The sequence below is a fragment of the Myxine glutinosa genome, chromosome 14, assembly GCF_964187855.1.
Source record: "Myxine glutinosa chromosome 14, kmMyxGlut1.1, whole genome shotgun sequence".
Classification (NCBI taxonomy): Eukaryota; Metazoa; Chordata; class Myxini; order Myxiniformes; family Myxinidae; genus Myxine; species Myxine glutinosa.
This window is the reverse complement of record NC_136274.1, coordinates 42,857,750-43,096,387: the sequence shown is the minus strand read 5'-3', so window position 1 is coordinate 43,096,387 and position 238,638 is coordinate 42,857,750. Positions and strand designations below refer to the sequence as shown.

At 45.8% G+C, this 238,638-nt stretch overlaps 4 protein-coding genes and 1 long non-coding RNA gene across 7 annotated transcripts; 3 read left to right on the top strand and 2 right to left on the bottom strand.

The window, feature by feature from the left end:
* Positions 1–11,194: 11,194 nt before the first annotated feature.
* On the top strand, positions 11,195–47,587 carry ALOX5AP (arachidonate 5-lipoxygenase activating protein). Its single transcript, XM_068135750.2, has 5 exons — positions 11,195–11,376; positions 18,711–18,810; positions 35,325–35,395; positions 46,106–46,187; positions 46,305–47,587. Exons 1-5 carry the CDS (start codon positions 11,292–11,294, stop codon positions 46,465–46,467), a joined length of 501 nt encoding a protein of 166 aa, XP_067991851.2. The 5' UTR covers positions 11,195–11,291; the 3' UTR covers positions 46,468–47,587.
* Positions 25,563–79,006, bottom strand: LOC137439715 (uncharacterized). Its single transcript, XR_013621420.1, has 3 exons — positions 78,988–79,006; positions 27,340–27,414; positions 25,563–26,063 (listed from the first exon to the last, which is right to left on the bottom strand). It is a non-coding gene; the product is annotated as an uncharacterized LOC137439715 (long non-coding RNA).
* Positions 79,007–99,655: 20,649 nt separating this feature from the next.
* On the top strand, positions 99,656–109,313 carry TRMT10C (tRNA methyltransferase 10C, mitochondrial RNase P subunit). Its single transcript, XM_068135751.2, has 2 exons — positions 99,656–100,927; positions 108,381–109,313. Exons 1-2 carry the CDS (start codon positions 100,383–100,385, stop codon positions 109,105–109,107), a joined length of 1,272 nt encoding a protein of 423 aa, XP_067991852.2. The 5' UTR covers positions 99,656–100,382; the 3' UTR covers positions 109,108–109,313.
* A 1,395-nt stretch (positions 109,314–110,708) lies between these two features.
* Positions 110,709–201,683, top strand: LOC137439717 (afadin). 3 transcript variants are annotated; one of them, XM_068135753.2, is made up of 28 exons: positions 110,709–110,862; positions 128,326–128,524; positions 128,795–128,892; positions 129,023–129,135; positions 129,594–129,688; positions 135,461–135,615; positions 152,667–152,763; positions 153,001–153,252; positions 153,530–153,621; positions 153,724–153,970; positions 156,063–156,120; positions 156,498–156,568; positions 159,297–159,490; positions 159,580–159,722; positions 160,153–160,247; positions 161,039–161,304; positions 166,079–166,222; positions 166,312–166,501; positions 166,659–166,756; positions 175,149–175,235; positions 175,344–175,409; positions 175,516–175,589; positions 194,801–194,919; positions 195,007–195,332; positions 195,573–197,306; positions 198,988–199,203; positions 200,578–200,656; positions 201,175–201,306. In XM_068135753.2, exons 1-27 carry the CDS (start codon positions 110,758–110,760, stop codon positions 200,650–200,652), a joined length of 5,409 nt encoding a protein of 1,802 aa, XP_067991854.2. In that variant the 5' UTR covers positions 110,709–110,757; the 3' UTR covers positions 200,653–200,656; positions 201,175–201,306. The 3 variants fall into 3 exon arrangements, with proteins under 3 accessions (XP_067991854.2, XP_067991853.2, XP_067991855.2); XM_068135752.2 differs by having other exon boundaries at positions 200,578–201,683; XM_068135754.2 differs by lacking the exons at positions 110,709–110,862; positions 128,326–128,524; positions 128,795–128,892; ... (1 more) ...; positions 129,594–129,688; positions 135,461–135,615 and adding an exon at positions 141,724–141,848 and having other exon boundaries at positions 200,578–201,683.
* A 5,295-nt stretch (positions 201,684–206,978) lies between these two features.
* Positions 206,979–217,778, bottom strand: METTL14 (methyltransferase 14, N6-adenosine-methyltransferase non-catalytic subunit). The gene is made up of 12 exons (XM_068135755.2): positions 217,651–217,778; positions 217,251–217,339; positions 215,114–215,195; positions 214,819–214,881; positions 214,580–214,667; positions 214,369–214,459; positions 214,050–214,188; positions 213,706–213,798; positions 213,494–213,610; positions 208,004–208,096; positions 207,736–207,853; positions 206,979–207,661 (listed from the first exon to the last, which is right to left on the bottom strand). Exons 1-12 carry the CDS (start codon positions 217,717–217,719, stop codon positions 207,228–207,230), a joined length of 1,476 nt encoding a protein of 491 aa, XP_067991856.2. The 5' UTR covers positions 217,720–217,778; the 3' UTR covers positions 206,979–207,227.
* Positions 217,779–238,638: the final 20,860 nt, after the last annotated feature.

The following is a 238,638-nucleotide window of genomic DNA, read 5'->3' as shown; positions in this document are numbered from 1 at the left end:
CTCTATTTACATGAAATGGTTTGGTCCAAAGCGAACGGCTTGCGAGTACGGTGACAATCCCCCCCCTCTATTTACATGAATGGTTTGGTCCATTCGCAACGACCACAGAACCCCCCCCCCTCTATTTACATGCAATGGTTTGGTCCATTCGCAACGCCAAAGCGAACGGCGAACGGCTAAATCGCCATAGCTCGGTAAGTACTTGTCCGATTAATTTCAAACCTTGAAAAGGCACATCCTCGGGTCCCCAGCAATATACCTGGCAAGTTTCAAGTATATCGGACCGGTAGTTGTCGAGAAATCGTTGTCGCATACATACACACACACATACACACAGAGATTAATGGAATTATAGATAGACTAGGGCATGCCCGTACTATATATATGCCCGTACTATATATCTATCTAAAATTATATCCCCCCCCTCTATTTACATGAAATGTTTTGGTCCATTCGCAACGCCAAAGCGAACGGCGAACGGCTTGCGAGTACAGTGACAATCCCCCCCCCCTCTATTTACATGAATGGTTTGGTCCATTCGCAACGACCACAGAACCCCCCCCCCCCCCCCCCCTCTATTTACATGCAATGGTTTGGTCCATTCGCAACGCCAAAGCGAACGGCGAACGGCTAAATCGCCATAGCTCGGTAAGTACTTGTCCGATTAATTTCAAACCTTGAAAAGGCACATCCTCGGGTCCCCAGCAATATACCTGGCAAGTTTCAAGTATATCGGACCGGTAGTTGTCGAGAAATCGTTGTCGCATACATACACACACACATACACACAGAGATTAATGGAATTATAGATAGATTAATACCCCCATCACACCAAACTAGTTCTCAATACGTTCGTGAAAATGTTGTCGAACGGGCTCCAACTGTGTATGAACGTAGTGGACGTAGTAGCAACTATTTACAGTCTTTTTACGAACTTCATGGACGGGCTCGGACGGGGAGGGTGCTCTAGAACTTTGAGCCTGCTCAAAATGTTATCCCGTCCATCCCGTTCTCCAATTAGACGGATTGACAACGTACTTAAAACGAGATAGACGTACTACGAACGGAATTGCCGTACTTCGAACCTACCAGGGACGTGTTACGACGTGGTGCGGTCGGACATAAATTTCAGTACGTGTGCACACCGACCGGGTCTGTTTGTTGCTCGTTCATCCCGTTCGGCGACAGACCCAATTTGACCGCATTATGTCCTTAGTCAATCCTTATTCCGTGCAAATACGTTTCAACCCAAATATGTATAAAGTTCTGAAGCAGTTGGCAACACGCTTCTACATGGTTCTAAAAGTTCCCAGTAGGTTCTCATTAAGTTCTCCTAGTTTTGAGTACGTTTATGTAGTTCTCACGCAGTTCTTACTACAACCACCCGTCTGCAGTACGATAGGACAAGCTAGGGTATAAATACGGCTGTTTCAGGTTCATCAGTTGGGCTTGAGATTTCGGGCAGTGGACATCGTTTCCTGCCGTGAAGATTTGCAAGATTTGTGCCCAGAACCATGGATAACTTTGCATACATTAACATGTTGAATGTTGGTTTCATCCAATTTATGTTGGAAGCAGAGGAAGAGTACAATGAGATGGTAGAGGAAGAAAGGAGACAAGTAAGAAGCTGTTGGGTGAGGAGGTGGCTGAAACCTGAGACGAGAATAGCTGTGGGACATTATCATCAGCTGATGGAAGAGCTCCGTCTGGATGATCAAGAGTCCTTCGACAACTTCTTGAGAATTACCCCACCCATGTTTGACGAACTTCTTGAACGCATCACCCCCTTCATAAAAAAAAACAAGACACCAACTACAGAAAGGCTCTGGAACCAGGTATGAAGCTTGCCATCACACTACGTCATCTGGCAACAGGAGATTCCTATGCCACCCTGCAATATGAATTTAGGGTAGCCAGAAACACAATATGCTTGTTGGTGAAACATGTCTGTGAAGCCTTGGTGATGGTCCCCATCTGACTTGGAGGCATCAGAGGCTCCAGGGGATACAGCTCTCTCCATCTCCCTCTCTTGAATTGGACCTTCATGGGCAGGCTCAATAGTCTCAGCAACTTCAGGGGGATCTGCATGGCCTTCAGCAGGGCTATTTGTGCTTGATTTCGCTCGCCCTGTCTTTCTGAATCGACTTCTCTTTGGAGGCATGATGATCGGAGATTGTATTGTAGATGTGTACAGCTCGGAGCCCTGAACATGAATGAGGACTGGCTCCAACGCGCTCGGTATTCATAGCATTCGGGCCAGGGCGGGCCAGGACGCGAGTACACACGCACTAGGGACGAGATGAGGACGTAGTGCGAACGAGTTGGTCGGGTTAAGAATTAGTTAGAACTGGCTTGGACGTATTGTGAACGAGGTAGAACGAGGTTGAACTGGTTAAGAACGGGTTGAGAACGGCTACGGACGGGCTCGAACTGCTTCGAAACGTTGTCGGCATGAGGTGAACGGGCACTTTTACACGATCTGAACTGGATACAAACGGACTGCAGACTGGCTAAGAACGAGATAAGAACGAGATAGACGTATTGAGGACTGCTGATGAACGAACTAGCAGCGTATTTTACGCCAAACTACGCATTCTACCGTGATCACAGCCCGTTCTAGTATTTTTTTTAGAACGGGGTAGAACGGGATAGAACTACTTTGGTGTGATGCTAGCCTAAACAGCGGGAGCGAGTTTCAGAAGTTGGCTACGAAAAATGCCACGGTAGCGGCAGGAAGGGACATGTTATTAACCCAACATTTGTAGGTTATATAGAGTACAGTAGATCTTCGCTCAGTTCTTTAAGTAAACCTTACTTCATGCATGTCGGATTCCTCCAGATTTATTAATTTAGTGTTATAAAGCGCATTAGCGACTGTTTAAAAAGCAAATCATACGTGTTTGTGGTTTATAATATTTTTTCTTCCTGAAGAAGCCGTTGCCCACACAGAAACGGCATTATAACTATAAGCTATTTATACACGTTATCACTGCAGGAAAATCGCCTTGGGGAAGTGGGACATTATTAGTATTAATATTGTTTTGTAATAACATTAACAATATGCGATTATCATTAATTTTGTTATTAAAAGCGTCTTTGGAAAAACGCCACGATGAAGCTAACTTAATATGGCTATACACCTGTTACGATCTGTGACCTTTCTTTTCTTCTTCCTCCCCCCACCCCCCCCCCCCCCCCTCCTTGTGGGTTAGACCAAGTGGTTTGGTCCACGGGTATAAAGCCTGTGATTGGCTGTGGGGCAGGGGAGGGGCCAGGAAAGTGATTCAGAGGAAAGGGTGGGGATTTTGGAGGAGGGCTCATGGCGGAGTGCCTTTTCTTGTGTTTGTGGAGTTTTCAGCGGAAATCTCTCCACCTGAAGGTTGTGCCAGATCAACCCCTGCGGCCACCTCTGTACCTGAAGGTTGACTTTTGATGAAACCCTTGCTACCTCTGGGCCTGCCCTGGGGGCCTACTATGGGGCCTGCCTTGGATGCAGTGCTTATTTCGAACTCTCGCTGCAGCTTCTCCAGTTCGGATCCCCCAACCTGTCCTTGAGTTGATACTGGAGGATACAGTACCGCTCACCTCCGCATCGTCTTGGTCTCTCCTCTTCGGAGCTCTTCAGGACCACCGGACTGTAGGTCCTCCCTTGGGACTGACTACACAAGCAGCACCCTCCAGCCCTGGCTGCCTAGTCCTTCCCTCTCGTGCTGGCCTAATCCAGTTTTCCCTCTCTTCTCTCGTCTTTGTTTACTTTTCACCCCTCAGCCCAAATTGGGCTAAGGGGTATTGTCGTTACGGGCATCCGTCAACTTTTGGTTTCCGCCAATTTCAAGGAGAACGGCTGGTCTGATTAAATCCATTTTTGCAGTGTGTGTTGGGGTTGAGTGGAGGAAGGTTCCTTTCGAAAATGGGCGCGCTGCGATTTTCAATACGGCCGCCACGGCAGCCATCTTGAAATTGGTTTCCACCATGCATGGGCTGAGGGGTTATGCCCGCTTTGCGGTGCTATTTATTCTTTATGTGTAGAAATAGATTTTGAGTGTGATAACCTATCAAAGCCAATGTGTTTGAATGCTTAGCTTGGTGTGCTTCAGACCGTAACACACCTCAACACGCAACCCATTGACGGCAATGGTGGGGAAAACCCTCCGGGGGAGAAATAACACCAGGTGGGTTGACTCGGCCTGTTTATCCTTTTGAGGTGGACAAAATGAGTACCATTGTACTGGTAATAGGGGGCACTGCATCAGCAACACAGCTGCGCTTCCAGAAAAATGATGCCGCGAAGCAGCCACAGGCTGCACACAAAGCAACAATAATAAATAGCACCGCAAAGCGGGCGTAACCCCTCAGCCCATGCATGGTGGAAACCAATTTCAAGATGGCTGCCGTGGCGGCCATATTGAAAATCGCAGCATGCCCATTTTCGAAAAAAACCTTCCTCTACTCAACCCTAACACACACTGAAAAAATGGGTTTAATCGGACAAGCCGTTCTGCTTGAAATTGACGGAAACCAATTTCAAGATGGCTGCCGTGGCGGCCATATTGAAAATCGCAGCGCACCCATGAACTTTCCTCTACTCAACCCCAACACACATTGCAAAAATGGATTTAATCGGACAAGCCGTTCTGCTCGAAATTGACGGAAACCAATTTCAAGATGGCTGCCCTGGCGGCCATATTGAAAATCGCAGCGAGCCCATTTTCGAAAGGCACCTTCCTCTCCCAACCCCAACACACACTGCAAAAATGAATTTAATTGGACAAGCCATTCTGCTTGAAATTGATGGAAACCAATTTCAAGATGGCTGCCGTGGCGGCCATATTGAAAATTGCAGCGCGCCCATTTTCGAAAGGAACCTTCCTCTCCACAACCCCAACACACACTGGAAAAAAGGATTTAATCGGACAAGCCGTTCTGCTTGAAATTGACGGAAACTAATTAAAATTACTTCCTAATTAATTACTTCTTTTTTTACTTCTTTACTTTTAAAAAATTTTTTAATTACTTTAATTAATTACTTTAATTACTTCTAAAAAAAACCTAATTAATTACTTCCTAATAAAATTACGAATTAAAAATTAAATTAATTACTTCCAAAGTAAATTGCTCTCTCTCATGCACAGTTTTATCCCTTCTCGTCTTCAGTTGTCATACCCTTCCTCCCGTCCATGGTACACGGAATCTTGTGGTGAGGCTATTGCCCAGAAACAACTTGCTTTCGTCTCCTGAAAAGCAAATCCAACGGAAGGAAATCTCATTTCCTTTCACAAAGCCCGAAACAAGTGTGTGTCCACCCTCAGGAGAGCCAGGAAACAATATCTCTCCGTCCTCAGGACCGAACTCTCTTATCTGTCTCCCTCTTCCAAATCCTGGTGGCGTCTGGTAAAATCTGTTTCTGGTGTTTGTTCCCCCTCCATCCCCTCCCTCACCTTAAATGGCCACACGGCTGACTCCGCACGTGAAAAAGCCGAATGCCTCAACTCTGTGTTTGCCTCTAAATCTTGTGTCCCAAACCCATCCCTCTCTGTACCCACCGTACCCAGTCGTACCCAGCTGCTCCTGGACTCTGTGTCCTTTCCTCCTGACAAGGTGGAAAAGTGTCTGTCAACCCTCGACTCTGATTCTGCAACTGGACCTGACGGCATCAGCCCATGGGTCCTAAAATCATGTTCTTCCGCTCTTTCACTCCCTCTCTCTGTTCTCTTCACCCTCTCTTTTGCTCAAGGTCATCTTCCATCTGCTTGGATATCTGCCAACATCACCGCTTTGCACAAAAAAGGTGCAAAAACAGATCCCAGCAACTACAGACCAATCAGCCTTCTCCCAATTATCAGCAAGGTCATGGAATCCATCATTGCTTCAGATATGAAATCTTTCCTCTTCTCCAATGGCTTGATCTCTGATCATCAATTTGGTTTCAGACCTGGACACTCCACTCTGGACATGCTGCTTCTGCTTTCTCAACAATGGATGGAGGTCCTCAATGCCAAACAGGAAATTAGAGCAGTCTCCCTTGACATATCACGTGCCTTCAATACAGTCTGGCACCACGCTCTGCTCACCAAACTCTCCTCTTTTGGTATCCATGGAAATCTCCATGCATGGCTGGCGGACTTCCTCTCTAGTCGTAGTCAACGTGTGGCCCTGAATGGGTTTCTCTCATCTCCTCTTCCTGTTCAGGCTGGAGTTCCCCAAGGCAGTGTTCTGGGCCCTGTGCTTTTTCTGGTCTTCATCAATGATCTCTCTGACTCTCTTGAAAATCCTCTCTATCTCTTTGCTGACGACTCTACTCTCTGTCGCTCCATTCTTCATCCCTCAGATCGGCAGTCTGCAGCCTCCTCACTCTCTGCAGACCTTGACAAAATCACAGACTGGGCAAACAAGTGGAACATGTCTTTCAATCCTGACAAATCTCACACTCTTACGATGTCTCTCCAAAAAGACCGACTGGACAACCCTCCCATCCACTTTCTGAATAATCCTCTCCAAGAAGTTCTGTCACTCAAGCTTTTGGGTCTCACTATCTGCCATGATCTTTCCTGGAAAAACCACATTTCAAATCTGGCCTCCAAAGCCAGTCGCCGACTAGGCATCCTCCGTCGTGCGAAGTCCTTCCTTGGAACACCTGAGCTCCTCACCACATACAAGGCTTTCATCCGCAGCTCAATGGAATACTGCTCTCCCCTCTGGGCTGGTGCTCCTGCCTCACACCTAGCTCGCCTTCGCGCTGTTGAAACCAAAGCATTCAGAATCATTGGAATCTCCCGCGATGAAGCTAACTCCAAGGGCCTCTCACTCACTCACCGCAGGCAGGTTGGTGGTCTTTCCGTCTTCTACCGACTCCTCTTTGGCCTTGCCCCCCCAGCTCTCTCTGGGCTCTGTCCCGCAAATATTCCTACAGGTCGCACAAGATCTGCCTGCAACCCTCTTTTGGTTAAACTGCCAAAATCAAGACTCTCTGCTCACCTTCACTCCTTCATTCCTCTTTTCTCCCGCCTCTGGAACAAACTCCCTCACTCTCTTCAATCCCACTCCACCCTCCAAGTCTTTAAAGCAGCTGTTCACCACCATCTCTTATCTTCCCCCATCCAAAACCTTGATCTTTTCTACCCCTGCTAATTTCACCCCAATTCCCCTTTTTTAAATACCAACTTTTGTCCTGGAAGTCCTTGGTGTCCTTGTGCTTTATACTTCTCCCTCCCCCCCCCCCCCCTTCCCATGCCTCCTCCCCCCGGGCCCTCTCCCTTCCACACATCTCCCTGCTCTCGGATGTTGTGTTTGTGTGCTTCCCCTTTTCTCCCCATCTTGTCTTCCGCTCCCTCTTTTTGTGTATTTTGTTTGTCTGGTCGATTTGTTTGTGAAGTAAATGTTAGCTCTTTCACGAGCCTCGATTCAGTATACAAAAAAAAAAAAAAAAAAAAAAAGATGGCTGCCGTGGCGGCCATATTGAAAATCGCAGCGCGCCCATTTTCGAAAGAAACCTTCCTCTACTCAACCCCAACACACACTGCAAAAATGGATTTAATCGGACAAGCCGTTCTGCTTGAAATTGACGGAAACCAAAAGTTGGCGGACGCCCGGATGGCTGACGTGGCGGCCATATTGAAAATCGCAGCGCGCCCATTTTCGAAAGGAACCTTCCTCGACTCAACCACAACACACACTGCAAAAATGGATTTAATCGGACAAGCCGTTCTGCTCGAAATTGACGGAAACCAAAAGTTGACGGACGCCCGCCCGCCCGAACGACAATACCCCTTAGCCCAATTTGGGCTGAGGGGTGAAAAGCTGACGCAAGGTGTGACGGGGCATAATCAGTGCTCATCTTCTTCTTCACTTTCTCTCACCTCCACATCTCTCATTTCCTTGTCTCGGGATGATTTATGGACACCCGATGTAAAGTGTAAGTTGACCGGTTAAGACATCCGAGGGTGGGAATGCATGCGTCGGGGATAAGTGGGAATTTTGTTGCCTGTACATACATGTATATGCTTTGTCAATTGTTTTTGTAAATAGTGATTTTTCGCCATTGAGAGATGGAGTTTTTCCTTGATTGGAAACCACCATTGATAGAGCACTGGACCAGAAACTAAAGAACAAACATGGCAGTCATATTCCCCATCATGGTCCTTCCTCAGCTACCCTCGGGTTCTTGGAATCCAAATGCAGCACTTTATCGGCTCACACTCATACTTTTCACCACGGTTCCTGTTCCTGATGCAATCACTCAATATCCTTCCCTTAATCGCCTGGACACTTCCTGTCTTACTTAAAATTAAAATGGCAAAACATATTTCAGCTCAGTGTGGAGGCCCACGCATAACTTGCCTCCCTTTATGCACCACTGCCTTCCTAAAACCGAGGAACGGATTTCTGTTTCGACAATTGACCACCGATTCACATCTCTGGTGTTGTCGTTGTGTTGGCATCCATGATGCTTTGGGCATTAGTGAAAATGACCACAATTATGCCTCCAAGAGTAACACTCATTGAAGTTTCACAATTAAATGACGTCACATTTATGCCTCCAAGTGTAACACACATTCAAGTTTCACAATTAAATGACGTCACATTTATGCATCCAAGAGTAACACTCATTGAAGTTTCACAATTAAATGACGTCACATTTATGTCTCCAAGTGTAACACACATTCAAGTTTCACAATTACATGTTTGTGGAAAGCAAAGTCTACAGATGTACAAAAGTCTGAGTCCACTTAAACCAATGCCAAGTTTTCTCATTTCAAACAGCAATTTTTCATTGTAATGAAAATACTTATCCATATTCTTTCATTTATTTTAGTATTATTGACTGAAACTTTGTTTTAACAGAACAAATGAAGGGTCGATACATTTGAGAGATGTAAAATTTATGTGAGCAGTCTGATTATGCTCTGGAGTTCACTAGAAAACTGTTGGGAAGGAAATGACCCAAACTCCTTTATTGAATATGACGCCAATGCTCGTGGAATAGCGAGATCACTGAATGGATCGGGATGCAACAGAAACATAAGAAAGAGATGGGAAACACCAACAGAAGGAGTTGAAGGATAAAATAGAGGGAGACATGGAGAAATAAAGGAAGTGTGGAGAAATGGGGGTGGATGATACACGTATGTGAGCAGGCGTCTTGAATATCTGGAGGGGAAAAATGAGATTGAAGAGAATGTGGAAGTTAGTTCCACAAGTGGGAAGAAAGAATAGCGAATGAGTGAAGGTGACCAGTGATTCTGGATTTAGGGAGTTTTACTGGAATGGGGTTGAGAAACCTGGGCGATGACAAAGTACGGAGAGGGTAGACGGTAGAGGGTGCAAGACCAGAAAGGAGGCGGAAGAAGACAGAGACACCGATGACCTGCGTCATTGGTCTCTCTGTTTTCTATTTGGTAGAGTTTAGGAAGTTCTCAAGGCAAAAGGCGATCACACTGATTTTATTGAATATATGTAAAAACAGATTTCATTTTTCCTATTTTTACAAGTATTGCTATATCCTTAGAAATTCATGGAAATCCCTAAAAAGCACTTTTGGTTTCCCATTATAATTATTTATTTTATTATTTCATCTAATATTCACCTCTCCAGATTTTCCTCTTCTCTCTCTTCTTCCTTTTCCCCTCCTTACTTTACTCTTCCCCTCTTTAACTTTCCTTTTTTATTATATTTTCATAAATTGTATTGATTTTCTTTAATATTTTTACCTCCACCACCAAAGGTGTATGGAGGTGATGTTTTCACCCCTGTCTGTCTGTCTGTTTGCCCGTTTGTCTGTTTGTGAACAAGATATCTCAAAACGTTGTGGACAGATTCGGACGAAATTTGGCAGAGATGTAGCGTCTGTGACAAGGACGAAATGATTAGATTTTGGTGAGTATCAGGAGTCGGATCCGGCTAGTTGAATTTTTAAAGTGATTCTTCACCATTCAATGACGGGGCTAAAACCAACATATACCAGGATATCTCAAAAAAGTTATGGATGGATTTGAACGAAACTTGGTGGACATGTTGTGTGTGTGACAAGGACGAATCGGTTCAATTTTGGTGAAGATCCAGATACAGACCCGGCTAGCAGAATTTTTTAAGTGATTCTTCACCATTGGGAGATAGGGCCAAAACCGACATGTAGCAGGATATCTAAAAAAGTTATGGACGGATTTGGATGAAACTTGGTGGAGAGGTTGGGTGTGTGACAAGGACTAATCGTTTCGACTTTGGTGAAGATCTGAATATGGATTCGGCTTCAATAATTATTTAATTTTCGATGTGATTCTTCACCATTGGGGCAATTCCACGGTTATTCACATTACAATACATTACATTAATGCATCTATATATGTATATGTATATGTAATGTGAGTAACCGTGGAATTGCCCATTGAGAGATCGGGTGAAAAGCGATATTAAACATGATATTTTTAAAAGGTTATGGACGAGTTATGAATAAACTTGGTGCATGAGTTGGGTAGGTAACAAGAACAAGCAGATTCGATTTTGGTTCAGGCTCGAATCCAGATCCGGCCTATCAGTGGGATACAAAACATAAACTGTTCACCAGGTGGAGGTATGCTCTCTATTGAGTGCCGTTCTTGTTTAAGCTGTTTTAGTTTATTTATCAACATTTCTTTATTTAGCTTTTTTTTCTTCCCCCCTTATTCCCCCTTATTTCCCTCTTATTCCCCCTTATATTTTCTTCCAGTCACATTGACCTTTAACCTGATCCTCCTTCTCGTGAAGTGAGATGGCAATTTTATTCCCCCTCCTACCACCATGCTCCATGACCTCCGATCCAATTCTAAGGCACACACCTCTGACTCTCACCCGAGATAATCAAGACATTTTCATTTCGAAAACATCTTTGAGAAAGTCATCTTGTGATAGTTTTGTAAAGTTCTTGAGGATCTGTTGCTTTAGACCTGTACTTGGGTGAATCACAGCAAGGGCAACCAAAGGGATAGGAATGGCAACATTATTGAAGATTCCAGTACACATCTCCATAATCTCAACAACAATACCCAGAGCTGTTGAAATCTTGCATGCAGATGTAACATTCAGCGAGCTGTAAAGGGTGTAGGGGTAACTTCCGGTACATTACTAAACTTGGTGCGTGGTCTGCACGTACAGCAGAGCTCGAGAGGAACCCACAAACTTTAGCAACAGGAACCAAAGAAGTCCTGGCCAGAAAGGGGAAGGACAGTGAGCATGTGATAAGAGTCGATAAGAAGAGTATTTGACAAGCACAGCCTACAGTGAAGACTTAACCAGTTAACCTTCCAAGTGTGATCTTCATGCACGTACCAGAGACTGCAGCCATGGAGCTTCATGATGTGAATCTGATACTTACAGTGTCCATATTGAGCGCCTGGCAGAACAGTAAGCAAACTTATATAGAATGTGGATCATACATTGTGTTGTAAGATCCATAACCTAGCTTCGAAAGGTTCACTTTGATTCATTTTGGCTAGGATCCCATATGCAAATCCCATAATGTACCGTTTTGCCTTGTCAATTGTCTATATTATTATAATATAGGGGCTCGGTGATGTGATAGTTGAGTATGCACACTCGGTGGTTCTAGAATCTAGAGGATCTGTCACCATGGTCGTAGGTGGACGTCTTAGATCCTTCGCTAAGACAAGGCGAGCTTTTGCGAGAACTCTGAACAGATTACAAATTGCTGCCCTCATTGGGTGCTGGGAAGGAAAGGAGCCTGGTGTTGGCTTAGCGGTTATGGTGCCGACTTGGGATCCGAGGATCCTGGGTTCGAATCCCGGTCGATCGCTGAATTAATGCCAGGGGGGGGGTTGACTCATCCTGTTCATCCTTCCGAGGTCCGCAAATTGAGTACCAGTTCCGTGGTAATTCCGTGTGTGTCGCAAGAGGCGACCAACAGGGTTGGCGGCAGGAAGGGCATCCGACCATAAAACATTGCTTCAAAAAAGGGACCACGGTACCCGAAAAAGGCCAACCCCTGCTCTGCGGGGGAAAATGGCCTCCAAAGGTGGTTCATTGGGTGCTGGGAAGGCAACAGCAAACCACCTAGCACGACCCTTGCAAAGACACTGCTTCGGCAGTGCCAACGCCCTGAAAGGTATGCCACATTGATGATGTGATCATCATATCATTGTAATTCCAATATATTTACCCCGCGTACGCAAAGCGAAAAGCGCGGTTAAGCAATTGGTTCATGTCTGTCCGTCTCATCAGTTTATGATTGAGGAACAACTTATTTAAATCGAATGTTATATTTTGAACACGGATCGGAACATGAATAGAAACACAAGTCTTTCGTTTTAACGTACTTTGGTTTTGGATTTGTCCCGATCACAAATGCGTAGAGAGGAGTGAGATGATATCTTTACTCACTCTGTCTGCATGTCTGGCAGTCAAACAAAATTGGCAATCATTCCAAACAGGAAACTTACTGTTTTAAGGACGTCTTAATGGACACAAACAACAGGCACGACAAACTAATGTACAGTCGTGGCCAAAAATAATTTTCAAATAACTGACAATCTTCTCTAAAATAAGTTGAAATTGACAAAAGTGTTTGCTCTTCACAATTGTTTGTTTCACTGTTAATATTACAGAAGCTTTGTTTTTGATTCAGAACTTAATATATCCTTTTAAATCAGAAAATAAAAAGAAATGGCAGTGACAAAATTATTGACACTAGACTTAATATTTGGTAGCACAGACTCTGGACAAAATAACTGCAGTCAAGCGCTTCCTATAGCCATGAATGAGCTTCCTCCACCTCTCTACTGGCATTTCGGCCCACTCTTCGTGTGCAAACTGCTCCAATACTCCCATATTTGAAGGGTGCCTTCTCCCAACTGCTGTTTTCAGATCTCCCCACAGGTGTTCATTGGGATTTAGATCTGGATTAATTGCTGACCACTTCAGAAAAGTCCAGAATTTTGTCTTGAACCATTCCTGGATGCTTTTTGAAGTGTGTTTGGGGTCATTGTCCTGCTACAAGACCCATGACCTTCGATGGAGACCCAGCTTTCTGACACTCGGTTGAGCATTGCACTCGAAAATGCCTTGGTAATCTCCTGATTTCATGATGCCATGCACACATTCAAGACACCCAGTGCCAGAGGCAGCACGGCAACCCCAAAACATCACTGATCCTCCTCCATGTTTGACTGTGGGGAAGGTGTTCTTTTCTTTGAAGGTTTCATTTTGTTTTCTGTAAACATAGAGATGATGTGCTTTACCAAAAAAGCTCTAATTTGGTCTCATCTGTCCACAGGACATTCCCCCAGAAGGATTTTGGCTTGTTAAGGTGTATTATGGCAAACACCAGTCAGGCTTTCTTATGTTTCTCTCTCAGCAGTGGGGTCCTCCTGGGTCTCCTACCATAGAACCCCCTTTCATTGAGTTGGTGACGGATGGTGTGAGTTGAAACTGTCATACCTTGTGTCTGAAGGACAGCTTGAATCTGTTTGGCAGTTGATTGAGGTGCTTTCTCCACCATTTGAACAATCCTTAACTGCAATCTTCGATCAAGTTTTCTCTTGCGGCCACGTCCAGGGAGGTTGGCTGCTGTGCCATGGGCCTTAAACTTCCTGATAACATTGCGTATGGTGGACACAGGAACATCAAGTTCCCTGGAGATGGACTTGTAGCCTTGAGATTGGCCATGCTTGGCTACAATCTTGTGTCTGACCTCCTCAGACAATTCTCTGGTTTTCTTTCTTTTCTCCATGCTCATTGTGGTACACACAGTGACACAAAACAGCAGAATAACTCCTTTTCTCCATTCAAAGTGGTTGAATGAGTGATTTTTATATTTCAGGCACCTGCAAATCACCACAGGTGAGTTCAATTCCAAAGTGAGGAGGTTAGCAACCTGCTTGAAAACTAACATCAACAACCTGCTTGAAATTTAATTATTTTTAACAACTTCTAAAAGGTGCCAAAAATATCGTCTGGGACATTTTAGGATTTGTGTGTGGAATGAGCTAAGATTTAGTAATTTTTTCAGCTTTTTTTTTTTGTTCCACTGCAAACCAAAGAAATACAAATGTGGATACCAAAATATTTTTTTATTTCAACAATTTTCTGGAAGAAATGGTGCATTATTTTTAAAATGTTCAAGGGTGCCAATATTTTTGACCACGACAGTAACAACTCAGATAGGGTGATGTAATAGACACTGCAGAAAATGGCGGTAGAACCTGGAATGTTTTTATCCATACGACTTTAAATCTCTTTAAACATTAATTTAAATTGAATTATATATCTGAACACTGTAAAACACAAATTGCCACAATACATCTAAGAACCATGCTATATATCAATATAGTATTGGAGGGCATGGCATGTGAGATGGTTGTGCAGTATTGGGGGTGAAGAAGAAGCTGCCACGTGGCTGTGTAAATCTATGGTGTTAAATAATGCCTCCATTTCCTAAACTGCGACTCAACCTCGTCTTATTACAGTGTATACGGTGATGTATAAGATTGCATCAGTCGCACTAAACCTCCGGATTTTAAAAACTATCGTTAACACATTGACTGCCCCGACTCCTATAGTATACACGACTCCCATTTGCAAGCCCAATATGCATGCACTGTACTTTATTTTCAAATTTTACTCTTCTGTGAGCAAATCTACGTTAGTTTCTTATCTATTTCTTGGGAAAGCCTCTGTTATGACAAAACTCGGAGCATGCAGTGGGACAAGATTTTCAATTCTGTATGCCAGGTACGAGTTATCTCATATGACTATTTATAGCACTGAATCAGATTATGGTATTACATCATTGCTAATGGTAAATCATGTGCTGAGTACCACATGTTTTTCCTTTTTTGCTATTTGCGATTACCCTTCAAAATGGCCCCTATGAATGCAGTCGAAATGGCAAAACTCATGGAAACTGTTAATGATGATCATGATTGTTTCATCGATTGATGTTCACCGAATTGCCAGAAAATCGTTTATTGCGTTATCTGGCACGGCACCATATTCTGTGTACAATACAAACAACAACAACATCAGGCATTTTAAGGCCATTTTCCCTGCTAGAGCGGGGGTTAGCCTTGCGGTCCCCATGACAATCTTCTCCATTTTGCCCTATTTTCTGCATCTCTCCTTGTTAACCCCCTTGCCCGCATTTCTTCTTCCACCACCTTTAGCCAAGTCTTTCTCGGTCTTCCCCGTCCTCTACTTCCTTCTACATTCATTTCCATCACTCTTCTCAACCAGTCCTTCATCCTTCCTCAACACATGACCAAACCATCTCAACCTGTTTCTCTTCACAGCATCCATCACAGGCTCTATTCCCATCATCTTTCGCAATTCATCATTTGTCTTCCTCTCTCTCAACGATACTCCACACATCCACTGAAGCATACGCATTTCCACCCTTTCCAGCCTTCGTTGCTACTCTACGTTCATTACCCATGTCTTGCTCCCATAAATCATAACACTTCTCACAAATGCAGCATACACCTTTCCCTTCAGCTTCAACGACACTCCCCTCCTCGTCAGCACGCCACTCAGTACCCAAAACTTCTTCCATGCACATCTCACTCGAGCAACCGTTGCTGAGTCTGATCCAACTTCTCCATTCAGCATGTCTCCTAGGTAGCAAAATGTTTTCACACCTTCCAGCTTCACGCCAACTCCAAGATCCAACTCAACATTTCCTCCATCTGCAGCTCCCTCTGTGCACACCTTACATTTGAATGTAGCTGCCACACTGGTTAATGACCCTCTCAGACCACTACATTTTTGATGAACCCACTCAGCGCACATTGTACATTGAATGGCGTTCACTCCGACACCCTTCCTGCAGACAGCACATGGCCACTTCCCAATTCATTCCACCTCACCACATGCTTTACCACTTGCCATCACCTTTGTCTCTCCGATATTCACCTTCAGACTTTTTGCCTCCATACATTCCTTCCACTTGTTCATCTTCTCCTTCAGTCCATCCATACTCTCCTCATTCAACACCAGATCATCTGCATACTACAACTCCCACGGTAAATCCTCCTTTACGTTCCGAGCCAGCACCTCCATCACAGCTAAAAATAGTAGTGGACTTAGTACCGACCCCTTATGCACTCCCACCTTCACCTCAAACTCACCACTGTTCCCGTCCTTCGTCCTTACAGCTGTGCGTGCTCTCTCGTACATTGCCATCACTACTCTGATCAACAATTCCTCCACTCCTAACTTCCTCAATGCACATGTCACTACTTCGCGTGGAACCCTATCGAATGCTTTCTCCAGATCAACAAACCCAATGAACAACTTCTTCCTCTTCTCCATGTATTTCTCCTGCAACTGCCTTCCAATAAAAAGCACGTCTGTCGTTCCTCTTCCTGGCATAAATCCAAACTGCATTTCGTCGATCTTCACTTTCTTCCTTATCCTCTTCTCCAACACCCTTTCCAATACCTTCCATGCTCTAATAACTTTATCACTCCATACGAGCCACAGTCCAGAGGGTCACCTTTCCCCTTGTATAGAGGGACGAGGGTACTCAGTTCCCAAATCCACTGGAATGCGGCCTTCTTTCACCACCAGATTACAGATCTCTGTCATTCTCTTCACACCCCAACTTCCTGCTGTCTTCAACATATCTCCCACAACTCCCGTCGGCCCTTCCGCTTTTCTACTCTTCATTGCTTTTATCGCTACCTCAACTTACTTCTCAGTTATCTTCTCTGCCGGTCCTAAAACTAGGTTACTCTCTATGTCGCCATCCCATTCATTCTCTGCATTCAACAGCATTTCCATATATCTCTTCCATCTTCCTTTAATTCCATCTGTGTACAATACAATAGCGTAATATATTCTTCGAGAATACTCGTCGTGGCAGAATCTGGTACACCCAGCACAAACAATCTGGTATTATAATTTGTGGGAGAGGGTATTATAAGTCTCCATCCTTCACAGTGCAGTATTCCTGTCCCCACGTTTCCCAGTGTAGTGAGGTGTTTTTTATTATCAGCAGTATGCATATTTTTGCTTCATGCACGTAACCCGAGTTCTTTTATTTTATTTTCGGGAGCAATTGAGGCAGCCATCAGTTACCTATACACCGCCCAAATAAAGGTACGTGTCAGAAGAATGTGTTGCATGCTGAGAACAAGATCGCCCGAAGGGTGGATACTCAGCTCGTAATAATAATGATGATGATGTGACAACTTGCATGACAAATGTAATGCAGTGACATTCGAGGAATGTTTGCTATTTGGGAACGACCCGACTCAATACACACACAGTAGGTGCACATCTCGAAACAATCAGGAAATATTGTGAAGGTCTCTGTGAAGAACACGGTGATGGCATCCACCATGTTGGACAGCCTGCCTTGCCAATACCAGTTCCATTTCAAATACCCTCGCCAAGATGAATGGTGTTAACCATACTTGGGCAGAAATGCAGTATTTCTCTGCACATAAATCATTAAAGGTGCAAGTCTTGAGAATAACCCACAAACTTCCAGCACTTTTGCACATTTCTTGCATTAATTCCTAAATGCATGCGATATCAACTGGTTTACAACTGTTGATAGTTTTATTATATATTTGATCTTCCTGAGACAGGTCTGGTTTCCTCGCTTGGTCTTGCTCACTTGTGGACGTTAACAGATTTCAAGATGCTTTCCAAAAGGGTCAGCCACTGTTTTTCTGTACCGTGGCCAGATTATGTGCTTGTCGATGAACAGCTTGTAGAGCAGGAAAGGGAAGAGGTCTGGGGGCACCACAGCAGAGGCTTAGCCATGATCTAGTAACGCTGAAACCGGCACACCCAATTTTTTTTCTTTAATTCCAGTAATTTATGGAACGATTGTAACTTGTATGAGCTTCATTTGAGAACACGCCATATGCACAATCTACCCATACACAATATATATTTTGGAGAAAAGGTGAGGGGACAAACAAATTAGAGGTGTCCCAAAAGCGTTGCCAATGAGGTCCTCTCCCATACTCCCATTGCAAGCTCCCGTAAATGTGGAGTAGAAAGGGAATGAGAGAAGTTGTTAGAGGGGAGAATGGAGACCAAAGGTTTCAGGGTCCAGAGAGTGTGATTGAGGAGCCTCTGGTCAAAGCTTTCAGAGAGAACGGAGATGCTGCAAGGAACTGTGGAGAAACACTTCCCCATCCGTCAGTAATTTGTTTGATAGTTGCTGAGGTTTGGCTTCCGTGTGACCTGATCGCTCACACTGACAACAAGCTTTGAGGAAGTTTAGCTCTGGTGGTGTGGCACAGTTTGCTTTAGTTCAAGGCTCTGGAAATGGTGAGATCTAACTTTTTGTTCTTCCCCCATGTCATCTTCCTGCCCAAAAGCTCCATGTTCAGCAAAGATTTAAAAAAAAATCTTCTAATAGTGAGACGCTGAAGCTGAAGTCGCTCTCATTTCCTTTTTGTTGTCAATGTGTCTGTGTTTGTGTGTTGGCATTGCACAGAGTTTCCGACTAATTTTTACAAGGGTTTATTTTGCAGAATGGGTCATTCTTGTGATTCGTTGAACGTTTCATTCCCACTTGAATTGTGAAATTGATATAGACTACCTCAATCAGATCCTTGAGTTAGCTACATTACTTTTAATAATTGTAATTAGAATTGTCACTCAGGGTTGCGCAGCAAGCGCGGTCCAAAACACGTGGTTCATAATAATGTTTTGATTTATCCTCTCTGCAAATGTTCTCTCCCCCATTCCTCTTCTGATATTTTCAGTATATTTCGCACGCAAGGTGAGCATGATACGGAACAAGCACAACATTCGCCACGGGAGCACAACAGGCCATACCGAGTTTGAGACCGTCTATTATGCCAAGTGAGTCTTCATCTCGAACACCATTTTGTATTGATAAGCATTTCATTTGAGCAACCCAGGACTTAGGGGCTAACTATGTGTTAGCATACACTTGTGGGCAAAAGTCTTAAAAATTTGGCATTTTTCTACTCTGATGCATAAGGAAACTAGAACGGCACTTGGTGGAGCGCTTGTGGAATGGTGTTCCATACTTCTGCCAAGACCTTCCAAAGATCACCTTAAGTTACTGGGATTCTTTTTTTACTTTTTATTTGTCCAAATTGTCCCATACAGATTCGATGTATTGGGATCTGCGTTTTGAGTGGGCCATTTATTCTATCGGTTGAAGGACTCCAACTTCCTCTTTCTCTTGAAAATAAGTTTGAGTTACTGCAGCTAAGTGTTTTGGATCATTATCTTGCTGTAAGATGAAGTTTGGACCAATAAGTCTTGTACCCCTGGGGATGGCATGGTGTATTCAATTTCTTTCTACTTTTCTGCAATTAATATACCATATGTGACTGGCTCTGGCAAAAGCAGACACTTGGGGGCATTTCTCTTAGCGAGAAAAATCCGAAGAGAGTCAAAATCTGACCACAGGGACCAAATTGAGATTTTTATATGGAGAGAAAGAGTAACTTCTCCAGTTTATTATGCACCAACACATTTTTCCAAGAAACAACAGAAAAGTTGTGAAATTCCACGAAGAATCTAAAACGTCATTCTCAAAATGTGCTCAAAAAGACACGAAGATCGCGAAATTTCGATGTTTTACTACGAGCCATTCATCGTAATTCGAAGGAGATCCCTGACATACATGTTTGGTATGAATGAAAAGCTCTACGTGTGCACGTCACATTCTTTGTGTGTATGAACTGTATTGTGAACTTTGAACCTAATTATCTCCATTGTTTAAACGAAAATTAAATTGTCATTAAAATTACATAACTTTGTTAATTTTAATCCAATTAACATAATGCACACATCAAATGAAAGAGAAAAGCATGGGGAATCAGATGATATCAAAATCAAAATTTAGATTTCGATATTTGCCCCCAAGTGTCTGCTTTTGCCAGAGGCACTCACATATCGTTCAGCAATTTTCCATCACCACTTGAGGATGTGTACCCCCAAACTTGAATTCAACCTCCTCCATGCTTAACTTTTGTCTTCAAGCATTGCTCTTTGTCAGCCGATACCAAAGGGTATCAAATAGCACAAAAACCGTCAGGTAAGTAAACAGGTTTGTATTTATTTAATACAGAATAAAAAATTCTGGTGCGCTGAAAAGTACAAAGAAAAATACACATTGAGAAACGGTCGTTACAATTCAGTTATAAAAGTACATTGCTCCCTCACGCACAGAGCCTCTGTTAGGCGCCCATGGAGCCCGCAGCCGCTGGGGACCACCCACAAAGAGGGGCCTCCCACATCAGCTCAAGCATCTTTAAAGTCCAGTTGTGTAACATAGACGTTTCCAATAACACTAGTCATGCATATCTACCGGCTCCCAATCGCTTCAGTGATGGGTTTAATCAAAGACATCATGTTGCACTTCACAACCATATCTATCTGTAAATATCTATCTATCTGCAAATCTCAATGAGGATGAAAAATACAGTGAAACACACGAAAACCGGACCTTTCGTTGCGGAGTTGTTGTTGTTGTTGTTGTTGTTGTTGTTGTTGTGCTCCTTCCGTGTCCGTCATGTTTTATTCTAAAAGCTTAAATGGTTCCTGTTATCATACATTAAACATCTTCATCCAATTCAGAAAGATAGATTGACTTTTAAAATAGAAACCTGTATCTTTATCTTTAAACAGACATTGATTTTTTTTTCCAAGCATAATCGATCATTAGGGGACCGAGTCTATAAGAGACTTGTGGCACTTTTCCACCGCGATACCGTACCGTACGATAACCAAAATCCGTTTTTTTTGTTTTTCTATTGCCAAGCGAACCATACCATACCTAAGTACCCATGCTAAATTTGGTTCCTGCTATGGATAGGTACCAAGCGAGCCGAACCTGGACCTATGTATGGGTGGAGCTAGCAATATTGCAGACCGTTGATTGGTCAATCACAATCGTCACAGAACCATCACGCTATGTTCAGACCCAACCGCCATTTTGTAATACCACAATTCCGGAGAGACGATCGTTAATGCCTAAGTCACACATAGGCGGATATTTTGGCGACTACTGGCGACTGCCGGCGATCAAGATTTTTCGGCGACTACTGGCGATTTCGAGTGGTCAAATATGGTCAGGCGGCAGTATGGCGACTGCAGGCAGCCACATTGCGACTGCATTGCGACGACGCCCCGAGTGGGATGGCGACTGTTGAAGATCGACGACGACTGCATTGCGGATGCACGGCGGCAGCGTGGCGACAGTCTGGCGGCTAGATTACGACCGATGGCGGATCGCGGCGACTGCATTGGGGCCGGGTGGCGGTTTACTCCGACGTCCGCAAGACTGCAATAAGACCGCCGGCGATTGGAGACGATTCACACAACTTTTTTAATCTTTATTTCTCTATTTTACATTTCACTTTATTCATTTCAATGATGTATGACTGTCATGTATGCAGTGCAAATGTTCACCATTGTATCCCTACACCGGGACCGGGTTGTATCCCTACGCCAGAGCTCGGATGGCGCTGCTGTGAATCGGGCCTTGATCGGCAGAGTGAATAAACGCGTACGACCAGTAACCAGAATATCATCCTGGTAACAAACGACGTTGCGTTCGGCGGCAAACAAACTGTCCATGACACGCTGATAAATTCCAGGTGCAGATTTCACTCCAAAACTAAGTCGGTGGTACCTATACAACCCACGATGCGTGTTGATGGTAAGATACTGTTTCGAATTCTCGTCCAAGCGGAGCTGTAGATAGGCAGATTTGAGATCGAGTTTCGTAAAAGTCTTGCCTCCCGTGAGACGAGCATAGAGGTCTTCGATCCTCGGGATTGGATATTTATCCAATGAAGAACACCTGTTCACGGTCATTTTATAATCTCCACATATGCGGATGGACTGGTCCGATTTTATGACCGGAACGATGGGCGCCGCCCATTCGGCATACTGGATTTGCTCGATGATCCCCAGATTTTCAAGATGATCCAGTTCCTTGTCAATCCGCTCACGCAGGGCGAAAGGGACTGGGCGAGCCCTGCAAAATATAGGATTGGCATCCCGGTCAACCCTGAGTTTAGCCGTATGTCCTTTCAAGGTTCCAAGCTCATCCTTGAAGACATCCGGGTACGTATCCAGCACATTTTTGAGTGTGTATGCTGCGGTAGGAGAAACGTTGGCTGCCCGGAGTTGATGAATGCTTTCCCACTTCAGTCGAATTATGCTCAACCAGTTCCTGCCGAGTAAGGAAGGGCCCTTTCCAGGAATGACGATCAGGGGTAGGTGAAACTCACGGTTATCGTAGCCCACCGTGACATCACATGTACCGCAGGGAACAATCTTCTCACCTGTATAGGTGGAGAGTCCATAGGTAGTAGGTTTCAGATGGGGTCGGTCAGCATCACTCCACAGGTTTGTGAAAACAGCATGGCTGATGAGCGAGACGGCCGCACCAGTGTCGACCTCCATTTGCAATGGTCGATTGTTGATGACAACATTGGCAAGAAGAGGGTCCCGCCTATGGTGAGAATCAATATGAAGCAGGTCATACGATTCTGAGTTGTCGGAAACAGAGCTCACCTGGTCAAGCTCGGGTTCCTCCGAACCGATAAACTGATGAATCTTGTCAGCAGCTTTTCCTTTTCCCGATTTGCGAGTGATGCAAGCTGGAGCAATATGGCCAGTTTTCGAACAGAAATGGCAGGTGGCATCTTTGAACCGACACGTCTCCGGAGGGTGCTTTCCGTTGCACCGAAAACAGTTGTTGTGGGTTTGAGACTGCACTGGCTTCTGACGAGGAGCCTTGTTCCAACGTTGTGGCTGAACATGATCCAACCGATTCACAGCAGGGCTGGTACCAGATGAGCGAGTGGCACCGATGCTTGTAGCGTTGCGTTCAGCACTTTCCATGGAAATGGCGGTGTCTCTGGCATTTTGGAACGTCAGTCTTCTCTCCGCAAGCAGGCGTCTACGAGTGCGGTCATCGGACATGCCAACCACCAGCAAATCACGAAGCATGTCATCGATCGTGTCCCCAAACTCACACAGATGTGACAGTTTTTTGAGGTGTGCAATGAAGTCTGCGATCGACTGACCTTGCTGCTGTCTGCACATGTAAAAATTAAACCGACACAGGATGACTGAAGGAGATGGGTTGCAATGTTCCTTCAAAGCGGCCTTGAGCTCTGCATACGTGAGCTCCTGGATTGTCCGAGGCCGAATCAGGTTTTTAACGAGTGTGAACGTCTCACCTCCGCAAACGGACAGGAAGACGGCCTTCATCCGGCCTTCGGTCGCAATGCCGTTCGCCTCGAAGTAGAAAGACAACCGCTCAGAATACGTGTCAAAATCCCCCTCATGAGGGTCGAATTCATCGATATGGCCGAAAGATGTCATGGTCTAGATGTTTACCTTCGTCGCCATGTAAAGTATCTCGACAAACTGCGATCAATTGTCGTACGCGTTTATTCACTCTGCCGATCAAGGCCCGATTCACAGCAGCGCCATCCGAGCTCTGGCGTAGGGATACAACCCGGTCCCGGTGTAGGGATACAATGGTGAACATTTGCACTGCATACATGACAATGACATGAAGCATAAAGATGTTTGATGTACAATAAGAAAGTTAATAAAGATGTATCATTGTAATGTAATAATCAAACTTTTCTGCAGGGAGAGAGAATGGAAATAAAGTCCAACAAATTATTTCCACTGGTCCCAAGTCCCATAAATAAAGTTTCCAAAGGACCAAAGTCCAAAAAATAAAGTTCCCAAAAGTCCCTAGTCCAAACAATAAAGCCATATCCTTGTCGGCACCACAGGACCTCACTCCACGGAGACCCCCACACCATCCTGTCTTGCCATGGAATCGTGGTATGTCGTAATGCAGTCGCCAGGCAGTCGTATCTCTGTCGCCAATGGCCGTAACTCGGCCGCCACTAGTCCTACTGCTGTCGTCGTCAGTCTCCCATAACCGCAGGGGAGACGTGGCAGTTCTTCTGTAGTCGATATGCAGCCGCAACAGTGTCGGCCCGTAGTCGGGAAGATGCCGCAGGAAGGCCGTATGGCATTCGCATCTCTGCCGTGCTAGCTGGTGGGGCGATTGCGGAAGACTATGAGCGACTGGGTTGCGGCCGCTTTACGCTCTTATTACGGATACCGACGACAGCATGGCGGATTTTTTTTGAAGGCGACTGAGCGCGCCGTTTTTAAACATTTAAAAAAATATTTGGCCCCTTTGCGGCTCTTGCCGACTGCAGCCGACCTGGGGAGGATAACCACGACTACAGAAGACCGTCCATTACGGTTTCATTACGATTGTCGGCGGGTGGTGGCGATTTTTCCAGTCGCCAGTAGTCGCCGACAAATCCGCCTATGTGTGACTTAGGCTTAAAGCATAAGTGATAAGAATCAGAAAAAATACATGGGAAACCTGGAGAGTTCAGTTTGGTTTTGAAAACCTGGAGAGTTCAGTTTGGTTTGCTGCTGAGATGCAAGCCCTCATCAGTGTTGGGTGAGATATTACGTCACTACAGTGCCAGTGGTCACGTTATTTTTCGTCACTTCAGATAGCTCCGCCTATTTTCACGGTTCTGTTGTGCGATGGAAAAATGAAACAGGGATTATCGAACTGTACTGTACAGTGCCGAACCGTACTGTACAGTGCCGTACCGAATCGTACTGTACAGTGCCGTACCGAACCGTACTGTGCAGTGCCGTACCGAACCGTACTGTACAGTGCCGTACCGAACCGTACTGTACAGTGCCGTACCGAACCGTACTGTACAGTGTCGGACCGAATCGTACTGTACAGTGCCGTACCGAACCGTACTGTACAGTGCCGTACCGAACCGTACTGTACAGTGCCGTACAAAATCGTACTGTACAGTGCCGTACTGAACCGTACTGTACAGTGCCATACCGAACCGTACTGTACAGTGCTGTACCGAATCGTACTGTACAGTGCCGTACCGAACCGTACTGTGCAGTGCCGTACCGAACCGTACTGTACAGTGCCGTACCGAACCGTACTGTACAGTGCCGTACCGAACCGTACTGTACAGTGTCGGACCGAATCGTACTGTACAGTGCCGTACCGAACCGTACTGTACAGTGCCGTACCGAACCGTACTGTACAGTGCCGTACCGAACCGTACTGTACAGTGCCGTACCAAACCGTACTGTACAGTGTCGTACCGAACCGTACTGTACAGTGCCGTACCGAACCGTACTGTACAGTGCCGTACCGTTCTTTGCAATGGAAAAGCGCCACTGGTCTCCTTTTGTTATTGGACTTATTATTATTCTTCTGCCAAATTTTTTGGAGGCTGTAGCATCGGCACTGTTGCTCCGATCAACGATAAAGTTGAAACTTTCCATGAATGTTGGGGCCAATGGGAATTGATGCCATCTTTTTTCCGAATTTAGATTTTGCCATCACCATGGCAACTAGCTTGGATTTAAGCGAAAACTTGAAAAATATTTTTCTCCGAAACCACAAAGGCTAACGATTTGAATCATGTCATGTTATGATCGACTACCCATTGTGCAAAAAGGTTGTACTGTACAGATGACGCCATTGGTGAAGCTGGTTTGGCAGCTATGTTGAGGTAAAAAAAAAATCTATCTGATTAACACAAAACATTTTTTGTGGCATCTACGTATCGATACGAACTTGAATATGAAATTATTTTTTTTGATCAGTCACTTGGTCTGGCAATGAAAAAGAAAACGAAATTGATCAAAATTGATGATGTCATAGGTCACGTGACCACGCGGCTATAGGATTTAATGAAAACCGTTAAAATGCATCTCCGCCTTAATTTTTCGATCCATTGAGTTGAAACTTGGACCACTTATAGAAATCCACTTGACTTGATGTATATCCTCCGGATGACGGCATAGGCATTGCGGCCATATTGGATTTCATGAAAAACTTCTAAAATGCACCACCTCCTTCATTTTTCGGATAAATTCAGTTCAAACTTTGCATAATTGGGTCCGGGCTGCCGTTGTCAAGGACGTTGTTGCACACTTGTCCAATCAGAATGAAGCGTCTTTGTCCCCGGGCATCACTGCTCGCAGTTTTAATTTCTTCTTGTTTCCATACTTTTTCACAGTAACATCCCTCCATCCTTTAAAAAAAAAAATCATGTTTTTATTACTTGTTAAGTAGCTTTCAAACAACCTCAAAGTAAATCGAATGAAATTTACTGTGAATCATTTACTCGATTTTATGTCATTTCCTCCATCTTGAGGAAGTACCTTTAGGACGTCAGTCAGCGTCGTCTTAATTCTTAAAGGAAGACTCCAGACCCCAAAAAAATTTAATTATTTAAATCTTTAGAATTAGGTAATGTTTAATTTTTAAAAAGAAAAAAAAATTCGACGCTAAATTAGTCGTAAAATGCGTTTTTAAAAAGGCACGATTAAAAAAAAAAAGCTAGTTCTGGAATCCTTGTGACGTCACTGTGACGTCACACGAGGTATAGATCTCAGCTGATCGCGGTGCACACAGTGCATAAACATGGCAGACATGGCAGAAGAAGAAGTTTCTGACTCCGAATCGCTCGATATTTCCTCCGATCTGTCGGACTTTTCAGCCGATTGACTTGTATCAGAGGCTGAGGAAAGTATTGTAGAAGTATTTGATATAGAACGGAGAGAATTTGGTGTTCAACCACATCAGTTTGAGCCGGAATACGCCGACGAAGATCCAGAGGCCAATATGGAGGTCGAAGTGGAAAACGACGAAGATGATGCTGAATGGCTCGCAGATTTAGATTACTGGTACGTGTTGGGCTAGCCTACTTGCTGATAGTTTCGGTTAAATATGCGAGGAATATTTATATCAAGCGAGTGTTATTGCAGTGGTGACTTTGTTTGATCGATAAAACGGTAAAAACCCGATCGCCTTGTGCCTGTATCATGGAATAGCCACAGACACGCAGGCTGCAGCTACTGAGTGTAGTGTAAAAATGCACTCCACACTGTACGTCGGCGTTTCATAGAATTTTGGCCAATATATTTATATTTATGGCAGGCATGTTCCGCTAGACCCCGAAATAAGTCGATACATAAACAATTATGCTCACATCCCAGGAGGGGTGGGGGGGATAGCCCACATTTTATACACGACACAAACGTCATTTACGATTTAGTGTAGGCCTAGGCCTATGCATTGCAAGTGTCTTTGGGGACGAACAGTACACTCGCATTCGAGCCTGTGTTTATGATTATAATACCATTGTTTTTCTTGAATGAAAGGGGGGTTCATAATCTCTCAATTTATGGTTGCGTACATACTTTAAAGGGGCTCTTCAATCATGAAACGTTGTTTACACTTTACATGTAAATATTGGTATAAAACAGCAAAATAACTTCCATTGTGCTCGAGTTCGTCGGACAAACCTCTTCCAAGTGTTATTACTGGCAACATCCTTCGGGAATTCATGCAGTGTTCGCACAAAAGGCTCCGAGACTTTGCTGCACCCGTACAAAACACAACTATAAACCATTTAGAATCCGATATGCAGGACAATATAACTAGAATAGAAACACTCCACACTATTGTATTGTAAACCATTTGTAAAGTATTTCCGGCTTCCCCATCACCTCGTGTGACGTCATACTGTGCATGGGCACGTGGTCTAAGATTTGCAGAAGCGTTTTCGTCGATGGTCTATTACTGGCGCATTTAAGGTCGGATTACAAGGAAACGACTTCGCGGGTTGATTTTTTTTTTTTAGATGATGTTGTTATGTACTGATCAAAGATTATGTAGAAGCATTTAACTAAAAAAAAAAAATTGGGGTCTGGAGTCTTCCTTTAACATACTCAGCATTAGGCCCACATAAGCTATCCTGGCAAATAATGAACAGCGATTGACATTGGACTTAAGTTCATTGTTGGCCACATATCACACTCTGGTTGACCCACACTGCTGTCCTCTCAAGTTTGATTACAATTGGTTCAGGCATAGCCGAGATATGACAATACATTACCCATGATTGTGGGGAAAGACAGATACACGCAGAAACAGACAGACAGAGCTGGTCATTCTAATACTTCAGTAACCCCTCCGGAACCAAAGTATAAATCAATTCTTCGCCTGAAGATCTGTCACCATATTATTACTTATTAGCCCTCCAATAGAGAGGGCCCCCCCCCCCCGCCCCCACATGAGGTTTGCAGGGGGCCACTCACATACACAGCGGAGGCTCTGCTCACGCATGCGTATCAAAAAGTGTGGTTAAGCAAATGGGTCACTTCTGTCTGTCCGTCCTTCTGTTCTAAAAACGTCAGTTTATGATCCTGGAACAACTTAATTTCAATTCAATGTTATGTTTTGAACACGAATCGGAATATGAATTGGACAACGAACCTGTGGTTTAACAGTACTTTGGCTGTGAATTTGGCCCGATCCCATCCAATTTGGCCATTACCACGTGTTTCCACCATTGTAAATAGATTTCTTCACCTCTACAATTACACCCTTTAAAGTTAAAAGATCAGAATTTAGTGTGAATACTTCTAAAATATGTTTAAGTCAACACATCTCAATAGTCACAGAGTTACATTACTCAACGTACATTATATACTGTAGCAGGTCGTTACATTGTGTCACATACACCGGAACATCTTCATCTTCTTGGTGTAACATCATAACATAACAGGTGTAACATCTTCTTCAATTAGACCGAAATAACTAAAATTATGACCCATCTGTGCAAAGCATCTTTGATCATTGTTCCATTGTCCAATTTCTGTTCTTGTGCATATTTTTGGCCTTTTAACCTTAATCCAGGTTTTCTTACTGCAACGCATCTTTTAAGTACTGATTTTAAAAGTGCCCTTCGCACTCTTGATCGATGGACAATGACACCTGAGATCTGTTGTCAATTCAACGGTTGTCTTCTTTCTATTCCTTAAGGATATTATCTTCAAGTATTGATCATACTTGTTGGACAGCTTTTTGGTCCTGGGTTGGCCAATTACAGATGATGCTTCTCTTTTGCTTGTTGAATGTGCTTTTCATACCACACCTTGAAAATCTAATTATGTGAACTATTTCACTTAATGTTTTTTCTTTCTTTATGTAGAAACACAATTCCATGCCAATCTTTGGCTGAAATGTTCGCCATTTTGTTTTAAGATTTGTTGTTTGTGTTCTTATGGATGTGAAGAGAGGAACACCTGGTGTTAATGACAATGAACATCTGACAACGAGTCATCAATTATATTTGATTGCTAAATGTGATGGATTAGCTACCACTCTTCATATTAGCTGCTCGTGTGACCGATATGAGTTAAAGATTGCTAAATGACAATCTTGGTTTCTTCTCACCCAAACTAAGCTGTATTCACAAGCCAATGTTATTATAATGGTCGAAAACACAAGTGGAGGCTTTGAGGTCATTTATTGATGCTGACAACCAACATCCATATATTTTAACTCCTGAACTTTTTAATATTTTTTTATTTATGGAAATCTCCCCAAACAAGGCATAAAGCCACTCTCGGTGAAGAAGACTTTTGCACAGCTATGCATATAAAATGGCAAACGTTGAAAATGTCACCCAACTTTCCTATACATTTTCTTTCGTCTCATAGGTAGCCCTCTCATTACTCCTAACCTACCTTTTCTTCCCAGTCTCAAAATCTGATCTGGTATCCCTCGGAAAGCTTCATTGGAAATCTGAATAATTGTAACGTTTTCAGACTTCATCAATCTAAATGTAACAGGTATTATAGTTTGTGATCAGTTGAGTCTTGAATTGTTCTCAGTCTTTAGATCCATTATTAGCTTTTGTTGTAGCAAAAATTATTAGCAAAATTATTAGCGAAATACCTATTTTGGGCCTATGTTTTTGTTTGTTTGTTTGTTTTAAGTCTCTTGTCTCCTGTTAATATTAAAAATAGGTATTTTGATGTCCACCATTTCTTATCTTCCCCCATCCAAAACCTTGATCTATTCTACCCCCGTTAATTCACCCCAGATCCACTTTTCTTTGAAATACCGACTTCTTTCCTTCCTGGAAGTTCTAGCAGTGTCCATGTGTTTTATAACTTCCCCCCCCCTTCCCCCCCCCCCCCGCCTTCCCATGCCTCCTCCCCCAAGCCCTCTCCCTCCCATGGATCTTCCGGTGTCCCTGCTCTCTAATGTTGTACTTGCGTGCTTCCCTCTCTCTCCCCATCTTGTCTCCCGCTCCCTTTACTGTATGTTTTGTGTGTCCGTTTTTTTTTGTGATTGACATTAGCTCTTACACGAGCCTCGATCTTTTATACAAAAAAAAAAACAGTCTTATGATTATGTTAGTATGATTCTACATTCTGTCTCGTCTTCTAGCAACCATTGAAATAGGTTTTAAATACCTTTAGTCAGTGGACAGTGCAGTATACTGTTTATTCTACCAGGTGAGCACCGGCGATATTGCCCATATGTTTGAATATATCATTGCGGAAAATATTTACCTGGCTATAAGCTAAATGGCAGACAATATCCGCACATTTATAAACGTCTTTTTCTCATTATGACTACTGCGCATGCGTTGATTGTTTCCATATAATATCTGTTTTAACTCGCATTAAACACAAGATGGCGTGCATGACAAAGCCAACTTTTTTTTTTAATATGCCATGGCATTGTCAAAGTTTCGTTTTAGGAAACGTCCAAACTTTTCCAGAAAAGGATGCTTTACTCCGCAATGCAGCACCCCTCTTACATAATAACACAACATGCGTACTCAAAGCTATTGCCCCACATGTGTGCGACAAAGAAAGGTCTGCTGCTTGCACCTGCTCTGTCTACTTGAAATGTGACTAATGTGAGCATTTGGAGAAGATTGGAAATTATTTTCAGTAAAACTTCATCGATACGAGGACACTTAAACCTCCAATTATTTGCAGAAGAGATGATGCGGAACCAGTTTTGTAAGTATAACTAGAAAGCATCTGAAAATGCAAAGCGTGACCATTTGTATTCAGACGTCTTCTTCTTCCGTGTGCTCAAAATAGCGAAAACGGATAAAAACAAGAACGGCACTCAGGAGAGCATACCTCTGCCTGGTTGGCCATACCGACTCAAATCACTTAAAAAATTTTATGAGCTGGATCCGGATCTTCACCAAAATTGAATCGATTAGTCCTCGTCAGACACCCATCCGGTCCACCAAGTTTCGTCCACATCCATCCACAACTTTTTGAGATATCCTGCCATTCATCGTTTGTGGACCGATCTCCCAATGGTGAAGAATCACTTTAAAAATTCTACTAATTGAGACGTTTTGAGAACAACGTTTGAGAACAACGAGAACAAAAAAAAAAACGTTTTGAGAGTTGTTAGGGTTAGGGATGGCGGTTCACAAACAAACAGACAAACGGACAAACAGACAGGGGTGAAAACATAACCTCAATCCACCTTTTGTGGCGGAGGTAAATATACAAAATGAAAATTGATAATTTTATGCAGCCTTGACCTTTGAGCTTTAGAAGTAAAAAAAACAAAGCAATCAGCTTCTAGCTTTTGATTGGTGAACCAATTCTGTGATGCAATATGCAAATTCTTAAAATTGTAGGTCAATGGGAAGAAAATTGGTGATTTTACACAACCTTGACCTTCGGATCTAAATAAACAATCTGCTTGTAACTTTTGATTGTTGAACCAAGTCAGTGACCCAATATGCAAATTCTTAAAATTTCAGGTCAATCAGATAAAAATTGACGATTTTACGCAACCTTGACATTTGACCTTTTGACCACTTTATTAATTTGCCTTCTCCATATTCTCATAATAAAGCTTTGTTGAAAATTTGATGACAAAACTCAAATGGTAAATTTAAATTTCAGGTCAATTGGATGAAATCGATGATTTTAGGCGATGCTGATCTTTAACCTTTTGACAAAATTATTAATTTGCATTCTCCATATCATAATAAAGCTTTGGTGAAATTTTTATGACAATCTTACTATAATTCACCAAATGTCCGTCCGTCCGTCTGTCTGTCTGTCCATCCGTCTGTCTGTCCGTCCATTCGAAGGTACCGAAAAAAAATTTTTGGGTGGGTAATCCTGGGATCCCCTGGAGTAAAATAGGCTATATTGTTTTTCCAATAATTTCAGCTTTGGCCTCCAGCATTTTCAGGTTTGGACTCCCGCATAACGTTATTTTCCCGGGTGCCGCACAAACGGCTGCACCGATCACCGCACGGCTGCACCGATCGGACTCGGTGACCTCGGACAAAGACCTTTTATAAGGACATGGGTTGAATCCCTGCTTGAGAAAATGCCAACCCCCTCCCCACCATCACGGTCGTCTCTCCAACTCACAATCCCACGAGATATGCGGAAAGGACGACCCAAAACCAATTATCTTCTTTTTGATTCGTATATAAACATCATTAAAAGTAAATAATGACCTCGGCCAAAGTTCAAACGACGTGGGTTGAATCTCTACATAAGAGAATTCCACATAGCTATTTGGGCGGTCTATAAGCTAACAGATCGCTGTCTCCATCGATCTTGACAAGCCGTAACAGCTATCGGCTCAAAATCCTTTTAACTGTTGACTTGGTAGTTTTTACAATGAAGAAAACATTAACAATGTTGTTAAAAGTTTATTTTATGATTGGAGTTATGCTGTTTGGAATGAAAAAAGAGATATCGAGTTCAAGTGAATGACGACATGCTGTGACGGTTTCTACTTTCTGAACGTGGACTTCGTGGATCGCCATATGCAGATTCACCACGGTCCCACGATCGATGTTTCTATACGTGAACGTACCCGTTTGCTTGCGAACCTGTACGTTTTTCATGGAAGTCCTTCACAAACTTGCTGTCCATATCTGACGTGCGACTGAAGGTGCTACAGGAATGTGGAATTTATTGGTTTCATGCTTTCGCATTCGCCGTTTCTGCATTGCCTGTTTGCTGCTGGCCTGCCACCCGTGTGTAGCACGGGTATCTCACTAGTAACTCAAATGATAAAAAGTTAGGGCCCGAACAGTCACACTAATAGACAGACAGACAGACACACATAAGTGATTGCAAACCCCCGTCTCCTGCTAATAGAAGTGCATAGAACGGGCTAATAATACTATTGATAATAGTGATCATTAATCTATATAAGTATCTGCAAGTGTTTGTTTGTTCGTTTGTTGTTTTAAATTATACGTTGTTATTTCAAGGCCGAACCATAGCACTTAGAGGTTCCAAATTTTGGGTGTAGGTACTTCAGAATCTGGGCAAGGTTTTAAGCTAATGCCCGTTGGCCTTGAGGTCCGTTTTGAAGCCACCAAGGTCACTATAACGTGAATATTGGGATTTGGGGTCAGGCAGTGCTGCCGCAAGCCCGTCAGGAAAAGGTAACCACCATGAGGCCAATAACTCCATGCTTTTTCAATTTCCAACATGTCCCAAAAACACAGGCGGGGAAAACTCACCCAGCCAGGCAGCACCAGGTACCCACCACACTAGTAGTATTATAATGTGGCAAATCAAAATGCAAAAATATTGGTTCTGGTGAATGTTTGCTGTTTACATAATGTAATTTCAAATGCATTAAATGCATTCTAACATGTAAAATTAACACAGGCATAAACTTTTAATGATATGTATGATATGGCATCACTGATGAGTCATTTCTAATTGCGGAAGAGTATGAACAAAGAGATGAAAAATCACTCATAGAGCGACACTTTGCAAAACAGTACAAAGTAGAATGCCGCTCAGTAGAGCATCATTTTGACCTCAAAAATAATTAGTGGTTGAATTCAGTCACCTGATATGCAAATTGTCTTCAGATTTAAAGTCAATCAGATGAAAATTGAGGATTTTAGAAATGTAAAAAAAAGTCGTTGACCTTTGACCTTATGACCTATGTTGATCTCAATATGTAAATCCTATTTAAATTTCAAGTCATTTGGATGAAAATTGAGGATTTTAGAAATTCAAAAAAAAGTGGTTGACCTTTGGCCTATGTTGACCTTTTGACCTCAAAAATATATAGGATTTTGTCGGACCACGAACTCTAACGTTTGGTTAAGTTTGGTGAAGATCGGTTAAAAACTGTGACCTGCAGGCAAGTAAAAGTGAGCGGACAGACAAACACACAAACCAACAAACAAACACACACACACACACACACACACACAAACAAACACACACACAAACCGGAGTGATCAACATATTTGCAAAAAAAAAAAAAAAAAAATTGCCGAGTAATAAAGAGGAGGAATCACTCAACACCTGTGGCTGTTATGTAGACATAACTATCTGAACTTTCTGCTCAAGCAGTAATGGTTCTTCCAACCACTCAATGATGATTGCTTGGAATGAAAATGAATAACTACCGCACCATTAAATGCACCGGGGAACCACATCAATGATCGCGGGCCACAGGTTATGGGATATGTTAACGTCGTATAACTCGTGGAAGAGTAAATTCGTTTTGGCCCCGTGATGCCCATATTTGATCACAGCTGAACATGTTGAGAATGACCAAGAAGCACAAGATCATTAATATGTGCCTGAAAAAGCAACACTCCACTGGCTTACCAATTACCGAAAACAAACGCATTATTGAACTTTAATTCATTTACTCAAATTCTTAGCCATGCTAGCAACTAAAAAAACATGCCGCCACATTGGTGTATGTTACAAATTGATGACCCCCTAACGTCGCATGTGTTTTCTACTTGCGAAAATCGAAGATTTTTCAAGTATATTGGTTGGTCTTGTGCGAAATTACTTGGCAAAAAAATATGTTTTTTTTTGTCAAGTATGTTGATCACTCCGGTTTGTGTGTTTGTGTATTCGTCTGTCCGCTCACTTATACTTGCCTACAGGTCACAATTTTAAACCGATCTTCACGAAACTTCACCAAATGGTAGAATTTGTCATAAGCAAGAAGCCTATTGTTTTGGGGTCAAAAGGTCAATAGGTCAACATATGCCAAAAGGTCAACATAGGCCAAATTTCTAAAATCCTCAATTTTCATGTGATTGACTAGAAATTTGAAGAGGATTTGCATATCTGGTCACTGAATTCAACCCCCAACTATTTCTGAGGTCAACATAGGCCAAAATTGTCAAAATTGGCCAAATTTCTGAAATCCTCAATCTTCATCCGATTGACTTGAAATTTCAAGAGGATTTGCATACCAGGTCACTGAATTCAACCACCAATTATTTTTTATGTCATCATAGGTCAACAATGTATTTTAGGGATTTCGCAAGTATCGTGCTATGCACGACATATTTCTTGTTTGTTTATTGTATACTAAGTCCAGGCTCGTGTAAGTGCTATTTGTTCATAGCGTGTGGTACGTCATATCGAAACATCTGATGTGGTGCAATGTGCAAGCTAATGTATTGGTCATGTGTTGCTTGTGTGTGCAGTCAGAACTTGCAACAGTATTACTCAACTTTCCTGGTCCTGCTCTGGGGCGCTGGTTTGTTTACCAGTCAAGGTATGTGCATTGATATTCTACTCTGTCTCTGATAGAAAGATATAATTAACATTCACAAGCAAGAGATCCAAAATCTCAACCCACTCTGGCAGTGCGGGCTGACGGTATAGCCTTCTTCTTCTTCTTCTTCTTTTGAATGCAGCATATGGCTGTGAGCAGATTCTTTGGCTGAGGACCTCTGATCCAGCACCCACTGTAGGTTAGAGCAGGAATTTGTAATTTGTTCATGGTGCCAGCGTTAGCTCGCCTACGCTTCGCCAAGGACATGGTGGGGTCGTTATGCCTAAGTCACACATAGGCGGATATTTTGGCGACTACTGGCGACTGCCGGCGATCAAGATTTTTCGGCGACTACTGGCGATTTCGGGCGGTCAAATATGGTCAGGCGGCAGTATGGCGACTGCAGGCGGCCACATTGCGACTGCATTGCGACGACGCCCCGAGTGGGATGGCGACTGTCGAAGATCGACGACGACTGCATTGCGGATGCACGGCGGCAGCGTGGCGACAGTCTGGCGGCTAGATTACGACCGATGGCGGATCGCGGCGACTGCATTGGGCCCGGATGGCGGTTTACTCCGACGTCCGCAAGACTGCAATAAGACCGCCGGCGATTGGAGACGATTCACACAACTTTTTAAATCTTTATTTCTCTATTTTACATTTCACTTTATTCATTTCAATGATGTATGACATGAAGCATAAAGATGTTTGATGTACAATATGAAAGTTAATAAAGATGTATTGTAGCGGCTGCCGCTGGGGTTTCACAATCGCCTTGCACCTATCAAGGACGCGGAGCGATCACCATGCCGGGCTCGTCCAGGACGCCCGGGCAGGCCCGCGCTCAACTTGCCAGGCCTCGGTCGGGACGCCCGGGCATGCCCGGGCAGGCTCGCCCTCAACTTGCCAGGCCGCAGCCAGGACGCTGGGCCACGCCCCCTGGCGCCGGGCCTGGGCAAACCCCCTGGGTTAATAGATATATATTGCTGACCGATAAACGGGTTTTCAGAGTGCCTGAGTGTTTGATTTCAATAAAGCAACTCAGATGAATTCCAGCTTTTTGTCGCGTCCATTCTTCTGATCGACGTGGGAGCCCTAGCTCCTTCATTGGTGACCTATCGACATGGACACGGCAGTCGCCCTTAAACTGCCTACCTTCTGGGAGGCTCACGCTGCGGTTTGGTTCGCACAGGCGGAGTCCCTGTTCGCCCTGCGAGGCATCACGGCCGACGACACCCGCTTCCACCATGTGGTAGCTGCGCTCGAGTCGGCTACCGCAGCCCGCGCCCTGAGCCTCCTCGAAAGCCCGCCAGCCGCTGACAAATACGGCGCGATTAAGCAGCTTCTCCTCGATGCTTTCGCCCTCCCATCGGCGGAACGCGCACGGCGCCTGCTCGAACTGCCTGAGCTCGGCGACACGCGCCCTTCCGAGCGAATGGACTACATGCTTTCACTGCTCGGCGAGCACTCTCCGGCATTCCTGTTCCGGGAGCTGTTCCTCCGTCAGCTGCCTAACCCGGTACGCCTCGCCCTGGCAAGCACGACGATCACAGATCCCCGGGCCCTTGCCAGAGAAGCCGACAAGATCTCCGCTGCAGGACGGCGCATCGCAGCGGCGACATGGGACCCACAGCCGTCCGACGCAACAACCATGGCGCCCGAGCACCCGGCACGGTCGACGGCCGAACTGCCGACGCAATTGGCGGCCGCTCTACCGTGCCGACCACCTCCACCCGACCAAGCGTGGTGTTACTATCATGCCAGGTTCGGACAAAAGGCCCGGACATGCCGACCCCCGTGCACCTTCGGCAGGCCGGGAAACGGCCGGGCCGGCGTTCATTACCAGCCATGAGCGCCGGCCATACGGGCAACTTACTGTTCATCACGGATAAAGCGTCCGGACGGCGCTTCCTGTGCGACACCGGCGCCCAACTGAGCGTCATACCCGCCTCTGACCAGGACAGGCAATCCGCGGTTTGCGGCCCCTCCTTAGTTGCGGCCAACGGATCGACTATCCGCACCTTCGGCCCGCGCAACGTCACCCTCTGCTTCGGCGGCCAACGCTTTGCTTGGACGTTTGTAACCGCCAACGTGCCCGTGGCTCTGCTAGGCGCCGACTTCCTCTGCGCACACGGACTGCTGGTGGACGTCCAACGGCGTCGTTTAATCAACGCTGAAACCTTCAGCTCCCTGGTATGCACATTGAGCAGCTCCGCGCCGACCGAGCTGGCATGCACCGTCCCGGCGGCGAACGAGTTTGCTCGCCTGCTCACGGAGTTCCCGGCCCTCACGCGGCCGACGTTTTCGGCCGTCGCAGTACGGCATGGGATCGAGCACCACATACCAACCACGGGCCCGCCGGTCTACGCCAGGGCCCGCCGCCTCGACTCAGCCAAGCTCGCCGTAGCGAAGGCCGAATTCGACGCGTTGGAGCACCTCGGCATCGTGCGGCGCTCCGATAGCGCGTGGGCCTCGCCACTGCACATCGTGCCAAAGCCGGGGGGTGGATGGCGCCCGTGTGGCGACTACCGCCGTCTGAATGACGCTACCACCCCCGACAGGTACCCGATCCCGCATATCCAAGACTTCTCCGCCCGTCTGGCGGGACGGGTCATTTTTTCGAAAATTGATCTCATACGGGGATATCACCAGGTACCTGTCAGGGCGGCCGACGTCCCTAAAACGGCAGTCATCACGCCGTTCGGCTTATTCGAATTCTTGCGGATGCCGTTTGGTCTCAAGAACGCGGCTCAGGCGTTCCAGCGCTTGATGGACGGCGTGCTGCGTGACCTGCCGTTCCTTTTCGTTTACCTGGACGACATCCTCGTCGCCAGCACGTCCCGGGCCGAGCACCTCCTCCACCTCCGAACACTGTTCGAGCGCCTCAGCGAGCACGGCCTCATCGTCAACCCGGCCAAATGCCACTTCGGCACGACGGCCGTTGATTTTTTGGGCCACCACATCACCAAGAACGGGGCCGTGCCGCTGCCAACCAAGGTCGAGGCCATCACCACGTTCCCGCGTCCCCGCACCATAAAGGCCCTGCAGGAATTCCTGGGAATGGTGAATTTTTATCACCACTTCGTGCCCCGCGCTGCTCACCTCATGCGGCCCCTCTACGAAGCCCTCCGGGGCAAGCCGGCCAAGCACGACATCGTCTGGTCCGCAGCAATGGATGCGGCCTTCCAAAGCTCAAAGCGGGCCCTCGCCGACGCAACACTGCTCGCTCACCCGGTGCTCAACGCTCCCATCGCCCTCACCACGGATGCCTCCGACTACGCGGTGGGCACCGTCCATGAGCAATGGGTGAACGGGGTTTGGCAGCCACTCACTTTTTTCAGCCGGCAGCTCCGGCCGAACGAGCTCAAATACAGCACGTTTGACCGGGAGCTCCTCGGTCTACACCTGGCCGTCCGCCATTTCCGCCACCTCCTGGAGGGCCGACCTTTCACGGCGTTCGTCGACCACAAGCCGTTGATTTACGCCATGGCCAAGGTCACGGAGCCATGGTCGGCCCGCCAACAGCGCCACCTCTCCGCTGTGTCGGAGTTTACCACGGACATCCGGCACGTCGCCGGCAAAAACAACGCCGTGGCCGACTGTCTTTCCCGGGCCAGCGCGAACGCGGTCCACCTGGGCGTGGATTTTGCGCTTATGGCGGCGGACCAAACCACCGACACCACGGTGCAAGCCCTCCAGGCGGCGGACACGGGCCTCCGCCTGGCCGACATCCCCTGCGCGGACACTGTCCTGCTCTGCGACGTCTCCCAAGGCCAGCCTCGCCCCATCGTGCCCGTCACCTGGCAACGCCGCATCTTCGCCTCCCTCCACGGCCTTTCCCACCCGGGCCGGAAAGCTTCCCAGAAGCTGGTGTCGGCGCGTTTCGTCTGGCACGGCCTTCGTCGGGACGTCCGCGATTGGACCAGCGCCTGCACGGCCTGCCAACGGGCCAAGGTCCACCGACACACCCAGGCCCCGCTGGCACCTTTCACCGTGCCCGAACGACGTTTCGACCACGTCAACGTGGATCTGGTGGGCCCCCTCCCCCCGTCACGGGGGTTCACACACCTGCTCACCATGGTGGACAGGACCACCAGGTGGCCGGAGGCCGTTCCCCTCGTCTCCACCACCACCGCCGACGTGGCGCAGGCTTTCATCGCCACCTGGGTCGCCCGCTTCGGCGCACCGGCGGACATCTCGTCAGACCGCGGACCACAGTTCACCTCCGAGCTGTGGGGCGCGGTCGCCCGCAACCTGGGGGTCAAGCTCCACCGTACTACGGCCTACCACCCCCAAGCAAACGGGTTGTGCGAGCGATTCCACCGCTCCATGAAGGCCGCGCTCATGGCCGGCCTTCAAGACGGTGGTTGGGCCGACCGGCTGCCGTGGGTCCTTTTGGGCCTTCGCACGGCCCCCAAGGAGGACCTCCAGGCATCCACCGCCGAGCTGGTCTATGGCCAGGTGCTACGCGTCCCGGGCGAATTCGTGCCCGACGCTACCAGTCCCTGGTCCGCAGCTCACCAGCGCTCGGACCTCCAGGAGGCCGCCCGACGGTTTGCCCCCGTGCCGACATCCCACCACGGTGACCCCCGGTCCTACGTTCCCCCAGCACTCCGCACAGCGGAGTATGTTTTTGTGCGTCACGACGCACATCGGTGGCCACTCCAGCCGCCGTACGACGGGCCCTTCCGGGTGCTGCGACGGGACGACAAGTCGTTCGTCATCGACATCGGCGGCAGGTCGGACCGGATTGCAGTGGACCGCCTCAAGCCGGCGCACGTGGACGTCGACCACCCACCACGGGTGGCCCTTCCGCCGCGGCGAGGCCGCCCCCCGTCCACGGGGCCCCCCACTCGACCGCCCACCACCTCACCGGACCCCCTCCCACGACCCGCCAGGGGTCGCTTCGGCCGGGTCATCAGGACCCCCCTCAAGTTGACCCTGCCGGTGCAAGTCGATTCTGGGGGGACGTGTGTAGCGGCTGCCGCTGGGGTTTCACAATCGCCTTGAACCTATCAAGGACGCGGAGCGATCACCATGCCGGGCTCGTCCAGGACGCCCGGGCAGGCCCGCGCTCAACTTGCCAGGCCTCGGTCGGGACGCCCGGGCATGCCCGGGCAGGCTCGCCCTCAACTTGCCAGGCCGCAGCCAGGACGCTGGGCCACGCCCCCTGGCGCCGGGCCTGGGCAAACCCCCTGGGTTAATAGATATATATTGCTGACCGATAAACGGGTTTTCAGAGTGCCTGAGTGTTTGATTTCAATAAAGCAACTCAGATGAATTCCAGCTTTTTGTCGCGTCCATTCTTCTGATCGACGTGGGAGCCCTAGCTCCTTCAGTATCATTGTAATGTAATAATCAAACTTTTCTGCAGGGAGAGAGAATGGAAATAAAGTCCAACAAATTATTTCCACTGGTCCCAAGTCCCATAAATAAAGTTTCCAAAGGACCAAAGTCCAAAAAATAAAGTTCCCAAAAGTCCCAAGTCCAAACAATAAAGCCATATCCTTGTCGGCACCACAGGACCTCACTCCACGGAGACCCCCACACCATCCTGTCTTGCCATGGAATCGTGGTATGTCGTAATGCAGTCGCCAGGCAGTCGTATCTCTGCCGACACTGGTCCTACTGCTGTCGTCGTCAGTCTCCCATAGCCGCAGGGGAGACGTGGCAGTTCTTCTGTAGTCGATACGCAGCCGCAACAGTGTCGGCCCGTAGTCGGGAAGATGCCGCAGGAAGGCCGTATGGCATTCGCATCTCTGCCGTGCTAGCTGGTGGGGCGATTGCGGAAGACTATGAGCGACTGGGTTGCGGCCGCTTTACGCTCTTATTACGGATACCGATGACAGCATGGCGGTTCCATCACGACAGCATGGCGGATTTTTTTCGAGTGCGACTGAGCGCGCCGTTTTTAAACATTTAAAAAAATATTTGGCCCCTTTGCGGCTCTTGCCGACTGCAGCCGACCTTGGGAGGATAACCACGACTACAGGCGACCGTCCATTACGGTTTCATTATGCCTGAGTCACACATAGGCGGATTTGTCGGCGACTACTGGCGACTGGAAAAATCGCCACCACCCGCCGACAATCGTAATGAAACCGTAATGGACGGTCGCCTGTAGTCGTGGTTATCCTCCCCAGGTCGGCTGCAGTCGGCAAGAGCCGCAAAGGGGCCAAATATTTTTTTAAATGTTTAAAAACGGCGCGCTCAGTCGCACTCGAAAAAAATCCGCCATGCTGTCGTGATGGAACCGCCATGCTGTCGTCGGTATCCGTAATAAGAGCGTAAAGCGGCCGCAACCCAGTCGCTCATAGTCTTCCGCAATCGCCCCACCAGCTAGCACGGCAGAGATGCGAATGCCATACGGCCTTCCTGCGGCATCTTCCCGACTACGGGCCGACACTGTTGCGGCTGCATATCGACTACAGAAGAACTGCCACGTCTCCCCTGCGGCTATGGGAGACTGACGACGACAGCAGTAGGACTAGTGGCGGCGGAGTTACGGCCATTGGCGACAGAGATACGACTGCCTGGCGACTGCATTACGACATACCACGATTTTCAGGCCAGGTATAAATAGGGGTGGACATTTCAGCTCACTGCAGTATGGTCAAGGTCTACCAAGGGTCTCTCTACCAACATCTATCATGGATGATGAACATAGGATGAAGCTGGTCCTTCTGAATGACTTGGCAGCACTGGACCAAGATATTGCTGCGAATGACCTACTGCTGGCTCATGCTGAGCTCCATTCCATGGCAAGACAGGATGGTGTGAGGGTCTCCGTGGAGTGAGGTCATGTGGTGCCGACAAGGATATGGCTTTATTGTTTGGACTTGGGACTTTTGCGAACTTTATTTTTGGGACTTTGGTCCTTTGGAAACTTTATTTATTGGACTTGGGACCAGTGGAAATAATTTGTTGGACTTTCTTTTCATTCTCTCTCCCTGCAGAAAAGTTTGATTATTACATTACAATGATACATCTTTGTTATTTGTTATTGCACATCAAACATCTTTATGCTTCATGTCATACATCATTGAAATGAATAAAGGGAAATGTAAAATAGAGAAATAAAGATTTAAAAAGTTGTGTGAATCGTCTCCAATCGCGGGCGGTTTTATTGCAGTCTTGCGGACAGCGGAGTAAACCGCCACCCGGCCCCAATGCAGTCGCCGCGATCCGCCATCGGTCGTAATCTAGCCGCCAGACTGTCGCCACGCTGCCGCCGTGCATCCGCAATGCAGTCGTCTTCGATCTTCGACAGTCGCCATCCCACTCGGGGCGTCGTCGCAATGCAGTCGCAATGTGGCCGCCTGCAGTCGCCATACTGCCGCCTGACCATATTTGACCGCCCGAAATCGCCAGTGGTCGCCGAAAAATCTTGATCACCGGCAGTCGCCAGTAGTCGCCAAAATATCCGCCTATGTGTGACTTAGGCATTACGATTGTCGGCGGGTGGTGGCGATTTTTCCAGTCGCCAGTAGTCGCCGACAAATCCGCCTATGTGTGACTTAGGCATTAACGTCCACCAACTAATGCCGCCACACGAGATGTCCAGTCCAGAGTCGGCGAGCTAACGTAACAGGCAGGGGCGCCATTAACGAATTCCTGCCCAACATACTTTGGGAACTTCATCAACATCACAGCTACAACCTTTAATAGCCTCACCTGAAGACTAAACATGGAAATGACTCCTGGTCAAATATGCATGTAAAGTATATGAACAAATGATGCATTATAGAAAAGAAACCTTTCAATTGCTACCTGTCAGCAATCGTAGACTATGTTTGTGCAGGTATTTGGTTTCCACTTGTTCCAAACACTCCAGGTGTTAAAGTTCTTCCCTGTAAAACCGGCTTAAATATAAATAAATAGTTGTGTTGTACCTGTAAATTCATGCTAATGGACAAAACAGCTTATGCCATCGAAAGTAGTCCACTATCTTAAAGTTGGATTTGTAAATTTTGACTTTTCTGAAGATCAATGCGCAGTAAAAGATAGAGTATCGTTGGGGGTAAGATGACCACCACCACCCCCTAGTACGACCTCCTCGGCCCCGTTTACGTGTCCTGTATCCTGAACGTTCACACCGAATACTCTATGAGTGATGGTGTAGCGGGCAATTTGGAAAATGTTCATATGCTGAACTGAAGGACTGGCCATCTTGACATGTGTGTGCAGGGGGTATGTTGCCCCCATCTTTCCTCTCAAGAGAATCCTGCCCCACCTTCTTGGCAGGGGTATTTGTTGATGCATTTGGATGTCCGTCTCTGCATTGGTATGGCATTTTTTTTTTTTTTAAACAATTAACTCTGACTCCAAGGGTAATCAAACCCAAACAAAACGAGAAAGCATCTGAAAATGCAAAGCCAGTCACTGCTTCCGTTTGTAATTGTTGTCTTCTTCTTCTTCCAGTTCTTCCAATTGTTACCAGTTGTTGTCTTCTTCTTCCGTATGCTCAAAATAAAGAAAACAAAATGAAAATTTATGATTTTATGCAACCTTAACCTTTGAGCTTTAGATCTCAAAAAATAATCAGCTTCTAGCTTTTGATTGGTGAACCAATTATGTGACCCGATATGCAAATTCTTAAAATTTCAGGTCAATTAAAGGAAAATTGATGATTTTAAGCAACCTTGACCTTTGACCTTTTGATCTAAAAAAAAAAACAATCGGCTTCTGGCTTTTGATTGATGAACCAATTTAGTGATCTAATATGCAAATTCTTTAAATTTCTGGTCAATTGGGTGGAAATTGGCAATTTTACACAACCTTGACTTTTGACCTTTTGATCTAAAAAAGCCAATCAGCTTCTAGCTTTTGATTGGTGAACTATGTCAGTGATCCAATATGCAAATTCTTTAAATTTCAGGCCAATCGGATGAAAATTGATGATTTTAGGTGACGTTGACCTTTGACCTTTTGACCAAATTATTAATTTGACTTCTCTGTATTATCATAATAAAGCTTTGATGAAAATTTGATGACAATAGCTCAAATGGTAAAAACGTTACGGCTTGGACAGACACACACACACACACACACACACACACACACACACACACACACACACACACACACACACACACGATTACAAAACCCCGTCTCCTGCTGTGCAAGGGACGGGCTAACAACTGAATGACAAACATTCTACAAAATGAGAAAGGAAATTCTTAATTAAGCCTGGATATTACAACAAAAACGTTTTTGAGATGTTGCATCCCTCCAACATTGAAGGCGTCATTTTAAAGTCTCACGCCCATAAGAGGGCCGTAGGAGGGACCTGTTTTGGCTACCTAACAACCCATACACACATTTTGAGAAAGCAAGATTCAGGAAGGTGTGATGATGTTGCCACAAGCAAACTCTGGCCTGGGTTATAAACTATGCCACATGACATTCTATTTGCTTGATTATTTGGGCAAATCACAGTAATAACCATAGCAGACATCACTTCATGGTAATCTAGAAAGCCTTTGCTGCTGTGTGTTACATGAGGGTGAAGCAGAAATGCTATTATCAAACCAGGTGCAAGTCGGCTGATACGTCGGCAGACACTGAATCTTCGCTCGGCCGAGGTCGTTTATTCCTGATACATGAACGAGCAACATGCTTTTTTAGGGGAGAGCGAGAAACATGCGTAGGCTTTTTTTAGGGGAGAGTGAGCAACATGCGTAGGCTTTTTTAGGGGAGAGTGAGCAACATGCTTCGGCTTTTTTTAGGGGAGAGCGAGCAACATGCGTAGGCTTTTTTTAGGGGAGAGTGAGCAACATGCGTAGGCTTTTTTAGGGGAGAGTGAGCAACATGCTTCGGCTTTTTTAGGGGAGAGCGAGCAACATGTGTCGGCTTTTTTAGGGGAGAGCGAGCAACATGTGTCGGCTTTTTTAGGGGAGAGTGAGCAACATGCGTAGGCTTTTTTAGGGGAGAGCAAGCAACATGCGTAGGCTTTTTTAGGGGAGAGCGAGCAACATGCATAGGCTTTTTTAGGGGAGAGCGAGCAACATACGGAGGCTTTTTTAGGGGAGAGTGAGCAACATGCGTCGGCTTTTTTAGGGGAGAGCGAGAGCCACATGCATAGGCTTTTAGGGGATAGTGAGCCACATGCGTAGGCTTTTTTAGGGGAGAGCGAGAAACATGCATCGCCTTTTTTAGGGGAGAGTGAGCAACATGTGTCGGCTTTTTTAGGGGAGAGCGAGCAACATGCGTAGGCTTTTTTTAGGGGAGAGTGAGCCACATGCGTAGGCTTTTAGGGGATAGTGAGCCACATGCGTAGGCTTTTAGGGGATAGTGAGCCACATGTGTAGGCTTTTTTAGGGGAGAGCGAGAAACATGCGTCGCCTTTTTTAGGGGAGAGTGAGCAACATGTGTCGGCTTTTTTAGGGGAGAGCGAGCAACATGCGTAGGCTTTTTAAGGGGAGAGTGAGCAACATGCGTCGGCTTTTTTAGGGGAGATTGAGCAACATGCGTAGGCTTCTTCCAACCAAAGCGTTCAGCATGCCCTGAACCGATTCCGACAATTTTATTGTCACTGGTCATGCATTAGAACCCACATATTCTGGAATCATTCTATCATTATCCTTGATCAGAAGAAGCAGTGCTAGACCATTTTGTGAAAATTTTACAAGGATTTTTGTCGATCAACGAATGAAAGAATGAATCAATACTTGATGATTATGTACTTTGCTTGTGTTTGACTTATAGTGTGGGCAGCATCAATTGGCTTGCTTTACCTGTTTGCAAGGCAGCGATACGTCAAGGGCTACTTAGGCCCAGCCACCTGCAGGTGAGACATAAAATAATTTACGAAATATTTTGCATTCCCAAAGCGCTAATATTCCCTACTACTTCTTGCATTAAATGTTCCAAACAAATTTGACTTTCTGATATGCGTACTTTCCAGGCCACCAGGATTTTTTTTTGCCAAAAGAACGATGATGACCCTTTCTGGACTTGTTGCCATTGGCCTACTCAACCATTGTTTGAAACGTTTCCTCGGTGTGGAGTTCGACGACTACGTTGCAAACATCGCCCAGGCTGCACCAGCTGTTCTGCTGTTCGTCTGAAAATTATATTCTGGAGATAAAAACGTTCATGGAATGATTGTGTTAAGGGAACCCATGCAGCTTGTAAATTGGTTATAAGTTTTAAGTTGCTTCCTTTTTTTCATGTTTAAAAGATTCTTGCATTTAACCTACAGTTCAATGTGATTATTCAGGGTCGTTAACTCTTCAAATATTACATCAACATGAGGATAAATAGAATAATATAGTTATTTTGGTGTAAAAGCTTCTTAAACTAGAGTTCATAGAGCACCTTACCCCATGCAGCGTTAAGTCTATAATTAAATTGAAATAAAATAATGATTTTAAAGGTCATATAAATAAAATTCTGGAAGTTCGCCGCCATTCATGTAGCGTCTTAACATTTACACACCACCTTATTTAACACGTTAAATTAGTTATTTGTGGCTGTTGCTTGTGTCCTTTATAATATCCCTAAAAACAGTAAGATTCCTGTTTGGAATGATTTTCAATTTTGTTTGACTGCCATCAGATAGACAGAGTAAAGAGATTTCAGTGTCCGTATGTTTTATACCTCTCCCACCCCACCTTCCCATGCCCCCCCCCCCCCAAAGCCCTCTCCCTCCCACAGATCTCTCGATGTCCCTGCTCTCAGATGTTGTGTTTGTGTTCCTCCCCCTCTCGCCCCATCTTGTCTACCGCTCCCCATGTTATATGTTTTATGTGTCGGTTTGTCTTTCTGTGTGATTAATGTTAGCTCTTTCACGAGCCTCGATCTTGTATACAAAAAAAAAGAAAAAAAAAAAAAAAGCTCCTCTGTGTTTACACATTTGGGACGAATTCAGAGCCAAAGTATTGTTAAACTGCAGGTTTGTTTTCTGATTCCGGTCCTATTTGTGTTCAAAATAAAACATTCCGTTTAACAAAGTTGTTCCTCCATCGTTAACTAACGTTTGTAGACGGCCGGACAGACAAAGACGTGAACCAATATTGCTTAAGCCCGCTTTTCACTTTGTGTGCACGGGGTAAAGATGGGCCTTAAAGCTGTGTTCTCATGAGAAGCCAGCTGTCCCCTGGAGCTCCAGCAGTTGGCAGCTGATCTACCACCGGATACTTGCCTAGGGTTTCTTTTCAAAAAATAAAAACTATTTTTGAAACTCCAGAGTTTTTTTTTTGTGTTCACTTTAATTCAACTTCAGGCAATGAACACTGAGTTGGTCAAAAAGCCTGATTATGATAGGCCTATCTAGCTCAAGTTTAATGATTGGTCCTGCTCTTGTACGTCCTGGGCATGACGAGGACGATGAAAACAAGTGACTCACAGGAAGAACAAGAAGAAAAAGACGCAAAATGTCACAGCCCCCACCGTGGTTTTAGTAATTTTGCTCCATGGAGTTCAAGGCTGCCAGTCGGCCATTTCTGGTCGGATGACTAAACAAAATGTTCTGCATATGTATACTCATGTGTTGTCTTTGTACCAAGTTTGAAGAAAATCGGTCCATGCATGTCTGAGAAATGTTTGGGGATACATTTAAGTAATAAAATAGCTTCCAAAAGCGTGGGGATAAATGTCCATCATGAACACCTGGCATCATATTTTCCCTCTTCTGGGAAATAGAGATTTTAAAAAATCACATCCACTCAATTGTTGAATCTTCCAATCATATTATAAATTAATAATAAATACAGGTGTGAATTAAAATGTTATATCTAGCCATTAACATGAGCCTTCACAAGAAAGACTTGTTCTTCATTCCACTTCATCTACTTGTTCTTCATTCTCCTTCATCTATTTAGTCACTTTCCTTTTTTTATATAATGCTATTTGTAGCCCATAAGGCGGTGTAGCCCGTAAGGCAATGCCATCTAGAACAGCGTTTGTCTGCCCGTATGTCCCCACAAACGTACACCAATCAGAGCTGAGGATCTGGTCACATGACGGGCAGGTCAGTCTTTAGTAACCATTACAGTTTCATATTTTAGTAAAAGGAAATATAACAACCTTCTGCGTGGAACGTTTTGGGGTCCCAGCTGGTGTCGTAAGGTAGGTATGAGGTTTCAAAAATTCCTCAATAAAATTATGATTTTGAAATTGACGATACGGACCTGCTCCAAATCCGGAAGTAAACAGATGATGACAAAGGGCCGGTTTGATAATATCTCAATATCTATGTCCATGTCTGACGTTCGACTGAAGGTGGCACAGGAATGTGGAATTTATTGGTTCCATGGTTTAGCATTCACCGTTTACAAATTGCTTGTTTGCTTTTATCCTCCTACCCGTGCATAGTACGTGTGGGTACCTTGCAAGTATATCGCTAAAAGGAGATGCGTCCATCCATGTGTGTGCATGTGTGTGCGTGGTGTGTATATGTGTGGGGGTGTTGTGTGTGCATGTGTGTCGTGTGTGTGGTTTTATATATGTGTGTGTGTGTGTGTGTGTATGTGTGGTGTGTGTGTGTGTGTGTGTGTGTATGTGTGGTGTGTGTGTGTGTGTGTGTGTGTGTGTGTATATGCATGTATGTGTGTGCATGGTGTGTATATGTGTGGGGGTGTTGTGTGTGCATGTGTGTCGTGTGTGTGGTTTTATATATGTGTGTGTGTGTGTGTGTGTGTGTGTGTGTGTGTGTGTGTGTGTGTGTATATGCATGTGTGTGTGTGTGTGTGTATATGCATGTGTGTGTGTGTGTGTGTGCATGGTGTGTATATGTGTGGGGGTGTTGTGTGTGCATGTGTGTCGTGTGTACGGCTTTATATATATGTGTGTGTGTATGTGTGGTGTGTGTGGTGTGTGTGTGTGCATGTGTATGCCTGTCATGTGTGTATGTGTAGGTATGTGTGTCGTGTGTGTGTGTGTGTATATGCGTGTGTATATGCGTGTGTGTGTTTATGCATGTGTGTGTGTGTGTGTGTGTGTGTGTGTGTGTGTGTGTGTGTGTGTGTGTGTGTGTGTGTGTGTGTGTGTATGCGTCGGTATGTATATGTGTCGTGTGTGTGTATGCGTGTGTGTGTGTGTGTGTGTCTCGTGTGTATGTGTAGGTATGCATGTGTGTGTGTGTGTGTGTGTGTGTGTGTGTGTGTGTGTGTGTGTGTGTGTGTGTGTGTGTGTGTGTGTGTGTGTGTGTGTGTGTGTGTGTCATGCGAATATGAAGCAGTATGCCCTCGAGCTTTAGCGGTTCCTGGTGTCATCGAATAGGAAAAATGGTAAAGTTGGTAAGCAAATAAGCGATATACCTGGTTAGGAAGTTAGTAATTGAATTACTTGTTTGGAAGGTTAGTAATCGATATATTTGGTTGGAAAGCCATCATCGATTTACTTGGGATGAAGGCTAATAATCGATTTAGAGAACTTAGTTGGAAAGTAAGTGATCGATTTACTTGGTAAGAAAGCTAATAATCGATTTCGTTCTTTAGAAAGCAAATTTCCTCGGTTGAAAATCAAACAATCTATTTACTTGGTTGGAAAGCTAATTATCGATTTACTTCGTTAGAAAACAAATAATCGATTTACTTCATTGGAAACAAACTAATAATCGATTTACTTGGTTGAAAGCTAATAATAGATTTACTTCATTGGAAAGCTCATAATCGATATACGTGGTTGGAAAGCTAATAATCTATTTCCTTTGTCAGAAAGCGAATTAATCGATTTACTTGGTTGGAAAGCTAATAATCGATTTACTTGGTTGGAAAGTTAAAAATTGATTTACTTGGTTGGAAAGCTAATAATCTCTTTCCTTGGTTGGAAGGCTAATAAATCGATTACCTTGGTTGGAAAGTTAACAATTTATTACATTGGTTGGAAAGTTAACAATTTATTATCTTGGTTGGAAAGTTAACAATTTATTACCTTGGTTGGAAAGTTAACAATTTATTACCTTGGTTGGAAAGTTAACAATTTATTACCTTGGTTGGAAAGCTAATAATAGATTTAGTTGGTTGGAAAGCTAATAATCGATTTACTTGGTTGGAAAGTTAAAAATTGATTTACTTGGTTGGAAAGCTAATAATCTCTTTCCTTGGTTGGAAGGCTAATAAATCGATTACCTTGGTTGGAAAGTTAACAATTTATTACATTGGTTGGAAAGTTAACAATTTATTACCTTGGTTGGAAAGTTAACAATTTATTACCTTGGTTGGAAAGTTAACAATTTATTACCTTGGTTGGAAAGTTAACAATTTATTACCTTGGTTGGAAAGCTAATAATAGATTTAGTTGGTTGGAAAGCTAATAATCGATTTACTTGGTTGGAAAGTTAAAAATTGATTTACTTGGTTGGAAAGCTAATAATCTCTTTCCTTGGTTGGAAGGCTAATAAATCGATTACCTTGGTTGGAAAGTTAACAATTTATTACCTTGGTTGGAAAGCTAATAATAGATTTAGTTGGTTGGAAAGTTAAAAATTGATTTACTTGGTTGGAAAGCTAATAATCTCTTTCCTTGGTTGGAAGGCTAATAAATCGATTACCTTGGTTGGAAAGTTAACAATTTATTACCTTGGTTGGAAAGTTAACAATTTATTACCTTGGTTGGAAAGTTAACAATTTATTACCTTGGTTGGAAAGCTAATTATCGATTTACTTCTTTAGAAAGCAAATTTCCTTGGTTGAAAATCAAACAATCGATTACCTTGGCTGGAAAGCTAATTATCGATTTACTTCATTGAAAACAAATAATCGATTTACTTGGATGATGCACCCTGTTTTACACAACCTTATTTCACCCATTAAATTAGTTAATCATGCTTGTTGTTTGCACACTTTGTGATGTCCCTTAAACAGTAAGTTTCCTGTTTGGAATAATTTTCCATTTTGTTTGACTGCCACAGGCAGACAGAGTAATACAATTATCCTACTCCTCTGTGCACATGCATTATCAGACCGAGATTCCGTACAATTTACCAAATTCAGAGACAAAGTACTGTTAAACAACAGGTTCATGTACGATTAATGTTCAAAATATAGGATTGAATTGAAATTAACTTGTTCCTCGATCACAGACCGATGTCTGTAGACAGATAGAGTGTACCAATTGCTTGACAACAACCAAGAAAACAAAACAACCAACAAGCAAGGCCACAACAACAACTATTATTTGGTATAAAATATCCTTTTGTGGGTGTTTTCTATCATTTTACATCATCCTTAACACTCACAGATAAGCATGCCATACGTTTGTGAAATATAACACAACTCATTGGCTTTTGATTAGGTAGGTTGGGTAGGCAGACCTTGTTTTACAAAAATATATTCCAAAACGGGGTCCTCAACATTCTGCCATGCAATTGTACCTCCTAATCATTTGTTTGTACTTTTTGATTTGCAGTGTCTTCTGGTATTTACATGCACGCAAGGTCTGATGGGAAGCTCTTTAACAAATTTAAAGCAAAGACTAAAGTACATAAAGTATTGATAAGATAACTTATTGTCATGTCTGAGGCTCCGGTTAAGACAGAAACCGCAGCACCTTGACCTTTAGTCTCAGAAGATGGACCGAACGATATTTTATTGCACTGCATTAAATCCATTTATGCAACTTTAAATCCCCAAGGATCATTCAATTGGGCCAAAAATCGACGGTGGAAAATGCACATGGAAAACAGGCACCTCAAACATGTTTTCTTACCTTTTAAAATATTTATTTGTAAAGTAAACAGGTAAGAGGGCAAACAAGATGCTATAAACAAAAACGGAATGAACCAAGCAAGTCAAATGGACACAAGGAGGTAAATGGGAATATTCAAACTTATATGTACAATGATTGGAAATAAATCAAAACCGATCCCACTAAAGGTGCCACGGATCACGCTCAGGCAACAAAGGCAATAATGCAGGCAAGACTTCCCTTTTCTCTGATGCGTAGGGTGGACGCTGGACTCAAAGCAGCCCACTTTGGAAACCAGGTGTGAGATGAAAGCCAATAACGAGTGGCTTCCAAGAGCCGAAAGCCAAAAGGAGCATGATGAAGATCAAATACGAGGAAGGCCAGCGACGATCAGCCTCCACCAGGCCTTGTGGACCCCTTTTGTACCACAAGCAATCGAGGCCTCCTCCTCTGCACTCCGTCTTCTTCCTCCTTGCCCTCGAAAAACAGAGGGTGATCCCAGCTTGGGTCAATTCACTCAGAGAGAGACAAAACCACAATCAGTCCCCTCTAAAACTCCCCTGTGAGTATTTGTTTGTCCTCCTTCCATACGACGCTTTCTGATCTCTTCTCTGAAAACAAGAAGCCTCTTCTTATTCCTCGTCGACTGGTTTCTTTCTCGTTTTCCTCCCTTATTCAGGCGAGGTCTCTCATGTTCTCCCCTTCCTGAGCGGATTTTTGGCAGTCCCGCCCACGGGGCAGCACCAATAAAAAATAAATGCATGATGGGCCTTCCGGCTACACAGCACATTATCCATACACCAGAGGACAGACAAATGCTGTTCCAGATGGCATTGTCCTATGGGCTCCGCCATAAAAACATGGTTGCCAAACCACGTGACCAATGACATCATCACTTTTTTTCGCGACCAATTTAACCCTAGATCACGCTCAAGAAATTTCATACTGATTGGACCAAGTGTTCTACTTATCGAACGTCATAATGAAGGCACCAATGACATCCCTATAACATATCGAGGAGATCAACGGCTGTCAATCGGCAAATGCTCATTCAAGGCTTGCAGGAGGAGTTGGACAGACTTCCCCAGGACCGCATCAGATGCTTGGTACAGAGCATGTATCGGAGGTGTACAGCCTGCATCACAACTCAGGGAGGACACACACGATATTGAGGACTGCTGTCATTCTGTCCTTGACTGTTAGGAGTGTTGTGTCCATTCTTGTGTCATTTTGTTTTGACTGTATTCAGGTGCGTGCCTTTGTGTTGCAGTGCTGTGACTTTTGTTGCACCACCCCTTGTGATGTTCATTCTTTTTGTTTTTTTTTGTGATTGAGGCAACCTCTTGTTTATTGATATGTGTTTAGTAAAGATAGCTGAACTTTACCTCTGTGTTCAAATATTTTTCGTTTTTGCATGAAGGATTTCAATGAGTGTCCTTCTAAAGATTTGATAAGTTTATATTGATGTTTTGATAAGTTTCATATACATCTATATACTAGCGTGACTCTGCGCACTCCACGTGCCTCACCACACGTCGTTTCAGAGGGATAGGCATATTTGACAATTTCGGTGTCTTTTGGGTCTTCATGGTGTTTTGGATCTTCAGGGCCATTTGGGTCTTCATGGTCTTTTGGATCCTCTGGGCCATTAGGGGTATTTTGGGTCTTTGGTGTCTTCATGGGCTTATGGGTCTTAAGGGTCTTTTGTTTCCTCTGGGTCTTTAAGAATCATTGGGGTATTTTGGTTCTTTGGGGTATTTAAGGGCATTTAGGGTCTAAAGGGTATTTAAGGGTCTTTGGGGTCTTCAGGGTGTTTTGGGTTTTCAGGGTGTTTTGGGTCTTCGGGGTCTTTTGGGTCTTCCGGGTCTTCGGGGTATTTTGGGTTTTCGGAGTCTTTTGGGTCTTCGGTACCATTTGGGTCTTTGGTGCCATTTGGGTCTCCAGGGTCTTTTGGATCTTCTGGGCCTTTAAGGGTATTTTTGGTCTTTTAAGTGTTTTGGGTCTTTGGGGTCTTCAACGGTCTTTGTGGTCTTCAGGGTGTTTTGGGGCTTCAGGATGTTTTGGGTCTTCAGGGTCTTTTGGGTCTTCGGTGCCATTTGGGTCTTCAGGGTCTTTTTTTAGCATCAGGGCCTTCAATGGTATTTTGGGTCTTTGGGGTGTTTTGTGTCTTTGGGGAGTTTTGGTTCTTTGGGGTATTTTGGGTCTTCGGGGTCTTTTGGGTCTTCAGGGCCATTTTGGTCTTCAGGGTCTTTTTGAGCCTCAGGGCCTTCAAGGGTATTTTGGGTCTTTGAGGTGTTTTTGGTCTTCGGGGTCTTTGGGGTCTTCGCGGGCTTCAGGGTCTTTGTGGTCTTCAGGGTCTTTTGGGTCTTTAATGGTATTTTGGGTCTTCAGGGGTCTTGGTGGTCTTAAGGGTCTTGGGGGAATTAGAGGGTCATCAAAAGTCTGAGGGGTCACAAGCAGTCTAAACATAATTAAGAGGGTTAATTTAGAGGGTGTTAATTTTAATTGAAGAAGAAGAAGACAGTTTGGTCCATACATAACGACATAACCATATACGTTTACTCTATTATAATAAGATATATATTGTCGTGTCCATGCTGATAAAGATCAGACTCGTAAAATGATGCAAGGGGATAAATAAATAGAAAATAATATATGTCCGTGGATTTGGAATGTTAGCGGGTACTCAGCTCTGGTCCCCTTCACCGTCCGGGGTCCTCACAGGCCCCGCATCATTGCATGGGAAAACATGCCTTGGCGTGAAGCCGCGTTCACCGCCAATTGTGAACATGAAGCGAGCAGGCCCTCGCACCGTCCTCGTCCTGTGCTCCACAAAGCCCCGAGGTCTCTCAGGAGCACACAGCCGTCACAAAGTCAGCACCAACGAACCAGGGAAAGGATGCATCCGCTCCTCCATGCAGCCGAAAACAGAGCGAGCACGAACAAGAGTGCGTCCGCTTGTAATAAAACCCAGCGCAAGAACACGAGAGAAGAAAGAATGTGTCCGCTCGCAATAAATGTCCCAACTCGAGAGAGAAAATGGCAATGCGTCCGCCTGCAATCACATCCACGAAGCCAGAGAGAAAAAATGCCGGGACTCAATCTTTTTGTTCCCCGGTCTTGAACGTCATCCGATGACATCCGCGATTGCTCCACCCCTCGGGGTGGGGCCCCATGGTCCCTCCTACTGTCCCCGGAAATGACTCAATGTCTGATTCCGGGTACTTTTATATGGTGTTTTTAGTATAGGTGCAGAGTGCATGATGGTGTGCATGTAGTGAAGTGTCATAAGGAACAAACGAAAAATCACAGAGGCAATTTATACACAGGGGATTTACCCTAAGCTATATAGCACAAGAGCCATCCTCCGTATGGCCACACATCACACTTAATCCGAACATCCGGCCCTACTTAGTTACAGGAAGTGGCTACACGACATCCGGAGCATGGTAATCTACACAATCCTACCTGGCCTAAGGTATTCCATTGCCTACCCCCCACAAACGTAACAATATATGCAGACATATGGACAGACAAACGCTGTTCCAGACAGCATTACCCTACGCCGTAAAAAATACAAATTCCTGCAACAGTCGAACGTCACCACTGAGCCTGGCCGGCCGGTAAATAAAAGACTCGGGGCAGAATCGTTTTTTTCCTGGCCAGGGAATAGTTGGGGCCCTTAAGTTAAAATAATGAGGAGACGAATTACCATTTTAATACTCAGATCGCAGCATGTTGAGATTGAGTGCATGGAGTGCAAACTTACAGGCTGATTTAATGCCATAATTGCTCCTTACTTCCATGAGTAATTGCAACGATGACACAGGTGCCTTTATGAACTCTCACCATAACTTCTCATCTTCCCCCTTATGCTTGGAGCATTATTCCCAGATTGCTAGCATGAAAAATGGTGGATTATTCATTTGCAAGTTTAATTATTAAAAAGCACGCTTAATAATTTGCCCATTGCTTAGGACATTAATAAAACTTTTTGAAACACCATTGGCTATAATAATATAGAGTAATTTAACATGATTTTGCTAAAACCCGATGTTATTACTGGAAATAGTAATTGCAACTACACACATAACTTGTAAGTTCGTTTAACAATGTCAGAATCTAAAACGAATTGAACTTATTGTGCTTTCAATAATCGCTAAAGGAAAACGCACATTTTGGATGAACAATATTTGCTCGTTTGGATCCTCGTATTTCACAGAGCTAAACTTCTTAAACGAATGGTGTATATTACACTCTCGTAGCGAAGAAATTAATTTTCTCCTTGCAGGAAAAAATTGGGATAAATAAAACATCAATTCGTAGCATTTTGTAAGCGCTTATTCAACTAGAAAGCATCTGAAAATGCAAAGCCCGTCCGCGTCCGTTTTTTTTTGTAGACATCTTCTTTTCCATGTGCTAAAAAAAACGAAAACAGTTAAGACTAGAAAGAGTAATCAGAGATTGCAGACCCTCGCCAGGATATGTTGTGTGGTGTTTATAAGCTGTTATATTTGTGCGGTTTATTGATGACGTAGATTTATGTTCATACGGCACACAAACAGACCTTTTCGGTTTTATTGTATTGCTTCACATTCCAATCATACGTATTTTATAGAAGTACTCACATTCCAATCGTAAGTACTGTATAAACGTACGCGCATTCTAAGAATACATACACTACAGATAAAAACATGTTCCTAAAGCCCCCGCCACACCTTGACGATTTAGCCAGCGTATGCCGACGTATCAAAATTGAGTGCTGGTGTGAGTCATACGCTGGCATACTCGTACGTCGACAAATTTTGTGCATGCACAAAATTTGTCGACGAGCTCGGCGTACTACGACGTATGCCAGCATGCTTCAGCGTGCTCTTAACGTAGCCAAATTTTTCATACGTCGGCATACGCTGGCTAAAACGTCAAGGTGTGACAGCGGCTTAATAGACACTTAATTGACATATTCACATTATTCATTGATTTTGATGTTCAATACACTTTATAGAGAGTTGAACGCCTCCAAAGCAGTTTCTTGGCAAGGTTTATCCTGGGTGGTTTGCCATTGCCTTTCCAGCATTGTTCATGTTATATCCTTTTAAATGCTGAGCGTCAAGAAAGTAAGCAGCTCGTACCATTTTAAACGTCTTTGGTGTAACTCGGATCGGGTTTGAACCACGAACTTCTTAGAATCAGAGCTGATGTTCTAGTCATTACACCACTGAGTCATTTTCACATTCTTAATAGTACAGTACATAATTTATAGACATACTCGCCTTCTAATTGTATGAGGGTCGGTACAAAAGTAATGCCTCGTGTTTTATTTCTCACTAAATATAATTACAATCACAATGAAAACTCTGTAGAGCACATATCTCCACCAGGCTGAACAATTTAACTTTTGTTTCCCAATGATAGGCATCTGGCACTCCACCAAAATATAATTGGCTTATTCTTGTCACCTACCCAACTCATCCACAATGTTGAATTGTCACCTACCCAACATCCACAACACCACCCAACTCAAACTTGAAAGCCTTGAAAGACAGAATTGGTAGAAGAGGAAAAAATATATATATATATTGTTGCGGTTTTGAGAACCCACACTTGTTGTAAATATCACATCATTAAAGGTTAAAGGTAGCACCCCATAGGTAGGCCACAAGCAACACGTAGGTCACCATAGGACATCAGTTATTTCTTAGTATGTGTTAGATAAGGCCATTTTCCAATAGTTGAATCTGCGTTGCGTCAATCAAATAAGAGTAGGCCCTTCCGTCCATTTTTGCAGCCTCCCTCCAAGCGACGCCATTAAGCGTGCTCCAGTCTGTGCCCCATGACCCTTCCCAATTTGTTACACGCCTTTGTCAGCAGCGTTCGCCACCTCGCTGGGCTTCCGCCCAAACCAGCCCAGAAACCCACGAGGTAAGACCCGAGAAGAGGGCGGAGCACCAGGATGGAGGTGTGGCCACGTCAACCAGCCGTCAGGGCGGGGCCGGTAAGCCATAACCAGCCAACCAGGGCTGGAGTGACATCGCCTGACAGGCGTGGCTTTTGGGCTTCGAGAGCGTTCGCTGGCTTGATTATAAAAGCGCGCATGCAAAGCCCTCAAGAGGACTGCTGTGATTTGAAGGACTGCAAGGAATCGCGCTTGGTGAGAGGAATTATCATTGTGGAGAGTCCTGTTGTGATTACGGAGGACTCGCGAGTATAAGGACCTATGCGCTTGATCAAAGAGGGCTCGCTGGCATTGGTATTTCAAAGAGACACACTGTGGCAACCCGCTGTACTAAGGGTGAGCGCGCGGCACGCATTGCCACAAACTGCAGCGTGCGGGACACTGGGGAGGGGGGGTGCTTGGAGCGAGTAGTACGCATATTACGTACGCCAGTATACCAGCCTTCCCCCATCATTATAATTGTCTGCTCGCGTTACGCTATGTGAAGAGCTGCCTGCCGGGTTTTTCGTCAGCTGGACCGGAGCCGGACTGGAGCCTGGACACCATCGCCGGACCTTCCACCCTACCATCTGCAATCCCCGTGTGAGTGTCTGTATGTGAGACGGGCCCGTTTGTCCAGGGAATAAGTTAAGCCTGTCGTTAAGACTGCCCTGTGTACTTTTCCTTCCTCTTTCTTTCTTGTACATTCTATGGTTTCCTCTTCTCTTTGTACATTTGTTAATAAATTGCCCTGTTCTTTCTGGTTTCTCCTTAATCCGATCATCCTAGTCTTTTCTCCATTGAGTAAACGTGGCACGATCGGAACCGCTATAATTGGGTCTAGTCACAGCTCGGATCGCGGATTGCTATCTGCTCGGCATATCCCATCAATATCCGTGGTTCGAGCGGGAGTTATTTCCTTGCTTACTGGGCGGCGTTAATAAGTAGGTTATAAGAAGTCGGCTTACAACCCTAGTTAACGTCGTCCAGAAGCGACGTCATAACTCCCGGATCCCGTCGGCCAGATAAAAGACAAGGGGATTAACCCCCGCTTGATAAGGGGAGAGCCGACGTCGGAGATCCGTAACAATTGGTGTCTGGGAGTGAGATTTGGACCCGAAGTGCACCTAACGCACTCGAAATTACAAGCGGCTGAATTTACCAGCGGCTGAAATTTTATTAACACCCAAATTTGAGTCATGCCATGGATAGCCAAGGCGATCGGATGCCGGTGGGGGTAGATGAGGAGGAATTAGAATTATCCCAGGACCCCCGGGAAGAAGTGGGACAATTGGGAGAGATGGAGGAGGAAATTAATGAGGATGCAGCAGTAGGGGTGGCAGAGGAACAAAATGGCGGCACCGCGCACATGGCAGCGAGGGCCGAGCCTGCGGTGCCCATGGTTTCGGACCTGTATGCCCTCATGATGCAATTCATGAAAGAAAGCAGGGAAATAAAAAAACGAAACGCGGGAAACAAAAAAATGATAGGTGCCCAACAGAATGAAATAAATAAAGTAAATGGTAAGTTGGACGCCCAAAGTGATAAATCCACCCGGGAGCAAAAATAAATGGGTGGCCAGATGAAAGACGGGTTAAACATTTTGGAAAATGATATGGGAGATCAAATTGGGGGATTGAGAAATGAAGTGGGAAACCAAATTGGGGGATTGAGAGACGGGTTAAGTAATTTGGAAAATAGAATGGGGGAGCAATTGGGAAGTCAAATTTGGGGGTTGGAAAGCAAATTGGGGGGATTAGAAAGCAAATTAGGGGGCCAATTGGAGGACGTGGGTAGCCAAATGAAGGAAATGAAGGACGGGTTAACGGGGTTGGAAAACAGGATGGCCACCCAGGAGAACCAAATGGAGGGAATGAAGGACGGGTTAACGGGGTTAGAAGACAAGATGGGGGGCCAATTGAGGGAAATGGGGGATAAATCCACCCTGGAAATAAAACAAATGGGGGATCAGATAGAAGAGGTAAAGAACGGGCTGGAAGGCAAAATGGACGCCCAAAAGAATGAGTTGGAACAAATGAGGGTGGCATCTAAGAGGGAAATGGGAGAGATGGGGGAGGATATAAGGCGCGGGGTGAGCGAAGAGGTCGCGGGGGTACGCGATGTGTTAAAACGGGGTGAGGAGCGTGTGGAGAAGGAGGTGAGAAAGAGTACGGCTAGGTTGCAGGGGGGTATAGAGGAGTTGACGCGGGAAGTAGAGAAGCTGACGGTGGGACAAAAGGAGTTGGGGAGCAAGTGAGTAAGAACACTGACGTGATAGGGGGGCTGAAATTTGCCCAAAGGGAAATAAAGAAGGAATTAATAGCGACAAAGAAGGAATGTCAGATGGTACACGAGGGGCTGACAAAGAGGTTGGACGAGGTGGTAGAGACGTTGGGGCGAGAGAACGAGAAGTTAGGAAGCATATAGAGATGACCAAGGTGGCCTTAGAAGAAGAAATTGTGGGGGCGCGCCGGGAAATAGAGGAGGTGAAACAAAAGTTGGAGGAGGTAGAAGAGGGGGTGAGTGAAATTAAAAAGAGACGAAGGGAGACTAAGAATGAAATAAAGGAGGAGGTGATGGAATTGGTACAAGGTCTGTGCTCACATCGTGATGACGTACTTGCTAACCAAATAAAGAGTTTGCAGGTGGCGGAGGAGGAGCGAAGAGGAAGAAGCGCCGAGGTGAGTGGCGATATGATCGGAAATGTACGTGGTGTGAGGGGAGGTTCAGCGAGCTTGGGGGTTGGTATGGACCCGGGCGTCCGTGAGAGGCCAATGGTAAGGTGTGCGACTGGTCCGGAGTGTGTGGAGAGAGAGTGTGCGCAGGGATGTCCGACCATGGGGAGTGTGAGAGGTGTTGGTGAGCCGGGGTGTGCGAGAATGGAGTGGGCAGCGGGTTGCGACGAGGCGACCCTAGCATCGACACTGACAGGGGTAGTCTTTAGAGGTACGGGGGACGCACGCGAGCCCCCCGGAAATAGTGTACTGTGGGGGCCCGAACGGTTCGGCCCCGCGTTAATTCCGCAGGGAGCGACGCACGGGGTCCGGGCTTCGGGCGGCCATAAGGTTCCACTCGCGCCGTATGACGGCAAGAGTGATTTGAGGTCGTACCTGGCGCAGTTCGAACATGTGTGTAGGGGAAACGGTTGGAATCCGGACGAAGGTGGAGTACACCTCATGGGGGCGCTGCGCGGCGTGGCGGCGGAGGTTCTGACAGCCTCACCACCGGGTGCTATCACCCTGCCAGAACTCCGCGCAGCCTTAATTAATCGATTCGACGTGGAACAGCAGAGCGAGCTTGTTAAAGCTCAGCTCGCGGTGCGAAAATGAAAGCCCCAGGAGACCATCGGGGAGCTTGTGTATGACATTTGCCTCGCAGTCGGGATTGCACACGCAGACATGGCGGCGGCCTCCTAGGAAAGCCTGGCGCTGGATGATTTCATCCAGGCCTTCCCATACCCCGAGCTTCGGCAACAACTCGCCATGTGGCGCCCGTGGACTTTGAGCCAGGCGGCCGACGCTGCAGCCCGTTGGGAAGCAGCGAGGCCCCCGGCCCGAGGAAGCGAGCGCCACGCAGTGGCGGTGCGCCAGGTAGGGCCCGTGGCTGGTGGCGGCCCCACCAGCCCGCCCCCGAGAGGGGCCCTGACTTGGAGAGCATGGTCCGAAGGCTGGTGGACCAGTGCCTGGCGGGACCTGGACCATGGCAGGCGGCTCCGTAGGTGGCCCCCGGTAGGCCACGGACAGATGCCCCAATTCGGACTTTTAGGGGGGGGAAATTTTGAATTTCGGAGGCAAGCACCCTACCAGGTGAGGTGCTATGAATGTAGTCGGCTGGGTCACCATGCGCGAGAGTGTCGAGCTCCGTGCCGGGACGTGCTCTGGCAGCCAGAACCATCAACTCCGCCTCGTACGGGTCGGACTAGCCGACCCCAGACGCCCCAGCGCTAGGGCCAGGGAAACTAGAAGGTGCCGAGCATATAGGGCCGTGTTTGGTAGTAGGGGATGGTGAAGCGCCCTCATTGACGCGAAGAGTCATTCATTGTGGCCAAATTGGAACAGGTAGCTTATCGATTCGGTGCAAAATTGCCCGCATGGGGGTAGACGCCGTAGTGGACACAGGAGCTAACGCCACGATCATCAGCCCTGTGATCCTTAATTCGAGTGCAGACGGCTGGGATAAAATCCAGCGTCTGGAAAATCATAGTTTGCAGCTGGCTACCGGGGCAACGGCCCCCATCATAGGGAGTGGTTTTGTAACCCTCAAGTTGGGGTCGGTAAAGAGAGAAATAGAAGTTTGGGTGGCGGAGGTGTGCGACCCATGCTTAATAGGGTTGGATTTGTTGACTGCCAGCGGTTGTAAAATCGATTTGTGCTGGGGTACCCTGCAAGTGGGAATAGAAGAGCTACCATTGGATGGGGTGAGCACGGCCGAGAGAACGGAGCTGGAGGCTTCGGAGGTCGTGACCATCCCTCCGAGGGCCGAGGCCATAGTGCCGGCCCGATGGTTAGCTTGCCCAACATGGCAGGAGTCCTGTGGCCTAGTCGAACCGGTGGCAGCGCAGTCCATTCCGGGTTTAATCGTGGGCCGCACCCTCGTAAAAACGGACGGGCCGGTGGTGGACGTCCGAGTAATTAATATTAGTACAGAACCACGCACTATAGTAAGGGGCACGAAGATAGCCAGCTGCACCCCAGTTAACGAAGTTGCGCCAGTGAGGGCGAGAACGTCCAGCCGAGCCGGCCCCAGAGGGAGCCTTCAAAAAGTACTAGGAATTGGCCTGATCCCATTTGCGAGATGCTAAATCGAAGTAGTGTAGAGTTGGGAGGTACCCAGAAGGAGGCTTTACACAAATTAATTGAATCCCATTTGGATATCTTCTCCTTATCCCCCGAGGATATTGGACGTACGCGCCTGGTGAAACATCAAATCCACACCGGTGAGTCCCGTGCCTATTCGTCAGCCCGCCCGACGGCTCCCTTGGAGCAAGAGGTGGGAAGCTGACGATCAGGTAGAAAAAATGCTCGATGCAGGTATCATCGAGCCCTCGGGAAGTCCTTGGATGTCACCTGTTGTGCTGGTTAAAAAGAAAGATGGGACCACGCGTTTCTGTGTGGACTATCGCCAGCTGAACAACGTGACTGTTACGTGGTCCCCTCGGTGAATACCTGGTCTCGGTGACCCCCGGACCGTGAGAGGAACTTCGCCAGAAAGCTGTATTAAATATGCGCTTTCGCCACGCAATCCATATGAATTTCACCCCAGGAGACAACTGACGTTCAAGGATATATTTCAAGGGGAATGACCATACAATTGCAATGACACAACCACGGAGATTTTCCCCGAGCAATCAACCATATACAACCATCAACAATTCCCAATTCACAAGCACTTTCCTATGAGTAAGATGGCCATCTTATATACGTGTGTCCCGGTGAGTACTCACGACACCCTTTCGGTCTCGGTCCCGCACAATGTCTCTGGGCCCCTCCTGACCAAGATGATGGTCGTCGTCACCGCACTCGGGCGGTAGAACGAACCCCGGGTGGACGTGTTTCCACCGGGCAGGTATCGTACCAAGCACCGAGGCTACAGCCCCTCGTGGCCACGCGAAGCGGATACGGTAGAGCAAGCCAAACCCCACGCCGCTTGCAAGGCGCGTTAGGCCCCAATCGTGTGACCCGCACGCGTCTGTTTGGACGGTGCCGCGAACGAGGCCAGACGCGGGTTCGATGCACGGCCCCACGTCAACTTGACGTCTCCACCGGGCCGGTACACGTTCCGGTAATTCCTCTCGCCAGACAGGCTTCGGAACGCCGCTGTTTCCCGCAGCGCCAGGTCGATCCCACCTTTTGTCGGAGCGGGGCGATGAAGAATAATAATCGTCCTTTTTTCCTCGTCTCGTTTTTTCTTCCGTTTCCGGTCACTTCCGTTTCCGGCCACTCCCTCAGAAGGGCTCCTGACCCTCCAACCACAACAACTACACAACAACTTAATATACTACACACGGATAAGCAAAGACCTGAATGGTAATTCACATACATTCACATAAATATGTAACACTCCCCCCCTTCAAGAAAGAAAGTTTGAACCCCGCGAAAACTTTCTTTGCCGGCCAATTTGGAGAAACAAACCAGATAACTCAACACCCCCCACATTATCCGTTCCCCCCGGGCACAGTTATCACTTAAAAATAAAGCAACCAAAATTTCACCACAACCCCTCCAGATTACTCCCTCTGGACTAAGTACCAACAACGACATTGTCCCTGCCAAATCAAACTCCATCTCATGACCCTCTGACTTTGCCCGTCAGTTTCTTGGGAATGAAGGTTAAGGGGTTGATCAAAGATCCCAAAGTTAAGCAACTCGATAGCACTTTTTCCGGGAGGCCAAGCCGAGTATTCACTACATGGATGCCTTTAGGAACGCGTAGTTCACGGTTAGTCCGTGCAGGAAAGTTCTCTACATGGGCGCCTTGAGGAACGTGGAGTTCACGGTTAGTCCGTGCATGAAAGTTGACTACATGGACGCCTTTAGGAACGGCGTTCACGGTTAATTCGTGTAGGAATCTTGGCTCGGCGGCTCCGCCGCCTTCAGTGCTTCAACTTCTCAGAACTTCCCTAATAATTAGGGTGGGACCACTGGTCCCTGTAGTCCCATGAATAGCGGTCTCCTTCTCGGCCACTACCAAAACTACTGCCCAGTTGTCCTCTCCTGTAGACCTCTCGACGCCTACGAAATGCCTTCCCTACTGTTATGGTCCGACCCTCCAAATCCTTGCCATTCCAATTCTTCTCTACCTCTCTGGCGTCTTTTGTGCTGGCAAACGTGACAAAGCCGAACCCTCTTGACTGTTGCGTTTCCCAGTCTCTTACCAACCGCACTTCCACCAGCGGCCCATATCTGTTGAAGACAGAGGTCAGAACTTCTTCCTCTGTTTTGAAGTTCAGTCCCCCTACAAATAACTTGGCACTTTGGTCGCCCTCCCGAGCTGGTGTGGTGTTATTTTCCCTGCTGGGCTCTTTACCAACCCTCAGGTTACCATAAACTTGACCCCCGGCCAAATCATTCCCGATAACCACAGATACACCCTCTACAGGAAGCGTGGCTTGTAAACCGACGGTGACCGGTCCTGACACCAAATCGGACTCCAACTGGATGACCTGAAGGGGAGCACTAACACCGCCCCCGATCCCCTGTAAACGAACACTATCCCCCGTTGCCGTCTCCTCGGACCATGGCAAAATGCCTTCAAGCATTAAAGATTGGTGGGCCCCTGTGTCCCTCAATATCCTAACCGGTCTCCGGTTAGTCGAGGCTCCATCCAGTGATACAAACCCCTCTGAAATAAATGGTTGGTAACCCTTTTGATGGCGATTTCTTACGCTAGCCATCGCATTCGGAGTTGTAATAGTCGGCCTCCGCTCTGGGTTGTCCCTTTTCATGAGGTAACAACTGGACATCAAGTGTCCAGGTTTCTTGCAAAACGCGCAAGTAGGCCCGGAGGAAAAACTCGGGGTCTGCCTCGGGCCCCCCGAACTATAAGTTTGTCTTGGGCCCGCATCCCTCTGATTTCGAACCGGTGGGGTATCATAGTTGTCCCCATAATCATCTCGAGGCCGCCGCCATGTATGGTCGTTCTCCGCACCTGCTGTTCCCCACCTCCCCTGCGGAGATCTAGGCGAGGAGTTAGGTTCGTGGACCCCTATTCGGTGGGTTAAGGCATAATCATCTGCCATGGTGGCTGCGTCCCACAACTTTGGTACCTTCTTTTCCTGCAGGTACACTTTGATGTCCTCGTGGACACACTGCTGAAATTCCTCCACCAGGATCAAGTCACGCAATGTTTCGAAGTCTTTCCCGACTCCTTTTGACTCACACCACCGATCAAACATGTTTTCTTTCACTCTGGCAAACTCCACATGGGTCTCACTCTCCCTCTTCCTGGCATTCCTGAATTTTTGCCTGTAAGCTTCCGGAACCAACTCATAGGCTTTGAGGATGTGCTTCTTCAGTACCTCATAATCTGCACATTGGTCCATTGGTAGCGCCGAATAAATTTCCTGAGCTTTCCCCACCAGCACACTTTGCACGAGTATGGTCCAGGCCTCCTCCGGCCAGTTTAATTGTCGAGCCACTTTCTCAAAGTGTGGAAAAAATTTCGCGACTTCTTTTTCACTGAACGGTGGAACCAGCCTCACATGTCTGCCCACATCCCAGGTTTTCTGGTTAGGTGTCGACCCCGTCAGCAAGGGTGGTGCCTCTCCCCGTTCTCTCATTAACTCCAGCTCCTTGAATTTGATTTCTTGCTGAAGCTCCATGTCACGTTCCTTTAATTCCCTTTCCGCTTTTCTCTCCTCTGCTTCGAGGTCCCTTGCAGCTCTCCTTTCCTCTGCTTTTTTGTCTTCTAACCTTTCCTGGAGTTCTCGTTCCACTCTCCTTTCCTCTGCTTGTTTCTCTTCCCTCCTCTCTTCTGCTTTCCTTTCTTCTTCTGCTCTTTCCTTTTCTGCTTTCCTTTCTTCTTCTTTAACCTTTCCTGGAGTTCTCGTTCCACTCTCCTTTCCTCTGCTTGTTTCTCTTCTCTCCTCGCTTCTGCTTTCCTTTCTTCTTCTGCTCTTTCCTTTTCTGCTTTCCTTTCTTCTTCTGCTCTTTCCTTTTCTGCTTTCCTTTCTTCTTCTTTTAACCTTTCCTGGAGTTCTCGTTCCACTCTCCTTTCCTCTGCTTGTTTCTCTTCTCTCCTCTCTTCTGCTTTCCTTTCTTCTTCTTTGATCCGTTCCTGGCTCCGTAATTGCAACTCCAGTTTCCGGAGCTCAACGTCTTCTGGTTCTTCGGGTAGCCACTCCCAGGCTAACTCGTCCCATGTTCCTAATCCCACCATAGATTGTATCACCGTGGCCTGCAACTCTGCCTTCCTCAAATTAGTTCGGACCTCCAAGTTAAAATGTTTGGCCAATTTCAAGAGGTCCGACTTTAGCAACGCTCGGAACTGTGCCTCACTCGGGGTTACCCCAAAGTTCTGTGCCACAAACGCCATGGTGCCTATCGTTAACACCTGTTAACCTTCACCCAAGACTTTACTCCAATTTCTCAAAAAAAAAAAATTACCAATTAATAATTAATTAATAATTTTTAATTAATAAAAAATTATTATTTTATTATTTTATACAATTTTAGATCCCGGACGTAGACCCAATTGCGAAACCGCAAATCGTAATTTGGACGAGCCCCCAATTCTGTTACGTGGTCCCCTCGGTGAATACCTGGTCTCGGTGACCCCCGGACCGTGAGAGGAACTTCGCCAGAAAGCTGTATTAAATATGCGCTTTCGCCACGCAATCCATATGAATTTCACCCCAGGAGACAACTGACGTTCAAGGATATATTTCAATGGGAATGACCATACAATTGCAATGACACAACCACGGAGATTTTCCCCGAGCAATCAACCATATACAACCATCAACAATTCCCAATTCACAAGCACTTTCCTATGAGTAAGATGGCCATCTTATATACGTGTGTCCCGGTGAGTACTCACGACACCCTTTCGGTCTCGGTCCCGCACAATGTCTCTGGGCCCCTCCTGACCAAGATGATGGTCGTCGTCACCGCACTCGGGCGGTAGAACGAACCCCGGGTGGACGTGTTTCCACCGGGCAGGTATCGTACCAAGCACCGAGGCTGCAGCCCCTCGTGGCCACGCGAAGCGGATACGGTAGAGCAAGCCAAACCCCACGCCGCTTGCAAGGCGCGTTAGGCCCCAATCGTGCGACCCGCACGCGTCTGTTTGGACGGTGCCGCGAACGAGGCCAGACGCGGGTTCGATGCACGGCCCCACGTCAACTTGACGTCTCCACCGGGCCGGTACACGTTCCGGTAATTCCTCTCGCCAGACAGGCTTCGGAACGCCGCTGTTTCCCGCAGCGCCAGGTCGATCCCACCTTTTGTCGGAGCGGGGCGATGAAGAATAATAATCGTCCTTTTTTCCTCGTCTCGTTTTTTCTTCCGTTTCCGGTCACTTCCGTTTCCGGCCACTCCCTCAGAAGGGCTCCTGACCCTCCAACCACAACAACTACACAACAACTTAATATACTACACATGGATAAGCAAAGACCTGAATGGTAATTCACATACATTCACATAAATATGTAACATGTAAGGGGTTTTTTTTTTTTGAGAATTGGGGGCTCGTCCAAATTACGATTTGCGGTTTCGCAATTGGGTCTACGTCCGGGATTTAAAATTGTATAAAATAATAAAATAATAATTTTTTTTATTAATTAAAAATTATTAATTAATTATTAATTGGTAATTTTTTTTTTGAGAAATTGGGGTAAAGTCTTGGGTGAAGGTTAACAGGTGTTAACGATAGGCACCATGGCGTTTGTGGCACAGAACTTTGGGGTAACCCCGAGTGAGGCACAGTTCCGAGCGTTGCTAAAGTCGGACCTCTTGAAATTGGCCAAGCATTTTAACTTGGAGGTCCGAACTAATTTGAGGAAGGCAGAGTTGCAGGCCACGGTGATACAATCTATGGTGGGATTAGGAACATGGGACGAGTTAGCCTGGGAGTGTCTACCCGAAGAACCAGAAGACGTTGAGCTCCGGAAACTGGAGTTGCAATTACGGAGCCAGGAACGGATTAAAGAAGAAGAAAGGAAAGCAGAAAAGGAAAGAGCAGAAGAAGAAAGGAAAGCAGAAAAGGAAAGAGCAGAAGAAGAATGAAAGCAGAAAAGGAAAGAGCAGAAGAAGAAAGGAAAGCAGAAAAGGAAAGAGCAGAAGAAGAAAGGAAAGCAGAAAAGGAAAGAGCAGAAGAAGAAAGGAAAGCAGAAGAGAGGAGGGAAGAGAAACAAGCAGAGGAAAGGAGAGTGGAACGAGAACTCCAGGAAAGGTTAGAAGACAAAAAAACCGAGGAAAGGAGAGTGGAAAGAGAACTCCAGGAAAGAAGAGAAAAGGAACAAGCAGAGGAAAGGAGAGCTGCAAGGGACCTCGAAGCAGAGGAGAGAAAAGCGGAAAGGGAATTAAAGGAACGTGACATGGAGCTTCAGCAAGAAATCAAATGCAAGGAGCTGGAGTTAATGAGAGAACGGGGAGAGGCACCACCCTTGCTGACGGGGTCGACACCTAACCAGAAAACCTGGGATGTGGGCAGACATGTCAGGCTGGTTCCACCGTTCAGTGAAAAAGAAGTCGCGAAATTTTTTCCACACTTTGAGAAAGTGGCTCGACAATTAAACTGGCCGGAGGAGGCCTGGACCATACTCGTGCAAAGTGTGCTGGTGGGGAAAGCTCAGGAAATTTATTCGGCGCTACCAATGGACCAATGTGCAGATTATGAGGTACTGAAGAAGCACATCCTCAAGGCCTATGAGTTGGTTCCGGAAGCTTACAGGCAAAAATTCAGGAATGCCAGGAAGAGGGAGAGTGAGACCCATGTGGAGTTTGCCAGAGTGAAAGAAAATATGTTTGATCGGTGGTGTGAGTCAAAAGGAGTCGGGAAAGACTTCGAAACATTGCGGGACTTGATCCTGGTGGAGGAATTCCAGCAGTGTGTCCACGAGGACATCAAAGTGTACCTGCAGGAAAAGAAGGTACCAAAGTTGTGGGACGCAGCCACCATGGCAGATGATTATGCCTTAACCCACCGAATAGGGGTCCACGAACCTAACTCCTCGCCTAGATCTCCGCAGGGGAGGTGGGGAACAGCAGGTGCGGAGAACGACCATACATGGCGGCGGCCGCGAGATGATTATGGGGACAACTATGATACCCCACCGGTTCGAAATCAGAGGGATGCGGGCCCAAGACAAACTTATAGTTCGGGGGGCCCGAGGCAGACCCCGAGTTTTTCCTCCGGGCCTACTTGCGCGTTTTGCAAGAAACCTGGACACTTGATGTCCAGTTGTTACCTCATGAAAAGGGACAACCCAGAGCGGAGTCCGACTATTACAACTCCGAATGCGATGGCTAGCGTAAGAAATCGCCATCAAAAGGGTTATCAACCATTTATTTCAGAGGGGTTTGTGTCACTGGAGGGAGCCTCGACTAACCGGAGACCGGTTAGGATATTGAGGGACACAGGGGCCCATCAATCTTTAATGCTTGAAGGCATTTTGCCATGGTCCGAGGAGACGGCAACGGGGGATAGTGTTCGTTTACAGGGGATCGGGGGTGGTGTTAGTGCTCCCCTTCAGGTCATCCAGTTGGAGTCCGATTTGGTGTCAGGACCGGTCACCGTCGGCTTACAAGCCACGCTTCCTGTAGAGGGTGTATCTGTGGTTATCGGGAATGATTTGGCCGGGGGTCAAGTTTATGGTAACCTGAGGGTTGGTAAAGAGCCCAGCAGGGAAAATAACACCACACCAGCTCGGGATGGCGACAAAAGTGCCAAGTTATTTGTAGGGGGACTGAACTTCAAAACAGAGGAAGAAGTTCTGACCTCTGTCTTCAACAGATATGGGCCGCTGGTGGAAGTGCGGTTGGTAAGAGACTGGGAAACGCAACAGTCAAGAGGGTTCGGCTTTGTCACGTTTGCCAGCACAAAAGACGCCAGAGAGGCAGAGAAGAATTGGAATGGCAAGGATTTGGAGGGTCGGACCATAACAGTAGGGAAGGCATTTCGTAGGCGTCGAGAGGTCTACAGGAGAGGACAACTGGGCGGTAGTTTTGGTAGTGGCCGAGAAGGAGACCGCTATTCATGGGACTACAGGGACCAGTGGTCCCACCCTAATTATTAGGGAAGTTCTGAGAAGTTGAAGCACTGAAGGCGGCGGAGCCGCCGAGCCAAGATTCCTACACGAATTAACCGTGAACGCCGTTCCTAAAGGCGTCCATGTAGTGAACTTTCATGCACGGACTAACCGTGAACTCCACGTTCCTCAAGGCGCCCATGTAGAGAACTTTCCTGCACGGACTAACCGTGAACTCCGCGTTCCTAAAGGCATCCATGTAGTGAATACTCGGCTTGGCCTCCCGGAAAAAGTGCTATCGAGCTGCTTAACTTTGGATCTTTGATCAACCCCTTAACCTTCATTCCCAAGAAACTGACGGTCAAAGTCAGAGGGTCATGAGATGGAGTTTGATTTGGCAGGGACAAGGTCGTTGTTGGTACTTAGTCCAGAGGGAGTAATCTGGAGGGGTTGTGGTGAAATTTTGGTTGCTTTATTTTTAAGTGATAACTGTGCCCGGGGGGAACGGATAATGTGGGGGGGGGTTGAGTTATCTGGTTTGTTTCTCCAAATTGGCCGGCAAAGAAAGTTTTCGCTGGGTTCAAACTTTCTTTCTTGAAGGGGGGGAGTGTTACATATTTATGTGAATGTATGTGAATTACCATTCAGGTCTTTGCTTATCCGGGTGTAGTATAGTAAGTTGTTGTGTAGTTGTTGTGGTTGGAGGGTCAGGAGCCCTTCTGAGGGAGTGGCCGGAAACGGAAGTGACCGGAAACAGAAGAGAAAAAGACACGAGGAAAAAGGACGGGGATTCGTCTTCTTCGCCCCGCTCCGACAAAAGGTGGGATCGACCTTGCGCTGCGTGAAACAGCGGCGTTCCGAAGCCTGTCTGGCGAGAGGAGTCACCGGGACGTGTACCTGCCCGGTGGAGACGTCAAGTGACGTGGGGCCGTGCATCGACCCCGCGTCTGGTATCGTCGCGGCACCGTCTAAACAGACGCGTGCGGGTCGCACGTTGGGGCCTAACGCGCCTTGCAAGCGGCGTGGGGTTTGGCTTGCTCTACCGTACCCGCTCTGCGTGGCCACGAGGGGCTGCAGCCACGGTGCCGGGTACGATACCTGCCGGGTGGAGAAACGTCCACCCGGGGTTCGTTCAACCGCCCGAGTGCGGAGACGCCGACCAGTATCTTGGTCAGGAGGGGCCCAGAGACATTGTGAGGAGCAGAGACCGAAAGGGGGTGTGAGTACTCACCGGGACACCCATATATAAGATGGCCATCTTACTCATAGGGAATTGATTGTGTCCTTGAAATATTGTTGATGGTTGTGTATTGTTGATTGCTCGGGGAAAATCTCCGTGGTTGTGTCATTGGAATTGTATGGTATCATTACCATTGGAAATATATCCTTGAACATCAGTTGTCTCCGGGGTGAAATTCATAGGGGTTGCGTGGCGAAAGCGCATATATAGTACAGCTTGCTGGCGGAGTTCCTCTCACGGTCCGGGGGTCACCGAGACCAGGTATTCACCGAGGGGACCACGTAACAGAATTGGGGAAGTCCTTGGATGTCACCTGTTGTGCTGGTTAAAAAGAAAGATGGGACCACGCGTTTCTGTGTGGACTATCGCCAGCTGAACAACGTGACACTCAAAGACTCATATCCCCTGCCAAGAATTGACGATACCCTCGATGCCGTTGCGGGCTCAAATTGGTTCTCAACCTTGGACCTCAAGAGTGGGTGTTGGCAGGTGGAGATGGATAGGGCAGGGAAGGAGAAAACGGCATTTTCCACAGGTAAGGGGCTGCATCAGTTCACTGTGATGCCGTTTGGTTTGTGTAATGCCCCCGCCACCTTTGAACGATTGATGGAGCATGTACTGGGCGGCATGCCATAGCAGTCATGCTTGGTGTACCTCGATGACGTCCTGGTACATGCTAAAACATTCCCCCAGGCCATAGCTAATTTGGACCAGGTGTTTGGGTGCCTCAGACAGGCAGGGTTGAAATTGAGTCCAAGTAAATGCACTTTGTTTGCTAGAGAGGTGGCCTATTTAGGTCACGTTATCGGTCGCGAGGGGGTAAAAACAGACCCAAGCAAAATTACAGCGGTAGAGGATTGGCCCGCACCACATACCATCAAGGAGGTGCGGGGATTTTTGGGACTCTGCTCCTACTACCGGCGTTTTGTGGCAAAATTTGCAGAGGTGGCCCGGCCCCTTCACCGGCTTACGGAGAAGGGGACGAGATTTAATTGGACAAGGGAGTGCCAAGAGGCCTTCCCAGCATTGAAGGGGTGTTTGTCATCCGCACCCGTTCTAGCATACCCCACTAGTGACGGGACATTTACCCTGGACACGGATGCAAGCCAGGAAGGATTGGGCGTGGTTTTGTCCCAGACACAGGAGGGCGTGGAGAGGGTGATCGCGTATTATAGTCGGGCCATGAGTAGGCCCGAGCGAAATTATTGCGTCACTCGCAAAGAGTTATTGGCTATGCTGGCTGCCATGAGCCATTTCCACCCGTACTTGTACGGGCGGAAATTTCTCGTTCGAACTGACCATTCCTCCTTGCAATGGCTCCTTCGGTTCAAGGAACCAGAGGGCCAAATTGCAAGGTGGTTGAAAAAGTTGCAGCAGTACGATTTTAATGTGACCCATAGGGCCGGGAAGGCCCATGGGAATGCCGATGCACTCTCTCGGCGTCCTTGTTTGGGGGAAAACTGTAAATTTTGTGCGAGACACGAGGAGAGGGAACAATTGGCAGACTCCACCCCTACCCTCGTAGTCCGTGCAACCCGGGTGAGAGGGCCAATTTTGCCACTAACCGCAGATGAAGAATTTGGATCTTTGGCTTGGAGCATGGCCCAGCGAGAGGATCCCGTCCTGGGACCGGTGTACGAATGGGTTCGATTGGGACAAAGACCTAATGGGGAAGAGGTCACCCCCCTCGGGGCACCAACAAAGGCATATTGGGCTCAGTGGCAAACCCTGGAATTGAAGGATAACATCTTGTACCGCAAGTGGGTGGAGGTTCCCTCTGAGAGAACTTCCTGGCTGGTGATGGTCCCAGATAAATTTAAGAACACAATATTACAGCAGGTGCATGGTACCCGCTCCGGCGGCCATTAGGGCAGGACAAAGACAACATCTCGGGTCCGCCAGAGGTTTTATTGGGTGAATATGGGGCGCGACATACAGGACTGGTGTCGGAGATGCGACGCCTGTCCTGCCAAAAAGGGACCAGCATGGAGGATGAGGGCCCCCCTTCAATTACACCAGGTGGGGGCCCCCCTTGAGCGGGTGGCTATGGATATTCTAGGACCACTACCCCGCACCCGCCAAGGTAACAAGTACATCCTCGTTGTAATGGACTATTTCACCAAGTGGCCGGAGGCCTATGCCCTCCCCAACCAAGAAGCCGGGGTGGTAGCACAGGCCTTCGTGGAAGGATTTGTATGTCGGCATGAGATTCCAGAGGAGCTGCACACCGACCAGGGCCGAAATTTTGAAAGTCAATTGTTAAAAGATGTGTGCAGACTCCTGTCAATTCGGAAAACAAGAACAACGCCCTTAAGACCACAATCTGACGGGATGGTGGAACGGTTCAACCGAACCTTGATCCAACAATTGGCATTGTTCACCACCACCTGTCAGGATGACTGGGACGAACATCTCCCGTATTTGTTAATGGCCTACCGAACCAGCCAGCACGGGGCCACCGCATGCAGTCCAGCATTGCTCATGTATGGGCGGGAGTTGCGGGCTCCCGCCGACTTGCTATGCGGTCCCGTGCCAGACACCACTGATATACCGCCGAGGGAGGGCTATGCACGTCACCTGGAGGAAGGCATGGAGAGGGTCCATGCCTTCACACGTCGCCAGCTCCAGCTGGCGGGTGCCAAGATGAAGCGCAGGTACGACCACCGGAGCCAGGGGAGTCAGTACGCTCCGGGGATGAAGATTTGGTTCTTTCATCCCCGGAGGCGGAAGGGTAGGTGCCCCAAACTCACCTCTCCCTGGCAAGGCCCGGGGGTCATCCTGTCGCAAGTCTGTGACGTGGTCGTTAAGATCAAAATGGGGCCACGAGCCCTCCCTCGGATCGTCCACACTGACATGTTAAGACCCTACACCGGCGAGCAGGCACCCTCATGGATCACCTCGGCTTTAGATGCTGAGGCAGGACCCAGTACCTCACGTGACGGGGGCTCATAGTGCAAGAGGACTGGGGGGTAATAGTTGGAAATGGTGCCCGATGGAGAGGGATGGTAGCTCTACCATCCCTCGCATCCTTTGGGGCAGAGGAGCTACAGAATTATGGGGTTTGGCGGTGAGAACTAGCCAGGGCGGGTTAGGATAATGGTTAGGGACCTAAAAATGACTTTAGGAGACTTGAGATTTAAGTAGTGACATTGTACAAGTAGTGGGGATGTAGAGAGATTAGATGGATGATAATGATGGGGGATGTGCTAGTATAAGGGATGACAGGGAAGCACTAGTATTAGGGGAAAGAGATAGTCAGATGACGCTGTGTGTGTGTAATTGTGGGAACCACCGTGTGCATGGGCTTGAAATGAGGCATTGTGAATTAAGTCCTTGTGGTGCTGGTGAGCAAATGAGGCAATGCTCGTGAAGGATGTGTGTGTGTGTGTGAAAGTGTATGAGTGGAGTATTGAGGATGTGTGTAATTGGGTTAAGTGCATTGGCTTGCATGGTGTGCAAGTGGAGAATGGTTGTGTGGAATAAATGGTGTGGAGTAGATGGTGTGTGGAATGAGTGGTGTGGAGTACATGGTGCGAAGGAGTGGATGGGGGAAGATGGACCCCTTCACGAATACCCGGGTAGGGTAGTTTAAAGTTAGGTAGAGGGAGTAGGTAAATTGTTGGATATTGACATCTGTGATGCGTGTAGTAGCAATGAAGTGCTTAGAGGGGTGCATAAGTGAAGGGGAATGGCTGGGCGAGTGAGCCTGTTAGTGCGTGTGGTTATTGAGCACTCCACCACTGGTAGTCTGTCGGCCAGGTGAGGCCGCAGGTAGGCTCTGGGAGCCAGGTAGAGTTCAGTGTAGTGTTCAGTAGGGCCCGAGGATCCTAAGAGAGGACCCGGGTAGCCCAATGCCTGAGGGGGCATTAGGGGGTAAGAGCCAGGGAGGGGCTTCCCCAAGTTAGGGTAGTCGCGGGAGCTAGGCAAGCTCGGGTGGCGACTCCAGTGGCGGAGGTGCGCAGGTAGGTAGACCTGCTGGTAGAGCCACATGACCCAGCCCCAAAATTGTGCGAGGGCACAGTATAGAAAAATGGGGGGAGTGAGACCCCAAATTGGGAGAGCACCACAGGGTGGGTCAATGGGAATTGGTTTCTAGAACCACATAGTGTAATGATGGCCAATTGGATTGGCAGGGCAAGACCCCGGGTAGTTTAAAGAGTTAATGTCAATTAGAAGGATAGTTAGGAGAAAAGCTCTTCGCACCATCCACATCCACTCACCGAGGTCACAGGACTCCACACCGAGGTTTTTGCAAATGTTTGGAATGAAAGACACATCATGACGTGGGTGAGACATTGTGTGATATTCCATCCCTTCCTTCTTGGGAGGGATTGGGGACGAATTTGGTTTAGGGGGAGATGAGACAGTAGAGACGAAATTTGTAAATTGTGTAAATACGGGGAAGGGCAAGGGTAGTGTGGATTGACATGGGGGGTGACGTACGAGTAGGGACGAGCTTTCTCCGCTCGCTCTCCCGTGCCCCTCATGTCGCATTACCTTGTATTGACGTGTACCCTTGCGCCCTTGTCCCCGCTAACCTCTGCTTTGTCTTCCTCCCCATCCATGGACCCATTACCTTTTGTTGAGGGGAGTGTGCAGGTGTCCTGAGCGGTGCGGCCGCACCTTTGCGGTGCACCCTGCTGCCTGTTGCCTGCACCGGTACACCATATGGACCACACGTTCTGTGGCCTGGCACCTTTGCTGGAGCAGACCATTGCTGCCAGCGGCATCTTACTTGCGGACCACTGTTCTTAAGTGGTGCACATGCCATGCAGTCGGACCACCTAAGCTGGCCCTGCTGGCCAAAATAAAAAGCAGACACGGTTTGTGCACTTTTTATTAATTACCTTTGGTGTGTCAGGGGAAAGAAGACATTAAGGTTGATGACCTTAATGGTCTGCAATGTAATGACAGTAACGTAACGTTTTGTTGATGACTAACGTTTTGTGCCGGAGTCACATTTGAAGCTTCTTCGGGATGTGAGGTGGGGAACTCTAAGCCTGTTTGTGACATGATCACGATGCTCGGTTCATGGATGTCACTCTCCTTCAGTGGATTTAAATTATCCTCTTTTATTCTCTCTGTGCCCTTATTTTCCTCATTTATTCCTTTTTTAGGGGGAGATTTTAAGTGCTTTTCCTCCTCTTGCGATTGACAGGAGGAAGCTGCACAATGAACGTCCTCGTGTGAGATGACACTGTCTGAGGGATCAGGAACACTCACTGGGATTGGAAAATTAGAATCCATTTTTTCCTTGATATTGTTTGAACTAGTGGGGGTATCCTTTTCCTCTAATAAGGCAAACCTGTTATCACATTGAATTTCAGTGATGGAGTTTTCACCGATTTGCCTTTCCCAGAAGGTGACGCACTTCTTACAGCCGATTTACGTTTTTTAACTTTGAAAACGGTAACAAACCCCTCATTTGCGCTGTCCATTGGTTCAACGGGAGGGGGCATGTCCACTTGTTTACCTGGTTTATCCTGCACATTTGTCGAGCAGGAAACGTTACCATTAATCTGTGAGTCATTGTTACCCGTTTCGACCATGTTAGGTCGAAAAATGTTCCTTCTGATGGCGGCAAAACCGTTTCATATGTCCCACTGCACCACAACCAAAGCACTTTAGGGTGTCGGTGGTGATATGCACTTGATAATCGCGACCATTTTAAGTGAATTTTAAGGCAACATTCAAGGAGGGATAATCCTTTTTGAGAACCATAAAATACCTGTCTACGGAAACTCATCACGTGACTGACACGTTCATCCTTACAGCCCAAAGGGAGCATTATTAATGGGGGGACACTGACCATAACGCTGCAGCGCTGCAAGGATGGTATCGCTATCCAGGAATGGGGGTACATTCGAAATAACCACTTTCTGAGCAGGAGTATCCAAGGTATAAACCATAACAAAGTGTCCGGAGTCGAGGGACAAACCTTGTTGTACGATGAGAGCAACGTGCTCCACATCGGACACAAACACGATAACCCGTTTGTTCATACGCGATGCGGCACGTACCTTAATACCTTATCAAATCCGATCATATTCCCGATCGTGAGAACAATGGCTTCGACTGGAACACCCTCCGGTGGAGAACACGCAATGCCATGCTCGCGTGATAATCTATCTATAATTCCAGTAATCTCTGTCTGTCTGTCTGTCTGTACGTTTGTTTGTTTGTCTGTGACCGCTGTTTCTCGACAACCACGGGTCCGATATACTTTTAACTTGCCAGGTATATTGCTGGGGACCCGAGGATGTGCCTTTTCAAGGTTTCATATTAATCGGACAATTACTTACCGAGCTATGTCCAAAAAACGATTCAACCAATCAGAGAGCAGCGAACGATCGCGTGTGCCGAACGTGGCGGGCACACTCTGCCTCGGATGGCACATTTGAGAGCGTATTCATTTATTTCACGTTTGCAAACTATGTTGGCGTTAAACTATGTTTTACAACTAATAAAAACGAATTTGCGATTCATTCGCTTTCCTGCGCGTTTGTGCACGCGATGGCGATTTCTTTACCAAACTCCGGAAGCCGTTCGCTTTGGACCAAACCATTGCATGTAAATAGAGGGGGGGGATTGTCACCACTCGCAAGCCGTTCGCTTTGGACCAAACCATTTCATGTAAATAGAGGGGGGGGATATAATTTTAGATATAGATATAGTACGGGCATGCCCTAGTTGCTCAAACGCTGCATATCGCTGCGTGAGCAGCCGCCATGTTTGAACACACGAGGCTCGACCTCGTCCTCCCAGCTCGGGAAGAGGAAGTTAGTAATGCACTCCGACTTTCCCAGCTTAGGGAAAGGGAGCGTTAAAAATACAAACTAAGGAAATATAAGCGAGAAAAAAAGGTTTGAAGTGAAGAAAATAAGTCGGGGGAAAAAACAACAGGGAACCGCCCAAAAACGACGATTACCTTAACCTGCATGATAAGTGTGCTCTAAGGCTCTCTCTCTCGTCTCAACATAGAAGGGAAACACAGGGAAGCTTTACAAATAGAAACAAGGACACGAAGGAGCGAAATGGGGGGGGGGGAAGGGGGAGGGGGAGGGTAGGACAAACAACCAAGACAGTGCACTCACGACACGAAGCGGGAAGCCGCCATGACATTGCACCCAACTCACCAGCCACCAGGTGGCGACACACACAGAGAGACTTTGACTTTTGAAGCTCTTTTATTATAAAGGTAAGAAAACCACACAAGACATGCAAATAATAAAGTCACTACAATTCCAAACATGTGCAGCCTAACAACAACAATAAAAACACCAAACACTAAAATAAAAAACTTAACAAACCATTATCAAGTTTACAAAACCCACCCTTTGCACACCATTTTTTCACAAAGGTTTGTAAATCATCTTTCATTTGGCAAAAAGAAAATTCCAAGCGTAACCTTGCCATGACCAGAGCCTTAAACACAATTACCACATCACATAAAATATCAGCATTTGCCAGGAGTTTTGCTTTTCTTGTCTTGTAGATTGCTAATTTTCCAATAGAAATTAAGAAACTAGCAAGAGCAGTCTCAGAACGTTTTTTGTAACTAAGTGGTATTCCAAAAATAAAAACCTGTGTAGAAAAAGAAAAGTCCATACGATTAAAAAAAGTTGATAAAAAAACCAAAGAAGGGCAATCATGCACAATCATGCACAATCTACGTAAGCATGGAAAAGGTCTTCAGAAATCATACAAAAAGGGCATTCCACTGAATTATCCTCATTAAAACGATGGAATAAAACATTGGACGACAACACCATATGGGCGAGTCTCCAGGCAATATCACCAGTTCTTTTAACAATCGGTGAAACATACATTGCAGACCATTGCGGATGGGAGGGAGACCCAGAAGGCAGTTTCTCTTTCCATCGAGCCCCAAAAGAAACCGGCTGTAACGAGGGAAACCGGATTGAAATACACAAACAATACACTCTTTTTATCCTTGCTGGAAAGTGGTGATGACGCCAACAAGATAGATGCTGTGGTGCTATCAGCCGGCAGGCTAGAGCTGTTACGGTTTCATCACTTCCGCCGTCGTGGTTTTCCTCCACTTGAAAGATTTCTGATTCTATGTACTATTATTGTCTTCCAAAGGTTTATTGTTTATGAACAGTTATTAAAAGTTAAAAAGGTTAACTTAAAATGATACAGGAAACCGAACCGGAAGAAGAGGAGGTGAAGAGGAAGAGGCGACGCGAGCAAAGTTGGAGAAGACACGTGACGTCAAGGCTCCATAGCGAGGCTGGTCTACCGAGAGTCGCGAGGGAATTTTGAGTTCCTTGAAGGGACATCCGGCGATAGGAATTATCGCTGGAGTGGAAAATCTGCGTAGTCAGATTTGGGGCGCTGAGATTTCGACGAATCCTCACCTAGTCGCATCGGCTCAAGTAAGAGCCGTCGGCCATTTTTAACCCCGCGCTTCAGACACCTACAAAGTTCGCTGAGTGAGCGGTGAAGGTGCCCCTCTGAAGGGCCGTTGTACAGTTTTGGTGGGGCGATCCCCATTGTCAACTGTACGCAATTCGAATATCGACTGGAGAGCGAGATTCGGGCTTCGACTGGATATCGTTCCAGCGACCGCTGAGGCGAATCACATTCCCGTTGGAAAAGGTTATAGAGACATTGAGGAGTGTCCTTTTCACTCGCTGGAAGCAGTGGGTTATTTGACTTTATTGATGGTATATAGCGTGCACTCTTAATTGCCATTTGTTGTACCGTTATTCCTGTGTGATTTTCAATATATTATTTGTTCATTTATAATCATTGGTGTGGTTTCACTATTGATTTCTAACACAGAGAATAACATATTTTTCTGCCGGGGCTCCTCTCGGGGTTCAGAGGTTTACCGAGACCAGGGGATCGGTGAGGAACCCGTAACAGAGCTAGCACAGATCTGTGGTGGTGCATGGTGGTCACCAATGTTGGCGGTTAAGCTCAGGCCCCAGTGCCTAAAAACACACAGGATTTCCTGTAGGATCTTGGCGACGCTCCTCAAAGATCTGATACCAGTTCTTACTTGAAGATGTCCTGCGGAGAACCAACTGTTCCTGTTCCAGTCACGAAGGTCCCAAGTCGTTTTCACGCCAGCACTCAAAAAACGTTGCACAAAAGCACGTGAGTGAGGAATAGCAGGAAAAAAGGGCATTGTAGAAAAGGGGTTCCCGGAGGAACCTTTCACTGTTGTATGTCCCCATTTGCCGAGTTACTGAAATGGACCGCCAACTTGGTAAAAGTTACTGGACATCTTGGTAAAAGTCAGGGAGCAGCGAAGCATCGACATGTTGCAGCTCCATGAAAAAGAGTTCACAATTGTAACCGAGCATGCCGGCTTGTTTTAATATCCAGTTTGCAGTAGATTTCCAGGGCAAGGCCTCCAGAAATATAAAACGACGAGCTGTAGAGACTCGGAAGGCCATCACCCGACAAAGAATGTCCATAAGTCCATGACCCCCTTCCACCAGTGGAAGGCAAATAGTCTCTGGCTTTAGCCAGTGTTTGCCATCCCAAAAGAAGTCAAGTAGGCATCTTTGGATTGATGACACCAACGTTGCAGGTGGCTGCAAGGCAATCATTTTATGCCATAAGAGAGGGGCCACCAGGTTGTTAATGACCAGGGCACGACCTCGAAAAGACAAGGTCGACAAAATTCCTCTCCATCTGTTTAATTTATTGCTAATTTTGTGGAGCAAACCATCCCAATTCCTTTTGACAAAACCAGGGGTTCCAAGATAAACACCGAGGTATTTCACACCTTCTTTTTCCCATGTCAAATTCATAGGGAGAATTGGAAGGGCAGAAGGTGGCGTACCGCCGACCCAAACTGCTTTGCATTTCGACCAATTAATTTGCGTTGTACATGCTTGAGAGTATACCCGTAGGCACTCAAATAGCAGAGCAATGTCATTACTGCTGCGAACAGCAACACATACATCATCAGCATAGGCCGAAATGATAACGGGCTTTTCTGATGGAGTCACTGAAAAGCCCATAAGAGCAGATCGTAAACGAATCAAAAGGGGCTCAATGCAAAGAGAGCACAAGATTCCAGATAAGGGCCAACCTTGCCGAATTCCCCTCCCAATCCGCAAAGGTGAACAGAGACCATCATTGATTTTGATCAAGCTAAAAATGTGATTATACAATAAGGATACATATGAAATAAAGGATGCCCCAAAACCAAATTGCTTTAAAATGTGAAACAAATACTCATGATTAACAGAGTCAAAAGCCTTTTCTTGGTCAATAAAAAAGAGACCGGTATGTTGTTGTCGAAATGCACACACATCCCACAGGTCTCATACCAAAAAAATGTTATCGTGCATAGATCTGAACATAACACAGTACGATTGATCCTGATGTATAACTGTGCTTAAAACAGTCTTTACACGGTTAGCAAGCGCTTTGGCAAAAATCTTGTAATCTGTGCAGAGAAGAGAAATTGGGCGCCAGTTCTGTATCAATTGCAGGTCGTTTTCCTTCGGGATAAGGCAAACAACTGCACGCCGACAACTAAGGGGTAACAATCCCTCACGCAGACTGTATAAAAACACTGAGTGCAAAGCAGGACCGAGCATGTCCCAAAAGGTTTTATAAAATTCAGCTGGTAACCCATCAAAACTAGGAGCCTTATGATCAGCAAGGTCATCGAGCGCAGTTTTAAGTTCACCGAGAGTAATGTTCTCATCCAAGACATGCCGTTGATGCTCATCTATCTGCGGTAAATTGGTCGTAATATTCTGCATTGCAGGCACATCATTGGGCTTAAAGGAAAACACATTCTCAAAATAAGACAGAACAAAATGAACAATCTCCATATTATCACTAAGAATATGCCCATCACTAGCCCGAAGAGTAAGCATTTGCTGGCTCGCCTTGGTCGTCTTCTCAAACTTAAAGAAATCTTTACATGTGTCTGACGACAGTAAACCATTCACTCTCAGCCTGACTAAGGCACCAATACCATTTTCTTGAATTAATTCCTTAAGCAGAGTTTGTTTTTCAAAGACGAGTTGACACCGTCTTTCATCACCAAGGACCTCAGCACCTTCCTGCAATCGTAGAATTTCTTGTTTCAAGGCATCAATACATAATTGTTTACTTTGAGAGCAATTGGTTTTGTATTGCTGACAGAAAACACGGATCTGCGCTTTAGCATAGTCCCACCACTGACAGAGATTTAGGAAACGATGTTGCAAATCCACAACCTTGTCCCAAAAAACCACAAAGGATGATTTAAAGAAAGGATCGCTCAGAAGGGAGGTGTTAAAGGACCAATACAGGGTGCGGCGTTTGAAACGAGGAAAAGAAAAACACAGTTTTACCAAAGAATGATCAGAGAAACCAGAAGGGACAATATCCGTATATGTCACAAGATTGATAGCAGAGTTAGGAATATAAAATTTATCAAGACGAGAAAGTGAAAGATGATTTAGTAAAACCCGACACCAGCTAAATTGCTGCAGGTTTGGGTGTTGTTGCCGCCATACATCGTTGAGGTCATGCCGTGAAATTATATCGGAAAGAGGCATACTTGAAGCTGGATGTGGCTCTGCACTGTTCCTATCTAAAGTTGGGTTTAAAGTACAGTTAAAGTCACCCCCTAAGCACAACAACGTATCAGAAGAGAGGTGTCTCAGAGGAAATTAAAGGACTGATTAAAAAAAGTTCCTCTATCTGTACTATCGCTTGGAGCATAGACGTTATATAACCACCTTTAGAGGCCATTTTTCCCCGCAAGCGGGGGTTGGCCTTTTTCGGGAACCGTGGTTGTTGTTGTTTTTTTGGTCCCCTTTTTGAAGCAATGTTTTACGGCCGGATGCCCTTCCTGACGCCAACCCTTTTTGCCACCTTTAGCGACAAACAGGGAATTACCAGTGAACATACCATAGACGTTAACACCATAGACGTTATTACCATAGACGTTAACAAACATAAATCGTTGCTGATTGTATTCAAACTCTACAGAGGCTAGATAACCTGGTACGATTTCCTTAAAGATAGGGGGAGAGACAGACAAACGTGAACTGACAAAAAAGCAATACCCGCACTCACAGAGTCTGTATTACTAAAAAACCAAGTGCCAATCAGCTGTTGCTGCCAATCAGCCATGCAGTCTGCAGTGGCACGAGTTTCTTGCAATAAAAGTACATCAATCTTTTCCCTCCTGGCTAATTGCACAGTCTGGGACCTACGCAGCTGACTGCGCCCACCATTAATGTTCAAGCTTGTTATGTTCATAAAAACATAGGCAGCAACACAGCCATTACAGGTTTAATTCTGTCCTTGCTGTGACAAGGTACCTCTTAAGTCTTTTCAGTGATTTATCAGAAATATGAAGGGCCGCAGATTGTTGTACAACTTCCTGAGCCCCAATAATGAAGGCGTGAATGTCAACAAAGAAATCGCAAATTTTCACGCGCCTTTTACGGTAAGTTTTTTGTAGGAAATCCATGATTTCCGCAGGAGGGACAGAGTCTCCAGAGACATGCTCCGATGAGAACTCGACCTCACCATCACTCACTGAGGCAACCGAAGAACCCCCATCAGAGTCACAATCATTGCATTGAGAGTCCATTGCCGAAGCAACGGGCTCATCAACGCGACAATCTGAGACTTCAGCACTATCACCCTGCTGACCATGAGCTTGACAAGGCTCAGCTGCCTCAATGGAGGATTCAATCACAGACACATCACTAGTTCCTACACACTCACCACTCCCCACAGAGGGAGGGGTGGCACAATCAACACAAGCTTCAGCAAGGGACACAGAAGGAGGCTCAACCTCACATGGAGGTTTACCCTCAGAACACCTCCAAGAGGTTTACCCTTAGAGCTGTCTCCCTCGACATATCACGTGCCTCCGATATGGTCTGGCACCCTGCACTGCTCACCAAACTCTCCTCCTTTGGTATCCATGGAAATCTCCACGCATTGCTGGCGGACTTCCTCTCTAGTCGTAGTCAACGTGTGGCCCTGAATGGGTTTCTCTCATCTCCTCTTCCTGTTCAGGCTGGAGTTCCCCAAGGCAGTGTTCTGGGCCCTGTGCTTTTTCTGGTCTTCATCAATGATCTCTCCGACTCTCTTGAAAATCCTCTCTATCTCTTTGCTGATGACTCCACTCTCTGCCGCTCCATTCCTCATCCCTCAGATCGGCAGTCTGCAGCCTCCTCACTCTCTGCAGACCTGGACAAATCACTGACTGGGCAAACAAGTGGAACATGTCTTTCAATCCTGACAAATCTCACACTCTTACGATGTCTCTCCGAAAAGACCGACTGGACAACCCTCCCATCCACTTTCTGAATAATCCTCTCCAAGAAGTTCTGTCACTCAAGCTTTTGGATCTCACTACCTGCCATGATCTTTCCTGGGAAAACCACATTTCAAATCTGGCCTCCAAAGCCAGTCGCCGACTGGGCATCCTCCGTCGTGCGAAGTCCTTCCTTGGCACACCTGAGCTCCTCACCACATACAAGGCTTTCATCCGCAGCTCAATGGAATACTGCTCTCCCCTCTGGACTGGTGCTCCTGCCTCACACCTGGCTCGTCTTCACGCTGTTGAAACCAAAGCATTCAGAATCATTGGAATCTCCTGCGATGAAGCTATCTCAGAGGGCCTTTCACTCACCCAACGCAGGCAGGTTGGTGGTCTTTCTGTCTTCTACCGACTCCTCTCCGGCCTTGCTCCTCCAGCTCTCTCTGGGCTCTGTCCCCCAAATATTCCTAAAGGTCGCACAAGATCTGCCTGCAACCCTCTTATGGTTAAACTGCCAAAATCAAGACTCTATGCTCACCTTCACTCTTTCATTCCTCTTTTCTCCCGCCTCTGGAACAAACTCCCCCACACCCTTCAATCCCATTCCTCCCTCCAGGTCTTTAAAACAGCTGTTCACCACCATCTCTTATCTTCCCCCCATCCAAAACCTTGATCTTTTCTACCCCCACTAATTTCACCCCAAATCCTCTTTTTTGAAATACCAACTTCTTTCCTGGAAGTCCTTGGTGTCCTTGTGTTTATACTTCTCCCACCCACCCCCGCCCCTTCCCATTCCGCCTCCCCCCAAGCCCTCTCCCTCCCACACACTCCCGATGTCCCTCACAAATGTTGTGTTTATGTGCTTCCCCTTCTCTCCCCATCTTGTCTGCCGCTCCCCTTTTTATATACTTTGTTTGTTTGTCTGTTTGATTTGTTTGTGTGATAAATGTTAGCTCTTTCACGAGCCTCGATTATATATACAAAAAAACAAAAAACAAAAAAGAAACAAACAAAAAAAGCATCAGAGTGACTCAGGTGCTGTCTGGCCAACACATAAATTTTCAGCATTTATCACATTACCCTCAAAAGATTCTGAAGGCACCTCGGTTGAGGAATTTCCTCAACTGGAGGCAACTGCTGAGGAGGAGGTTGCGTTCCATCGTCACCTTCACTAACCACTTGAGCGTAGGTTGGAGGACCGGCCAAGACCTTATTATCAGGCTCGTTGAGGTCGCTAGAAGGTGAGAGGGTTCTTTTCCTGGTTCTCTGTTTGTCTACAATGGGGTTAATCTCAACACCATCCATACTGACACTGTTTACATCATCGACAACGATCTCAGTAGAGCCCTGCTGTTCAATGTTCATCACCATTCAGGATCGTAACTCTATCCGTGGACTTTTTCGGGCACGAGTCTTTTAAATGACCATATTGACCACACTCAAAACAAACTAGAGACTCTGTGGAGACAAAGACCCGATAAGTGTGACCTTCGACCTTGAAGGGCAATACCGCATTTAAAGAGGTTACACCACGCGGTAAAATCATATAAACAAAACGACGAAAGGACATGACGTGTTTTAAACGGTTATTTTCCCCTCGTACAGGAACCATTGTAACTGAAGAGACGACAGAACCAAGTTTATTTAGTTCAGTAACCAGGTCTTTGTTCTTAAGGAACGGAGGAGCATTAGAGAAACCCAAACTGCCGGCGTGTCGAGTGGACATACCTAAACAAACACGTCGGGAGCAAAGAAGAGCCCGTGCTCGACTATTTGAGCAACCATGGGCACTGTGGAAACAAAGATTACCACGCGTTTATTCATGCGAGAAGCCGCTTTTACATTATCCAAACCGATTATCTCTCCGACGGCAAGGATAATGGCCTCCACATCGATTCCCGACGGAGGTGAACAAACCAACCCGTGCTTCCGGGTTAGCGCTTCAAGAGACGTGTAACGAGAGCTATCCGGCATCGTGTCCAAGTTTAAACAAAGGATAAATGTATAAAGGGTTAATGAAGCCAAAAAGCTCCAGTAAACACGCGAAAAATAAAAAATAATTACGAAAAAAAAAAAGGAAAAAAGTACCGTATGTGTTATTTTGCTGTACACAAGCATAATAAACCTTATTCGATGAAGCACACACGTTTCTGCACTTGAATAGTGACTTGCAACAAATGCACCTTTGTGTCAAAACTGCTTATATTTGGCAAACAAGATTGGTTTTGCACGAAAAGGTTTCTTGTCAAATATCTGTTATTTTGATATACACAAGTATAATTAATACTCACTGTCTGAATATGCGCACACGTTTCTGCACTTGAATAGTGCCTTGCAACCAAAAAAAACTTGCACTTTTGTGTCAAAACTGCTTATATTTGGCAAACAAGATTGGTTTTGCACAAAAAAGGTTTCTTGTCAAATATGTGTTATTTTGCTGGAAACAAGCATAAACACACACTATTTGATGAAACACACACTTTTCTGCATGAGAATCGCATCTTGCAACCAAAAATAAGGGCACTTTTGTGTCAAAACTGCTTCTATTTGGCAAACCATTGCCAAATGGGAGATTTGGGAGGACAATTTGGGAGGACAATTTGGGAGGACAATTTGGGAGGACAAATGGACACTTTTATTTTGAGAGATCTCGCGGGATCCTGGAGACGACGTCACGGATTTTCGAAGCTCCACACAGTCTCCACGTTTTCAAAGTTAAGTCATTGTTCAAAATTGTATTTTGTCGAAACTGTATTTATCTTTCGGTGTGTGAACCTATAGTGTGCCCCTTGGAAGTTTCTCGGTGTTTATCTTTCATAAATTAATCGTTTCTGTTCGCCGCGTCGTGTGTGAGGCCTTGCAGCCTCAGGCTTCCCCCGTCGAAGTTTGTTCCTCCCTTCACTGTTTTTGCTAGGTTTTTTGATTTTCCCTTCTCCCCAAAACTTCCCCGAACATCTACTGTTTGTCTAACGTTGTAACCCCCACCCCCACCCCCCCCCCCCCCCAAAAACAAACCAAAAAACTTTTATTTCCCTTTCTCCTCGTGTGCTTTTGTCCCATCGTGTGCTTTTGTCCCATCGTGTGCTTTTGCCTCTGTCCATATGCGCTGTCCCGCCCCGCCCCCATTATCCCCTTGCCTTCCACCTTTTGCCCTGTTCAAGTGACTCTTGGTTGGTCATCAATGCCCTCTCCCCGTTGGTATTTTTGTCAATGTAAGATTGTTCTTCATGGTTCTCTTTAAATATGTTTAAACTTTCCCCCGCAGTTTTATTCAGTGGTTTATTACAACACGCTGTTTTTCTTCCTATTTAAAAGGCTCCTTTCAATTTCCTCTTCGACTCATTCCATTTCAAAAAAATATTCAATCTCTTGTAATTATTTCTCACTACATGCTCTAAATTCTCATTCATTCCACCCCTCCTCCATCGTTCTTAAACGGATCGCTAACTTGAAAATCACAACAAACCGAATTTGTTATAAATGTTCGTCTTTCATTATTCATCCACTTTCTACACGTCCCCCTTGCCCCTCCCCTCCAAATCTCCCACCTTGCCCCTCCCCTCCTAAACTCCCCCCTTTCCCCTCCCCTCAAAATCTCCCCCCTTGCCCCTCCCCTCCAAATCTCCCCCCTTGCCCCTCCCCTCCTAAACTCCCCCCTTGCCCCTCCCCTCCTAAACTCCCCCCTTGCCCCTCCCCTCAAAATCTCCCCCCTTGCCCCTCCCCTCCAAATCTCCCCCCTTGCCCCTCCCCTCCTAAACTCTGCCCTTGCCCCTCCCCTCCTAAACTCCCCCCTTGCCCCTCCCCTCAAAATCTCCCAACTTGCCCCTCCCCTCCAAATCTCCCACCTTGCCCCTCCCCTACTAAACTCCCCCCTTGCGCTTCCCCTCCTAAACTCCCCCCTTGCCCCACCCATTCAAAACTCCCCCGCAAACCCTCCCCTTCAAATCTCCCCCCCAACCATCCCTCCCAAATTCTCCCTCCTCCCACCTCGTTCTCAAAGCTGCCTCCTCCCCACTTCGTCTCCCTTCTATCTCATACCTCCACCTCCCCCAACCTACTACTTTCCTCTGCCCCCCCTCAAACAACCCCTCACTGTGCCTCATCCAATCACCATCAAACCTTTCGTCCTCCTCATCCTTCCCTTTCTTGTAACTATTCTGTAATCTCTGACACACTATCAACTGCTCTCCCTACCTCCCCCTCTCATCCTTCATCTGACCCTACCCCTCCCCTCCCCTGTCCTGCACCCGATGCTCCCCCTCTCTCCTCATTAACGGTATGGACCTCAAACATCCGGGGCCTTCGCTCAAACCTGATTGATCTCTCCCTTCAGGTTGCTTCTGACAATCCAGACTTGATCTGCTTAACAGAAACTTTCCTCCTCACAGATGTCTCTGAGTCCTTAATATCTCTTCCTGGTTACTCCCTCCTCCGGTATGATAGACCTGAGCCTCGTCCTGGTGGTGGGGTGGCTATCTTTATCAAAAACTCTCTTCCTCACTCTCCTTGCACTGCCCTCTCTCCACCCCACCCCCAAGAGTACCTCTGGCTACGGCTTCCTCTCTGCTCCCACCTTTTGTTCATATGTGTTCTGTACCGTCCTCCAAACAATAATGACTCCATTTACATTTCGCTGTCGGACAACATGGACCAACTTCTATCAACTCATCCAAACTCTCTCTTCCTCATATGTGGTGACTTAAACTGTCATCATGCCAGCTGGCTGGGTGTGGGTTCATCTGTCACCAGCAATGGCACCTCAGCAAAGGACTTCTGTGACTCATTGGGACTGACACAATCTGTCAATTTCCCGAGCCGGATCTCAGTCAATGGAGTATCTTCTCTTCTGGACTTGGTTATAACTAACTTCCCTGCAAATGTCTGCTGCTCTTCTTCTGCTCCTATCGGTTCTTCTGATCATGTGCTTGTTAAAGTGGACATCTCTCTGGCCATTCTCAGAGAGCCTCCTCAGCGCCGAAGAGTCTGGCATTTCACTCAGGCTGACTGGCACGGTCTGCAAGCAGCCATCAATCATCTGGACTGGTCTCCCATCTCTACTGCCTCTGACATCAATTCTTCCTGGGAATTCTTCCAAAGCAAACTGCTCTCTCTCATGCACAGATTTATCCCATCTCGTCTTCAGTTGTATTACCCTTCCTCCAGTCCATGGTACACTGAATGTTGTGGTGAGGCAGTTGCCCTGAAACAACTTGCCTTTGCCTCTTGGAAGGCAAACCCAACTGAAGGCAATCTCAGTTCCTTCCACCAAGCTTGGAACAAGATTGTGTCTACCCTCAGGAGTCCCAGGAAGCACGATCTCTCCACACTCAAGATTGAACTCTCAAACCTGACTCCTTCCTCCAAATCCTGGTGGCGTCTGGTCAAATCCATTTCTGGTGTTTGTTCCCCCTCCATCCACTCCCTTACCTCAAATGGCTACACAGTTGACACCGCACGTGACAAAGCCGAATGCCTCAACACTGTGTTTGCCTCAAAATCTTGTGTCCCAAACCCATCTCTCTCTGTTCCCACCTTTCCCAATCGAACCCAACTGCTCCTGGACTCTGTGTCCTTCTCTCCTGACAAGGTGGAGAAGTTTTTGTCAAACCTCGACTCTGATTCTGCAAATGGACCAGATGGCATCAGCTCACGGGTCCTAAAATCCTGCTCTGCCGCTCTATCTCACCCTCTCTCTGTTCTTTTCACCCTCTCTTTTGTAGAAGGTCATCTGCCAGCATCTTGGAAATCAGCAAACATTACCGCTTTACACAAAAAGGAGCAAAAACAGATCCTTGCAACTACAGACCAATCAGCCTGCTTCCAATTATCAGCAAAGCCATGGAATCCATCATTGCTTCGGATATCAAATCCTTCCTCTTCTCCAATGGCTTGATCTCTGATCATCAATTTGGATTCAGACCAGGTCATTCTACTCTGGACATGTTGCTTCTGCTGTCTCAACAATGGATGGAGGTCCTCAATGCCAAACAGGAAATCAGAGCTGTCTCACTTGACATATCACGTGCCTTCGATACGGTCTGGCACCCATCTCTGCTCACCAAACTCTCCTCCTGTGGTATCCATGGAAATCTCCACTCATGGCTTGCGGACTTCCTCTCTGGTCGTAGGCAACGTGTGGCCCTGAATGGATTTCTCTCATCTCCCCTTCCTGTTCTGGCTGGAGGTCCCCAAGGTAGTGTTCGGGCCCTGTGCTATTTCTGGTCTTCATGAATGATCTCTCCGACTCTCTGGAAAATCCTCTCTATCTCTTTGCTGATGACTCCACTATCTGCCCCTCCATTCCTCATCCCTCAGATCGGCAGTCTGCAGCCTCCTCACTCTCTGCAGACCTGGACATAATCACAGACTGGTCAAAAAAGTGGAACATGTCTTTCAATTCTGACAAATCTCAAACTCTTACAATGTCTCTCCGAAAGGACCGACTGGAAAACCCTCCCATCTACTTTCTCAACAATCCTCTCCAAGAAGTTCTGTCGCTCAAGCTTTTGGGTCTCACTATCTGCCATGATCTTTCCTGGGAAAACCACATTTCAAATCTGGCCTCCAAAGCCAGTCACCGACTGGGCATCCTCCCTCGTGCAAAGTCCTTCCTTGGCACACCTGAGCTCCTCACCACATACAAGGCTTTCATCCGCAGCTCAATGGAATACTGCTCTCCTGTCTGGGCTGGTGCTCCTGCCTCACACCTAGCTCGTCTTCACGCTGTTGAAACCAAAGCGTTCAGAATCATTGGAATCTCCCGCGATGAAGCTAACTCCAAGGGCCTCTCACTCACTCATCGCAGGCAGGTTGGTGGTCTTTCCGTCTTCTACCGACTCCTCTCTGGCCTTGCCCCCCCCCCCCCCCCCAGCTGTCTCTGGGCTCTGTCCCGCAAATATTCCTACAGGTCGCACAAGATCTGCCTGGAAACCTCTTATGGTTAAACTGCCAAAATCAAGACTCTCTGCTCACCTTCACTCCTTCATTCCTCTTTTCTCCCGCCTCTGGAACAAACTCCCTCACTCTCTTCAATCCCACTCCACCCTCCAGGTCTTTAAAACAGCTGTTCACCACCATCTCTTATCTTCACCCATCCAAAACCTTGATCTTTTCTATCCCCGCTAATTTCACCCCAATTCCACTTTTTTGAAATAACAACCTCTGTCCTGGAAGTCCTTGGTGTCCTTGTGTTTTATACTTCTCCCACGCCCCCCCCCCACCCCCCCCCCCTTCACACGCCTCCTCCCCCCAAGCCCTCTCCCTCCCACACATCTCCCTGCTCTTAAATGTTGTGTGCTCTCAAGTGTTTGTGTGCTTCCCCATCTCTTGTCTTCCGCTCCCTCTTGTTATATATTTTGTTTGTCTGATTGATTTGTTTGTGAAGTAAATGTTAGCTCTTTCACGAGCCTCGATTCAGTATACAAAAAAAGAAAAGAAAAAAGAAAAGAAAAAAAAAGCTCTCTCTGTGCTCTGTCCCCCCAATATTCCTTCAGGTCGCACAAGATCTGCCTGCAACCCACTTATGGTTAAACTGCCAAAATCTAGACTCTCTGCTCACCTTCACCCTTTCATTCCCCTTTTCTCCAGCCTCTGGAACAAACTCCCCCACTCCCTTCAATCCCACTCCTACCTCCAGGTCTTTAAAACAGCTGTTCACCACCATCTCTTATCTTCCCCCATCCAAAACCTTGATCTTTTCTACCCCCGCTAATTCCCCCCAGACACAATTTTTTATTTTTTTTTAAATTCCAACTTCTTTCCTGGAAGTCCTTTCAGTGTTCATATGTTTTATACCTCTCCCAACTCACCCCAAGCCCTCCCCCTCCCACATTTCTCCCGATGTCCCTGCTCTCAAATGTTATGTTTGTGTCCTTCCCCCTCTCTCCCCATCTTGTCTACCGCTCCCCTTATTTTTTGTGTTTTATGTGTCGGTTTGACTTTTTGTGTGATTAATGTTAGCTCTTTCACGAGCCTCGATCTTGTATACAAAAAAAACAAAAAAACAAACTGGTTTTGAACGAAAAAGGTTTCTTGTCAAATATGTGTTATTTTGCTGTATACAAGCATAATACACACTATTTGATGAGGCGCCTGTGTTGGTTTGGAGCATGTGTTGGTTTGGCGGATGTGTTGATTTGGCGGATGTGTTGGTTTGACAGATGTGTTGGTTTGGCAGATGTGTTGGTTTGGCAGATGTGTTGGTTTGGCGCATGTGTTGGTTTGGCGCATGTGTTGGTTTGGCAGATGTGTTGATTTGGCGGATGTGTTGGTTTGGCGCATGTGTTGGTTTGGCGCATGTGTTGGTTTGGCGCATGTGTTTGTTTTGGCGCATGTGTTGGTTTGGTGGACGTGTTGTTTTGGCTCACGTGTTGGTTTGGTGGATGTGTCGGTTTGGTGGATGTGTCGGTTTGGTGGATGTGTCGGTTTGGCGGATGTGTTGGTTTGGCGCATGTGTTGGTTTGGTGCATGTGTTGGTTTGGTGTATGTGTTGGTTTGGTGCATGTGTTGGTTTGGTGCATGTGTTGGTTTGGCGCATGTGTTGGTTTGGCGGATGTGTCGGTTTGGTGGATATGTCGGTTTGGCGGATGTGTGGGTTTGGCTCACGTGTTGGTTTGGTGGATGTGTCGGTTTGGCGGATGTGTTGGTTTGGCGCATGTGTTGGTTTGGCGCATGTGTTGGTTTGGTGCATGTGTTGGTTTGGCGCATGTGTTGTTTTGGTGCATGTGTTGGTTTGGTGCATGTGTTGGTTTGGCGCATGTGTTGGTTTGGCGCATGTGTTGGTTTGGCGCATGTGTTGTTTTGGTGCATGTGTTGGTTTGGTGCATGTGTTGGTTTGGCGCATGTGATGGTTTGGAGCATGTGTTGGTTTGGCGCATGTGTTGTTTTGGTGCATGTGTTGGTTTGGTGCATGTGTTGGTTTGGTGCATGTGTTTGATGGTTTGGTGCATGTGTTGGTTTGGTGCATGTGTTGGTTTGGCGCATGTGTTGTTTTGGCGCATGTGTTGTTTTGGCGCATGTGTTGGTTTGGTGCATGTGTTGGTTTGGTGCATGTGTTTGTTGGTTTGGTGCATGTGTTGGTTTGGCGCATGTGTTGGTTTGGTGCATGTGTTTGTTGGTTTGGTGCATGTGTTGGTTTGGCGCATGTGTTGGTTTGGTGCATGTGTTTGTTGGTTTGGTGCATGTGTTGGTTTGGTGCATGTGTTGGTTTGGCGCATGTGTTGGTTTGGGTGCATGTGTTGGTTTGGCGGATGTGTTGGTTTGGGTGCATGTGTTTGTTGGTTTGGTGCATGTGTTGGTTTGGCGCATGTGTTGGTTTGGGTGCATGTGTTGGTTTGGCGCATGTGTTGGTTTGGTGCATGTGTTGGTTTGGGTGCATGTGTTGGTTTGGCGCATGTGTTGGTTTGGGTGCATGTGTTGGTTTGGCGCATGTGTTGGTTTGGTGCATGTGTTGGTTTGGTGCATGTGTTGGTTTGGCGCATGTGTTGTTTTGGCGCATGTGTTGTTTTGGCGCATGTGTTGGTTTGGTGCATGTGTTGGTTTGGTGCATGTGTTTGTTGGTTTGGTGCATGTGTTGGTTTGGCGCATGTGTTGGTTTGGTGCATGTGTTTGTTGGTTTGGTGCATGTGTTGGTTTGGCGCATGTGTTGGTTTGGTGCATGTGTTTGTTGGTTTGGTGCATGTGTTGGTTTGGTGCATGTGTTGGTTTGGCGCATGTGTTGGTTTGGGTGCATGTGTTGGTTTGGCGGATGTGTTGGTTTGGGTGCATGTGTTTGTTGGTTTGGTGCATGTGTTGGTTTGGCGCATGTGTTGGTTTGGGTGCATGTGTTGGTTTGGCGCATGTGTTGGTTTGGCGCATGTGTTGGTTTGGTGCATGTGTTGGTTTGGGTGCATGTGTTGGTTTGGCGCATGTGTTGGTTTGGGTGCATGTGTTGGTTTGGCGCATGTGTTGGTTTGGGTGCATGTGTTTGTTGGTTTGGTGCATGTGTTGGTTTGGCGCATGTGTTGGTTTGGGTGCATGTGTTGGTTTGGCGCATGTGTTGGTTTGGTGCATGTGTTTGTTGGTTTGGTGCATGTGTTGGTTTGGTGCACGTGTTGGTTTGGTGCATGTGTTGGTTTGGTGCATGTGTTGGTTTGGTGCATGTGTTGGTTTGGCGCATGTGTTGGTTTGGCGGATGTGTCGGTTTGGTGGATGTGTCGGTTTGGCGGATGTGTTGGTTTGGCTCACGTGTTGGTTTGGTGGATGTGTCGGTTTGGCGGATGTGTTGGTTTGGTGCATGTGTTGGTTTGGCGCATGTGTTGGTTTGGCGCATGTGTTGGTTTGGTGCATTTGTTGGTTTGGCGCATGTGTTGTTTTGGTGCATGTGTTGGTTTGGTGCATGTGTTGGTTTGGTGCACATGTTGGTTTGGCGCACGTGTTGGTTTGGCGCACGTGTTGTTTTGGTGCATGTGTTGGTTTGGTGCATGTGTTGGTTTGGCGCATGTGTTGGTTTGGTGCATGTGTTGGTTTGGCGCATGTGTTGGTTTGGCGCATGTGTTGGTTTGGCGCATGTGTTGGTTTGGCGCATGTGTTGTTTTGGCGCATGTGTTGGTTTGGCGCATGTGTTGTTTTGGCGCATGTGTTGGTTTGGCGCATGTGTTGGTTTGGCGCATGTGTTGGTTTGGCGGATGTGTCGGTTTGGTGGACGTGTCGGTTTGGCGGACGTGTTGGTTTGGCGCATGTGTTGGTTTGGCGCATGTGTTGTTTTGGCGCATGTGTTGGTTTGGCGCATGTGTTGTTTTGGCGCATGTGTTGGTTTGGCGCATGTGTTGGTTTGGCGCATGTGTTGGTTTGGTGCATGTGTTGGTTTGGCGCATGTGTTGTTTTGGTGCATGTGTTGGTTTGGTGCATGTGTTGTTTTGGCGCATGTGTTGGTTTGGCGCATGTGTTGGTTTGGCGCATGTGTTGGTTTGGCGCATGTGTTGTTTCGGCGCATGTGTTGGTTTGGCGCATGTGTTGTTTTGGCGCATGTGTTGGTTTGGCGCATGTGTTGGTTTGGCGCATGTGTTGGTTTGGCGGATGTGTTGGTTTGGCGCATGTGTTGGTTTGGCGCATGTTTTGGTTTGGTGCATGTGTTGGTTTGGCGCATGTGTTGTTTTGGTGCATGTGTTGGTTTGGTGCATGTGTTGGTTTGGCGCATGTGTTGGTTTGGTGCATGTGTTGGTTTGGCGCATGTGTTGGTTTGGCGCATGTGTTGGTTTGGCGCATGTGTTGTTTTGGCGCATGTGTTGGTTTGGCGCATGTGTTGGTTTGGCGCATGTGTTGGTTTGGTGCATGTGTTGGTTTGGCGCATGTGTTGGTTTGGCGCATGTGTTGTTTTGGCGCATGTGTTGGTTTGGTGCATGTGTTGGTTTGGTGCATGTGTTTGTTGGTTTGGTGCATGTGTTGGTTTGGCGCATGTGTTGGTTTGGTGCATGTGTTGGTTTGGTGCATGTGTTTGTTGGTTTGGTGCATGTGTTGGTTTGGCGCATGTGTTGGTTTGGTGCATGTGTTTGTTGGTTTGGTGCATGTGTTGGTTTGGCGCATGTGTTGGTTTGGTGCATGTGTTTGTTGGTTTGGTGCATGTGTTGGTTTGGTGCATGTGTTGGTTTGGCGCATGTGTTGGTTTGGGTGCATGTGTTGGTTTGGCGGATGTGTTGGTTTGGGTGCATGTGTTTGTTGGTTTGGTGCATGTGTTGGTTTGGCGCATGTGTTGGTTTGGGTGCATGTGTTGGTTTGGCGCATGTGTTGGTTTGGTGCATGTGTTGGTTTGGGTGCATGTGTTGGTTTGGCGCATGTGTTGGTTTGGGTGCATGTGTTGGTTTGGCGCATGTGTTGGTTTGGTGCATGTGTTGGTTTGGTGCATGTGTTGGTTTGGCGCATGTGTTGTTTTGGCGCATGTGTTGTTTTGGCGCATGTGTTGGTTTGGTGCATGTGTTGGTTTGGTGCATGTGTTTGTTGGTTTGGTGCATGTGTTGGTTTGGCGCATGTGTTGGTTTGGTGCATGTGTTTGTTGGTTTGGTGCATGTGTTGGTTTGGCGCATGTGTTGGTTTGGTGCATGTGTTTGTTGGTTTGGTGCATGTGTTGGTTTGGTGCATGTGTTGGTTTGGCGCATGTGTTGGTTTGGGTGCATGTGTTGGTTTGGCGGATGTGTTGGTTTGGGTGCATGTGTTTGTTGGTTTGGTGCATGTGTTGGTTTGGCGCATGTGTTGGTTTGGGTGCATGTGTTGGTTTGGCGCATGTGTTGGTTTGGCGCATGTGTTGGTTTGGTGCATGTGTTGGTTTGGGTGCATGTGTTGGTTTGGCGCATGTGTTGGTTTGGGTGCATGTGTTGGTTTGGCGCATGTGTTGGTTTGGGTGCATGTGTTTGTTGGTTTGGTGCATGTGTTGGTTTGGCGCATGTGTTGGTTTGGGTGCATGTGTTGGTTTGGCGCATGTGTTGGTTTGGTGCATGTGTTTGTTGGTTTGGTGCATGTGTTGGTTTGGTGCACGTGTTGGTTTGGTGCATGTGTTGGTTTGGTGCATGTGTTGGTTTGGTGCATGTGTTGGTTTGGCGCATGTGTTGGTTTGGCGGATGTGTCGGTTTGGTGGATGTGTCGGTTTGGCGGATGTGTTGGTTTGGCTCACGTGTTGGTTTGGTGGATGTGTCGGTTTGGCGGATGTGTTGGTTTGGTGCATGTGTTGGTTTGGCGCATGTGTTGGTTTGGCGCATGTGTTGGTTTGGTGCATTTGTTGGTTTGGCGCATGTGTTGTTTTGGTGCATGTGTTGGTTTGGTGCATGTGTTGGTTTGGTGCACATGTTGGTTTGGCGCACGTGTTGGTTTGGCGCACGTGTTGTTTTGGTGCATGTGTTGGTTTGGTGCATGTGTTGGTTTGGCGCATGTGTTGGTTTGGTGCATGTGTTGGTTTGGCGCATGTGTTGGTTTGGCGCATGTGTTGGTTTGGCGCATGTGTTGGTTTGGCGCATGTGTTGTTTTGGCGCATGTGTTGGTTTGGCGCATGTGTTGTTTTGGCGCATGTGTTGGTTTGGCGCATGTGTTGGTTTGGCGCATGTGTTGGTTTGGCGGATGTGTCGGTTTGGTGGACGTGTCGGTTTGGCGGACGTGTTGGTTTGGCGCATGTGTTGGTTTGGCGCATGTGTTGTTTTGGCGCATGTGTTGGTTTGGCGCATGTGTTGTTTTGGCGCATGTGTTGGTTTGGCGCATGTGTTGGTTTGGCGCATGTGTTGGTTTGGTGCATGTGTTGGTTTGGCGCATGTGTTGTTTTGGTGCATGTGTTGGTTTGGTGCATGTGTTGTTTTGGCGCATGTGTTGGTTTGGCGCATGTGTTGGTTTGGCGCATGTGTTGGTTTGGCGCATGTGTTGTTTCGGCGCATGTGTTGGTTTGGCGCATGTGTTGTTTTGGCGCATGTGTTGGTTTGGCGCATGTGTTGGTTTGGCGCATGTGTTGGTTTGGCGGATGTGTTGGTTTGGCGCATGTGTTGGTTTGGCGCATGTTTTGGTTTGGTGCATGTGTTGGTTTGGCGCATGTGTTGTTTTGGTGCATGTGTTGGTTTGGTGCATGTGTTGGTTTGGCGCATGTGTTGGTTTGGTGCATGTGTTGGTTTGGCGCATGTGTTGGTTTGGCGCATGTGTTGGTTTGGCGCATGTGTTGTTTTGGCGCATGTGTTGGTTTGGCGCATGTGTTGGTTTGGCGCATGTGTTGGTTTGGTGCATGTGTTGGTTTGGCGCATGTGTTGGTTTGGCGCATGTGTTGTTTTGGCGCATGTGTTGGTTTGGTGCATGTGTTGGTTTGGTGCATGTGTTTGTTGGTTTGGTGCATGTGTTGGTTTGGCGCATGTGTTGGTTTGGTGCATGTGTTGGTTTGGTGCATGTGTTTGTTGGTTTGGTGCATGTGTTGGTTTGGCGCATGTGTTGGTTTGGTGCATGTGTTTTTTGGTTTGGTGCATGTGTTGGTTTGGCGCATGTGTTGGTTTGGTGCATGTGTTGGTTTGGTGCATGTGTTTGTTGGTTTGGTGCATGTGTTGGTTTGGCGCATGTGTTGGTTTGGGTGCATGTGTTGGTTTGGCGCATGTGTTGGTTTGGGTGCATGTGTTTGTTGGTTTGGTGCATGTGTTGGTTTGGCGCATGTGTTGGTTTGGGTGCATGTGTTGGTTTGGCACACTCTTCCTCCAACCATATCATTTTTGGTTCTATCCTTGTATACAATTTGACCTTGTATACAAGCTTTGACATACCTTTTGACCTAAAAAAATAAATAGGATTCTGTCGGACCACCAACTCCACCATTTGGTGAAGTTTCGTGAAGATCAGTTGAAAATTGTGACCCCCTCCTGAGAGCCCCCATCATCCGAAATGGAAAAGTCTAAGCCCGAGCGATTGTGGTAGCTACTGCCTTCTATACATGTGTCAAGTTTCAGAACAATCAGCTGGGTGTTAAGGGAGGAGTAGCAAAGATAGAAAAAGCTAACAGACGGATGGACATCTCGACTCATTTTATAAGTTCATCTTTTCAAGAATCGCGATGAGATGACCTAAAAAGTATGTTTTACACTCGCTGTAATTATGGATGACCACTTACAAGAGAAAAACTTGAGGAAAGATTGTAAATGACGAGTTGAGCTCTGAGCTCAGACGACACACACAATGGTGATTTCAAAATTCCATTTTTTTTTGGAAATCCTTATATTCCACTCTGTTTTCGAAATAAGTCAAAAATAAGGACTTGCAGATGGAATGTCTTTGCACATTCACGGAATTGTCTGTTTGTGAAGTTTATGGACGGATTTACTGCCGAATGAATGCCAAGGACTGGCGACGTCGCATGCGCATTGCAGGTTTTATGGGAGCTTCAAGATGGCATCCGGTGGCTTCATATCGCGCGCCCGACCCGCGATACAATCAGCGCTCCGTTCGGTTGGAGTCAGGGATCAGTGGTTGGAGTGCTTGCGAGAGCGCTTTGAATGTAGCAAGCCGCTTGCTAACGGAACACATCGTGCTCTGTTGAAACCTCCATAAAATGAAACAGGAAGTTTAGTGTAACAGGTCATGTTTTCCTTTTCGAGTTCGAGTCGTTTTATTCAATAAGTGAACCTCGTGTTTATATCAGGAGTTGCACGGAGAAAGTGAAATTAAACAAACGCGACGACGTTGTACCACGTGCTCCAACATGGCGGCACCTTGATCCGGCCTTCGACCGCAGCACGAATGGCCTCTCCGTCATGGCTGCTCGGACGCATTGCCCGCATTGTCCGCATTCTCCCCGGCACGACACGACCGGCTCGTTCGGCGAGCCGATTAGTGGAGCCCGAGGTGGCGGAGGGACGCGTGGACACGGTGAAGGAATCCGCGGAGGTTTCGAGCGCCGGTTTGGACGCGTGGAAGACCGTCGCTCGGGAGGGTGTGCGGGAGCAGGAGAGCGAGACGTCGCCGAAGCGGGCGACCCAAAGTGAGCTGTTCATTAGTCCAACACGGGCGTTTGAGGAGTTCGTGAACGCCGAGCCCGGGGAGCGTCAGGAAGCGGTGAAGGTGCTGATCGAGAACTGGCGGCGGGTCGGCATGGCGGTGCCCAGCACGTTCAGCGACGAAGAGCTGCAAGATGCCGCCACGTTGAACAGCAACAGGGCGATGCGGCGATATTTCGAGTTTCTCATTAAGCGTCAGGGAATGCGCAAGGCGCAACAATTGAAGCGAGAGGAGCGCAGGTTGAGCAAGGCACAAGACGAGAGCATCAACCAGGAGAGGCCGTTCAGGTACGTGACTGTGAACACCAGGGTCTCTGTGGCTTTGTTTTGTGTGACCAGTCCTCCAAACTTGGGCAATCCTCCAACCAACTCTTCCTCCAAACTTGGGCAATCCTCCAACCAACTCTTCCTCCAAACTTGGGCAATCCTCCAACCAACTCTTCCTCCAAACTTGGGCAATCCTCCACCGAAACTTGGGCAATCCTCCAACCAACGCTTCCTCCAAACTTGGGCAATCCTCCAACCAACTCTTCCTCCAAACTTGGGCAATCCTCCAACCAACTCTTCCTCCAAACTTGGGCAATCCTCCAACCAACTCTTCCTCCAAACTTGGGCAATCCTCCACCGAAACTTGGGCAATCCTCCAACCAACTCTTCCTCCAAACTTGGGCAATCCTCCAACCAACTCTTCCTCCAAACTTGGGCAATCCTCCAACCAACTCTTCCTCCAAACTTGGGCAATCCTCCAACCAACTCTTCCTCCAAACTTGGGCAATCCTCCAACCAACTCTTCCTCCAAACTTGGGCAATCCTCCAACCAACTCTTCCTCCAAACTTGGGCAATCCTCCAACCAACTCTTCCTCCAAACTTGGGCAATCCTCCAACCAACTCTTCCTCCAAACTTGGGCAATCCTCCAACCAACTCTTCCTCCAAACTTGGGCAATCCTCCAACCAACTCTTCCTCCAAACTTGGGCAATCCTCCAACCAACTCTTCCTCCAAACGTGGGCAATCCTCCAACCAACTCTTCCTCCAAACTTGGGCAATCCTCCAACCAACTCTTCCTCCAAACTTGGGCAATCCTCCAACCAACTCTTCCTCCAAACTTGGGCAATCCTCCAACAACTCTTCCTCCAAACTTGGGCAATCCTCCAACCAACTCTTCCTCCAAACTTGGGCAATCCTCCAACCAACTCTTCCTCCAAACTTGGGCAATCCTCCAACCAACTCTTCCTCCAAACTTGGGCAATCCTCCAACCAACTCTTCCTCCAAACTTGGGCAATCCTCCAACCAACTCTTCCTCCAAACTTGGGCAATCCTCCAACCAACTCTTCCTCCAAACTTGGGCAATCCTCCAACCAACTCTTCCTCCAAACTTGGGCAATCCTCCAACCAACTCTTCCTCCAAACTTGGGCAATCCTCCAACCAACTCTTCCTCCAAACTTGGGCAATCCTCCAACCAACTCTTCCTCCAAACTTGGGCAATCCTCCAACCAACTCTTCCTCCAAACTTGGGCAATCCTCCAACCAACTCTTCCTCCAAACTTGGGCAATCCTCCAACCAACTCTTCCTCCAAACTTGGGCAATCCTCCAAACCAACTCTTCCTCCAAACTTGGGCAATCCTCCAACCAACTCTTCCTCCAAACTTGGGCAATCCTCCAACCAACTCTTCCTCCAAACTTGGGCAATCCTCCAACCAACTCTTCCTCCAAACTTGGGCAATCCTCCAACCAACTCTTCCTCCAAACTTGGGCAATCCTCCAACCAACTCTTCCTCCTACTCTTACTCTTCCTCCTACACTTACTCTTACTCCTACACTTACTCTTACTCCTACACTTACTCTTCCTCATACAATTGCTCTTCCTCCAACTCTTACTCTTCAACCAACTCTTACTCTTCCTCCAACTCTTACTCTCCCTCCAGCCTCCTACTCTTACTCTCCATCCTACTCTTACTCTCCATCCTACTCTTACTCTCCATCCTACTCTTACTCTCCATCCTACTCTTACTCTTCCTCCTACTCTTACTCCCACACTTACTCTTCCTCCTACACTTACTCTTCCTCCTACACTTACTCTTCCTCCTACACTTCCTCTTCCTCATACTCTTGCTCTTCCTCATACACTTGTCTTCCTCATACAATTACTCTTACTCGTACACTTAAACTTACTCTTCCCTCCAACACTTACTCTTCCTCCTACTCTTACTCCTACACTCACTCTTCCTCATACAATTACTCTTCCTCCAACACTTACTCTTCCTCCAACTCTTACTATTCCTCCAACTCTTACTATTCCTCCAACTCTTACTATTCCTCCTACTCTTCCTCCTACTCTTACTCCTACTCTAACTAACTCTAACTCTTCCTCCAACTCTAACTCTTCCTCCAACTCTAACTCTTCCTCCAACTCTAACTCTTCCTCCAACTCTAACTCTTCCTCCAACTCTAACTCTTCCTCCAACTCTAACTCTTCCTCCAACTCTAACTCTTCCTCCAACTCTAACTCTTCCTCCAACTCTAACTCTTCCTCCAACTCTAACTCTTCCTCCAACTCTAACTCTTCCTCCAACTCTAACTCTTCCTCCAACTCTAACTCTTCCTCCTACTCTAACTCTTCCTCCTACTCTAACTCTTCCTCCAACTCTAACTCTTCCTCCAACTCTAACTCTTCCTCCAACTCTAACTCTTCCTCCAACTCTAACTCTTCCTCCAACTCTAACTCTTCCTCCAACTCTAACTCTTCCTCCAACTCTTCCTCCAACTCTAACTCTTCCTCTTCCTCATACTCTTCCTCATACACTTACACTTACTCTTCCTTCTACTCTTACTCTTTCTCTTCCTCCAACTCGAACTCTCCCTCCTACGCTTTCTCTTCGTCCTACACTTACTCTTCCTCCTATTCTTACTCTTCCTCTTATTCTTACTCTTCCTCCTATTCTTACTCTCCCTCCTACTCTTTCTCTTCCTCCTACACATACTCTTCCTCCTACTCTTACTCTTCCTACACCGACTCTTCCTCCTGCACTTACTCTTCCTCCTGCACTTACTCTTCCTCCTGCACTTACTCTTCCTCCTGCACTTACTCTTCCTCCTGCACTTACTCTTCCTCCTGCACTTACTCTTCCTCCTGCTCTTACTTTTCCTCCTACTCTTACTTTTCCTCCTCCTACTCTTACTCTTCCTCCTACTTTTACTCTTACTCTTCCTCCTCCTCCAACTCTTACTCTTCCTCCTTCTCTTACTCCTACTCTTACTCTTTCTCATACACTTATACTTGCTCTTCCTCCAACTCTAACTCTTCCTCCAACTCTAACTCTTCCTCCAACTCTAATTCTTCCTCCAACTCTAACTCTTCCTCCTACTCTAACTCTTCCTCCTACTCTAACTCTTCCTCCAACTCTAACTCTTCCTCCAACTCTAACTCTTCCTCCAACTCTAACTCTTCCTCCAACTCTAACTCTTCCTCCTACTCTAACTCTTCCTCCTACTCTAACTCTTCCTCCTACTCTAACTCTTCCTCCTACTCTAACTCTTCCTCCTACTCTAACTCTTCCTCCTACTCTAACTCTTCCTCCGACTCTAACTCTTCCTCCTACTCTTACTCTTCCTCCTACTCTCACTCCTACTCTTACTCTTTCTCATACACTTATACTTGCTCTTCCTCCAACTCTAACTCTTCCTCCAACTCTAACTCTTCCTCCAACTCTAACTCTTCCTCCAACTCTAACTCTTCCTCCAACTCTAACTCTTCCTCCAACTCTAATTCTTCCTCCAACTCTAACTCTTCCTCCTCTTCCTCCTACTCTTACTCTTCCTCTTCCTCCTACTCTTACTCTTCCTCCTATTATTGCTCTTCCTCCTATTCTTACTCTTCCTCCTTTTCTTACTCTTCCTCCTATTCTTACTCTTCCTCCTATTCTTACTCTTCCTCCTATTCTTACTCTTCCTCCTATTCTTACTCTTCCTCCTATTCTTACTCTTCCTCCTATTCTTACTCTTCCTCCTATTCTTACTCTTCCTCCTATTCTTACTCTTCTGCCTATTCTTACTCTTCCTCCTATTCTTACTCTTCCTCCTTCCTCCAACTCTTACTCTTCCTCCTACTTTTACTCTTCCTCCAACTCTCTCTTCCTCCTACTTTTACTCTTCCTCCTACTTTTACTCTTCCTCCTACACTTACTCTTCGTCCTACACTTACTCTTCGTCCTACACTTACTCTTCGTCCTACACTTACTCTTCGTCCTACACTTACTCTTCCTCCTACACTTACTCTTCCTCCTACTTACTCTTCCTGCACTTACTCTTCCTCCTTCTTTTACTCTTTCTCCTACTTTTACTCTTCCTCTTATTCTTACTCTTCCTACAATTCTTACTCTTCTTCCTACCCTTACTCTTCTTCCTACCCTTACTCTTCTTCCTACACTTACTCTTCCTCCTCCACTTACTCTTCCTCCTCCACTTACTCTTCCTCCTACACTTACTCTTCCTCCTACACTTACTCTTCCTCCTACACTTACTCTTCCTCCTACTCACTCTTCCACTTACTCTTCCTACACTTACTCTTCCTACACTTACTCTTCCTCCTACTCCAACTCGTACTCTTCTCTTCTTCCATCATCATCAACTAATTAATTAATGAGTTGTTGATGTATCACAGGCATAATGGGCCAAATGGCCGCCTCTTGTGTTAAAGTTCCTTGTATATCTTCATCTCGGTTTTGTGTTGCTGATACAGCACACATCTCGGTGATCCATGCACACCACTCGCCCATTAGCTAATTGGTGTTAAATATGACAATCGACAGGAAACGCTACTGGGTTATGAAGAATCATGGCCACAGTGCCCAAGTCGTGCCCTCCAACTGCAGTGAATTGATTTACCAGACTACAAACTGTTTTACTGTCCAAAATATTTTCATCCTTTGCTAAGTCACTCCAACCCCTCCATCATTGATTCGGTGGCATTGACTGGAGCTACTTGGGATTGGTGCGTTCGGATGACGTTTTTTGTTTTTTTTCTTGATTCCCTTTTTGGGACATGATACAACCCGTCACCCTCATCCTCCAAACGCAAACCCCAGCTCCAAATCTCACCAATAATTTTGTGGAGGAATCGGTAAATTTGCCTGTCATGGAGACGTATAACTTATCTCGCAAGGTAAGTATATTACCTCTGCCACCAAAGGTGGATGGAGGTTATCTTTTCATCCCTGTCTGTCTGCTTGTTTGTGAACAGCATGTTGCAAAAAGTTGTGGACGAAGTTGGGCGAAACTTGGTGGATAGGCTGTGTGTGTGACGAGGAAGAATTGATTCGATTTTGGCAAAGATCTGAATACAGATCCAGATGCGAGAATTTTTAAGTGATTCTTCACCATTGAGTGATAGGGCCAAAAACGATATATCGCATGATGTTTCAAAAAGTTGTGGGTGGATTTGGACGAAACTAGGTGTATAAGTTGGTTAGGCGACAAGAACAAGCCGATTAGATTTTGGTTTAGATCTGAATCCAGATCCGGCCCATCAGTGGGATACAAAATGTAAACTGTTCAGCCTGGCGGAGGTTTGCGTGCTCCCGAGTGCCGTTTTAGTTGTCATGGTCATGGCTTCGCAATCCGAGTGACAACACACACTGATGGCTCACACTGCCTGCGAGAGACCGGTATGACCGTTTATAGCTGAGCTGAGATTTAAACTCTGCGGAACACCAAGATGACCGCTTATAGCTGAGCTGAGATTCAAACTCTGCGGAACACCAAGATGACTGTTTATAGCCGAGCTGAGATTCAAACTCTGCGGAACACCAAGATGACCGTTTATAGCTGGGCTGAGATTCAAACTCTGCGGAACATCAAGATGACCGTCTATAGCTGGGCTGAGATTCAAACTCTGCGGAACACCAAGATGACCGTTTATAGCTAGCCTGTGATTCAAACTCTGCGGAACACCAAGATGACCGTTTATAGCTGGGCTGAGATTCAAACTCTGCGGAACACCAAGATGACCGTTTATAGCTGAGCTGAGATTCAAACTCTGCGGAACACCAAGATGACCGTTTATAGCTGGGCTGAGATTCAAACTCTGCGGAACACCAAGATGACCGTTTATAGCTGGGCTGAGATTCAAACTCTGCGGAACACCAAGATGACCGTTTATAGCTGAGCTGAGATTCAAACTCTGCGGAACACCAAGATGACCGTTTATAGCTGGGCTGAGATTCAAGCCCAGGCTAGATCGCTCAGAGGCGAGTGTGTGTCTCGACTATAGGTTCTCAAAATGGTCCCTACTGCCCCCCAGTGGGTGCTGGGAACTTTCAGGGGGGCGCTCAGAGTCTACGGGCGGTAGGGGGGCGCTGGCAATGATTTGGGGGGCACTGGTGATTCATAGGAGCAGCGGCGATTTGGAGCGCTCATTGGGCTTCCTGCAGTCTGAACAGGTTACCCGGCGCCATTCGGCAAATTGGCCATCCAATCAACGACCACATTCTTTCCCCCTCCGCATGGTTTTTATGATCACATATTCGCTGATGTCGTGTAGGTATTAGGTTTGACCCGTTTCCATGCCCTCTTCTCAACAGTGGTCGAGTTTCTGTCGGAAATTGATACGGAGCTATCGGAGAAAGTGAATGCGATTGAGCATGATGTGGCTTACCTCACGGACATATTCAGTATACTGAATGATGTCAACAAACAACTCCAGGGTGACCATATGACGCTGATTAAAGCAAAGAAAGTGATCGGCGCGTTCGTAACCAAGGCGACTCTGCACAGGGAAACCCTCGGCCGCAGAGATATGTACCACTTTCCCCAGTTGGCAAAGGAAACTGCTGTTTCTGATGAAGAGCTGCTCGTTTATTGCAATCACCTTGAGAAGATTCGTGGAGATATGGGCCCACCCTTCACACTAACGGTATTTGGGCCTGTGATAACAGATTCCCAGTTTGCCTCACCTGGACCTGTTCTGCTGAAACATTGTAGGTCGTGCAAAATAAAATAATTAGTAAAGTAAAATAAAGTAAAATATTATTCAGAAAATATTTGGCTTCTGTTATTTTTGCTTTCTATCCACATAAATTCTGGGTGTCCGACAACGAACGATAGGACAATGGGGGCATTGGGCCGGTCCAAGAGGACAGAAGGGGGCGGTAGTCCAAAAAAGTTTGAGAACCACTGGCTAGACCATCCTGACAGCCCTAACAAATGCATGGTTTAGGGGATTTTATACTTGAGGATTCTCTGTCTTCCGAGGTTCAGATGGGAGCACTATTACAAACAGGCCATTTGATGAAAGTCCATAGATTCAAAATCTAATCACTCCTCGTGATACGTGGCTCCATTTTTTTTTAATGTTCTCGTGTTTGTTTTTTTTATTGGCAATCCAAACACCAGAGACACCTTTAATGGGACCGTTGCTTTGTTGTGGGGAAAATGTCTGATTGTGACTAATGATCGGCTTCGCTCGGACTCTGACCTGCTTCCTGCTTTGATCCAACAATGTAATTTCACTTGTTACAATTACACATTCTCTAAAAGTAACCACTTGTGGAGCTGCTAGCAAGGCATACTTTAAGGGTACTTGGTTGCTTTGATTTTCATTTCAAAATCTATTTAAATGATTTTATGTTGATGAGAACGGTATGTTGAAGGGTCTATTTCCTGATCTCCATTCCTGCCCCCAAAGAGGGTAGATGGTATCGAGAAGGCTGACTTCCGTAATCGAGTACCCATGTCTTGCAGGAACACTTTTGTGAGGACTTTCTTTAACGATGTGCTGGAGAAAGACGAGGGCTGGCGGCTCGTGCAGGCGATGCGCTTTGGTCAGCCTCTGCTCTTTGACATGAGCTATGAGGAGGACATGACCATGCGGGAGAGGAAGAATTGCGTTCAGCAAATGGGTAAGGTTATCGGGTTGAATCGCCGTGCGTTGCGGCCATTCCACCTGCATTTATGTGGCCTGGTGGAAGGTGGGCTCATGCAAAAGGATTTTATCCGGGAGATCGGCGAGAGGGCCTTTCACCAGGGCCTGTTCACCATCACGACGAAGCCTTTCTACGAGATCGCACCCGTTCATGAACTGGTTTACCTAACTCCAGATTCACGCTGCAAGCTTCTTGAGTTCGACCCGAAAGCGTTCTACGTCATTGGCGGAATCGTCGACAAAAACATGCAGCCAGGCCTCTCGCTGGCGAAGGCGAAGCGCGCCGGCATCAAAACGGCGTGTTTACCGCTCGACCACTACCTCACATGGCGCTTGGGAAGCAAGAACCTAACCTTGAATCAGATGACGTCGATCCTCGTCTCTGTGGCCGAGGATGGAGACTGGCTTCGTGCGCTGCAGCATGTCCCTCAGCGCAAAATCCGAAATCCTACCTCCGCTTCGCTTGGCTCTGAAAGCGAGCCGCAGGCCGAGAGGTCATCGTGGTGGTCGGTCATCCCCGGAGGGCCAAGACCAAGGCGGAGATAGACCGACCACGATGCCTGTAATTTGTCTTCATAACCTGTACACGTCATCGGATAAATATCCCCATTGTCGTCGTTTCATTTGCGAAACTTGCATCGAGAATCGGAGGTTTATTTCCTGGTTTTTATTTTCATTTAAAAAGAACAAAAATCTGCAAACTAAGTTATTTGCAAATCCTGTGTCGATGAAATAAATTGTTTCTTGCTTTGTTTGGTGGTTGTGTCCTCCCTTTTATATTGAATGTTTAGATCTCATCCGATGTACCAGGCTCTTTTTCAGAGCATTCGTTATACCGAAGTAGTTTCTGGCCAAGGGTCATGCTGGCGGATTGCCATCCCTCTCCCAGCAGTAGTTAGGGCAGAAATTTGTAATTTGTTCAGGGTGCTGGAAATAGCTCGCCTTCTCTTTGTGAAGGAGACTGTGGGATATTTATCGTTCATCAATTAATGCTAGCAGATGGGATGCCCAGCTTAACGTCCATCCAAGGGCCACACATATTGATGAAATACGGTGAATGTGACTGTTTTTTTTTTAGCTTGGTCGGGATTCAAACCTCGGCAAGACAGCTTCAAGGTGAGTGAGCGTTCCATTTCCATGGAATGGGAATTTCAATTCAATGATTTTCAATTCAATTTCAATGATTTCCAATTTTTTTCAATTTTGTTTCCATTTTTGGAATGGAAATTTTTCCAATTTCCATTTCGACTCGGTTCCATTTCATTATGCTGGACGTAATTTCTTAGTTTTTGTAAGGTTCACCTGGATGGGTTTGAGGGCGGAGGAGTGGCAGACGCAAGTTGAATCTTATCGAGGATACTCCTGATGACTCCATCTTTGTCTATTTGGGTTCATCCTGATACTCCAGTATTGTATTAGGTCAGTCATTTGATTACCCTGTTATACCAAATATGACTCCTGAATGGGGTGACCCCAACTCAATCTCTCCTCAACCTGTTGTGCATCTCCATGTTATTGTAATCCTGTCTTATCTTCACCCTTTGTTTACTTCCATGAGCCTTAACGTTTGTACCTGCACCCCCATCCTCCCCCCAACCCCCCAAACTTTGGATCCATACTCCTTATTTACCAACTGATTGCTCTAAAAGCCAATACAGCCCTTCTACCCGATGGTCCACAGGATCGCTCGGTCTTGGATATTTTGATTTCGTATCGGGGGGGGTCCCCCAAAATCAGCAGCGGTCGAAACTGCAACCTCAAGAGATGATCGTCAGCCCACTCCGGGCTATATTTTAAGACTTGCGCCGACGAGTGGTTGAAGCTGAAGGAATAATTCTCAAATGAGCATGTCGGGTTGGGGTGTGCGCGCCTTGGCACTTTGAGAGACTCGTTTGAGTGTGTAAACTTTGATAACAATCATGGATGATGCTCCTTTTAGATGTTCGTCCGTTTAGTGTAATCGTATTGGGGTGATGTTTGGCTGAGGTATGAAGGTGATGAACCCCACGTGCTTGAGTGGCCGAGGGTTCCGCTCGAAGGACTCGGTCACGTGTTTTCATTCCCGCGTCGCTGGGCGTGGCGTCGGCGGGGAGGCGGGACAACGGTTCGTAACGCAGGTCGGGCGGGACACGCAGGGAGCGGGACATTGTGTTCCGGCGCGTGTGGAGGTTTAGAATAATTAAAAAAGGAGTCGAGATGGACCTGGAGAACCTCGAGTCTCAGAGGGTGCACTTGCTGGAGGACATCCGTCGATGGAATGCTCAACATCCCGCCCTACTGGAGCTCTCAATGCCTGAACAAGTGAGAACCGCAATGCTCTGCCTCACCTTTAATCTCCACAACATTGCCTACTACGACTATCACACTACAAATACCTCACCGCACAACAAGGACCTCTATCACTACACAAGTACCTCGCCGAACCACAAATACCTCAGCGCACCACAAATACCACACCGCACATGTCAGTAAATGTTGGTCAGTACTTGGAGATTAACACTTCAACTCCGCACCTCCTACCTCGCATGAGGTAGATGTCGATCTTCCTGGTCGAAGCAGAATGGTCGCTCACTTTTACACCGACTACTTCAACCCCCTCCACCATAAACTTCATTCTTATTCGGACAAACGCCTTGTTGGTCTTTCAATGCAAACTGTGCTTCTCCTCCACCTGCTCCCATCAAGACTCACGTTTTGGGGTCTCCTGCAATCCGTTTGGTCCTCAATGTGGGTTTGTCATGGCCCTGAAGGTCATGTATGACACGTGTATTCGAAGTTTGCAAATGGTTCTTGATGGACGTAGACTTCACAGCATTTTGTGAAACGTTCATGAGTTCCACAGGGTGAGTCACAAGTCCTGGTGTAGGTTTTAGCTATTTATACAAGATTTGTTTATACCATCTACCAGGGTGATCCATAAGCCCCAGGAGTAATAGCATATTACAGTAATAACAGCAATCGATATAATAAAGCAGGACTGGCGATCTGTCCATCCCCGATCTACTCCCACAGTTTTGGAGACAACCCTGCCAAACATTCTGTGGAACATTTTGGGCTCTGCACATGTCCTCAAGTGGGTGTGTTTCCATAAAATTTCTCAAAACGTTGTTTTTTTTTGACATTTTGGGCTTCCACCTGTGCATAACACAGGTACCTCGCCAGTACATATCAACAGGAGTTAATTACATATTAAAAGGCAGTTTATGGACCTGACCGTCACCAGGATGGCAGTTTATGGTCCTGACCGTCACCAGGATAGCAGTTTATGGTCCTGACGGTCACCAGGATGGCAGTTTATGGTCCTGACCGTCACCAGGATGGCAGTTTATGGTCCCAACCGTCACCAGGATGGCATGGCAGTTTATGGTCCTGACCGTCACCAGGATGGCAGTTTATGGTCCTGACCGTCACCGGGATGGCAGTTTATGGTCCAGACCTTCACCAGGATGGCAGTTTATGGTCCTAACCGTCACCAGGTTGGAAGTTTATGGTCCTGACGGTCACCACGATGGCAGTTTATGGTCCTGACCGTCACCAGAATGGCAGTTTGTGGTCCTGTCCGTCACCAGGATGGCAGTTTGTGGTCCTGACCGTCACCAGGATGGCAGTTTATGGTCCTGACCGTCACCAGGATGGCAGTTTATGGTCCAGACCGTCACCAGGATGGCAGTTTATGGTCCTGACGGTCACCACGATGGCAGTTTATGGTCCTGACCGTCACCAGGTTGTCAGTTTATGGTTCTGACCGTCACCGCGATGGAAGTTTATGGTCCTGATCATCACCAGGATGGCATGGCAGTTTATGGTCCTGACCGTCACCAGGATGGCAGTTTATGGTCCTGACCATCACCAGGAATGCAGTTTGTGGTCCTGACCGTCACCAGGATGGCAGTTTGTGGTCCTGACCATCACCAGGATGGCAGTTTATGGTCCTAACCGTAACCAGGTTGGAAGTTTATGGTCCTGACGGTCACCACGATGGCAGTTTATGGTCCTGACGGTCACCACGATGGCAGTTTATGGTCCTGACCGTCACCAGGTTGTCAGTTTATGGTTCTGACCGTCACCACGATGGAAGTTTATGGTCCTGATCATCACCAGGATGGCATGGCAGTTTATGGTCCTGACCGTCACCAGGATGGCAGTTTATGGTCCTGACCATCACCAGGAATGCAGTTTGTGGTCCTGACCGTCACCAGGATGGCAGTTTGTGGTCCTGACCATCACCAGGATGGCAGTTTATGGTCCTAACCGTAACCAGGTTGGAAGTTTATGGTCCTGACGGTCACCACGATGGCAGTTTATGGTCCTGACCGTCACCAGGATGGCAGTTTATGGTCCTGACCGTCACCAGGATGGCAGTTTATGGTCCAGACCGTCACCAGGATGGCAGTTTATGGTCCTGACGGTCACCACGATGGCAGTTTATGGTCCTGACCGTCACCAGGTTGTCAGTTTATGGTTCTGACCGTCACCAGGATGGCAGTTTATGGTCCTGACCATCACCAGGAATGCAGTTTGTGGTCCTGACCGTCACCAGGATGGCAGTTTGTGGTCCTGACCATCACCAGGATGGCAGTGTATGGTCCTGACCGTCACCAGGATGTCAGTTTATGGTCCTGACCGTCACCAGGATGGCATGGCAGTTTATGGTCTTGACCATCACCAGGAATGCAGTTGATGGTCCTGGCTGTCACCAGGATTGCAGTTTATGGTCCTGACCGTCACCAGGATGGCAGTTTATGGTCCTGACCGTCACCAGGTTGTCAGTTTATGGTTCTGACCGTCACCACGATGGAAGTTTATGGTCCTGATCATCACCAGGATGGCATGGCAGTTTATGGTCCTGACCGTCACCAGGATGGCAGTTTATGGTCCTGACGGTCACCAGGTTGGAAGTTTATGGTCCTGACGGTCACCACGATGGCAGTTTATGGTCCTGACCGTCACCAGGATGGCAGTTTGTGGTCCTGACCGTCACCAGGATGGCAGTATATGGTCCTGACCGTCACCAGGATGGCAGTTTATGGTCCAGACCGTCACCAGGATGGCAGTTTATGGTCCTGACGGTCACCACGATGGCAGTTTATGGTCCTGACCGTCACCAGGATGGCAGTTTATGGTCCTGACCATCACCAGGAATGCAGTTTGTGGTCCTGACCGTCACCAGGATGGCAGTTTGTGGTTACGTCATTTCAGTGAGCCATTACCTAAAATTCCCATAATCGTGTTTTGACATTTAACGGTGAACACGGTTTTGCTCTCAGAGTCGGAAACCTTTTGCCCCTTCGCTTTGCGTGCTCATCCATAAATTACGTACTCGTACACATTTTTGACATGCAGCACCCGAGGGTGTAACCGAAAGGGTCCATGTTTTAATTTGAATTTGCCCTTCATGTCATGAGACCATTGTCTCACGTCAAATTTCTTCAGGAACGTTTAAATCCGTTTAGTCATTGTATAATTTAATTAGTAATTTTCATACTCGTACAGCGGGTTCGTTGATTCTACCGAATACCCATCTCAATCGACCTTAATAATACGTCCGTACAGAGGATGTAAAGCACACTCGGTGCACGTGTGTGTGGCTCGCATGATTTTTCACTCGTTACAATCTCTTGTAGCTCGTTATTTATATGCTTGACATCTCGACCAAATGTCACATTTTGTTTGTTAAATCCAATCACTTATTTCTGGTGTTCCCCATCTGAGCACGTAGATCATATGTTGTTGCGATCGCAGGTTTCAATACCACATACTCGCTCGATTTGTCAATATTTGCTAATGTCCTTTTAATGAATACAATAGTACTACATGCACATGGTCACCATCCCACACATGGCGAGCATGCCATACCCCGATCCATTTAAGGGGACCGGCCTTCATCCTTCATCCTGCAGTGGACCGTTATCGGCTTGTGAACCAATCACCAACAAACAACTCGTAAGTTAAAACACCTTCGTTGCTGTGCTGCGTTATTGCCCAAAAGCAATAAAATATGACTCGTTTGAATCGGCGCTTGCGTAATCCCTGAACTCCCTGCAACCGCAGTTTGTACGAACATGCTTTTCCACCAATACCTCATTGCACATCATCATACGAGAATTTGAGAGGTGTCTGTTTGTGGGTTTGACTTCGATCCACTCCTGAACCACTGGATGAAATAGGTTAACAAGTGGAGGGGGGGGGGGGAAGGAAGGTTCAGGGTGGGGGGAAGGAAGGTTCAGGGTGGGGGGAAGGAGGGTTCAGGGTGGGGGGAAGGAAGGTTCAGGGTGGGGGGAACGAGGGTTCAGGGGTGGGGGGAAGGAAGGTTCAGGGGTGGGGGGAAGGAGGGTTCAGGGGTGGGGAGAAGGAAGGTTGAGGGGTGGGGGAAGGAAGGTTCAGGGGTGGGGGTGGGGGAAGGAAGGTTCAGGGGTGGGGGGAAGATCCCAATTCTCTGTGTAAATATTCGGTGTACCAGAAAGTAATGTCGTTTTTTATGACATTACTTTCCGGTACACCTAATGTATATAGTATAGCAGTACTCCCGGTGGGAAGGGGTGTTACAAATCAAAGTAAAATTCCCCAATTCTGATAATTAACCAGTGTAATCCTGGGGGAATTAACCCGTCCATAAGCATGGATTCTTCACAATTTGAAACAACAGTGAGCCCATAACACCACAACATCACTAAACAAGCAATATTTACCATTATCGACTGGACAACCCTCCCATCTACTTTCTCAACAATCCTCTCCAAGAAGTTCTGTCGCTCAAGATTTTGGGTCTCACCATCTGCCATGATCTTTCTTGGGAAAACCACATTTCCAAGCTGGCCTCCAAAGCCAGTCGCCGACTGGGCATCCTCCGTCGTGCGAAGTCCTTCCTCGGCACACCTGAGCTCCTCACCACATACAAGGCTTTCATCCGCAGCTCAATGGAATACTGTTCTCCCCTATGGGCCGGTACTTCTGCCTCACACCTAGCTCGGCTTCACGCTGTTGAAACCAAAGCTTTCAGAATTATTGGAATCTCCCGCGATGAAGCTATCTCTGAGGGCCTTTCACTCACTCACCGCAGGCAGGTAGGTGGTCTTTCTGTCTTCTACCGACTCCTCTCCGGCCTTGCACCCCCAGCTCTCTCTGTGCTCTGTCCCCCAAATATTCCTACAGGTCGCACAAGATCTGCCAGCAACCCTCTGATGGTTAAACTGCCGAAATCTCGGCTCTCCGCTCACCTTCACTCTTTCATTCCTCTTTTCTCCCGCCTCTGGAACAAACTCCCTCACTCCCTTCAATCCCACTCCTCCCTCCAGGTCTTTAAAACAGCTGTTCACCACCATCTCTTATCTTCCCCCATCCAAAACCTTCATCTTTTCTACCCCCGCTAATTCACCCCAGATCCACCTTGTTTGAAATTCCAACTTCTTTCCTGGAAGTCCTGGCAGTGTCCATATGTTTTATACCTCTCCCACTGCCCCCTTCCCATGCCCCCCCCCCCCCCCCCAAAGCCTCTCTCACCCTCTCTCAGATCTCTCGATGTCTCCATGTCTCTCGGTCCCTGCTCTCAAATGTTGTGTTTGTGTCCTTCCCCCTCTCTCCCCATCTTGTCTACCGCTCCCTATGTTATGTTTTATGTGTCGGTTTGTCTTTCTGTGTGATTAATGTTGGCTCTTTCACGAGCCTCGATCTTGTATACAAAAAAAAAAAAAAAAAAAAAAAAAAAAAAAATTCATTTGGATATCATAATTCTCTAACCTCTACTCATCACCATTCTGTGGAAACCAAACAAACACCTTGTATGTACACCTGCAGTGCTTATAGAAAGTCTACACCCCCTTTCAAAATTTTCACCTTTTGTTCCCTTATAGCCTGGAATTAAATTGCTAAATCAGACTCTTTCCACCTTTATTTACACATCGTAAACCACAACTTCCAAGTGAAAAACAAATTCGACAAATTTCAGAAATCAATTAAAAATGCAAACCTATAATATCTTGGTTGGATAAATGTCCACCCCCTTATAATATCAATTGTAAATTAACTCAGGTGGAAATAAACACCTTCAGAATCACACACCAAGTTAATTGACCTCCACCTGTGTTAAATTGTAGTGATTCTGATTATTTCAGAATAAAACTAGAACGCCACTCAGTAGAGCGCATACTCCCGCCGTGGGTCAAGTTGCAATAGTACGATTTCACAAAAGTTTGAGGGAGTAGTTCAGTGACGACACGAGACAGGACAACACAAGACAGACACTGCACAGATATATATTTAGAATATATAGAAGATAATCTTTAAAAAAAAAAAACAAGGCAATTTCACTTACATTTTCGGATTCAGCGTTCAATTCTATACAAGTGAGTGTATTTTGAGGCATGTGGGACTTCAAATAAAATTATAGGCCAGGAAAACGTTCGTTTCATTCCTTAGGGATACAACATGTAAAACTGGCCCAAACGTCAAAACAAAACTCGCTCATTTTAAGTCGCACAAGCTAATGCGACCACTCAGTCTTCTGGGAAGAATCCCGTGCACATGCTGGTCACACTTATAACTCACCTAAGTCTTTATAAGTTCATCAAATACTGACACCGCGATTGACATTCGCTGAGGTAAAACTAAATGTTGATATCTCTTCTTAGGTAAAAAAAAAAAAAAAAAAAGTTTTAAAGCATTACACGTATCAAACGATATATTTTATGAAACCGGGAACCCGAATACACACTTTGGTGGTTTTAAAATGACAGAATACGTCTTTATTAGAAGAAAAAAAAAAAAGAACATTGAAGACGACGCTGCTAACAAAATACACCGCTCTAATGCATAACCACGAGTTTAAACTACATTTACAACAAATATGAAAACTATTTTCATATCACAATGTTAAATATAGAATATATAGGAGATAATGCTTAAAAAAAAATGAGCCCTATCTTCCAATGGTAAACAATCCTTCAAAAAACTTTTCCAGATATCTTGTTCACAAACACACGAATACACACACACGCGCGCACACACACACACACACGGACACGATCGAATGCATTACTCCCTGGCAGGAGTAATCAGCTCTTCCTGTACGGTTCCACTGCTGGGTAGTGCATTTCATAGCAAACACTCAACCATGAGCACCAAGGAGCCTTCAAAAGATCTCTGGGATAAAGTTGTGGAAAGGTACAGATCAGGGGATGGGTATAAAAATACTTCAAAGGCCTTGAGTATCCATTGCAGCATAGTCAAGACAATCATCAAGAAATGGAAGGTGTATGGTACCACCAAGACCTTGCCTAGATCAGGCCGTCCCTCCAAACCGAATGACCAAGCAAGGAGGAGACTGATCAGAGAGGCCACCAAGAAGCCAATGGCAACTTTGAAAGAGCTACAGGCCTTTATGGCAAAGACTGGTCACTGTGTGTATGTGACATCAAGATCCAAAGCACTCCACAAGTCGGGCCTGTACGGTAGGGTGGCAAGAAGGAAAGCCATTACTCAAAAAAGCCCACCTTGAGTCCTGTTTGAGGTCTGCATAAAAAACACTCCCGAGATTCTGAAGCCATGTGGAAAAAGGTTTTGTAGTCTGACGAAACCAAGATGGAACTTTTTTGGCCTAAATGCAAAATGTTACATTTGGCGCAAACCCAACACAGCTCATCACCCAAAGAACACCATCCAAACTGTGAAGCATGGTGGTGGCAGCATCATGTTATGGTGATGTTTGTCATCAACAGGGACTGGGGCACTTGTCAGGATAGAAGGGAAAATGGATGGAGCAAAATACAGAAAAATCCTAGAGGAAAACCTGCTGCCCTCTGTAAGAAAGCTGAGATTGGGACTGAAGTTCACCTTTCAACATGACAACGACCAGAAGCACCCAGCCAAAGCTACACTGGAGTGGCTAAGGAACAAAAAGATAAATGTCCTTGAGTGGCCCAGTCAGAGCCCCGACCTAAACCCAATCGAACATCTGTGGCATTACTTGAAGATCAACGCTCCCCATGCAACCTGACTAGGTTTGAACAGTTTTGTCCAGAAGAATGGGCAAATATTGCCCAATCAAGGTGTGCAAAGTTGGTAGAGACCTATCCCAACAGACTCACAGCTGTAATTGCTGTCAAAGGTGCTTCCACCATGAATTAATACAGGGGGTGGACACTTAACCAACCAAGATATTCTAGCTTTGTATTTTTTATTAATTTTCTGAAACTTGTAGAATTTGCTTTTCACTTGGAAGTTGTGGTTTATGATGTGTAAATAAAGGTGGAAAAGGTCTGGTTCAATGCAATTAATTCCAGGCTATAAGGGAACAAAAGTTGAAAATTTTGAAAGGGGGTGTAGACTTTCGAAAAGCTCTGTATCTGTGGGTTCCCAATGACCAAGCTCACGTTTATCCAAAATATCGATCCGGTCAGGTCAGCCTTTTGGTACCACCACTGGTAACATGTAACCCTACCAGTCACTGCTACCATTCACATGGTCGGGTTGTTGGCGACTACACCAACACCCTTCACTGGCTTTGCTAGTGGGGAGAGTGACTGTGACACCCTGCCAAGACCAAAAACAACACTTGAAAAGGGGCGGATGAGCTCCTGTAGGGAGCCAACGGCCATCCAGTACGGAAATGGTGTCTGCTAAGAAACACCCAAAGGGGGTAGGAAACTTTATTTTTTTTCCACCTGGCCTAGTTACCCTCTCCTGCACAGTGGTCCTGTGAAGAGGTTTCCTTGTTTCAGGACTAGGTGACAGTCCTACTAATTTTTCCTCTTCTTTTTCTATGTTGCCCTTCACAAATTAGTGTCTTTCAGCCTTGTTTAGGGCGAATTTCAATATTAATAAAAAAAATTCTACAGATATATTAACCTCATATCAGGGAATTATAAAGTTAGTGTACAGGAACAGGTTTGTAAAATATGAAGAATTATTGCTGTCAGGACTTGGTAGCATGACGTGTCAGCCTGTCGTGGCTTGCTTTGCAGTTTTAATTTGCCCGGAAGCTCCGACATTCCTCCAGCAACCTGAACCGACCGCAAATGTGCTGAAACCACCAACAGCCTAGCCGTGTGGTGTATTCGCAGCACAGGTGGACACACAGAGACTCTAGTTATAGCTCATTCCTTTTGAGTGACCGGTCAGAAGATAAAGCGGAGCCAGCACTAGGCCAACATGGCCTGCGATGCTGCACTCGCTCCTGTATGACACTGGCAAAGTTTTGTCTCCGTTCATACACTGTACACAACTCTGCACTCATCTCATCTTTTAATGTCCACCAATAAGTGAATGAAATTGTGATTTATGTGACTCACTCATATCATCCATGAGCCCTGGTGTTGGGCTAGCGGTGTTGGTGTTGGGCTAGTCCCTGGTGTTGGGGTTGGGCTAGTCCCTGGTGTTGGGCTAGTCCCTGGTGTTGGGCCCCTGGTGTTGGGCTAGCGGCTAGGGTGCCAGCTTAGGATAAAAAAGAGACCAAGGATCCTGGGTTCGAATCCCGGTCGATCGCTGAATTAACGCCAGGGGGGTTGACTCAGCCTGTCATCCTTCCGAGGTCGGCTAATTGAGTACCAGTTCACTGGTAATTCCCTGCTTGTCGTTAAAGGCGGCAAAAAGGGTTGGCGTCAGGAAGGGCATCCGGCCGTAAAACATTGCTTCAAAAAGGGGACCGAAAAACAACAACAACCACGGTTCCCGAAAAAGGCCAACCCCTGCTTGCGGGGAAAAATGGCCTCTAAAGGTGTTTTTTATTTATTTTATCCATGCTGTGATTATGGTCCCTTGTTATATATCTCTGTGAAATGTTCTACACCTCTTCTGGTTATTCTTTGCATAACTTTGTCATTCCCTGCCCCACCCCAATGAGCCTGTTATCATTTTATTTCCCTCCACTTCACCTTTGCTAGGTTTTTAAAAATTATTTACAGGGTAGAGACGCGTGAAGGAGGTATAAAGGGAGTTCCATAAAGACCTGGACAACTTTAGTTGTTAATATATTTAGTACCACAAATGATACAATGATACCCTTTATTTTATATTATACAGAAACTCATAAAGTTTTCTATATTTTGAGGTCTCGTGTTTTCATGTAAAATAAAATGGCGACTCCACAGGAGAAAGCTCAGTGCGTCGAATGGTTAATTGAGACGAAAATCCGACACGCAAGTTCAGCGTAATTTCTGTACAACGTATGGAAGTAATCCACCATCACGGACTAGAATCAGAGAGCGGTACAGGAGGTTTAAGGAGACTGGAAGTTGTCAGAAACAGAAAAGTACCAGTCGACCAAGCACAAGTGTGCAGCAGATGTTGAACGAGTGTGTGAATCATTTTAACAATGTCCCAGATAATCAGTCCCACGCACATCCAGAGAACTGGGACTAACAACCATCACTGTACACAGGATTTTGCATAAAAGATTGAAGCTTCATGCCTACAGGTACAGATTCTGCAGGAACTCAAACCAAATAATGGAGCCAAATGCAAGGCGTTTGCCTTGGAAATGCTCAGTCGCATAGAGGATGATGAAGATTACCTGAGAAAGGTCATGTTCACAGAAGAAGCTTGATTTCATGTATCAAGGAAGGTCAACCGGCATAATTTGAGGATCTGGGGCTCTAAAAGCCCTCTCAAGGGCATTGAACACACACGTGAGAGTCCAAAGGTCAATGTATGGTGTGGCCTTCTTCATGACTGATTGGTGGGTCCGTTTTTCTTTGCGGAGGATGCAGTGACCTCAACAATTTGCATTAACATGTTGGAAGGATCCCCCTTCCCACAGATTGAAGACCTGCAACACAATATAATTTTTCAACAGCACGGCGCTCCCCCTCATTGATTGGGCCTTAGTCGTTTGAGCCGTTCTGAATGAAAATTTTCCAGGTCGCTGGATTGGCTGAGATGGACCAATCGCCTGGTCCCCACGATCGCCTGACATAATCCCCCTTGGTTTTTTTTCTGTGGGGATTTGTCAAAGATGTTGTCGACAACACCAGGGTGGCAAGCCTGCAGGATCTTCGTTCTCGTATCACAGCTGCATGATGTGATCATAGCTGCATCACAGGTGGATGCAAGCATGCTGAACCGAACATGGCAAAACTGGTGTACTGCCTTGATTTCCTGTGCACAAACCAACGGAGCTCACATTGAAGTGTATTGATGGTGTGCGGCTGTGCGCAAAACTTTGAGTTTCTGTATCATATAAACCAAAGGGTATCGTTGTATCATTTGTGGTTCTAAATATATTAACAACCAAAGTTGTTTTGGGAACATCCTGTATAACATAAAACGGATCAGGACACAACAGAACGAAACGAACAGGAGAAGGAGAGGGGGAAACACACACAGCAGAATTGAGGAACAAAATAGAGAGAGACTTTGAATGGATGTGAGGACAATGGGAGGACACAAGGGGTGGACAAGATGGATACAGAAGAAAACAATCAGGAAGGAAAATGGGAAATTTTGAAAGAGGTGGAGTTGTGATTAGGGGTTAACTGGTGTAGGAACGATAATGGTTTTGGAATGGGGACAATCAGAGATGGTGGTGAACAGCTGTCTTGAAGACCTGAAGAGAAAAATGAGATTGAAAAGAATGTGGAACCCAACTTCCACAAGCAGGAAAAAGGAGGAACAAATGAGTGGAGATGAGCAATGATCCTGGATTTAGGTACCTCGTTTCCCCAGAAGAGGGTTGATGGTGGACCTTGCGTGCCCTGCAGAAACCTGGGAGGGTGGTGGGGAGGACAAAGCACAGAAAGTGCATGGTGTGCAAGATCAGAAAGGAGGCGGTAGAACACGGAGTATTCTATTTATATATTTCTGCTATTCACTGTAACGTTTGATCTTTTTCTTCCAGTTACTATGTGCGATTTCCTTGTTGTGTTGTTTGGGTTTTACAGTAGAAAAACTAGACCAGCACTCGGTAGAGCACACACCTCCACCAGGTTGAATGCTTTACGGTTTGTACACTGATAGACCGGATCTGGATCCGGACCTGAACCAAAACCGAATCGTCTTGTTCTTGTGGCCGAACCAACTCATCCACCATAGTTTTGTAATAATCTGTCCATAACTTTTTTGAGATATTACGCTATACAGTACAGTATATTGTTTTTTGATACACTGCTAACAGACAGACAGGCGTGAAAACTTAACCTCCATCCATCTTCAGTGGTGGCCCAAATATTCCTTAGATGTCTTATGAGCCCAACCATTCCTGTAGCTCATCTGGAGCTGCATATTTTTCATCTGACTTACAAAGGAAGTTAATCATTCGAGATCTCGCGAGATCTTGACGGCGATGGCTCGGATTTTCGAAGCTGTACACGTTCTCCACGTTTTCAAAGTTAAGTCATTGTTCACAATTGTATTTTGTCGAAACTGCATTTATCTTTCGGTGTGTGAACCTATAGTGTGTCCCGAGGAAGTTTCTCGGTGTTAATCTTTCATAAATTAATCGTTTCTGCTTGCCGCGCGTGTGCGGCCCTGCCTCAGGCTTCCCCGGTCCCCCGTCGAAGTTTGTTCCTTCCTTCGCTGTTTTTGCGAGGTTCTTAGATTTTTCCATTCTCCCCCAAACTTCCCCGATCATCTACTCTTTGTCTACCGTTTTAACCCCTCAGCCCCCCCCCCCCACACCCCAAAAAAAACAAAAAAAACAAACAAACAACAACAAAAAAAAACATTTATTTCCCTTTCTCCACATGTGAAGTTGTCCCATCATGTGCTTCTGTCCACGTGCACTGTCTTGCCCCGCCCCCATTATCTCCTTGCCTTCCACCTTTTCCCCTGTTCACGTGACTCGTGGTTGTCCCTCTAGGCTCCATCTCCCCGTTGGTATTTTTGTGAATATAAGACTGTTCTTCACGGTTCTCTTTAAATATGTTTAAACTTTCCCCTGCAGTGTTTTATTCAGTGGTATATTACAACACGCTGTTTTTCTTCCTATTTAAAAGGCTTTTTTCAATTCCCTCTTCAACTCATTCCACTTCAAAAAATATTCAATCTCTTACAATTCTTTCTCACGACATGCTCTAAATTCACATTCATTCCACCCCTCCTCCATCGTTCTTAAACGGATCGCCAACTTGAAAGTCACAATAAACCCAAATTGTTATAAATGTTCGTCTTTCATTCATCATCCACTTTCTAAACTCCCCCCTTGCCCCTCCTCTCCAAATCTCCACCTTGCCCCTCCCCTCCAAATCTCCACCTTGCCCCTCCCCTCCAAATCTCCCCCCTTGCCCCTTCCCTCCTAAACTCCCCCCTTGCCCCTCCCCTCCTAAACTCCCCCCTTGCCCCTCTCCTCCTAAACTCCCCCTCACCCCTCCCAATCAAAACTCCCCCGAACCCCTCCCGTTCAAACCTCCCCCCCCAAACATTCCTCTCCAATTCTCCCCCCTCCCACCTCCTCCTCAAAGCTGCCTCCTCCCCACTTCGTCTCCCTTCTATCTCATGCCTCCACCTCCCCCAACCTTCAACTTTCCTCTGTTCCCCCCCCCCCCCCCCTCAAACAACCCCTCACTGTGCCTCATCCCATCACCATCAAACCTTTTGTCCTCCTCATCCTTCCCTTTCTTGTAACTCTTCTGTAATCTCTGACACACTATCAACTGCTCTCCCTACCTCCCCCTCTCATCCTTCATCTGACCATACCCCTCCCCTCCCCTGTCCTGCACCCGATGCTCCCCCTCTCTCCTCATTAACGGTATGGACCTCAAACATCCGGGGCCTTCGCTCAAACCTGATTGATCCCTCCATTCAGGTTGCTTCTGACAATCCAGACTCGATCTGCTTAACAGAAACTTTCCTCCTTCAAGATGTCTCTGATTCCTTAATATCTCTTCCTGGTTACTCCCTCCTCTGGTATGATAGACCTGAGCCTCGCCCTGGTGGTGGAGTGGCTATCTTTATCAAAAAATCTCTTCCTCACTCTCCTTGCACTGCCCTCTCTCCACCCCACCCCCAGGAGTACGTCTGGCTACGGCTTCCTCTGCGCTCCCACCTTTTGTTCATATGTGTTCTGTACCGTCCTCCAATCAGTGATGACGCCATTTACATTTCGCTGTCGGACAACATGGACCAACTTCTATCAACTCATCCAAACTCTCTCTTCCTCATATGTGGCGACTTCAACTGTCATCATGCCAGCTGGCTGGGTGTGGGTTCCTCTCTCACCAGCCATGGCACCTCAGCAAAGGACTTCTGCGACTCATTGGGACTGACACAATCTGTCAATTTCCCGACCCGGATCTCAGTCAATGGAGTATCTTCTCTTCTGGACTTGGTTATGACAAACTTCCCTGCAAATGTCTGCTGCTCTTCTTCTGCTCCAATCGGTTCTTCTGATCATGTGCTTGTTAAAGTGGACATCTCTCTGGCTATTTTCAGAGAGACTCCTCAGCGCCGACGAGTCTGGCATTTCACTCAGGTGGACTGGCACGGTCTGCAAGCAGCCATCAATCATCTGGACTGGTCTCCCATCTCAACTGCCTCTGACATCAATTCTTCATGGGAATTCTTCCAAAGCAAACTGCTCTCTCTCATGCACAGATTTGTCCCATCTCGTCTTCAGTTGTCTTCTCCCGTCCATGGTACACTGAATCTTGTGGGGAGGCAGTTGCCCTGAAACAACTTGCCTTTGCCTCTTGGAAGGCAAATCCAACTGAAGGCAATCTCAGTTCCTTCCAACAAGCTCGGAACAGGTGTGTGTCTACCCTCAGGAGTGCCAGGAAGCACTATCTCTCCACACTCAAGATTGAACTCTCAAACCTATCTCCTTCCTCCAAATCCTGGTGGCGTCTGGTCAAATCCGTTTCTGGTGTTTGTTCCCCCTCCATCCCCTCCCTTACCTCAAATGGCTACACAGTTGACACCGCGCGTGACAAAGCCGAATGCCTCAACTCTGTGTATGCCTCAAAATCTTGTGCCCCAAACCCATCTCTCTCTGTTCCCACCTTTCCCAGTCGAACCCAACTGCTCCTGGACTCTGTGTCTTTCTCTCCTGACAAGGTGGAGAAGTTTTTGTCAAACCTCAACTCTGATTCTGCAACTGGACCAGACGACGTCAGCCCACGGGTCCTAAAATCCTTCTCTGCCGCTCCATCTCACCCTCTCTCTGTTGTTTTCACCCTCTCTTTTGCTAAAGGTCATCTGCCAGCATCTTCGAAATCAGCAAACATTACCACTTTGCACAAAAAAGGTGCAAAAACAGATCCTTGCAACTACAGACCAATCAGCCTGCTCCCAATTATCAGCAAAATCATGGAATCTATCATTGCTTCGGATATCAAATCTTTCCTCTTCTCCAATGGCTGGATCTCTGATCATCAATTTGGATTCAGACCAGGTCATTCTACTTTGGACATGTTGCTTCTGCTGTCTCAACAATGGATGGAGGTCCTCAATGCCAAACAGGAAATCAGAGCTGTCTCCCTTGACATATCACGTGCCTTCAATACGGTCTGACACCCAGCTCTGCTCACCAAACTCTCGTCCTATGGTATCCATGGAAATCTCTACTCATGGCTTGCGGACTTCCTCTCTGGTCGTAGTCAATGTGTGGCCCTGAATGGATTACTCTCATCTCCCCCCTACCTGTTCTGGCTGGAGTTCCCCAAGGTAGTGTTCTGGGCCTTGTGCTATTTCTGGTCTTCATCAATGATCTCTCCGACTCTCTGGAATATCCTCTCCATCTCTTTGCTGATGACTCCACCATCTGCCGCTCCATTCCTCATCCCTCAGATCGGCAGTCTGCAGCCTCCTCACTCTCTGCAGACGTGGACAAAATCACAAACTGGTCAAACAAGTGGAACATGTCTTTCAATCCTGACAAATCTCACACTCTTACTTTGTCTCTCCGAAAGGACCGACTGGAAAACCCTCCCATCTACTTTCTCAACAATCCTCTCCAAGAAGTTCTGTCGCTCAAGCTTTTGGGTCTCACTAGCTGCCATGATCTTTCTTGGGAAAACCACATTTCCAAGCTGGCCTCCAAAGCCAGTCGCTGACTGGGCCTCCTCCGTCGTGCGAAGTCCTTCCTTGGCACACCTGAGCTCCTCATCCCATACAAGGCTTTCATCCACAGCTCAATGGAATACTGCTCTCCCCTCTGGGCTGGTGCTCCTCCCTCACACCTAGCTCGGCTTCACGCTGTTGAAACCAAAGCTTTCAGAATCATTGGAATCTCCTGCAATGAAACTAACTCCGAGGGCCTTTCACTCACTCACCGCAGGCAGGTTGGTGGTCTTTCTGTCTTCTACCGACTCCTCTCCGGCCTTGCTCCCCCAGTTCTCTCTGTGCTCTGTCCCCCAAATATTCGTACAGGTCACACAAGATCTGCCAGCAACCCTCTTATGGTTAAACTGCCAAAATCAAGGCTCTTGCTCACCTTCACTCTTTCATTCCCCTTTTCTCCCACCTCTGGAACAAACTCCCCCACTCCATTCAATCCCACTCCTCCCTCCAGGTCTTTAAAACAGCTGTTCACCACCATCTCTTATCTTCCCCCATCCAAAACCTTGATCTTTTCTACCCCCCGCTAATTCACCCCAGATACACTTTTTTTGAAATTCCAACTTCTTTCCTGGAAGTCCTTGCAGTGTTCATATGTTTTATACCTCTCCCACCTCCCCCCAAGCCCTCTCCCTCCCACATTTCTCTCGATTTCCCTACTCTCAAATGTTGTGTTTGTGTCCTTCCCCCTCTCTCCCCATCTTGTCTAACGCTCCCCTTATTTTGTGTTTTATGTGTCGGTTTGACTTTTTGTGTGATTAATGTTAGCTCTTTCACGAGCCTCGATCTTGTATGCAAAAAAAAAAAAAATCATCTATTTTGTTTGAGATCACTCATTTGGTATGAGAGTGATGGTCAAAAAGGCCATTTATTGACCTTTTAAATTCCCCAATGACCCACAGTTGTAATGGGAGTGTGGGGATAGGTGGCTTTGATAAACCTTAAGAATGACCACAATGAAGAAGTTTTACGCCAAGTTCCCTAAAAAAAAAAACCCAATCAGTTTTGTGTAATTAAACTATTAAAACGTTGACAAACTGACAGACGTCACTTCATAAGATCTTAAGCCAGCCACGTTAACCGTTAAGCTAACACCAGGCTTATCCGAGTTGGTAATATCCATTTATGAAAATAAAGAAAGTCTGGGGACCACTCATGCATTAGTGGATGACAAACTAACAATTCCGTATCAGAACCACGCACACACAAACGTGCATTGCACGTGGATTGCTCGGTGAGCTAACCTTCTGGATAATGTAAGTAAGCATTGATTGTTGTGACGTTGCAATGTGATGATGATGTCACACTGAAACACTCGTGTCAATTTGTTCTGGTGCAACACTGTGTCAACATCAAAAATGATCTTGCCAACAAAGAGCCCTGAATGGTTTGTTGTCGGCCCAGTGAAATACCATGGCTTTGCGTCCTTCTTTATGGTGATGTGATTTGCCTCCTGAACATGACTGAGCAGGGCAGACAGGATGTCCGAGAGGTACACACACTCTAAGCTGTCTAGCCTGGGTTAGAATTTTGAACTAGGTATAAACTGTCAGCCACAGTATCCTTCATAAAGACTAGACAAGTTATCTCCAGCTCCCTGAACAAATTCCAAATTCCTACTTTCATCAGTGGTACTGCTGCACCCACAGGAAATGATGCTACCCACAACCACGTGCTGCATTTGAAAGAAGCAGAAGATGACTAAGCAGACAATGCTTGTGCTAAAAGACAATATATGTGACTTCTGCAATGTATTCTGATTGAAGCTGTGAAATCCAACAGGACTTGAGTTTCTGTGGTGTGGTGAAACTCTGTTACAAGGAAGATACCACTGCGGTTGCTGTAACGAAGTGTGTGCAGCTCCAAAGCACATCGACCACTCTGGATACTCTTCGACTCTTTTCTGAGAAGCTGCACGTTGAGCCAGATTCAGATTGGGGATCCTCAAGCCTTTCCCTCCATGAGCTTCTTCCTGGCACAGGTAAGATTATAAACCAAGGTTGTGTGGATTTATCCTTGCACCTCTTTGTGCCTGATATGCTGCCCGATGACGGTTGAACTTCCATTGGTGGAAAATGCAGTGGTGTCAACCTTGACATATTGCAAATTTCTGCAGACATGATGCACTCTTTTGTGGGTTAAACTTTATAGAAGCTTTAAGAATTTGATCATAATGGCTAAAATTATGCATGAGTGCTTTTCATAAATGCATTATATAAATAAATAAATATAAATATATATGCACACACAGGGGAGCGACAGCTGGAAGATGTTGAACGGCCATTATTGCTGCAGTTGGGTTGGCCTAAAGAGGGACGTTTTCTCGTGAGGAACAAGGTTCTCCTTGAGGTTTGTTTTCATACACTCGTGGTCCTTTTTACTTTTCAAGCAAAGCTCATTCGGTAGCAAATCGTACAGTCTGGGCCTCCGCGCCATACAGCTGTTGCGCCATCCTGCAGCTTTGTCCCTGGTTTTCCAGCCTGGTGGAGATGACAACACCAAGATGGAGAACATACAATGTGGCACAAACACCCAAAGGGTGGCTATACTGCGTCAAGGTGGAAAGAATCGTCAGAGCAAACGGATGAGCCGGTGAGTTTAGACTTGCTATGTTTTACCAGGTCTGACTATTGATCAACGTAATTATTGGTTTGATAATCTGCCACAAAATATTAATGTTTAAATAATAATTTGGTTTTTTTTCTTTTCTTTTTTTAATCAGTGAGTTTTGGCTCATGAGGAACTCGTGTATGTATTTCACAGTATCACTTGTAGGAAAAGGTCCTAAGGAGATATCAGTATGTTTTTAGGTAGATTTACATCCTTGGTATATGATGGATAAATCCACACAATATGTTGGATTTAAATCTAAGATGCCAGAAGCATGCATCATGTGCTCAGATGTCATAGGGAACAGGCCAACACTAAGGTTTACAAGAACGTGTAATATTCTTCTTGACGCTATTCCTTCTGTCTGGTGGAAAATGGTATTGTAGTTTCTACCGATGTAGTTACAGTTGTCTTTTTTTTTTTATTGTTATTCTTCTAAGATGGCGACATAGCCTACGCAGCTTGCTGTTGGATGGGGAAACCGGGCAGAATACGTCATCCAACGGACACGAGGACACTGAATCCAGTGAAACTGGTATGTAAATAGGAAGACCCAAAATGTGTAGCAAATACATGAATTACAGTTCCATGCTGTTCCTTATGTATGGGTATAATCCTAATAGCGGTTCACACAATGCAATCCTAATAGTGGTTCACACAATGCAATCCTAATAGTGGTTCACACAATGCAATCCCAATAGTGGATCACACAATGCAATCCTAATAGTGGATCACACAATGCAATCCTAATAGTGGATCACACAATGCAATCCTAATAGTGGATCACACAATGCAATCCTAATAGTGGATCACACAATGCAATCCTAATAGTGGATCACACAATGCAATCCTAATGGTGGATCACACAATGCAATCCTAATAGCGGATCACACAATGCAATCCTAACAGCGGCTCACACAATGCAATCCTAATAGTCGATCACACAATGCAATCCTAATAGTGGATCACACAATGCAATCCTAATGGTGGATCACACAATGCAATCCTAATAGGGGATCACACAATGCAATCCTAATAGCGGATCACACAATGCAATCCTAACAGCAGATCACACAATGCAATCCTAATATTAGTAATAGCAGATCACACAATGTAATTCTAATAGTGGATCACACAATGCAATCCTAATAGTGGATCACACAATGCAATCCTAATAGTGGATCACACAATGCAATCCTAATGGTGGATCACACAATGCAATCCTAATAGTGGATCACACAATGCAATCCTAATAGCGGATCACACAATGCAATCCTAATATTAGTAATAGCAGATCACACAATGCAATCCTAATAGTGGATCACACAATGCAATCCTAATAGTGGATCACACAATGCAATCCTAATAGTGGATCACACAATGCAATCCTAATAGTGGATCACACAATGCAATCCTAATAGTGGATCACACAATGCAATCCTAATAGTGGATCACACAATGCAATCCTAATGGTGGATCACACAATGCAATCCTAATAGTGGATCACACAATGCAATCCTAATAGGGGATCACACAATGCAATCCTAATAGCGGCTCACACAATGCAATCCTAATAGCAGATCACACAATGCAATCCTAATAGCGGATCACACAATGCAATCCTAATATTAGTAATAGCAGATCACACAATGCAATCCTAATAGTGGATCACACAATGCAATCCTAATAGTGGATCACACAATGCAATCCTAAGAGTGGATCACACAATGCAATCCTAATAGTGGATCACACAATGCAATCCTAATGGTGGATCACACAATGCAATCCTAATAGTGGATCACACAATGCAATCCTAATGGTGGATCACACAATGCAATCCTAATAGCGGATCACACAATGCAATCCTAATAGCAGCTCACACAATGCAATCCTAATAGCGGATCACACAATGCAATCCTAATATTAGTAATAGCAGATCACACAATGTAATTCTAATAGCAGATCACACAATGAATGAATGAATATGAATGATCGTTTTAAGGCCATTTTCCCCGCTAGACCGGGGGTTAGCCTTGCGGGCCCCATTACAATCATGGTTCCCTGTTTTGAGGCAATGTTTTTATGGCCGGATGCCTTTCCTGGCGCCAACCCTTGGTCGCCTCTTACGATGCGCAGGGATACGGTGTACCTATTCTAAACCAGGGTACACACCTGGATACTAGTAATGCAATCAATGCAATCAATGCACAATGCAATCCTAATACTAGTAATAGTGGATCAAACAATGCAATCCTAATAGCGGTTCACACAATGCAATCCTAATACTAGTAATAGTGGATCAAACAATGCCATCCTAATAGCGGTTCACACAATGCAATCCTAATAGTGGATCACACAATGAAATCCTAATAGCGGATCACACAATGCAATCCTAATATCAGATCACACAATGCAATCCTAATACTAGTAATAGCGGTTCACACAATGCAATCCTAATACGTACTAGTAATAGCGGATCACACAATGCAATCGCAGGTCATTTAGCAGGTCACATTGCAATTCTTATGCATTAAATGTTATGCAACTTGATCCATATACCGTACCTATATTCTATATAAATGCAAGGTGCACGATAGTGTCTGAATGGGGTAAACGTCGTAACCGCAGCGTACAGTATAATGCTGAATGATACCTCATTTAAGAGCTAGTGTGTCTTGCAGTGCAAGTGGCGTCAACAAATATCAACATTCATGCAATTTCGAGTTATGTCCATTTTTGTGGCTATCTAGCACACACGAGCGGTGTATACACTCAGAGTCGCTGGTTTATACACCTACCGGAAGTTTAAAAAAATATATATAAACCTCAAACTAGTCCATCAATTTCATCCAACATAACTAGAACGTCCAACATAGCAAACGAACATAACATTCATCTAACATAAATAGAACGCCACTCCACACGGTAGAGCGCATCGTCTTGCCTCGTGCGCTCACTATCTATCTTCTATCTATAATTCCAGTAATCTCTGTGTGTATGTCTGTGTGTCTGTGTGTCTGTGACCGCTGTTTCTCGACAACCACGGGTCCGATATACTTTAAACTTGCCAGGTATATTGCTGGGGACCCGAGGATGTGCCTTTTCAAGGTTTCATATTAATCGGAGAAGTAGTTACCGAGCTATGGCGATTTATTTACCAAACTCCGCAAGCCATTCGCTTTGGACCAAACCATTTCATGTAAATAGAGGGGGGGGATTGTCACCGGACTCGCAAGCCGTTCGCTTTGGACCAAACCATTTCATGTAAATAGAGGGGGGGGATATAACTTTATATATATATATAGTACGGGCATGCCCTAGTGAAAAAAAAATACCATTATTAAGTGACCACGCTACTATTACGGCCCACAGCTATAGTGGCCCATATACCCTATATACCCATCGGAAGTTGATGACATATGCCATGTTTCAATTTTTGTTAATGAGCAATTTGGGTACAAAATGATGTCCAATTTTTTTCCTTTCATCCAATATGGCTGCCATACCATGTGGCCTAAAACATCAGAGTTAGCAATACAATATTTCCAAGGGGATTCCCGCCAATGTTTAAAGTTTTGCATTGATCAGACAAACGGTTGCACAGACTAACTAGAATGGCACGCGGTAGGGAGCGTAGCTCCGCCAGGCTGAACACTTTACGTTTCGTATCCCACTAACAGGTCGGATCTGGATACAGACCTGAATCATAATCTTATCGGCTAGTTCTTGTCACATATCCAACTCATCCACCAAGTTTTGTTATAAGGCATCCACAACTTTTTGGGATATTGTTAAGGTGAACTGATATTGTGAATCACTCAATGGTGAAGAATCACTTTTTAAAAATTTAAAATTCTAGTATTCGGATCTTCACCAAAATTGAAGCAATTCTTCCTTGCCACACCCCCACCTGTCCACCAAGTTTCGTCCGAGTCTGTCCACAACTTTTTGAGATATTGTGCTAAATATCGTTTTTTGCCCTATCTCTCAATGGTGAAGATCGAATCACTTACAAAATTCTCAGATCCAGATCAGGATCAGGATCTTCACCAAAATCTAATAATTTCGTCCTTGTCACATACCGAAACTCTCCACCAAATTTCATAAATCTATCTACAACTTTTTAAGATATCCTGTTCACAGACAAACCGACAGGGGTGAAAACATAACCTCCATCCACCTTCAGTGGCAGAGGTAAAAATAAAGTGAAAATATATAGACATGGACATACACATCTCGTTATTTTCATTCTCTGTTCCTCACAATTCTATCATATACACATGCAGACACACACACACAACACACAACACACACACACATCTCGTTTTTTCATTTCTGTTCCTCACACTTCTGTCCCTCTCTTAACACACACACACAAACACACACACACAGAAAAACACATATACACACACACGGATACTTTGAGATCTGGTAAGTCTCCGTTCCATCTCCTGAAACCCACCCACATGTGGAGATAGCAGCCAACAACAGCAACTTGCATGCACATACACACATGCACATACACACATTGTATACGTTATCGAAGCTCTTATAAGAGGCAACAAGCAGAACATATAACAATGAGAGCAGGAGACAAGAGGGGGTGACAGAGGGGAGCACAACAACAGTAGGGGATAGGGACATCAGGAAATGTAGACTGCAGGGACTTTCAGGAAAGAAAACGTGATCTGAAGGAAGTGGTTTGGAGACTTTCAGAGTTGGGGTTTGGGTGGGAGGAAGTTGATGGCTTGAAGAAGAAAGAGGGAATGGGGGACAGAGTTTGACTCACGGTGTAGAAGGGCTTTGAAGACTTTAGTTGAGGACCTGTAGCTGGAGGTATGGGGGGAGGCGTTGAGGTCTTGAAGTTGAAGGGGGTTGAGGACTTAAAGTCACATTTCACATTGCGTCGAATTTCTGCTGGTCCCTGCTATCTGCTGTTTAACAACATTCCTAGCACAATCCATAAATATTCCAAACTCTATTGGGAACAAACTCTCTTACAACAGCCCGGTGGTCGGAATATCTACTAGTAATGTATACTTTACAGATTAATTGTATGGAAATTGAGTTTTATATATTATATAGCAGGGTTACCCGGGGTTGTCCGGTCCATTTTTTGTGTGGGCCTAGACACTTCCTTAACCCACCAAAGAATGGGGTTGGGTATCGATCATTTGGTAGTTCCTTGTCGATATAAAAAAAAAATCCAAAGAAAATGTAACTTTTAAATTTACAAAAACTTTTTTTTTTTGGCCTAAAACACTCCCGGCACTCACGGATGAACCTCTGAAAGTTTGCCGAAGATTTGTTTGGCTGTCTCTGAGAAAAATGACGACATAGTCAGGTTCACTATGTTAACAAATATAATTTCTTTCAAAATTTTGGGATTAGCAAACCTGTACATTTTTGGAATCTTCAAAGCATGGAGAATATGAAAATCAATGTTGGCATTTGCACAGACACCTGTATGGCCGCCATTTTGGATTTTGAAAATGGCCGCCATAAAATACATATTTTGCGCGATCTCGGCTTCTAGTCAACCTAGAGACTTAATTAAATATGCTAATCCTATGTTTTCTGGGTCAAGGAATCCAATAAAGGCCTCAAAATAGTGCTCAGGATTATAGAAAAGCAACAAACAAAGGTAATTGAAAACCATTGTCTTTATATTTGTGATATAACTGTATTACATAATACATGATATTGCAAGTCCTTTGAAGTTATAGGTTGTTATAGGAAGTTATAGGTAGTATCAGATTGAACTATAAGTCCTATACACAGGATCTACGAGGTCTATACCGTTCAGGAATATGCTTTTACAGATCTTCATCACTGTCCTGAGTGGCATTTTCGCAAAGGTGTCTACGCAAATGTAAACATTAATTTTTGGATTCGTCATGCTCTGGATATTCCAAAAATGTATAGTTTTGCTAATCTACCAAAATTTTGAACGAAAAAACATCGTGAACCTGACTAACACAGACAAATCTCTCTGAAAGTACTGATAAACATTTCAGGTTTGTTTTCATTAACAGTAACTTACAGGTGCCATGTGACCTGCCACTTGATTGCCACATTTGCTCTGGAATTGGCAATACCCATCATACTATCGAATTGCATTCTGAATGCACAGCAGGCGAAGAAAGAGGAAGTTAAAAAAAAAAAAATTGGCAATTTTTAACAAACTCTCTTCCATTTTGCAGAATCACAATTGTCCTGCCTGTGAACGTAAACTAGTGTTTCATACAGCTGTGCCATCAAATATGCTTGTACACCTGTGCTCGAAGCTTCGTGTGACCTGGCCCAGGTGTGATGATGTCATTTGAGACGTCGTGCCTGGGGAGTTCACCTCGGAAGTGCTCTTTGCTGCTCTCTCCGGTCGAGTCTGCGCACTCTGTTGTAACTCGCCTCCTCCACCACCGAGGGGTTCGCGATGAGCCACGCTCCTACTGCCTCGCTCAGGTGTGATGCTGCATTTGCAACCTGTGCTTCACATCCACCGCGTGCCTTCTAACCGAGAAACCGAATGTACACACTGTCATTGATTGGCTGCACGTTATTAATGGTTTTAATATCTTGCAATGGTAACTCATCACACTCATCTGCTACAGAGTGATTTAAACTGTTGTTTTCATCAATTTATTACAAACTAGCAGAGGTACCCGGCGTTGCCAACAAGGGGGGGGGGGTGGAGGAAGGGGGAGGGAGGGAGGAGGGGAAGGGGAGGGGGAAGGGAGGGAGGGGGGGAGGAAGGAGAGGTAGGGGATTCATCACCTTTTAGTTAAATATATGCTGGTGAATGTGGCGTTCATCCCGTTTCTGCGTTAAGTGTGATGCCGATCAGGAAGAAGAAGAAGCCACACTGCCAAATTCGTGCACTTCTGGAATTGTTTGATTTATTTGTGTTCAAATGTTTTGATTGTTTTTTTTTTATTTATGCGAATGTGTACTTGTATATAACCGTCATTAATTTTAAAAGGCTTCGGCACTATCAAGCGATTTTTTTTTTTAAACGAACTTTTTTTTCTTCAATTTTTTTATCAATACACAGACAGACAGACACACACACACACAGACACACACAGACCAACATCTCTCTTATATAGCAGAAGATGCCTGGGCTCTGTAGGTGGAATGTGGGATATCCGGTCAGAATTTCGCCATATTTTCATTATATTAATGATATGTATCCTGAATAGTGATCAAATAGAGTAATGAGAACAGTACTCGGTAAAACAGCCTCCACCAGGCTGAACAGTTTACGTTGTATCCACTGATAGGCCGGATTTGAATCGGGACTTGAACCAAAATATAATCGGCTTGTTGTTGTCACATATTCTTGTCACATACCAACTCATCCACCAAGTTTTGTCACAACCTTTTGAGATATTGTGCTTTATATAGTTTTTGACCCGACCTCTCAATTATGAAGAATCACTACAAAAACTAAAAACTAAATCCTATTATCCGAATCCGGATATTCAACAAAATCTAATCAATTTGTCCTTGTCACATAACCAACCTGTCTACCAAGTTTTGTCATAACCTGTCCATAACTTTTTTGAGATATTACGCTATACAGTACAGTATATTGTTTTTGGCCCGACCTCTCAGTTATGAAGAATCACTACAAAAACTAAAAACTAAATCCTATTATCCGTATCCGGATCTTCAACAAAATCTAATCAATTTGTCCTTGTCGCATAACCAACCTGTGCACCAAGTTTTGTCATAACCTGTCCATAACTTTTTTGAGATATTACGCTATACAGTACAGTATATTGTTTTTGGCCCGACCTCTCAATTATGAAGAATCACTACAAAAACTAAAAACTAAATCCTATTATCCGAATCCGGATCTTCAACAAAATCTAATAAATTTGTCCTTGTCGCATAACCAACCTGTGCACCAAGTTTTGTCATAACCTCTCCATAACTTTTTTGAGATATTACGCTATACAGTGCAGTATATCCCGACATCTCAATTATGAAGAATCACTACAAAAACTAAAAACGAAATCCTATTATCCGTATCCGGATCTTCAACAAAATCTAATCAATTTGTCCTTGTCAGATAACCAACCTGTCTACCTAGTTTTGTCATAACCTGTCCATAACTTTTTTGAGATATTACGCTATACAGTACAGTATATTGTTTTTGGCCCGACCTCTCAATTATGAAGAATCACTACAAAAACTAAAAACTAAATCCTATTATCCGAATCCGGATCTTCAACAAAATCTAATAAATTTGTCCTTGTCGCATAACCAACCTGTGCACCAAGTTTTGTCATAACCTGTCCATAACTTTTTTGAGATATTACGCTATACAGTGCAGTATATCCCGACATCTCAATTATGAAGAATCACTACAAAAACTAAAAACTAAATCCTATTATCCGAATCCGGATCTTCAACAAAATCTAATCAATTTGTCCTTGTCACATAACCAACCTGTCTACCTAGTTTTGTCATAACCTGTCCATAACCTTTTTGAGAAATTACGCTATACAGTGCAGTATATCCCGACATCTCAATTATGAAGAATCACTACAAAAACTAAAAACGAAATCCTATTATCCGAATCCGGATCCTCAACAAAATCTAATCAATTTGTCCTTGTCACATAACCAACCTGTCTACCAAGTTTTGTCATAACCTGTCCATAACTTTTTTGAGATATTACGCTATACAGTACAGTATATTGTTTTTGGCCCGACCTCTCAATTATGAAGAATCACTTCAAAAACTAAAAACTAAATCCCATTATCCGAATCCGGATCTTCAACAGAATCTAATCAATTTGTCCTTGTCACATAACCAACCTGTGCACCAAGTTTTGTCATAACCTGTCCATAACTTTTTTGAGATATTACGCTATACAGTACAGTATATTGTTTTTGGCCCGAACTCTCAATTATGAAGAATCACTACAAAAACTAAAAACTAAATCCTATTATCCGAATCCGGATATTCAACAAAATCTAATAAATTTGTCCTTGTCACATAACCAACCTGTGCACCAATTTTTGTCATAACGTGTCCATAACTTTTTTGAGATATTACGCTATACAGTACAGTATATTGTTTTTGGCCCGACCTCTCAATTATGAATAATCACTACAAAAACTAAAAACTAAATCCTATTATCCGAATCCGGATCTTCAACAAAATCTAATAAATTTGTCCTTGTCGCATAACCAACCTGTGCACCAAGTTTTGTCATAACCTGTCCATAACTTTTTTGAGATATTACGCTATACAGTGCAGTATATCCCAACATCTCAATTATGAAGAATCACTACAAAAACTAAAAACTAAATCCTATTATCCGAATCCGGATCTTCAACAAAATCTAATCAATTTGTCCTTGTCGCATAACCACCCTGTCCACCAAGTTTTAGCCAAATCCATCCATAACGTTTTGAGATATACTTCTCACAGACACACAGACAAATATTGGTGAAAACACAACCTCTGTCCACCTTTGGATGAATCTTCCCCGAGATGCTCCCATCTTTCCCTGACTCTGTTGTAATGCCCACAATGGTCACGAGGTGTCCCTGTAAGGAAGGTTTTATTTAGTGATGACAAACCGATTTGATTTTTCGTGTCCTCTTCCATCACAAGGACATGGACAATCGGTGGACGCATGACGCTATTAAATAGGATGGGTTGTTTTGGAGGGGGTTGTTTTGTTGGTAGTTGGAGTGGCGTCGGGTAGGGAGGGGTTGTTCGTTGCATTCGAGTGTTGAATAGTTCTTGTGATAAATCGATTTGATCTTTACAATGTAGAACAAACGTCCATATTGTTTCACAACACCTTCTGGGTACAGGTAATTGTGAATTTACCAGGTTTGTATTGGTGAAACTCCACATTGGGGAAAATTATTTGTTTTGTTGCAAATTCAACGTCTACCCTAGTTGTCCACAGGCACTCACATCCTGGAAATATGGAGCTTATTCAGAAAAGTTTAAAATTAAACATTGTTGTATTTTGTTTCATGGTTTCAATTTTGTTTGTTTTCTTTTCTGTTTAAAGTCCCACAGCAGCGAGTGATTCTGTTCTCGGGTCTGGGGATGTTTCTGTTCACGTAACCTGTGATCTATCGATGAGTGTATATTCATATTAAAACAATGTTGTGATTGCTAAATGAATTTGTTCACCGATTTCAGTGAATTGAAATTGGTCGCATGTGATGATAGTGAACTCTTGGCCCTGTTTTCTTGACACATCCATGCAGTATTGAACTGACTGTTCAACCACATCTGGGTCCGTTGGCCACAATTTCTTTTAGCAAGATGAAAATAATGAAAAAATGTTTAAAAAAATCGGGGGCGCTTTTGCATTAAAATGATTCTAAATCATTTGGAAAGGTTTTGTAAGTGTATTTCTCAACTTGATGTTGTCAACACATGTGTTCTGTGTATCTGGGATGCTTTTATTGACAGCCTACACAACCCACTGAGGATTCTAAGAAAAAAAACATCTTTCACATTTTTGGGTCAAAAAATAAAGGGCGCATATACAAAAATGGCCACAAATTTTTTTCGCAAGGTTTTCGGCAGAGCAGACCTCTCATTCAGCGGACCTTAATGTCCAAATTAATAGAAAAAACACAAACAAAAAGTATAGCATGCCATGTCAGGTCCAACCCATTTTATTGAGCTTTTGAGCCTGTGGATCCCTGACTATTATGTTTTCATCCCTGCTTGTGGGTTTGTTTGAGTGTTTGTTACTTTCCGGAATAGATTCCGGCAAATATGTTGGTTGGTTGGTTTGTCTGGCTGTTTGTGCGCAGTACTACGTCGACATCGTTGCACATAGCATCGCCGTACTTTACACACATATTTGCCTCGCCCTGGAATAGACTGTGCCCAATTTTTAACTCTCTAGGCCCAAGGTCAGGCTCAAGGTCACCAAAAACGGGAAATCAGGGGGGTCGAGTCTTCATTTAAAATATATTTCAAACCACTATAACTCTAAAAGTACAAGAGACATGCATACACTTACTGTTACTGACATATAGGAAGTCGCATACGACATTTCATTTGGCACCATGACCTTCGACATTGAGTGACCTTGAAAGGTCAAACTCAAGGTCAAAAATTGTTTTTTTTACTAATAACTCTGTCAAACATTATCCGATTCCATTCTAACCAACACCAAAATGTTCATTATTAAATTCCCGAATATAACATGTCGCATAAAATGCTTAGTTTTAATTCTTTTTGGGGGTCAAAGGTCAGGGGGCCAGGTTTTCATTGAAAATATATATCAAACCACTATAAGTCTGAAAGGACAAGAGATATGCATACACTTACTCGGTTACCTTCCACTGTTTAGCGTATATACATGTATAGATTTCCCGCCATTTTGATCCAAAATGGCCGACAAAAAAGTACATCCCGGCAAGTCCTCGGTCTCTGACCGATTTTTCATTTGTCTGTTTGTGTGTCTGTCTGTGAGCATGATATCTCAAAATGGTATGGACGCATTCGGACGAAATTTGGTGGACAGGTTGGCTGTGTGACAAAGACGAATTTAATCGATTTGATAAAGATCCGGATTGATTTGTTTTGTTTGTTTTTAATTTAAAGTTGTTCCGTAGGCAGTCTACGTCTGCTGGTTGCATCTTTTTTTCTGGAAGTGCGGCTGTGCCACTGCATTGCCCATGCTTCCAGTAGGCTGGTACTCATTTTCCCCACCTCGGAAGGATGACAGGCTGAGTCACCTACCCAGTGTTATTTCAATGGTGCGATGGGGGCTCAAACTCAAGACCCTAAGATCTTAAGCCAGCCACCTTAACCATTCAGTGATTCTTCACCATTGAGAGATGGGGCCACAAACGATATATAGCACGATATTTCAAAAAGTTGTGGACGGATTCGGATGAAACTTGGTGGATAAGTTAGTTAGGTGACAAGAACAAGCCGATTCGATTTTGGTTCAGGTCCGAAACCAGATCCGACCTATCGGTGGGGTACAAAACATAAACTGTTCAGCCTGGCGGAGGTATGCACTAAAACGAAGGCCCTTGAAACACCAGGTGGAACGCTCAGTTTTGCCGAGGCAATGTTGCTGCACTTTGCCCTTTAATCCCAGCGTACCATTGCAATGGCAAATTGCAAGGCATTCCAAACACGTGCGATAAATAGAAGCACACACACAAACACGATAGCCGCCAGTAGTTTGCACACGTGATCACGTCGTTTTGAACGATTTGCATAGTGAGTGTTGGTTGCATCGATTGACTGGTTCCGTGGATTCCTTTGCCCTTTGTCGTTCCACGTGCTGTTCGTTTGAAGGGTGTTTCACTCTACCTAACGTTACTGTAGCACGTTACCCTCGTCGTACCTTCACCTTCCCATATTACGCTCATGTGCTTGGGTTAATCCGGAAAACAGGGTTCAGCTTCTGTTTGTATTGTGGGTTTGACGCACACCGTGACACCAGCACTCACTTGGCTCAGCACTTTCCGAGGGTGTGGTTATTTAAACATATTTTTTCAAACTCGTGATCTGTCCATTCGGTTGGGGTGTGGTGACGGTGACGATACAGGAGGAGCTGCGGGAAGTGAGGGTGGTCCCGGAAATGTGGGCAGGGTTTCGGCACACCGATAATTACAAGGCTGTTGATGTAATACACAGGCGCGTTCGGTGATTGCGGGAAGAAGATCATAGTCGGTTCCCAGGTGAGTGCCAGCTCCAGCAGGTTTGCTGTAACACGACCCGGGTTCAGCTTGTGTGCATGCGAACCATTGTTAGATTGGTGTATTCTTGACCTGACGATCGCTGGTTAGGTTTAGGATTAGGGTTAGGTTTAGGATTAGGGTTGGGGTTGGGGTTAGGATTAGGGTTGGGGTTCGGGTTAGGGTTAGTTTAGGATTAGGGTGTCCTTTGAACTTGAAGTGGCTGCTTTTATTTTTCCTTTAATCTCACATTTGCATTACCGGTACTAATTCTGTTGATATGGACGCCTGATAGATGGCACACTGTATGTTAAGGCACTATGTGCATGGTGTAGCCGTGCGGGTTATGACCGGGATCTGAGAACCTCGGTGGAACCAGTCCGCCCCACAAACCTTCAGCTCGTGTCATGAGGATCTCCAACCTTGTGTTCGACTTGTAGTGTACCCATGAGGGTATTGCTGGGGAATTACCATAGTTGGCATTTTAACTGATAGAACAGGATTGTTCACTGTAAGATTAAATAAGTTACCACAGAAGGGTGACCAGAACACTTGCTTTTGGTTGGTTGTTTTGGTAACACCGTCGAGTTGTGTTGATTGTGCTATCTCTAATTGTACGGCTCAATTGTTATATGTACTGTATTTTTGGTACAGTGTGTTGGCTTATTTGGGGTACAGTAGGGTAACCCAGCTGTCTCTGCCAGAGCTTCAGGAAGCAGTGCAGGTTCGGGACGTTTGGACAAATCTGATCATGAATGTCACCAGAAGTCAGACGTACACTACTTGATGGAACTAGCCAACTAGATGTGGTGGCTTATTGGTGAGGAAGCCTTAGACTGGAAATCTCTGAAGTTGTGAGCTCAAATCCAGTTGATATGTTGGAACCCATCTGTGGATCGGTCCCATCGGCCGATGGGTCTGACCCGTTTGCGGATCCGCAGATGGGTCGCCCATCGGCCGATGGCCGACCCATCTGTGGATGCACGAGAAATGACAATGCAGACCCATCGGCCGATGGGTCTGCGCCATCTGCGGATGTGTTGTTCACCTTGAAGGAATGTGTATGCATCAATGGTGGATGAGTTAACCTAACCCTAACCCTAACCCTAACAACCCTAACCCTAACCCTAACCCTAATCATCAGCACCTGCCACTCTCTACCCTGCCACCATTCCCCTCCGCCATTGTCAGAAGAACACCTAATGTTTTGTATGAATGTTGAGTATGTTATGTAAAGCTTTACTAAAACTGCCATGTATCTGTTAATTACAAAATGTATTGTCAAAATGTATAAATAGATGGGTAGAAATAGATAATAAAACATTTAAAAATCATCTCTGTTAAATTCCTACCACATGTAATTCCAATGACTGTGTACCTGATTGAAGAGCACCATTCTGTCAACACATTCGTTCAAGGTGAACAACACATCCGCAGATGGCGCAGACCCATCGGCCGATGGGTCTGCATTGTCATTTCTCGTGCATCCACAGATGGGTCGCCAAACGGGTCAGACCCATCGGCCGATGGGACCGATCCACAGATGGGTTCCAACAGATATATAATGAGCTCCCGTAGGGAGCCAACGGCGATCCAGTAAGGAGATGGTGTCTCCTAAAAAGAACACCCATTCGGTTTGGACCGGTTCAAGTCATACCAAAGACTTTTTAAAATGGTACGTGCTGCTTCGTTGCTTGAAAAGGACAGAGCACGGGAAATCCCCATCGGTTGGCATCCATGAGGAGGAAGAGGAGGACGAAATTCCTCTTGAGGAATAACCCCGCTGAGTACGGTGAGAAAAGCGGCGCCATTGTCATGATGTCGCTGGCATCCAGAGTATCCCAGGAAGTGACGGCACTTCCCCTAAGCTCAGTGGCTGTTAACAATAAATAAATATATATTTATAAAATAAATAGCCCATGTATAAATTATACAATTATAGATATATATATATTCTGGATTTGGATTCTAAGCTTCATAAAGTCAAGTTGATTTCAGGAGAGCTACTGTTTCACGACTGTATCGTCAGTGAAACCCCAGCCGGCTCATTAACGCCCTTCAGGGAGTGATGATCTGCTTTCCCCACCACGTCTGGTCTACGTGTGAAGCGCGTCTACTCATTGTGGTTTGATTATCCCCTTCCCTTATAACATGAGCTCATTCTCCATGACTACGTGGGTCAAGTACGCTTCCTTCTACTTGAAGGTAAAATACGCTTTTTGTTTTGAGTTTCAACCACTAAGACTCAAGAACCTCGAATACCGTGTAACGGATTGCATGATTCTAGCACCATCCACCATTGTAGATTTACACGGCAAGCGCAACCACGGAACTCATGCATGCTCGGCAGCTCTCCAAGGAAGCGAAACCCTCATGTTGGAACAAGCCCATCTGTAGGCCTCTTGTTTTTCTTTTCACCAACACTCGCTCCACAAATCACCAATTCGTCTCGACCTTCGTCGATTGAGAAAGATGACGTCGTTCACCGTTTCGGTTTCACGAGGCCCGAGTTCCAAAAGCCTTCCTGTGAAATTCCTGCATGGAATGGGAATCATTAGCAAAGCAGTAGGGGAGAGCCAGGAAAACGATGGCGGCACACACGATTCCTCGCACGTCCTCGTCCGTCTCCAACACCATCGGGCCTTGTGTTCCATCTTATTTACAGCCTGTCCTTGTTGTAATTACTTATCCTTGTTTTCTCTATTTCTTTTGAAGACTTTTCCTCTTCCAGGAAGTACCAAATTGCATCGAGTTTGTGGTAATGCGTTCAACTTTATGCGGTTGTTTTAGTTTGTTTTGGCAGGGCATGTGGAATGTTAATGGCAGACGAATTTCCATTGAAGGAAAGGAAAGAATTCATTTTTCTTGCTCTTCTGCCATGGTCACTGGTTTGCAGGACACTTTGTTTTTGTGGATTTGTGGACACGGGACAACACCCGTGTTTTGGATTTCCCCGATTCATCGGCACTTGGGTTTTGACCTTGGTCCACCGGTTGTTTTAATGCGAATGTACAATTAGCATCAAACCCTCCAAATTGGTGATTGCGCTCTGCTTTCCTCAGATTTGTGTCACAATTAAGTTGTTTTGGTGCTGTTTAACTTTGCTGTGATTGCTTGAAACCGCGCTGTTTGGAGCTTATCGTGTACAAAAAAGGGATTCTTTAAAGTCATTTTTCTTTTCCCAAATATGGAAATGTTAGAGGTGCTAGTTCACATGGCATATATGCTTTGTTAATATTGTCTGGAGGCGTGAAATGGTGAAGGCGATATTACCAGCCAGGCAGTGTGAACTTTCACTCGAGGTTCAAAAATCCTTTTGGCTTTCCTGACTATAGGTATCGTACCCATAATAAAGTTTGCCAAAATTTTTATGTAGTAGTGAGCCGTGTAAATGTTAGAAAATGCAGGTTCAATTATCTGTATGCCAGGGAGGTTATAGAATCCATGGAAAACAAATCTGTTCACTTGTGGTCAAACCACACTCTGTGGGGTAAACGTTGGAGCGTCCGCTCTGAGTCTGGGAGGTCGGCGGTTTTGAACCCTGGTCGAGTCATACTAAAGTTTATTGTGATGTGTGCATATATGTATATATATATATACAGTCATGTGAAAAAGTAAATACACCCCATGTAAAGTTTTGACTTTTTCAACATATTTCAACATACAGCTATTTGATCTTCATTTCAACAATATTGACAGATAAAGGTGATATAACATAACAAATATCATGAAACATTTACATTTTGTAGTCCATTGTATAATTTAAATAAACATAAATGCAAATTTTGCATGTGGAAAAAGTAAGTACACCCTTGGCTCTAATATGTGGTATTGCCCCCTTTGGCAGAAACAACCTCAAGTAGGCGTTTCTTATCACTGTTTACCAGTCTCTGACATCGACTGGGAGAAATTTTTGCCCACTCCTCCATGCAGAATTCTTTCAGCTGTGTGATGTTTGAGGGGTTTCTTGCATGCACAGCTCGTTTCAATTCCCCACACAACATCTCGATGGGATTTAGATCCGGGCTTTGACTTGGCCATTCCAGATCCCTCCATTTCTTTCTTTTCAGCCATTCCTTGGTGGATTTACGGGTATGTTTAGGGTCATTGTCATGTTGCAAGGTCCACCTTCGGTTGAGCTTCAACTTTCCGACAGATGGCCTCACATTATCCTCAAGCACCCTCTGGTACAATGAAGAATTCATAGTGGATTATATGATGGTGAGCTGCCCAGGCCCTGATGCAGCAAAGCTGCCCCAAACCATAATATTTCCACCACCATGCTTTACAGTTGGTATCAGGTTCTTGTGGTTAAATGCTCTCTTTGGTTTTCGCCAAACATGTCTTCTGGTACTGCGGCCAAATAGCTCTACCTTTGACTCATCTGTCCAGAGCACATTGTTCCAGAAGTGCTGGTCTTTGCCTCGGTGTTCATTGGCAAACTTTAGTCTTGCCCTGATGTTCTTTCTGGACAGCAAAGGTTTCCTCCTAGCACACCTCCAATGTAGATCAAATTTGTGCAGCCTCTTTCTAATGGTAGACTCGTGCACTTTGACATCAACAGTGGCAAGAGCTACCTGTAGGTCCCATGATGACATTCTGGGGTTCTTAGAGACTTCTTTCAGCATCTTGCGGTCTGTCTTCGGGCTGAACTTGCTAGGGCGGCCTGGCCTGAACAAGTTGGCAGTTGTTTGGAATCTTCTCCACTTGTAGATGATCTTCCGGACAGTCGAATGATTGATTTCAAATTGTTTGGAGATCTTTTTAAATCCCTTCCCAGACTCGTAGGCATCTATAACCTTCTTTCTGAAGGCCTCAGAGAACTCTTTTGATCTGGGCATGGTGACGCCGCACACTTCAACATCAAAGAGCAAACCAAACTAAATGTCTGAGGTTTAAATAAGACAGGTTCCTCCAAGATCCTCTCTAACGATGTTCTAACCATTTGCACCTGAGCTGGTGCACCTGATTCTAATTTTAGGTATTTGAAGTAGTGATAAATGTCGGGGTGTACTTACTTTTTCCACATGCGAAATTTGCATTTATGTTTATTTAAGTTATACAATGGACTACAAAATGTAAATTTTTCATGATATTTATTATATTATATCACCTTTATCTATCAATATTGTTGAAATGAAGATCAAATAGCTGTATGTTGAAATATGTTGAAAAAGTCAAAACTTTACATGGGGTGTATTTACTTTTTCACATGACTGTATATATATATTTGTATACTCAGTCGAGGCTCGTGGAAGAGCTAACACATAAAACGTATAATAAAGGGAACGGAAGACATGGGGGGGGGGGGGGGGGAGGGGTGAAGAAAGAGGGAGGTATGTACAACACCAGTAGGAGAGGGAGGTACGTACAACACAACACCATCGGGAGATCTGTGGCAGGGAGAGGGCTGGGGCAGTGTACACGGGATAAACAAGATGGACACAGCAAGGACTTTCAGGAAAGAAAACAGAATTTGAAGGAAGTGCATTTAGGGTGGATTAACGTGGATAGAAATTATCAAGGTTTTGGATGGCGAAGGATAAGAGATGGTGGTGGACTGCTGTTTTGAAGACCTGGAGGGAGGAGTGGGATTGAAGAGAGTGAGGGAGTTTGTTCCAGAGGCGGGGAAAAGAGGAATGAAAGAGTGAAGGTGAGCATAGAGTCTCGATTTTGGCAGTTTCACCAGAAGATGGTTGATTGCAGATCTTGTGTATCCTGCAGGAATATTTGGGGGACAGAGCAGACAAAGCAGGGGGTGTAAGGACTGAGAGAAGTCGGTAGAAAACAAAAAGACGCTAACCAACCTGCCTGCAGTGAGAGAGTGAAAGGCCCTCAGAATCAGCATCATCACAGGAGATATCAATGATTCTAAAAGCATTGATTTATCCAGCGTGAAGCCGAGCTAATTGTGAGGCAGGAGCACCAACCCAGTGGTGAGAGCAGTACTCCATCAAGTTGTGGACGAAAGCTTTGTATATGGTGAGCAGCTCAGAAGTGCCGAGGAAGGACTTCGCACGATGGAGGATGCCCAGTCGGCGACTGGCTTTGGACGCTAGCTTGGAAATGTGGTTTTCCCACTAAAGGTCATAGCAGATCGTGAGACCCAAAATCTTGAGTGACAGAACTTCTTCGCGAGGATTGTTGAGAAAGTAGATGGGAGGGTTTTCCAGACGGTCTTTTCGGAGTGATATAGTGAGAGTGCGAGGGGGCAAGACCAGAAGGGTGCAAGACCAGAAAGGAGGTGGTGGAAGACAGACCACCGACCTGTTTGCGATGGCAAAGTGATAGACCCATAGACAGCTTTTACTGCAGTTGATTCCAATGATCTTGAAGGCCTTGGTTGAGGAAGGTGTGCGGCAGGGGCACCAGCTCAGAGGGGGGACGGGACGGGTTGAGCAGTGGGCTACTCCATCGAGTTGCAGACGCTTTATCTGTTCCCAAACTTTTCTTACGTATCCAAATTCTGTGGTTGTACTCATGCAACTCTTGATATGTCTCATGTCCTTGCTATACTATTTGGCACAGCGTGCAGGACACCAGCTCGTGCTGAACTTGACCAATTTGTATTCTTGATGTATGCGACTTTGTCCCTCGATATTGCTTGCTCTTATCTGTCCATCCATTTCATGTTTACTGTTGTACCCACTTCCTTGTATGCCAGCTGCCTTTCACCTTCACTTGGAGTTTTGATCTACTTTGATAACTATGTGATTGTCCTCCATGGATGTTGTAACAGAACTACTCTCAGCTATTTCAATCTCACCAAATTGTACTCACTCTGACCAGTCTAGTACCTCTTGGCCTTCTCTCTACCTCGTATACCAATAAATTCCTTGTTGTTATATTTCATATACTCCACATCTATCACTTAAAACTCCCTTTAGCCTTACGTGCCACCCTTTGCACCAACCTTTTTTCATACCTGTGTTAATCTGCCTCACACCCACTTTGTATTTCTTGAAAGTACTGATTGGAAGGTATTTTAATTCTATGGAATCTTAATTAAGAAGGGTAAACTTTTGAAAGATAATGATTTATTTTTAAAAAGAATTCCCTTTGCAGGATCGAGGCTCATGGAAGAGCAAGGTGTAACTGACAGTATCTTACAAGGATGAGGTTATGTTTTCACCTTTGTCTGTCTGTTTGTTTGTGAATAGCATATCTCATATCTCAAAAAGTTGGGCTCGGATTCGGAGGAAATTTGGTGGACAGGTGTGGGATGTGACCAGGACGAATTGATTCGACTTTGGTGAAGATCTGGATCCAGATACAAGGATTGAAAAAAAAAATTATAGTGATTCTTCACCATTGAGAGATGGGGTTAAAACGATATATAACATGACATCTCAAAAGGTTGTCGGTGGATTATGACAAAACTTGGTAGATTCGTTGGTTAGGTGACGAGAACTAGCCGCTTAGAGTTTGGTTCAGGTCGGAATCCAGATCCGGCCTATCAGTGGATACAACGTAAACTGTTCAGCCTGGCGGAGGTTTGCGTTCTACCGAGTGCCGTTCTAGTTGTTATTTTAATCACTTCTGGCCTCGCTCTTCTTGCCTTCTTTTCCCAATATTCTGCCCAGATTGTGGCCATTTCTTCTGGAATCCCACATGTGGTTGCCCTCACCAAATCTAATCTGAATGCTCACCTGTATTCCATCAATCCAACTCTCTCTATTCTATCTTCTCTGTGGAATATTTTGCCTGTGTCTGTTGTCCCATGATCCTGCCTGCAGTCTTCCAAGACTGTTGCCCGTCGTCACATGCTTTCTCTCACTCTCGCTGACCCCATTGTTACCCTGCGCTCACGAAGCGAAATGCAGGGTTAAGCATTCCAGTCCGTACGTCGTATGTACGTACGTACGTGCATGTCTGCATTTAAAAAATTCATTTTCTCGGCAACCGTTGGTCCGATTGACATGAAATTTTCACCATAGGTGGGCCTCCTCCTGTAGAATATTTTAGTGAATATTATGACGTCACGGGTCACGTGGTACGGGCGACATCTTGGAAAAACCAAAAAACTTTGCACCTCTATATCTCAAATACCGCTGCACAGAAATGATTAAGACAGGTCTCATTGCAAAGAACTCTCCATGTGAAATAACATATGTGAATGATGACGTCATAGGTGCCGCCGTTATGACGTCATAATTCGACAAGTAAAAAACTTTATCCAATCAGGATGAAATTTCTTGAGCATCTTCTCGGTATAAATTGATGCAGAAATAAAATTATAATGACGTCGTAAGTCACGTGGTTCGGAGGCCATATTGTTTTGAGTGAAAAGCCTGAAAAACTACTAAAATCCAATTTTCTCCAAAACGACTGAACAGATCGAGGCCAATCTTTGCAGGCAGAATCGCATACCCATGACGAACAAAAAAGTCAGCGAGCATGACGTCATGCATCACATGGTTTCGGAGTTATGACGTTTTTAAGCATAAACTTTTAAAACCTAGCTTCTCCCTCATTTTTGATCCTATCGAGGGGAAACCTCATGGATGTATTCAGCATATCAGTCTACTAAAATGACCTTTTGGCATTTGCGAAAGGTGACGTAGTTTAGCAGATATAAGTAATTAAACGAAAATATTTAAAATTTTATAACTCTTGAACCGCTACATTGATTGACGTGAAACTATATATTATCGTAGAGGTAATGAAGTGTAACAAGTGTACAAAATTTCAAGACGATTGGATGTACGTTCTGGAAGCTAGAAGTTGTTGTTGCGTGAAGAAGAAGTCTTCTAGAGTGGGCATGGAATTAATTATCACACTGCACATGACGAGCAGGCAAAGTACGGAGCGACCTCACGGGGTCATTTTGACCTCAAATAAAATTCTGATTTCAGATTTGCCATTCGCTGAGGTATATTAACACACGACCAAAACAGATTTGGCGAAATTCCGACGATTTTTGACGAAATTATAACATTTGTCACTACATTTCAGTAAAGTAAAGTGTGTGCCGTGAATGCAATGTGCATTAAAAAAATTGAAACGTGGCTCATTGTAAATAACTCCATATGGGGAATAGGTGTTGTTAACGATGACATCATTGTTGCCATAATTATGACGTCATAATTCTACAGGGACAACGCTTCATCTGATCAGTTTTAAATTTATTGAGCATGATCTATGCAACAATTATTTAGAGGATATCAATTTATGATGTCATCGCTCACGTAGTCTGGCAGCCATATTGGATCAAAAAAAAGGAAACGTTAAAAAATAGAAGAGTTGGCTCACACCAAGTTGACTGCGCATGGTAAGTATTCTATGAATACCATCTAGTTGCATCTGTGGCCAAAGGTGGCATGATTCATGATAGGATTCCCTCTGCTGTTGCTGCTGCGATACCAGATGGCACTTTTATTTAGATCTAATTCCACTTGGAATTGAATCCATAAAGGGACAGCTCATAGGAAAACGACTAAAGCTCGAGCTGTGTTTCTGTAACAATAACATTTCCCATATTTCTTTACCGATTGCTTACAAAATATCTCTGTGCGCATGAACAAATGCCTTATGACTCAAAATATATGATAATCGTGCTTATAAGGAGCCGCGACAAGGAAAACTCCTCTACGGTTTGCGGCATTGTTATTCAGTCGTTGATGATTATATCGAACATGGAAAAACTGTTCGACAACATGTTTCATACATACCATGTCAACCCAGTGAAAACATGTATCTAAGGATGGTTAATGTGATCTTGGAATTGCATAACCTGTTGCACGTGCCCGTCTAAATAACTAAGAGTATGGACGCTTTAATGGTGGAGAAAGCAGATAGTCAGGGCCCTTAGGGATATTTTGGGGCCGTTTGGTTCAAATTCTTCCAAAAGCACCAAATTTGGCCCAGATGTTGCCCATGCCATACTCTTTCGATTTTTGACGGGCGCCAAGACGGGCGCCCCCCCCCCCCCCCCGGGGACCCCATATTGGCGAAATACTAAATGGCCGCCACCGGGATTAGAGGAAAATCAGTTAAATAACCAAAAGGGTTGGAATCATGTATGATACCACTTTTCAGGGGTTTTCGAGGTCGAGGAATCCAATTATGATGTTATTTTGATGATTCGAGGTCAAGGTCAACCCTCAAGGTCATCTTAAAGGTCATTTTTGAGTCAAACATGTCGGCTTTTGAGTTTTTTGTCAAGATTTACGCGAGGTTCACCATTTTATGTTTCTGGGTTGGGTAATCGAACTCTGACCTTATTTTTGACAATTAGAGGAAATATTTACATGTCTATTTCCTAATTTTCAGGCATATGCAGTTCATCAGTCTAATTACAAAGGTACGGATTTTGATGTTTTATGAACTGTATGCCATATCCTTGTGTTTAATTTTTGTGCGATCATGATCCGGGTTCATGTATACATGATTGTATACATGTCATAAATATGACGTCATAGGTCATGTGACCTGGCGGCCATATTGGATTTTATGAAAACCTTAAAAATGGATCCCTGCCTTCATTTTTCGATCGATTCATTTTGAACTGACCACTTATAGTACGCCATGTGATTGGATGCATATCCTAATTATGACGTCATAGGTCAGGTGACATGGCGGGATGGATCGGTATGGTCCCCGGATCATACCGCCCTTGGCGCCCGTCAAAAATCGAAAGAGTATGGCATGGGCAACATCTGCGCCAAATTTGATGCTTTTGGAAGAATTTGAACCAAAATATCCCTAAGGGCCCTGACTAAGAGCTGCGGTTGAGTATTCAAATGAAACAGATTTGATTGCGTACGTTTTGTCGGATTTGTTCAAGATGGAGCTTGCTTCTGTGTCATCAATTGCCTGCAGGTGGTGAAGCCGTGTGGGCCTGGGGAGGCTTGGGAGAGCGAGCTCGACGAGGGAGAGTTCCCCTTTAAAATCCTGCAGAGCTGGTCAGACAACAACGGTGTGTAATGCACGGTCTTAGCAGCTACCTTGTTTACCTTGAGGCTCTTTCCTCAACCTACTCAGCAAACCTGATTGTAAATCAACAAACAGACAGGCGTGTAGTTTATATTCCATCCCCTGAGAAATGTTTGGCTTTTTGAAGATCGTTTCTGCAGGTTGTTGAAATTTCATTTGGAATCGATGTGAATAATAGTATATCAAAATAGCCCGGTGAGCACCTCTTATGTTTGCTTAGGCCGCCTCATGTTTCAGCTTCGGAGAAAGTTATCAACCTTCAGCCTACGGGAACGCCGCGGCAGTCGTGACTCGCTCGCTCCATCCACCACGTCCACTGCAGTGGCAGACACCATTAGCCTAGGTCCGAGTGAGAATGAGACCCTGCCAGAGAGCCCTCCGGGAAGCAACACGGATAAAGAAGCTGATGAAGCATTCGGTGATGTTGAGGGAGGCGAACAAAGCATGCCTTTCCTGCTCGACCTTAAGCCTGGCAAGTATTTCTTTTTAATTCAATGTTCTGCAAAACCAGGTACAGCTCATAATCGAACCTTGTACCTTATAAGGATGCTTTTTGTCCGTGTTGGTTTGGCTGACATGCCTCTCTGCCTGGATAAATTTGGGCAAAACGATCAACGTTCGGAAACAATGTCACCTGGGTTTAACCTGCCCAGCTGTATATGAGTACGTCTGCATTGACTTTTTAGCTGTTATTGCTGATTGAGTTATCTCAAATGGCAATTATTATTTTCTGTTTGTTGTCCCTGTAGCTGAATCATCCCCTGGGCTGTTCTTCCTGCAATATGACGAGCTAATTATCGGATCTGAGAGGTGCAAGAGTGGACAGGAGATCCGGATAGTGGTGAGTTTGTCCAACTCCACACAGGCTTTTTCTTTGACCAAATCTGCCAGATTTTCTCTGGCCTTGCTATGGATTACTGGCTTCCCCTGTTTTCCCTGTCAGGTGACTGGCCCAGGTATCCACCCCAGGCACTGTCACATAAGCAAGGATACGGGTCATGTTACTGTAACTCCATGTGGGCCTGAAACTGAAGTGCGGGTGGAGGGGCAGCACATTGAGGGGCCGACCCCTTTGAAGCCTGGGGCAATCTTGCAACTCGGTGATGCCAAGTTCTTGAAACTGGCATATGAGGGACAGGTCCCAGAGGTTCAGGCAGTTAATCCTGCAGCAGTGACTTCAAATATTAAAAGTAAGGATCTATGTATGTCAATTGGTGTACTTTGATCTTGTCTTGTCTGATCATCAGTCTGTATCTAATTATTTTCAAGTATCTAATTTTTTATTTTGTATGCGTTGTCAAGGCTCGTGTAAGAGCTATCACATTACACACGAGAACAGGCACGGACCCATTAAACATACAATAAATAAAGGGAGCGGGAGACAAGAGAGGGAGAGAGAGGAAAGCATACGAGCACAACAACAGTAGACGACAGGGATGTCGGTAGATCTGTGAAAGAGAGAGGGCCCGTTGGGGGTGCGGGGGGGGTAGTGGGGGGGCGGGGTACACGGAATAAAACAAATTGGCACTACTAGGAATTTCAGGAAAGAAGTTGGAGATGGAAATAGGTGGATTTGGGGTGTTTTAACGGGTGTATAAAAGATCAAGGTTTTGGATGGGGGAAGATAAGAGATGGTGGTAAACAGCTGTTTTGAAGACCTGGAGGGAAGAGTGGGGTTTAAGAGAGTGTGGGAGTTGTCCCAGAGGCGGGAGAAAAGAGGAATGAAAGAGTGAAGGTGAGCAGAGAATCTTTATTTTGGCAGTTTCACCAGAAGAGCGTTGCTGGCAGATCTTGTGCATCCTGCAGGAAAATTTGGGGGACAGAACACAGCCAGAGCTGGGGGAGCTAGGCCGGAGAGGAGTCGGTAGAAGACAGAAAGCCAACCAACCTGCCTGCGGTGAGAGAGTGAAAGGCCCTCAGAATCAGCTTCATCACAGGAGATTCCAATGATTCTGAAAGCTTTGGTTTCAACAGCGGGAAGCCGAACTAGGTGTGAGGCAGGAGCACCAGCCCAGAGGAGAGAGCAGCATTTCGTCAAGCTGCGGATAAAAGCTTTGTATGTGGTGAGGACCTCAGAAGTGCCCAGAAAGGACTTTGCACGATGGAGGATGCCCATTTGGCGATTGGCTTTGGAGGCCAGCTTGGAAATGTGGTTTTCCCAGGACAGATCATGGCAGATAGTGAGACCCAAAAGCTTGAGTGACAGAACTTCGTCAAGAGGATTGATCAGAAAGTAGCTGGGAGGTTTGTCCAGACGGTCTTTATGGGTAGACAAAGTGAGAGTGTGAGATTTGTCAGGATTGAAAGACATGTTCCACTTGTTTGACCAGTTTGAGATATTGTCCAGATCTGCAGAGAGTGAAGAGGTCGAACTAAGGGTTGAGATATGAAGTGGCAGAGAGTGGAGTCATCAGCAAAGAGATAGAGAGGATTTTCCAGAGAGTCGGAGAGATCATTGATGAAGACCAGAAAAAGCACCGGGCCCAGAACACTGCCTTGGGGAACTCCAACCTGAAGAGGAAGAGGAGATGAGAGAAAACCATTCAGGGCCACACGTTGCCTACGACCAGAGAGGAAGTCCGCAAGCCATGAGTGGAGATTTCCATGGATACCATACGAGAAGAGTTTGGTGAGCAGAGCGGGGTGCCAGACCGTATCGAAGGCACGTGATATGTCAAGGGAGACGGCTCTGATTTCCTGTTTCGCATTAAGGACCTCTATCTTTTGTTGAGACAGCAGAAGCAGCATGTCCAGTGTAGAGTGACCTGTTCTGAATCCAAATAGATGATCCAAGATCAAGCCATTGGAGAAGAGGAAGGATTTGATATCAGAAGTGATGATGGATTCCATGACCTTGCTGATTATTGGGAGCAGGCTGATTGGTCTGTAGTTGCAAGGATCTGTTTTTGCACCTTTTTGTGTAAAGCGGTAATGTTTGCTGATTTCCAAGCAGATGGCAGATGACCTTGAGCAAAAGAGAGGGTGAAGAGAACAGAGAGTGGTTGAGATAGCAGGATTTTAGGACTCGTGGCCTGATGCGTCTGGTCCAGTTGCAGAATCAGAGTCAAGATTTGACAGAAACTTCTCCACCTTGTCAGGCGAGAAGGAGACAGAGTCCAGGTGCAGTTGGGTTCGACTGGGTAAGGTGGGTACAGAGAGAGATGGGTTTGGGACACAAGATTTTGAGGCAAACACAGAGTTGAATTTGGTCATGAGATATAATCACAGAAGTCTTTGTTGATCCTCGATTGAACAATGGTGTTTTCTCTGTTTCCCTTGTAGAGGAAAGTGAACAGCAACCAAATCAGAATTCATCTTCCCCTCTGTGTTCGTCTCCAAGGTGCGTTGTTCCACAATTTCCAAGGACTCTCATTCATAGTCCTTGCACAAGAGAGCTAACAGTACTGATGAGGCTGCGATTGGTAATCTTGGACAGGTTAAGGTAAACTGATAAATAATAGTGGTTACTCTGTATTAAATCGCAGCAGTTGCATAGGGAAGAAGCTTACGGACGATTTTGTATGTGACGGCCTCGCCAGCCACCCATCTTCAACCCTCCCCAGCTACCTTTTGTGCAACCGCCCTGTACTCTACCTTCCCCAAGCAAATAATTACATATCATTCCGATTGTTTGCAGTTCTCCATGTAATATTGCTCCTGTTCCAACTTCTACAAGTTATATCTCTGTGGCCTCACTGATGCCATGTCTCTCCGCAGGACAAAGACAACGCATTCGTCTGAACGTCACTTGCCTCTTTATATAAAGATCAACGGGAATGGCATGGCTGGTGAGAAACACGTTTATTAACATTTCTCATTTGACAAGCAGTATTGTTGCGTTACAATTGATCATAATGATGTGTTTCTCATCGTCATGATGTTGTTATGTACCAATGTCTTTGCAGAAGCGGTTTCTGGGCACGGCTTATACTGGGTGGTTTGCCATTGCCTCCCGGGAGACAGTCAGGGCAGGAATTTGGAATTTGTTCAGGGTGCCTGCAATACCTCACCCACCCTTCGTGAAAGACATCCACCAACTAGAACGCCACTCAGTAGAGCGCATACTCCCGCCGTGGGTCAAGTTGGAATAGTACGATTTCACAAAAGTTTGAGGGAGTAGGTAGTTCAGTGACAACACAAGACAAGACAGCACAAGACAGACACTGCACAGATATATATATATATATATATATATATATATATATATATATATGTATATATATATATATATATATATATATAGATATCGATATCGATATCGATATATATATATATATATATATACACAAAGAATTAAGTTAAGCACCCCCCCGTTTTTTTACAACCTCGCACATTACAAGTTTGTTGTCGTCAAAACAGTGTAATATACCCATGATATTGCTATATTTTCTGGAGAAGTGATATTATGGTCACATAAAAACATAACAATCATGCCGTTTTCAATATTTTATTCTGAATAATTTAAGGTGAAAATTTTTGGGAATTTTAGGCATATTTTCACCTCAATTTAAGTATGGAGCTATAGGTCCATCACGGACAGTGTGGATGACGTTTATGTTTTCTAACGTACAGTCATTGTTCTGAGAAGACCTCTAGCGATCTTTGCGTCAATAACGTGTGTAGGACCCACGTGATCGGATCACTGACTCAACCCTACGTCTCATAGACCCTGTAAGCCGTCGTATGCGTTGCTGTGGCAGGTTGTTCCATTCCCGATGTAATGCACGTTCCAATTCATCCAGATTGGCTATTGGAGGGACCATCTTCGCAATTTGTCGTCCCAACATGTCCCAAACGTGCTCGAGGGGGTTCAGGTCAGGACTGTACGCAGGCCAGGGGATGGTTGTCACAGCACCTTTCTCCATCCGATCACGTGGGTCCTACACACGTTATTGACGCAAAGATCGCTAGAGGTCTTCTCAGAACAATGACTGTACGTTAGAAAACATAAACGTCATCCACACTGTCCGTGATGGACCTATAGCTCCATACTTAAATTGAGGTGAAAATATGCCTAAAATTCCCAAAAATTTTCACCTTAAATTATTCAGAATAAAATATTGAAAACGGCATGATTGTTATGTTTTTATGTGACCATAATATCACTTCTCCAGAAAATATAGCAATATCATGGGTATATTACACTGTTTTGACGACAACAAACTTGTAATGTGCGAGGTTGTAAAAAAACGGGGGGGTGCTTAACTTAATTCTTTGTGTATATATATATATATATATATATATATATATATATACAGTATATATATGTATATACAGTATATATATATATATATATATATATATATATATATATATATATATATATAGAATATATAGAAGATATGGTTAAAAAAAACAAGGCAATTTCACTTACATTTTCGGATTCAGCGTTCAATTCTATATAAGTGAGTGTATTTTGAGGCATGTGTGACTTCAAATAAAATTGTAAGCCAGGAAAACGTTCGTTTCATTCCTTAGGGATACAACATATAAAACTGGCCCAAACGTAAAAACAAAACTCGCTCATTTTAAGTCGTACAAGCTAATGCGACCACTCATTCTTCTGGGAAGAATCCCGTGCACATGCTGGTCACACTTATAACTCACCGAAGTCTTTATAAGTTCATCAAATACTGACACTGCGATTGACATTCGCTGAGGTAAATGTTGATATCTCTTCTGAGGTAAAAGAAAAAAGAAAAAAAACAGTTTTAAAGCATTACACGTATCAAACGATACATTTTATGAAACGGGGAAACGTAATACACACTTTGGTGGTTTTAAAATGACAGAATATGTCTTTATTAGAAGAAAAAAAAAGAACATTGAAGACGACGCTGCTAAAAAAAATACACCGCTCTAACGCATAACCACGAGTTTAAACTACATTTACAACAAATATGAAAACTATTTTCATCTCACAATGTTAAATATAGAATATATAGAAGGTAATGTTAAAAAAAAATGAGCCCTATCTTCCAATGGTAAAAAAATCCTTCAAAAAATTCCTGGATCCGGAATAATATCCTGAGCTTCACCAAAAACGAATCAATTCTTCCTTATCCCAAGGGAAATCATCCCACCAACTTTCATCCAAATCCGTTCAGAACTTTTCCAGATATCTTGTTCACATACATACGAACACACACACACACACACACACACACACACACACACACACACACACACACACACACACACACACACACACGAACGAACACGAACGAACAGGATCAAATGCATTACTCCCTGGCGGGATTAACTAAGGCTGAATGACGGAACACACGGTTTAACGTCCATCTGAGGGACGGTGCTAACATTGACGAATCACTCTGTCTGTGAAACACCGGGATGCCAGCTGATATCCGGGTCGGGATTCAAACTCAGGCTAGACAGCACAGAGTCGAGTGTCCGTACCCCCAGGGCCTAAGCTATTCTGCCAGCCATTCACATAGTCTTAGTTACACCTAATTGAGGAAATATGTCTCCTGATATGTTGCTGCATTTCCTCAACAGAAGATGCTTTCCTTGAGGGGCTGCTACCTCAAATGGATGCGATACCTCATGGTTTTCCCCTCACTCCGGCCTACACAGTGTACTCAGCCTGCCGCTTTCTGCTATCAGAGTCCTATATGGGGGGCAAGGCCAGTTGTGACCAGGCAGCCTTGCTAGCAAAGAAGGCCTCAGACCTCCTGGAACGTCGTGTGGAGGTCAGGACTGTGGATGTGACTTCATGTGACCTGCCCTTTAACAGTTGATTTCAGCAAACACTTAAGTCGTGTGCATCTCGTGTGTTCAGGAAAGCCCACACCTTCTGGTGAGTGTTTACCTGATGGCTAATGCTTCTGAGCTGCTGTCCTTCCTTCAAAAAGACAAAGACCTTCAGGAGACTACCATCGTGGCTCAAGAGTCATTGGCCTGTTCCACACAGACAGCATTTTGGTACTCACCCCATACCAGACACTTTCTCACCAATTTCGAGTATACTATGTTGTTGTATCATATGGGTACTGCCTCAGAATCAAATGAATTTTTGACTGAATATTTGCCTGTTTGTCCACACGTGTGTGTGTCGCGCAAGCACATGCATGTGTGAAAGTTGCTGTTGTTCACTGCTATTAGTATTGCCACATATGGGTGAGTTTCAGGAGGTGGAACAGAGTCCTGCCAGGTCTCAAAGTATACACCTGTGTGTGTGTGTGTGTGTGTGTGTGTGTGTGTGTGTGTGTGTGTGTGTGTGTGTGTGTGTGTGTGTGTGTGTGTGTGTGTGTGTGTGTGTGTGTGTGTGTGTGTGTGTGTGTGTGTGTGTGTGTGTTAATTATATAATTGTGAGGAGCAGAAATGAAAAATGTGTGTGTGCGCGTGTACGTAGTGTCCTGGTGGATGGTCTGCAAGAGGCGTTGCAGCAGGAACTCCCAGCATTACTGCAGGACTCGGACACTGCAGAGGAACCCAGGAAGCACATAGGTGCAGTGTGTGTCTAAAACACTGTTGAGGTCTTCACTTGCATACATTATCTCACCAAATCCCAGTAAGATAAAATGGTTCACTTCGCCTTCCCAAAATAAGTATAAATACATATGATGTCTTTCCAATGCCATTCATATATTCAATTCAATTGGAAATTGCTTAAGAGCCAATAAATCCACTCTTAATTATCTTTAACAAGATGTTTAGATCAAAGATTCTGTAAATTCCATGTTTTTTATAGTCGGCTGTTTGTTATGACATCCATGATCGAATTTGGATGCTCAGTGTTTCTCAAGCTGGAGCCATTATTATCAATTTGGATTGTTACGTGGACGTTGACAACATAATAAGTTGCACACTTATAGCAATTGAAAACCCACGTGTAGTTACAAAAGGAACCAAAGTTTATTTTCCAAAAAAATTCCCTTCTAGTCATATCGTCAACCAATAGGATTGCAATAAAGCCAATAAAAAAAAACACCTTTAGAGGCCATTTTTCCCCGCAAGCGGGGGTTGGCCTTTTTCTGGGACCGTGGTTGTTGTTAATGTAAATAAAGTAAAGCCAATGTAAATGTAAAATGTAAAATGTAAAATGTAAAAAAATGTAAAAAATGTAAAAATGTAAATGTAAAATGTAAAATGTAAAATGTAAAAAAAATGTAAAAAATGTAAAAATGTAAAATGTAAAATGTAAAATGTAAAATGTAAAATGTAAAAAAATGTAAATGTAAAATGTAAATAAAGCCAACGTAAAATGATTATTGCACATGCATCACGTTCTCTCCCAGGACATGTGCTGACCCTTTTCTCGGATCTGGCTGAGGCGTTGCAGCAGACGTGTGTGAACCTTGCACTGCTTGTGCAGATTTTCTCACGACTGTTCGCCCTGCTGGGTGTTTTCCTGTTCAACGTTGTGATGCGAGACACTGAGCTGGGTTTGCGCTCACGATACTGGGGGTGCAAGCTTGGAGAAAGGCTGGTGTCGCTGGTCGCGTGGGCTGAGCAACGTGGACTGGAACGTATCGCGGAGTGTCACTTGGGACACCTTCTGCAGGTAGCCGAGTGACCGGGGAATGCGACATATGTTGAACTTTGAAAGTGATGATCGTTTTTAGCAGCTGTAACAAACTTGGTAGTTCAAGCTAAGGAAATAATGTACAGTAGTTGATCTGTGAAGAAGACACACACACACACAACAGGTCTTTAAAACAGCTGTTCACCACCATCTCTTATCTTCCCCCATCCAAAACCTTGATCTTTTCTTCCCCCTTTAATTCACCCCAGATCCACTTTTTTGAAATACCAACTTCCTTCCTGGAAATCCTAGCAGTGTCCATGTGTTTTTTTTTTACCTCTCCCACCCCCACCCCCTTCCCATGCCTCCTCCCCCCAAGCCCTCTCCCTCCCACAGATCTCCCGATGTCCCTGCTCTCAAATGTTGTGTTTGTGTGCTTCCCTCTCTCTCCCCATCTTGTTTACCGCTCCCCTTATTATATACTTTGTGTGTTTGTTTGATTTTTTTGTGTGTGATTATTGTTAGCTCTTTCACGAGCCTCGATGTTGTATACGAAAAAAAAAATAGACTGGCATAACAGTTATGGACAATACACGGTGATAAGAGGTATTGAGTAAATCAGAAAACAAATAATGGATCATCATGACTTCGTATGCAGCCAGTGGCTGCTGGTTGCATCATTGCTGGAAGCATGGCTTCTTCTGACCCTGTTTTCAGTAATCTGGTACTCATTTTGCTGACTTCGGAAGGATGACAGGCTGAGTCACCTCACCTGGGCTTATTTAACAGCACGACAGGTGCTCAAACTCAAACATTTTACGACAAAAGATTTTAAGTCAACAGCAGGCTTAACAAAGAATGGATGAAGTAACAGGTGCAGAAAGAAACAATAAGCTAATATTTTTATCAACTGAAAATTGACAAACGTGTACTTAACTGCTCTAGGAAGCAAAGGGAATCTGGCATTTTGGGCATTTGTCTTTCATTGGAGCATGGGACCTGGATACAAATAAAACGAACCTTCATCAGGGCTTCCAAAAGGAAATGGGACAGAAGTAAGACTCGTGAGATAACAGCACAGAAGAAGAACAGGAAGAGTCCGAAGACTGGCTTCCCAGAGCAGCACATGGTGGCTGACCAGTGACCAGTCCAAAATGAGGCAAAAGAAGATCTTGACTTTGGGCAAAACCTCTCCGAGATGAACTCCAACAATTTCTCAACTTGATTTGACAAGTCTCATTACTTTCGAATGAGCAGAAGTTCCACGTCGGTTAATGTCGACATTTTTCTTTGAATTGTGTCCAAAGAATTTCTTGCAAACGTTGGATTGATCACGAGTGTGAAAGAATTCACACCAAGGTGCTAACCTGCCCGAGAAGCTGCAGTTCCAAAAGCCTCGTTTAACACTAGTTTACTATAGTCCTGAATTGAAGGATTAATAGGATCTTTACGATGAAAAATAGTAACAATCATAAATGGATTGAAAATATGTAATACTTTTTTCTTTTTCTTTTTGTATACAAGATCGAGATCAACATCATGATTTTTGTTTTTTATGTAAAAGCCTCGTTTAACACTCGTCTCACTATAGTCCTGAATTGAAGGATTAATAGGATCTTTATGATGAAAAATAGTAACAATCTCAAATCGATTGAAAATATATACCCTTTTTTGTTTTTTGTTTTTTTGGATACAAGATCTAGATCAAGATGCAGATCGAGATCAAGATCATGATTTTGTTTTTTTATGTAAAAGCCTCGTTTAACACTGGTTTCACTATAGTCCTGAATTGAAGGATTAATAGGATCTTTATGATGAAAAATAGTAACAATCATAAATTGATTGAAAATATATAATACTTTTTTTTTTTTTTGTATACAAGATCGAGATGAACATCATGGTTTTTTTTTTTTTTTTTTTTTTTTTATGTACACAAGATCGAGATGAACATCATGATTTTTTGATTTTTTTTTGTAAAAGCCTCGTTTAACACTCGTTTCACTATAGTCCGGAATTGAAGGATTAATAGGATCTTTATGATGAAAAATAGTAACAATCTTAAATTGATTGAAAATATATAATACTTTTTTTTTTTTTTTGTATACAAGATCGAGATGAACATCATGATTTTTTTTTTTGTAAAAGCCTCGTTTAACACTCGTTTCACTATAGTCCGGAATTGAAGGATTAATAGGATCTTTATGATGAAAAATAGTAACAATCTCAAATCGATTGAAAATATATACCCTTTTTTGTTTTTTGTTTTTTTGGATACAAGATCTAGATCAAGATGCAGATCGAGATCAAGATCATGATTTTGTTTTTTTATGTAAAAGCCTCGTTTAACACTGGTTTCACTATAGTCCTGAATTGAAGGATTAATAGGATCTTTATGATGAAAAATAGTAACAATCATAAATTGATTGAAAATATATAATACTTTTTTTTTTTTTTGTATACAAGATCGAGATGAACATCATGGTTTTTTTTTTTTTTTTTTTTTTTTTATGTACACAAGATCGAGATGAACATCATGATTTTTTGATTTTTTTTTGTAAAAGCCTCGTTTAACACTCGTTTCACTATAGTCCGGAATTGAAGGATTAATAGGATCTTTATGATGAAAAATAGTAACAATCTTAAATTGATTGAAAATATATAATACTTTTTTTTTTTTTTTGTATACAAGATCGAGATGAACATCATGATTTTTTTTTTTGTAAAAGCCTCGTTTAACACTCGTTTCACTATAGTCCGGAATTGAAGGATTAATAGGATCTTTATGATGAAAAATAGTAACAATCTTAAATTGATTGAAAATATATAATATTTTTTTTTTTTTTTGTATACAAGATCGAGATGAACATCATGATTTTTTGATTTTTTTTTGTAAAAGCCTCGTTTAACACTCGTTTCACTATAGTCCGGAATTGAAGGATTAATAGGATCTTTATGATGAAAAATAGTAACAATCATAAATTGATTGAAAATATATAATTTTTTTTTTTTTTGTATACAACATCGAGATGAACATCATGATTTTTTTTTTTTATGTACACAAGATCGAGATGAACATCATGATTTTTTTTTTTTGTAAAAGCCTCGTTTAACACTGGTTTCACTATAGTCCTGAATTGAAGGATTAATAGGATCTTTATGATGAAAAATAGTAACAATCTTAAATCATTGAAAATATATAATACTTTTTTATTTCTTTTTTTTTGTATACAAGATCGAGATGAACATCATGATTTTTTTTTTTATGTACACAAGATCGAGATGAACATCATGATTTTTTTTTTTTGTAAAAGCCTCGTTTAACACTCGTTTCACTATAGTCCGGAATTGAAGGATTAATAGGATCTTTATGATGAAAAATAGTAACAATCTTAAATTGATTGAAAATATATAATACTTTTTTTTTTTTTTTGTATACAAGATCGAGATGAACATCATGATTTTTTTTTTTTATGTACACAAGATCGAGATGAACATCATGATTTTTTTATTTTTTTTTGTAAAAGCCTCGTTTAACACTCGTTTCACTATAGTCCGGAATTGAAGGATTAATAGGATCTTTATGATGAAAAATAGTAACAATCATAAATTGATTGAAAATATATAATACTTTTTTTTTTTTTGTATACAAGATCGAGATGAACATCATGATTTTTTTTTTTTGTAAAAGCCTCGTTTAACACTCGTTTCACTATAGTCCGGAATTGAAGGATTAATAGGATCTTTATGATGAAAAATAGTAACAATCTTAAATTGATTGAAAATATATAATACTTTTTTTTTTTTTTTGTATACAAGATCGAGATGAACATCATGATTTTTTTTTTTTGTAAAAGCCTCGTTTAACACTCGTTTCACTATAGTCCGGAATTGAAGGATTAATAGGATCTTTATGATGAAAAATAGTAACAATCTTAAATTGATTGAAAATATATAATACTTTTTTTTTTTTTTTGGATACAAGATCGAGATGAACATCATGATTTTTTTTTTTTATGTACACAAGATCGAGATGAACATCATGATTTTTTGATTTTTTTTTGTAAAAGCCTCGTTTAACACTCGTTTCACTATAGTCCGGAATTGAAGGATTAATAGGATCTTTATGATGAAAAATAGTAACAATCATAAATTGATTGAAAATATATAATTTTTTTTTTTTTGTATACAAGATCGAGATGAACATCATGATTTTTTTTTTTTATGTACACAAGATCGAGATGAACATCATGATTTTTTTTTTTTGTAAAAGCCTCGTTTAAGACTGGTTTCACTATAGTCCTGAATTGAAGGATTAATAGGATCTTTATGATGAAAAATAGTAACAATCTTAAATCATTGAAAATATATAATACTTTTTTATTTCTTTTTTCTTGTATACAAGATCGAGCTCGTGTAAGAGCTAACATTAATGACAAAAAAAACAAACGGACAGATAAGACGAAATAAAGGGAGCGGATGTGACGATACACATCCGCTTTGACAATACACATCGACCAATGTGACAACACACATTAATGACAATACACATTGAGACAATACATCATACCTTTGATGTGAGAGAGAGTTGTGCATTTTCCAAATTCCATTTTCAGACATTCAGTTAACCTCTGCCTTTGAGAGATACCAAACAAGATTTACGTAATCATCAGCAAAGTGTACAGGTGGGTTAACAACAGCTAGACGCATAAATAAGACTATGAGAGACGCAGGGTTCTTGTTGGCCATTAATACAATGACTTAAATGAGGAATAACAGTACAGTATAGTATTGACATGAGCTTTTACTCACCCAGGCAATTCATCTACTCACGATGTCCAAGGCAGGGCCACAGGATGTACAAGGTATCATCAACACTTGCTTCCGGCTGAATTCTGTGCAGCTACGTGTCCTATTGGACAGCTATCAGTACGCTCCTAGTGAGCCACTCATTCCTCAGGTACTCATCACATACCACTCAAAATGCAACACCATCTTCTCTTCAGAATCCATCAGCTGCATCTCATTGTCTTCTTGCATGGTGAACAGGTATTGACGGAACAACTCGTCGCGCTGGCTGAAGAGTCAACAGACAGAGAGGGAGAGCAGCCTCCACAGCTTGAGGAGAGCATGGAGTTCCATTTACCGTATGTCCTGCCTGAGGACGGTTACTCCAGCGAATGTCTGCATGGTGTCCCCAAAGGCTTCTCGGAGGCACTGAATGTGTTCGGCCTAACTGGTTTGTTCATCCATACATTTTCAAACCGCGTGAGTGTGCGTGTGTGAGCATGTTACCCCTTTCGTCATATGCTCGACTTATGAAACATTGAGGCGTACCATGTAACATGGTGGTTGTACCATGTAACTCCATGAACATGTCTGTGTTTTGTCTGCAGATAAGTGCCAGCTTCTACTACAGCCCCCATATCGGAACTGGATGGTGTTTTTTAACTGTGGAGAAAACTATCCTGTTGAAGCCAAAGATCTAGCAGAGGTATGCTCAACCACATCAACTCTAACTACCTAGTGGTGCATGTAGTCAACAATGCGAGGTGAAGAAAGGTGTCATGAACAGACAGCCAGATAGCTAGTGAGAGCATCTTCACGCAGGTTGTCATGTTCCATTTCGCAGGTGTGAGAAATTTATGTTTCAAAAGATTTCCTCGTTTTCTGAAAGTCTGACTCATATCTACCATTTGTGTAAATGAACAATAATATGATACAATGATTATGCAGCATTGGACAGAACATTGTGACATTTAATTTGATGAAACTTCAGTTCAGCAACGTTAAACAAGTGTTGTTAAAGTTTACCTATGGATGCTGTCTGGTAGTTGAGATGTTTACCTGGGCTAGCGGAATGGCCTGAAGGCATTCACACTCACCTCTGAGCTGCCTAGCCTGGGTTCGAATCCTGACCCTCCTATAAATTGTCATCCTGGTGTCTTGCAGACAGGCTGAAGCAACAGTGAGTATGCCGTCCCTCAGATGGACGTTAAACTGGTTTCCTGCCTGCCAGCATTAGTTCGTAGATGCTAAACATCCCATGGTGTCCTTTGCAAAGAGAAGGGGAGTTATCGCCAGCACCCTGGCACTTTAATCCTTATTACCCTGTGCCCACGAAGCGAAAAGCCGGGTTAGGCATTCGGTTGCGTACGTGTGCCGTGTCTGCATTTTAAAAATTCATTTTCTCAGCAACCGTTGGTCCGATTGACATGAAATTTTACCGTAGAAGCGCTTCTGTATGTAGAGATTTTTTTTGCTGATAATTATGACGTCATAAGTCACGTGGTACGGACGCCATCTTGGAAAAACATTACACCTTTATATCTCCCAAACCGCTGAATGGAAAAAATTGAAACATCGCTCATTGCTCCAATCGGCTCATCTGATCATGTGCTTGTCAAAGTGGACATCTCTCTGACCATTCTCAGAGAGCCTCCTCAGCGTCGACGAGTCTGGCATTTCACTCAGGCCAACTGGCACGGTCTTCAAGCAGCCATCAATCATCTGGACTGGTCTCTCATCTCTACCGCCTCTGACATCAACTCATCCTGGGAATTCTTTCAAAGTAAATTGCTCTCTCTCATGCACAGATTTATACCATCTCGTCTTCAGTTGTCATACCCTTCCTCCCGTCCATGGTACACGGAATCTTGTGGTGAGGCTGTTGCCCTGAAACAACTTGCTTTCGTCTCCTGGAAAGCAAATCCAACGGAAGGAAATCTCATTTCCTTTCACAAAGCCCGAAACAAGTGTGTGTCCACCCTCAGGAGAGCCAGGAAACAATATCTCACCATTCTCAAGACCGAACTCTCTTATCTGTCTCCCTCTTCCAAATCCTGGTGGCGTCTGGTCAAATCTGTTTCTGGTGTTTGTTCCCCCTCCATCCCCTCCCTCACCTCAAATGGCTAGACGGCTGACTCCGCACGTGAAAAAGCTGAATGCCTCAACTCTGTGTTTGCCTCTAAATCTTGTGTCCCAAACCCATCCCTCTCTGTACCCACCGTACCCAGTCGTACCCAGCTGCTCCTGGACTCTGTGTCCTTTCCTCCTGACAAGGTGGAAAAGTTTCTGTCATCCCTCGACTCTGATTCTGCAACTGGTCCTGACGGCATCAGCCCACGGGTCCTAAAATCATGTTCTTCTGCTCTTTCACTCCCTCTTTCTGTTCTCTTCACCCTCTCTTTTGCTCAAGGTCATCTGCTATCTGCTTGGAAATCAGCCAACATCACCGCTTTGCACAAAAAAGGTGCAAAAACAGATCCCAGCAACTACAGACCAATCAGCCTTCTCCCAATTATCAGCAAAGTCATGGAATCCATCATTGCTTCAGATATTAAACCTTTCCTCTTCTCTAATGGCTTGATCTCTGATCATCAATTTGGTTTCAGACCTGGTCACTCTACTCTGGACATGCTGCTTCTGCTTTCTCAACAATGGATGGAGGTCCTCAACGCCAAACAGGAAATTAGAGCTGTCTCCCTTGACATTTCACGTGCCTTCGATACAGTCTGGCACCCTGCTCTGCTCTCCAAACTCTCCTCCTTTGGTATCCATGGAAATCTCCATGCATGGCTGGCGGACTTCCTCTCTGGTTGTAGTCATCGTGTGGCCCTGAATGGGTTTCTCTCATCTCCTCTTCCTGTTCAGGCTGGAGTTCCCCAAGGTAGTGTTCTGGGCCCTGTGCTTTTTCTGGTCTTCATCAATGATCTCTCTGACTCTCTTGAAAATCCTCTCTATCTCTTTGCTGACGACTCTACTCTCTGTCGCTCCATTCCTCATCCCTCAGATCGGCAGTCTGCAGCCTCCTCACTCTCTGCAGACCTTGACAAAATCACAGACTGGTCAAACAAGTGGAACATGTCTTTCAATCCTGACAAATCTCACACTCTTACAATGTCTCTCCGAAAGGACCGACTGGACAACCCTCCCATCTACTTTCTCAACAATCCTCTCCAAGAAGTTCTGTCGCTCAAGCTTTTGGGTCTCACTATCTGCCATGATCTTTCTTGGGAAAACCACATTTCCAAGCTGGCCTCCAAAGCCAGTCGCCGACTGGGCATCCTCCGTCGTGCGAAGTCCTTCCTTGGCACACCTGAGCTCCTCACCACATACAAGGCTTTCATCTGCAGCTCAATGGAATACTGTTCCCCCCTCTGGGCTGGTGCTCCTGCCTCACACCTTGCTCGGCTTCACGCTGTTGAGGCCAAAGCTTTCAGAATCATTGGAATCTCCTGCGATGTAGTCAACGCCGAGGGCCTATCACTCACTCACCGCAGGCAGGTTGGTGGTCTTTCTGTCTTCTACCGACTCCTCTCCGGCCTTGCTCCCCCAGCTCTCTCTGTGCTCTGTCCCCCCAATATTCCTTCAGGTCGCACAAGATCTGCCTGCAACCCTCTTATGGTTAAACTGCCAAAGTCTAGGCTCTCTGCTCACCTTCACTCTTTCATTCCCCTTTTCTCCCGCCTCTGGAACAAACTCCCCCACTCCCTTCAATCCCACTCCTCCCTCCAGGTCTTTAAAACAGCTGTTCACCACCATCTCTTATCGTCCCCCATCGAAAACCTTGATCTTTTCTACCCCCGGTAATTCACCCCAGAGTCCTTGCAGTGTTCATATGTTTTAATCCTCTCCCACCTCCCCCCAAGTCCTCCCGATGTCCCTGCTCTCAAATGTTGTGTTTGTGTCCTTCCCCCTCTTCCCCCTCTCTTTTGTGTCCTTCCCCCTCTCTCCCCATCTTGTCTGCCGCTCCCCTTGTTTTTTGTGTTTTGTGTGTCGGTTTGTCTTTTTGTGTGATTAATGTTAGCTCTTTCACGAGCCTCGATCTTGTATACCAAAAAAAAAAAAAAAAAAAAAATTGTCACGTACACCCCATGGGGAATAAGATATGTTAATGATGGTCATATGTCCCTCCATTATGACGTCATAATTCGACAAGTACAACGCTTGATCTGATCAGTATGACAAAAAAAAATTCCTCTGCAACTGTTAGTCCGATGAACACGAAATTTTCAGAACTAGCAACGGTACCTGCCCTATGGGCGGGGCTTCAATTGGGAAGCCCAAATGAAAAGGCAAAATATCAGAAATTGAAGGCTTTTAAAATTTTAAACGATTCATATAAACATCCGTTGAGTCATATCACACGCAAATCATCAAAATCTAAACAGTACATGGCGCCCATTTTGAAAAAAGATTGAATTCTGCAAAACGGAAGCGGCTGCTACACGTCTTTCTCAGTCACACGTTTATGTGTGAAGAGTGCGCGCCGAATCTGTAACATGGAAGCGGCCGCTACACCTGTTTCTCAGTCGCTTTGCACACGCTGCCATGTTATTTCTGAGCCGCACGTTTATATAGGAAGGGTTCGTCAGGAGTCGATCTACTCTCTCCTGATACGGAGAATAAACAGTCTTTGTAGACTTTCAACAAAAGCCACATCACTGTTCATATCGGTAAATATTATTCCATCGTGTTTGGGAAAATTGGAAAACTTGGAAAAATTGGAAAAACAATATAGCCTATTTTACTCCCAGGGGTCCCAGGAATACCCACCCAAAATATCGTTGCGATCGGTTGAGCCGTTTTTGCGGTACCTTCGAATGGATGGACGGACATTTGGTGAATTATAGTAAGATATGAGCGGCTCCTGTAGAATTGTCTAATGATAATTATGACGTCATTGGTCATGTCGTACAGGCGCCATCTTGGAAAAATCGAAAAAAGGTTGCATCTCTATATCTCTGAAACCACTCCATGGAAAGAATTGAAATATGGCTCAATGTCAAGCACTCCCCTTGGGGATTAAGATTTGTTAATGATGATGTCATCAGTACCGTAATAATGACGTCATAATTCGGCAAGTACAACACTTGATTCGATCAGTATGAATTTTTTTCTCTGCAATTGTTGGACCGATTGACACGAAATTTTCAACATAGGAGCGCCTCCTCCTGTAGAATATTTTAATATAATTATGATGTCGTAGTTCAGCGGTAAAGGCACCATCTTGCCAAAACCAAAAAACTTTGCCGCTCAAAAATTCCGATCCCGCTCCATGGAAAAAAAATGAAACATGGCTCATTGTCAAGTACTCCCCATGGGGAATAAGATATGTTAATGATGATGTCATCGGTGCCTTCATTATGACGTCATAATTCGACAAGTACAACGCTTGATTTGATAAGTAATGAAAAAAAATTTCCAAAGCAACTGTTAGTCCGATGGACACTAAATCTTCACCATAGGAGCACCTCCTCCCGTATGATTTTTTAAATGATAATTATGAAAAATAAAAAACCCTTAAAAACCAGAAGAGTCGGCTTGCACTAAGTCCTTCTCAAGACTATGCAGGGTAAATATTCAAGAATACCATCTAGTTGATTAATGTATTACTGTCGGTCATTATTTCTAGGCCTCGTCATTTATCAATATAAATAGATACATCTAGAAACTAGACGGCACTCGGTAAAGCGCATACCTCCACCAGGCTGGATAGTTTACATTTTGTATCCTACCGATAGGTCGGATCCGGATCTTCGCCAGAATCTAATCAATTCGTCCTTCTCACACACCAAACCTTTTCACCAAGTTTCGTCTAAATCTGTTCATATCCTTTTGAGATACCCTGCTCACAGACAAACAGACAGACAGATGAAAAATCGGTCAGAGTTTGAGGACTTGCCGGAATGTACTTTTCTATCGGCCATTTTGGGTCAAAATAATAATACATAAGGACATGGGTTGAATCCCTGCTTGAGAGAATGCCAACCCACTCCCCGCCATCATGGTCGTCTCTCCAACTCACAATCCCACGAGATATGCGGAAAGGACGACCCAAAACGAATTATCTTCTTTTTGATTCGTGTATAAACATCATTAAAAGTAAATAATGACCTCTGCCAAAGTTCAAACGACGTGTGGTTAATCTCTACATGAGAGAATTCCACATAGCTATTTGGGCGGTGTATAAGCTAACAGATCGCTGTCTCCATCGATCTTGCCATGGTCGTAACACCTATCGGCTCAAAATCCTTTTAACTGTTGACTTGGTAGTTTTTACAATGAAGGAAACACGTATCGGAAGTACATACGACATAGCAATTGTGAATGTGACAGCTCTGAGGCGTCTTTCGCTTCGCATCATAGTGACGGCGAGCACCAACATGGCAGCTGTAACATTAAAATCTGGCTTCAAGCCCCCTCACCACCCAAAATCTATTCCGGCGAATCTATTCCGGCAAGTAGCAAACCAACCAACCAACATACAGGTCGGTGGTCTCTTTTTCCACCTTATTTCTGGTCTTGCACCCTTTACCCTCTCTGTGCTAGGTCTCTCCTTACCCCTCCCACCCCTAACCTAAGTATCTACAGGATGCACGCAGTCCACCAGCAACCCCCTCATAGGGAAACTGCCAAAATCTAGATCCACTGCCCACCTTCACTCATTTATTCCTCTATTTCCCCACCTCTTGAACGGCCTTCCACATTGTCTTCGATCTCAATCTTCCCTCCCGGTCTTCAAGACAGCTGTTCACCACCATATCAGGTCATCTTCCATCCAAAGCCATGATCTTTTATACACCTGTAAAACCACTCCCACTCCTCCTTGTCCACCCTTTGCATTCTCCCCTACCCCTCATCATTACCTGCATCTCTTGATTGTGCATCTCTGTGTACCTTCTTCCTCCTCCCTGCTATTGGCATTTCCCCCTTCTCCTGCTGTTCCCTTTGTTATGTTGTGTCCTGACCTTTTTGCGTAATAGCTCTTCCACGATCCTAGACCATGCATAAAAAAAAGAAAAAAAAAGACACCTGCTCTGAGTGGGGTGAAAATGAGGAAACCACCCTTTCACAAGAAAACCAACCAACCCTCTTTGAAAACTTTTTCAAATTGAACTGGAAAAAGTACACGAAAACAAATATAACAAAATATTGGCCAATGTAAACAGTGTTGCTGAGTGGCCACATAGAACAGGTGGCCACATATAATCAAGGTTACTGAATATTGCAAAATATTTCTCCCAGAAACTCACCTGAACGCCGAGTATTTTGGCCACATAAGACAGGCGGCCACATAATCAATATTTACGAACTAGCAAAAATAGGTGAAAGATCATATTGGCCCCTGAGTAGGTCAGCATGACCCATTTTGCAAAAAGTACAATACTTGAAGGTGCATCATCACCTTTTTGTGAACACACAAACCTTTTTCATATTAAGACACCAGATCAATAACTTCCTGCTTTCATCAGAAGGGGCTGTGGTATTTACCCCTAAGTAGGTGGTTAATTTTGTGTTCCTGACCTTTGACCCCTGTAGAATCTAAAGAGAAAAGAAACAAACACTAATATATTGTCATGTGGACGTGTGGACCGTGGACGCTCTGTCTTCTGTCGTGAAGACAGAGCATCCACGGATGGAATTGAGCTAAACGAGGCGTTTCCAATTAAATGGCGGATCATATATGAGCAGGGGGTTGGGGGAGAATGCCGCGGCTTACCTGAGGGTCCGACGATGTCTTCACCCTGGTGGAAATTAACTCAACCCGAGACGGAGGTAAAATGTACAAAAAAGAAATATTTATTACGGGACCCGAGAACAATGAAACGCAACGATAAAACCGAAACCCCTCTAATGGAGCGCTCCCACACTTCACTTCAAATAAACAACAAATGGAAGGATAATCGAAGAGGAACCGTTGTGTGCGCGTTTGTGCTTATCTGTCTGGATGTGATGTCAGGAATCGTCCAGGCTCCGGTGTGCACGCTCCGTCAGGCCTCACCGAGTGCCTCGCTTGTGCTGGTCTCGCCCGCTCAGCGGCAAGCCTCGCTCGCACGTGAACGCCAGGGAGGAGAATCGACGGTGCTCCAACGTTCCCCCAACATCCGTCGTAACGCAGGCAATCCGCGGTTCGCAAAGGAAAGGTCCAACCAGGAACGAAAGGCAAAGGCAGAAGGGAGGTCCAGGCAGGGAAGAAACCAAAGCGAGAAGGGGCAACTCAATCGGACAGTCCAGAGCAAGAGGGCCAAGGGAAGAGAAGAAAATGTCGGTGAGCGAGTCATTTTACTGATCGTCTTGTGACGTCACTGGCGCTTCCTCCTCCAACCAGCGCGTCACTTCTAGCCTTCCCGGATCTTCTGATCTCATCCATCCCCTCCCATTGGCCGAGGGTTTGGCGCCCTGCTCCCATGCCATTGGTCGGTGGCCAATCACAAGTCCTTCTTTACTCTCCAATCGGTGCTCTTGGTGTTTCTCGCCCCTCCCCCTCCTGCCAATCACGAGTTCTCCTGGGCGTGGCTCTCGGCCTGCCTGTGCGAGGTTTGTTTTCCAAGGCGACGTTGTACGCGGCCGCTTCCGGTCTGTTCTTCAAAAGTCATTGTGGCGGCGGGGGAATTTAATTGATGTGTGCCCTAATGGATCTATCTACTGTATTTGATGTATTGCCATAAGGGACACCGGGATAATCACATAGGTTTCACATACAATGGAGTTAGCATCATCCCTAGAACTATTTAACCTGCCCCATTCCTCGTAATGGGGACAAAGATACACTTAATCCGAACAAACCGCCTAAACAGGTGAGGTTTCCTATCATGACAGACGAAGCATCTACCTATGCAGATCTACCTAAATCTATATATGCTCCTACCCCAAAATTAATAACAATATGTCCACTTCAATCTGTAGAGACTGTGCTGAGGTATCATTTTGCCATTTCTAAAGTTCATTTGAGTCCAATTTCACAAAGGAAGTTTTTGTGTACATATATTGTGTATTGAGCACGTGTATAACTTATCGATGCGTAACCTGTTAACCTGCCAGGTTTGTGGATGTTTCTTTTTCTTTTCAAACTGAAGTATGCTCATGCCTTGATTTGCCAGGAGCAAGAGCAACCTGCACCATTGCAAGTAGTAAATATTCAGCTACAGAAGAAGCAAGGCCTAGGCTTCAGTATCATCGCTGCCAAGGTAGAACATTTGAGCTGTGACCTGATTACACATGCTTGCCCAGAATAAGTTGATGACACATTTGCTGCTGAGAGAGGAGACTGCTGACCTCGTTGTGTCCGTCCACAGGGCCGTGGGGATGTGCCATTTGGAGTGTATGTGAAGTCTCTCGTGGAAGGTGGAGCAGCTCAATTGGTGTGGATGCAGCGTCTCAATTTTAATCGACTGCAGTTAAACTCAATTTGTTGTCGCAAAGCCCATTCTCCTGGTGATTCTAACTGATGGAATCTTTCATTTACAGGATGGCCAACTCTCTCAAGGAGACCAGATATTAAGCATCGATGAAACACCTGTTGTTGGACTGTCAGAGAAAAGGTGAGGACTCATTTATTTATTTGTACCACAGGGTCGAGGCCAAAAAGCATCAAAAGATGGAAAGTATAAATTAGGATGGAGGTGCTACAGATGATGAGTCCACAGTAAAATTTAAGAGGGGGAGAGGGACTTCAGGGAACATTGCAGACAAATAAGAAGTACTAAAGCGCGGCGTTACGCGCGCTGCTTGTGAGCAAGGAGGATGCAGACAAGCGGTAACTTGTAAGAGTCTTTATTCAAGAGCTCACTATAACACTGAGCTGCTCAGGGCTGCGCGCCCCGTGTATATCGTGAGGCCACGCCTCTCTCCCGGGCGTGGCCCACCCCCACTTGGTGTGCGGGGTGATGTCACCACGTCAGTGCTTTCGTGTCCGCCACACGCACCCCCCCAGAATCCCCGCGCACCTGAAGGGTCAGTTTGCGGGGCAAACGGATGACCCGGCCGAAGCGCCGCACCGAACCACGGCCTACCACCCCCAGACTAACGGCCTGTGTGAGCGATTTCACCGCTCATTGAAGGCCGCGCTCCGGGCCACCCTCCGCGACGGCGGCTGGGTCGACAAGCTCCCCTGGGTCCTGCTGGGCCTCCGGACGGCGCCCAAGGAGGACCTGCGCGCATCCGCGGCGGAGTTGGTCTTCGGGCAACCGCTGCGGGTGCCGGGCGAGTTCCTCCCCGACTCCACGGCACCATGGTCCGCGGCACAGCAGCGCTCAGCTCTGCAGGAGACCGCCCAGAGGTTCGCCCCGGTGCCGACGGCATGCCACAGGCACCCACCGACGCACGTCGCCCCGGAGCTTCGCACGGCGGAGTACGTCTTCGTCCGCCACGATGCCCATCGGACACCACTGCGGCCCCCGTACGACGGGCCTTTCCGCGTGCTGGAGAGCGGGGTGAAGCACTTTACTGGTGACCCCGACGTGATGTGCGGGGTGATGTCACCACGTCAGTGCTTTCGTGTCCGCCACAGTACCATATTTTCCGGTGTATTAACTGCTACCGTGTATGAACCGCACCCCTGTTTTTCACCCTCAAAAATATATAATATATATTTTTGAGGGTGAAAAACAGGGGTGCGGTTGTGGATCTATATATAAAAGAAAAAAGTATACACTACTGGTCAAAAGTTTTAGAACACCTCAATTGTTTCAGTTTTTATTGAAATTTATACAGTTTAATGTCTCAATGTACTCTGAAATTAAGCATAGAACAAATAAACCATTGGAGATAAAAAAGAAATCATAGAATCATTTTGTTTAACAAAATTTAATATAAATTTTTGACTCTGCAAAGTAGCCACCTTTTGCAGATATAACCTCCGAACACACTCATGGCATTCTTTCTACAATGGAAATCAAATATTGTTCGGGAAGTTCTTCCCAACACTGTTGCAAAAGTTCCCACAAATGTGTTGCACTTGTAGGTATCTTTGCTTTCACCCTTCTTTCCAGTTCATCCCAAACCAGCTCGATGGGGTTCAAGTCTGGAGACTGTGCTGGCCATTCCATGATTTGAAGCCCACCGTCTTGTTCTTTTCCTCGAAGGTAGTTTTGACATAGCCTGAAGGTGTGTTTAGGGTCATTATCTTGCTGTAGGATGAACCCTTTGGTATCTCACCAAACTCTTCTCCTTTGGTATCCATGGAAATCTCCACGCATGGCTGGCGGACTTCCTCTCTGGTCGTAGTCAACGTGTGGCCCTGAATGGGTTTCTCTCATCTCCTCTTCCTGTTCAGGCTGGAGTTCCCCAAGGTAGTGTTCTGGGCCCTGTGCTTTTTCTGGTCTTCATCAATGATCTCTCTGACTCTCTTGAAAATCCTCTCTATCTCTTTGCTGACGACTCTACTCTCTGTCGCTCCATTCCTCATCCCTCAGATCGGCAGTCTGCAGCCTCCTCACTCTCTGCAGACCTAGACAAAATCACAGACTGGTCAAACAAGTGGAACATGTCTTTCAATCCTGACAAATCTCACACTCTTACAATGTCTCTCCGAAAGGACCGACTGGACAACCCTCCCATCTACTTTCTCAACAATCCTCTCCAAGAAGTTCTGTCGCTCAAGCTTTTGGGTCTCACTATCTGCCATGATCTTTCTTGGGAAAACCACATTTCCAAGCTGGCCTCCAAAGCCAGTCGCCGACTGGGCATCCTCCGTCGTGCGAAGTCCTTCCTTGGCACACCTGAGCTCCTCACCACATACAAGGCTTTCATCCGCAGCTCAATGGAATACTGTTCCCCCCTCTGGGCTGGTGCTCCTGCCTCACACCTTGCTCGGCTTCACGCTGTTGAGGCCAAAGCTTTCAGAATCATTGGAATCTCCTGCGATGTAGTCAACACCGAGGGCCTTTCACTCACTCACCGCAGGCAGGTTGGTGGTCTTTCTGTCTTCTACCGACTCCTCTCCGGCCTTGCTCCCCCAGCTCTCTCTGTGCTCTGTCCCCCCAATATTCCTTCAGGTCGCACAAGATCTGCCTGCAACCCTCTTATGGTTAAACTGCCAAAGTCTAGGCTCTCTGCTCACCTTCACTCTTTCATTCCCCTTTTCTCCCGCCTCTGGAACAAACTCCCCCACACCCTTCAATCCCACTCCTCCCTCCAGGTCTTTAAAACAGCTGTTCACCACCATCTCTTATCTTCCCCCATCGAAAACCTTAATCTTTTCTACCCCCGGTAATTCACCCCAGAGTCCTTGCAGTGTTCATATGTTTTATTCTTCTCCCACCTCCCCCCAAGTCCTCCCGATGTCCCTGCTCTCAAATGTTGTGTTTGTGTCCTTCCCCCTCTTCCCCCTCTCTTTTGTGTCCTTCCCCCTCTCTCCCCATCTTGTCGGCCGCTCCCCTTGTTTTTTGTGTTTTGTGTGTCGGTTTGTCTTGTTGTGTGATTAATGTTAGCTCTTTCACGAGCCTCGATCTTGTATACAAAAAAAAACAAAAAAAACCCCCTGACCAACTAGGCGTATACCAGAGGGTATTGCATGGTGCAGCAAAATGCTGTGGTAGCCCTTTTGGTTCAGGGTGCCAGTCACTCTGTGCAAGTCGCCGACTCTGGATCCAGCAAAAGAGCCCCAGACCATCACGCTTCCTCCTCCATGTTTGACAGTTCGTGTCACACACTGAGGAACCATCCTTTCAAATTTGAGTTAGATTTCTGAGGAAGATTTCAAATTTTGATTCATCGGTCTATAAGACCTTCTGCCAGTCTTCAGTAATCCACTGGCGGTGCTTCATGGCCCAGGCAAGCCTCTTTTTCTTATTTTGCCATCTTAGCAATGGCTTTCTTACTGCCACTCGACCTGCCAAACCTACAGGTCAAAGTCTTCTCTTCAAAGTTGAAACTGAGACTTGCTTACTTCGACCAGTGTTGAGCTGTGTGCTTGAAGCTGTTGTCTTGTGAGCCGCCTATCACACAAGCTGTTGACTCTCAGAAACTTGTCTTCTGATTCTCTTGTGGCTTTGGGTCTGCCAGACCTCTTCCTGTCAGAGTTTCCTCCAGTTTCCAAGTGCCTTTTGATGGTGTAGGAAACTGTACCCACTGACACCTTGGCTTTCTTTGCAATTTCTCCAAAGGAAAGACCTACACTTTTAAGGGTTATAATGGTCTGTCTGTCTTTACTGCTTACCGTACCATTTCCATTTCAGGTTATTCACTGGACTTGAATTGCTTAAATTGCAATAAAAACTGGAAAAATCGAGGTGTTCTAAAACTTTTGACCGGTAGTGTATATATTATATTGTAGCGGCTGCCGCTGGGTTTTCACAATCGCCTTGCACCTATCAAGGACGCGGAGCGATCACCATGCCGGGCTCGTCCAGGACGCCCGGGCAGGCTCGCCCTCAACTTGCCAGGCCGCAGCCAGGACGCTGGGCCACGCCCCCTGGCGCCGGGCCTGGGCAAACGCTCCGGGATAATTGGTATATATATTGCTGCCCGATAAACGGGTTTTCAGTGTGCCTGAGTGTTTGATTTCATTAAAGCAACTCGGATGAATTCTAGCTTTTTGTCGCGTCCATTCTTCCGATCGACGTGGGAGCCCCAGCTCCTTCATTGGTGACCTATCGACATGGACACGGCAGTCGCCCTTAAACTGCCTACCTTCTGGGAGGCTCACGCGGCGGTTTGGTTCGCGCAGGCGGAGTCCCTGTTCGCCCTGCGAGGCGTCACGGCCGACGACACCCGCTTCCACCATGTGGTAGCTGCGCTCGGGTCGGCTACCGCGGCCCGCGCCCTGAGCCTCCTCGAAAGCCCGCCAGCCGCTGACAAATACGGCGCGATTAAGAAGCTGCTCCTCGATGCTTTCGCCCTCCCATCGGCGGAACGCGCACGGCGCCTGCTCGAACTGCCTGAGCTCGGCGACACGCGCCCTTCCGAGCGAATGGACTACATGCTTTCACTGCTCGGCGAGCACTCTCCGGCATTCCTGTTCCGGGAGCTGTTCCTCCGTCAGCTGCCTAACCCGGTACGCCTCACCCTGGCAAGCACGACGATCACAGATCCCCGGGCCCTTGCCAGAGAAGCCGACAAGATCTCCGCCGCAGGACAGCGCATCGCAGCGGCGACATGGGACCCACCGCCGTCCGACGCAACACCCATGGCGCCCGAGCACCCGGCACGGTCGACGGCCGAACTGCCGACGCAATTGGCGGCCGCTCTACCGAGCCGACCACCTCCAGCACGACGACCGAGGCCTCCACCTGACCAAGCGTGGTGTTACTATCATGCCAGGTTCGGACAGAAGGCCCGGACATGCCGACCCCCGTGCACCTTCGGCAGGCCGGGAAACGGCCGGGCCGGCGTTCATTACCAGCCATGAGCGCCGGCCACACGGGCAACTTACTGTTCATCACGGATAAAGCGTCCGGACGGCGCTTCCTGTGCGACACCGGCGCCCAACTGAGCGTCATACCCGCCTCCGACCAGGACAGGCAATCCGCGGTTTGCGGCCCCTCCTTGGTTGCGGCCAACGGATCGACTATCCGCACCTTCGGCCCGCGCAACGTCACCCTCTGCTTCGGCGGCCAACGCTTTGCTTGGACGTTTGTAACCGCCAACGTGCCCATGGCTCTGCTAGGCGCCGACTTCCTCTGCGCACACGGACTGCTGGTGGACGTCCAACGGCGTCGTTTAATCAACGCTGAAACCTTCAGCTCCCTGGTATGCACATTGAGCAGCTCCGCGCCGACCGAGCTGGCATGCACCGTCCCGGCGGCGAACGAGTTTGCTCGCCTGCTCACGGAGTTCCCGGCCCTCACGCGGCCGACGTTTTCGGCCGTCGCAGTACGGCATGGGATCGAGCACCACATACCAACCACGGGCCCGCCGGTCTACGCCAGGGCCCGCCGCCTCGACCCAGCCAAGCTCGCCGTAGCGAAGGCCGAATTCGACGCGTTGGAGCACCTCGGCATCGTGCGGCACTCCGATAGCGCGTGGGCCTCGCCACTGCACATCGTGCCAAAGCCGGGGGGTGGATGGCGCCCGTGTGGCGACTACCGCCGTCTCAATGACGCTACCACCCCCGACAGGTACCCGATCCCGCATATCCAAGACTTCTCCGCCCGTCTGGCGGGACGGGTCATTTTTTCGAAAATTGATCTCATACGGGGATATCACCAGGTACCTGTCAGGGCGGCCGACGTCCCTAAAACGGCAGTCATCACGCCCTTCGGCTTATTCGAATTCTTGCGGATGCCGTTTGGTCTCAAGAACGCGGCTCAGGCGTTCCAGCGCTTGATGGACGGCGTGCTGCGTGACCTGCCGTTCCTTTTCGTTTACCTGGACGACATCCTCGTCGCCAGCACGTCCCGGGCCGAGCACCTCCTCCACCTCCGAACACTGTTCGGGCGCCTCAGCGAGCACGGCCTCATCGTCAACCTGGCCAAATGCCACTTCGGCACGACGGCCGTTGATTTTTTGGGCCACCACATCACCAAGAACGGGGCCGTGCCGCTGCCAACCAAGGTCGAGGCCATCACCACGTTCCCGCGTCCCCGCACCATAAAGGCCCTGCAGGAATTCCTGGGAATGGTGAATTTTTATCACCGCTTCGTGCCCCGCGCTGCTCAACTCATGCGGCCCCTCTACGAAGCCCTCCGGGGCAAGCCGGCCAAGCACGACATCGCCTGGTCCGCAGCAATGGATGCGGCCTTCCAACGCTCAAAGCGGGCCCTCGCCGACGCAACACTGCTCGCTCACCCGGTGCTCAACGCTCCCATCGCCCTCACCACGGATGCCTCCGACTACGCGGTGGGCGCCGTACATGAGCAATGGGTGAACGGGGTTTGGCAGCCACTCGCTTTTTTCAGCCGGCAGCTCCGGCCGAACGAGCTCAAATACAGCACGTTTGACCGGGAGCTCCTCGGTCTACACCTGGCCGTCCGCCATTTCCGCCACCTCCTGGAGGGCCGACCTTTCACGGCGTTCGTCGACCACAAGCCGTTGGTTTACGCCATGGCCAAGGTCACGGAGCCATGGTCGGCCCGCCAACAGCGCCACCTCTCCGCCGTGTCGGAGTTTACCACGGACATCCGGCACGTCGCCGGCAAAAACAACGCCGTGGCCGACTGTCTTTCCCGGGCCAGCGCGAACGCGGTCCACCTGGGCGTGGATTTTGCGCTTATGGCGGCGGACCAAACCACCGACACCACGGTGCAAGCCCTCCGGGCGGCGGACACGGGCCTCCGCCTGGCCGACATCCCCTGCGCGGACACTGTCCTGCTCTGCGACGTCTCCCAAGGCCAGCCTCGCCCCATCGTGCCCGTCACCTGGCAACGCCGCATCTTCGCCTCCCTCCACGGCCTTTCCCACCCGGGCCGGAAAGCTTCCCAGAAGCTGGTGTCGGCGCGTTTCGTCTGGCACGGCCTTCGTCGGGACGTCCGCGATTGGACCAGCACCTGCACGGCCTGCCAACGGGCCAAGGTCCACCGACACACCCAGGCCCCGCTGGCACCTTTCACCGTGCCCGAACGACGTTTCGACCACGTCAACGTGGATCTGGTGGGCCCCCTCCCCCCGTCACGGGGGTTCACACACCTGCTCACCATGGTGGACAGGACCACCAGGTGGCCGGAGGCCGTTCCCCTCGTCTCCACCACCACCGCCGACGTGGCGCAGGCTTTCATCGCCACCTGGGTCACCCGCTTCGGCGCACCGGCGGACATCTCGTCAGACCGCGGACCACAGTTCACCTCCGAGCTGTGGGGCGTGGTCGCCCGCAACCTGGGGGTCAAGCTCCACCGTACTACGGCCTACCACCCCCAAGCAAACGGGTTGTGCGAGCGATTCCACCGCTCCATGAAGGCCGCGCTCATGGCCGGCCTTCAAGACGGCGGTTGGGCCGACCGGCTGCCGTGGGTCCTTTTGGGCCTTCGCACGGCCCCCAAGGAGGACCTCCAGGCATCCACCGCCGAGCTTGTCTATGGCCAGGCGCTACGCGTCCCGGGCGAATTCGTGCCCGACGCTACCAGTCCCTGGTCCGCAGCTCACCAGCGCTCGGACCTCCAGGAGGCCGCCCGACGGTTTGCCCCCGTGCCAACATCCCGCCACGTTGACCCCCAGTCCTACGTCCCCCCAGCACTCCGCACAGCGGAGTATGTTTTTGTGCGTCACGACGCACATCGGTGGCCACTCCAGCCGCCGTACGACGGGCCCTTCCGGGTGCTGCGACGGGACGACAAGTCGTTCGTCATCGACATCGGCGGCAGGTCGGACCGGATTGCGGTGGACCGCCTCAAGCTGGCGCACGTGGACGTCGACCACCCACCACGGGTGGCCCTTCCACCGCGGCGAGGCCGCCCCCCGTCCACGGTGCCCCCCACTCGACCGCCCACCACCTCACCGGACCCCCTCCCACGACCCGCCAGGGGTCGCTTCGGCCGGGTCATCAGGACCCCCCTCAAATTGACCCTGCCGGTGCAAGTCGATTCTGGGGGGACGTGTGTAGCGGCTGCCGCTGGGTTTTCACAATCGCCTTGCACCTATCAAGGACGCGGAGCGATCACCATGCCGGGCTCTTCCAGGACGCCCGGGCAGGCCCGCGCTCAACTTGCCAGGCCTCGGTCGGGACGCCCGGGCATGCCCGGGCATGCCCGGGCAGGCTCGCCCTCAACTTGCCAGGCCGCAGCCAGGACGCTGGGCCACGCCCCCTGGCGCCGGGCCTGGGCAAACGCTCCGGGATAATTGGTATATATATTGCTGCCCGATAAACGGGTTTTCAGTGTGCCTGAGTGTTTGATTTCATTAAAGCAACTCGGATGAATTCTAGCTTTTTGTCGCGTCCATTCTTCCGATCGACGTGGGAGCCCCAGCTCCTTCAATATATACTTTTTTCTTTAAAAAAAAAATATATAGATATATATATAATTTAAAAGCACACCTGGTCACAAGTGTGCCTCAATGACTGGGTTCGGTGTGTATGTGTATATATATATAACCATATGTGTATATGTATATGTATATATATATATATATATATATATATATATATATATATATATACATATATATATATATATATATATATATATATATATATATATATATATATATATATATATATATATATATATATATATAAAGTGGCCCTTCTTGAGGGTCATGTGGCCGCCCCCAGCCTGTTGTCCGATGCATGGACGTTTGCGCGGAAACTTATTTGAGGTGGGTGCTCTGTAATTAGACTCAAGCTATTGTTAATAATTCTTCTTTTGATGTGAGACCAGGTGGGCATTCCCATCAATCATTCCTCACTCCTGTTTGTCAATCAATCTGAATTGACAGCAACGCGATGATATGTCGGGGATACCATGCATGACAACGGACAAAAACATGCAACCGAGATCGCTTGTACTTACATAGTTTAACATAATTATGAAAGTCCCAAATGTTTCCGATATGTCGAATATAGATCTACTGGTATATGTATGACAATTGGAATATCATTGAAATTCAGCATTGATTGTTTATAAGACTTTTTTTTCTATATCTGTGTATTAACGCACCCCCAACTTTTAACTTTTTTGTCGATAAGAAAAACACGGTTAATACACCGGAAAATACGGTAGTGCAAACTTGTGGTCTAGGAGGGCCGCCTGGCATGCCCGGTGTGGCTCCAGTCAAGAACAAGCAGAGAAGGGGATTGGATATTATGCGCCATATGATGAGCCAGCATCCCAGGGTGCTACACCTCGATTCAGGCCTCTATCTTTCTGTTGGCGAGCATGTGGGAACACTGACACCAACGGTACCTTCTAGCAGTCACTGCAGAACTCGGAGCACAACCTGTGAGGCAGCGAGTTCCCCCAAAAACCAACAAACCACCTGCCCATTCCACCACCAACCAGCATCCTGCCCCAAGACCATGCAACAGAACCAGTGCTCCACTAAACAATCCAAAGGGACAATTCATCCACCACCAACCAGCATCCTGCCCCAAGACCATGCAACAGAACCAGTGCTCCACTAAACAATCCCAAGGGACAATTCAATTGGCTACAGACAGCCTCCCAACTAAAAACTGCTGCAATCGGAGGGAAGATTCATTTGTCCATTATCCATAGAATTGCACAGTATTGCACATAGGAAGCACGAGATTTCCAACTACCTAATTATTAGTCCCCTACCAGTGTACACCGGAGGGGACTATAGGTTTGCCCGCCGTCTGTCCATCCGTCAGTCTGTCAGTCCGTCAGTCCGTCACGCAAAGCACAGTTTTCCGGACTTCTTTTCTAAACGCTTAAGGCTAATGATTTCAACCTTGGTACATGGTTTCCTCATGATAAGTTACAGATCGAGTTCGAACTTCACGACGTTTCGATCATTTTTGACAAAGTTATGGCACTTTGAACTTTGGGAATTCTGATAATTCTGATGATCCTTAACTCTGCCATTTTAAGTTTTAATTTCCTTTAAAAACCAATTTCTCTGCAATAATAGGACCGATTGAGATCAAATTTTCACCATAGGAGGGACTCGGTCTGTAGAATATTTTATTGGTAATTATGACGTCACAGGTCACGTGGTTCGGCCGCCATATTGTTTTTCGTGAAAACATGAAAACCCCTTTTTCTCTGCAACGGCTGAACAGATTGAGGCCAAACTTTGCAGGCAGAATCGCATACCCATGACGAACAAAAAAGTCAGCGAGTATGACGTCATGTGTCACATAGTTTCAGAGTTATGACGTTTTTAAGCATGAACCTTTAAAACCGAGCCTCTCCCTCATTTGTGATCAAATCGAGGGGAAACTTCACAGATCTGTTCAGCATGTCAATCTACTAAAATGTCCTTTTGGAATTTGCGATACGGCATGTGGTTTGGCAGATATCGTTAATTAAACGAAAATATTGAAAAAAATGGATATCTCTTGTTAGTCCCCTACCAGTGTACACCAGAGGGCACTATAGGTTTGCACGCCGTCCCTCCGTCCGTCCGTCCGTCTGTCAGTCCGTCAGCCCGTCACGCAAAGAACAGTTTTCCGGACTTTTTTTCTAAACTCTTAATGCTAATGATATCAAACTTGACACATGGTTTCCTCATGATAAGTTACAGGTCAAATTCGAACTTCACGACGTTTCGATCATTTTTGACAAAGTTATGGCACTTTGAACTTTGGGAATTCTGATAATTCTGATGAGCCTTAACTCAGTGCCATTTTAAGTTTAAATTTTTTTTTTTTTTTTTTTTTTTTTTTTTGTATACAATATCGAGGCTCGTGAAAGAGCGAACATTAATCACATGAACACACAGAAAGACAAACCGACACATAAAACATATAACATAGGGAGCGGTAGACAAGATGGGGAGAGAGGGGGAAGGACACAAACGCAACATTTGAGAGCAGGGACCGAGAGACATGGAGACATCGAGAGATCTGAGAGAGGGCGAGGGCTTTGGGGGGGGGGGGGCGTGGGAAGGGGGCAGTGGGAGAGGTATAAAACATATGGACACTGCCAGGACTTCCAGGAAAGAAGTTGGAATTTCAAACAAGGTGGATCTGGGGTGAATTAGCGGGGGTAGAAAAGATCAAGGTTTTGGATGGGGGAAGATAAGAGATGGTGGTGAACAGCTGTTTTAAAGACCTGGAGGGAGGAGTGGGATTGAAGGGAGTGAGGGAGTTTGTTCCAGAGGCGGGAGAAAAGAGGAATGAAAGAGTGAAGGTGAGCGGAGAGCCGAGATTTCGGCAGTTTAACCATCAGAGGGTTGCTGGCAGATCTTGTGCGACCTGTAGGAATATTTGGGGGACAGAGCACAGAGAGAGCTGGGGGTGCAAGGCCGGAGAGGAGTCGGTAGAAGACAGAAAGACCACCTACCTGCCTGCGGTGAGTGAGTGAAAGGCCCTCAGAGATAGCTTCATCGCGGGAGATTCCAATAATTCTGAAAGCTTTGGTTTCAACAGCGTGAAGCCGAGCTAGGTGTGAGGCAGGAGCACCGGCCCATAGGGGAGAACAGTATTCCATTGAGCTGCGGATGAAAGCCTTGTATGTGGTGAGGAGCTCAGGTGTGCCGAGGAAGGACTTCGCACGACGGAGGATGCCCAGTCGGCGACTGGCTTTGGAGGCCAGCTTGGAAATGTGGTTTTCCCAAGAAAGATCATGGCAGATAGTGAGACCCAAAATCTTGAGCGACAGAACTTCTTGGAGAGGATTGTTGAGAAAGTAGATGGGAGGGTTGTCCAGTCGATCTTTTCGGAGAGACATAGTAAGAGTGTGAGATTTGTCAGGATTGAAAGACATGTTCCACTTGTTTGACCAGTCTGTGATTTTGTCCAGGTCTTCAGAGAGTGAGGAGGCAGCAGACTGCCGATCTGAGGGAAGAGGAATGGAGCGGCAGAGAGTGGAGTCATCAGCAAAGAGATAGAGAGGATTTTCGAGAGAGTCAGAGAGATCATTGATGAAGACCAGAAAAAGCACGGGGCCCAGAACACTGCCTTGGGGAACTCCAGCCTGAACAGGAAGAGGAGATGAGAGAAAACCATTCAGGGCCACACGTTGACGACGACTAGAGAGGAAGTCCGCCAGCCATGCGTGGAGATTTCCATGGATACCAAAGGAGGAGAGTTTGGTGAGCAGAGCGGGGTGCCAGACCGTGTCGAAGGCACGTGATATGTCGAGGGAGACAGCTCTAATTTCCTGTTTGGCATTGAGGACCTCCATCCATTGTTGAGACAGCAGAAGCAGCATGTCCAGAGTAGAGTGACCTGGTCTGAAACCAAATTGATGATCAGAGATCAAGCCATTGGAGAAGAGGAAAGATTTCATATCAGAAGCAATGATGGATTCCATGACTTTGCTGATAATTGGGAGAAGGCTGATTGGTCTGTAGTTGCTAGGATCTGTTTTTGCACCTTTTTTGTGCAAAGCGGTGATGTTGGCTGATTTCCAAGCAGATGGCAGTTGACCTTGAGCAAAAGAGAGGGTGAAGAGAACAGAGAGAGGGTGAGATAGAGCAGCAGAGCAGGATTTTAGGACCCGTGGGCTGATGCCGTCGGGTCCAGTTGCAGAATCAGAGTCGAGGGTTGACAGAAACTTTTCCACCTTGTCAGGAGGAAAGGACACGGAGTCCAGGAGCAGCAGGGTACGACTGGGTATGGTGGGTACAGAGATGGATGGGTTTGGGACACAAGATTTAGAGGCAAACACAGAGTTGAGGCATTCAGCTTTTTCACGTGCGGAGTCAGCTGTGTAGCCGTTTGAGGTAAGGGAGGGGATGGAGGGGGAACAAACACCAGAAACGGATTTGACCAGACGCCACCAGGATTTGGAAGAGGGAGACAGATAAGAGAGTTCGGTCTTGAGAACGGAGAGATATTGTTTCCTGGCTCTCCTGAGGGTGGACACACACTTGTTTCGGGCTTTGTGAAAGGAAATGAGATTTCCTTCCGTTGGATTTGCTTTCCAGGAGACGAAGGCAAGTTGTTTCTGGGCAACAGCCTCACCACAAGATTCCGTGTACCATGGACGGGAGGAAGGGTATGACAACTGAAGACGAGATGGGATAAATCTGTGCATGAGAGAGAGCAATTTACTTTGGAAGAATTCCCAGGATGAGTTGATGTCAGAGGTGGTAGAGATGGGAGACCAGTCCAGATGATTGATGGCTGCTTGAAGACCGTGCCAGTTGGCCTGAGTGAAATGCCAGACTCGTCGACGCTGAGCAGGCTCCCTGAGGATGGTCAGAGAGATGTCCACTTTAACAAGGACATGATCAGATGATCCGATCGGAGCAGAAGAAGAGCAGCAGACATTTTCAGGGAAGTTAGTCATAACCAAGTCCAGAAGAGAAGATGTTCCGTTGACTGAGATCCGGGTCGGGAAATTGACAGATTGTGTCAGTCCCAGTGAGTCGCAGAAGTCCTTTGCTGAGGAGCCATGGCTGGTGAGAGAGGTACCCACACCCAGCCAACTGGCATGATGACAGTTGAAATCACCACATATGAGGAAGAGAGAGTTGGGATGAGTAGATAGAAGTTGGTCCATATCATCAGACAGCGAGATGTAGATGGAGTCATCACTGTTTGGTGGACGGTACAACACACATATGAACAAGAGGTGGGAGCGAAGGGGAAGCCGTAGCCAGAGGTATTCCTGGGGGTGAGGTGGAGAGAGTGCAGTGCAGGGCGAGTGAGGAAGAGAGTTTTTGATAAAGATAGCAACCCCGCCTCCAGGACGAGGCTCAGGTCTATCATACCGGAGGAGGGAGTAGCCCGGGAGAGATACTATGGAATCAGAGACATCATAAAGGAGGAAAGTTTCTGTTAAGCAGATCACGTCTGGTTTGACAGAAGCAACCTGTATGGAGAGATCAGTTAAGTTTGAACGAAGGCCCCGGATGTTTGAGGTCCATACCGTTAATGAAGAGGAAGGGGGAGCATCAGATACAGAACAGGGGGGAGGAGGGGTAGGGTAAGATGTGGAAGAGGTGGAAGAGGTAGGGAGAGCTGTTGAAGGTGTGTCAGAGATTTCAGAATAGCTCGGAGAAAGGGAAGGATGGGGCGGACAAAAGGTTTGATGGTGATTGGGTGAGCCACAATGAGGTGTTATTTGAGGAGGGGGAAGAGCGAGGCAGAAGGTTGGGGGAGATGGAGGTGAGAGTTTGAAGGGGGAAGAAGCGGGGAGGATGCTTTGAGGAGGGGGAGTGAGCGGGGGGAAATTGAGAAGCAATGAGGGTGGGGAGATTTGAAGGGGAGGGGTGAGGGGGGAGTTTGGGAGGGAAGGGACAAGGGGAGGGATTTGAAAGGGATGGGATATGGGGGAGATTTGGAGGGGAGGGGTGAGGCAGGAGTCTAGGAGGGGAGGGGCGAGGGGGCGTCTTGGCGGGGAGGGGTGAGGGAGTAGTTTAGGAGGGAGGGGGCAAGGGGGGAGATTTGAAAGGGATGGGTGATGGGGAAGATTTGGAGGGGAGGGGTGATGGGGAAGATTTGGAGGGGAGGGGTTATGGGGAAGATTTGGAGGGGAGGGGTGAGATTGGATTTTTGAAAGTGTACGATTTATGGGAGACGAACATTTATTGCAAAATGAGTTTCTTGTGACCTTCGAGTTAAAAATACGTTTAAGGACGCTGGATGGAGGATGGAGTGCAGGAGAGTTTAGGGAATGTAGAACAAAGGCACTATAGGAGATGGATATTTTTTTTGGGATGAATTGATTTGGTGAGCAAGTCGAAAGCAGCCTTTTAAAGAAGAAGAAGAAAAAGGTGTTATAAAATATGACGGAATACATAACTTGAGGGGAAAGTGTAAACATTGAAGGTTAATGAGTGAAAACTATCTGGGGAAATGGGGGAGAAACACGTGGTCGAAGAACGAACGAACGAATAAGAATGAATAAACGAATGAGAACAGAGAAGGAAATGTTTTTTTTTTTTTTTTTTTTTTTTTTTTTGAGTTGAGATTTACACAAGGAAGTAGGCTATGGGTGAAAAGCCTGGGAATACAGAGAACGAAAGTTATTGGATCACAAACGACGGACCACTGAGAGAAAAACAAAGCCTCAAGGTTGTACAGTGCACACTGTACAAGGCCTTGCTCACGACACGGCAAACAGACGATCAATTTATGAAAGATAAACACCGAGAAACAACCAAAGTTGCACACAATAACTTCACACACCGAAAGATAAATACAGTTTCGACAAAATACAATTGTGAACAGACTTAACTTCGAAAAACGTGGAGACCGTGTGGAGCTTCGAAAATCCCTGCCGCCGTCTCCAAGATCTCGCGAGATCTCGCGAATTTCCTTTAAAAAAGATTTTCTCTTCAATAATAATTGGACCGATTGAGATCAAATTTTCACCATATGAGGGACTCGGTCTGTAGAATATTTTAATGGTAATTATGACGTCACAGGTCACGTGGTTCGGCCGCCATATTGTTTTTTGCGAAAACACGCAAACCCCTTTTTCTCTGCAACGGCTGAACAGATCGAGGCCAAACTTTACAGGCAGAATCGCATACCCTTGACAAACAAAAAAGTCAGTGAGCATGACGTCATGCGTCACATGGTTTCAGAGTTATGACGTTTTTAAGCATGAACCTTTAAAACCGAGCCGCTACCTCATTTTTGATCCAATCAAGGGGAAACTTCACAGATCTGTTCAGCATGTCAGTCTACTAAAATGTCCTTTTGGAATTTGCGATAGGGCACGTGGTTTGGCAGATATCGTTAAGTAAACGAAAATATTTTAAAAATGGATATCTCTTGTTTATTCTAGAGTTCTCCTCAAGCCGCACCGCACCCCCTCAGCCTCGTCTCGTGAACCTCAAAAGCGCGACACAGCATGCGCTTTCAGGAGGGGCGGAGCCAAGTCGAGCAACATATATATATATACACATCGATCATTGATCGTGAACCGGAAAATATAATAAATTGCTGATATTTAGCAACTCGAAAGGTTCTTTATCAACAACTTATTTTCTCGTGCTTCTGCTGACCTGTCTGCAAGGTGTATAAATCGAAGTCCCGAGTGCGAATCACAGGTGAGCCCGTCCTGAGGTAATTGGCGATTGGGAACGATTCAGAACCTGTGGATAAATAACCCTTGGAAAATTCCCCAACAGTTTTCCGGACGACAGACTGCCGGTAGGGGACATGTATTGCAGCGCAATACTCAGAATGCTTGTTTAATTGATGAAAGATAACAGTAGTGAACTAGAAAGGCGTATCTCCGCCAGTTAGATTAGATTACATTTTGTATCACACTGATAGGCCGGATCTGAATTCGGACCTGAACCAAAATTTTATCAGTTGTCTTCTTGTTCAACTCTTCCACCAAGTTTTGTCATAACCCGTCCACAACTTTTTTGAGATATCGTGCTATATAAAGTTTTTAGCCCTATCATTCAATGATGAATAATCACTTTATAATTCAGATCAGATCCTAATTGAGATCCGAATTCAGATCTTCACCTAAGTTTTTTTTTTTTTTTTTTTTTTTTTTTTTTTGTATACAAAGTCGAGGCTCGTGTAAGAGCTCACTCATATTACGACACTGAACACATCAGGACAAAAAGAACAGTTGAGAGAGGAGGGAAACAACAACAAAGTTGAAAGCCAAGATAGAGGGAGTTTTCGACAAACAGTCAGTGGGTGTGGGACGAATTGGGTGGTAGGACAGGAAGCAAAGGGCGGAATGGGGGGCAGTAGCGGAGGAATGGGGCAGAATGGGGGCAGGAGAGGAGGAATGGGGGGCAGGAGAGGAGGAATGGGGAGCAGGAGAGGAGGAATGGGGGGCAGGAGAGGAGGAATGGGAGGTAGGAGAGGAAGTTGAATCAATTCATCCTTGTCACCCTGGTGAAGAATCACTGAAAAATTCAAGTATCCGGATCCGGATCCTCACCAAAATCTAGTCAATTCGTCCTTGTCACACACCCAACCAGTCGACCAAATTTCATTTGAATCCTTCCACAACTTATTGAGATATCCTGCACACAAACAAACAGACAGGGTTGAAAAAATAACCTCCGCCCATCGCAGATGGCAGAGGTAATAAAACATTAAAATATAACCTTTATGGAAAATTAATAAATCAAGGCAACTTTAACATACAGATGTGTTTTCACAGAAATTGTTATAAAGGCAGGAGAGTCTGCAAGGAGATCAAGACGAATAGTGAAATATGGCCACCATAAAGAAATTTGGACATTTTCACATATATGGAGAGAAAAAGCTTGGTTATAATCGAGTAATATTTTGTTATAACATTTTGTTTGTTATTACAATATTTTGTTTGTAATAACAAAAGCGTTTATGTTTTACTTTAATCATTGTTACCCTCGCCTGAGGAGAGGGTGTTGCATTTGAGTCTGTTTGTCTGTTTATTTGTTTGTTTGTTTGCTTGTGCACACCGAATAAATATGATTTTCTCTGCAACCGTTGGTCCGATTGACAGGAAATTTTCACCATAGGTGCAACTCCACCTGTATAATTTTTTTTCTGATAATTATGACGTCATAGGTCACGTGGGTCGGCCGCCATTTTGGAAAAACCGAAAAAACCTTGCACCTCTATATCTCCGAAAGCGCTGAATCCAACTATAATTCACCAAATGTCTGTCTGTCTGTTCGAAGGTACCGTAAAAACTGCTGAACCGATCGCAAAGATATTTTGGGTGGTTAATCCTGGGACCCCTGGGAGTAAAATGGGCTATTTAGTTTTCCCAATTTCAGCTTTGGTCTCCAGCATTCTCAGGTTTGGACTCCCGCATAACATAACATTCACGTTCGCATAACGTTCATTGTGACGATGTTCTCATTGTGACAATGTTGTGATGATGTATGTGTTTACGGTAGTGTTTGACGTGACGGTGTGAACGTAATTTCGTAATGTTTTTCGTTTCGTAATCCTTTAATGAACGTTTAATGTTTAATGAACGTTTAATGCCCTTCGATGTCCGGGGCTGCACGCGCGCTACACTGGACAGGCCAGTGTGTACCTTGCCCTTCGCCATCAGGCTCGGGTAAACCACTGAGCCCCATCCGTGATGGGGACTGGGGCTTGAGACAGTGTCCCACGAACGAGGAATTCCCAGTAAGCGCGAGTCATCAGCTCGCGTTGATTAAGTCCCTGCCCTTTGTGCACACCGCCCGTCGCTACTACCGATCGGACGGTTTGATGAGATCCTCGGATCAGCCCCTGCACGGCCGTTCTCAGCTCGCGCCGGTGCACCGAAAAGATGAGCGAACTTGACTGTCTAGAGGAAGTAAAAGTCGTAACAAGGTTTCCGTTGGTGAGCCTGCGGAAGGATCATTATCGGGACAACATGAGAGCGAGCGAGACGCGAGACGTACGTGGTACGTGATCGTCCATGTACTGTTTAGCCATGTACTGTTTAGATTTTTATGATTTGCGTGTGATATGATTCAACGGATGTTTATATGAATCGTTTAAAATAAAAAAGCCTTCAATTTCTGATATTTTATCTTTTCATTTGGGCTTCCCAATTGAAGCCCCGCCCATAGGGCGGGTACTGTTGCTAGTAGAAAAAATTGAAACATGGGTCATTGTAAAGAACTCTCCATGGGGAATAAAATATGTTAATTATGATGTCATAGGTGCCTCCATTATGACGTCATAATTCGACAAGTACGAAACTTCATCGATCAAGATGAAATTCTTGAGCATAATCTAGGAATAAATTAGTTTAGAAAAAAAAATAATGACTACGTCATCGGTCACGTGGTTAGGCCGCCATATTTGTTTTAACACAAAAGCCTTAAAAACCTCTGAAAATACATCCTGGCGAGGGTTTGCAATCTTTGATTGCTCTTTCTTGTTGATTTATGCATTGTGGCCTTTAGATTCATTTTTACTATTTATACTACGGTGCATTAAGGTTCTGGCAGGATGGCCTAGAGGTATGCACACACACTTCTAAGCTGTCTCGCCTGGGTTCGATTCCTGACCTAGCAATAAACTATCATCCCGATCCGTCATCGGCGATTCATTGTTCATTCATGTGTGTGCCTTTCCTCGGATGGACGTTAAACTGGGCTTCCCATCTGCCAGCATTAATTTGTGGATATTAAAGATCTAATGGTATTCTTCACAATGAGTAGGCAAGCTATAACCAGCACCCTGACCAAATTACAAATTTAATAATAAATCAGTCGCGGAATTGCTGATAGCACAATGGTGGGTGATATTGTTATTGTGACATTGGCAGAACACATCAAATGTTTCTGCCCTGTGTACGACTATGATTAATAATATGACTCTTATTGGCAGCGTTCTGCACCTGCTGTCTTGCACCGGTTCTGTAGTGGACCTGCAGGTGGCTAAGGGAGCGGCAGCCAGGCATGGTCTGGCAGGGTCCCTCAACCAAGCAATGCCACAGTCTCAAACAGGTAACTTCCCTCTCTGTTGATGCACGATATCCTCTATATCCTCACGTACCATACAACTGAATGAAACGTGTAACGTGCATTGTTCAGACCATATACACAATCAACCAAGGCATGTGGGAGATCCAAGGAGACTTCAGCGCCCACAGAGCGCTCCTGGGAATGCATTGATAGCTGGATGGACCAAGGAAGCCCAAACTGGACCTGAAGGAACTGGGAAGATGTTGCGAGCTGGAGAAATTGTGAAAAGACCAAGAGATAGGCCCTTGATTGCTGCTGGAGAGAAATTTGAGCCTGGAACCTTTGGAGGTGCATTTTCACCCGAGGAGGCTCATACAACATGTGCAGGAGAGGTTGGAGCTATGGTACCTCGACCATCTCTGCTCAACAGAACAGAAACCAAGATCAACCCTGTGGTATGTAAATTAAAACAAATTAATAAACTTGCACTTGTGACATATTTATGTAGTAGATGGTGCAAGGGTACTCAATACTCATGTTTCACATTGGTCTTTGTATATTACAAAGACTTGCATTTTTCATTCTAAATATCATAAATTGAACATTGCATGAAGTACAAGGTCGTCCTCTTACAGGAAATATAAATGAATCACTCTTAGCGTCATTGTCCTTGACCCAAATATTTCTGTTCCCAGGAAGAATGTGTGGATGTCATCAGGCTGCTGAAGCATCAGATTATTCGATTAGAAAGAAAACAGAACAGAACGGAAACAGAGCAGGTTCAGCTGCATGACCTCATACTAGAATACAACCAACAGGTTCAGATGCGGGAAGCAACGAGACTCGATACAAACAATGGCCAGAACCCAACAAGGCAGCCATGTTTGACAAACCCTGACGGGTTTCAAGCAAAACCGAGACAGATCCTAATGGGAGCGCCGGCAGGCTGCGTACGCCAGGACGGCAACTGGGCCACGTCGACCGCACCACAGCAAAGGACGGAGGCAAGGCCTGCGGCAGGAGACATGAACAGACAGGATGAAACCAGGGCACATCAGAGCAGTCCCGCAAACTTCCGCCCACTGTTGTTTCGTGCTGCCGCCCCGGAGATAAGCAACCCGCTCGCCCAGCATTCAACATACGGCTCGTCAGACACGACGCTTCCCACCATCTTTGAAGATAACCGTTATGGGCGAGAAAGTACTGGTCTGGCAATGAACGTGCAAACCTACGTGCATGCTAACCCAAGAACGGCAGTACCAATACCTGTGGTGACACACACTGCGCACAATGAAATGCGACGCACCCCAGCTACTGTTGCAAATGTCAATAGTAATCAGTTTGCCAAAATCATTGATGCAAATGGTCTGTCGCCCATGGAACATCTTCCCAATCCACAGTATCACTCGGCGAAGACTTTTGGAGCTCAGTTTCCTCAGAATGTTGCGGATAACACGTTCAATTCTCAAAGTTTTCATCCACTACCAGTACCTGCATATTACAAACATGCAGTTTCTCCACAAGGTTTCCCACAGGTCAACAGGATAAATGGATCGCAAGATGCAGGGGAACATCAACCTCCTTATGGTCAAATTAATTCGAAACAACAATACTACACTGTGGAACAACCACAAAGACCTATGCAGACACTGACTTCTTCTCCTGGCCACAATTCTGCTGGAATTTTAGATTACAGGAGGCAGCAAGATAACGTTGCCTCTCATCAACATCTGGTGGAGCATCCGCCATCTTCCGGTTTAATCCACGCAGAAGTGGTGTTTATAGATCCCGCAGGCAATGAAGAGTATCCGGGTGTTTCTGCTCAAAGTTGCAATGCACCTGCGGTACCATCTCGAATGTATTCTCATTCCAACAGTATATCTTCAGAATCCGACTCTAGCGAGTTAGCGTTAATATGGCAACAAGGTGCATTGGATAGAGCAAGGCTTGGAGCTTCCGCAGCTACTCGTGGCTTCCAGGTCAATCCAAATGGAAAAAAAATCACTGACAGTATGTCAAGCCCAATGTTTACTCAATCCCTCAAACATGGACTGGCACCTACAGGATCAGAATTATACGTGACCGGAATATCATCCGACGTAGGTACCATGCAGTACCACCCTTGTCAACAACGAGGAACAAACTATGGCATCCCTCAAGGTTTTGAGCAAAGCGTGCCACCTGGAATTGGGGAATGGGAGATGCAGGGGAGTGAGCCTGTTGGTGGCCAGGATAATGCTCGGTCCAAGGTGGCCCTTCCTGAAGCTATGCGCCGACTGCTGGGAGACATCCACCAGTTGGAGAGAAACGTGTCCCGCTCGAGAAGTGAAATTGCCAGGCCCAGATCTGCACCGTCACAGAAACTCATGGCAGATGAAAAGCCTTATTACACGCAGACTCTGGATGTTGACAACAGTTTTCAGCTGGAGGTATGATTTGACCTAATTTACAAAGTTAGATGAAATTGGAGAAAGCACAGCAATAATAGTTAATGCTTACGGCATATATAACTGCGTTTCCATTCCAGGTAAAAGTGCAATCTGTCGCTTTGGAAATGGTATGTTTCGCTATCTCACGCCTCAAGTTGCATCAACACATTGTTACGGATTCGTCACTTCCGCCTTTGTTGTTATTATTTACTTGTAGGATTTTTAGTTTCAGGTAGTATTGCTGTTAAGATTTCTGTGAGAAATGGAGATGACTTTGGTGAAAGATAAAAATAAATGTTTGTGGAGGAAAAATAAAAACGTGGCAAAGAAACCGGAAGAGGTGAGAGGAGGAAAATCGGCGGGGAAAAGAGACGGCCGTGAGTCGCATCGAGGCTGCGAGTGGACTTCCCCGATATTAGTCGCGAATGAATTGAGGCTTCCCGTGAAAGGGATTGCCCGCGACATCGTCCCATATTGTGATTGCAATTAAACCTGCGTCTCAGGTTTTGGTACCAAGCGTGAACTATTGTTGGCGGGAAAGCAAGCGCCTCCATTATAGGCCGATCTGCCATTTTGTCCTTGAAGAGGCTGTCCGCTTGGTACATCTCGTTTTGTCGTTGGGATTCCCATATCGACATCACCGTGTGGATCGCCGTTGGTTCCCATATCGCCTTAATCGTTGGTGGACGTGCGGCATGGGTTGCACTCACGTTTTGGGGGATCGTTACCCCGTGCCGCCATCGACCCGACCTCTCACCTTGTAACTCCTTGTCCGCAGCCGTGCCGATACCTGCCTGTTGTTCTTGCCGTTCTGCACGACTTCGACCTTCACCCAGCGTGGGGATTTGTGCACGGACTTTGGGATTGTTACATTCCACTCACGTTTGGCGTATCGTGAGTTTATTGCTTTGAGAGTATTGGGGAATGATGGTACCATCATATGTATTGTTCATGAGATGCAAATGATATTTTTGTTACTTTCGTTAAGAGTGTTATTATTGTGTATGTGAGAGTTCTTAATACAATTATTTATTTTGTTCTATACTATTGCATGGGTGTGGTTTTACCATGGTTTATTAGAACACTCAAAATAACAAATCTTTCTGCCGTGTTCCCTCTCGAGACTCTGAGGGGCACCGTCACCGGGGTTTGGGGAGGTAACACGTAACAACGTGCAGTCCCAGGTGCTAAGCGTGAGGTGGAAAACTGGTTAACCTGGCCGTTTAAATAAACTTGCTAAGTTCTCTATATTCTGATGCACCATACGCTGTTACGGAGCATTGGTGCTGCCGAAGCAGTTTTTTGGCAAGGCTTACACTGAGTGGTTTGCCATTGCCTTCCCAGCAGTAGTTAGCGGAGGAATTTGTAATTTGGCCATGGTGCCGGCGATAGCTCGCCTACTGTTCCAGAAAGATACCGCAGGATATTTTACTCCCACCAACTAATGATATCAGATGGGACACCCAATTTAACGTCCATCCGAGGAACGGCACAGACATTGATGAATCGCCCTGCTTGTGGAACACCAGGAAGGCAGTTTATAGCTGGGCTTGGGATTTTAACCCAGGCTAGACGGCTTTAAGGTAAGGGGATGTACCTCTTAGCCATCCTGCCAGCCTTAGTCCTGAATATACCGATGGCAATCATGCAAACTCTAATCGTATTGCTATTTTCTTTGCAGATGTGGAGTCGTGAATCAGGAGCTGTTTCACGGTACAACGGGGTTGACGGTCAATTTACCTCCGATCAATCGCCAACACAAGGGCAAGATCCCCGCTGGTCCAACCACTTGAACTCCCGTGTCAATCCACTTCCCATCAACTCCAGGATGCCCATGCGGAACAACTCGTATGGCCTAAGACACGACCAGAGGATGGATCCACAGAATAACTTCAGGGTGAGTGTGCGTTTCTGTCCATTGTTATTACCTCCGCCACCAAAGATGGATCGAGGTTATGTTTTCACCCCCGTCTGTCTGTTTGTCCGTTTGTTTGTTTGTGAACAAAATATCTCAAAAAGTTGTGGACGGATTCGGACGAAATTTGGCAGAGATGTAGCGTATGTCACAAGGACGAAATTTTATAATTTGTTCTTATTACATTTTGATGAAGATCATTTTGATTACATTTTGGTGAAGATCCGGATTCGGATCCGGCTACTAGAAGTTTTAAAGTAATTCTTCACCATTGTGAGATAGGGCCAAAAACGATACATAGCAGGATATCTCAAAAAGTTATGGATGGATTTGGACGAAACCTGGTGAACAGATTTTGTGTGTGACGAGGAAGAATCGATTCAATTTTTGTGAAGATCTGAATATGAATTCGGATATGGGAATTATTTAATTTTTAAGTGATTCTTCACCATTGGGAGATAGAACCAAAAACGATACGTAGCGGGATAACTCAAAAGGTTATGGATGGATTTGGACGAAACCTGGTGAACAGATTTTGTGTGTGACGAGGAAGAATCGATTCAATTTTGGTGAAGATCTGAATATGAATTCGGATATGGGAATTATTTAATTTTAAAGTGATTCTTCACCATTGGGAGATAGAACCAAAAACGATACGTAGCGAGATATCTCAAAAGGTTATGGATGGATTTGGACGAAACTTGGTGAACAGATTTTGTGTGTGACGAGGAAGAATCGATTCGATTTTGGTGAAGATCTGAATATGAATTCGGATATGGGAATTATTTAATTATTAAGTGATTCTTCACCATTGTGAGACAGAGCCAAAAACGATACATTGCGGGATATCTCGAAAAGTTATGGACGGATTTGGACGAAACTTGGTGAACAGGTTGTGTGTGTGACAAGGAAGAATCGATTCGATTTTGGTGAAGATCTGAATATGGATTCGGATATGAGAATTATTTAATTTTTTAAGTAATTCTTCACCATTGAGTGATATGGCCAACCAGGCGGAGGTATACTCTCTATTGAGTGCCGTTCTAGTTCCCACTGTATCACACATGCTCAACTATCGTGCAAATCCATTACACTTAACCTATTACACTTAACTTCATTCCAAAACCCCGTTGGTTAGCCAGAATTGAGTGCCGCTGCATCACCATTTGGTTCCTATACCGTGGTGTCGAGGGTACGACCTTTTTGTAACTGTTTACCAACAATTGTTTCGATCAGCAATTCAATTTCCACAATAAGAAAATATTTTCTGATAATGTGGAAAAGGAACGGAGCCACAACTATTTGAACCGTAAAAGTCAGCGCAGGTATGATAAGACACTCGTCTGTGCACTGCAGGTAGGAGGAGCCCCAGAGGAAATGGAGGCAGCCAATGAAATCATGATCCTCGAGGAACGAAGTTCCGGCAGATAGAAAGGTGTCAACCTACTCCCTTACCCATGTTCACCTCATTATGTGTAAATACTTAACGTTTACAAACTTGAAAGCCTTCGGAACCTCCTGTTGTACGCACACTTTTTGGTGTCTGCATCATTGTCAAACAAGAATGTGGTGGAGAAGATGGGGATGTCTCCCCTTTTGAGGCTCTTTGAGGCACCTCTTTACACCCTGGTCCAAAATGTAGCACTCAAAGCATTGTGTTTTGATGATTGCATTCACTACAGGCCTCAAACCCCATTTTAAGAAGCATTTTATCACACATCCTGCACTGTCATGGCACATGCTCTGCATTATTATTATTATTATTATTGTTGACAGCATTTGAAAGTATTAATTACATTTGTTTGAAACTCACTCCTCAACCATTTGTACCCATTATTGTATGCGGGTGTGGGGGGGAAAGATAGCCTGCAGGTACGCACACTCACCTCGGAGCCATCTCGGCTGGGTTTGAATCCCGACCCAGCTCTAAACCGTCACCCTGGTGCTTTTCAGGCAGGACAAGGCATCAGCTTGTCCATGGAAGGACGTTAAGCCGGCTGTCCCATCCGCTAGCATTCGTTGGTGGGCCTAAAATATCCCGTGGTGCCTATCGCATCAAGGAGGCGAGTTATCGCCGACACCTTGAACAAGTTGGGACCCTGCACCAGCAGCACAGCTGCACCTTAAGAAATGAGGCAACCAACAGGCCAAATTCAGAATTGAATACCAGTCCAATGTACATTTGGTAAAATCAACATTGCACAAGGACTTTAGGGACTCGTCTCGTTCTTGTACCTCCCCAACATTTCCCCCAGAGGGATGAAAAAAAACCCAGTTCAAATTATCTTTCAGATTATATGAGTTGATGTGTGTACACTGTAAGATATAACAACTGTATATGCATAATGGTGCCTCATCAAAACAACATGTAAAAAGCGGGAGGGATATATTCTCATTCACGAGCTTTTGTTTTTATACGGCTTTTTCTAATGCTGGTTTTGCAATTAAAACTTCAAACAATGTTTCTGCTCCCAATTGTATTCGTGCAATGAGACGCACTCGCTTGATGTAAAGCACTCTTATCAAGAGCACTCGGTCGAGCAAGAACGCACCAGAACACACTCGCATTACTGTCCGTAATCCCACGAACAGCCCACAAAACTTCATCCTCACTTACCAAGCAAACATCTAGCTATGAGGAACCTTTTTGCTTTGTATTTACCTCCGGCACCGATGGTGGATGGAGGTTATGTTTTCACCCTTGTCTGTTTGTCTGTGAACAAGATATCTCAAAAAGTTGTGGGTGGATTCATACATTTGGTGGATAGGTTGGGTGTGGGACAAGGATGAAATGATTATAGATTTTGGTGAAGATCCGGATCTGATCATTTTTAGTGATTCTTCACCATTGAGAGATGGGGACAAAAACGATATGTCAAAAGGTTTTGGACGGATTTGGACGAAACTTGGTGGGCAGAGGTCGACATACAGTTTCGAGTCCACACTTTTCAAAATGCTGACTGAGTTATTTGGAAGTAAACGCCTACTGTTACAGACCAGTAATAACATTTAATTGTGCTTTGGTGAAGGTTATATTGTCAAATTTCTTAAGTCACACCAACACAAATAACAGTGACTATCGGGGATGCCACTTTGTGGTGGTTGTACCAGTGTACCACCCACCAACCCAAGCCGGAGGCCAAATCTTCCCCAACAAAGTGCCAATCGGTCCCCATGGACAGGCCCTTTCCTTCTTGTCTCTCCTCTCTCTCTCTCTCTCTAACTCTTTCATGGCTCTGATTTTGTAAAGGCAGGTCACACCATCCTTGATGTGGGGGATTCTGGGTCGCTCCTGGGAGATCGATCGGCTGTCTCCGTGCCGCGGGCTTGTTCAGAAGAACTGCCCGGGGCTATACAACAACAACAACAAACAACACGATGAAAAAGGCAAGTTGTATAATGAAAAAACAAATGAGGTAAGGAATGAGGAGAGAAGGCATGGTTACTTACACCTGAGCAGCCACACTGTTTCAAGCAGTGTACATCCTTTTAAAACTGACATACCCAGTAAAGGAGGAATCGGGGATCTTCTGTATGTGAACCTGGGCAGGTTCAGTGACTCACCTATTCCCCAGACCACAACGGATCGACTTCAACCTGCTGTGCATGGTCTGTGGAGATTCAACTTCGCTTCTTATATCGTACATCATTATCGTTTTACGGCCTATCCATGCTTGCATGTGTAAGCCGTGATTCAACTAATGGCCGCTTCGCCAAAAGGCATATTTGAGGCATGTTTTTGTGGCCAGATGCCCTTCCTGATGCCACCAGAGAATCAGCTATGGACCGAGCCTTTGTCTAAAGAGACATACCCTTCAAGGCAGCAGAGGGATTTGCAATCGGTTTCCTTCTCCTAGGACCTAGGTGGATTGCCTACCAAGGCTAAAGAGCTCCACGTACCCAGTGGTTGAGAAGATCGGTGATATCTATGATACGAGGACTTTCATTGGTGAGTGTCACAGCAAGTCCTCACAACGGAGGGCCATGCACACTACACCTCTAGGTTACCAACCTACTCCGAGATCCTCCAGACATTTAGCCAGTGCCCTCAACAGCACTGTTACCATGGTGCACCGCGAGGAGGTAATCTGAAAGTCTTGGCAAGGGTAGATGCTATGTACCGGAAGGAAGGGCTTACACAGTCTTCTTTTCGCTTGCAGAATAGGCAGCCATAGCTAAAAGCAACGAGTGGTAAACCACATCACACCCTACTACAGCACTGGACGCGTACACCTGCCCTGTGAAAAAAAACAAAAAAAACGCAAGCACCACTGTGAGGTATTCTTCACTGAACCCCCTCTACTCATGGAATCTCCCTGGCAGACATTGCACTGCTGTTATCTCAGTGATGAATTTCAAAGTTGCTCCTTGCATACCCTTGTTGACATGTCTGGTGGACTGGTGCATACCCTCGGAGCTTATTCATCCCTCCAACATCTCCTCTCCATGTAAAACATTGTCCTTCACAGCTCGATTTCCCATCTTCATTATCTGTGATACAGCTTTACCTGTGGATTTGGGTTCTTCTCCATGCTTCGGTGATACGAGGACTTCACCTTCTGAGGACTTGTAAAACGCGACTAGACAATCGGCTTCATTCTGTACGCACCCTCCAGACTAGATCCTTTCAAGAATGCTCACCGCCGACCTTTCATCCATTTATAGTCCACTGGGGTTCACTGTACAAACTGTTTGCTTAAGCTAAGTTGCCACATCGACAGTTGAGTTAGCTTAGAGCTGCATTGTTGGCTGTGATGTTTGTACTTATTTCATTTGGGTATTCTTAAGAAAGTCAGTGAGTGTTACATTTAATTAGTACTAGGGCATGCCCGTACTATATATATATCTAAAATTATATCCCCCCCCTCTATTTACATGAAATGGTTTGGTCCAAAGCGAACGGCTTGCGAGTACGGTGACAATCCCCCCCCCCTCTATTTACATGAAATGGTTTGGTCCATTCGCAAAGCCAAAGCGAACGGCAGTTACGAATCGCAGTTACGATGAATCGCAAAGTAGTTTTAATTAGTTTTAAAACATAGTTTAACGCCAACATAGTTTGCCAACGTGAAATAAATGAATACGCTCTCAAATGTGCCGTCCGAGGCAGAGTGTGTTCGCCACGTTCGGCACACGCGATAGCTCGCTGCTCTCTGATTGGTCGAATCGTTTTTTGGACATAGCTCGGTAAGTAATTGTCCGATTAATATGAAACCTTGAAAAGGCACATCCTCGGGTCCCCAGCAATATACCTGGCAAGTTTCAAGTATATCGGACCGGTAGTTGTCGAGAAACAGCGGTCGCATACACACACACACACACACACACACACACACAGACAGAGATTAGTGGAATTATAGATAGATTATTGTGTTCAAGGTACACAGTCGGGATTAATAAATATTCAGTATTCCTTATTAAGTTACACCTTCTGTATCCTGTCATATGTTGGTTTCTGCTGTGACACTCTCCAAGTTGCTGGTGCACTTGCTTCAGTACCCTGAGGTCGACATGTTACCCCACACACATCCTCGTATAAACATCCTGTCTGCCATCATTCGTTGGAGGATGTTAAAGATGCCATGGTGCCCTTCATGAAGACGTGCAGGCCAGCTATCGTCGACGCCATGAACAAATTACTACTCCCAGCCCTAACCAGCAGAGGGCATTGTGTCAGCGGCACATCCACACCCTCAGCCAATGATGCTATCCTGCAGCCTTGTGCTGCATCTCAACGAAGAAGACAATATATTCCATTATTTAACGCGACTGCAAATTCACACCGACACTCACGATGACTTCTGTTGGCTCGCAGAACAGCTCAGAAGCATCATTTAAGTTGTAATTAATTGGAACCTGTTCTGCGTATGCAGCATGCCTGATAATACAACAACAACAACAGGCATGTTAAGGCCATTTTCCCTGCTAGAGCGGGGGATAGCCTTGCAGGCCCCATGGCAATCTTCTCCATTTTGCCCTATTTTCTGCATCTCCCCTTGTTAACCCCCTTGCTCGCATTTCTTCTTCCACCATCTTCAGCCGTCTTTCTCGGTCTTCCCCATCCTCTACTTCCTTCTGCATTCATTTCCATCACTCTTCTCAACCAGTCACTTTCATCCTTCCTCAACACAGGACCAAACCATCTCAACCTGTTTCTCTTCACAGCATCCACCACAGGCTCTATTCCCATCATCTTTCGCAATTCATCATTTGTCTTCCTCTCTCGCAACGATACTCCACACATCCACCGAACCATTCGCATTTCCACCATTTGTTGCTGCTCTACGTTCGTTACCCATGTCTCGCTCCCATAAATCATAACACTTCTCACACATGCAGCATACACCTTTCCCTTCAGCTTCAACGACACGCCCCTCATCAGCACGCCACTCAGTCCCCGAAACTTCTTCCATGCACATCTCACTCCAGCAGCCATTGCCGAGTCTGATCCACATTCTCCATTCAGCATGTCTCCTCGCTAGCAAAATGTTTTCACACCATCTCCAAGATTCAACTCAACATTTCCTCCATCTGCAGCTCCCTCTGTGCACACCTTACACTTGAATGTAGCTGCCACACTGGTTAATGACCCTCTCAGACCACTGCATTTTTGATGAACCCACTCAGCGCACATTGTACTTTGAATGGAGTTCACTCTGACACCCTTCCTGCACACAGCCACTTCCCAGTTCTTTCCACCTCACCACACGCTTTACCACTTGCCATCACCTTCGTCTTTCCGATATTCACTTTCAGACCTTTTGTCTCCATACATTCTTTCACTTGTTCATCTTCTTCTTCAGTCCATCCATACTTTCTGCAATCAACACCAGATCATCTGCATACAACTCCCACGGTAAACCCTCCTTTACGTTCCGAGTCAGCACCTCCATCACTGCTACAAATAGTAGTAGACTTGGTACCGACCCCTGATGCACTCCCACCTTTACCTCAAACACACCACTGTTCCCGTCCTTCGTCCTTACAGCTGTGCGCGCTCTCTCGTGCATTGCCATCACTACTCTGATCAACCATTCCTCCACTCCTAACTTCCTCAATGCCCATGTCACTACTTTGCGTGGAACCCTTAAGAATGCTTTCTCCAGATCAACAAACCCAAGAAACAACTTCTTCCACTTCTCCATGAACTTCTGCAACTGCCTTACAATAAAAAGCACGTCCGTCGTTCCTCTTCCTGGCATAAATCCAAACTGCATTTTGTCGATCTTCACTTTCTTCCTTATCCTCCTCTCCAACACCCTTTCCAATACCTTCATTCCATGCTCTAATAGCTTTATCGCTCTATACGAGCCACAGTCCAGAGGGTCACCTTTCCCCTTGTGCAGAGGGACGAGGGTACTCAGTTCCCAATCCACTGAAATGCGGCCTTCTTTCACCACCAGATTACAGATCTCTGTCATTCTCTTCACACCCCCCCCAACTTCCTGCTGCCTTCAATATATCTCCCACAACTCCCATCGGCCCTCCCGCTTTACACTCTTCATTGCTTTTATCGCTTCCTCAACTTCCTTCCCAGTTATCTTCTCTGCCGGTCCTAAAACTGGGTTACTCTCTATGTTGCCCATCCCATTCATTCTCTGCCTTCAACAGCATTTCCATATATCTCTTCCATCTTCCTTTAATTCTGTCTGGGTCCACAACGATTTGTCCCATTTCATCCTTCAAGCAACTCACCCCCATCTACTTCACATAGAACATGCTTTGTAATACACATTGTATAAATAAAAAAAGGAAAATTTCTTCATCATTCATTTTTATATAACTTGTACTTTTACCTGTACAAATGGCACTTTTAGCTATTAATATTGACGTTTTTGGTTCCATTGTCATGAGAAAAGACTTGACACACTTCATGCAGGGTCAAGCCAACTTCAATTTAAAGTGACATGCCACAATTGACATGGCTTCACCCTGCTACACTAAGGCACCAATCGATAAGAAACCTTAATATTCCAGAAAACAAGCTGAAACAATTGTTTATTTCATCATCTTGGTCCATAAGCCCCCCGGTACGTCCCTCGGTAACCCCCGCCAGCCCCCCTTCCAAAGCCCACACCCCGTGGCAACCGGACTCTGCTTTCAGCTCCAGGCACCAGCAGTCCAGATGTTGCCCCCCATAATGCAGGCAGCCCCCCTCTGTTGGCAGCAGTTCCACCACCCTGGACTCCAACTCCCACACCCGCAGCCCCTGCCACACCCGGAAGGCCACCTGTGGTCCCTGTTCCAGTACTTCCTGAGCCTGACACGCCCTGTAACCCACCGGGTCCGCCTTTCATTTTGAGTGGAGGAGACTTGGGCCGTAGTCGCTCAATCTCATCCGTGCAGCCCGTGAGGTCGCCAAGCTCACCGGTGAAGAAAGATGCATATGTATCCGCATTGAAGTTACTATTGGTTAGAGAAGGTCCAACGGTCAACCAGCCTGGAAGAGACAAATCATTATTGCACGATACAGAATATGTGGTACTAATGTGCATCACTGACATCACTAGTTACCTGGACGTACGGTACTGTCTCTGCCAAAGAGGTGTAGCCGACGGCGACCAAGACAAAAATGCTCGATGATGTGGAATATTTCTGTTGGCTTTTCAGTGTTTCCAACCTCAGGCTCTTCCTGTCCACAACAAAGACACCTGCCCACTTAAGATTTCATGCAGACTTGTGCGGTCAAAGTGCAGGAAGTTATTTGTTTATATGAGGGAGTACAATACCTAATCATGCACATTATTGCATTTGGGGCTGAGGGTTTTGTTTTTGTAATCACCTGGATGATGAGGTCAATGTCAACATTGGTGTGGATGAAGTCTCCATCAACACTACGTCGTACTGTGCCCTTGATCCCCATAAGGCAGTGTTCCTGGAAGAATTAAAAAGAATGGTTATACTTATACTGAACAATCATCCAACGAAGACAAACGCTTCAACGGAAATACCTTACCACCGAGGGGTAAGTTATTTCCATATATAGTGCCTTCAGAAAGTATTCACACCCCTTGACTTTTTCACATTTTGTTGTGCTCCAGCCTGAATTTAAAATGGATTAAACGGAGATTTTTTTTTATCACTGATCGACACATAATGCCATACCCCATAACCCCATCTCAAAATGGAATTAATTTTTTTAGAAAATTTTACAAACTATTTAAAAATGAAAAGCTGAAAAGTCTCGAGTCAATAAGTATTCAACCTCTTTGCTATGACACTCCAAATTTAGCTCAGGTGCATCCAATTTCCTTTGATCATCCTTGAGATGTTTCTAGAACTCGATTGGAGTCCACCTGTGTCCAATTCAATTGATTGGACATGATTTATAATGAAACACACCTGTCTATATAAGGTCTCACAGTTGATAGTGCATGTTGGAGCAGAAACTCTAACCATGAAGTCCAATTAACTGTCCGAAGAACTCCAAGATAGAATTGTGAGGAAGCATAGATCTGCGGAAGGGTATAAAATAATTTATAGTGCTGAAAGGATCCAGGATCCAAGAGGACAGTGAGCTCCATCATTAGGAAAAGGAAAGAATTTGAAACTACCCAGACTTTCTAGAGCTGGCCATTCAACCAAACTGAGAAACCGGGCAAGGAGACCTTGAACAGGGAGGTGACCAATGACCAGTGACAAAACTAGAGTTCCTTGGCTGAGATGAGGGAACCTGCTGGAAAGACAATAATCTCTGCAGCATTTTACAAATCTAGGCTTTATGGGAGAATGGCCAGATATGGAAACCACTCTTGAGAAAAAGGCACATGACAGCACACCTGGAGTTTGCAAAAAGGCACATGAAAGCCTCTGAGAGCATGAAGCAAACAATTCTGTGTTCTGATGAGACTAAAACCAAACTCTTTGGCCTGAACGCAAAACATTATGTCTGGTGGAAACCGAGCACAGCTCATCACCCATCTAACACCATCCCTACCGTCAAGCATGATAGTGGGAGCATCATGCTATGGGGATGCTTTTCAGCGGCAGGGACAGGGCGACTTGTAAGGACAGAGGGAACAATGAATGGACCCAAATACAGACAAATTATTGAGGAAAATCTGCTTCAGAGTGCAAAAAACCATAGACTGCGGTGAATATTGACGTTCGAACAGGACAATGACCTCAAACAAAGCCAAATCAACACTGGAATGGCTTCAGAACAAGCATGTGAAAGTCCTTGAGTGGCCCAGCCAAAGCCCAGACTTGAATCCCATTGACAATCTGTGGAAAGACTTGAAGATTGCTGTTCACTGAAGCTCCTCATCCAACTTGACAGAGCTTCATCAAATCTGTAAGGAAGAATGGGAGAAACTCCCCAAATTCAGATGTGCAAAGCTTACACAGACATACCCAAGAAGACTCGAAGCTGTAATTGCTGCCAAAGGCGCTTATACGAAGTAATGACTCAGGGGCTGAATGCTTATGTCAATTAGATATTTCTGTAATTCATTTTCAATAAATTTGTAAAAATTAAAAAAAACAAGTTTTCACTTTGTCATTATGGGTTATTTCATATAGATTGGTGACTTTCAAGGGGTGTGAATACTTTCTGAAGGCACTGTAAATACCTTAAATGCCTAATAGTGTTCAATCGTGATCTATAGCTCATGGTGGATCTTGTAGATGCATCACAAGGGGGGGTAAGGACTTTGAGAGAAATCGATCCCCCCCAAAGAAATATCACGAGGTTGACGCACAGGTAACAAACACGTAAACAAATGCACCACATCGCGACTGACTGATATGCCTCCACCCACATTATTACATCATTATGTAAACATACGTATACAAAGTTTGATTTAAATATCCCTTCAGCTGTTCTCAATTACCTATCATATTTTTACTGAACATGCCCTCTAACCTTTGATGCCAGAATCTAATCACTTCATCTTTGCATCATTATACATACTTATACCTAAGGCTAACCCCCACTCTAGCAGGGAAAATGGCCTTAAAATGCATGTTGTATACATACTTATACCAAGTTTGACTTGGATCCCTTCAACCGTTCCTAAGTTATTGCGGTAACGAAAACCTATCACGGACGGATGGACAGCCGGACACGCAACCCAAAAACATAATGCCTCTGGCGACTTCGTCTGCAGAGACACAACACAAATTCGTTTGGAGTTCGGAATCGTAAAAAGAAAAAAAAATCCCCTTGTCTATGTGCCAAACACAACCTGGATTGTCTAGCTCTTGACACAGGTGTCCAAGCGATGAGCTAAATTTGTGGAGCTGTTAAATAATACACCAGATGCAGATGTGATCCCTTTGTGTGAATTCCAGGTGATTATTAACGCACAGGTTGTAAACCTGGTGCGTTATAGCGTTTGCCTGGGAATTTCTGTCTCTCCAAAAGTGAAGCTCCAACAGTGTAGACGTTTCTGTCGCTCAGATGTGTAGACAGTTTCTGTCGCTCAGATGTGTAAACATGACGTCATCAAATCTATATTTAGGCTAACCATGGGCTACCCCTTTGGCTGGTACGCGGCCGCTCGCTAGTACATAATATAGGATATATTTGTTATATGTTATGTTATAGGATATATAGGATATATGTTATATGATATAGGATATATATAGGATAGGTTATAGGATATATATGTTATAGGATAGGAATATAGGACCCAAATGACCCAGAGGACCCAAATGACCCAGAGGACCCAAATGACCCAGAGGACCCAAATGACCCAGAGGACCCAAATGACCCAAATGACCCAGAGGACCCAAATGACCCAGAGGACCCAAATGACCCAGAGGACCCAAATGACCCAGAGGACCCAAATGACCCAGAGGACCCAAATGACCCAGAGGACCCAAATGACCCAGAGGACCCAAATGACCCAGAGGACCCAAATGACCCAGAGGACCCAAATGACCCAAATGACCCAGAGGACCCAAATGACCCAGAGGACCCAAATGACCCAGAGGACCCAAATGACCCAGAGGACCCAAATGACCCAGAGGACCCAAATGACCCAGAGGACCCAAATGACCCAGAGGACCCAAATGACCCAGAGGACCCAAATGACCCAGAGGACCCAAATGACCCAAATGACCCAGAATTTCTGTCTCTCCAAAAGTGAAGCTCCAACAGTGTAGACGTTTCTGTCGCTCAGATGTGTAGACAGTTTCTGTCGCTCAGATGTGTAAACATGACGTCATCAAATCTATATTTAGGCTAACCATGGGCTACCCCTTTGGCTGGTACGCGGCCGCTCGCTAGTACATAATATAGGATATATTTGTTATATGTTATGTTATAGGATATATAGGATATATGTTATATGATATAGGATATATATAGGATAGGTTATAGGATATATATGTTATAGGATAGGAATATAGGACCCAAATGACCCAGAGGACCCAAATGACCCAGAGGACCCAAATGACCCAGAGGACCCAAATGACCCAGAGGACCCAAATGACCCAGAGGACCCAAATGACCCAAATGACCCAGAGGACCCAAATGACCCAGAGGACCCAAATGACCCAGAGGACCCAAATGACCCAAATGACCCAGAGGACCCAAATGACCCAGAGGACCCAGAGGACCCAAATGACCCAGAGGACCCAAATGACCCAGAGGACCCAAATGACCCAGAGGACCCAAATGACCCAGAGGACCCAAATGACCCAGAATTTCTGTCTCTCCAAAAGTGAAGCTCCAACAGTGTAGACGTTTCTGTCGCTCAGATGTGTAGACAGTTTCTGTCGCTCAGATGTGTAAACATGACGTCATCAAATCTATATTTAGGCTAACCATGGGCTACCCCTTTGGCTGGTACGCGGCCGCTCGCTAGTACATAATATAGGATATATTTGTTATATGTTATGTTATAGGATATATAGGATATATGTTATATGATATAGGATATATATAGGATAGGTTATAGGATATATATGTTATAGGATAGGAATTTTGTACATTTAATAAATTTTTAAGATTACAAAACTATTTGTTTTGTATTTATGGATGTTTAAATCAAAAGAAAAGTACATAATGTGAATACTAGTAGCAATTTTACAAAAACCATGGCATAATTTCAAATCTTGACCCGAGATGATAATTATGCTACATCATAATTTCCATGTGCCAACCTGGGCGGAATCCAAGTGGATTCACTTGTTCTCAAACAAATCAACACATTTATGTGATGTTTGCCAACACAAGCCAGAATTCCCAAAACATATGACACAATTTCCTGCATTTCCTTTATTCTGATACTTAAAACTTTGACATCGCAACAGGCCAAATTTGCTTTCTTTTTTTATGGGTTAAGTGGATAACTCCACTTCTGCTATAAAGTGGATAACTCCACTTCTGCTATAAAGTGGATAACTCCACTTCTGCTATAAAGTGGATAACGCCACTTCTGCTATAAAGTGGATAACTCCACTTCTGCTATAAAGTGGATAACTCCACTTCTGCTATAAAGTGGATAACTCCACTTCTGCTAAAAAGTGGATAACTCCACTTCCAAATTTGCTTCCGACTCGAAGGGGTGTTAAATGTGCCAGACATTCCTTGTGGACATTGCGAGGAACACAGATGGCAATGGCAGCGACGGCAATTCGCCGAGGAGTAGAATATGCCTTACTCAGTGCTGATTACAGGGCCCATGCCTCGTTCACATGTAGCACAAGGCTGTGGGGTAGTATCATTGGCTGAGGGCAGGCATTTGTAATTTGCTCATGTTGCTGGCGATGGCTCGCCTACTCTTTGTGAAGGACATCATGGGATATGTAACGTCCACCAACGAATGCTGGCGCACGGGACGCCTGTTTAACATTACTTGAAGGACGGCACACTCATTGATGAATCACCTGCCTGTGAAACACTGGGATGACAGTTTATAGCTGTGTTGGGATTCGAACCCCAGGCAAAACAGCTTGGAGGCGAGTGCGTGTACCTCGAGGCCACCCTTTCAGCTCAATGCAGCTTCTGATTTACAACAAACTCTCAATCTAATTTCAACAACAACCACCGACTTTTAGTTAGATTGATTGTTAAGCCAAACAGAAATTTTACATGAAACAATCTTTCCTACAGGGCCCATGTTCAGGTGAAAGAAGCCATTCGCTGGCAAATCCCCCACAACGTGCACTCAATTGAGAGAGACGAACCCAGCAACATTTGAGGAAACCCACCTGGGATTCTCACCCAATGAATCGTCCAGTCAGTACACGTACCTTACAGATACAATTCTTGATAACACCATTGTAAATATTTTGCCAAACAGTCTTCCCACTCTGTCTCCACCTTGGTCCGCTGAAAAATGGCGCTGTCGTTGTGCACACGAGCCGGACCGGGATTCTGCTTATTCGTTTTGATCCAGCAGATATCCTCACAGCGCCGAAAACCCCACTTCCACAAGCACTGCACACGAGGCACGGAACAAAACAAACTTGCTCTGAAAATCGTACAGCACCGCATGCCACACAAAGCGCCGAGTCAGTATCTGCGTTCGTCACCTGTCTGCCCTCGTCCAGGTCGTCCGTGGATCCACACCACAGAAACACAAACGATCTTTGTTCCGTGATTTCCTCAATTTCTAGCTCCATTATCTGAGCAATGCAAACAGGATGGGACCCAACAAAAGAACAATGGACAATCAACCACTGTTGCTACATACTGTATAAGGTGTTTGTTGAATAGAAAAAGCTCTGAAAAATGGTTGCTCGAATGTAAAATCTTCCCTTTAAAGATGAAATCATCATTAATGCAAAAGGGTGAGAGAGATAGCATCAACCGGAAGGGGTGGTAGGAGAGGGGGGGTGGGAACGGAAGTGGAAAGACCCATGGGGATCAAGAACACCTCACTCCATGACCAAGCTCTTGCCCCGGCTGGGGCGGGTCCCTGATTGGGGTCCCCCGTGGGAGGCTCCACGAGGACGACGTCAAACTGAGGACCTAGCGATCGTAAAGGGAAGCAGGAAAGGTCTGCCTGCAGGTACCTTGAAATCAGGAAAGGATATGAGCCGGACATAACATCGGGTGTGAGGGAAGATGGGAGGGCAGAGGGAGAGAGGCTCAATCGACAAAATATTGACAGAGAAACGACAATTGCATGAACAAAGGCAATGTATGTGATGTGGCTGTGGTGATATGTGAATCTCGGTATTCAAGGTGCTTACATGGGTGGAGTGTTTGTCCATGCGATGAACTCATCCTTGAGGCGGATGAGCTCCCGAAGCTTGGGGTACTCTTCAAACCTGTCGGCCAATCCTGAGAAAAGCACGGATAGGACCTGATCAGCATGAGGTGGCATGGGGATCAGGGTGCGTGGTTTGGGTGGGTATGGTCGATGTGGGCACAATATCCTCAACGGTGCCGTTTGTCTCTCACCAACATCGCGGATGAAATTCTGTGGTCGTTGTCCCGTGTCCACAAAGTGTTGGCAATAATCGTTATGTGGATTCAGACTCTGTGTGCCCTGTGCCAAAGCAACGTTTACACATCATTACCTTCGCATCGTTTTCAAGAAGCACAAAGAGCACACGTTGTTGAGCCTCCGGAAATAAAACAAACGACGGTGATGATAATACCACTGATCTGCGTGGACCACAATGAAGCAAGACCTTCACCTTAAGGAATGTTGTGGAACCCTTGTAATCTTCCTCAAAAGTGAATCCTTCCTCATTTTCCTCCTATTGAAAAAAGGAAAGCCAAGAGTGAGCAAATGCAGGACGACCATGATGCTCCGCTGAGCCGCACTGTAATGGAAATTCAAATGCCAAAGATAAAGTGTTCACTACATAATGAGACACAATATAGTAACGATGTAGTAAGACAGCCCTTCTTGCTGGTGAGCCACAGCACTTTCACGGATCTTCCGAGCTCAAGGACCGACAAAGTACAGGTCAACGTCGCTTTGCTCACCGTGGAAGGGGAAAAACCTCCCTGCATTGCCCCAGGCGGGACCTGCATGCTCCCTGGCGAAACATCTTCCAGCGAGCTGATACTGCAAGATGAGCGTTGGGAAAGCAGGAGAAATAACGGAATCCAGGGTGAGGAGTAAAAGGAGAAATTAATGGGTATGGTGGAAAAACAAATAAATAAAACTAGAGAATTCATAGAACACCTTACCCCACACAGTATTGAGAAGAAAAAAAAAAAAAAAAAAAAAAAAGGACATGGGCAGGGTATGCAAGCGGGAAATTGGTTAGGATGACGTGGTATCCTGTAATATTTTGTCCAAGTACTGCTAAACAAAAGGGTTTTGAAAGTGCCAGAAAGGCCATTTGTGTTCTATATTGTTCAAGTATACAAGTCAATTTAAATAAAAGATTTTAAAGGTTGTAGAAAACAAATTTTTCGGAAGTTTACCACTGTTGATGCAGCGTCTTTTACACCACCTTATTTAACACATTATATTAGTTCTTCGTGCCTGTTGTTTGTGTCCTTTATGATGTCCTTAAAATAGTACGTTTCCTGTTTGGAATGATTTTCAATTTTGTTCGATTGCCAGGCAGACAGACTAAACAAGAACACGTCATGCAGAGCACGATACTTGCAAAATGCACCCTCCCCCCAAAAGAAGCTGTCATGAATACATCAAATTTTCCATTTCATTAAGATTGAAATTGACGATCTAAATCAAAGCTCGGGTCAATCAGATTAAAATTGATGATTTTTCAGATGAAAATTTATGATATTAGAAGTTTGACCTTGAGTTGACTTTGACCTTTTGACTTCAAAAATAGTTGGTTTCCCCATTTACTAACTCGATGTGCAAATGCTGTTAAATTTTCAAATCAATCGGATGAAAACTGATGGTTTTTCAGATGAAAATTTATGATTTTGGAAGATTGACCTCGAGTTGACCATTTAACCTCAAATAGTTGGTTTTCCAATTTAGTGACTCAATATACAAATGCTGTTAAATTTTCAAATCAATCGGATTAAAAATGGTGATTTTAGAAATTTGACTTCCAGATGACCTTTGACCTCAAAATCAATAGGTTTCTCAATTGTGAAATTGGGAGAAGTGTTATGATTTATGGGAGCGAGACATGGGTAATGAATGTAGAGCAGCAACGAAGGCTGGAAAGGGTGGAAATGTGAATGGTTCGATGGATGTGCGGAGTATCGTTGAGAGAGAGGAAGACAAATGATGAATTGCGAAAGATGATGGGAATAGAGCCTGTGATGGATGCTGTGAAGAGGAACAGGTTGAGATGGTTTGGTAATGTGTTGAAGGATGAAAGTGACTGGTTGAGAAGAGTGATGGAAATGAATGTAGAAGGAAGTAGCGGACGGGGAAGACCGAGAAAGACTTGGCTAAAGATGGTGGAAGAAGTAAATGCGGGCAAGGGGGTTAACAAGGGGAGATGCAAAAAATAGGGCAAGATGGAGAAGATTGTCATGGAGACCGCAAGGCTAACTAACCCCCGCTCTAGCAGGGAAAATGGCCTTAAAATGCATGTTGTGTGTTGTTGTTGTCTCAATTGTGACGACCTCTACAACTTGGTGAAGTTTCATGAAGATCGGTTTAGAATTGTGACCTGTAGGCGAGTGAGACAGAATAACAAACTACAGTACTTGAAAAATCTTGGATTTTTGGACTTTGGAATCTTGGACTTTGGAACAAACCAAAGTTTGTTCCAAAAATCTTGGATTTTTCAAGTAATAATTTATCTCACTCTTCTGCGCACGTGTGATGGGGATGAATATTCAGAGTCCAAGATCTGGTAAGCTAACTACAGGTTCGTTTTCCGATTCATGGTCAAACTCCACTCAGTTGAAATTAAGTTGTTCCTCGACCATAAACTGACGTTTGTGGAAAGACAGTCAAAATGAAGCAACTGCTTTACCCCTCTTTTTGCTTTGTGCGCGGGGTATGGGGTCACGAGGTTGACGTCACCCCCTTTGCAACGGGACTGCTTGTGCAGTGAATGGGAGGTGTGGAGTGGGAGGAGTCTCACAGTTCGGCTGGATAAATGGGCGGGGCTTACTGGCAAGAGGCGGGGCGACATAACAAATGGCATCGGTGCGGTTGCAGTTTGAAATGCTTTACCGTGCGGCTTCCCGAATGCTGTTAATCTCCTCCTGCTCCGCACGGCTACACAGCACCGAGCCCAACTGGTCCGGACTGGCTGCTCCGAGCTTTTCGTCGAAGTTTGGGCGGGAAGGAGAAACCATGTCAAAATCGAGTCACTCAGATATAAGAGCAAATGCACAAGTAGAAGCTCCCATACAATTCGCATGTGGTAAAAAAAAATCTCCAGCACGGACTGCAAGACTCAGACCGATAAGACTGGTTTGCTTGTCTTACACTTACACTTACAGAGACAGGGACAGTCAGCTATTTAACATACAAAATGCACAGCTCCACACAAAATCTGACGTCTAAGTGCCTATCCACATTGCTTTACATGTTAACCACGTCATTAAAACAAACACAAAGGCGGCCTGACCTGCTTGGCAAGTAACTCCCGCCGACGCTTTTGCCTTTCTTTCAAATCCTGGAAGCGCCGAGAAGCCATCACGCCATTCGATTTCCGTAAACGTCAGCACGTAATATTCGTCACTCACTCAATGGTGATGACGTCATTACGTACAATATCAAACATCCGGTTTTCAGAAAAATCTCACGTACATACGTCATTACGCAACGCGTACTTGGGTTTTGAGGTAATTTTGTCTGCTTCGGCGGGAGTTGATTTATCAGTTGTTGCTTGTTGATCGTTTTACTTTACCACAGCCACAGGAACTCCACATGCTCCGCATGAAATTTAACTTTAAACCGCAAAAAATATTTAAATTATTTTCTCCAAGGTGGTGCAACGATGAGCAGTTTTCTCTCAGGTAAATATTTGAATTTCTCTTCATCTAACGACGTGTTACCACAGGCACAAGAGAAAGATTCGAATGTGAATGTATTTTATCTGATGATAATGTGAGGGTTCGTTAAAATGTATGTTGTGTTGTGTATTTGCTGAAATGTTTCGCGTATATGTTTTCACCCCCGTCTGTAAGTTTGTCGGTTTTTTTTTTTTTTTTTTTTTTGTATACAAGATCGAGGCTCGTGAAAGAGCTAACATTAATCACACAGAAAGATAAACCGACACATAAAACATATAATAAGGGGAGCGGTAGACAAGATGGGGAGAGAGGGGGAAGGACACAAACACAACATTTGAGATCAGGGACATCGAGATATCTGCATTCTGTGGGAGGGCGAGGGCTTTGGGGCGGGGGGGAGGGCATAGGAAGGGGGGAGGGGGGTGGGAGAGGTATAAAACATATGAACACTGCAAGGACTTCCAGGAAAGAAGTTGGAATTTCAAAAAAAGTGTATCTGGGGTGAATTAATGGGGATAGAAAAGATGAAGGTTTTGGATGGGGGAAGATAAGAGATGGTGGTGAACAGCTGTTTTAAAGACCTGGAGGGAAGAGTGGGATTGAAGGGAGTGAGGGAGTTTGTTCCAGAGGCAGGAGAAAAGAGGAATGAAAGAGTGAAGGCGAGCAGAGAGCCGAGATTTCGGCAGTTTAACCATCAGAGGGTTGCTGGCAGATCTTGTGCGACCTGTAGGAATATATGGGGGACAAAGCACAGAGAGAGCTGGGGGAGCAAGGCCGGAGAGGAGTCGGTAGAAGACGGAAAGACCACCTACCTGCCTGCGGTGAGTGAGTGAAAGGCCCTCGTAGTTAGCTTCATCGCAGGAGATTCCAATGATTCTGAAAGCTTTGGTTTCAACAGCGTGAAGCCGAGCTAGGTGTGAGGCAGGAGCACCGGCCCAGAGGGGAGAGCAGTATTCCATTGAGCTGCGGATGAAAGCCTTGTATGTGGTGAGGAGCTCAGGTGTGCCAAGGAAGGACTTCTCACGACGGAGGATGACCAGTCGGCGACTGGCTTTGGAGGCCAGCTTGGAAATGTGGTTTTCCCAGGAAAGATCATGGCAGATCGTGAGACCCAAAAGCAAAAGTTTGTTGTTTGTGAACAAAATATCTCAAAACGTTGTGGACAGATTCAGACGAAATTGGCAGAGATGTAGCGTATGTCACAACGACGAAATAATTAGATTTTGGTGAAGATCCGGATTCGGATCCGACTACTAGAATTTTAAAAGTGATTCTTCACCATTGGGAGATAGGGCCAAACACGATACATAGCAGGATATCTCAAAAAGTTGTAGACGGATTTGGACGAAACTTGATGGACCTATTGTGTGTCTGACAAGGACAAATAGATTCGATTTTGGTGAAGATCTGAATGTGGATTCGGATATGAGAATTATTTAATTTTATAAGTGATTCTTCACCATTGGGAGATAGGACCAAAACGATACATAGCGGGATATATCAAAATGTTATGGATGGATTTGGACGAAACTTGGTGGACAGGTTGTGTGTGTGACGAGGAAGAATCGATTCGATTTTGGTGAAGATCTGAATATGGATTCGGATATGAGAAAAAAAAAATTTTCAGTGATTCTTCACCATCGAGTCATATGGCCAACCAGGCGGAGGTATGCTCCCTACTGAGTGTCGTTCTTGTTACTGATGTGATGATGATGATTAGCTCACCTGGAACGAAGTTCAGGGGAGCTTATGCGATGGCGCGTTGTCCGTCCGTAAACACTTGAAACTTTTTCTCCAAAACCGCTGATGGGATTGCGACCAAATTTGGCACAAATGATATTTGCTGTGTTGTGACTAAAGTTTTTTTCACGGCATTAAAAAAATTGGGGTCTAAGGGGCTTTATCAGATGGATCCAGGTTTGATCCCCAAAAATAGGAATTTGCTTTTTCGTCTGAAACTACACACACTATTTCGATGAAACTTCACCACTACCTTCATCACCCGTGATGTACCAAAGTTTGTTTACGGCATTCAAAAAATCGGGGTCTAAGGGGGTTTACCGGGGGTCAAAGTGGATCCAGGATTGACCACCCCAAAATAGATATTTGCTTTGTCCTCTGAAACTACACAAACTATTGCGATGAAACCTGACCACAACCATCATCACCCGTGATGTACCAAAGTTTGTTTACGGCATTCAAAAAATCGGGGTCTAAGGGGGTTTACCGGGGGTCAAAGTGGATCCAGGATTGACCACCCCAAAATAGATATTTGCTTTGTCCTCTGAAACTACACAAACTATTGCGATGAAACCTGACCACAACCATCATCACCCGTGGTGTACCAAAGTTTGTTCCTGGCATTTAAAAAAATCTGGGTCTAAGGTGGTGTATGGGGGGCTTGCCCCCCAAAATAGGTATTTGTTTTTTTTTATTATCAGAAACTACACACACAGTTTTGATGAAACGTCACCACAACCTTCATCATTCGTGATGTACCCATGTTTGTTCAAGGCATTGGAAAAATTGGGGTCTGAGGAGGTACACAGGGTGGGAGGTGGGGGTGGGGTGGTTAGCCCCCCAAAATAGGTATTTTTTTGTTTGTTTGTTTAAAGTCTTATGATTATGTTACTATGATTCTGCATGCTGCCCTGTCTTCTATCAACCATTGAAATTGGTTTAAAATACCTTTAGTTGGTGCAGTATACTGTTTATTCTACCAGGTGAGTGCCAGGGTTATTACCCCTATGTTTTTTTTACTTCTGCCACCGAAGGTGAATTGCAGAGGTAATGTATTTTATCCCTGTCTGTTTGTCTCTTTGTGAACACTATATCTCAAAAGTTATGGACTATTTCAGGCTAAATTTTGTTGACAGGTTGGTTGTGTGTCACAAGTGTTACAGATGCATCACTTCCCGCCTTTGTTGTTATTATATACTGTTAGGATTTTTCGTTTCAGGTAATATTGTTGTTAAGATTTTTGTGTGAAATGGAGATGACTTTAGTAAAAGGTAAAAATTAATGTTTGTGAAGGAAAAAGGAAAACGTAGCAAAGAAAGCGGAAGAGGAGAGAGAGGAGGACACGGCCATGAGGAGGTCACAGCTCTGAGTTGCATCGAGGCTGCGTTCCGATTTTTTTGATATTGGTCACGAATTAGTTTAGGCTTCCCGGGAAAGGGATTGCCCACGACATCATCACATATTGCGATTGCAATTAAACCTGCGTCTCAGGTTTTATCACCAAGTGTGAGTGAGTGGAGGGAAAGCAAGCGCCTCCATTACAGGCCGATACGCCATTTTGTCCTCGAAGAGGCTGTCCGCTTGGTGCATCTTGTTTTGTCATTGGGATTCCCATATCGACATCACCGTGTGGAGCACCCACCGTTGGTTCCCATATCGCCTCAATTGCCATATCGACCTCTCACCTCGTGATTCCTCGTTCGCAGCCGCGCTGATAACTGCCTGTTTTCGTCGTTCTGCACGACTTCGACCTTCAACCAGCGACCAATGTTACATTCCACTCACGTTTGGCGTATCGTGAGTTTATTACTTTGAGAGTACTGTGGAATGATGGTACCATCATATGTATTGTTCATTTGATGCAAGTGATATTTTCATTGTACTTCCTTTAAGAGTGTTATTATTGTGTATGTGAGAGTTCTTAATACAATTACTTGTTTTGTTCTACAATTGCGTTAATGTGGGTTTACCATGGTTTATTAGAACACTCAAAATGACAAATCTTTCTGCCTTGTTCCCGCTCGATACTCTGAGGGGCACCGTAACCGGAGTTTTGGGAGGTAACACGTAACACAAGGAAGAATTGATTCGTTTTCGTTGAAGATCCAGATACGATAATTACCTCCGCCCACCGAGGGTGGATGGAGGTAATGTTTTCATTTCATCCCTGTCTGTCTGTTTGGGTATTACTCGGCAAAAAATGTTGTTGGTTTTTTGGCAAGTATGTTGATCACTCCGGTTTGTGTGTGTGTGTTTGTTTGTCTGTCTGCTCACTTATACTTGCCTACAGGTCACAATTTTAAACTGACCTTCACGAAACTTCATCAAACGGTGGAGTTTGTGGTCCGACAAAATCCTATTTATTTTTCGGTCAAAAGGTCAATATAGGCCAAAGGTCAACAACCCTTTTGAATTCTTAAAATCTTTAATTTTCATCCGATTTACTTGAAATTAGAAAAGGATTTACATATCGGCTAACTGAGTTCAACCACCAACTATTTTTGAGATCAATATAGGCCAAAAGGTCAACATAGGCTTAAGGTCAACCATTTTTTTCAAATCTCTAAAATCCTCAATTTTTGTCTCCTTGACTTGAAATTTGAATAGGATTTGCATATCAGCTTAATGAATTCAACCACCAACTATTTTTGAGTTCAACATAGGCCAAAAGGTCAACATAGGCCAAATGTCAATAACCTTTTCAAATTTCTAAAATTTGCAATATTCTTCCGATTTACTTGAAATTTGAATAGGATTTTCATATCAGCTTACTGAAATCAACCACCAACTATTTTGAGGTCAACTTATGCCAAAAGGTTAACATAGGCCAAATTACTAAAATTGTCAATTTTCATCCAATTAGCTTAACATTCGAAGACGATTTGCATATCAGGTCACTGAATTCAACCACCAATTATTTTTGAGGTCAAAAGGATGCTCTACTGAGTCATTCTACTTTGTTCTCTTTTGCCAAGTGTCACTCTATAAGTGATTTTTCATTTGTTTCTTTGTGAACAGGATATCTGAAAAAGTTGTGGATGGATTCGGACGAAATTTCGTGGAGAGGTTGAGTATGTGACAAGGATGAAATGATTCTATTTTGGTGAACATCCAAATGTGGATCTGATAATTTTTGAAGTGATTCTTCACCATTGGAAGATAGAGCAAAAAAAACGATAAAAATGAAGATATCTCTAAAAGTTGTGGATGGATTCAGATGAAACACGGTGGACAGGTTGGGTGTGACAAGGACGAATCTATTCGATTTTAGTGAAGATTCAAATCCGGATCAGAGAATTTTTTTTTTAAAGTGATTCGTCACCATTGAATGATTGAGCCAAAACCTTTTATAGCGTGATATCACAAAACGTTGTGGACGAATTATGAGAAAACTTGGTGGATGAGTTTGGTAAAGCCCCAGTCATACCGGATTTGAGTGGCCACGAATTGCCCCGATCACCCCCGATCTGGCGATTCCCCGCACCAACACGACTTTTCTCCAAGATCGGCTGTAAATTTTCCCACAGTCATACCAAAACACCCCTGCCACGACTCCCGTACGATCGCGCCGTGACCGCCGCGCCGACAAAGCCCGATTCGCCAAGTGCGCGGCAAGATCGCCACAAGTCCTAGCCCGTGCCCACACGTCTTCGCCCCGATCCACCCCGATCCCACTACGACGGCACAACGACCTCACTACGACTGCAGTACGCACGCGTACGTGCCCACCCGTCCGAGCCCGACTGCGCGGCGGCCATCCTTGCCCTATATAAGAACGGCCAAGAATCACGCCGACCTAACTACGATCTTAAAATTCAGACGACGCTAATTCACGTTATTTTTGTATGTCGTTTAGATAAATCATCAACTCCAAGCCTTCCAAAAGGTGCCGCCAGCCAGGAAGAGGGGGAGGGGATCCAGGAAGACGTGCACAATCACGCGGCCGCCGTGACCAGCTTGGATGTGATCGATGTGACCAGCTTGGAATACAACAACAACAACAACAACAACAACATGCATTTTAAGGCCATTTTCCCTGCTAGAGCGGGGGTTAGCCTTGCGGTCCCCATGACAATCTTCTCCATTTTGCCCAATTTTCTGCATCTCTCCTTGTTAACCCCCTTGCCCGCATTTCTTCTTCCACCATCTTTAGCCAAGTCTTTCTCGGTCTTCCCCGTCCTCTACTTCCTTCTACATTAACTTCCATCACTCTTCTCAACCAGTCACTTTCATCCTTCCTCAACACATGACCAAACCATCTCAACCTGTTCCTCTTCACAGCGTCAATCACAGGCAATATTCCCATCATCTTTCGCAATTCATCATTTGTCTTCCTCTCTCTCAATGATACTCCGCACATCCATCGAACCATTCGCATTTCCACCCTTTCCAGCTTTCGTTGCTGCTCTATGTTCATTACCCATGTCTCGCTCCCATAAATCATAACACTTCTCACACATGCAGCATACACCTTTCCCTTCAGCTTCAGCGACACTCTCCTCCTCATCAGCACGCCACTCAGTTCCCGAAACTTCTTCCATGCACATCTCACTCGAGCAACCATTGCTGAGTCTGATCCACCTTCTCCATTCAGCATGTCTCCGAGGTAGCAAAATGTTTTCACACCTTCCAGCTTCACGCCGTCTCCAAGATCCAACTCAACATTTTCTCCATTTGCAGCTCCCTCTGTGCACACCTTACATTTGAATGTAGCTGCCACACTGGTAAATGACCCTCTCAGACCACTACATTTTTGATGAACCCACTCAGTGCACATTGTACATTGAATGGAGTTCACTCCGACACCCTTCCTGCACACAGCACACGGCCACTTCCCAGTTCTTTCCACCTCACCACATGCTTTACCACTTGCCATCACCTTCGTCTTTCCGATATTCACCTTCAGACCTTTTGTCTCCATACATTCCTTCCACTTGTTCATCTTTTCCTTCAGTCCATCCATACTTTCCGCAATCAACACCAGATCATCTGCATACAACAACTCCCACGGTAAACCCTCCTTTACGTTCTGAGCCAGCACCTCCATCACAGCTACAAATAGTAGTGGACTTAGTACCGACCCCTGATGCACTCCCACCTTCACCTCAAACTCACCACTGTTCCCGTCCTTCGTCCTTACAGCTGTGCGCGCTCTTTTGTACATTGCCATCACTACTCTGATCAACCATTCCTCCACTCCTAACTTCCTCAATGCCCATGTCAATACTTTGCGTGGAACCCTATCGAATGCTTTCTCCAGATCAACAAACCCAAGAAACAACTTCTTCCTCTTCTCCATGTACTTCTCCTGCAACTCCTGCAATTTTTGTATGGCGTTTATATAAATCATCAACTCCAAGCCTTCCAATGATGCCGCCAGCCAGGAAGAGGGGGAGGGGATCCAGAAAGACGTGCACAATCACGCGGCCGCCGTGACCAGCTTGGATGTGATCGATGTGACCAGCTTGGAATCAGGAGATGAAATGATTTCGCCGCCGGGGATCGCCTATATATACCCGGTCTTGTGACAGGTCGTACTGGCGCCTACTGGTGCTTACTGCATGCTTACGGCAGTCTTGGCGGAGTCTTGTTAATTCGTGAGAGATCGGCAATGATCGTGAGTCGTCGTACTGCTGCGCGAACGTGGTCGGGACGGATCGGGGCAATTCTTGGAAGATCGTGATGGCAGTCGTACGGCGTCCATGTGAGGACGTACGGCGGTCGTATCAGTGCTTGCTGGATGCGGAGTGAATCGTGGCAGCCAAGTTTCCCGACCGCCGCAAGACACTCCACGACCATTTTCCCGATGCCCACACGCGCCCGTACGACACCCTCCAGACAGCAGCAAGAGTTTGAAAAACGCCACGAATCACCACGATAATTTTGAACAGTTCAAAATTGTCGGGGCGGCTTCCCGTCTCGACCCGAACTGCCAAGTACATCCCCGATCATCCAGGAATCGCCAGGACCCCAATACGATCTGGCCAAGAATGTCGCCCCGATCTTAGGTCGTGGCGATTCGTGGCCTGAAAATGGCCGGTATGACTGGGGCTTAAGTGATAAGGCCAAGCGGATTAGCTTTTGATTCAGGTCCGAATCCAGATCCGGCGTATCAGTGGGTAGAAAACGTAAACTATTCGGCCTGGCGCAGGTATGCTCTCTACCGAGTGCCCTTCTAGTTTTTTACGTCATTCTTCACCATTGCAAGATAGGGCCAAAAACGATATGTAGCATAATATTTCAAAACGTTGTGAACGAGTTATGACAAAACTTAGTAGATGAATTGCGAAGGTGACAAGAACAAGCTGATTCGATTTTAGTTCAGGTCCGAATCCAGATCCGGCGTATCGGTGGGATACAAAACATAAACTGTTCAGCTTGGCGGAGGGAGGTATGCGCTCTACCGAGGGGTCATACTACACACCGCCCAGAGACACGTTTTTAGCAAATGAACATTTTTTTTTTAGCAGTCAAAACTCCTGTTAAGCTCAATTCCATCGTTTAAAATTTGAAATTCTGTTCAGGTTAAGAAATTGTACTGCGTATCACATTTCAGTTGTACTCGTAATGTAATGCAGTTCCTGCTCCATGTGTGAGTGTGTATTTGTGTGTTGGTTCCGTGTTTTGTGAAATAACAAATTCCCTTGCGACTCGAACGTGGTCGTGTGAGATCTCGCGAGAGCACACCATTCAGGCATGGCCTGACAAAGCAGTTATCTTACATCGTGTCAGAAGTTAACCAAACTCACTGCTTTTCGACAAATGACCATACATACATACGATATGGCGTTTCCGAACTGCGAATACCCAGCTCTTGATTGGGATTCAGCAGATTTATTTGGAGAATTCACTCGGTTTCAAGACCATTGTCAGTTCGTGTTTGCAGGCCCACTATCTAAACTAATCCCAAAGCAAAAGGCAGAGTGGCTGGGGAATTTGGATCGGTGCTCATGGGCACGAAGTTTACAAGCCGTTCAAATGGGAGGAAACTGAGAAAGATGATCCCGGCATGGTGCTGGTATTTTGAAAGGTATGTGGGTCTGAGAAAGAACAAGTGGATTGCCTGGCACCGACTCGGCAGCGGAAGCAAGGGAGTAAGGAGGCGTTTAATAACTTTGTCAAGGGTTTGAGCATTAATCTCGTGGACTGCGAGTATGCCGATCCCGAGGACATTCTCGTCGATGCGAGCATTTCTGGCATTTATGAATCCAAGGTGCAGGAAAGGTTACTGGACCAAGGTGAGGGACTGACACTAGCAAAGGCTCTGGAGATTGGACAGCAGTTTGAGTTGTCTCACAAGCAAATTTGCATTGTGCGGAATGAAGATAACTACCATCCTGGAGTGTCAGCCATTAGAGCTCAGAGGAAATCGTATCCCAAGCTTTGTGTGTAATCATCACAGCCACATAGATTTTTTTTCCTGGAATTCAAGGGTAGGTCCCTAATGGCTTCATGCGAGCTGGTCAACCTGAATCAGGATCAAGAACGTGATATCTGGGGAGACTGCTAAGAAGCTTGGCCTCATTGCTCGGCTGAATTCCCTTGTGAGGGTCCAGTCAGCAGATGGTGAATCGGTTCCCACAGAGCTACAAGATTTTTCCCGATATCATTGGTACTTCAGGTACCCTACCTATAGTCTACTGAATCAAAATAGACCTGGCAGCCAATGGTGTTGTACATGCTGCATGCCTGAAACCCACAGCGCTGATGCCTAGAATAATTGAGGAAGTGAACAGTATGGTAGATAAGGGTTTCATAACTCCAGTGGAGGAGCCAACTGAGTGGGTCAGTTGAATGGTAGATGCAGTTCGCCACAGTGATCTAAGAATATTGTTGCGATTTTGAGAACCCACACTTGTAAATAAATATAACATCATTAAAGGTTAAAGGTAGCACCCCATAGATAGGCCACAAGCAACACGTAGGTCACCATAGGACATCAGTTATTCCTTAGTCTGTGTTTAGATAAGGCCATTTTCCAATAGTTGAATCTGCGTTGCGTCAATCAAATAAGAGTAGGCCCTTTTGTTCATTTTGCAGTCTCCCTCCAAGCGATGCCATTAAGCGCGCTCCCCAGTCTGTGCCCCATGGCCCCTCCCAATTTGGTACGCTCCTTGGCCGCAGCCTTCGCTGCCCGTGAGCTCGCTCAACGCCGCCATAAGCCACGAGGTGAAGCCCGGAAAAAGGGGGCGGAGCACCAGGGAGGAGGTGTGGCCACGTCACCCAGCCGTCAGGGCGGGGCCGGTAAGCAATAACCAGCCAACCAGGGCTGGAGTGACATCGCCTGACAGGGTGTGGTTGGGGCTGGCGGAGCGATCGCTGGCTTGACTTATAAAAGCCAGCGCACAAAGCCCTTTGACAGGACTTACAGCGGAAGCTTGTGCTAAAAGGACTGTGCACAGAGGAAGCTTATGCGCTTGATCAAGAGGACTGTCGTGATTACAGAGGACTCTCGTAGGAAGCTTGTGCTAAAAGGACTGTGCAGAAGGAACTCACTGGCGCTGATTACCGGAGGACTGGCACAATTTGCAGCGTGATAAAGGACTGATCATTGTGGAAAGTGCTGATGGTATTACAAAGGACTGTCGTGATTACAGAAGATTGCCACGAACTGCAGCGTGCAGGACATTGGGGAGGGGGCGTTTGGCGCGAGTCGTGCGCATATTACGTACGCGAGTATACCAGCTTTCCCCCCGTCATTATAAGTGTCCGCTCGCGTTACGCTACATGAAGATCTGCCTGCCGGGTTTCGTCTGCTGGACCGGAGCCGGACTGGAGCCTGGACCCCATCGCCGGACCTTTCACCCTACCATCTGCAATCCCCGTGTGAGTGTCTGTATGTGAGATGGGCCCGTTTGTCCAGGGATAAGTATAAGACTGTAATTAAGACTGCCCTGTGTACTTTTCCTTCCTCTTTCTTTCTTGTACATTTCTTTTGTTTCCTCTTCTTCTTTGTACATAATTAATAAACCCATCTGTTCTTCCTATTTTCCTGGTTTCCTCTTATCCGATCGTCCTAGTCTTTTCTCTAATTGGGTAAGCGTGGCACGATCGCAACCGCTTCGAATCAGGTCTAGTCACCTGTTAACAGCACGGATCGTGGATTGCTATCCACTCGGCATATCCCATCAATATCCGTGGTTCGAGCGGGAGTTATTCCCTTGCTTTACGGTCTGTGGTAGTAATTAGGTAATAGGACAAAAAATCGACCAACAACCCTATTTACTACCGACCGGAAGGAACGTTATAATTTCCAGGACTCGCGTCGGCCAGATAAAAGGACAAGGGGATTAACCCCCTCTTGATAAGGGGAGAGCCGACGTCGGAGATCCGTAACAAGTGGTAATCAGGAGTGGGGATTTAGAACCTGGGACTAAATTTTTAGACCAAATTTTGGACACCAATTGTGCATATTGGCCGTAACAATTGGTGTCGGGAGTGAGATTTGGGACCCGAACCAATTTTTCTTATCTGTTGGACAAAATCTGGTCAAAATTACGAGCGGCCGAAATTGTATTAACACCCAAATTTGAGTCGTGCCATGGATAGCCAAGGCAATCGGATGCCGGTGGGGGTAGATGAGGAGTTAGAGGCAATCCAGGACCCCCGGGAAGAGATGGAGGAGGAAATTAATGAGGATGCAGCAGTAGGGGGTTGCGGGCGCACAAAATGGCGGCGCCTCGCACATGGCGACGAGGGCCGTGCCCGCTGCGCAAGTGGGAGGGATGGATATGCAGAACCTCATTGCGCAGCTACAGGCAGCCATACAAATGGAGATAAGAAATCAATTTGGGGGATTGAAAGACGGGTTAAGTAATATGGGAAGTCAAATTGGGGGATTGAGTAAGGAGATGGGAGAAATGAGGGCCGATCGTAAGCAAATGGGAAATCGAATAAAAGAGATAAGGGAAGACATTGACCGCAGGTCGAGCGGGAAAGGCACATCGGTATGCGACGGGGTAGTGCGGCTTGAGAAGCGTGGGGAAAGTGAGGTTGAGCAAAGCACGGCCGGGTGGACCGGGGTAGAAATCGCGACACGGGGTATGGGAAAGCCGACGACCGCCGAAGTAGAAGGGAAAATTTTATTAGCGCCAGTGGTCGTCGAGGGAAAGGAAAATGAAATAATGATAGTGGAAATTGGGATTAAGAAGATGGCAGACTTAGAAGAGCAATCGCGGGAGGAGGAGATGGGAAGTGTACAAAGTCTGTGCTCGCATCATGATGCCGTACTTGCTAATCCCAATAAAGATTTGCAGGTGCGTGTGGAGAAAAGGATCCCGAAGGTACGCCGGGCTGTATATGGCGCGAAAAGGTTTGGCGCGAAAGGATTTTTTCGCGCGCTTGGGATCCCGGCGTCACTCGGGCGCTTGTAGAAGGTCCGTGGTGCGCTGTGTGAAAGAGAATGGCGCGCGTGTGCAAACGGCGCCGAAGCGCGAGTGTATGATGGAATGTGAGTGGGAGGAGTGTGAAACGGAGTGTGGAACGAAGTGCGACCCAGAGTGTGAGATGGATGGAGAGAGTGTGCGAGGATGCACACCGGAGATGGTTGAGGAGAGTGTGTGGGGATGCACATTAGAGCCAGTGATTGGGTGTGCGACAAGAGATTGCACACCCGTGAGTAGGTGTGCACTGAGTGGGTGGATGCAAGAGTGCACACCCGTGGTGGTTATGGAGTACGTAACGGGGTAGAGTGCACGGGAGGAGTGCGTGGATGGAAGGTGTGTAACAGAGGAGTGTGTGATGATGGAGTGTGCGAGTAGAATGAGTGCGCAAGAATGTGCGCGAGAGTGTGTAAGAAAGGAGTGTGCACGAGAGAGTGCAGTGACGAAATGTGTGGGATGTATGGGAGGCACTGGAGCGCCGCGTTTTGTAAATGTAGAAAGGGTCACGTGTGAAGGTGAGAATGCGATCCGAGCATCGACGCTGACCGGGGCAGCGGTTAGGCTGACGGATAGCCGATGCGAGTGCTCGGGGTGTGGTGTTCTTTGTGTGCTGCAGGGGCCGGCGGGGATCGTTGCCGCGGCGCTCTTGCATGGAGCGCCGTGCACGATTCGGGCCGGGCTCCGCCCTGTATGGTCGGTGCTGCGTCGTAGCGGCGACCGGCACGATTCCGGGAGAGAAAGGCCAGGTCGGACCTTCGCCCCCTGGCGGGCGCGGTGTTCCGACCGGAGGATGTTGGGTCATCGGGCCGGAGACCGAAGGGCTCTGCGCCGGGATGGACCCTGGAACCTCGGCCCAAGTATGCCTCCTCCCCAGAATCGAAAATGCCGGACGGACCCAACCTACAGGAGACTGACCATCCGTATACATTGCTCGGCTTTTCGAAGCCGAGCGGTGGAAATGTATTCGCACCGAGAGGCTCAAGTATAGTGGACTAATGGTGGTAGTGATAGGAATGGTAGTTGTACCATTCAAATTTTTGGGCACATGAGCTATAGGTTTATGGGGTTTGGCAGTGTAAGCTCGCCTAGGGCGGGTTAGGATAATAATAATAATAATAATTCATTTATTTTGTATAGCGCTTTTCAAGAAGCCCAAAGGCGCTTTGACAGAGTGGAAAACATAATGCATAACAATACATGAAAACAACAATTGCAAAAAGACAAGAATCAATAGGGAAATATTTAAAGCAAAAGGAGGGAGAAGGAGAAGAGATAGTCAGGGGTTAAATGCTGTGGGTTGAATGTTGAATGCAGTGTTGAACAGGTTGTACTTTTGTACTTTAGTACTTTAGTGATGTACTTTGTACTTTATTGTACTTTAGTTTTTTGTACTTTAGTACTTTAGTTTAGAACAATTGTACTTTAGTGATGTTTTGAATGTGGTGAGTGAGGAGGAGTCTCTGATGGTGTGAGGTAGTGAGTTCCAGAGGGTGGGAGCAGCGATGGAGAAGGCCCTGTCTGCCCAGGATCTGAATTTGGTCCAGATGGAGGGGGTCAGGAGGTTGGTACCAGCAGAGCGGAGGTTGCGGGTGGGAGTGTAATGTTAGGAATCTAGAGAAATGACCTTAGGAGACTTGAGATTTAAGTAGTGACATTGTACAAGTAGTGGGGACGTAGAGAGATTAGATGGATGATAATGACGAGGGAGTGCTTAGTATAAGGGATGATGGGAAGCACTAGTATTAGAAGGGAGTCGATAGCTAGATGGTGCTGTGTGTATGAGCTTGAGGTTTAGGCGGAAATGAGGCATTGTGAATGGAAGTCCTTGTAGTGCTGGTGAGAAAATGAGGCAATGCTCGAGAGGGATGTGTGTGTGTGTGAAAGTATATGAGTGGAGTATTGAGGATGTGTGTAATTGTGTATTGAGTGATTGCCTTGCATGGGGTGCAAGCGCAGGACAGGAATGAGAGCACAAGAGTGTGCAAGAGAGCTTGGTGGTATGGAATAGATGGTGTGGAGTAAATGGTTGTGTGGAATGAATGGTGTGGAGTAAATGGTGTGTGGAATGGGTGGTGTGGAGTGCATGGTGCGAAAGAGTGGATGGGGGGAGATGTAGCCCTTCATGAATACCCAGGGAGGGTAGTTTAAAGTTAGGTAGAGGGAGTAGGTAATTTGTTTGGATATTGACATCTGTGGTGCGGATAGTAGCAGAGTAGTGTTTTGTTGGGTGCATAAGTGAAGTGGAATGGCTGGGCGCGTGAGCCTGTTAGTGTGTGTGGTTATTGAGCACTCCGCCACTGGTAGTCTGTCGGCCAGGTGAGGCCACAGGTAGGCTCTGGGAGCCAGGTAGAGTTCAGTAGTGTTCAGCGGGGCCCGAGGATCCCAGGAGAGGACCCGGGCAGCCCAATGACAGAGAGGGCATCGAGGGGGTAAGTGACAGGGAGGGCCTTCCCCAGGTTAGGGTGTGAGGAGCTAGGCAAGCTCGGGTGGCAACTTCAGTGGCGGAGGTGCGCAGGTAAGTAGACCTGCTGGGAGAGCCACATGACCCAGCCCCGAAATTGTGCGAGGGCACAGATGGAAAAATGGGGGGAGTGAGACCCCAAAATTGGGAGAGCACCACAGTATGGTCGATGGGAATTGGTTTTTAGAACCACATCGTGTAAAGTGGCCAATTGGATTGGCAGGGCAAGCCCTGGGTAGTGTAAGGAGAGTTAATGTCATTTAGAAGATAGTTAGGAGAAAATCTCTTCGCACCATCCGCATCCACTCACCGAGGTGACAGGACTCCACACCAGGTTTTTGCAAGTATTTTGGAATGTAAGACGCATCATGACGGAGTTTGACATTGTGTGTGATTCCATCCCTTCCTTCTTGGGAGGGATTGGGGGCGAATTCGGAATTAGGGGAGATATGGGGGACGAGACAGTAGAGACGAATTGGTAAATTTGTAAATTGTGTAAATACGGGGAAGGGCAAGGGTAGCGTAGGTGACATGGGGGGGGGGGTGACGAACGAGTAGGGACGAGCTTTCTCAGCTCGCTCTCCCGCGCCCTTCATGTCACATTGCCTTGTTTTGATGTGTACCCTTGCGCCCATGCCCCCCGCTAACCTCTGCATTGTCTGCCTCCCCACTCATGGACCATGGTCTTTTGTGCGAGGGGAGTGTGCAGGTGCCCTGAATTGTGCGGCCGCACTCTTGCTGCCTGCACCCTGCTGCCTGCCTGCCTGCCTGCACTGATACCCCATATGGACCACACGTTCTGTGGCCTGGCACCTATGGACCACATGTTCTGTGGCCTGGCACCCTTGCTGGGACAGACCATTGCTGCCAGCAGTATCTGGCTTGCGGACCACTGTTTTTAAGTGGCATCGATGCCATGCATGCGGACCACCTGAGTTGGCCCTGCTGACCATAAATTTTTTAAAAAGCGGACGCGGGTTGTGCCCTTTTTATTAATTAAGCCATCAAGTAAGAAGATCAAGCCAACATCCATTGGCCCAGCAGACAAGCACAAGACGTCATCCTTTATTATTATTTTTGAAATGTTTTGTGCATTTTTGGTGCTGGTGATTTTCATGCATTTTTTTTATTATGGTGCATTTATTGTGCATATGGGTGTATGGTGTATTAGTGCAGTGCATTGCAATTGGCATTTCCTCTTCTCAAAAGTTCTTCTTCTTCCCACAAAAGACAGGTCATGGGTTGCAGCTTGTAAATAATTAATTAGCGTCTTGTAAATAATGCTCCCCACCGGCTTAAATGTTTAGCTTGAAAACCATTCCGTAATTCAGTTAATTGTGGGCGTGAGTCAGTTAGATAGGACAAAAAGCAGCAGGGGGGACATATCTAGTGTTTAAAACTGTCGCACACAGGGTGTTAGAGTAAATGTAGAGGGAAAACTACACCTAAGTGTCGCACTAATTGTTAAAAGGTAGTCCTGACCCTTTCTCGAAGCCGGCCGTCCTCACTGGTATGTGGTTCGACTCGTGGACGAGTCTGGCGAAAGGAGGGGTGCTGTGTTGCGGTTTTGAGAACCCACACAGGTAACATCATGAAAGGTTAAAGGTTGCACCCCATAGTTAGGCCACATGCAACACATAGGTCACCTTAGAACGTTAGTTATTTCATAGTATGTGTTTAGGATAAGGCCATTTCCAATAGTTGCATCTGCGTTGTGTAAAACAAATAAGAGTAGGTCCCTTTCCATTGTGCCTCCACCCTCCAAATTCCACCTCGTTGGGCAGAATCCATCCCGCGCCCATTTGACAACTCGCAGTTTGTTACGCTTGGGATGCTCGCAGTTTGGGATGCTCGCAGTTTGTTACGCTTTGGCTGCCAGCAGCGTTTGCTGCTCTTGGTTTGCTGGTTTGCTGGAACTAGCCCAGCCATGAGGTAAGGCCCAAAGAGGGGGTGGAGCGGCAGCGAGGCTGAGATCGGATCGGCAGCAGGAGGGACGGTAAGGGCCACCAGCCAATCAGGGCTGAGGCGACATCGCCTAACAGGGTGTGGCTAGAGGTTCGAGAGGGCTGGCTAAAGCGGCGATATATAACTGCGCACGCAAAGCCCTTTGAGAAGACTGACCGAGCTCGCTCGCATGAGAAGGACTTATGCGGAGAAGGACTTACGCAGCAGCGCTCATTACAAAGGGACTGGCGAAGGACTGGCGCACGGCACTCATTGCAGAGGACTGCAGCGTTGAGAAGGACTATTGTGGAAGGCGCCCGTATTGAAGGGTTTACGTGTCATTGCGGAGGACTTGGGGAAATGACCTATTGTACCCAGCGATACCGGGAGCGCGTATAAAGGTGCCGGTACAACTATTACATACGCAGTATAATCGCCCAGCTTACCTTACCCCGATATAATTGCCCGCTTCGCGCCAACGCCACGCGGAGAGCTCGTCTACCATCACCAGCTGCTTCGTGGTACGAGTCGGGGACCGGAGCGAGCTGTGGATGCCATCGGTGGACCCTCAACCCGACCATCTACAAACCCCGTGTGAGTGAGTCTGAGAGTGAGTCTGAGTGCGAACGGGCCCGTGTCCAGGGATAAGTATAAGACTGTATAAGGCTGCCCTGTGTATCTGCTTCTTCCTCTTCACTGTACATTGCTCTTTCTCTTCCTCTTCTTCCTGTGTAAATAGTTAATAAACCAATCTGTTCTTCCTGTCTTTCCTGATTCGACCGTCTTAGTGATTTCTCCATTGGGTAAGCGTGGCAGTATTCCATTGAGCTGCGGATGAAAGCCTTGTATGTGGTGAGGAGCTCAGCTGTGCCAAGGGAGGACTTCGCACGATGGAGGATGCCCAGTCGGCGACTGGCTTTGGAGGCCAGATTGGAAATGTGGTTTTCCCAGGAAAGATCATGGCAGATGGTGAGACCCAAAAGCTTGAGTGACAGAACTTCTTGGAGAGGATTGTTCAGAAAGTAGATGGGAGGGTTGTCCAGACTGTCTTTTCAGAGAGACATCGTAAGAGTGTGAGATTTGTCAGGATTGAAAGACATGTTCCACTTGTTTGACCAGTCTGTGATTTTGTCCAGGTCTGCAGAGAGAGGAGGCTGCAGGCTGCCGATCTGAGGGATGAGGAATGGAGCGGCAGAGAGTGGAGTCATCAGCAAAGAGGTAGAGATGATTTTCAAGAGAGTCAAAGAGATCATTGATGAAGACCAGAAAAAGCACAGGGCCCTGAACACTGCCTTGGGGAACTCCAGCCTGAACAGGAAGGGGAGATGAGAGAAACCCATTCAGGGCCACACGTTGACCACGACTAGAGAGGAAGTCCACAAGCCATGCGTGGAGATTTCCATGGATACCATAGGAGGAGAGTTTGGTGAGCAGAGCGGGGTGCCAGACCGTATCGAAGGCACGTGATATGTCAAGGGAGACAGCTCTAATTTCCTGTTTGGCATTGAGGACCTCCATCCATTGTTGAGAAAGCAGAAGCAGCATGTCCAGAGTAGAGTGACCAGGTCTGAAACCAAATTGATGACCAGAGATCAAGCCATTGGAGAAGAGGAAGGATTTCATATCCGAAGCAATGATGGATTCCATGACTTTGCTGATAATTGGGAGAAGGCTGATTGGTCTGTAGTTGCTAGGATCTGTTTTCGCACCTTTTTTGTGTAAAGCGGTGAAGTTGGCTGATTTCCAAGCCAATGGCAGATGACCTTGAGCAAAAGAGAGGGTGAAGAGGACAGAGAGGGGGAGTGAAAGAGCAGAAGAGCAGGATTTTAGGACCCATGGGCTGATGCCGTCAGGTCCAGTTGCAGAATCAGAGTCGAGGGTTGACAACCCTATTTAACACCGACCGGAAGGAACGTGATAGCCCCGGGATCGCGTCTGCTAGTAAAAGTTTCAGAATCATTGGAATCTCCCGCGATGAAGCTAACTCCAAGGGCCTTTCACTCACTCACCGCAGGCAGGTTGGTGGTCTTTCCGTCTTCTACCGACTCCTCTCTGGCCTTGCCCCCCCAGCTCTCTCTGGGCTCTGTCCCCCAAATATTCCTACAGGTCGCACAAGATCTGCCTGCAACCCTCTTATGGTTAAACTGCCAAAATCAAGACTTTCTGCTCGCCTTCACTCCTTCATTCCTCTTTTCTCCCACCTCTGGAACAAACTCCCTCACTCTCTTCAATCCCACTCCACCCTCCAGGTCTTTAAAACAGCTGTTCACCACCATCTCTTATCTTCCCCCATCCAAAACCTTGATCTTTTCTACCCCTGCTAATTTCACCCAAAATCCTACACTTTTTTTTTTTTTTTTTTTAAATACCAACTTCTGTCCTGGAAGTCCTTGGTCCCCTTGTGTTTTATACCTCTCCCCCCCCCCCCCCCCCCTTCCCATGCCTCCTCCCCCCAAGCCCTCTCCCTCCCACACTTCTCCCTGCTCTCAAATGTTGTGTTTGTGTGCTTCCCCTTCTCTCCCCATCTTGTCTTCCGCTCCCTCTTTTTACATATTTTGTTTGTCTGGTTGATTTGTTTGTGAAATAAATGTTAGCTCTTTCACGAGCCTCGATTCAGTATTAAAAAAAAAAAAAAAAAAAAAAGACAAGGGGATTAATCCCCCCTTGATAAGGGGGAGGCCGACGTTTGGAGATCCGCAACAATATATATTTGGAATAGAGGTAAAGAGAACTATGTTGAAAAGGGTCTAAGTTACTTTGCTAATTTACAGTTTATTTGGATGCAACTAAAATATATGAAAGAAGGTTCATGCTAAGTGTATCTTTAAAAGGATGTGTTTATTGAGGGGGAATAGCCTGGTGTTGGCTGGTTTAAGATCTTAGGGTCTTGAGTTTGAGCTCCTGTAATTCCTTTGAATAATACCAGGTGGGTTGACTCAGCCTGCCATCCTTACGAGGTCGGCAAAATGGGTACCAGCTCACTGGGAAGAATGAGCCATCCTACGTCGGGAGTGGTGACCAGTCCAGGATTGCCCCCAATGGCCTAGGAAACGGCTTTGGCAGTCCTATGCTTCTGAAGATGCAAAAGGAGTGGTTTTCTTCTTCTTTATGGAAGGGGTGGAGCAGCATTGTTTGATTAAGACTGGAGACGCCATGAATGTTCATGGAGCTGAAGAACGTCTTACCTGTATTAATTGTTTATTTAGTGTAAGGGGTGTGTATTAATTACTTTAAGTATTACTGGCCAGGGTATGTATGTTTTCTGCATTAAATATTGATAGCTAAGTTAAAGGGTCTCATTTATTCTCTCTATCTCTATCTCTATTTCTATCTCTATATCTATCTATCTATCTACAACTCGAGCACAGCCTAGCACAGTGGCAGAATAACCTCATGTCTCCACCATAGGCACCAGAGAGGAGAAGGCTTTTCTCGAGATTCTATCACTGTTGTGTAGAAGATTGAGATTTGTGGGTGTCCTTGGGGTATTGACTCATATGGGCCTCAGGGTGAGGATTGTCAACGGCCTTAGGGAGATTGGTAGGAGTAATGGAGTAGAAAGTCAAGAGGGCATCATGTTGGAGTTGGTGGAAGCTTGTGATTAGTTGAATCACTGAGGGTGGAGACCCATAAGGCCTCTGATTAGTGAGCCTTGGGAGGTTTGCTTTGGGGTTGGATAAAAGTAGTCATCTCAGTGTAGTGAAGTCGTTCTTGCTCTGGTTCTTTGTTGGAGCGAGAAAGAGCGATAGCACCATGCAAGGTCTGCTCCTGGCACGGGCCTGGCTCTCCACTCTCCTGCTGCACACTCTGACTGTCGGCTCTCCTGTTGCGTGCCCCGGCTGTTCGGCTCTCCTGCCGCGTGCCCCGGCTGTTCGGCTCTCCTGTTGCGTGCCCCGGCTGTTCGTCTCTCTTGCCGCATGCCCCGGCTGTTCGTCTCTCCTGTCGCGCGCCCCAGCTGTTCGGCTCTCCTGTTGCGTGCCCCGGCTGTTCGGCTCTCCTGCCACGTGCCCCGGCTGTTCGGCTCTCCTGCCGCGTGCCCCGGCTGTTCGTCTCTCTTGCCGCATGCCTCGGCT

Bases quoted from the DNA above. Each gene is read 5' to 3' on its own strand.
- ALOX5AP (XM_068135750.2), top strand. From the start codon at position 11,292: ATGCACGTACCAGAGACTGCAGCCATGGAGCTTCATGATGTGAATCTG. The intron at 18,811-35,324 runs GTGAGTCTTCAT...TTGTGTGTGCAG, and splicing joins GAGACCGTCTATTATGCCAA to TCAGAACTTGCAACAGTATT. The intron at 35,396-46,105 runs GTATGTGCATTG...TTTGACTTATAG, and splicing joins TGGTTTGTTTACCAGTCAAG to TGTGGGCAGCATCAATTGGC.
- TRMT10C (XM_068135751.2), top strand. From the start codon at position 100,383: ATGGCCTCTCCGTCATGGCTGCTCGGACGCATTGCCCGCATTGTCCGC. The intron at 100,928-108,380 runs GTACGTGACTGT...CATGTCTTGCAG, and splicing joins AACCAGGAGAGGCCGTTCAG to GAACACTTTTGTGAGGACTT.
- LOC137439717 (XM_068135752.2), top strand. From the start codon at position 110,758: ATGGACCTGGAGAACCTCGAGTCTCAGAGGGTGCACTTGCTGGAGGAC. The intron at 110,863-128,325 runs GTGAGAACCGCA...GAAATCCAACAG, and splicing joins AGCTCTCAATGCCTGAACAA to GACTTGAGTTTCTGTGGTGT. The intron at 161,305-166,078 runs GTAGCCGAGTGA...TTACTCACCCAG, and splicing joins ACTTGGGACACCTTCTGCAG to GCAATTCATCTACTCACGAT.
- METTL14 (XM_068135755.2), bottom strand. From the start codon at position 217,719: ATGGCTTCTCGGCGCTTCCAGGATTTGAAAGAAAGGCAAAAGCGTCGG. The intron at 214,882-215,113 runs GTGAGCAAAGCG...TTTTTTCAATAG, and splicing joins GAGGTTTTTCCCCTTCCACG to GAGGAAAATGAGGAAGGATT. The intron at 214,668-214,818 runs GTGAAGGTCTTG...GCTTTGGCACAG, and splicing joins GTTCCACAACATTCCTTAAG to GGCACACAGAGTCTGAATCC.